Genomic DNA, 288,358 nt, shown 5'->3' on the forward strand with positions numbered 1-288,358 from the left:
AGGACAAAACAGCTGCTTCCAAGTTTTGGTCATTATGAATAAAGCTGCTATAAATATCTGTGCACAGGTTTTTGTATGGACATAATTTTTCAAGCTTGGTCTAGTTTTAAATATTTAGTTGGGAAATTTTGTGGGTCATATATTGTCATTTTTCTCTCCTGTGTGTATGATGGTCAGCACTAACTAAATCAAGCATTTTCTAATTGAGTCTATTCAGGTCTCAGGGTCATTTTTAACACATGCTCTGAACAGCCACTTAATAAATGATTCCAGTCAGTACATGAGATGAAACTCACTCGTCATTCCTTTCCTGGAAATAGTGCCTAATGATATCATTCTGACTGCAGTTTCAGTATGGAGTTAAATCGTGTGAGGGGGCTATCGTGTCATAAAGAGGACAACAATGACTGATGTTCTTTTTAACACCTGCAAAGCCCATTCCTTGTCCTGAACACTTGTCCTTCATTACTCCAGCATGGTGATTTACAAGAACATAAATTAACACTTTTCATAAATTTGCCAATATGGAACTGTAATAATAAAATATCCAGATTAACGCAGGCACTACTGTAAATATGAAAGCACCACTTAGCCTCCAAAAGTAGCTGGGGGGGGGGGGTGCAAAAAATACAGGGAATAACAGCTGACAGTGTCTTGTAACATGTGGTGAAATATTACTGCACCTCTGCTCTCACTTATGGGAAGGTCAATTAACCTTAAATGTGGAAAAATTACAGGAAGAAAGAAAAATGAATCAGTGTAGAATTTATATTGAGGTAACTGGAAATTTTCCTAAGTTCTTAGCATCAGATCCTTTATTTGAAGAGTATGTAAAAGTGAACATTCTCTCAGTGTGTCCTTCTATGAAAACAAAGGACTCCAAATCAAAAACAGAATATTTTCAAGTGTGAAATGAATGTATGGAATGAGTGCTAGAAGGTTCTATTATCATCCTGAAAGGCAGGAGAAAACACACCTGGACTATACCTTTTCTAAGACTCTACTCAGGGTAGCATTTACTCTTCCCAAAACAGTCACCTCACCCCACGTGTATTTAACAAAGCTGAGAGGTGAGAAAAGGGAGAATAAGCCGATGCTGACAACCACTGCCAAAGCAGAGACTCATGTAACTAGGACGGAATCTTCCACTCTCAGCCACACCCCTGACTTTAAGGAGTATGACAGACAAACTTGTAGGAAATACCAACTCCTCAGCTTCACTACACTCTTATCCAGGTTATACGTTTCCACTTTGCAGTGTCTTTCTCTGTTTCGCCTCCAAGCTTGTTGATGTTTCCTCAACCTACATTTCACCTGGATACACACCTGTTGTCTTATCTTGGCTATTCTAAGTATGGTTCTCAAAGCAGCAGTATTTGCATCACCTGTAATCTTGATAGAGTCAGAATATCAGCTCCAAATCAAAACTACTAAATCAGAATTTGAAGTTTAACAAGATTTCCTCATGACATGGTATACAGTGATGTTTTTCAATATAGCTCAAAGTTTACTCTCACTCATGACAGTCCTGCTTATCACACCCTCCCTGTTCATTATTTTTTTTTATTTGAGAGACAGAGAGAGAGCGAGCGAGCATAAGTGGGAGAGAAGGCAGAGTGAGAGAATCTTAAGCAGGACCCACCCTCAGAGCAGAGCCCGATGCAGGGCTCAGTCCCATGACCCTGGGATCATGACTCAAGCTAAAATCAAGAATTGGAAGCTCAACCAACTGAGCCACCCAGGTACCCCAATTCTCATACTTTGTATTTCCTCTCCCCCTCCCCCTCTTCTATTCTTCTAAGACATAGAGTCAAAAGCAGAAGGAGAATATTACCTATTTCTCCATATGCCTTTATCAAAAAGCACTTATCTCAAATCCTTGTGTCTGATGAAAAATGAAGTCTTGTGAGGACGTTGCAGAACTTCTCATTCTAGGTGAAAACAAATCTCTCTTTTCCAGATCTTGAGATATGAAGCTTCCAAATCTGTCTTGTATCACCTATTGTAAAGCTTTCCTATTCACTGGTCAGAAGGTTTTCCCTGCTGCTTAATGTAACTTGTTCCAGGTGCAATTGTTTCTTGGCATATCTTACTCCCACCTCAGGAATTATTAAGGACAGCTGCCCACCATGTTATTGTCCATAAACCCCTTAGCTTGAGTCGTTTCCTCATTTGTATTCTTCTCCAGACTATGAACTGATTTGACTAATTTCACTGTCTGAAGCTCCTTTTGTGGATCCACTCTGCTACCCTTCAATGGCTGCAGTGGCTTCTTCCAACCTCTTTATAATTTTAAGGACACAGGAGGGGAGGTTTGCTTATCAACAGGAATCCCTCTCTCTTGCTCCTGTCTTTCACTCCGTCTAATCCCTTTTGGTGATTTCCAAAACAATTGCTTGCAAGAATGCTCATGTAGTCATGCTGAGCACAGTCCCAGGCTAGCAATAATAATGAGCAGGTACTAGAAAGCATATTTGTGTGTGTGTGTGTGTGTGTGTGTGTGTGTGTGTGTGTGTGTGTGTTTACGACTCCTGAATTCTTTATTTCATTACTGCCTACACGGGGATCTTAAGATCTGTTGGGAGTGATAAAGGATCATTCTCATTATGAACCACAATTTACCTCCCTTTGCCCTGTTACTTCAAACTTTGTTAATTTATGATCATCAAAAATTATAGAGAAAGAGGAAAGGCAATCCCTTTTTAAGGTGTGAAGGCAGGAAACCTACCACTTTCTCTTTGGGTATGGGATAAAGGATTGAGAATGTAGCATTCAGGTGATACATAAAACCTGCATAATATTCCTTTAAGAAGATAATTGGCAGACTCATCCATCATGGGGTTATTGCAAGGTTAGAGGTTTTTCTCTCTGAAGGTTTATCTTCTTAAGATGAAAAATAACAGGAAAGGGATGTAAAAGGGAGTCAGAAAGACATACTGAATAACTAATTGATAAAGGGGAGAAAAAGGACACGAGAGAGGGGAAGGGCAACAGTTCTCTGGAAAGCAGCCAGTGCAAATAAAATAAATGGTGTTTGGGTAGGGAAGAACACATCTCTTCCCAGCTTCTAACACTTGAATAACTCTAAATCAGTCTAAGTGGGACAGTAATCATCTTAGATGTTTCATAATAAATGTCAGTCTTTTTCTGCTTTACTTTTGCCCAGTTTAGTTAGAAATTTGCAAATCCCCTTTCATGAAGGCAGAAAAAAAGAAAACTTCTCAGTTCTATTAATATGGTCATGATTTGGTAAGGAGAGTCTTTGTACCAAAGAAAGAGAAAAATAAATTTGCCCTAAATAATTTTCTCAGATCCTATGCTAGAGGGACCCTGAACTGTACTGAAGTCTAACTTTATCCCTTCCATTTTTCCACACTAAAATCAGGACTGTCTTGTTTACAGTGACCAAAATCTAATTTAAATGGAGTCCTCAGGCCCTTAAGCTAAAACAAGCAAACAAACCAACTGGGATAATGCTGTCAGGTAAGGCTATATGCAGAGGTTTAACAAAATTATTATGTATCTCCTTTGTAACACCTGCCTCTGAATCCCCTGCTTGGACAGTGAAATATATACATGGAAATTGGACACTTAAAGATTATGTACACTTTGTGTCTATAGTATAGTCTGGCTATCTGTAAAATCGGGATAATAATACAAACACGTAGCATTTATATGGGAGAAATAGTTAAGATGAGGTCTCAAAAAAACTTACATATGTTACACATTAAGAATCTATATCTTCCCAGACCAACCCCTTTATTTCCAATCTCATCTTACTAATTCAATGGATATAATTGGAAAATTCACAATGTGGGTTATTTTCTCATCTCACCTTACTATCTTTTACTTCAGATACTGTCCTTGCCCAACCCTACAATAAACACCTCCTTTCACTAATATTTTTTTCTATATTTCAGTCTGAATGATCCAGGTTTATGAGTAATAGTAAGATACCATGTGTTCTTGACCTTTCATAAGTGTCGTCTTGATTTCCCAACTATGGTAGGAGAAATACCTGAAGGGAAGGTGTCTAATTCAGTGCACTGCCTCTATCCTCTACTCACTATCCAACGAGGATTGCATGCATTGTATACATTGTTCTGCATAGTCATCTGTAATATGGGGATAATTAATCCAACCTCAAAGGCCTGTCATGAGGAAAATATACTCAAGTGAACAAATAGTAGAGCAAGGAATATTTGCTGATTTTTTTCTCCTCCTAATATATATATAATACATATATATTATATATATATTAGTTTCTTTTGGTTCTTACCACTACGAGCTTATGATGCCAGACACAGAATATGACAAGCCAATAGTCACTCAATATGGGTATGTGAATAATCAATCCCACATTCAGATTCTACTTCTTTGCCATTTTCCTCACAATGACATGTTAAAATGACTGCTACCATAAATATTCACTTCCAAAATTTCCCTCCTTACATTGAGTATAAAGGTAAAGGTTTTAATGTTTAAATGTACAACTCAAGATCACAGGGAAATGTTTGGAAGCACATTAAATAAACATACAAAAGTAGCAGAACATATGAAAATTCTGCTTAGCAGTCCTCCCTCTGCTTCTGGCCTGTGGAAACCCTTACAAGTCCACTCAAAAGGCAGGTTGGAGTGAGAAGGGAGTCTGAGATCCCTGGATGATACCATGAGAATTGCCTTCTTTCTCAATGAGTAGTGCTGTAGAGGAATGACAAACTCACCATTTGGTAAAGGCATGCAACAAAGAAATAAAAGCAACTGCTTCTAGTGTCAAAAATTTAGTAGGAGAAAAAAATTGGCAAATGTTCCTTGCTCCATTATTTGTTTTCTAATTAAGGATATCAGCACAGAAATGACTGTATATTTTGGATCTTTTATTTGCCTTTTACTGTGGCAAAATACTTCTAAAATGTAATGGGTCACTGGAATATCCAATCCTGGAAATACATGGGAATAATTTAGCAAATATGTCTTACATAGAAATGAAAAACGGGGCACTTAATAAGAGAGGATTAAAACAAATGAGCACTAAAGGGAAACATTTTGAAGTTGAATGCCCTGGTTTTGGCAACCTTATTATGGACAAATTTGGGGCCTGTTTTCGTTGGATAGAGGTAAAATTTAAGGATGGTCATTCATGTATGTGGTGGATATGCATGGGTATAGGGGACCCATATATAAAATGGAAAAATACGTCTTTGCTCTACTGCTTAATTTGATAATGGGTTTTACAAAGAATCCAGTAATTTATCTCATTAATTGTGTCCAATGGGAGTGAATCCAGAATAGTGGTGGAGGATATACACTTTGGAGGCAAACTAAACTGAGTTTGGGAACTGGGATCCATCATTTCCTACTTGTACATCCTTAGGCAAACTCTCTTTCAATTTAATTTTTCTCATCTGGAAATTAGATAATGCTAATACCTCTTACCATAAGATCACATGAGAAACTGCATATAATGTCTTCAGCGTCATGCCTGAAACATAAAATCCACTGAATAAATGTCGGTGATGATGTAGATGTTGATGGTTATGGTAATTGTGGTGACAGCAATAATAATGTTCAAGATGATGATACTAGATTTTTTATCTATGGTATGGCTTATCCTTTAAAAAATTTTTTTGAGAGGCTTAGAAACTTTTAAAAATGCTCTTTAATATCTTGCAATGGTGAAGGCTTTATAAAAACTCCTCTAGAATCCATCTTCCAACTTCCACGAGAAGTTGTGGAGGCACAGAATTCCAGAACCAACCAATGTTAGCACTAAAGGAGGCAAAGTCAAACATCTTCATTTAGTGTGCATGGAAATTAAAGGTCACAGTCTGGTTGGCAGCATCTATGACCAAGACTCCTTGCCCAGTATTCTTTGAGCTATAAAACATCAAAACTACACAACAGCATACCATACTCCCCAAACACTGTGACAAACGCTTTAAGACATGAATTTAATACAGTTAGCACCATCAGGCCATAAGTGGAATCACTGCTGGTAGAAAGAGGGTGGAAAATGACCATGTGAGTAGGCAATACGAATTCTAGTGGGTCTGTGTCCTGTCCAAAGAATGAGAAGCACAGCTGCACACATTGGCCACATGTCTATAGAATACATGGTTTTTCTTGGTTACTTATGACATGTGACAAATATTCATGGGATACTTATATCAGTGATTACATAAATATTTCATGATATGCGTTTAAAACATTTACTTTCCAAAGTCAAATTCATGCTACAAAGAATACCAACTTTTAAGAGCACAAAGAACGATAGTATTAGAAAATCAACATTCTGTCAACAACAATGTAATTGGTAATTCAGGCAAGGATCATCCAAGGATAATAGATGGAGTTTGTGAAAGTCTGAAGAGAAAAACAGGTGATCTTTCTTTGTAGCACATCATATATGCTTTCTTCTACAATACACACTGTGATCAAATGGCAACTGTTACAAAGGTGACTCTGTGACAGCCTAGAGCTATCCAGGAATTTAAATTCACCACTACACTCTCAGGACTGTGTACCAGCCATGGAAACCTACATCTATGTTGGCACCTTTGAGACAGAGTTCTGCCATTCCTAAAATATGAACCTGGCCAGAAATGCATGGACCAATCAAGGGTATCTGAGAGTATTCTCAATGAGCAGGTGGCAAGCTGTGGAATACACACTGAATGCCACCATTTCCTATGACCCAAGCTGGAGTGGTAGTGACAGTTTCTCATCCTCAGATAAAAGTATTCAAGACTTGATGTTCTGCCAGAGAGATAAAATGTAAGAGTCTAACCTACACATATTCAGCAACATGTGCCTTCCTTGTCACCTGAGCATTTCCTCCATTACCCGCCAGTTCTGTCCTATTAGTCCCCTGATGAAAGGACCAGCCTGCCTGCCTAAGTCTGCTCCTGTGTTTACCCAGAAATGTCCCTGGTACTTGACAAAACACATCAGTGTGAGTCTGTTCACCTCGGTAGGCCTCCTTTCCTGCTTGAATGCACACCCACAAATCCAAACAGTGTTAAAGGATATTGATGAAGTGGATGCCTTTCTAAGAATGATGGCCCAGGAGGAAAACAGAAACCATGCATAGTAAGCAATCAGGAAATGTCAGCAGACCTTAGAGAAACCCTTCAAACACACCAGAGCATCGAGACAAACATCAAAACTAATGGAGTGTTTGTAAAGAGATGTGTGTTTGCCCAGGAAGGGAAGTAGGAAGTGAAGTGAGAAGCCAAGTGGAAGGACTGTGTGTGTTACTTGGGGGTTGACAGCATGATAGGAGAAGAATACATCTCATGAGCTGCCAGTCTGGAAAAGAGGCTGGAAAGGAATTTGAGGAGGGAGTACACAATTAATGTTTTGCCTTCAGTGTATTCATTCCCCCTTCTGTTTATAGCCCCTTATTTTCCTAGGTAAATTAATTCCCCACTATTTTCTTAACATGTTGTTGTTAAGGGAAGGGATTAATCCCGACTGAATATGAGGCATTAAAATGTCACTGAGGAATGACCGAGGAGAATGGCACATAGCCCTGACCACAGTGATTGATTTAGAGTTAGTCACATGACTCGAGCCAGAGCCACCTGAACTGTTGAGACAGAACTCTAGATCTTTAACTGCAACTCTTGAGACATAGAACATTTCTTTCTGCTTAACTTAAATAAGGTTCTGGGGGAAACAGAGTATAAAATGGGATTAGGCATACAAAACAAAACAAAACCATATATATATTAAAGGAAATATCTGGGAAGGCTGAGAGACAGGGAGACCGGACTCTCTCATTACATTGGTTGCGCTGGGCTGCTGCGTTATAATGTTCTTAGGGAATTTAGAAGCCCCTTTGTCTAAGGGGGATTACTAGGAGATCATCTTAAACTTTGCAAAGAACTTAACAAAGGCTGTGACAGCTATACCCTTGATTCGCACTTTGCCCCCAGCCTCATTTCATTTGAAAAATCTTTTACTTCCTGTAAAGACTAAAGGTAGGAAACCCGGCAAGCCCTACTTACTAACCAGGCAAGCCCTATCCTTTATCTTACTAACCAGGCAAGCCCTATCTTTTGTATACAGTTTTACAGCCTCTGAATAAAAAAAATATACCTGAAAACTAGTTTCCTTCCTTAGTTCGTTTCTCTCTCCTAATTTTTCATAGGGAGCAAGATGAAGCCAACTGGAATCTGTAACACTCTGAATGAAAAGCATCTTTCCAAGTCTCACAAATTCAGCATGTAAACTTCTTATCTTCCACATGACCAAGATGACAGTTTTACTTGCATAATTTGAGTTGTTTTTTCTTTTTCAGCTTAATATTACCTTTTTGTCGCTGCTTTTCTAACTTTATTAAACCATTTATGCACTATTCTTACAGCCTTGGCTGACATTTTCACTGGATTTAGTTCAAATCTAGATTTAATTACTAAACAAAGTGGATTATGTTCCTAGCTTAGGATACAGAGGCTACAGAGGGGGCAATATTAATGAAATAAAATTAATTTGCAACAAGTTAATCAAGTGGAGAAATCTCAGCATTTCTCTAGAAAGCTATTATTCAGTCTCATATTTATTTTTTTTTCCCAAATTACTGTTTTCCACAAGGATCACTCCAACAGTAATGAAGCAGAAAAATTATTCATGTTAAGAAATTAACATGCTCCATAATGGGTTATAAACTTGTACCTCTCTATTGCTCATGCACTTTTCATAAGCCCGACAAATTTTAGTCCCCTTTAATTTAAAATACAGCAGTTTTAGTTCTTTAAGTTACAGTGGAAATAATTTCCCTATCTATCATCAGAATTGTTCAATGTAATTATTAATCTACAAAATATCATGCAGAAAGTGATTTTTTTAATCTACTCCAATCACTCATTTAGCCTGTTTTAGAAACGAAACGGACTATTTTCTGAGAATTCCAAATCTAGACTTGAGGCAAAAACTTTCATAAGCCACTGTAATTATAGAGGCAAGATTTAGAGATAAAGCGGCTGTTGTCATTATGTCTTCGTTGGTATGAGTAGGGCCATTGCTATGGGCAGAAACCACATATAAGAAATCAGAAATGCCACACTGCATTAGGACATGCAACACTGCCTCTGGGCATCAAGAGTTCATTTCCTCATCCACCCAATGGGAGCCTGTGGCGTTGCTCATGTCCCTCTTGTTCCTTCTCTTAGTGGCACCATCAGCTATTTGCCAAGCAGATGAGACAGGTTTGAAAATATTCAAATGAAGAACCAGCAGAGGAAGTATCTACTCTTTCTTAATGAGCTCCACCCATGGTCCTGTTTTTTTAACTGATTGTTTATTAAGACCCTTCTCTGTTTCTCCAACAGAGCATTTGGATTCATATTCAAAATATACCAGAGAGAAGTAAGGGGCCTTTTCAATGATGTAAGATTAGATTTGTCAGTCCACAAGTTATATGGGGCCCAATGGATTCTGTTCATGTATGATTTCCCTAATAGTAGGACATTATAAAGGAAAGGGAATTAACAAGCTGACAGATGGTCAGAATTCCAGCCTGTGAGGCTCAGAAAACACAGACACATACTGTACTAACATAAAGTCTGAGCATTGTTACCCTACAATTTTAGGGATAATGGATCCCAACTCTCCTAAGAAGTGCCATGAATCCCAGCACTACGAAACTATAATGGTAAACTTGGAAAAGAGGAAAGTGGCAGGGCGGGGGAGGGGTGGTGTTCAAAGAAGTGAAGACAACTATACTAGTGATGGAAAATCAGTACTATCTTCTACCTATAGCAGACATCACTAATTGTAACAATTAATATTGCTATGTAACAAAACCCCCCCAAACTCAGTGGCTTGAAGCATTTCCTAGTTTACAAGTGTGCAGGTGAGCTGGGTAGTTCTGCTGGTCTGAGCTGGGCTCACCTGTTTAGGCAGAGTCTTCTCATACATTTGCAGGCAGCACCAGAGTTGGCTCAGGGCCAACTGAACTAACGGCTGAGCAGGAATAGCTTCTCTTTGCATTTGATGGCCTCTCAATCTCCAGGATAGCATGGACTTGTTCAAGCGATGGTAGTGGTGAAAGTTCTTAAAGAAGAGGCAGAATCACACAAAGCCTCTTGAAGTCTAGGCTCATAACTCAGAGCAAAATTACTTTCACTGCATTCTATTGGCCAAATCGAGTCACAAGCCACCCCATATTTAAAGACTGGAGAATTAGACTCTGAAACTAAAGAAGAGCAAAAAACTGTAGCCATTTATACAAAGTCTAATCTAGCACAAAACACCTTCCTGTTAGGGAATGAGGAAGTTTCCAAATCCTCATGAGCCCAACCTTCCAAATGGTCACCTCCAATTTTTCAACCAGCAAATGTGTCATCCACGATGTATGGCAATATCTAGTGTTAGCCCATTCACTTTTATGACTTGGATAATACGATTAATATAACCTAATTAAACAGTATTTACTATTCATTTGGTTAATTTAGGAATGAATAGAAAATGACTTCTGTACAAACTATCTCAAATATTTTCTTCTCATTTTTAAAACATATATTGTTTAAACTATCCGTTTTTTACTTCATCATGTACAACCATAAGTGTTTCTCTTTTGATGTAGCAAAACTTTCATATGTGTGTGGTATATAATATTTTTTAAATTATAGTTTTTATGTAAACTAACTTCTTTGATTTTTGAGGTACGGAAGGCAGGAATTATCATTCTCAAGTTCTGATTAAAAATATAAAGAGCAGAGAAATTTAGTAACTTTTGAATTTCACACATTTAGTAAATGGAGGGCCTATAATAGAAATGTAATCCTTACCCAGCAAAGTTGGCTTTTGTACACTTTACATGTTGGGAAATTTGCCCTAGAAATTGCTTTTAAACTATCTGCTTACAAGGTTGAAAATTAGGAAAATAAATGACATATAAGATTATTTATAGGTCTAGCACCCAAATCTTATGCCTAAAGCTAGAGAATGTTTACCCAGTTTTTTCAAGGTCTTCACTATGACCTATAAGGAATCAAAAGTCACCTTAACAAATCCAGAAAATGCCCCCAGCATTAACAATATCTCAAAATCTCAAAATTAGAACAACTAATAAATAACACAAGAATACACTATGGAATAGGAGATTACTTTCTGGTCTTCCAGGTATTTGTTTTATGTACTGAAGCAAGAATATATGAATATTTTCTTGACTGTCTTATGGGGAACAGCTAAAGATATAATTAGGTACCAGCAAGTTACCTGAAGTTACTAAAGCTTGCAGGAATGATGATCCAAATAATCATACCCTGTGATCATGCACTTTGTATCATCAAAATGAGCCTTACCATCAGTGGTCACACTACCAGGCCATGGTCTCAGGAAGAACCTCAGGTCAAAATTGATGATTTATATCTTATCCCTACAGTGAGCAGAATGGAGAGTGAACTAATATCAAATCTTAAAAAAAAAAAAAAAAAAAAAAAAAAAAAACGAAAAGAATTTAAAAGCTATACACAGAAAATTACTATATTTTAGGTAGTAATAAAGAAATGAAATACAAGTCTATGCTATAGGTGCACAAATTTGAGAGGAATTTGAAGAAAAGGCCTGGTTCTTCATTGATCTAAGATTACTAAGAGATGGTGATCTAATCAACACACATTTAGCCATTTCCAACTTCAGCCTCACCAGCATCTTCATTACCAGCGCGTGCCATTACTTGAATAAATCCTTTGTGTAAAGCACTGTGCTAGTCAGAATTCAAAAATATCATATGTATCCTCATCACCAACCGTGAGAAGATACGTTATTCCAAATTTATAGGTAAAATTGGTAAGTGTGCAGATAGGAATCAAACTCAGGTCTTCCCGATTCCCTAATTTTGAAGTCTAGTCTCTTTTTAAAAAAATTTTTTTAAATGTTTTTATTTATTTTTGAGACAGAGAGAGACAGAGCATGAGCAGGGGAGGGGCAGAGAGAGAGGGAGACACAGAATCTGAAGCAGGCTCCAGGCTCTGAGCTGTCAGCACAGAGCCCGACGCAAGGCTCAAACTCACGGACTGTGAAATCATGACCTGAGCCAAAGTCGGACGTTTAACCGACTGAGCCACCCAGGCACCCCAAAGTATAGTCTCTTACTGACCACATCACATTCTCCTTCCAAAGCCATCAGTCAGGAAAACATGCCCTGGACAGGTCAGGCTACCTCAAAAGCACTGAATTCAGGACTGTCACCACATTTTAGGGAGGATGGACCATGGTAACACTAAAATATTCTGCAGTTAAAAAAAAAAAATCAAACTGGGGAAGGGCTTTGGAAACCCTGTCCTAGGCAAAAAAACAATGATAAAATACAGTGAATTTTAAAATTTTGAATAAATTTGTCTAGAGTAGAGAATTTACAGAGAGTAGATTTAGCATCCCTAAAATGGCATAGAGCTGTCAGTCATGTGGCCTTACTCAGTTACTAGGAGTTAGAAGACCCAATGTGTGGTAGCCTCAGAAAAGTGAATTTACCTCACTTTAAGGAAAACAAAAACAAACAAATATACATGTACATGTATATTTGACCTTACACAGTTGAACCCTAAACAGTGCAAGGGTTTGGGGGTTAGGGGCACTGTCCTCCCGCCCAATCAAATATCCACATGTAACTTTGAAATCCCAAGAAACTTAACTACTAATAGCCTACTGTTAACTGGAGAGCATACTGGTAACATGAAGTGTCAATTAATACATATTTTGTATGTATGTATTATATACTATATTCTTACAACACAGTAAGCCAGAGAAATATTGCTTTAAAAATCATAAAGAGAAGGGAAATATATTTACTCCACTACATTTATTGATAGCACAGTTTGTTTACAAGATAAATCATCTCTCTCAGTACCTATATCAATATTGACTTCTATGATACAAAATACTGTGGACATTATATGTATTACTAACACTAGACATCAAACGTGAAAAGACAATGTACAGTTTGTATTTGTGCACATAAGTTCTGATAAATTTTGATTAATTTTTATAAATGATTTCTGTATATTTTATGGTAGTAAATGATCAAATAGACTAGTATCTATACATATTTTGTGCATTCATGGCATACATTTTTTGTTTTTTCAATGAGTTTTAATTAGTCTGATGAATAATCTAATTTTGCAGGAAAGGAAACACTTCTTCAGAAGAAACAAGACTTGCATAAGGTTGTACAGTGGGGAAAAGACAGATAGGTCTTGAATGAAGGTTTTCTGATTCCTCATGCCCTGGGGGATGAGAAGGTATTTCTGTGTTACATATATATCATGCCTCACAGTATTTGAAATGCTCCTGTGAGCATTGTCCTGTTTGAGCCTAACACCAACCTGGTGATTTTCACATCTTAAGATGTTCCTGAAATATTGCACTTTAGTCCTAACTTCTAAACATCCATGCAGCCTTCACTCTGTACCACATGGGTTATATATCCTTATCCTAGATACTTGGTTCTTGCCCAGCCTGGCTCCTCTGGCTTTGTCATGGCCCTTCTAATAGACTCCCTGCTTGCCGATATCCTAAGTCTATCTTTCTCCTCTGCATTTTCCCATGCTGAAGAGGAAAGGGTTAGCAACATAATCAGTACAAAATTGCGTGTGCTTTAGACCACATGCCAACAATACATGTTATTTTGCTAAAATCAAGCCACTATGTCTCAGGACATAAGTTTTGACACATTGTCAAAGAAAGACAAGTTGAAAAGGTTTACTCACTCTTATTTCAAATGTACTAGAAATGTTTACAGCACCATGTCCTAATTATTTTTTATTTTTCTTTTTTTTATTTTAAATTTATTTATTTAAATTCAAGTTAACATACAGTGTAGTTTTGGTTTCAGGAGTAGAACCCAGTGATTCATCACTTACATATAATCCCCAGTACTCATAGCTCTTTCTTAATTTTTTCAACATTTCTTTCTTAATTATTTCAACATTTCTAGGGTATTGCATTTGCCTGCAAGTTTTTTCAAATTGTTGCAAATCGCCAAAACCTTTCCCAATGTAGTAATTAAAAAAAAAAAATCTGGACGGAAGTGTACCTGCTCATTTCAAACCCATGTTGTTCAAGGATCAGCTGTATGAGCACACATGAGAGACAGAGAGAGAGAGACAGAGACAGAGACTATGTCAAAATATAAATGAGGTCTTACAAAACAGGATTTTCTATTACTAAAAGTGCTCAAACTGAAGCAAAAAGCCAAACACCAAATGTCAGTAATGACTTGGGGAAGAAAGCAAATAATAACACCAAAACAAACAAAAAACTCAGTTATACATCCATTCACTCATTTAAATCAAGAGACCATGTTTCTAGATCAAGAGTCAGCAAACATTTTCTGTGAAGGGCAAGATAGTAAATATTTTACGTTTTGTGGCCACATATGGTCTTACATAATCTTTTTCCCCAAATTCCTCATAAATGTAAAAGTGATTCTTAGCTGATGGGCTATAACTTTCCAACTGCTGCCTAGACAGTGTTAACTTTCTGCAGCTGTGCACACAGGGACAGCCTGCCATCACCTCAGTCTCAGCCATGTGTCCTTAGGTTAATTAACTTGAACTTTTGTAGCTAGTTTTATGCATTATACTTTGGATCACTTATAAATGAATTTCTTCCCTGAAGACTAGTCAGGGGGCACCTGGGTAGTTCAGTCAGTTAAGCATCTGACTCTTGATTTCGGCTCAGGTCATGATCTCACGGTCATGGGATTGAGCCCTGTGTTGGGATTCTCTGTCTTCCTTTCTCTGCCCCTCTTCATGTACACATAACAACTTCCCAAATGTGGACAGATATTTTTAGATTGTCAAATCCAAGCATCTTCCCTACTCTGAATCATATGGGTAACCTCTAGTGGGCAATTCCAGAAATGACTTCATTTTACTTTTTTTTTTTTTTTAATTTTTTTTTAACGTTTATTTATTTTTGAGACAGAGAGAGACAGCATGAATGGGGGAGGGTCAGAGAGAGGGAGACACAGAATCCAAAACAGGCTCCAGGCTCTGAGCTGTCAGCACAGAGCCCGACGCGGGGCTCGAACTCACGGACCGTGAGATCATGACCTGAGCTGAAGTCGGCCTCTTAACCGACTGAGCCACCCAGGCACCCCATAGAAATGACTTCATTTTAAAACGTCAACATTTTCTAAGAGAGGCTGAACCTAAAGCCAAATCTACATAACAAATACATTCACATCCATATCGTAGGGGCTCTTCAAACCTAGTATGTCCACAAGAGAACGCATTATGCTCCCTACCAGATTCACATCTCCCTTAATTCACTCTTTTATTTTTGTTCTATTGTTGATCACATACCATAGGCAAAACACTCCCTATGATTAGAAACCTTGGGGGCACCTGGGTGGCTCGGTCGGTTGAGCGTCAGACTTCGGCTCAGGTCATGATCTCACGGTCGGTGGGTTCGAGCCCCGAGTCGGGCTCTGTGCTGACAGCTCAGAGCCTGGAGCCTGTTTCAGATTCTGTGTCTCCCTCTCTCTGTGACCCTCCCCCGTTCATGCTCTGTCTCTCTCTGTCTCAAAAATAAATAAACGTTAAAAAAAAAAAGAAAAAAAAAAGAAACCTTGGAGGATGCCTCAGTCCGCTGCTCCTCCCTTATTCCTTGCAGTAAGTTAATAATCATTAAATGCAGTTGATTGCAGCTCAAAATGTCTGTAAATTCAGGTGTTTCTTGCTAAGATATTGTGACGGCACCCAAGCATGTCCTGGTCTCTTATATTCCCCCAATATGCCTCTCCCTGGTCTTTCCATTTCCAGTGACTCTTTCTTCTAATCTGCCTAACTAGTAAGGTGGTAAGGTGGCATCCCCTCCAGAAGCAGCTTCTTCAAAATTAAACACTAGTCTTCACAGTCTCCTGCATTATGTTGTTTCCAGTGCCTAAAGAATGTAAGCACAGACATTTCAAACTGCCATTCAAGGCCACAGGCACCTTCTCTGTATCATCTTCTCCAGCTAGCTATCCAGGGAGGATTCTTTGATAGACCAGCTGAGAAGTTCCCAGAATACCAATCTATAAGTAGCACAAAAATATATTTCAAATATAAGAAAGAGGAGTACCACATGTGGTTCACAAAAGTATTTTGTGGAACTATTTGGGTTGGTAAGACTTCCAAAGGGCAAGCTGAGTTATGAAATGTGATGGCTAAACTTGCTTCTCAAGATTTTGTTGTGCTGAGATCAGAATGTTCAAACAAACTGTGAAGAGTAATAGAGACCAAGCAATCCCCTAAGTGTCCTCTTAGCCATTCTCTTAAAAGATTATCAGTGAATCCTATTAAATAAAGAAAACTTATATTGGTTGAAAGGAATGCCAACATATTTACCTTCTCTGAAATCCTGTCTTGTCTGAACCTGGTCCAGTTGCACTGAAAATCTCATTTGCTATTGGAGGTGGTTATCAAGAGGGTATGACCACTGGTTAATGTAAGACCTGGACCTGACCAAAGGGAAGCTCCTCACTTCCTCTCTTGTCCTTGCAAGGTACACTCTGCTCACTATTCCCACAGTGGGGACTGTTTTCAAGGATGCAGCCGTGAGACAGTAATGTGTCGTTGAGATCTGGATAGTATATATGACTGAACCCAGTTCAGGTCTCTAGCTGAACTTTAAGATCCTGGCAGGCAGGTATGGAGATCCACTCATCTTGCAGCCACCCAGGATAAGCTTCATATGTAAGTTTCCTTGCATATAAAACCTGCTTCTGGAGTGGTGTCCCTCTTTCTTCCATCTCTCCGTGCCCTCCATGTAGGGGTCCAGTTTAGGAACCAACACCTGCCATAAACAAGCTGAGTCTTTTATAAGGCTTTGCCTTTGCCATGCTATTCCTTCTTCCTGGAAGCATTTAAACATCCTCCATGCCACGAGCACCCATATCTAAATTATCTTTCTCATGTTCGTAACTGAACTTAAAAGAAAAGGCTTTCTCTGCTTGTCTTGAGCAAGTTTTCTTCTTCCTCTGCAATCTGCATTCAGTTCATACCTTTATAATATCACTTACTATGTTGATTTTAATGCATTTGTTTACAAGTCTATTTCCTGTAATAATCTATGAGTTACTTGAGAGAAAGTAGAATTTCTTATTTATCTTTGAATTCCCAGTTCCTAGCTCACTACCCACCACTGGGGATTGGCTCAGTAATGTTTGTTGATTTAATTGAATGAGCTCTCTGAGAGAGAATCTGGATTGTATTCTCTCTCCAATTTTATGAAATGGGTTCCAGTCCCAACTGAGTCACTAGGCAGGTGTTTAACCTTGGGCAATCACTCTACTTCTGAGGCTTAGTGTTTTTGAAAAAAAAAAAAAAATAGAATAATGCCAAGTGTTCTCTCTAGCTCAAATGATTATTTCAAGAATAAAATGGGATAATGTGTGGGAAAATGCTATAAAAATGGAAAGGAAATGCACATACTAAGTTGAATTTCTCTAGCATTTAACATCATGCCAGCATATCATTAAATACTTGTTAAAATGAATGATGTAGGCCCATCGTTGATGAAGGTCTATGTTAGAGCAGAAAACATTAATGTGAAAGTCCAAGGTTCTGTCTCCTATCCAAGAGGGACAATATGCAAATATCATATTCTGGAAACTCAACTCTTCTGAAGAAATTGCCAAAGAAGTATATCCATTTTCAGTGAGTGCCATGGTTTCGTTCATGAGCATGTTTCTGAGAAACTCTACAAAAGGGAATAAAAATACAGGAATTGAATTTGAAAAGAAGGCTAAAATTGGACAATATCAACAGAGAGAGAAGAGAAAAATAAGCTAATAAGGGTTGGGACAGTTTTTAGTGCAGAATGGGTCACTGAAATAAACATTTTACTTTTTGTCTACATATATGCAGCTAAGTGAAACAATTAGGCATACTAAACCCAGTCATATGAAAATGATTTATCACTTTGCATACTCTAAGACCATCTCATAATTATTCATTCACTCATTCATTCTACATATCCTGCAGTGTTTACTCTTTTTTAATACATAGCTATTAAGAACCTACTGGGGAGAAGGTTAAGTGGCAGGTATTAGAGATATAGCTTTAGAGTAATGCAATCCTTGCCCTTATATCTCGTAGTTTAGGAGACAATGAGGAGCAAATGAGCAATGACCAGAGAGTGTGGAAAGTGTTAATAAGCTAAGTGTGAGGTTCGTTGAGAATAATATGTGGACCACCTAAGAAATCTTGGTGCCGGGAAGAACATCCAATAAAAGAATTTTTCTAAACTATATATGAATTCCCTGGATTTCTCATTAAGAATGTCAGTTGTAGGGCTATAACATAGCCTTCCTAAATCAGAACTTCTGAAGCCAGGGCTCCAAAATATGCATTCTAACCAAGGATTCAAGCAGTAAGCTTAGTGCTGAGGGAATTTGAGAAACACTATTCTAGATAACTGATATCTATGCTGAGACCTTCATACAAGTAGGAGTTAATTCAACTCTTGTTTTCTTCTTCACTATAGAGGTAATAACTAGAAATCTGTGTCAGAATGCAGGTCAATGAACTTGATATACAGAAATAGCTTCGAATTAAATATAAATTATTGGCTAATTTGTATTGTAGAGCTTTAATCAGTCACAATTTACTTATAACCCAGCACATAATCCAACAGCATAGAAGGTTAAAAGTTTAAACTCTGCCATCAGATCACCTGAGTTCAAACCTTAACTTTGCAACTTATCAGGTATGTAGTTTAAGAAAGTCATATAACATCTCTGTGCAACAGTTTTCTCATTTGTAAAATGAGTGTAATATAAATAGGCCCTACCTATCCTGCAGGGAAGTGAAGTAAATGGCATAAATATTGAGAATACCATCTGCACATAAGTACCTAAGTTTTGAGTGTCATTATTAATCTCATTATGTTTACTTGTTTTCTTTCTAGGCCTAACCTGGGCTCCATAGTCATTCGAGGTCAATTCCCATTTGTTATCATGCACTTTCCAGCATTTAATTTTCTTGTTGCCTTTCCAACTAGTCATTATAAACACTGAATAAGTCTCACTGAGACACCTAAGACAGGGCTCTGATCAGATAGTTGTTTCTCTTGCGGTGTTCATCACATCTTTACTCTGCATGGTCTTTGGGAGGAAAACAGTCAATTTTGCTCTTGACATAATATGTCTATGTCTATATCTATGACTATATCTATCAATCCATCTATCTTTCTATCTATATAGGATTAATAATGTATTTGATTACTTTTATTCTCTCATAACAACAACAAAATTTTCTTCCCCTTAACTAGCACACAATGTATCCTTCAAAATAAAGTAATTGGAGAGGATCATTTGACAAGAATATCAATATTAGGAAGCTGATATTTTATCTTGTCAGAAACCCTCCAATGCACAGAGCACAGATTAGCATTCCCCCCTTTTCCCTACCCCACACTCCCAATTACTTACAACTGATTACATCAGCTTCTTTTTCAGCCTTAAGCAGATGGTATCCATTGCTCTTCGTTATATAGCTTACTGAAATTCTCTACATTTTGTAAATTAGACCTTGAAAATTGGTAATATCTTGTACCTAAATACTCTAAAACCCCATAAATAAAAGTGCAATTAAATGAATTTAAAATTATATAAGTAGAACATTATATGATCCTGTCCAAGAGCATTTTGGATGCATTTTTATAATGTGCATTACTTTAAAAATTAAAACATTTTAGTTACTTAGTGGAAAGATATTTTAAAGTTATGCTTAGAAGTACATTTAAGTTAAAATATGGTTAAAAGTTAAAATCGAATCACAAAGTTTTATCTGGCTCAAAAAGCCCAGTAGAAATAAATGTCTTCCTTACATTTAGGTATATTTGATAGCACCCATGTTGTTCTGAAGGAACAATAACAAACACTGCAGCTCAGTGAGAATGTCAAAATCAATTAGAGTTTTACACTGGGGCTAAATGTATTACCATCACCATAAGCATGTAGGAGCATAATATTATATATATTTTCTAGTAATTCACAAAAACACCTCCTTTAGTTTGGACTGTTTATAAAAATATTCCTAGAGAAAGTTTGAAGCAATTGGTACTGTTTTTCCTGGAGAAGAAATAACCACCACTGAGCACTTCAGCTACAAGCATCTTGATAAATAATACATTATTTATAAAGTTAAAGTTCTAAAGTAAGTTATAAAATACTATTATTACTATAGTTATCAACAGCATTGACATCATTTTATGTTATGCTCTTTAAGTAAGTTGAAATGCTTTTTTGCAACAAAGTGAAAATAATGAGACAGTGAGATGGAAAGGGAAATGAGAGAGGGAGAGAGAGAGAGGAGAGAAAGAGGAAACCAAGTATTTTCAAATACCCAAAATGTTCTCAACATCATGCCAAGTATTAAGTATTAAGCAACAATGTCATAATGTAGTTTTAAAGATGAAATTAACAAGTCTGACATAATGCACGCACCACTATGTACTAAAGAGTTTGCAATTCTTGAGCTGTAATTACCTAGCAAAGAAAACTCAAGAGAACCAAGATTGAAACATCCAAACATAACAAAACTCATCACTACAAGCTCCAATGGTATCTAACTACAGTTACTTAAATCAAATTATCAATAACTCAAAAGAGCACTATGTAGAACACGTCATAAGAGGTTCTTTAGATACAAAATACATATTGTATTATGAAGACTTCATACCAAAAAAGAATGTAAAATGCCTCATTAATATTTTGATATTGATCACAGGTTGCCAATATATTTTTATATATACTTCATTAAATAACATACATGAATACAATTATTTTCACCTATTTCTTTTATGTGACTATTAGTGAATTTAAATTATATATTTGGCTGAATTGGATTTCTAAGCAGTGGCACTGATCAGGAACCACTTACTTTGACACAAAGAACAGTGATAAATATGAAACACTAGCTTTTAGGAAATGAGGAGAAAAAGAGATAAGACTAGAGATAGAAGCCCTCCTCAGGACATGAGGCTTGAGTTGGGCCTTATTTACTAAATAGTATTCGGATCAGGCAGACAAAGGTAAAAACGGAACAGCACTGAGCCAAGATATAAAGATGCCAACGAGTTTAGCGTAGGATGATGACCATTTGGCGACCATTATGACCACACCAAACAATATCTGCAGAAAAGCTAGCAAGGAAGTTAGGTTTGAATGATTTTGTTTTTCTAATGGACATGGTGGGATGAAAAAAAAATGCAGATTTCTGATTTAAAATGATAATTAGAGATCAACACTGATTAGAGTTTTTCTTTGAAATGACCAACATCTGGTTACAATTTGGTTTTAGTTTATTTATTTACTTTTTGTTTGTTTATTTTGGTAAAAACACAGCATGAGATTTACACTTTTAATAGATTTTTAAATGTCCAATATAGTATTGTTAACTATAAACACAATAGTGTATGTCAGATTTCTAGAACTAACTCATTTGCATAATTGAAATGTTATGCACATTGATTAGCAACTCCTCATTCTCCCTCCTTGTAGCCCCTGCAAACCACCATTCTATTTTTGTTTCTACAAATTTGACTATGTTAGATACTTCATATAAGTAGAATCATGCATAATTTTTCCTTCTGTGACTGGCTTATTTCACTTAGTATAATGTTCTCCAGATTCATCTATGTTGTCACATACTGCAGGATTCCCTAATTTTTGAAGGCTAGATAACATTCCATTCCATGTATGTATCACATTTTCTTTATCTATTCATCTGTCAATGAAAATTTAGGTTGCTTCCTTCCACATCTTGGTCTTTGTGAGTAGTGTTACAATGGACATGGGAGTAGTCATATCTCTTTGAGATCCAGATTTTAATTCTTTTGGACAGATAACCAGGAGTGGATTACTGGATCATATGGTCATTCTATTTTAAATTTTTTGAGGACCCTCCATTCTATTTTTTATAGCAGCTGCACTTTGCATTCTCACCAACCGTGTACAATGGTTCCAATTTCTCCACAACCTTCTCAACACTTTTGTATTTTTGATAAAAGCCATTCTACCATGTTTGAGGTGATATTTCATTGGGGTTCTGATTTGCATTTCCCTGATGATTAGTGATGTTGAGCATCTTTTTATCTACCTGTTAGCCATTTTAAAATCTTCTTTGGAGAAAAGTATATTCAAGTCTTTAGCCCATTTTTAAATTGCTGCTGGTTTGTTTTGTTTTGCTATAAATTTGCTATTAATTTGTTTTGTATTAGTTTTTGAGTTATAGGGGTTTCTCATTATTTTAAAAATCCACCCCTTATCAGGTAAATTGTATACAAATGTTTCCTCCCATTCCATAGGTCACCTTTTCACTCTTGTTTCCTTGGTTTAATGTAGCCACACTTGTGTGGCCACAGCCACACTTGTCTGTTTACTTTTGTTTCTTGTGCTTTTGGTGTTATATCCACAAAATCACTGCCAAGACTAATGTCAAGGAATTTTACTTTCCTATGTTTTCTTCTAGAAGTTTTATGGTTTCAGGTATTACATTTAAGTCCTTAATTCATTTTGAATTAATTTTTGTGAGTGGCATGAGATAGGGCTCCAACTTCATTATTATGCACGTGAATACTCAGTTTTCCCAGAACCGCCATAAAAACTATACTTTGGTTATTGACTATTCTTGGCTCCTTTGTGAAATATTAGTTGACCGTGTATGTGTCCGCTTATTTTTTCTAGGATCTTGATTTTGTTCTATTGATTAATGTGTCTGTTTTTATGCCAGCACTATACTGTTTTGATTACTATAGCTTTATAATATGTCATTCAAAAAATTAATTCCAAATTTTCTCATACTCTTGAAAAAAAGTTGAAGAGTAGGGACCACTCCCACATACATTTCATGAGATCAGAATTACTCTGATACCAAAGCCAGACAGAGATACCAAAAGAAAAGATAACTATAGGTCAATATCCCTGATGAACATAGGTGCAAAAATCCTCAACAAAATGCCAGCAAGGCAAATTCAATAGCACATTAAGGGAATTATTCACCACAACCAATGGGGATTTATCTCTTGGATGCAGGGATGATTCAATATATAAAAGTAAATTGTGATTCATCATATCAATAGAATGAAGGACAAAAATCATCTGTTTTCAGTTTGAGAGTCCACCAAGTACTGAGCTCTATGAATAGGATGAGAAAACCAATGTGCATCTTGGTACAATTTCAGAATTTTAGAAAAATCAGAAATCCCTAAACGCTTTCAGAGAGGCCAAAGGGGTAGGAACTCAGAATGGTATCAGCCTTTTCAATCACAGCATAAAGCCAGAGATACGTTTTCAATCAACTGCTGAATAATGAACCTCTAAAATTTAAATTTAAACTAAATTTAAACTAAAATTTAGTGGCATGAAGAAAGAGCCTTTTGGGGCCCCTGAGTGGCTCAGTCCATTAAGCATCTGGCTTCCGCTCTGGTTATAATCTCCCATTCCTGGGTTCAAGCTCTGCATTATACCCTCTGCTGTGAGCACAGAGCCTGTTTTGGATCCTCTGCTCTCTCTCTCTCTCTCTCTCTCTCTCTCTCTCTCTCTCTCTCTGCCCTTCCTCCACTCGTGCTCTCTCCCTCTCTCTCAAAAATAAACATGAACATTTTTTTAAAGCAATAGCCATTTAATTATGACTACACTTATGGCAGGGCGCAGCGGTGGTGGTCCTTCTCTTCCCCAGATAACTGAGGCCTTAGCCAGGGGACTCAAATACCTAAAAATAGCTGAGATAGGTTAACTAGGGTCATAGGTGTAGGACCTCGGTTTTTGTTGTCGGATGAATTGTTTGTTTTCTTTTATTTCTCCGGTAACATCTACTAATTTGAAATCTTCAAAACAGCTTCTTCATTCAATGTCTGGGATCTCTTTCCAGTCAGCCTCTTCATATGGCTACCTTGCTTGAATTTCTTCCTTCCATGGTGTTCTCAAGGCGCTCCTTCCCTAGAGCGAGTTTTTCAAGAGGACTAGGTGGAAGCCACAAAGTTTTTAATGACCTAGCTCCGGAATTTATAAAATAGTTTTTGCCAACTCTATTTGTCAGGTGAGTCACTAAGTCTAGTCCAGATTCAAGGAGAGAGTAATTACACTGCCTCCCTGAATAAAAGGATTAGCAAAGAATCCACAGTTGTATTTAACATACCATTTGAAAGAAAATTATTTTTAGCTTAGAATTATCACACAGTTTAGCTTTCAATCAAGCGTGAAAGCAGACATTCCGGTGCTACAGGGACTTGGTGGTTTGTTGTAAGACATCATTTCTCAGGAATCTACTGAAGAGCTATTATCCACCCAAAATAAAGGAAGTTTATCAATAAAAGAAAGATAGAGAATCCAAGGAACACTGGTTGTGAAACAAACCTAAAAATCAACCAGTCCAGATTACAATAGGTGAATTTAAGCTCCTAAAAAGAGAGCACCAAGGAAACTTTTTTTTTTTTAAAGAATAGAAAACAGATTAAATATTATATATGTTTGAGTGTTTGGGGGAAAAATTTTGCTCAATAGGCATTTGATAGATGTAATGGAATGAAATATAGGCATATTAAAATTTATAAAACTGATCAAAATAACAGAGATTAGTGAAGGGAAAACAAAAAGTTCCATAAGAAAATACAATTCTGTATCTATAATGAACGATATATTCATAGTCATAATAATGTATAGAGTGAATATTTACCCAACAGTATCTGGGATAAATCCATTGGGAGAATAGGAAATCTAAGTGAGAATGAGGTGCTCTATAAGAACGTTCTATCTTTATTATTATATCAAAGGATACTGTAAAAATTTGGTAAAGTATTTTTTTAATTATTATAAATACATAGTTAGAAATATAGAGATAAATGCATAAATACACAATTAAATGAAAAGAGAGTACCTCAGGGGAGAGAGGAACTGGGGAGTAAGAAGCAGTGGAGAAAGATTTCCCGTATTTTGTTGTAAGCATTTTAATTTAACACACATACTCACACATACATAAAAGGGAAAATGAGACACATGCTGACTCTATGATCTGTTTTTTTTCATTCTAGGGTTTAAATATTTTTTACATATTCAAAAAGAATTACAAATTGAAAAATAGAAGGTTTTGACAGAAATTATCTCATAAATGATTTAATGTGTTGCCTACCTCAAAGAATAGTGATAGATTTCCGTACATAATGCTCCTCCGGCAGAAGCCAGACCCATACAAAAACAAAGTTTTGAAAAAAAAAAAAAAATTTAGACATAGTGAAATTTGTATGTGGAATGACAGACCTGAAGAATTGCATTTTGTAGCAAGAATCCAGCCCCAGGGAACATCTAACAACATCAACACCTCTCTAGCTGAAGAGACTAAATGAATAATGTGTCCAGGTTGCTGGTAGGTGAGAGGAGAAGGTTGTGTTTAGGAAATAAAGCTCCATGAGATATTTGTGAATGTGGCATGCTTCTGAGAAAATGGCACTGAAAAGCAACTAAGTAATTGAGAAGAAGACTTTTCAAATATGTTAAAGAAAGAAAAGAAGGAAGGAAGGGAGGAAGGGAGGGAGGAAGAAAACAGAACAAAGAAAGTATTACAGGTAAGCCCCCTGGGCTATGTGTGCTCATGATTTGATTAGTTCTATGCTGAATAATATTAATGGTGTGATGTGATATAATTAATGCCAAAGTACAGTAATTATAAAGTGATTATAATTAACCCAACAATTAAATTTATGAGAAAAAATGAGATAAAGGAAATAACATGCATACTTCATCAATGAAAATATTACTTACTGAATAATTAATCACACACTCCAAAAATGATGGAGTTTGTAGAAAGTCTTCACATTATCACCTTTCACAGCAGGAATAAGAATGAATCTCCAGCATGCATTTGCCAAGCAACTGATTTCTCCACTTAGTGAGGAAAAATCTTTATGTGGAGCAAGGAAACAGACATGAAACTCACACCTGTCTGGCTGACCCCATTATTTATGTATACATCCAAATCATGAACTTCTTGTACCAAGTTTGGATATTTTATAACAATTGTTACCATTTTGTAATCATGTACTACCTACTAGGTACTTTGCATACATTTTCTTAAATCATTAGATCCTCTTAGAAATCGTGCAGGAGATATTATTTCCTCCATATAATTTTTGGAAAGATATCAGAAAACTCAGAGAGAGTTTAGGTCACTTGCCCAATGACTCAGCAGGAAGTGGGAGAATCTGAAGTTGCCTCTTGGCCACCTGATGCCAAAGACTTTGTCTTTCTAATCACTTTCTGCTGCCTCCAATAGCCCCAGTCTCCGTGCTATTTACAACCCATCTTCTATATTCTTGGAGACATCCTTAGTAGACTGCCTGCAGCCTTTAAGGTCTTAACCCCCTGAGCCTGTGCTGGCATGAATAAGGCTGCTCCTTCCTAGAAGGAAAAGTCTCTGAGTCCCAACTCTCTGTGTAAGACTCACCGCTACACTGGAAGCTGTGAAAGAGGAGAACTGAGGCTGCAACAGTAAGTGGGGGTGACAGAAGAGTCTGTGGGCAGGGCAGGAACAGCTGACAGCCGGTACAGAGTTAACTTGATCCTCTGTCATTGTGGGTATAATGTGCACATACATTTCTGATTAGTGGCCTCTTGTCCTGGTGCTTAAGAACTGATTCAAACCTTTTGTAATAAAAACTTCCTTCTCCAAAACTGCATTTGCTCATCACTTTTGGCTGTTTAATTCACACAAAAGATAGTCCTTGGCCTTTCAGATTCTGGGTTGTTTTTATATTCTAATTTAGTTGACTTGGAGAGAATTTTCCTCCTGGTTCTCAGGTTTTTGTTAAATTCTAGAATATGTTTATACCACTGTATCTTGGACAGAGAAGAGGTCTGAAACCCCAAGGACCCAAACCAGTGGAAGAAACTGCTACTGTCTTCGCAGTACCCTCTGATATTCATTGATATTCAAATTGAAGAGACAGCAATCAGTATGATTCACTCAATAAAGCCCACCCACAAAGGCAGAGAACAGAGAACTGGAAGGAGAATGAGAGAGTAGGAGGTGGCCACAGACTTACATGGAGAGGAGGACATTTCAGCTAATTCAGAGGATGGATTAATTACTGACACTGCACCAAAATTAACGTTTAAGCTGGCAACTATAATATCCCACATCTTCCCCACGAGAGAAAGCCTTCCCAGCAAGAAAATTTAATCAACAATGGGGAGCTCCCCTCTAAATAATCCAGATGTTTGAGTCACTCTCAAGTGAATAAATGTTTTGCTGCCTAGGGTGGGATACTGGGAGCTTAGAAATGCTCACATGAGACAGCATAGCATGAGACAGACATACAAAGACAGCAAAAATTCCATAAGAGAAACAGCACAAGAGAGGAAATAGGTCACTGTGATGATTTTCACGAAATTGACTGAATTGGACTTTGGATGAAAAATCATAAGAATGAACCATTTAGAAAGATAACAAGAAAACAAAAATGTAAGTTTTTTGGAATTCTTTTACATGAGTGATTTCATAAGTATGTGTTTGCAGATGCCTTGATAACTGAGTGCAATTTGGAGAAAATATGAGATTCTTAATGAAAGTTCTCTCCAAAATTTCACAAGGAAATTTATTAGATCTTAAAAGGGATGAAAGTCCCCAGCTTTATGGAACTCATCAAAGGACACATTGCTGACTTATGTTAGCAACATGTCAAAAATGAGCTGAGGAGTATTCACACATCTCTCTCTCTCTCTCTCTCTCTCTCTCTCTCTCTCTGGTATATATCTTGGAGTAAGAGATCCACCATTTATTCCCCACTTCTCTGTCCACTACCTCTAAAATAAAAGGTATAAGAAATAAAAATGCACATCTCCAGCTTTCTTAGTAGATTGGGTGAGGGGAGAGGTAGGACACTGTTCTTGCTAATGGGACATAAACACAGACTTATTCTTTCTGCCTCTTCCTCTTCCTTCCTTCTGGTATGTATATGTGAGGACCAGAAACACAACAGCCTTTAGGAACCAGGAGATGACAGCCATGACGATAAAATCCCAGGACACTAAGAATAACAGAGACGACACGGAGAAAGATCTTTGACAGTATCACTAAGATGCCAATTTTGCACTGCTGACATCTGGAATCTTTTTTTATTTAAGAAAAAGAATATTTTAAATGTTTTAAACCACATAAGGAACAGGGAAGATTTCTGTTCCTTGCAACCAAAGTGATTCCTAACCTAACCTTTAAAGTATTATAACTTACTCTCTGAAAAAGGGGCGCCTGGGTGGCTCAGTTGGTCGAGTGTCCGGCTTCGGCTCAGGTCACGATCTCACAGTTTGTGGGTTCAAGCCCTGCATCGGGCTCTGTGCTGACAGCTCAGAGCCTGGAGCCTGCTTCGATTTCTGTGTCTCCCTCTCTCTCTGCTCCTCCCCTACTCATGCTCTGTCTCTCTCTCTCTACTTCAAAAATAAATAGAAACACTAAAAAATTTTTTTTAAGTATTATAACTTACCTCTGGCAGTAAGGTGATTTTTCTCTTATGCAAAACAGAGCTGTTAATTGGTTTTAATTAAAAAGAAATCTGCTTAAGTCTGTGGCAACAGCATTGCATACAAACCACCCTGAGATGGGAGACAAGCCCAGGGAGCCAAGACTGAATTAAGAGAGCCCAAGGCTGCTCTCCTCACTCACTCTGAACCTCCTGCCTGGGGCTTTCTGGAATTCCTTCAGGGCCTATGTATGACGGGGATGCCCCAGGCCATCCAGCTACCTCCCCAGATCTATGAGGTGCCCACCCCTAATTTTTTTTTAATTCTGTTTTAATAAAAGTGCAACTCCCTTTTTTCTTCTTTATTTTTTTGTGGGTTGGCTTATTAGTGCTGTACTGGTCCCATCTCTAAAAGAAACTCAGAAGTATAAGGATTCTGCCACATCTTGCAATAAAATCAAAATCCAACCTTAGAGGCTGGTCAGGAAAAGAATCCTCACCTTATGGCAAGGATGAGAAAAGGAAGATTCCTCAAGAAAGAGGATAATCTTATGTGGGGCATTCACGAATCAGCTTTCAATGGTCAATCCTTCATGCTTTTCTGAGTAGATATCCTCCCCCATTACAAGGCCTTTTGGATACAAGTTTAATTTGATAAAGAATACAAATGGCTTCTTTACAAGAGTCTATCAGGATCTTAGAAGTAAAAATCCAAACTCCTGATTATGTGGGGAGATCCCAAGATATGTATACACACTTCTCAAGGGCACTATACTCAAAGGGCATACTCAAAGGGGGAATGCTCAAGAATAAGGAGTACAATCAAGAATTTCAGTGAGATTCTCCTAACTGGGGACCAAGAAGAACCCAGAATCTGGCACAGATGACAAGTGTTAGTTTTCCAAAGCAGAGAGCAGGGGGCTTGTCTCCTGCCAGACGTGAAGGCTCACCCCACCTGGTAAGGCTCTGCCACTTTGTAAGGACTTCACCTCTAGTCCTTGCATCCGTTAAATACAGTTTATGTTGAAGAAAGTTATTAAAGATGATGCAAAAGGAATAAAACATTAGTTTGTTGTTGTTGTTGTTGTTGTTGTGTTTTTTTGATCCACCCAGCAAGGAAAACAGAGATCTTGGTAAGTACAACAAAAATGGAAACCATGTTGGCTCTTTAAAATAATTTGCACGTATTTCATATAAAAATCCAGTTAGTCTTAAAATGAAATATAAACCTTTTGTGTGAACGAAGGTCTAATACAAATAACTTCATTCTGAAATGAGGTAATTTTATTCCTCAACCACACTGCTGCATAAAGAAATCACAAAAATTAACTTTCTGTAACAAATATTAACAATTTAATAAAGAGGCATTAGATTAATATTTTATCAAAAATGAGCTGAATATTTTCCTGGCCTATTTTTTTTTTCAGTGAGGCAGAAATGTGTCTGACTTGAGAATCAGTCTAAAACAGATGCTTCATTATTTGCTTCCTATTTTTCCAAAGTACAACTAATTTGATTTATTATATAGAAGCTATTAAGTAATTATTGCTGAATATAGTTGATTTTGACTATTTCTCAAGGAATCTCTTCCTTTATTTTATTAGTATTAATAAAACCATGGTGTCTTGGATAATTTAATTCCAAATTATTTTCTACCTGGAGAGATTTAGAAACTTTAAAAATCTAATTTTGGAACATAAGCATTGCTCCATTGAATAGGGTTTTTTTTTCTTACTGTAGTTTTGTAAAATAAATATTTGAAAAAGAGACTTAAGGACTGGAAAGAATTATAGTCTCTTCACACGCATTCTTTCTTAGAAATAGAGTAATGACTTGTTTTAAAGGATTTCATGGTGAGTTTTATTTGCTAATCACATCTGAAGTTAAACATGTCTTTGGGAATAATTTTAATTCTCTGCTGGAATTAGAAAATTCAAGATTATTTCTTCCTGCCTATACTATCAGATTGAAGCATCCTTATAAACCACATTTTTAATATTATCTCAAAATACTGACACACAGCTTTAAATAGTATTAATAAATGTTTTACATTGCCACAAATAAAAGCTTAAGGAAATACCATTGTATTCATTCCGTCTTCTGCTAAATGTTTACTCAACATCTGCTATGTTCTAGGCAATGTTGAATATACACTATTTCTCCAAACATAGATTATGGGTCTACTATGGATTGGAGAATCATATTTCTTCATCAAAACTAATTAGAAAATCAATAACTTATAATGAGCCCAACCCTGCAATCTTTCTTGGACTATTTGTGTGTTCATGTGTCTGTGTATCTGCATTGTATTTAGAAAATTGCATAATTATTAAATTGTCTGTGGAGAATAAAGACAAAGTTCATTATCAGTAAGTTACTTAACTTCTATGGACTACATTTTTACCCCTGCAAACTGGGGAAAAACAGTTATCTTAAAATGTTGTGATGGTTAGACATAATTCACTTTAAGCTCCTGTCACCTATTCAGTAGGCTCTTACAAAATGTTAGCTATGTTTATCCCCTTGTGAGAAATGTTATTTGACTTCAATTCTGTCATTGATATGGGTATGGAGAGATCCATTCTATTGAATATTCATTGAATTGAATGTTTTGCAACAATTTCCTATGGAAGAAACCCTTTGGTAATATCACACTCAGAAATGAGTCCAAGGGCGCCTAGTGGCTCAGTTGATTGAGATTCCAACACTTGATTTCAGCTCAGGTCATGATCTCACAGTCCCTGAGATTGAGCCCTGCTTCTGGCTCTGTACTGACAGCACAGGACCTGCTTGGGATTCTCTCTCTTTCTGTCCTTCCCCTGCTCGTGCATGCACACACACTCTCTATCTCTCTCAAAATAAATAAATAAACATTACAAAAAAGAAATGAGTCCAATTATTCAATTACTGATAAAAATATAAATATGCCTTTATTGAAGACTGATCTTTTTAGGAATACACTCAAATAAAATGTCTTATACATTTTGCCTTTCAAAATCTTCCTGGGTAAGACATTCAAACTGACAAGTAATTCTAGTATCTGGTTTTGATTTCCCACCATCTTTTAGTGAGAGAATGAGAATATATTATTTTGGGGGAAAAAAAAAACTTTTTTTTTATTTTTGCATCACAGAGAAGAATAATAGCAATGAAAACCAGTTGCACATCTTCCTCTAAAATATTTATATAAAGACACACACTTATTCCATGACTTAAAACATTATTATTCTAAAAGTATTTAAGATAAAGATCCTCTAGTTTTTACTTGTCATAAGACTAAAATCAAATTAATTCCTCATTAATTATGAAGAAAGGCACTTTAAAACAAGTTGTTTGTTTTTCAACTGGATGATGATGTGCCAATGAAAGAAATTAAGCAAGAGCTGTCACCAAAAATAGCAGCCCAGACACTAGGACACAATAGCAAATAATCCATCGACTAATTTTCTGTTTCCTACTCTATGTTCTTATAAATATATATGTTTACTGAAATAAGTCACCGATTGGATTCAAAAAGTTTTCATTCTACTGATATACAGCTATGTGTCTGAAAAGATTGACTGCAACTATAGGAAATCCAAAGATGGCCCAGAGGGTGGTGGGTGTATGAAGCAAATTCTGGATATAAATGCATAGATATTATCCACTCGACACATACAAAAATATCTTACAATCATGTGTGACATGTGATACAGCATGTATAAGTATCAGATGCCTGAAGCAGCAGCTGATACCATACGTAAACTTACCTGGAGGAAGATATGTTTTATATAACAGCATTCTATTAAGGCACAGAGGTAAACTCACATGCAAATTCCTGTCAAGAATGAATACAACTTCAATCTTTAAGACTATCTCTAGGAAATAAAAATAAGTTATTTAAAGGATGATATTTGGGCAAAAGCTTAGGCTGCAAATTTGGACTTGTGGTTAGTATTTCTTAAATAATTTCTCTCTAGACCCAAAAGAAAAAGTAACACTTCCCAGACTAAGACATATCTACTAAGACATATCTATCTTACACATGGAATTCCTGAATCACCATTGTGCCATGGACATAGTAGCCTCTCTGACATAAATCACAGGGGATAAGTGAGGTTTGCATGTCACACAAAGTGTTCTAAGATAGGGTATTCTTTGTTCCCCAAACATGGGTAGGGCATTAGTTACTTGTCTAATGATCCAGCACTCAAATATGTGCCTTGTTTTTATTTCTACTTAATTAAAAGAATAATTCTTACAGCTTACAGAATAATCAAAACTAATGTTTTTACATTTAGGTCAACTTTGTGTGCTTTTGACAATTCAATTTTAAATTTAAATTCCCTTCCCCCACCATAAATGATGGAGCATATATTGCCATCTAGTGTCCTTCTGAAATAACACTTCTGCCAGAATCATGAAATAAAGTATGTTACATCAGACAAAGGGATTATAAAAAATTTGCAAGTAGGTATTTTGATTTGCATAATGTATCAAAAAGCTTTTAGCTGAAATTCATAGAACAATCAATTAAAGGTATCTTAAGATCAGTGCTTTCAGCATTTCAACTAAAAAATCCAGAGAGTCCCAGATTTGGTTAATTAGGAAGAATAATAACATCATTTATGACCCAGGTTTTTCCATCTTACTACTTAGCATCTTTAGTATGTTGGCCTTAGTCCCCAAGCATATGCCCTCATGATCACAGGATGGCTGCCACTCTTCCATGCATCGTATATTCACCTAAGCATGTCTGAAGGAAGATGTAGAAAATCTCCACATGTATCTCTTTTCTAGAGACCTTCCCACCCCACCCCCAATTGTATACTTTCCCTCAGTACCCATCCCATGGATTAAGTCATATGTTTGTGACCTAAAACCAAGGAATCCTATGAAAGCAAGTGTATTCTGACATTTTCAGCCTTTGTATCATGGAATTTTAGCAAGGAGTAACTGGGTGTCAATCAACTGTTTTTGAAACACATAATAATGAGAAAAGAGAGAAAAATTTCAAGAAACTGTTTCAGTTTAAATGGTACAAGGAATGAACATTACTTTTCAGGTTTCAACAATCTGTAGAAAGAGTCCTAGACATATTACAGAGGTATGTGTATTGGGGAAGTGAGGGCACTGAAGAAGAGAAAGAGAATTCTAAATGAGGTAGACCTAGAAATATCCCCATGAAAGCTTTTCTGTGACACAATATCACATTTAGCTAGAAATTGGAGATGACCCTGAGAAAGCCAGAGGACATGATTAGTGGGTTCCTGCAAAATGCAGAGCGAACAGTAACGTGATAGTCCACTCACTTGCCATTTATCATTGATATGCCCTGATTAAGTAGACAGGAAGTTCAGCATTGAAGGATGTCTTGAAATACAGTTCTGGATTTGCATAGCAGCTTTTCACAAGAGAGTTCTGAACCCCTGTGGTCTCACACTATGTATGTGACACGTGGAGCATCCAAAACCAGAGGCTTTGAGCACTAGCATTCACATAGCCAGAGTATGGCTGTTAAAAACAAGGCCTCAGGAGATCAACATGATTTCTACTGAAGATGGGCACTAGCTTATTTTTCAAAAGTAGGTATTATATATTTTAGATTTTAGTGTTGTATTCCAAAGAAGGAAGGTACTGTTTACCTATATTTCTCTTCTTTATGGGGTGCCTGGGTGGCTCAGTCAGTTAAGCAGCCAACTTTGGCTCCGGTCATGATCTCGTGGTTAGTGAGTTCAAGCCCCACACAGGGCTCTGTGCTGACAGCTCCGAGCCTGGAGCCTGCTTTGGATTCTGTGTCTCCCTCTCTCTCTGACCCTCCCCCACTCACGCTCTGTCTCTCTTTCTCTCTCTCAAGAATAAACATCAAAATAAGTAAGCAAATAAATAAATAAATTTCTTTTCTTTGTTTACACTAAATTCTGGAGATTGAAATATATCTTGGGATAATTTAGAATTTGAAAAGTTACTCATGTATATTTTGGCATAAAAAAATCACAGGATCATATAATATCATGTTTAATAGAAAGAAGAGTAATTATGATAAATGTCCCCATTTCATATAGGAATAAACCTAGGCCCAGAGAAGCAATGACTTACCAGTGCCTCCTAATGATAGGACAGAAGTTGAGTCTAAAGTTTAGATATCTTTATTCCAACCCAATGTTCTTCCCATTATTTTATCTCTGAAACTGTACAGGATAGTTATTCAGATTTTGGGTTTTGGAGACAAACTTGCATGTGAGTATCAACTCAGTATTTAGTGGTGGTGTGATCTAGAAAGGCCAATTTTGTGCCATGGAGCCTTGGGTCCATCATCTGTCAAGTGAGAATATAAATAGGAACTATCTTACAAGGCATTTGGGAAAATAAAATGTAGAGTCTATAGCATGGTGTTGGAAGCTGACACGTATGGTGCTTCCAAAAGTTAGTCATTAGCTATGCCAGAACCCTATTTTCAGGAGATGTGACTCTTGGGGATCCTGTGGGAATTTAAGGCCCTTCTAATTTACATCATATTACATCATGTAACTCGGTATAACAATTTGATTCTGTAGCCAGATCCCCTGGGTTTCAACACCAGTGCTGCCATTTTTATTTTTACAGTCTGTGTAAGTAACTTTGAGCAGTCGTTGCCCTGGGGCTGTGTAACTCTCAAAGGAGTTTTATAAAGGCATATATCTCATAGGGTGTTGAAGGTATTAAATGAGTTAATACATATAAAGAGCTCAAAACAGTGCTTGACGAATAGCAGGTCCTATATAAGTATTGTTTTTGCTTTTATATAATTAATTGTGACACTATTGTATTGACATCTTCAGCCTAGCTCCAGAATGAATATTCTGAACACAGTTTCCTTTTTTTTTTTTTTTTTCACTGAAGTGCAACTCTCCTTAGTTCTTGGAACCTCCACTCTCCACAACAACACATTGTGCGCTAGGGGAATGTTAACTCAGGGTGATCTGTCCTGAGGAGTCCCCTTATCAGCAATCTTCGTCCTTCTGCCCAAAAGCACTGTCAGTGCAGGCTGTATCAGATAATTGCTGCTTAGATTCATCCTCCATAACCAGCAGCCTGAGATCAGAAAAGTGCCCAGACTCCCAGAAAACCTAAATATCAACTAGGGGAAATGCAAACCATCGTAAGATAGAAAGAGCCAAGTAATTACCAAATGGCTCATAGAAGTATACAAGAAAGTATCAGAGAAAGACTTGTAGCAAGATTTAACCTTGGAGAAACTAAAGACTTTAATCTCTGCCATTTCATAAGGCTAGTAAATGCACAGCCCCTTCCTTTTTGAAAATCCACACTAGCACTACATCATGTCCCACATGCTCTCTTATTCCACTTTAAAATGATGTGTAAAATCCATTATAAGCTGATTACTCTGTTAACATTAGAGAGTGAAACACCACTGTAATGTTTTTCTAAGCTCTTCCTTGCCTGAGTGTCAGTGTGGTCAGGAATGATACTGAACAGTGGACCTCAGATGACAGGAGTCACAGCTGCCAGACAAAAGCAGACATATTTCCGTCTATGGCCACTGGAATATTCCCATTATGCTGGATAATTTCCAGAGTCAGGTTATTGTAAATTGAAAGTTGATTTCCTCCCGATTTTCAGTATTTCACAACTAAAATACTAGAACCATTTCTTTCATAGTTTTAGTAACAACAACAACAACAACAATCTTGGCTCACTGTTTTTGTAAATAAAGATTTATAGGACTACATAAGACTCATCTGTTCATGACTGCTTTTTTTGCTACAGTGACAAAGCTGAATAGTTGTGACAAAGACTATATGGCGTGAAAAGCTGAAAATATCTGTATCATTACAGAAAAACTTTGCTAACTCCTATTTTAAATAGACTAGCATGTCTTTAATCCAGAAATTGCAGTTTGTTCTATGATTAAACCCTAAAGAGAGAAGTGAGCAAGTGAACAAAGATATGGACCCAGAGATGTCCATTGTAATGCTGAACACAATAGCAACGAATTTGAAAATAATCTAAAGCAGGTTGAAAATAATTTATAAACATATACAATAAAAACACATATAGAAGACAGCCAAAATAACTGAATAATTAAAAATTGTTTAAAAGAATAAGATAGATCTAGTTAGTTTGATACAAAAATACTTGAACAACAATAACAATAGTGATACACCTAACTTTTAATTGAGTGACTAATGTGGGCCAGATGCTCTGCTAATCCCTTTCGTCCATTATCATCCTCAATTTACAGGTTAAAATATTGATGTTTGGAAAGATTGTATTCTTATTTAAATTGCAGAACTTAAAAGGGGCAAAGCTGCACAGAGATTTGCCTGTTTGCCCATCTTCAAAGACAGACAGAGGCAAAGAAAGAGGAGCCTGTTAATAGGCTATGGTCTATAAAAGAACCATTGGCCACTTCAAAATACTTTCTGTAGCTATAAAAAGAACTGCCAAAGAACTTTTTATTCCTGAACGACTTCAGAGTGAGTTGCTAACCTGATGTCCCTACAACAGTTTTGTGTTAGTCCTTTAAACAAGGACATTCTCCTACGTAACCACAACACAATGATCACCATTAAAACCAGAAAGTAACACTGATACAATACCCAGATACCAAGTGAAATGGCTTTATAGCACAAAGATCCTGTGCAGAATCATATGTTGTATTTCATTGTTATGTCTTTTTCAGCTTTGGAACATTTCTTTAGTTTTCTCTAGACTTCATAACTATTTTTTTAAAATTTTTTAATGTTTGTTTATTTTTGAGAAAAAGAGAGAGTGAGAGAGAGACAGAGAGACAGAATCTGAAGCATGCTCCAGGCTCTGAGACATCAGCACAGAGCCTGACATGGGGCTCAAACTCATGAACTGTGAGATCATGACCTGAGCTGAAGTCAGACGCTCAACCGACTGAGCCACCCAGGTGCCTCTAGACTTCATAACTTTGATACTTTGAAGATTGCAGGCCAGCTATTCTATAGTAAGTCCTTCCTGGGTTTGTCTGCTGTTACCACACAATTAGACTAGAGGCATGTTTCGTTCCCTTTTCTTCTTTAGTCATCTGAATTATTTTAATCTATCCCATTACTGATAATGTTCACTTTATTATTACAAATGATGATGTTGATTGAGGAGGCTTCTCCATTGTGAAGTTAACTCTCATTTTTTTCAAGTATTTTGTTTGTGAAGAGGGTCTTTGAAACTATGAAAAGATCCCTTTCCTCTTCAAAATTATTTGTTCATTTATTTGTACACAGTTGGATTCATGGTTTCCTATTTTTTGCAATTTGTTACTAGCATTATATACTTACCTTGATACTCAAATTATTGTTCTTTTTGGCACAGGGAGCCCCTCCCAACTGGCTTTTGTGTCTTCTTGATATGCACCCCTCATTCTTTGAGCATTTTTTTTTTACTTTATTTCTGGCACAAAGAGATATCCCTGGTTCCTACTAGCGGATAATTTATTCAGAGAACAAGTTCTGGGCATAAAGTGTGCTCATTTTTATTGGTATCTTGCCGTTCTCAGACCCTCTCAATGGACAGACACACCCACACATGCACACTTCCATGAAGTCATACTGATACTTCAAATTCCAATCTGCCAACACTGAAAAGATTCCTTTCAGTTTTCTTTTTCTAATATATATTTTATCTACCTTCTGACAGTGAGAAGCAAGACTCGCATTATCCTTTTTTTTTTTTTTCATCAATCACCCTGTACACAACCAGCCTTTCACAACATCCTGTCACCACCTTACCCAATGTGGCTGGGCTACACCCACCAGGGAAGCCCTTTATCTTTCACCCATTTGATATCACAAATGCCAGTGTGGGCTCCTCCCACACCCACCCTGCATGTACACCCTCCTTACCCTGCTTTACCCCTGATGCCTGTGCCGGGCAGCGTGGCTTTCCTTTTTTTCCAACACAGGCCCTTACCTTATCCTGCCCAATATCATGTCTGTCGAACTTAATTGTTCATGAAGGAAAGAGTAGGAGAAGGAATGGAAGGAAAAGGAATGGAAAGATAAAAAAACAAACAAAAAAAAAAAACACAAAATTCAATACCATGCAGTGTAACATAAAGTGGGAAAGACAGGGTGGGGGAATATGCCCACAGAAAAGAAATTCTCCAAGAACTGAGAAAATGAGAACAATTTGGAACAATCAATCTAGAAAGATAATCAAGCAGCAACATGGTTGGCTAATAAAACATTTACTAGAAGAAATGGTTAAGCTGTTGGGCAAAAGAATACATCTTGTACAAAGTAGGCCTTTGATAGCTTTGAATACAGAAAGAGGCATCTCCCTAGCGACACTCTGCACTGTAGATGTGGTGGTTACGCATCTTGGATTTACAAGGCAGTGACAGTCGTAGAGAGTTTTATTCTTCTCAATTAGTCTTGTTCAATAAAAGTACAATGGAATCTATCATTGTGTTGCCAAGCCTCTGTGTGTGTGTGTGTGTGTGTGTGTGTGTGTGTGTGTTTATATATGAGAACAAAATCTTTCATCAGATCATATGATCCTTTTTTTTTTGCTTAGAAAATGTGGTCATTATAACCACATAATTTTGATTTGACAATTGTGGAAGGATTACACAAATTTAAGGGGAAACTAATGATCAAAGACCTTCTAAATTATTCAGCATATATTTCTAAATCACACTCATTGCTCTCTATTCACTTCATGACAGGAACACAGAGTGCCCATGCTACATTTTATGGTAATTATTATTGTTATTATAAAATAATAATAGTTTACCTTCATATATTAGCCTTCGTGTTGTCAAGCAGTATACAGCTCTAGAATATAAATACACTCATCACCACTTATAAAACAGGAAAGCAAAGCTTTTAAGGGTCCTTGCTCTAACCACCATGCAACACTACTATTTCACCATGCTGCCAGAAGAAGATATGGAATTTATTAGTAGTTTACACCCTTTGGAGCAAGCACTAGAGGAAAGAAAACAAGTCCTCGACATGAAGCCTCCTCGGCTATTCATCTCTTACTTTGAAAGATAATAATTTGCACACTCTTGAGATAGGATCTGGAGATCTGGAATCATAACTCTGCACAGTGGGTAGAAGGTGGCCCAGGCAGTGGATCACCAGGCTCAACACCCAGCTTGGAAACTGACTTAGGTCTTCAAGCAAGTTACTTACTCCTCTGTGCCTCATTTTCTCACCCATAAATGAGCATTTAATAAATATCAGTTCATGAAGACTGAGTGGAATAATATATAAAACAGTAAGTGCAGTATCTGGCACATGACTAGTGTAACTAATTTTTATTGTTATTATTGCAGTTGATAATGCCATTATTTTTTATTTATTTATTTTGAGAGAAAGAGGGGGAGGGAGAGAGAGAGCATGCATGCATGTGAGTAGGGCAGGGGCAGAGAGAGGGAGAGAGAGAGAGAGTAAAAGAGAGTGAGAGAGTGGGAGAGAGAGAATCCCAAGCAGGCTCCACACTGCCAGTGCAGAGCCCCGTGCAGGGCTCAAACCCAGGAGCCATGAGATTAAGACCTGAGCTGAAATCAAGAGTCTGATGCTTAACCAACTGAGCCGCCCAGGCATCCCAATAATACTATTTCATAGGCTTTAGCTATTCCTTACATCTGGTGCTTTTTTCCTAAGCTTAATTAACATCAGTGTTAAATGTTGAAACTTAAGGAATGACAATCCTTGACAAGAATAAACTATCCTTAATTATGAAAGCTTTTAAAATCTTACTGCATAAAAATCAATCAGGTCAGTTAATGTGCAAATGTACCACGAACACCTCCTATGTACCAGATGCTATCCTAAGCGTTAAAGATCCAATAAGAAAAGACAAACAGATTCCTTGCCCTCATCGAATTTCCATCTTGGTTGCTCTCAAGTATGCTTCATATCATGTGTAACTTAAAAAAGACTGAGATATGGTATTTGTTCTCTGGCATACATTCTGGCTGGATACATAAGAATCACACAGGAAATAACCGGAGAGTGATTTAATAAGAAACCATATTAAATTAACTCATAAGTACAATGGTCCAGAGATAGATCAGCCTAAGGCTGAGAGACTATCTGCCTCTGAGCAGGCTCTTTGGAAGAAAAATAACAACAGGAAATACCAATTAAGTGTTCAGTTTGAAAACTGGAGGCATAGAGGGGGCTCTCTTTGTTAGCGTTAAATTTTTGTTTGTTGGGGCACCTGGGTGGTTCAGTTAAGTGTCTGACTCTTGATCTTGGCTCAGGTCATGATCTTACCGTTTGTGACATGGAACCCCACATCAGGCTCTGTGCTAACTGCACGCAGCTTGCTTGAGATTCTCTCTCCCTCTGCCCCTCTCCCCTTGCTCGGTCACAACCCCCTCCTCTGCCCATGCCCCACTCACATGCTCTCTCTTTCAAAATAAGTAAATAAGCATTAAAAAAACTTTGTTATTATGAGAGTTCAGATATGGTGGGTGTATCAGCATATACAATGAACATCGGTACACAGTTAAAGAAATAAGCATCATCTATCAATTGAAGCCTTCTAGGAATTCCTTCTTGATATCTATGATCATCAGATATATGGGTCTGATCCCATGCCCAATGGGCTATGCCTTCACTTTTTCTGTGTCTTCATGGATATAATTATTCAAATACATCAAGGGTAGGAATGGCGAACCACTTACAGAAAAAGCTTTCTAGTGAAGCAAAATATCTTTAAGTGAACTAAAATTGTGGCTCATTGTCTGCCTTTAAGATGATGCTAAAATTCAGAGGCAAGGAAAAGTCACCTTCCTGATACCAGGCAATGTGTCAGGCACATTCAGTCAATTTAGTTTATTTATTTAATTGTCATCAAAGTATTATTATTATCTTCCTTTAATAGATAAGAAAACCGAACCTCAAAAAGATCACTCTTGGGCACATGAATAAGTGGGAGGTCGTGGTTTAGACTTAGTCCTCCTCAGGGAAAGTCCCTGCTATCTCTCCATTTATCACCCACCTCTCCATGGGTGTGTTGAAAGCTTAGGTTCTGTGGGCATTCTTAATGGAGCTTTATATCAGCTTTATCCCACACTGTCTTTAAGCCTTAATTTCCACACATGCAAAATAGAGGTGATAATAATTCCCATGTTTTAAAGTTGTTTAAAATATTTAATAAAATAATTAATCTATGGTAATCAGCACAGTTTCAGATGCATAGAAGATGCTCAACAAATAGTAATTGATCTGTTCTTCCTCAGGAGGAAAAAAAGATTATTCGAAAATCTTTTGCAAACTGCACAGTGCTGACCTTCAGAGTTTGCCTGGGAAAGGCATGAATTAAGTGAGGCAGAACTAATTATCTGTAGGAACTTGATTAACGTATTTGTACATGTGTTCAACCCCAGATAACCAGTCTGTGACTACCATAAACTGACCTCTGACATCATGGAGTCTCTCCTCATTTTACTGCCACAGCCCAGCATGTCTCACTCATTCCTCCACAGGGAAAACTGTGTTCAGCTTCAAAATAACGTCTGTTGGAGTGCTGGGGAAAGCTTTGACCTTGTGGGGAAGTCTGAATGATGTGATTGGAGTAGCTTCATATTGGTTTCTTCCCAAGATTACAGACTAAGTTGACAGATCACTATTTTCTTCACCTCTTGTCACAGAAGCAAGGTTACATTGGTTTTTTTTATGTATTTATTTATTTATTTGTTTATTTATTTATTTATTTATTTATTTATTGTTGAGAGAGAGAGAGAGAGAGAGAGAGAGCAAGCGAGCAGGGAAGAGGCAGAGAGAAAGGGAGACACAGAATCTGAGCTGTCAGCACAGAGCCTAATGCAGGGGTTGAACTCACAAACTGCAAGATCATGACCTGAGCTGAAGTCAGATGCTCAACCAACTGAGCCACCCGGGCACCCCTATATTGTTAAGAGTTAATCTGGGTTAATTTTTAATCTGAGTTCTTGTTATTTGCTAACAGAACCCGGTTAATGCCTCAGCTCAGGAAATATAAGAGTAGATTATTTGGGGATAAAGATTGGTATGAGGCCTCTGTTACACTAAACCAAACATAATTACAATGTAAAACTTACAAACTATTTGAAACTAATATTTTTAAAGTCATGATAGAAAAAAAAGTAAAATGGGCTATTCTTTGGCAAACCAGGGCAATTTTAGTTGTCTCATAATGTGTTTGCAAAGAGCTCTGAGAGGAAGGTTCTCCGGATGCAGATCTGAGAGTTTTATTTGTTCTGTCCTGGAGGAAAATCAGCATGTCCTAAAGAATCAACTTGTATAGAGCCTTTTGCAGACTCACCAATTCAGGTGCCAATAAAAATATTTTTGAATCAACCCATGACATTTTTATAAGGAACATGAAAAATTCTATATTAAAAGCGCCAACTTCCACACACTTCCCAGGCCTTTCCTTCAGCCAAGAATATTCAGTGAACAGAGCATTTGACAGGACAGGGTTTAAAATGTTCTTTCAGGTGGGGAGTGCAGGAAGATTTATCAGCACCACTCTGCCCTTTTCCTCAGACACATTCTGATTTAATACATTTCATATTCAGACTTTGGCAGAGACTTGTTTGAATTTTCTAACCAAGATGGGTGGGGATGGTAACCTACTGGCTGATGAACTGGCCAGGACCACAGATCACGGCGGAACTAGGAGTTTTCTCAAGAGAAAGCAGGTTGACTGCTGTACCTCAAGATGAAGGTCAGTTGCGCTTCTAAATCCTGAGGCAATAAGGGACCTCTCAGCATAGGCAGCAAGGCCCTTTTCTGTGCAATAATCCTGTCTGCCAGTCCACCCTTACCCTTGCTGCCCTGTGTATGGTCCAGCTACACTGCTCTTCCTTCTGGTTCTTGGGTGTGTCACATTTACTGCACACCTGATCTTTTGCACATCTTGTCTTCCATGAATGCTCCTTTCCTCACCACCAAACCCTCCCCTACTTTTATAAGACTCACTTTTTCTCAGCCTTCGGCCAAAACTTTACTCCCTCGGTGAGGATGTCCTTATATTGAGACATATACTTAAGCCCTTTGTGATTCTCTTTTGCTGTATCCCATATAATTTCCAATAAATATTTGATAGATCCTCCATAAATACTCCTACTGACAGGTATTTCACTGCTATTCAAGTTGGCCTATTTTCATTGTGACCAGATTTTATCATTAGAAAGTGTGACCAAAAAAGACCTGTCTGAAGAAATGAGACAGGATAAATTAAGCTGAGAGCATAGGATAAATTAGCAAATTGAAAGTGTGTAAAATCCAGACAACAAAAAGCATGAGCAGAAAGAACTCATCACACAGGAAGAATTTGAGAAAGACTGATACTCCTGGGATGAAGGAAAGGAAGCTGGAAAATTTGGCAAGCACTTATTTTTCTGTTGTTTTTTTTTTTCTTAATTATATATAAGAGACAGAAGGAAAATGGTGTTATCTGATGTGATTACTTAAAGAATGCTCTGTAACTGGGGTGCCTGAGTGGTTCAGTCAGTTGAGTGTCCGACTCTTGATCTCGACTCAGATCAAGATCTCACAGTTCGTGAGATTGATCCTCATATTGGGCTCTGCACTGACAGAGTGAAGCTTTCTTGGGATTCTCTCTTTCCCTCTTTCTCTGCCCCTCCCCTGCTTGCTTGATCTCATATTCATTCTCTCTCTCTCTCTCTCTCTCTCTCTCTCTCTCTCTCAAAATAAATAAACATTTAAAAAAAAGGACACCCTATAACTTAATGTTGGTGCATTAGGAAAAGGAAAGAATACGCCAACTTTAGAAACATCCCTCAAATTCCATCTTTCTCACCAAGCCCACTGATTCTGCCTTAGTTCAGGCCCTCACAACATCTTTAATAATCTAATAAAATAGTCTATGTTTTCTTTCTTTTATGATAGGTCTCCCAGCTTCCAATATCTGTGCTGTGTATGTGTGTCCCTTCCTTCTCTTTACCAGCAACATCATAGGGAGTTACAGAATTGATCCGGAGTAAAAATCCTAGATGTTTTGTGGCCATTAGTGAGTTACTTACCTTCTCTTGCCCTCAGATCCATCATCAGTAGAATGAGAACGATGTTCTCTACTTTAGTAGGTATTCTAGTCTATTAACTTTATGACATCCATAAAGCACCTACTATAGACTTAGATATATAAGAGGAACATAATAAGCAGTGGCTCTTATAGTTCATTTTTAAAATTCCGTTATAAAACATGGATTGTATCGCTCCTCTGATAAACAGGATTGTAGAGAATTAACCCCAGACTTGACACAGATATTACTCCACAGAGAGGCCATATATACCTCTTGAGCCTGCTTTGTAAACGACTCTGACTTTTTGTCCTATGCTCCAGACATACAGCCCTTCTCGCTGGTCCTAGATCTCTTCACAATTCCATATCCTTTGCACATATTGGTCTTTATACAACATTCATCCCTGTTTATTCCCCTCAAAAACTCCAATTCATCTTTCTGGACCTGGAAACATTGAGGATCAAAGGCTTTGAAACCCACTTCACGCACATCTAATTTTTAAGACCTGAGAAATGAGCCCCCAAATCACCAAGCTTTGCAAATCAACAGGGGTCCCATCCATGAGATCCACAGGCTACAGTGATCTAAGGAACTGCTCTTGAAAAGGCCACAGAGGTGGCCATTGCGAGGCTGGGCTTTGGATGTGAGAGGCTCAGATGCTTCTCTTGGAGAACAGAGGGGCAGACATCTGATTTGGCACATATTAGGAAACTTGCAGAAGTATAATAAAATGGAAATGCAATACAGTAAAACCTTGGATTGTGAGTAACTTGTTCTGCGTGTGTTCTATAAGACAAGCAAACATTTCTAATAAATTTTAACTTGATAAATGAGCAATGTCTTGCAATAATAGAACATGACACCGAATATCACATTATCACAACTGTGCCAATGGTTCTTTCACTCTTGCTGTGGGATTGTGGTGATCACCTCCTATGCTTGGATCTTCGGTCTCAGGCTGCAGTATTTGGCAGAAATCAGTGATTTTTCAGAACACTGGAAGGTGCCCACACTGGCACTAGTGTATTTCTGTCACTTCAAAGCACTTATGGACAGTCCTTTGCTTTTCCATACCCAAGTAAGCTTAGAAATGCTTTGCTTCATTCTAGGTCATTGGATAGGTTCCTTGTTAAAGTTGGATGAAAAGAAAAAGATTCCATTGAGCTAAAAGATAGCAGTGATTCCATTAGGGCCAGTGACAGTTGTCCTACACAATAACCCTCCTCTCTCTTGTCTCCTTCTTACCAGCCACAAAGGTTTACAAAGGTAAGTGCAGGATAATTTATTTTTCTTTATAGTGTATATTTTCTTTATTATTCTGTATTATATTACACTATTGTAGTCATTTTTATATGAATATTTTGGGGTTGTGGAACAAATCATCTGAGTTTCCATTATTTCTTATCAGGAAATTCATTTTGATATACAAGTGCTTTGGATTACAAGCATGTTTCCAGAACAAATTATGCTTGAAAACCAAGGTTTTACTGTACATAGAATTTAATAAGCATAGAAAAATATGCACACAAAATATATCAATATCTATATGATGATAACAATCCAAGGCAAGCTAAAATACATGTGATAATATAATTAGTTAATTCTATAGTAAATAAGGCAGAAACCATCTTCCGAATTGAGATGGCCCAGGGTCACCATGGAGGAGGTGGGACTAAAGACCAGGAAGGGTCCAAACACAGCAAAGAAGGCATGAGCTTGCTTCCAGAGGTGGCGCAGTCTGAATTTACAGAGTAGTTACTATACATTCTCAAGGAGTGTCCTGCTCCAATTTATTCACAGTGGTAGGGAGAGGGGAATTGTTATAGGTGTGCAATGACAAGCTTATAATCCTCAAAATTATAACTTGAGCAAGGTCATTCTGAAATGGAGTTAAAAAGCATTTTGTGTAAGGACACCAAGGACTCATGAGGGAAGCTGGATAAGTGAGAAGCTGAATTCCATTCACATTTGTTAACTGCCTCTGAACCCTTTAACACCCACCCCTAAAGTTTCCTATTCACCTGCCCTTTGCCTTAGAGACAGTTTCTGACTCTTGATTATGTTCACTCCACAAGGTACAATACTCTCTCTGCTCTCTGCCTCCCTCAGGAGTGCTCCCACCCATTAGGAATAGTGATGGGCTTTCTGAACAATTTAGTCAGGCATTTACATGCACATGGCAAGCCCAGCTGCTGTGATGGAACAGCCCGAGTTTAGGCATCCTAAAATGCCACGGGGATCTGAGTCAGGCTCTGTTTCCAGGAGGGGAAGGAGGCTTTTGTTAAGTTTTAATGCAAATGTAGATTTCCTCTGATTCCACTTCCTCAGCTCCTCATTCACAACTAAGATCACCTCCAAATCCCTCCAGTTCCCCCTCTCCAATTACAAACATGAAATCTCCTTTCCTGTTGCTATTTGACTGGAGTGACATCCCAATCTCTCATTGGCTGTCTGTATCCATGACAAAAGCATCCAGTACTCCTTGAGTTTTTCTCCTGCTCAAGCAATGTTCTTTCTTGCAGTCATTGCCCTTGTCAGTCACCTGCTCAGAGGCCTGAAGACAATGAATAAATAATGGGCTTTAAAGAGAAAGAAAGGAGCAGAAGAAAAACTGTAAAATAAAACACTGAACACATATCACAGGTTTTGGTATTTCTCCTTTTTGTGTCAATTAAATTAAATCAGTATAAAACAAGCTTTGTTTTCCAAGAAGCAGGGAAACTATATAATCATGATTTGAGAAAAAAATGTTGTCATTTAAATACAGGACCAACTGGCGTGTCTCCTTTCTCAGTGTTTCTTCACTGCACAAAACTGGTTAGAAAGTCACAACTAGGGTGCTAGTGGTCACAACTAGGGTGTGGTGCTTTGCTAGTGTTAAAGAAATAACAAATTATCAGTCCCAGATTGGGCAGGGGCTACACAATACAAGGTCTCACCATGAAGGCTCCTAACTACAGGTCTTAATGTGTGTATCCAAGGAAGTATTGTCTATTCTCCAAGCATTCTTTAAAAAGAAAAAAATGTAGGAAAAGTATTTTATATTACATATTAGGCTCTCCAATGTCTCTGACACAGAGACTCAAATGTCATATTTACATGAGTTCAAAACGGGTTTAAAATATAAAATATCAAAACTGTCTTAACGTTTTCTTGTCATATATATATGCGCGCACACACACACACACACACACACACACACACACTACTTCACTTTTGGCTGCGGTACTCAGGAAACTCACTGTGTAACTTCACACCTCATAATAATACATTCCCTAACATAGATCTGATGTAGTGATTCTTCTTTGATATTCCCCTTATAATCATTACATAATTCTCGGGGTTTTTTTCTTTTTTTACTGTGGTTTTTATGCTTTGTTTTTTGGCAGTGCTTTTTGATTGTTGTAGGTATTCTTTAAATTATTCTGTAATGTTTTCATATCTATATATATTTAACATATTTTGAATATGTATATATTGGCATATGTATACACATACACATGTGTATGTCTCTCTTCCTACATCCCTCCAGCTTGACATCTAACACCAGTGATTTTTTTTTTTTGGCCTATTTTTGTACTTCATAAAGTAGTACAGCATTTATACTTTTATTTTTAACTTACGTTGTTCAACATTATGTTTGTAATATTCATCCATATTGCAACATGAGTTATAAATGCTCCAGTCTCAGTGTTGGTATTTGAATGTGTGATACCTTAGTCCATTTTACTGTTGATAATAATTTCAGTACCCTCAAGTTTTAGGTGACTACAGGCAGTGCTGCTACAAATATTCTAGTACATGTCTTTTCTATTGTGTGTATATATTTACTGAATTATGCACTATATGCACAGAATATGTATATGTGTTGCATAAGTACACACACACACATACATATACATATATACACATAGAGATACACACACACACACACACACACATATACTGGGCCAACAATGCTGAGATTTCTGATTGCTTCAAATTCTCTTCAGTACTTATTATCAGTCTTTAGCCTTTTTCATCTTCTTCTTTGTGGGGAGTATGTGAGTATATAGAACTTCACTATAATTATATCTCCCTAATGACTAAAAAACCATTTTATATATTTATTGCTAATTGATCTTTCATGAAGTATCAGTTCAAATCTTTATGTCCATTTCTCCATCAAACTGTCTGCTTCTTAAAAATTGATTCGTACCAGAAAAAGATTGATTCATAAGTGGTTTCTATATAATCTGGATGTTCACAGACATGTATTTCACAAATATATTCTATTGTGTGGGTTTCCTTTTGAAAAATTTGTTTTATATTAGTGTTACAGTCACAGAAAAGTTGCAAAGATAGTACAGGAAGTTCCCATATATTCCACTACACCTGGTTTCTCCTGCTATGAAGATTTTACAATGGTTATATCCTCTTCCTGGATTCGTCCCTTTATCATTATGTAGTGTCCTTCTTTGTTTCATTACAGTCTATTTTAAAGTCTATTTTGTTCGATATAAGCATTGCTACTCCAGCTTTCTTTTCACTTCCATTTGCACGGTAAATGCTTTTCCATCCCTTCACTTTCAATCTTCATGTGTCTTTAAGTCTGAAGTGAGTCTCTTTGTAGGCAGCATATAGATGAGTCTTGATTTTCTATCCATTCAGTCACCCTATGGCTTTTGACTGGAGCATTAAGTCTATTTACATTCAAAGCAATTATTGATATATTTGTACTCAGAGTCATTTTGTCACTTGTTTTACAGAGATATTTTTGGTTTTGGACTTGGTAGGAGGGGTTGTTTTTTGGGGTTTTGTTTGTTTTTTGGGGTTGTGTTTTTAGTTTTCTGTTCCTTTCTTCTCTTAATCCCTCCCCTTCTGATTTGATGGCTTTCTTTAGTGGTATGCTTGGGTCCCTTTTTATTTTTTCTATATCTATTATAGGTTTTTGATTTGTGGTTACCATTAAGGTCATATATAGTATCTTAAGCATATAGCAGTCTATTTTTAGTTGATAGTTATATAAGACTGAACCCATTCTAAAAGTAATGAATTTTTACTCCCCTCTCCAAATTTTATGTATATGATATCATACTTCAGCTTCTTTTATTTTGTGAATCCCTTGACTGATTTTTATAGGTCCAATTGATTTTACTGTTTTTGCACTCTGTACTGGTTTTATATTATAAATATGTATGCATTCAACATAGAAGCACACAAATATATAAAGCAACTACTAACAGACATCAAGGAAGAAATTGACAACAATAAAATAATAGTTGGGGATCCCTACTATTTCGCTTTCCGGGATCCAGGATACCACATTATATTCTGTAGTTGGGGCTCCCTTTGCTCCAATTGGCTATAATAGTTTCTCAGACTTTCCTTGTCCTTTTTGATGACCTTGACACTTTGAGGAATACTAGTTAGATATTATGTAACATGTCTTTCTATTGAGGTTATCTGATGTTTTTTCTTGATTGTACAATGGTTATGTGTTTGGGGGAGGGGGAGATCATAAAAGTGATTGCCATTTTCATCAAATGATTTAGTAGGTACACACTATGGACATATACTTTGATGTTAATACTGATCACCTGGCTGAGATAGTGTTTGTAGATTTCTCTACTATATTCTTTTCCCCATTTTCCATACTGTATTTTCACCTTCTATACAGTATGTTTACTCTATATTTAAGGAATGGAGAGATACGCTTTATCTCCTTGAGGACAGAGTATCTGCATAAATTATTTAGAATTCTTCATGGGAGATTTTATTTATTCCCCCTGGTTTAGTATAGATATATAGATAGACATAGATGATGTAGATATAGATATATGATGATATACATATAGATTACATAAATATAGATGATATAGATAGATAAATATAGATATATAGATACAGATATAGTATACAGTATTTACCTATTTACTTATTTATTATGTACCTTAAGTTATAATTCAATACAAATTCAGTTATTTGTTGCTCAAATTTATTTCAGTTTTGGCCATTGGGAACTCTCAATTAGTTCCTGTGTCCCTTGACATTTTCTCATCAAAAAAAATTTTTTGAGTATCTTTGGGTTTTGTGAGGTTTGGGGAGGGTTAGTTTTGGGTTTTGGTTTTGGTTTTGTTTTGCTTTCCAGAACTAAAAGATGCCCCAGACTCATCTTTATATTTCCTGCCCAGTCCTAGAACCAGACTAGGAGTTCTGGTTCCTGCTTTGGAGAAGAGCATTAGAAACCAAGAGCTGGGTGTTAGGTGTACTTGTTGCTAAGGTGTCTTGCTTCTGTGTTCTCTCAGCTGACACAGCATGGAAACGTGTGATTCTAACCCCCGAACATGCACATATAAATATTTCTACATGCATCTATATCTATATCAAGCTACATTTGAGTTCATTCTGTACCTCCAATTCTGATCCATTGCCACATGTATCATTTTAGCCTACTTCCTGTGCTTACTGGTAACTTCATACTCCAATAATAAGAAACCTGGCTCCTATCAACCAACACCCAGTTATTAAAATTATTCAAGTCCAGTGTACACTTTTATGTTCTTAGCTAACAAGTACATTTCTTTTTTTAAAAAGTAATGACCTTTAATATATTGTGTACCTTTTATCTATTCCAAGTCCATCTTCAAACAACGTTATACCATCTCACACCAGTGTAGGTAGCCTATAGCAGAGTGTTCCCACTTCCTACGTCCCATTCTGAGTGACAAGTCATTCATGTCACTTAACCACTTAATACAAGTATCCAATACATTATTACTAGCACTGCTTTAGACAGTTACATTTTAGATAATTATATAACTATCTTTTGGATAACTTTTAATTAACAAGAAGAAAAATAAACCATTTTTAACCTAAATTTATCCCTTTTTTGATGCTCTTCGTTTCTTTATGTATTCTAAGTTTTTTTTTTTTTACCTACATCATCTTCTTTCTGACTGAAGAACTTTTGACATTTCTTGCAGGGCATGTCTTTTGGCTATAAACCTCTTCTGTTTTTGTTTGTTTGTGAAAATCTTTATTTATCTTTCAGTTTATTTCACTGGATATAGAATTCTATATGGAAATGCTTTTTCCTCCACTTTCAACCCTCTAAATATTTCTCTTTGCTCTCATTTTTTTTTTTGCATTGTTTCTGATGAGCAGTACACTGGAATTCTTACATCCATTGGTGAGGTGATTTCTCTACAAGTGGCTTCTTTCCAGATTTTTCCCTTTATTTTTGGTTTTCTATAGACTACAATATATGTATGTGTCCATTTTTTTTTATTCTGTGAGCTTTCCAGAACTGTAGCTTGAAGCATGTCATAATTTTGGAAAGTTCTTGGCCTCTATTGCTTCAAATACTAGTGTTCAGTTCTCCCTTCTTCTTTTGGCATTTTAATTATGTATATAAAACACCTTTTGATGTTGTCCAAAGTTTTCAGATAGTCTGTTCTGATTTTTTTTCAATTTTTTTCTTCTTCTAGTCTCGAGAGTTTTCATGGACCTAACTTCAAGATTACTGATTCTCCCCTCAGCCCTGTCCTATCTACTGATGACACCATCAATGGCATTCTTCATTCTCATTATACTATTTTGACTTCTAGCATTTCCCTTTTATTCTTTTGTACAGATTCTAGATTTCTGTTTACATTACTCATCTGTTCTTTTATGTTGCCTACTTTTCCATTAGAGATGTAACATATTAATCACAGTTATTTTACATTCCCTCTCTAATAATTACATCTGTGTCAGCTTAGTCTGGTTCTGACTGTTGTTTTCATTCTTCAATCAGTGTTTTTTTCTTGTTTTGCTTTTTGTCATGCCCTGGATGATGTCTTCTTAAAAGCCAGACGTTATATTAGTTAACAGGAACTGAAATAAGTATGACTTTAGTGTAAAGATGCATGTGAGGCTGGTTAGAAACTGGGTGTTTTTAATATTTGTTGTAGCTTCTAAGTGTCCTTATTGCCATCTCTCTCTTGACCTTGGGCTTCTCTAAGTGCTGCTTCCCAGAGAGAGTTTATGCCTTGTGACTCTCTCTTTTATTATCCATTGTTTCTGCATCAGAGCCCTGTTGGTGTGGTGGTTAGATCTGGAGTATGAGTGGTGCTTTATAACCTTGCAATGAAATCCCAGTCTCTTATTTGACCTTTATCTCTGGGCCGTTACCTTCCCAAGTGTTCCTGCAGTAATAAAAACCTCCTTCCTGCCCCCTATTTCCTTTCCAGTCCTTGCGGTGTTCCTAACATGTTTTCTTGAAGATCTGACCATTGTTGATTATGTCTTCTTCCTTTTTAGCTAAGATAGGAAGCCTGGGGGTATCTTAAGTGGTAAGAATTCCCTCCATCTAGGCTAGGATAAGGCTCTTTCAAAGTCTTTTCCTGTGAAGAATAGTCTTTTATTATGGTTTGGTTCCTGCACAGTGCTTACAAAGCTTTTTCCATACAGTGCACCTTAAGTTACTTGTTACTGAAAATGAAATATTTCACCATTTGTTCAGTGCTCCTGGATAAATGGAGAAGAAAGGAAAAAGCCAAATGGTCCTTACTTGATGACTTCATAGTATTGACATTCATGATTCCATACTGTATACTATTTGAATATTTTTAATTTAAGGCCAGATGAACTTTTGGAGTAAGGTGTCCTATGTTAGAATCCCAGATTTATCACTTCCTACCTGTGAGCACTTTGTCAAGTTACTTATTGTATGGGCAACATTTTCACATCTGCAACATGAAAATAATAATAGCACCTGTATGTAATTGTTCATTTAATTAACATTTATTAAATTATGGCTATGTGCAAGATAATTTACAAGATGCATTTTTATATGGGATAATTTAAATCTCACATGGGGCACCTGGGTGGTTCGGTCAGTAAAGTGTCCGACTTTGGCTCAGGTTATGATCTCACAGTTTGCAACTTCAAACCCCACATCAGGCTCTGTGCTGACAGCTTGGAGCCTGGAGCCTGCTTCAGATTCTATGTCTCCCTCTCTCTCTGCCCCTCTCTCTCTCTCAAAAATAAACATTAAAATAAATAAATAAATCTCATATAAACCTTCTGAGTTTGATATTATTCATTTTATTTATGGGGAGAAACTAATAAGTAGCATAACACTTGCTTCTCTGAAATGTCCAGCCATGTATCTGCTCTAATTTTTATAGTCTTTTCTTTATTAATTTTTTATATCCTGAATGTAGTTTCAAGCACACATTTGTTGCCAGGAGACACACACAGATTTATTTTTTTTATTTTTTTTTAACATTTATTTATTATTGAGAGACAGAGAGAGACAGAACATGAGCAGGGGAGGGGCCGAGAGACGGGGAGACACAGAATCCAAAGCAGGCTCCATGCTCTGAATTGTCAGCACAGAGCCCCACACGGAGCTGGAACTCACAAACCGTAAGATCATGACCTGAGCCGAAGTCGGACCCTCAACTGACGGAGCCACCCAGGCGCCCCTCACACACAGATTTCTAAGAATGCCTACCTAGTAAGGGAATTTACCAACTATTAATAAGACCTATCAAAATGACAACACTGCCCTCTTCTGTGACCATGCTTCCTTGGGTAACCATTATCCTCTCTCATGGTTATGTTTAAGGCATACATGTCATGCATGAGTAAACATGAGCATTTGTTGTTGGCAGAAGAATTCTCCATCACTGCCTTAATGAGATAACGTATTTATTTTTATACTAATATCTCTAAAATGGATCATAAACTATATGATGTGCATATTTCCATACTCAATATTTCATTTATAACTGAAAAATAAATTATCTTCTTGTTTCACATCATCTACTTTCTATTTTCTTCAGTATCCATGGTAGTTAAAAACAGTCATCATAATTAATACTAATTTCCTATGTCAAAACTATACATAGAAATTGATTAATTTTGTAATAAATTTTTAATCTATTATTGCTCTTTCCAATCCATTCACAAGTCATGAATCTGATCAACTTTCTTTCCTTGTTAATCATTTTTACTTTATCACATCAATAATATTGAAGTTTCTTCTTATTCATGTGTTACAGACAATGAAGGATATTATATATAATAGGTGGATTGATAATCTAATCCATCATCCTGATGATAATCCCTAAAGAGAGGATGAAAAAATTAGTGTTGCAAGTAACAACTTAAGATTAAATTTCCCTGATTACATTACTCAAAAGTGAAGGTAGAAATAGCCATCTGCCATTAAAAGCAATTAAGTATAATTATAATGATGTCTGCTTCTGCTTATCATGGAGAAACTTGCTCTAGACTAGCCTTCCACTACAAAAAACTGTAAAACTGGACAAAATATCTGAGACAACTGTCTTTAGACACTAAACTACATGTAGCACAGAAGTGTCCTCTCTGACAGAGGGAAACACATGAGATAGAACCCTCAATTCCTCAAGCTTTCTGATTCAGAGTACTTTCCAGACTGGCATGAGTCAGAGAATTAAAAATTCAGGCAGAACATGACAGCCTTGTTGAAATGAGGAGACAGAAATTGTGACACTGAGGTAACTGGAATATGTGGGACAAAGTACTAAAGAGAGGAAAGTTGCACTAAAAAAAGGATCTTCCAAAATTTCAAGATGTCCCATGACATCTTTGATCATATGCTAAGCTGTGTGTGCAGATTGAGGCTTTGAAGATTGGCAGAGAAAAGCAGCCAGGGAGCTACAAGGTGAGTGGAGATGGAAGAAGATGGAAGAATAAGGTAGAAAATGTAGTAGTTTTGCCAGCATGGAATGACCTTGATGAACTCTCGAGGCTGGTCAACTGAGTACACCAGAAAGACCACAGCATCTCTACCCCTGAAATAAGGAATTCTGTAGACTTGTCCTAACAAGATTTAAAATCAAGCCATGAGAGGATCAGCATATCCATAAGAAAATTAACTATTTTCTGGAACAAAACTCAACTTTCATAAAAAAAGAGAAAGAGAGAAGAAAATTCAGACTCCCAATAATTTGCATACATGTTTTACATGTATAAATGGTGAAATCCAATAAGCACATCAAGTAATACAAAATTAATAGCCATGTCAGGAAACAAGAAAATGTATCCTATAACCAGTGACAAATAAACATACATAGTTGTAAATACATGGGTATATGCAATTGTCAAGTCTCTTTGAATTGTACACTCTTTGAAATTACAGTATAAATTAGATAAAGTAATGTGTGTGTGTGTTAAGCATATAGTTTGATTACTTTGGGAAAATTTGCATATGTATGCAAACTCCACCCTCCATTAAGACTCTAAACATTTGTATCATTGCAGATGAGCTTTCTTATATGTGCTGTATTCAATTTGCTAATATTTTCTTGAGGATTTTTTCATCTATGTCCACAATAGATAGTTGTGAATAGGCTTTCTTCTTTGTGATGTCTTTACATGGTTCTGGTATTTTCTCTAAGAGATTGTAGGGAATTAGTACCATTTATTCCTTAAATGATTAAGCTAAGGGATGCCTAGATAACTGTTATAGCATATTTCTGGGTGTGTCTTTGAGGCTATTTCCAGAAGAGATTAGCATTGGAATCAATAGAGTAAGAAAGATCCTCCCTCTCCATGGCTGGGCATCACCCAATCTATTAGGGGACCATATAGAACAAAAATTCCAAGAGAGGGTGAATTCTCTCTTCTCTTCTGCCCATAAACATCCAGAGTTCCTCGTTCTCAGCCCTTTGGATCAGACTGAATTACACCACTAGACTTCCTAGTTTTCCACTTGCAAAAGGCAGACTGTGGGACTTTTTGGCCTCTATAACCACATGGGCCAATTCTTAGAAAGAATCTTACAAACATATTTTTTTTTTAAGTTTATTTATTTTGAGAGCAAGTGAGGGATAAGCAGAGAGAGAAAGAGAGAGAGAGAGAGAGAGAGAGAGATAGAGAGAGAGAATCCCAAGCAGGTTCCATGCTGTCAGCACAGAGGCGGATGTGGGGCTCCAACCCATGAACTGTGAGATCATGGCCCAAGCTGAAACCAAGAGTCAGACACTTAATAAGTGCCACCCAGGTGCCCCAAGAATAAATCTTATAAAATAAACAAACTGACAAGCCTTTAGCCAGATTTATCAAGAAAAATAGAGAAAGGACCCAAATAAATAAAATAAAAATTGAGAGAGGAAAAGTAACAACTGACACTACAGAAACACAAAGGATTATAAGAGAATACTATGAAGAAGTATATGGTAAGAAACTGCACATCCCAGAAGAAATGGATATGCTTTATGGCCCAGAATGGGATCTATCTTGGAGGATGATCCATGTAAGCTTGAGAACAATAAGTATTCTGATGTTGAATTTCTATATATTTCTATAAATGTCCACTAGATCTAGTTAATTGATGGCTGTGATCAATTCAACTATATCCTTGGTGATTCTCTCTCTCCCTGCTCTGTCAATTACAGTAAAGGGGTGTTGAAGTCCCCAATGACAATAGAGGCTTAGTCTATTCTTTCTTGTCTTTCCATCTGGTTTCATCTCATGTATATTGACAAACTGTTGTTAGGGGCTTTTTTTTAGGTGCTTAATGTAAGAATTATGTCTTCTTGAGCAATCAACCCTTTTTATCATTATATAATGATTGTCTTTATCCTGATAATATTTCTTATTCTGAAGTCTATCTTTTCTCCAGTTTTTTTTTTTGATTAGTAATAACATAGTATACCTTTTCCCATGTCTTTCTTTTTTATCTGTGTATTTATATTTATTTATATTTAAAATAGTGTCCTTGTAGACAACATATACTTGGATCTTATTCTTTTTTATATATTCTTTTTATGTATACTTATTATTTTATATATATATATATATATATATATATATATATATATATATACTTTTAATTGGTATATTTTTTCATCTGTTCGGGATACTAGAACAAAATACCATAGGCTGGGTAACTTAGAAATTTATTTCTCAAAGTTCTAGAGGCTGAGCGGTCCCAAGATCAAGGTGCTAGCATGGTCACATTCTGTTAAGGGCCCTCTTCCTGATGTAATTTATCTTCCAAGTCAGATAAGGCTCTGGTGAAGTATTTTGTCTTGCTGGGTGGTCATTTTTATAGAGGACACACTCTGGGCTTACTTTAAATCTGTTCCTTTCACTTGGGTATATCTCAAAAATGGTTACTTTCCCATTTGCCTATGCAAATTCAAGGTCATTTTTTCTCCCATCCTCACTGTGAGAACCTAGTAGGGCTCCTGGAAGTAAAAACACATGAATACCTGCCCCCTCCTTTGACTGGTCCCCAGGGAATTTTAACTTTCAAGGTAGTCCATATATAGCCTCCAGCAGTGCATCAAAGTTAACACCTAAGTTTTCCAACCAGTTACTGGTTCTAGCATCTTCTGCTTCAGGCAACCTAGCTAATCTGTATCCTTTATTCTATGTATCTACCTGTCTCTCCAGTTTTGGGGGTGGCAGTCTATTCTGTAACCTTAATTCTCTGGAAGAGCTAAGAGAAGTCATCATATTTCAATTTGTTCAACTACTTTTCCTTTTATGAGTGTGGCAAGGACAACTTGCAACCTCTTTACATGTCACAGTGGAAACTGGATGTCCTGTTGACTTTTTATTATGAAAGAATATTGTAGTTTGCCAAATGTCGCTCATGCATCTATTGAAATGATAATTTGATTTTGTTTTCTTATTCTATCAAACTGCGTGTTACATTAACTGACATTTGGAGGTTTAACCAATCTTGCATTCATGAGTTATACCCACTTTGTTATGGTATATACACCTTATTCATTTAAAACCAGTCAGGAGCAAAGGTTAAGACTTGCAAATTGGGACATTTCTACACTTTCTAAGAGCAAAATATCTTGGGTTAGTTCATAAGAATGCAGGAGTACTTCTTTGAGACAGATTATGTTCAAACCTGTATTTTCAGTCCTGGGTTCTCTTTAATGTGTGCTCACTACATATTCTTTGCTCTATATTTCTATCTGGGCATAATTAGTGTTTGGAATTCTCTAGGTTAAAGTGGAACTCACGACTTTCTGGTGTATATCATATACACGCACAATAATACAACACATTGGCTTCCTTTTCTTTACTTTTTAACTTCAGCATATGAATATTTCCTGGGATCACTTAACCAAATTAACTTCTTGGCTCAAATCCTTGTCTTAGGCCTTGCTAAGGGAGACCAATCAAAGACTGACTGGCTCAAACCCTGTCTGTAGCTTTTAATTACTGAGTAAAGCCCAAAATTCGTAGTTTATATAGCCTTTGGTGATTTGCCCTAATTGTCATTTCTAATGTTCTTTCTCAACACATTTCCCAATGGGTACTTTGTTATAGGCAGACTCAGCCCTGTGTTCTTTTCCACATCCACCTCATATTCTCTTGTCCCTGCTATTAGACTCATATTATTACTCATACTTGTAATTTCCCATAGTAGAGTGATTAAAAACTGAAGTCAGGCTGCAAGCACTCATACCCTAGTTCTGCCACTTAGTAGCTGTATGTTCTTCATCAAGTTACTTTGTCTCTGTGCCTCTATTTGCTTATCTATTTTATAGGGATAATAATAGCACCAAACTCATGAAGTGACTGTGGCAGTTTTAAAAAAAATTGGTATTTAGAAAGGTACCTGATTACTCAGTAAATATCAGCTATTATTATCCTGTCTCAAATCTTACCTTCAAAGCCTAACTAAACCCTTTGCTTCAGGGAGGCCTTTTTTGAGCCTATAGCTATATATAAGCATTGCATCTCTTGAAGTCTCTCTTTTCATGTATTTCCTTGTGTTTATTTTTTTATTATTTAAAAATAATAAATAAAAGAGAGTGAGCAGGAGAGGAGCAGAGGGAGGGAGGGAGGGAGGGAGGGAGGGAGGGAGAGAGAGAGAGAGAGAGAGAGATCCCAAGCAGGCTCTGCATTGTCAGTACAGAGCCCAATGTGAGGCTCGAACTCACGTACCATGAGATCATGACCTGAGCTAAGATCAAGAGTTGGATGCTTAACCAACTGAGCCACCCAGGTACCCCTCTTTGTGTGTATTTTCTATCATGCATTATATGTAAATTTAATTTTCCTAATAAAACTGTATGTTCTATAGAAAGATAATTTCCTGTCTTTGTATCCTGTTCAATGCTTAGCACATAGTACATACTCAATAATATTTAATGAATGATTTTATTCCCACCACAAAATAAAGAGATTATGCTAGAGCACATTTAATGCATATCAATTTATAATATATTAATCAAATTCAATTTACAAAAGCAATAGAAAGTTCACAATTCAGAACTATATTTTACTCCCAGGAAATAAATCACAAATTAAAACTGGAAGTGAAATAATAGTTCAACCTCATCTTCTCATCTCTATTATAAAAGATTGATTCCACTGTGGATTAATTTATAATGCAAAAAAAAAATTAGATTTCAAGTGGGGATATTAGACCTGTTTTGTTGTTGTTATTGTATTATCTGTGGTAAACAAACCTGTTGGCCAGAATATCATTTCCAATTATCCCCATGTTTATGAATCACATAGAAACTCAAAGGATCCCAAACATTCGCAAAGAAATATTATTTCATTCAAGCAGATGTCTCTCCCCAACCTTTCATTTGCTTCTTGACTTAAGAAACTATTTGGTTCACATAAAAATAACCACTGTGTTAAGATGGTAATTAGGAAGGCAGTTACATGGAATAGCTTCTGCTCTATAATTGAAGAGATACTCTTCATTTACCTATCACATGACCTCAAACTTCTAAATTCAATTTAGAAGTTGAGACCAGGCTTCTGAGACCAATTTCTGAGACCAGGCTTCACAATATTGCACGTTAAAATCTAGAACCATGTTTCCCCCAAAGAAATGAAATAAAAGCTCAGGGTTTTTGGGTTTTTTTTCTTTAGTTTTCCAACTGAAATACAATTATTATTTTAGAAACATAGAATTCTGGTTGATATCTAATTCATAAAGTGTTTATATTATATCTCCCACATGTAGGTCACAGTATTGGTTGCTTCAAGGGATTCTCTAATGATGAGACAGATTCTCTGCCTTTCGTCAGTTTTTAGTTAGTTAAGACAAATGTTCAAATGGGTCTAGAAAAAAGCATATTATAATAAAATCCACATAAAAACCACAAGTGCCAGGAGCCTGGGTGGCTCAGTCGGTTAAGTGTCTGACTTCAGCTCAGGACATGATCTCACACTTCGTGAGTTTGAGCCACACGTCAGGCTCTGTGCTGACAGCTCAGAGCTTGGAACCTGCTTCGGATTCTTTGTCTGCCTCTCTCTCTGCCCTCCCCTTGCTCGTGCTCTGTCTGTCTCTGTCTCAAAAATAAATAAAAACATTAAAAAATTTTTAAGAAATAAAAAAATAAAAAATAAAATAAAAAATAAAACCACAAGTGCCATTTGTATTATATTGAGTCAGAGAGCTAGTTCACCAGGATAATGAAACTTGAATTAAGATATATGTTATAGAGGAAGTGACACTTTAGACGGGAAAGGAAGGCATGGTTAGACTCAATACATACAGATGGTGAAGGAAGCTTCTCCACAGAAAATAAAGAACAAGAGTGATCTTATTTCTCCTGGGTGGTATATAATCACCGTCTTCCTGGAAAAACAGCCCTGATTTTTTAAAATATAACTTATTATCAAGTTAGTTAACACATGAGTACACAGTGTGCTCTTGGCTTCAGGAGTTGATTCCCATGATTCATCGCTTATATACAACACCTGATGCTCATCAACAAGTGCCTGCCTCAATGCCCATCCCCCATTTTCCCCTCCCCCTTGCCCCCCCCCATCAACTCTCAGTTTGTTCTCTTGTATTTAAGAGTCTGCTATGGTTTGCCTCCCTCCCTGTCTGTTTGTAACTATTTTTTTCCTTCCCTTCCCCCACTGTCTTCTTTTAAGTTTCTCATCTTCCACACAGGAGTGAGAACATATGAGATCTTTCTCTGACCAACTTATTTCACTTACCATAATAGCCTACAGTTCCATCCACATTGTTGCAAATGGCAAGATTAAATTCTTTTTAATTGCTGAGTAATACTCCATTGTGCATATGTGTGTGTATATATACACACACACATATGTATGCGTGTATATATACACATATCACCTTCTTCATCCATCAGTTGATGGACATTTGGGCTCTTTCCATAATTTGGCTATTGTTGATAGTGCTGTTATAAACATTGGGGTATATGTGCCCCTATGAATCAGCACTCCTGTATCCTTTGGATAAATTCCTAGTAGTGCCATTGCTGCGTTGTAGGGCAATTTTATTTTTAATTTTTGAGGAATCTCCACAGTTTTCCAGAATAGTTGCACCAGTTTACATTCCTACCAACAGCTCAAGAAAGGTCTCTTTCTCCACATCTTCACCAACATCTGTTGTTTCCTGAGTTGTTAATTTTAACCACTCTGACCGGTGTGAGGTGGTATCTCAATGTGGTTTTGATTTGTATTTCTTTGGTGATGAGTGATGTTAAGCATCTTTTCATGTGTCTGCTGGCCATCTGGATGTCTTCTTTGGAAAAGTGTCTATTCATGTCTTCTGCCCATTTCTTCACTGGATTATTTGTTTTGGGTGTTGAATCTGTTAAGTTCTTTATAGATTTTGGATACTAAACCTTTATCTGGTATGTCATTTGCAAATTTCCTCTCCCATCTCATTGGTTGCCTTTTAGTTTTGTTGATTGTTTCCTTTGCTATGCCAAAGCTTTGTATCTTGATGGGGTCCCAACAGTTCATTTTTGCTTTTATTTCCCTTGCCTTCGGAGATGTGTTGAGTAAGAAGTTGCTGTGGCTGAGGTCAAAGAGGTTGTTGCCTATTTTCTCCTTTAGGATTTTGATGGTTTCCTATCTCACATTTATATCTTTCATTTATTTTGAGTTTATTTTTGCATATGGTGTAAGAAAGTGGTCCAGTTTCATTCTTCTGCATGTCCAGTTCTCCCAGCACCATTTTCTAAAGAGACTGTCTTTTTTCCATTGGATATTCTTTCCTGTTTGGTCAAATATTAGTTGGCCGTACATTTGTGGGTCCAATTCTGGGTTCTCTATACTATTCCATTGGTCTATGTGTCTGTTTTTATGCCAATTCCATATTGTCTTGATGTTTATGACTTTGTAGTACAGGCTATGTAGTCCGGGATTGTGATGCCTCCTGCTTTGGTTTTCTTTTTCAACATTACTTTGGCTATTCAGGGTCTTTTTTCATTCCCTACAAATTTTAGGACTGTTTCTTCTAGCTCTGAGAAGAATGCTGGTGCTATTTTGATTGGGATTTCATTGAATGTGTAGATTGCTTTGGGTAGTATCTACATTTTAACAATATTTGTTCTTCTAATCCATGAGCATGGAATGTTTTTCCATTTCTTTGTGTCTTCTTCAACTTCTTTCGTAAGTTTTCTATAGTTTTTAGCATACATATTTTTTACCTCTTTGGTCAGGTTTATTCTAGGTATTTTATGGTTCTTGGTGTAATTGTAAATGCGACTGATTCCTTGATACCTCTTTCTGTTGCTTCATTATTGGTCTATAGAAATGAAACCAATTTCTCTACATTGATTTTATATCCTGTGATTGTATTGAATTCATGTATCTGTTTTAGCAGTTTTTTGGTGGAGTCTTTTGGGTTTTCCACATAGAGTATCGCGTCATCTGTGAAAAGCGAAAGTTTGACTTCTTTGTCAATTTGGATGCCTTTTATTTCATTTTGTTGTCTGATTGCTGAGGCTAAGACTTCCAACGTTATGTTAAACAACAGCGGTAAGAGTGGACATCCCTGTTGTGTTCCCAATCTCAGGGGGAAAGCTCTCAGTTTTTCCCCATTGAGGATGATATTAGCTGTGGGAATTTCATATATTGCTTTTATGATGTTAAGGTATGCTCCTTCTATCCCAACTTTCTTGAGGGTTTTTATTAAGAAAGAATGCTATATTATGTTAAATGCTTTTTCTGCATCTATTGACAGGATCATATGGTACTTCTCCTTTCTTCTATTAACATGATGTATCACACTGATTGATGTGGATATTGAACCAGCCCTGCAGCCCAGGAATGAATATCACTTGATTATGGTGAATAATTATTTTAATATACTATTGAATTTGATGTGCTGGTAACAAGCTGAGAATTTTTGCATCAACCATGTTCATCAGGGATATTGACCTGTAATTTTCCTTTTTAGTGGGGTCCTTGTCTGGTTTGGGTATCAAGATAATTGTGCCTTTGTAGAATGAGTCCAGGAGCTTTCCATTTCTATTTTTTGGAACAGCTTGAGAAGAATAGGTATTAATTCTGCTTTAATGTCTGGTAGAATTCCCCTGGGAAGCCATTTGACCCAGGACTCTTATTTATCGGGAGATTTTTGATAACTGATTCAATTCTTTGCTGATTATGGGTCTGTTCATATTTTCTATTTCTTCCCATTGGAGTTTTGGTAGTGTGTGGGTGTCCAGGAATTTGTCCATTTCTTCTAGATTGTCCATTTTATTGACATATAATTTTTTAGTATTCTCTAATAATTGTTTGTATGTCTGTGGTTGGTTGTGTCCTCTCCTCTTTCATTCATGATTTTATTTATTTGGGTTCTTTCTCTTTTCTCTTTGGGAAGTCTGGCTAGGAATTTATCAATTTTGTTTATTCTTTCAAAAAAACAACTCTTAGATTCATTGATCAGTTCTGTTTTTTTTTTTTTTTTTTTTTGGATTCTATATTGTTTGTTTCTGCTCTAATATTTATTATTTCTATTCTTCTTCTGGCTTTGGAGTTTCTTTGTTGCTCTGCTTATAGTTCCTTTAGGTGTGAGATTAGGTTCTGTATTTGGGATTTTTCTTGCTTCTTGAGATAGACCTTGATTGCAATGTATTTTCTTCTTAGGACTGCCTTTGCTGAATCCCAAAGGGTTTGGACTGTCATGTTTTCATTTTCATTTGCTTTACTATATTTTTTAATTTCTTCTTTAATTTCCTGGTTGACTCATTCATTCTTTAGTAGGGTGTTCTTTATCCTCCATGCTTTTGGAGGCTTTCCAATTTTTTTCTTGTGGTTTATTTCAAGTTTCATAGTGTTGTGATCTGAAAATATGTATGGTATGATCTCAATCCTTTTATATTTGTTTAAGGCTGTTTTGTGACCTAGCATGTGATGTATTTTGGGGAATCTTCCATGTGTACTCAAGAAGAATGTGTATTCTTCTGCTTTTAGATGAAAGGTTCTGAATATATCTGTCAAGTCCATGTGGTCCAGTATCATTCAAGGCCATTTTTTTCTTTATTGATTTTCTGCCTAGATGATCTGTACATTGCTCTGAGTATTAAAGTTACCTACAATTACAGTATTACTATCAATAAGTTTTCTTATCTTTGTTATTAATTGGTTTATATATTTGTGTGCCTCCAAGATGAGGCCAGAAACATTTACAATTTTTAGCTCTTCTTGATGGATAGACCCCTTAATTATGATATAATGCCCATCTTCATCTCTTGTTACAGTCATTAATTTAAAGTCTAAGTTTGTCTGGTATAAGTATGAGTACTCCAGCTTTCTTTTGATCTCCAATAGCATGATAGATGGTTCTCCATTCTCTCACCTTCAGTCTGCATGTTTCCTAAGTCTAAAATGAATCTCTTATAGACAGCATATAGATGGATCTTCTTTATTATCCATTCTGATACCCTATGTCTTTTGATTGAGGTAGTTAGCCCATTTATATTCAGAGTTATTGAAAGATATGGTTTTAGCGTCACTGTATTATCTGTAGGTTTCATGTTTGTGGTGTTGTCTCTGATCCTTTGTAGTTTTTGTTGCTTTCCACGCACAGAGTCCTCTTTAAGATCTCCTGCAAGGCTGGGTTAGTGGTCATGAATTCCTTTATCTTTTTGTTTCTATGGGAAAGCCTTATCTCCCCTTCTATTCTGAATAACAGCCTTGCTGGATAAAGGATTTTTGGCTGCATATTTTTCCTACTCAGCACATTGAATATATCCTGCCACTCCCTCTGGCCTCCCAAGTTTCAGTGGACACGTCTGCTACTATTCTTATGTATCTACCCTTGTAGGTTAAAGTGTATTTGTCCCTAGCTGCTTTCAGAAGTCTCTCTTTATCTTTGTATTTTGCCAGTTTCACTATTATATGTCATGGTCTTGACATGTTCTTGTTGATTCTGAAGGGAGTTCTCTGTGCCTCCTGGATTTGGATGTCTGCTTTCTTCCCCAGGTTAGAGAAGTTCTCAGCTATAATTTGTTCAAATAAACCTTCTGACCCTTTTTTTTCTCTCTCTCTTTCCTTTTTCTGGAACTCCTATGATATGATACATTACGTTTCATTGAATCACTCAGGTCTCTAATTCTCCCCTTGTGGTAAAGTATTTTCAGCTTTCTTTTTCTCAGCTTCATCATCTTCCATAATTCTTTCGTCTATTTCACTTACTGCTTCCTCCATCTATTTCCCGTCTGCTTCCTTCCTCTATTTCCCGTCTGCTTCCTCCATCCTTGTTGTCATTGCATCTAGTTTATTTTACATCTCATTTACAACATTTCTTACTTTGTCATGATGATTTCTTAGGTTTTTGGTCTCTGCAGCAATATATTCTCTGCTGTCTTCTATGCTTTTTTCAAGCCTAGCTATTAGTCTTATGACTATTATTCTAAATTATTGTTCTGATATATTATTTATATCTTTTTTGAGGAATTCTCTGACTTTGATTTCTTCCTGGAATTTCTTTTGAGGAGAAATCTTCCATTTCATCATATTGGCTAGTTTTATTTTATGTGTTTTATGTGTTATGCACCCTGCACCTGTGAGTAATACAATATTAAAAAGAGGTCATACACTGTCCACGGCCTGGCATGTCAGGCAGTGTTTTTGGAGTGTGTTGTGTGCTCTCTGTTGTGTCTCTGGTTTCTTTATCTCACTACTCATAGTGGTGGTTTGGACCTTCAGCCAGGTGTGCTTTGACTTGTTCACTGAAGTAACTCTGTGGTTCAGAAAGGCTCCCCAATTCCTTTTCCCTAAATCTTCCTCCTACTCCCCTCTCTTTCTCTCTCTCTCCCTCAGTCTCTGCTGAGCACTAGTGGAACTGGCCAGACCCAACCCCTAGCCCTGATTTGCTTTTGAAGAAGCACCACTCTAATCCATGTTCTTTGAATGAACTTGATATTATTGGTACATGTAACCTAGACCTATCACCCCAATTTTACTATCCACTGTGATTGGTTTAGGAATTGGTTTAATCCACGACTTTTGTTTTAGTGACTAAAAAGGAGACATCCACTTTGGCAATGACCTTGAGCTTGAGAACATATAAGCTTCAGGCTGCTGTTTGCTATGGATCCTGGAACTAAAGCTAACATAGAGGCAAGATTCAGGAGATGAAGAAATGGTCCAGAAGACATTGTTGAGCCTGAATATGAAGCCTACATGGAAGTAGCCAGTTCTGAACTTTCCAGTTACTTACACCAGAGAAATTCTTCCCCTGCCCAAGATAACTTTGGTCAAGTTTTCTGTTGCTTCTAAAATAAAAGTTCCAAATTGATTTAGTAAATAAATGCATGGAGCTGGAAAATCAGGTGTAAGAGAAGTAAAATCTCTCTGAGAATAGAAAGGTCTCTCCTATGTAGTGATTATCAATAATTGTCAACATCCTGCACCCTCAGGGATTGACATTTATTTTAGTGTCAGACCTCACCATGTACAATTCTATGAAAAAACTCTCAAAGAGAACAGAAAATGAGACCAATGTAATGAAAAGTCTTTTACTGTGATTGTCAAATTTTTTCCCCACCCCCATCCCTTCCTATCAAGTGGCCTTTTCCACCTAACACATCAGTTAATTGGCACAGAATACTTGGTTGGTGTAAAATCTCCTGCCTGATTTTCTTCTATTGAGTCAGCAGAGGTTGTAAGCTGGGGGTTGGTGGTGAGACTGATAATGATGATGATGATGATGATGATGATGATGATGACGACGATGTGATGATGATGATGTAATAGCCACCATTATTGAGGGCTTCCTATATTCCAAGAACTGTACTAAGAGTGCTAGATGTACAATTCCCTCAAACCTTCACTGAAGTCCTGTGCATTATGTACCATTTTCCTGTATACAGATGAGGGAACTGAGACTCATTAATGTTCATTATTTAGTCTTATTACCCCAGTGTCAGAGGTCAAATACAATAAAATCTACCTGATTCCAATATCCACTCCCACACCTCATTGTAGCAATAGTCTGTGAGTTTACAGTGTACTGGGAGCTTTAAGTGATTAATAACAACTTGGTCATTGGGTCAGTGGAGAGTTTCCCCACTTGCTTCCACTGGTTTGAGACTAACACACAATATTTTCAGAGTCTAAGGTAGCTTGATAGATGCCTAGCCAAGTCCAGGGTCTTAGAGAAAAGTTAATTATGGCAGAGAGATCAACATTTGTACTATGCGTTTGGAATTAATACATAATTACCCTGAAGTATGCTATTCTTATTGACCACAGATACACAAAACAGATGAGGATGTGGTCCAGAGAGGTAAGCTCCTCCAAGAAACTCACTGACTAAAGATAAGAACCTGACCACCTTGGACTTACCCTCTGAATAGATCACTGTTTCTCAGAAAAACTTTAAATCTGAACCATAACAAAGACCCTGGAGCTGGGGTTAGGATAAAGGGCTTGGCATTCCAGTTGTCCAACCACCAGTGCTCATCATTGAATATTCCAGGGCAACTATGTGCTCGAGATTCAGGAAGTGCTGCTTCAATGGAGGAAATTAGAAATCATCTGTTGAAAATCGGTTACAGACCACATTCTTAGGCTTTATCTTTCTCAATCAAATAGTAATCAGTCATCAGGATCTCTTAGTAAATGTAACAGGCCAACTGCATGAACAAGAAGACCCAGAAGACCATAATATTCTTATTTGTAGTCCCCTTTTCCATCAGTTTGACATATGCTCACATTTCCTGAAACATTCCAATAGCTACTTTGTGCATCTTTTCACCACTCTGGGAAAGTCACTATTGTTGGTGCTTTCATCTTTGAGTCTGCAAAACTAGGAAACTCACCTCCTCCAAGCTAAGGACAAACTTCTTTTTTAGAAACAAAGGGAGGGATCACCTGGGTGGCTCAGTCAGTAAGCGTTCAATATTGATTTCCACTCAGGTCATGATCTTGCAGTTGGTGAAATCAAGTCCTGCTTCAGGCCCTGCACTGACAGTGTGGAGCCTGTTTGGGGTTCTCTCTCTCTCTCTCTCTCTCCCTCCCTCCCTCTGCCTCTCTCCTTCTCTCCTTTTCTAAAAATAAATACATAAACTAAAAAAAAAAGAAAAATGGAGGAAAATGTCATCAGGTAAGTCCCCTGGTAGTGAACAGGGCCACCATTCATCACCCCAAACACTATCCTGTTCTTTGAAAACACAGCGGTGGCAAAGCTACAGTAGGTGTTGGAACTTAAGGGCTTACAACGACCAGACATGATTTAAATGAGTGATGTGAGAAAATAGGTAGTACTAGAGCACATAATATCTGGGAACATCCAGAAGGCAGTTTTGCAAAGTGTCTAATACTAGAATTTGAAGGCAGAATATCTGAGATTCAATCCTGGCTCTCCTTACAAATTGTGTCTGTTTGTATATAATTTATCTAAGCATTTCATGCCTCAGTTTCCTCATCTGTAAAATGGAAATAAGACTAACCTTAGAGGACTGCTAAAATGATTAAATGATATTGTCTATATAAGTCTTCAGCACAGTTCCTGGCAAAAAGTCAATACTCACTAGATTTCCTTACCTTTAAAAAGTAATATAGGAAAATACATATTTTCCATAAAGTCTCAACTGACATGACTTCAACTCACTAGAGTGGGAAAAAAAAGGATGTTTTGTTGGTCCTGGGGAATGTGAAACACATATGAATCACTTCCATAACCTATACACTTGCCATTTATTCTAGGCAATTAATGTTTTATTTTATTTCCTGACTATAAATTGTGCTTTCCATTTGAACATCCTTGAGTAAACACAGACTTGTCCTTGAAAAGTATAAGAATCAACATGAACTAGGTAGGAAATCAAGAGAGGAAACTGCATATATTTTGCTAAGTAAAATTTAAAGTCCTATTTTATCTAATTGAACACAAGTAACTCTAGGAAGTACATCAAAGGGCCAAAATGTTTTTATATAAAAACTAGCAGAAGCAGATAAACAATACCCAAGGCCAAACTAGACACCAAACTTGAAAAAAGTTCACAAGAGGAAATGTGCTAGAAAATTAAGTATATAGAAAAGTGTTCCTAACCTTCAAACATATTAGTCAAAACAATCATGAGGTACTATTTTGATTTATCACACTAGCCATAATTTTTTTAATGGAGATAACCAAAGACTAGAAAAATTCAGCGAGCAATCCTATATTTGTGTTGAGAGTTTATTGTGTAATAGGGAAGCCATTAGGAAATATAATCCAATCTTCAAAAGTGTCCAAAGACAGACTCCATGTTAATTATGAGAGTCACCCTCTGAAAATAGTCCAAAGTTACAGAATAAGTTTTACGTGCAAATATACAAATACATTTTTTCAGCCAAAATATTTACATGAGATATTTGCATTTTTAGTTGATACATAGTAGTTTTACAGTGTTAAAATAATAACTAAACACAAGGAGAAAACATGAAATGGCATGCCAAGAATTTTTCTATAGTTCTTGTCCTCAAGGAATCTACAACCTAACTGAGGATGATAAAGCCCATATTAGAAAAAAACGAGAATAATATAATAATATTATAAAAACTGGAGAATAACATAAAGAACAAAACTTGGATGCTGCAGAGAGGCAAAGTAAAATAACAGATTAATATATGGATCTTTCTTTTTTTATATGCATCTTCAATATTAAATGTAATACAAGTCTATTGCAGAAAGTCTGAACAATACAGGATAAAGCAAAACAAGGAATATGAAATTGTCTTAATTTTCTTAAATTTCATTTAATTTATTCTTGTCTCCTTGTGTTTAATTATATTTTTCCTTCAACAAAAACATCCTATCCTTCACTCAGATGAGATGGGACCTGACAAAGAGTAGGTAGAGATCCACATAGTAAAAGGCAGAGTCTTTCCAATACGTCTGTGATTTTGTGGCAATCATTTAGACACTAATACCATTAATGGCCCCAAATGACATTTTAAAGGAAAAATTACAAGATAAATATGCATTTGCAGGGACAGAGTCTGTCCAGGTATCATCTATTTTATAGGCTGGCCACCAACCTGTATCCAGGAACGCCACCCCCAAGATGTCAGCATATGGAAGGTTTTAGTTCTCATTCCAGACTTATGTTAAAATGTTGTAGAAAAAAAACGCATAACTGTGCTAACTATTCATAGGATGGTGGTTGCAATTTATTTTGTAATGGCTTTCAAAACCTATACACAATACCTGATTTTTAATACCCTCCTTGACTAGTCCTTTAATAATGTGTTATTAACCTGATTGTCAGGAGAATGGGACATGACCCTCCAGTGATGAAGAGTTCTTTTCAGAGTCCACAGATGGACATGAGGGGCCTAGAAATCATCTGAAGTCAATGAGAAAAACTTCTCTAATCGCAGGTAACTCCTCTCAGTCTCCCCCCCCCCCCCCCCACACACACACACTCACACTAATATGTTCCAGAGAGAAGATCCACAGTGATGAGGTTTAGGTAGGTCACTTTCATATATTGATGATGATGATGATGATTTATTTCAGAGAAACAGAGAGAGAGACTGAGCAGCAAGAGAGGGGCAGAGGGGGGGAGAGAGAGAGAATCTTAAGCAGGCTCCAGGCTCAGCACAGAGCTGAATGCAGGGTTGGTTCCCACAACCCTGGGATCATGACCTGAGCCAAAATCAAGAGTTGGACGCTCGTCTTACTAAGCCCCCCAGGTACCCTGCATATTGATTCTTTTGAATTAAACACTCTGACCCTCCTCTGTTCTCCTGAAAGCAGGAAACAAATTCTCCATGTGAAGGCTACCATCCCTGTATCTGGAAGCTAGAAGGCATCGTTAGTGCCAGAGACAGGGAATCCAGGGCAGAGAGGGCTGTATAAACAAACTTTGTTACTTCTTCACTTATTTGCTACCCCAAGCCCAAACACCTTTGTTAATTCTTCACAAATGATTGTTTGTTTCTTCGTTTAAAAGATATAAAAGCTGCCTGCTTTGGTCACTTTGGGAAAGCCTCATATTTCCATGAGCTCCTTATGTTCACAATTAAAATTTGTTTTTCTCCTGTTAATCTGTTACATCACTTTAATTATTAGGCCATCCAAGGAACCTAGAAGGGGAATTTTCCCCTCTACAAAAGCTTCCACAGAATCCTGAAAATTTCCAAAAGCCAAAATACCAGAGCCACTGCTCAAGGCTTGAAAACTAATTTACAGTTTGACCTTACGTAAGTCACTTGGTCACAGTGTTAACTCAGTTTCCCCTCCTCCCAAATAATAATTTAATTCTATTCTGAAAAATCTTCAAAGGGTAAAGGTTGAATGAAATAAAGTGCTACCTATACATCTGCTATTATTATTTCTTTACCCTTTCTCTTTTCCCTTCTGAGAGATCTTGTGAAATTTAGTCGCGAAGTTTCTTTGGGGCAAAATACAAAATTTCACCCATGCCATGCTTTATGTATTTTTCTTTTTGAAGATATTTTAGTATTCTGTGCTCACTGTTGACTGAAAATTGTTATTCCAATTTGGCCTAATAGCCAAGAAAATTTTTAAATTAAGGATAAATAAAAACAGTACATATGCATTTGTGCCCATCAACTTAGAGATGGAAGACAGCGTGAACAAACATCGAAATGGCATCCCATGATTACAGGCTGATTTAAAAACCTCAGCAAGGTGCTATTTTAAGAGCAAAGCAGCTTTGCTAAGGAAACAAGCAACACTATACTGCTTCAGCACTGAAGTCCAGTAGCAGAATATTTCCACGAGAAAAAGAAACTCCAGTTAATGTGATTTTGCCTTAAAAGAAGGAGGCTTGAGCAAATAGCAAAGACATCATCACCATGATTGCTCTCATGGCTCTGTTACTCTGCCCGCGAGAAGCAGCATGTGTACAAACACACACACACGCACAAAAATACGTCAAAGCAATGGATGGCTCTTAAGGACAACACTTAAGGAACATCTGACAGCATTAGGTCTAGGGATGATGGTCTGGCTTGAATTTGATGCAGAAGCTCCACAATCAGCCAACATTTAGGGACAAAGTTTTTATTTTGCTACCCTCTCAGGAATGAATGAGACCCATCTAACGCTGGCCTGGGAAACATGCAGCTTCTGAAATCCAAGTAACAGGGACAAAGAACTATGCGGGGGGGGGGGGGGGAGAGAGAGCCACTTGGTTTCTTAAAGACATAATTTTTACTCCCCCTAGTCCCAGGAGGGAGCACCCAGCTCTCTTTTTCACTGCATACCAAGGAACCATATATGGTTTCTTCCTCCTCATAAACTGCTTTACACTTAGGGGAAGAACATTTCTTTAAAAATTATGTGGAGGGACTATTATGTATAAGCAAAACACATACTCCAATTTAAAAGAATTTAAGTGAATCCTAGGAAGATTCCTTTAAGGATTCTGTGACAGTTTATTAAATGTCAGCTTGATTGGGCTAAGGAATGCCCAGATAGCAGGTAAAACATTACTTCTGGGTGTGTCTGCGAGGCAATTTCCAGAAGAGATTAGCATTTGAATCAGTAGACAGAGTAAAGAAGATCCTCCCTCACCATGGCTGAGCATCATCCAATCCATTGGGGGACCAAATAGAACAAAAATGCCAAGGAAGGATGAATTCTCTCCTCTCTTCTGCCCTAAGACATCCAAAGTTCCTGGCTCTCAGGCCTTTGGATTCAGATTGAATTACACCACCAGATTTCCTCATTCTCCAGCTTACAAAAGGCAGATTGTGGGACTTTTCAGCTTCCATAACCACATGAGCCAATTCCTAGAATAAATCTTATACATACACACACACACACACACACACACACACACACACACACACACTTTATGAGATATATATGAGATCTCATATATATATATGTATATATATATATATATGAAATTATATATATATATATAATATCTCCTATTGGCTTTGTGTTTCTAGAGAGCACTGACTCTAATTCTAATTCTAATTCTAATTCCATAATTAGAATAATCATTTTGTATTATCTAGTTCACCACCTTTTCTGGAATCTTTGCTATTGCTCACGATATGTAGGTACTTAGGCAATATGCAACACCTCTAATAATGGGGAGCTCACTACTGTAGCATGAAAAGTTCTGTTCATCATTCATTTATGCATTACTCACAAATGTATTAAATTTCTACTATCTGGCACTGTGCTAGGGGCTAGAAGCACAGCAGCGGACAAGAAATCTCTCACAGGAGCTTTGAATTTAGTGGAAGATACGGCTAAGTCAGAAGTGACATTATAGCACTTCTTATTTTTAACTGAATACTCATATGTAAATCCTACTCACTGTTGTGGATTAAGCCCCTAGCAATACATACAAGTCCAATTTATATCCCACAGACAAATCCATCAGGCATTTGAAGACAATAATCACAGCTTCTCAAGTTAAAACCCCTAATCCATTCATTCAATTTTTTTCAAGCATCTACAATGGGCCATGTTATGAAGATACAGCAAATTAAATACTAACACAGCTCCCTTCAAGTTGTCATCCCTCCTTGCATCTACCACGTTTTTATAGGCAGAAGTCCTCCTGTCCAAATAGCTCTCTATTTTCCACTTTAAATACTAACAATCACCACTGTATGAGAGATTTCTCTACATACAGAACTAAGTGGCACAGCCCCTGCTATCAAGGAACAAACAGACTGATTGCAGAGCCATGTGTAGTTGTTTCATTTATGTCATTTATCATGAATGCACTAACCTATACCTGGTTGATAGACGTCCCTATTTATCGCTATCCAAGATATCTAAAAATATGCAAATGTAACAATATGATTTGGTTTTCATTTATTGAAAGCAGTGTAAAATGGTGTCAAACATTGAGCTTTGAGTGTGGAGGCTACGCATAGTCATTCAAGATTGTTAAAACCATAAAGCCCATTGACCTAACCCAGAGCAATTTATGCTTTATTCCTTTTCCTAGATTATTTCCTGAGACCTAGGGCTGCAGTTTATTCTGTGAAGCACAATGCAACATTTTGAGACCCTACTGAAACACCAAAGCTTGCAGTTTGCCAAGAAAACTCTTTTGGCAAGTGCTCCAGGTCAATCTTCACTCTTTTGTCTCCACGTTAGCTACAGCTCAGGTTACTTTGGCTGCAATCTGGAACTTCTTTATTTGGGAAAGTCAAAGAACACAACTCATTGTTTTTTACCTTTTCCCTTTTTTCACCAAAACACTATAAACTACATAATCTACTTCCAACATTTTCAGAGGCGTAGGGAACATTTTGATGGTGATTGTGATCGTTTTTATTTCTTCTACTTTCTTGGTGTGAGTCTCTGACTTTCATCATTGAGTTCCCCAAGAACCTCTCTACCCAGTTATCATTCGGTACAGCAAACACTGCTTCTTTAATCGGATTACTTTGATATAACCATTTTTGAGATGAGAATATATTAATACAACCTAAAGCAGAAGCATTTCAGTTTCAGATTCTTAAATTGACACTTAATGAATGTTAGGTTGAGCCTACTGCATCTCTGAGGCTAACGCCAGCCATGCGTTGCTAACTCACAGCCCTTTGGTAGGGCCTAGAGAGGAAAGGAAGGTTGAGATTAGCCAACAGACAAACCACAGATACTCCGTTACCTCCTCAACCAGGCCTTTCTGGTACAACCAATCTGGAGTCGTAACCACAGCACTCCTTCATATCACTTTTTTTGGTTTATTCAAAGTATTTTTCACAATCTGAAATTAACGTATTCATTTATTTCTTAACTTGTTTTATTAAATAAACTTTTATGACTATTAACTTATTTATAGCCTCAATATCATCCACCGCCACCCCTAACTTGATATAAGCTAGAGGAAGGGGCGGGAGGGGCCCTACCCATCTTGTTTATTACTGAATCCCTAGCTGGTACATGATGAGCAGATAGAAACACTGAATAATAAATGATTGAACCAGAAGATCAGAAGATGTATCTTTCATAGTTGTTCATCTCAGAAAAAGAAATGATCAATCATTCTAGGCCAACTGATTACACTTAGCATTTACTTCTATTTTACATAGACATCATATCTTGACTGATTTTTTTCTGACAATTATAATTGAGATATGTGTTTTATTTTTATCAACTAAACGAAATTGATAAATTGCTAGATCATTAAACTGATTCTATTTGATCTTTGAGGGTCTAGAGTTTGCATACCTGGGTTTCTGTAGGATTACTAATACTTGTGTAGGTTAGATATTTATTGAGCTGGCCAAAAATATTTAATTACAACATGATCTTTCATTAACAGTTCTAGATTTCAGGGAAAAATTATCAATTAACTTTATAAGCGTTAACACAAAATATTCAATAATATACAATAATATCATCTGTAATGGAATTTCCAGGTAATGTCTTTAGGATCAGTACAGAGACTGACTTAATTATAATAGTTTCTTCCTGCCTCACTGGCTACTTTTCAGTTCTCCTTGTTGGTTCTGCTTCCTCTATCTGATGTGGATCCTTTTATTTTCTATCTACTTAGCCCCCATAAATAATAACATTTAATCTTATAATAACTGTATATCCTTCATTTGGCTTTTCCTTTTAGTTGCAAATCAATATATTTAGCTACCTAATCCACATTTCCCCTTGCATATACTTAGCTCTCACTTAATCCAAAACGGAACTATTGATTTCTTCCCCTAAATACATCCCTCAATCATACCAACCATTTGCTTAAACCATCAACATTAAAGTTATCCTCATTTTCTAACTTTCTCTCAGCATTACTCCATGTCTCACCAGCTCAAAGGGGCTAAGATTCTAGAAAAAAAATGAAACCAACTATAGTCACAGCCAAGGTGTTGATGAAGAATCTACTTCTGGGGGAAATATATTTTAAAGGGTGATGACCTGGATTGGTACAGCAGATGACCTCTTAGGAAAATAATGGGAATATTACTGATTGAACAACCACCTTTCCCAGCTGTGTCTGGACCGGCTGCTCTTATGCCCAGGCACTTGGGAAAATCCAGCTGTGTCTTCTCATATTCTGACAAATGTCTATGATCAAACACCAAAAAAGTACCAGTGGAAGAGGATGCATTTAAGATGTACTTGGTTCCTATTTGCATGGCTATGCCACTATCCTGTGGTGTGGAGTTAGGAAATGTGTCTGGTTGATGGGGCAGTAACACACAGGTGTGAGTCCAAACCACAAACAGACAACAACACCTGAACCCAGAGTTAGAACACTGATTCTTCTCTAAGACAACCCTGTTTCCTTTAAGGTCTATTGTAGGACAGAGAGAGAATATAAACTCTGAATCTTTCTACAACATTCTGGGAGAAAGTTGTTCTATAAACTGGCTGTGTATAGATAGTGAAACCGACAATTTTTTTTTTCAAATTAATAAAATTCATTCAAAAGAGAATTTGCAATTCATTTGTTCTTTAATTTACTCTCTTAATAAGCACATATTGAGAACAAAATAGGCATTGAGGCAATAAACCAGTCCCCAAGAAGAGAGAGAAACCAACACATAGTTCTTATCCTCACTGAGTTCACAGTTCTGCATCAAGAATATATATGGTTACAAAAGAGTGAGCTGTAAAATATAAAGTAAAAACACAAAAGAAAGACAGTCTGCACATTTGGAGTAAAAGTGAAAGCAGAAAGGAAATATTTCCTACCAAAGGTGATATTTGAGTCTAGAGTTACGATAAGACCAAGTAGAAAAAAAGTCCTTTCAAGTAGAGAGAACAATGTGTGCAAAGGCCCACAGAAAATGCAATGCTTTAAGGGAAACACAAGGGAAGCAGCAGGTTAGAGCAAAACATGCCTGGTGGGGAAGGTAGACTATGATGCCCCAGAGCAGTCAAGAGCTGGATTGTGAAGAATCCTATGTAGCATGGTAAGGGGCTGAACCTTATCCTCAGATTCAGGGAGCACTAAAGTGAGCCGCTAAGTATAAACAAAGGATATACATGATCAAATTTGACTTGTGACACAAATTTGACATTTTGATCCAGAAAATAGTATGAAGGATGAATTGAAAAAAAGGACTATAGGCAGAAAACTAAACTAAGGGGCCATTTTGGTAATTTAGACAAGGGGTAACAAGGGCAAGAACTTACATGCTGAACTAGAGGGTTAATATGTTGTCAAAACATGTAAAATCAACATAAATTGGTGATGAACCAGAAATGGGAGTTGAGGAAAAGGAAGAGACCAAAATAGAGGCCTCTGGATTGGATTGACATAAATCCACATATGTTATTCATTCCCTGAGGAGGGGGAAATGGAGTTCAGATGGGACAAACTGAGTCAGATTAACCTGCCAGATCTTCAGCTAGAAGTTAGCAACAAACATAAGAAATACCAAATAGAGACATCTTTTTGACATGGTATTTAAGCTAAAGTAATAACAGTTTTGATTCAATGCAGGAATGAGGAAGGGATAGGTCTGCCTTGTTAAGTAAGATGAAAGTAGGTCAGAACCAAGTAAATCTGGAGAAGAATGAAGACACAATAATAGAAGAGGTAGGGAGAAATTGCTAACACATGAAGAAATTAAACTTTCTTTAAACTCTTACTGGAAATACCAGATCAAGAAGGCTATTCCAAGCAGTTCTTGAAAAAACTTTAATTAAACACATTAAAGCAAACAAACAGTATTCTCGGAAACTTTCATGTTCCCTTGGAGCAGCATGTGCATTTGGTCTCCTCTAGTTGAAAACGAGTTGTCTTGATTTTGCGAATTGATAGGAGGAAGATGGCGGCATAGGAGGATTCTGGGCTCACTGCGTCCTGCTGATCACTTAGATTCCACCCACATCTGCCTAACTAACCCAGAAAACCGCCAGAAGACTAGCAGAACAGACTCTCCGGAGCCAAGCATAGACAAGAGGCCCACGGAAGAGGGTAGGGAGGGCGGGGAAGCAGTGCGTGCTACACGGACTGGCGGGAGGGAGCTGGGGCAGTGGAGGGGCAGCCTGTCCAGCAAGGCAGAGCCCCCAAGTTTGATGTGCAAAAGTGGAGGGGTCGGATGGAGTGAGTTCTGACAGCCAGCCAGACTTAACATCTGGAATGTTATAAGTCAACAGCTCTGCTCAGAGAGTGGGAGGGCAAGAGAACAACGGGAGGAAGAGTTGTTGAGCACCAGAAGACAGAGCTAAGCTTGGCGGGGAACAAAGACACTGGTCAGCACCATCTACCTCGCCCATCCCCAAGCCAAAATCCCAAAGGGAACCAGTTCCTGTCACTGAACTTGCTTGCACTGCGCAAACACCCAATGCTGTGCTTCTGTGGATCCATCCCTCCGATGGGTCTGCCTCCCTCCTGGTGCCACAGGGCACCTACTGCAGCAGACCACTGAAAGCAAAGCAAGCTGAGCCTGCCCCTACCTCCCCTGTACACCTTGCAGATCCACCCTGGCTAATACACCAGATCCCATAGAAGCAGCACCACAAGCCTGGCAGTGTTCAAGTAGCCCAGACAGGGGCCACACCACTCCACAGTGAGTCCTGCCCCTGGGAGAGGGGAAGATAAGGTACATACCAGTCTGACTGTGGCCCCAGCAGTGGGTTGGGGGCAGACATCAGGTCTGACTGCAGCCCCGCCCACCAACACAAGTTACTCCAGACAGCACAGGGGAAGAGCCCTGCAGTTCCACACCACTCCAGGGACTATCCAAAATGACGAAACGGAAGAATTCTCCTCAAAAGAAACTCCAGGAAGTAGCGACAGCTAACAAATTGATCAAAAACGATTTAAGCAATTTAATGGAACATGAATTTAAAATAATAGTCATAAAACTAATCATTGGCCTTGAAAAAAGTATAGAGGACAGCAGAGAACCTATTGCTACAGAGGTGAAGGGACTAAGAAACAGTCAGGAGGAGCTAAAAAATGCCATGAGGTGCAAAATAAAATGGAGGTGACCACAGCTCGGATTGAAGAGACAGAGGAGAGTACAGGTAAATTAGAAGATAAAATTATGGGAAAAAGAGGAATCTGAGAAAAAGATAAAAAAAATCCATGATTATGAGGGGAGAATTAGAGAACTAAGTGATGTGATGAAACGCAATAATATCTGTATAATAGGGATTCCAGAGGAGGAGGAGAGAGAGAAAGGGGCTGAAGATGTACTTGAAGAAATCTTAGCTGAGAACTTCCCTGATCTGGGGACGGAAAAAGGCATTGAAACCCAAGAGGCACAGAGAACTCCCTTCAGACATAACTTGAATCGATCTTCTGCACGACATATCATAGTGAAACTGGCAAAATACAAGGATAAAGAGAAAATTCTGAAAGCAGCTAGGTATAAACACGCTCTAACATATAAAGGGAAACCTATAAGACTAGTGACGGATCTATCTACTGAAATTTGTCAGGCCAGAAAGGAATGGCAGGAAATCTTCATTGTGATGAACAGAAAGAATATGTAGCCGAGAATCCTTTATCCAGCAAATCTGTCATTTAGAATAGAAGGAGAGATAAAGATCTTCCCAAACAAACAAAAACTGAAGGAATTTGTCACCACTAAACCAGCCCTACAAGAGATCCTAAGGGGTATCCTGTGAGACAAAGTACCAGAGACATCACTACACAGAGACACCAGTACAAGCATGAAACCTACAGACATCACAATGACTCTAAACCCATAACTTTCTATAATAACAATGAACGTAAATGGACTAAATGCACCAACCAAAAGACATAGGGTATCAGAATGGATTAAAAAAAACAAGACCCATCTATTTGCTGTCTACAAGAGACTCATTTTAGACCTGAGGACACCTTCAGATTGAAAGTGAGGGGATAGAGAACTATCTATCATGATACTGGAACTCAAAAGAAAGCTGGAGTAGCCATACTTATATCAGACAAACTAGACTTTAAATTAAAGGCTGTAACAAGAGATGAAGAAGGGCATTATATAATAATTACAGGGTCTATCCACCAGGAAGAACTAACAATTATAAATGTCTATGCACTGAATATGGGAGCCCCCAAATATATAAAACAATTAATCACAAACATAAGCAACCTTATTGATAAGAATGTGGTAATTGCAGGGAACTTTAATACTGCACTTACAACAATCGATAGATCATTTAGACACAGGATCAATAAAGAAACAAGGGCCCTGAATGATACATTGGATCAGATGGACTTGACAGATATATTTAGAACTCTGCATCCCAAAGCAGCAGAATATACTTTCTTCTCAAGTGCACATGGAACATTCTCCAAGATAGATCACATACTGGGTCACAAAACAGCACTTCGTAAGTATAAAAGAAACGAGATCATACCATGACTACTTTCAGACCACAATGCCATGAAGCTTGAAATCAACCACAGGAAAATGTCTGGAAAACCTCCAAAAGCATGGAGGTTAAAGAACACCCTACTAAAGAATGAGTGGGTCAACCAGGCAATTAGAGAAGAAATTAAAAAATATATGGAAACAAACGAAAATGAAAATATAACAATCCAAATGCTTTGGGACGCAGCGAAGGCAGTCCTGAGAGGAAAAGACATTGCAATCCAGGCCTATCTCAAGAAACAAGAAAAATCCGAATTACAAAATCTAACAGCACACCTAAAGGAAATAGAAGCAGAACAGCAAAGACACCCCAAACCCAGAAGAAGAGAAATAATAAAGATCAGAGCAGAAATAAACAATATAGAATCTAAAAAAAAAAAAAAAACTGTAGAGCAGATCAATTAAACCAAGAGTTGGTTTTTTGAAAAAATAAACAAAATTGATAAACCACTAGCCAGGCTTCTCAAAAAGAAAAGGGAGGTGACCCAAATAGATAAAATCATGAATGACAATGGGATTATTATAACCAATCCCTCAGAAATACAATTATCAGGGAATACTATGAAAAATTATATGCCAACAAACTGGACAACCTGGAAGAAATGGACAAATTCCTAAGCATCCAGACACTTCCAAAACTCAAACAGGAAGAAATAGAAAACTTGAACAGACCCATAACCAGTGAAGAAATTGAATCAGTTATCAAAAATCTCCCAACAAATAAGAGTCCAGGACCAGATGGCTTCCCTGGGGAATTCTACCAGACATTTAAAGCAGAGATAATACCTATCCTTCTCAAGCCATTCCAAAAAATAGAAAGGGAAGGAAAACTTCCAGACTCATTCTATGAAGCCAGCATTACTTTCACTCCTAAACCAGACAGAGACCCAGTAAAAAAAGAGAACTACAGGCCAATATCCCTGATGAATATGGATGCAAAAATTCTCAATAAGATACTAGCAAATCAAATTCAACAGCATATAAATGGAATTATACACCATGATCAAGTGGGATTCATTTCTGGGCTGCAGGGCTGGTTCAACATTCGCAAATCAATCAATGTGATACATCACATTAATAAAAGAAAAGAACCATATGATCCTGTCAATCGATGCAGAAAAAGCATTTGACAAAATTCAGCATCCTCTCTTAATAAAAACCCTCGAGAGGGGCGCCTGGGTGGCTCAGTAGGTTAAGTGGCCGACTTCAGCTCAGGTCACGATCTCGCGGTCCGTGAGTTCTAGCCCCACAACGGGCTCTGGGCTGATGGCTCAGAGCCTGGAGCCTGCTTCCGATTCTGTGTCTCCCTCTCTCTCTGCTCCTCCCCCATTCATGCTCTGTCTCTCTCTGTCTCAAAAATAAATAAAACATAAAAAACAACAACAACAACAAAAAAAAAACCCTCGAGAAAGTAGGATAGAAGGAACATACTTAAGCATCATCAAAGCCATTTATGAAAAGCCCACAGCTAATATCATCCTCAATGGGGAAAAACTGAGAGCTTTCTCCCTGAGATCAGGAACACAACAGGGATGTCCACTCTCACCACTGTTGTTTAACATAGTGTTGGAAGTTCTATCATCAGCAATCAGACAACAACAGGAAATCAAAGGCATCAAAATTGACAAAGATGAAGTTAAGCTTTCACTTTTTGCAGACGATATGATATTATACATGGAAAATCTGATAGACTCCACCAAAAGTCTGCTAGTACTGATACATGAATGCAGCAAAGTCGCAGGATACAAAATCAATGTACAGAAATCGGTTGCATTCTTATACACTAACAATGAAGCAGCAGAAAGACAAATAAAGAAACTGATCCCATTCAGATTTGCACCAAAAAGCATAAAATACCTAGGAATAAATCGAACCAAAGATGTACAAGATCTGTATGCTGAAAACTATAGAAAGCTTATGAAGGAAATTGAAGAAGATGTAAAGAAACAGAAAAACATTCTGTGCTCATGGATTGGAAGAATAAATATTGGTAAAATGTCAATACTACCCAAAGCTATCCTCACATTCAATGCAATCCCAATCAAAATTGCACCAGCATTCTTCTCAAAGCTAGAACAAGCAATCCTAAAATTTGTATGGAACCACAAAAGGCCCTGAATAGCCAAAGTAATTTTGAAGAAGAAAACCAAAGCAGGAGGCATCACAATCCCAGACTTTAGCTTCTACTACAAAGCTGTAATCATCAAGACAGCATGGTATTGGCACAAAAACAGACACATAGACTGATAAAATAGAAGAGAGAACCCAGAATTGAACCCACAAATGTATGGCTAACTAATCTTTGGCAAAGCAGGAAAGAGTATCCAATGGAAAAAAGACAGTCTCTTTAACAAATGGTACTGGGAAAACTGGACGGCAACATGGAGAAGAATGAAACTAGACCATTTTCTTACACAATACACAAAAATAAACTCAAAATGGATAAAGGACCTGAATGTGAGACAAGAAACCATCAAAACCCTAGAGGAGAAAGCAGGCCACAACCTCTTTGACCTCAGCCACAGCAATTTCTTACTTGACACATCCGCAAAGGCAAGGGAATTAAAAGCAAAAATAAACTATTGGGACCTTATGAAGATAAAAAGCTTCTGCACAGCAAAGGAAATAATCAACAAAACTAAAAGGCAATGAACAGAATGGGAAAAGATATTTGCAAATGACATATCGGATAAAGGGCTAGTATCCAAAATCTATAAAGAGCTCACCAAACTCCACACCTGAAAAACAAATAACCCAGTGAAGAAATGGACAGAAAACATGAATAGACACTTCTCTAAAGAAGATATCCGGATGGCCAACAGGCACATGAAAAGATGGTCAACGTCGCTCCTCATCAGGGAAATACAAATCAAAACCACACTCAGATATCACCTCACGCCAGTCAGAGTGGCTAAAATGAACAAATCAGGAGACCAGAGATGCTGGCGAGGATGTGGAGAAACGGGAACCCTCTTGCACTGTTGGTGGGAATGTGAACTGGTGCGGCCGCTCTGGAAAACAGTGTGGAGGTTCCTCAGAAAATTAAAAATAGACCTACCCTATGACCCAGCAATAGCACCGCTAGGAATTTACCCAAGGGATACAGGAGTACTGATGCATAGGGGCACTTGTACCCCAATGTTTATAGCAGCACTTTCAACAAATGCCAAATTATGGAAAGAGCCTAAATGTCCATCAACTGATGAATGGATAAAGAAATTGTGGTTTATATACACAATGGAATACTGCATGGCAATGAGAAAGGATGAAATATGGCCTTTTGTAGCAACGTGGATGGAACTGGAGAGTGTGATGCTAAGTGAAATAAGTCATACAGAGAAAGACAGATACCATATGTTTTCACTCTTATGTGGATCCTGAGAAACTTAACAGAAGTCCATGGGGGAGGGGAAGAATAAAAAAAGAGGTTAGAGAGGGAGGGACCAAAGCATAAGAGACTCTTAAAAACTGAGAACAAACTGAGGGTTGATGGGGGGTGGGAGGAAGGAGAGGGTGGGTGATGGGTATTGAGGAGGGCACATTTTGGGATGAGCACTGGGTGTTGTATGGTAACCAATTTGACAGTAAATTTCATATTTAAAAAAGAAAAGAAAAGAAAAAAAAGAAGAGAAGAGAAGAGAAGAGAAGAGAAGAGAAGAGAAGAGAAAAGAAAAGAAAAGAAAAGAAAAGAAAAGAAAAGAAAAGAAAAGAAAAGGTCTTGGGATTACTGGATTTCCTATTTCCCAAAAAAATATAATGAGCTTTTGGTGACATTTTTCATAGTGCCATGGGTCAGTCTTTGATAATCCTGGGCTCCACCATACATGAGACTCCATGCACATACCAAAAAGTGACCAGCATTTAGGCACCTCTAGAATGACCTGTACAATTGCTCAGAAAGTCTCTTTTGAGCAAACAATGGCCAGTACCATCTATGGGCAAGAGAGTGAGACACAGGATGTGCTCTCAAATCTGATGCATTTCTCTGGCCAGAATTATAGTTCAATAAGAGAACTGAACCCTTTGGCACTCCCTTTCTCCACAAATCTTTTCCTGGCTAAGTTAATGAGAGCAAACCCACCAGGAACGTCAGGACATAGAGTTTTTGCAGGGAAACAAACACAAGCTACTTCCAAGGTAAAAGACAATGATGCAAGAAGGATCAGAATGGTGAAGAGGAAACAACAGAAAATACATCACTGAGGGGCGCCTGGGTGGCTCAGTCGGTTGAGCGTCCGACTTCAGCTCAGGTCATGATCTCACGGTCCATGAGTTCGAGCCCCGCGTCTGGCTCTGGGCTGATGGCTCAGAGCCTGGAGCCTGCTTCCGATTCTGTGTCTCCCTCTCTCTCTGCCCCTCCCCGTTCATGCTCTGTCTCTCTCTGTCTCAAAAATAAATAAATGTTAAAAAAATTTTTTTAAATAAATAATTAAAAGAAAATACATCACTGAACCTATAACTACAAATAAGAGATATCAACCATCTCGTGATTTTCCCAAGTAGCCTAGCACCGAGTAGGTACACAATCATTGGCCTATGGTCAAACTGCAAACTTACAATAGAATGTTTCCAAACTAGATAAATTACAACAGCTGTAAGCAGCCACATTTTCCTTATTTGTTTATTAGGATAGAAGATATTTAAGAGCTCAGCAACGGTCAGAAAATCTGAAGGACACAAAGACCACAAAACATGAAGGACACAAAGCTCATGGCTTACTCTTACCACCAATATTACCAAATTGTTTAGTTACTACTCCCACTTCATTTCAGAAAGGACTACCATGAAGTATTAAACACTAGTGGGACATGGACTTTGAGTTGTTTGCAGTCAGTGTAAGGAGGGAACTTGTGAGTTACATGATGTACAGCAGTTCATGCACCATAATTGCAATTCTCACTGCAATTCTCACTAGACCGAAGCACTGTGGTGTGGGCAGCAGACTGAGAGAAGACAATATTCTAAGACCTATATGTCAGTATCATTCCATAGCTGAAAAGTGGTGTAACGTACAATAAAAACTAAACCTCTGTAATATAAAATTAAGAGGTTTAGCACAGTTGAATTGAACCAAGTAGGAACTGCAACAAACTCCAAAGCAGAATTTTTACCCAAAATTGAAAGGTGGTCACTCAATAATATGGAAAAAAACCAGCTGAAGACCTACCTGACTTTGCAGCTACAAGTGCACACATATATGATAATCTTCCTCAATGGCATCATCCTCAAAAGACAGAGACCAATGACAAAAGCATGAAGTGTATGTGTCACAGCCAGACCAATGATGACCTAATGTCTAGAGCAGAAAAGAATAATGATCAAATACATTAATCACAGTTTTGCTGGTTGATGTTAATCATTTATTATCAATGAAAAGGCTAGCCTTATTCAAAGCCATTAGTGTCCATTAGTAAATTAAAATTTGTTGTTTTTTAGTTTTGTTTTTATTCCACATATTTTGTCCAGTTTGACATCAGGAAGTCACTTAGATTATTTCTACATTTAAACCTAAATATAAAAAAGTGAATTTTCTTTTACAACATTACCTAAACAGACTTTCTAAGTCGTTAATTTGCAGAATGTTCCTCTCTCCCCTCAATCACAAAATTACTGAGTACTCTATCTGTATATAGGTCTTAGCCACATCTTTATCAATGATGTTTTGTGAGCCCTAGCTTAATATTGAACTGAATAATCTGTGCTTGGTCAAAGTTTTTGCAAGTAAAGAAATTTACCAATCCTAGATTATAAAACAAAGTACATTTTGTAGAGAAGATGTACTTGCTTTACTTGATTTTCTTCTGTATTTTTCAGTGTTCAAGTAACATTTTTAGCATTCCAGGCAACGTATATAATCAAACATAAGTAATGTCTTTCTTCATATCTCTTCAGAAGCAAAACATCCCAAAATACTATTGGTTGGCTTATTTTGTGCATTCATTATCTGCTATATAGTCTCTGTCACCTCAGAGTATTCTTTCTCTCCCTTTCTACACACACACACACACACACACACACACACACACACACACATTATGAAGACAAGTAAATATTCAGTTTAGTTATAGACATAGGCAAAGTTCAGAGGATCACTAAGATCTTAGTAAACAAAGATTCTCAATCTCCACTACCACTCATACTTGATCCTCACTGAGCTTTTCTCAATGTCATTGTTTGTACATCTTTTGAGAGTGAAATTTTTTGTTATCTCTTCAGATAACATGAGTTAAATTCTGGGCCTTGGAAGGAGCAGGAAATCATTGGAACACACAGTTGAAGGAGATAGAAGAGAGGAAGAGGCTTCTGGAGAAGAGATCTCAGTGGGCATCAGAGTGTCAGCCAGACAACACGAGCAGTGACTTTCCATTGAGAAATTACCAAGTGGTGGACACTGTGCTAAGCAATTCACGTTTGTTATCTCTAACAACAACTCAGTGATATTAGTACTATTATTATCCCCACTTTACAGATGAGAAAATTGAAGCTTATAGAGTTTCAGATGTGTATCTAAGGTGAAAACGAAGTCCTGGAGCCTGAATTCAAAGGCAGGCAGTAAGATTCTTAACCATCATGCATACAGTGTTAGCTTCACATCCTATGCCAATCTGCAACTATGCCTACGTAAGGAAGAAGGAAAGTTTACGTGTGTGTGTGTGTGTGTGTGTGTGTGTGTGTGAGAGAGAGAGAGAGAGAGAGAGAGAGAGAGAGAGAGAGAGAACTCTAACTAGCCAATCAGTGAGACACATAGCCTCCTGCCATTCTGTGCATTAAGTATTCTCCCTGGAGGAACTAGACATGGGAGACCAGCTCTCGTTCCTTTCATCAGACCCAGTGTCTCTCACAGCGCAATCTTGTGAGCCTCTGGGGATCTTACCAGTGCCTGAAACACACACTTTTTAATACGGCATGGCCTATAGATGAGCCAACTACTTCATCAGATGTTCAATCACAGAAGGACCCATAGGGTCCACCAGGAGATGGCATTTGTGTCTCCAATGTGGCACTTTCTTAAAGGATTTGGGAAGCAATGTAACTTTACCTCATGCACCCCTTTAAAACTTAGTGCCACAGTGAAAGCAGCTTCTCTCTGCTTCCAGATGGTACAACTCCTGCTCTCTCTCAGAAGCCACAGGCTTTTTTGGATTCCCTTATTTTGCTCTGGTCATTCTTAATACAGGTCTCTAGATTCCTGAGTAACATAAGATAATGTAAAACTATTATTTAATTGCTCTAGAAAGAAATTAAAAGTGCCTCACCAAGGACACATGTTTTTTCAAGACAAGGCTGATCATAAGTAGTCATCTTAAATAATCCAAGACAGTCTATTTGACATAGGACAGTCTCCTTATTACTAGAATAGTAGATAAGTGAACAGATTTCCAATTGGGATGAGAAAGATAACAGAATGAGAGATGAGACATGAGGGGCTGAATATGAACAAAGATTGTGCAAATATAGATAGATGCCCACCTTCTTTCCCTCTATTCCTAGCTTTGTGCAATGAATAATACAGAAGCTATTGTAAAAGAAAGAAGTACATTTGAATTATAGTTCTGTCACATATTAGCCATGCATCCATTATTTAATTTGTTTGAGCTTCCCATTACATACTTATAGAGAGGTTATCAGAATAGCCATTTAAGAAGTCTACTAGGAAAATATATACAAAGTTATTGGAGTGGAGATATCCAATAAGAAGTTGCTGCCTCCACAATTTCCTCCCCTCTCTTATTTCAGGAAATAAATGATGGGCATCCTAAGGCACATGATGGAAATGTGACTGTGAGAATCCATTCTGGTGATAGTGATGGAGCCGCCTCTGTGCTCCCCATTTCCTACTCATGGATGGGTAGAATTATTTTCTCACCAAGTCCATCTCCATTTCCAGAATGAAAACCTCATTGTTTTCTCTTTGGTTTCTCTCTTTTTGGCACTTACTGTCTCTATGGCAATATCATGCCCTGAATAAGAGGATTTGTGGAAAGAATATATTCTGTGTTATACCTATACCTATATTATGGCATGAGTCAGAATCAGGTACAGATGCTCTATCCAGAAAAGATGCTACTCCCAATGTATGAATCACAAAAGAATCACCTACTTTTTGCTAATATCACACCTGCTCCCCACTTCCCTGAAATAAGATTCCACAATTTCATAGCAACTTTTATTTTATTCGACACCCAATTGACCATTTGCCTGGCACCATGTTTTGTTTGTTGGTTTGGTTTGATTTGATTTTGATTTTTTTTCCCCACCATTTTCCTTTGTTATCAATGAAAACATATAATTTGGATGAAAAAGAGAAAGCAAGATCAGTTAAACTACTTTAATTTGGTGTTTAAATATCAACATCTAAATTTTTAAAAACCAGCACTGCTTTCTTCTCAAGATATACATTGAACTCTGACCAACTGACTCTAAATCTTACAATTGCCTCAGCCCTGTATTTATATGATAGATATTAGCAAGAAAACAAGCACACAGATGAACCACAATATCATCTCTATTTGCTTTCAGACATTTTGCTTACAGCATATCTCCTATTTTAACTAATTTTATTTAGTCTCTCTAACGTGAAATGTCTTCTGATTCTGAGAGGACTCCATTTTATTCAAGTGGGGCAAGTATGTCCTGAAATAGTTTGGTGGCTGAGGGAACCAGCCTGGCTCTTACATTTTACTACACAGAGTTAATTAAGATCAGTTCGGTAGTCCTGTATCTAGTATCTCCCTTGTGCCAAGAACTAATCCCTTCTTGGTGGTGAACCTTCGTGTGGCCAGCACTTGCTGGGACATCATTCAAGATATGTTGTAATATGCCATTTTAGGTTATTCTCCTAATCTCATCTCAGAAAGGCAGAAACAGACATCATTTCTTTTCCTTTTAACAATGCTCCTTAACTATTTTTAATTGCTTGTAAACACTTTTTTATTTCATAATAGTAGATGTCATGTATATAGTGAAAAGCACAGTTAAAAGCAACATATGATGCTTTTTATCAATAAAATGAAAATAGTTCACTTTCTCTTGCCCCAGTGCCTCTACGTCCCTAAATTCAGCTCCAAGAAACAACCATTTTTATCTTTTTAAATAGTTTGTGCACATCCTTATTTAAAACAGAATTTTCCTTTGCTATCCTTCTCTCCATTCTTCAGCTCAAGAACTTGGCTATACTGGGTGACACCAACTGCAGTGAATATCAATTCTAACTTAAGCCATTTAATGGGGAGAGGAAGAATCAACAAAGAAGTATCTAGAGCAAGCAGTACTGCATCATGTTGTTACTTTCCTTCTCTGGAGTCATACCCAAATCCAGCATTAGGAAAAAAAAAAAAAAACAACAGGAAAACGTACTCTTTTCAGTCCTTCCTTTCATCTCTACCCCCTTCCTTACTCTGTTTATCCCCACAGCAGATCTAAAATTTCCTCTGGATTTATTTTTTACATTAATTTTCTTTCTCAGTGCCACTTCCTCTCCCCATCTTAATCTTCACATCAAGATTTTGATGAACAGTACCAGCTTCATCAGAAAGGCCACATGGCTTAGAGATTAAGTACCTAGTCTTTGGCACCCAAAGATATAGTAGGAATCCTAACTATATCATAAGGGTGACCTTGGGAAAGTTATGAGTTTGTCCTATCTCCAGAATGTTGAGGGTATTGACTATCTTTCAGGATTTCTGTGAGAAACAAAAATTTGATGCAAAAAGCACCCAGAACATAACAGGTAGAAAATAAATATTTAAAAAAATTTTTTTAACATTTATTCATTTTTGAGAGAGAGAGACAGAGGGACAGAGACAGAGACCAAATGCTAGCAGGGGAGGGCAGAGAGAGGGGAAGACACAGAAACCGAAGAAGGCTACAGGCTCCGAGCTGTCATCACAGAGCTCAACATGGGGCTCGAACTCCCAAACTGTGAGATCATGACCTGAGCAGAAGTTGGCGCTCAACCGACTGAGCCACCCAGGGGCCCCGAAAATAAATATTTTTAAGTCTCCTGTTATAGAACACTGTTGCTAAAGAGAAAACAATTTGAAAGTATTTAGTCACTGAAAAGTTGTAATAAATTCGGATTATTGTGGCAGAGATATTGGCCATGAATGCACTGGATTTCCTTTCCAACATTGACACTGATGTGTTACTCTTGATCAAGAAAATCTCTTCTGTCCATTGATACATTAGCCCTATTTTGGTGATGCTATGGTTTCTCAAGGACAGAGTAAAATAATTAATTTATTATTATGGCATATATTGACAAATTTGCATTACAGTTGCTTTTACATGAGAGGTAAGAGTCAGATTCTCACTCCAGAAAGGATAGGCAATAGGACTCTGACATTACTAACTACAAGGCCTTGGGAATATTACTTAACTTTTCTAAACCCCATCTGTAAAATAGAAATAGTAGGCTTGCCTCTCTTTAGGATTTTTCTGTGAATTAAATGGAAAAAAAGCATATAAATGCTTCATCACATATGGGAAACCCTAATTTTTCCATGACCATTATGGCAATGATGAAGATTCTGATGATGATAGTATCATAAAATGTCAAGAAATATCAAGATATTAAGAAGGAGATAGCCTTCCTGGTGGAGAAATTCTTCTTTGGTGAGATATTGCATATGTCATTTTTAGTTAGGGAGCCTACTTCTCCAGTTGCTCTGGATAAGTAATCAGACTACTCAAAAAGATATAAAATGACTTTATTTCTCATTAGAGGATAATTGGATCTGTCACCTGTTAATTATGACATTAGTTAAATATTTTGGAAGGTCATTGAGGGTAAATCGCTAAGAGAAATATCACTGCATTTGTTTGGCATGTTTCTGTGTATTGCAGATGGTGACAGCCTCAGCATAAAATTAGTCATTTATAACTTCAAATGGTGCCTCACATCCCCTGAGACTCCACCTAAAATGAAATCCAAGGAAAATGACAGTACAAAGGACAAAGAAGATGATTGTTTGCAGTAGTTCATCTTTAGTTTGTGCACAGAGGAGTTATCAAACCAGGCTTGTTATTAGAGTAGATAAACTTCAAATACATAGAGCTCTCTTTTGTTCATCTTCAAACTCCTATCTCTTCCATCATGATGCCATACAGCTCATAAGGCATGAGCAGAGTCACCTGTTCTCAGGACCCACTTCTTCTGGGAACACGATGAGGGCAGACAGTGCCCAGTTCACAACTAAACCACAGTGCAGGGATGGCACACAAGCAATTGTACGGAAGCATACAGAGTACCCAAATAACATCCAGCTAATCTGTCAAACCACTACTAATAGCCATTCACAAAACCTTCCAAAGCCCCAAAATGTGTCCCAGGCCCTATGTATCAGGTAATAGAACACAGCATCAGAAACTAAAGCACATTTATGGGGAAAAAACCCTACAGGTAGTATCATACTCAGTGATGAAAGTCTGAAAGTATTTCCCCAAAAAAGAGGGAAAAAAGATAACCTTTACCAGTGTTATTCAACATTGTACTAGAAGTTAACTAGAGCAAATAATGGTGGGTGTGGGGGAGAAAGAGTATGAAAGACACCCAAATTGGAAAGGGAGAAATAAAACTATCTTTATTTGCAGATGGCATGATCCTATATATACAATATCCTTAAAAAAAATCACAAAAACCCTACTAGAGTTAATAAATATATTCAGCAAAGTTCCATAGTATAAGATCAATACAGAGAATTATCTGTGTATACCAGCAATGACACTCGGCAAATGAAATTAAGAGAATTCAACTTATAATAACATACAGATAATAAAATAACTAGGAATAAAATTAATTAAGGAGGTGAAATATTTATACACTGAAAACTACAAAATAGTGCTGGAAGAAATTTTAAAAGGCCTAAATAAATGGAAAGATACTTCACATTTGTGATTGGAAAAGTTAACATTAAGGTGGCAATATTACCCAAAGCAATCTAAAGTATAGATTCAATTCAATCCATAAAAAACAATATTGAAAAAAAGAATAAAGTTGTAGGATTCACTTCCTGATTTCAAAAATCACTACAAAGCTAAAGTAGTAATAATAATAATAATAATAATAACAACAACAATAATAATAATAATAATAATAAACCTTTGGTACTGGAATAAGGGTAGGCATAATTCTATGGAATAGAATTAACAGTCCACAAATCCATGTGCAAAAGGATACAGCCTCACACTTTACACAAAAATTACCTCAAAATGGGTCAATGACCTAAATGTAAGAGTTAAATCCATGACATTCTAGTGGAAAACGTAGGAGTAAGTCTTTACGACTTTGTTTGACAACAGATTCTTAGACATGGCACCAAAAGTACATGCAACAAAAGATAAAAATAGATAAATCAGACTTCATCAAAATTAAAAACTTTTCTGCATCCAAGGACATTATAAAGAAAGTGAAAAGATACCCTGAAGAATCGAGGAAATATTTACAAATCCTGTATCTGATAACTGATAAGTATCTAGAATATATAAAGAAATATTACAGCTCAACAACAAAAATATAAGCAACCAAATTTTAAAAAGGGAAAGAATTTGAATAGACATTTCTCCAAAGAAGATAAACAAATGAAAAACAAATGCATGGAATGATACTAAACATCATAAGTCATTTAGGAAATGCAAATAAAAACCACAGTGAGATACCACTCTTTACTCAATAAGATGCCTAAACTTAAAAAAGAAATAAAGAAAGAAAGAAAGAAAGAAAGAAAGAAAGAAAGAAAGAAAGAAGGAAGGAAGGAAGAGAAAGAGAGAGAGAAAGAGAAAAGAAAGAAAGAAAGAAAGAGAAAGAAAGAAAGAGCAAATATTGGCAAGGATGTAAAGAAATTAGAACATTTGTCCATTGCTGGTGGGAATGTAAAATGATTCAGCAGCTGTGGAAAACGTTTTGGTGGCTCCTCAAAAACTTAAACTTAGGATTATGATATAACCCAGTATTTCCACCACTAGGTACATACACAAAAGAATTGAAAACAAGTACTTAAACAAATATATACATATCCATCTATGTTTGTGTTAGGACTATTAACAATAGCCAAAAGGTGGAAATAACCCAAATGCTATTCAACAGATGAATGCATTAAAAAAAATTGTGGTGTATATAGTCAATAGAATATTATTCTTCCATAAAAAGGAATGAAGCACTGATACATGCTACAACATGTATGGACCTCAAAAACATGATATTATGTGAAAGAAGCCAAACACAACTGTCAAGTATTCTGTTTCCATTTATATTAAATGTCCAGAAAGAATAAATAAGCTCATAGAGACAGAAAGCAGATTTGTGATTGTCATGAACTGGAGAGATGGGGAAATAGAAGACAGTTGCTTAATGAGTACTGGGTTTCAATGCGGGATGATGGAAATATTTTGAAACTCAATTTATTTTATTATTACATAATATTGTGAGTGTACTGAATGTTGCTGAATTGTACCTTTAAAATGGTTAATTTGATCTTGTCTGAATTTTGCTTCAACTAAAAAAATGTTGAGTATTGAAGTCTCCAACAATTGCTGTATTATTTCTTCTTTCAATTCTGATAGGGTTTTTTTTCCCCATGTATTCTGGAATTCTATTGTTAGGTACACACATATTTATAATTGTTTTATCTTCCTGATGGATTAATACATTTATCACTATAGACTTTAATTTTGGTACTAGTAACATTTGTCTTGAAGTCTATTTTGACTTCTATGAATATAGCTGTTCTATCTATTTTGTTTTTAAGTTGTTCCCATGGTATAATTTTTCCATCCATTTAATCTCAAACTTTAAGTGTCTTTAAGTCTCAAACATACATCTTATACATAATTTGGTTGAATCATATTTTTAAAACTTTTTCAATTTCTATTTGTTAAATCTATTTATTTTAAATGTAGAATTCCCATCTGTCATTTTACTATTTGCTTTCTTTATGTCTTATGCCTCTTTAGTTCTTCTATTCTTCCATTACTGCCTTCTTCTTATTAAAAAGATATATTCTAGTCTATCACTTTAATCCCTTGTCATTTATTTCACTATAATTTTTACTTACTCTTACAGTGATTGCCTTGAGATTAGGGGGATTTTACTCAGTTGATATGTGTAAAATTTTGTTTCTAGATTTTCTGCAATAGTTCTTTATGGGTTTTATTTTCCTTTTATTCATTTTAACATATTGAAGTGCTTTTACAAAATGCCAAATCTAATGCTGTGCTTTTTTGTCAGGCTCATAAATGTCCAGATACCTCAGTGGGTTCTGTTTGCTTGTGTGTTTTTGTGGTGAGAAAAGAGTTGTAAATTCTTTCACTGTCTGCTTTAAGACTCTTAATGGTTCCAAGTTTCAAGAACATTGAGAAGGGACTCATTGGCACAGCCGGTTTCAGTCACTTCATTCTTTAAACAAAGGAAACTTTGTCAATAGGGTGGGTCATATAATAAATGCTATCTATTTAGAAGTCATTTCTTTGTAAACCAAATGGTATTTGTGGGTAACATTTTAGGAAAAAATTGAATTGCTTTTCCCAGAAAATACAGGACTACTGACTGGAAAAATAATTATGAATCCATTATAACTACATATGCAAGGGAAGGCCCTGCATCAACCATATGAGGGTACTTTCCTGTAAAACTAGAATATGATAAAAGGAATTACATGGTATGTATAACCAGCCAAAATCATCAATAACTTTGATCGTGTGGTCCCACTCTCAATTCCATTTGAATAACCCTTCTCAAACACTTTATTCTGTTTAAATTCTGTACACACACAATACTAGTGCATTTCTATTTTCCTCTTTGAGCCCTTTACCAAGTGCCATATTCATAGCTGTCAATCTTTTTCCCCAACTTCCATAATAATGATAATAACTTACATTTGCATTCATTGATGATACAATGTGTTTATCACCCATTGTCTTTGATGTGCAGCTCATCCATTATTGTCAGCTCCTCAAAAGTCTTGGAGGCATTATTAGGAATAGCATAGTTAAGAAAAAAGTATCTTTGCTGTATCATCGGTAATTTGTACCCCAAACCTTGTTAAATTAGTGAACTTCTGTTTGAGAACAGATTTGGGAAAGAAAAGGTTAAGCATTGCTTTTATGAAGCACACTGAAAAGCCCCACAACAAGCAGAATAGTTGACTTCCAGGATAACTGACTTCTTGCTGAGACATAAACTGGCTCCAGTATGAATCATATCTTTAAGAATCATCTCAGACTGAGTGATCAAACTCCTGGTGTTTGTCACATGTAAGACAGTGTTTTGGCCACCTTGAAGCAGTATGCTAATGATGATTATGGAGTCAGGAGACCTTTACCCTATTTCTTCTATTATCTATAAGATTTATCTCAGAAGAGGAGGCTCAAAGGAGTATTGTCGGTTTTCCAGAAGACAAAGGAAGTTTTTCAGCACAGATTTTTATCATTATTTTTTTATATGTTTGTAAAGTTTTATTTATTTTGAGAGAGGGAGACAGTGAGCCGAGGAGGGGCAGAGAAAAAGGAAGAGAGACTCTCAAGCAGGCTCTGAGCTGTCAGCTCAGAGGCTGATGTGGGGCTCGAACTCATAAACAGTGAGATCACGACCTGAGTCAAAACCAGAAATCAGACGCTTAACTGACTGAGCCACCCAGATGCCCCTCAACACGGATTTTTAATGCTGAAGCTTGTCAAATCAGGCATTAAAAACAGCTAACATACCAGCTTACTAATTTCAACTACAATAACAATTAGAATTTTTTTAAACTCAGAATTAAAAGGTAAAATAACTGAAATCTAATTAACAATATGTAACCAGAATATTCTCCACACAGCAAACATTCCTTAGCAAACTAATCATGAAGATTTGACACCGGGCTTTTTATTGTTAGGATATAAACAATGATCCCTGCATGACTGAAAACAGCTTGTTCTTTGAAATAAATTAAATCCTTTTTTATACCTGTCTACATTATTGTTTGCTGACTTTTATAATTTTGCTCTTGATTATGTGCAACAGATTAAAGTTTAAGGTGACATTCTCATTTAACCATTACTTATCTTTAAGAAGTAAGTAAAGACACTTTAATGGGCAAAATAGGTAGTTTAAAGATATTTTGTGAACTGCCTCAAGACAGGTGTGTGTATACAGTGGGGCTAAAATCAATAGAATCAAGTTCCTACTAATGACTCAGGTAAGCATTGACCACAATCTTCCAGTCTGTTAGTGAAATCTGAATAAATAATGTCATTTTTTAAAAGAGATATATGTTGATTACCAAAAAAAAAATATCTCTGTTAATTCTCAAAGCTCTTACAGACTTGATATATGGAGTGTTTGGAGTGGGATGTAAGAGTCTATCTCCCTTAGTTTTGGCTGGGCTGGACTGCACTGTAATATTTATCATTTTTTTATTTGTTGATCTGATCCAACGTAATAAGAATAATACATGTTAAAATAAATGAATGATATTTCCTTTTATGTCCATTTATCATGACTGGAAAATTGGAACCAAATTGATCTTTTGAAGTTATACTGAGTAAGCTCTCTCCTTGCCTCTGTCTGCAGAGCCCCTGCTCAGGACTGTTGACAGAAAAAAATTACATTCACTGCTTGCTTAAACCAATATATTTTGCTGCTAGCTATGCAAGTCCAATTAAATCCTCTGACAATATGGTAAAATGAGGATATTGAATTATGTTTGTAGCCAATTAGAAACGTCACGGTTGAATACTCATTCTTGTAACACTATTTAAAGTTATGAAATCATGGTACTGAAAAATATTTCATGGAGTGGGGAAGAAAATTCAGGAGCAAAGTGAGGAACAATTAGTCCCTTTAGATCACGATATCAAAGTCATAAATTCTTATATATGTTTAGTGGGTTTTTTTTGTAAGAATCAGAATTATGTGGGGCATAAATTACTAGAAGTATATCTCCTTATCATTAACATTATTACTAAATTATAAAAATTAACATTTTTTGATGGAAAAAAATATGGTAAAATGGATGGAATATTGGGTTAGGAAATCAATAGGCCCAAATCCCAATTCTATATTTGCTGTTCCCTTAGTCACAACCTCCCTCATTTGAAAAGTGGAAATAATAATTCTGATATCATAAGAATCAAATGAAATAATACATGTGATTGGATTTGAAAAATATGAATCATAAAGAATAAATACTTTAAATTTATAAATTTAAGTATAAATTAAAAAATTATAAAACAAATTTGGAATAAAACATAAGTCTTATAAAATTATTTTAAACTGTAGTGCAAGCAAATCTTCCTTTACATATTATGAGTACTTCCAAGGAAATATTTATAAAAAGAATAAGTGAGAACCAAACTTCACTTTAATTGTGCTAAAGAAGATCTCTCATACATATTATATATTTCATATATATTATAATATATTATAAATATTTTGTGAGAATGGAGTTTCTAATATAACATGGAAAAGCTGAAGAACTTATGCCAGAAAAGCAAAACATCATTATAATGGAGCAGATCAACAAGAATAGAGGGGCCTCTTGGAGGAACTCAAAGCCAAGTGCTAAAAACCAAGCAAGCAGTGCTGAGCACCAGGACTGAATGACCCCAGGTCTTGGTCCCCAGCACCACTTCTTATCCTCTCTAGCCATAGTTCAGCCCCGATTCAACTTTGGTGATAGCTAACCCCTTCAACAATACTTCTCAGGTGGTATTATCACCCACAGCTCAAAAATAAACCTGAGGCTCAAGGTGGTCATGCAATCTCCTCAAAATCACAAGATGAGTAAGTGAAGAGTCATGTTTGATCTTAGTCATACTCGAGATCTCCAAAGCTCATGTACTTCTACTCCTTTAATCAAAGAAATCAGGTATTTCTTTTGAAGTGGCAAGTCCTCTCCCATATTTGTGACCATGTATACCTAACACAATTTTCTTCCTTGGTTTCTCATCATAGTCAAAACACCACTGTTCCCGATCACATAGTTAAAAGAGAAGTACAGACAGTACTTGGCAGAATTGGTGAGGGCAACAGCAAGGACAGATGGGCTTCCTCCATTCTCCAACACAGTGAGAAAGCAGACCTAGATAATGGATCATCAAGTTGTAATAACATTCACATGGCTGCCATGAGATGGGAGAGTCAGGAGCAGGCACAATGGGAAGGAGTGTGGCTACCCCATCATTATCTGTGGACCCACTAGCCAGGCCTCCGGCACAAAGCAGTATTTGTTTTCCCTTTTGCACAGCTGAAACCAAAAAGGAAAAATTCATCCTTAATCACAATAAACACCTTTTTCTAAACTGCTTGGAAACTACCTTAAATTAGGAACAGCTTTGAGCATGAGCATGCACAGACTCAAAGTAATGTAGTTGGTGAAGCCGCTGGAGGTCTGTAAAACCAACCTGGAAACAACTTGACTGAAATTCTTGTAGTTGTAGCAATTATTAATCCTTAAATCCTATAAATTCATATGCCGGTAACTGGTAAAATACTAGTTAAACCCAGAGTTACAAATGAAATTCTTTTGTGGATTACTTAGCTTTGTTTCCTTCTTCAGAGAGTACCATGGGTTCCCACACAGTTAAGATCTAGACCAGAAAGTGTGGGTGACTCAAAACATACCCATCTCTGCTACTACAGGGGAATAAAAATATGAAGAAAAGTTCTGCTATAGTTGGGAGAATAGCCTAATAGCATTCTTTTTAATTATAAAGCATTATTTCCGTACTATTTAATATTTGTATAAGTGTCAGTTTGTATAAGTGTCTGACCTAAAAGTTCACATAATGTTAGGGCTAGAGTCTATGCCCTATGAACACTAAAATTTGAGCAAAGAAGAAAGTGGAAAGAGTAAGATGGGTTAAAGCAGTGATGGGCATGTGAACAGACAGAAGCAGAAATATTATCTCACAGAGACAGACACACAAAAATACTAATTGAGACATAATTTGACAGAGTCAGAGACACATTTAGATACAAAGAAAAATCTCTAATGGCTTTCAGCTATCAAATTCAATTCCCATAAAATCTGTGAGATCTCTGATTCTTAAAACAACTCTGCTTTTCCATTTGCATGAATTTGCTTAAGACTTCTTTTTCTCATAAACCAAAAATACATGGATTTTATAGTCGTAAGGTTTTGTAAAGAATATATGTAGTTCACTTGTGCATTGCATTAGAATAATGGAATGCCCAGGATTCTTTAACCTGATTCCTATAAAGTATATCTCCTGACACAAAAAGAGTTTGAGCATCCTCCCTGGGCATAGCACTACACTCTCAATGAGCTCTATGTTTGGAAGTGTTAAAATATTCATTGGTGATAGATTGCAAACCTAAGTGAAGCTCTTTATGGAAACTAAAAGAAAGAGTTTGACTCAAAATATAGAGCAAATTTGGCACAGACTAGGGCCTCAGCCTTACATGCAACAGGGAGTGTTTCCAATAGACAGAAGTTCAAGTCTCATCTTGCCTCATTGAACTAATGGGAAAAGACACAGCATCACAGAGACAATATAGCTTGAGGGCTTTTGGAAAGACTGGGTAAGGAGTTCCACAAATCTTCTCCCCCTCAAATAGCAGCAATAAAACTTGCTAACAGTTTGAAAAACATTTAAAATCTCTGATAATTCTCTGGCATACAACAAATAAAGAAATAATCATTCAAGAAAATCTAAGGAATCTGGGTAAAAACAATGGGAGTGTGTGGTTTATAAATCAGAAACTGCATCTTAATCCAAAGCCCCTGCTACAGAAGTTTTATTCTTGAGATGCAGGGCAGGTCATGAGAACTAGCAGCTCCAGCTCTGTGGCATAGAGATTCCACTCCAGATAGTTGCATAGGAACTTGGGGTCAGCAGCTATGTGATCCTGCCTGAGGATGTTGGCTTGTTAGAAGTAGAGTATGGGAAAAAAAACGTACCCAGAAGCACTGTTAAAGATAATAGAGATCTTAATGGAAAACAATTAGGGAAGGCAAACATCTCTGTGATAAAGCAAGATAAATTGTCCATCCAAAGAACAGAGAGAATAAGCAAAACGAACAGTCTCAGAAACCTGTAGGACACCATTAAATATATAACTCATTATTATTCTAATGGTTGCTTTAGTGGTTGTAGTGTTTACCAAAGTCTACTGGGATAGACTGAACAATTTCCCCCAAATTTTCCATGTCCTAATTCCCAGAAGCTGTGAAAGTTACCTTGATTGGTAAAAGGCACTTTGCAGATGTGACTAAGTTAAGGACCTTGAGATGAGGAGATAAGCCTCTACTACTGTAGTAACACAGAGCTCAAAGTAATCACAAGGTCTTTATAAAAGGAAGGTAGAAGGTCATGGTCATGTGATGACATGGAGATGTGTGACATAGTCATGTGATGACAAAGGAGAAGACAGAGAGAAACTTAGAGATGTTACACTCAGGCTTTGAAGACAAAAGGAAGGACCTATAGCCAAGGAATGCCTCGAAAATCTGGAAAAGGCAAGGCAATGGAGTCTTCCATAGAGGCTCCAGGAGGAACACTACCCTGGTGACACTTTGAGTATCGCCCAAGAAGAACATTTTGGAATTTTTAGCTCTAGAACTATGAAAAATAAAACCATGTTCATTTATACCACTAAGTTTGTGGTAATTCGTTACAGTAGAGATAGGAAACTAAGACATCATATTCAAATCAGACTGCACTGCTTCTTGTATAGTAGGTATTCTTAATGGAATCATTTGTGCCCTAGGGGACAATTGACAGGATCTGGAGACATTTTTCATTGGCACAGATGGAGGAAGGCAAGGAGGGTACAGGAGGATGCTGCTGGCATCAATTGGGTAGAAGGTAGAAGGCCAAGATGTTGCTAGACAGTGCATAGGATAGATCACAATCAATCAATCTATCAATCGCCCAGGCCAGAATGACAATTACTAAAATTAAATATTTTGATGTGTAGGGGCGCCTGGGTGGCTCAGTCGGTTAAGCGTCCAACTTCGACTCAGGTCACCATCTTGCGGTTTGTGAGTTCAAGCCCCGCGTTGGGCTCTGTGCTGACAGCTCAGAGCCTGGAGCCTGCTTCGGATTCTGTCTCTCTCTCTCTCTCTCTCTCTCTCTCTCTCTCTCTGCCCCTCCCCTGCTCATGATCTGTCTCTCTCTCTCTGTCAAAAATAAATAAATAAAATTTTTTTTAATATTTTGATATCTAGTTTAGAAGTATATAATATTTCTAATATATTTCTAATTGCTATATTTCTAATATAAAATATATAATGATAGAACACTTTTATTTTTCTACTCCCATATTCTATGCTTTTGTTGTCATGTATTTTGTTTATACAAGTTATTAAGTATAGAATACATTATTATTTGTATGTAAATAGTCAATGAGAATTTTAACAGCTTTATGGAACTATAATTCATATATCATACATTTCAAAGTATACAGTTCAATGAATTTTAATATGCTCAGAGTCCTGTAGCCATAACCACAATCAACTTCAAAACATTTTTATCACCCCCTCAAAAACCCCATAGCAGCAGACACTCACCAAGGACTTCTTACATTCTTTCATTTCAAGCTCTTGGCAGCCATGCATCTGCATTTTGTCTTATAAAATTACTTATTCTGGCCACTTTATATAAATGGAACTGTCTAATATGTGTTTTTTGTGAGTAGCTTCTTTCACTTAGCGTAACTTTTCAAGGTTCATCCATACTGTTGTAGTACTATTTCCACTTACTAGCGCCAGATAATAACCCATTGAATGGATAAACCAGATTTTTATCATCAATTATTCAGTTGCAGATACTTAAGCTTTTTTCTATTATTTGGCTAATAACAGTCATATTTTTAGGAAAACTCAGGTTACAGATACTGTGTGGACATATTGTATACAAAGGAGATTTACTAGCTCATGTGATAACTATAACATGTTGAGAAACTGCCAAACTATTTTCCAAACTGGCTGCACTATATTACACCCCTACCAACAATATACAGTGTTCCAATGTCTCCACATCCTAACCAATAATTGGTTATATCTGTCTTTGTGATTACAGTCATTCTAGTGGGTATGAAGTCATAGGTAAGTGTGGTTTCAATTTGCATTTCCCAAATGGCTACTGATTTGAGAATCAGTATATCTTTTCTGGAGAAATGTTTACTCATAGAGTTTTCCCATTTTTAAATTGAGTTATATGTCTTTTTATTATTGAGTTGTAAGAGTTCTTTCTTTATTCCGGAAACAAGTCCTTTATCAGATATGTGATTTGCAAATATTTTCTTCCATTCTGTGATTTGTGTTTTCATATTCTTCATGGTTTTCCTTTAAAACACAAAGTTATTAATTTTGATAAAGTCAAAATTATGTTTTTCTTTTGTCACTTTTGCTTTTGTTTCATACCTAAGAAACCATTGTCTGACTCAAGGTCATAAAGATTTACTCTTGGGTTTTCTTTTTAGTATTTTATCGTTTTCATTATTCAAGTTTATGATCATTTTGAGCAAATTTGTATATAATGTAAGGTACAAGTCTAACTTCATTGTTTTGACATGTATATTTAGTTGCCTGAAATATCTATTTTTCCCCCTGAAGTTCATACTTGTCTTTGTAACCACCTTTCATAGAGGGAGAAGAATTCCAATCCAATGCTCCTACCCTTCTCACTTTTGATCATGGTTCTTTAAAGGAAGACAAGGGAGTGCTGGATGAAAGTTCATTTTTTTTAAATTATTTCCTTTCTTCGGCTGCCATGCAATAGCACTGTCCCTTCAAACTGCCAATCTTGAGCAAATTAAGAGAGGAAAAATGCAAATTCCCCTGTATCACTAACAAAAAGAGCAAACCAATGATTTATTCAGGTAATTTCCCCTTTCTAAGGGCCATAGGTACCAAGAAACTCTCATTTCTGGCTTCTGCAGTGCTGACTTGATACTGAAGTGAAACAGCTACTCAGCTCACTTCACCTTGTATTCAGTACCATTTTCCTAAAGAGTTGATACATAAACCATACACATCAACTATGAATCCATACTGCAGTGAGCATGCCATATTTACTGGCAAAAATGTGTACCTTGTCTAATATTTACAAGGCAGGCAGTTAAGAGACACTGGGGCAACCTGGATAACGAAAGCAGAAGAGAATTCAAAAGTTTAATAATCAAATATTAACCTCCTTAAACCAAAGTGAATCCCTTTTTATAAGCACTGTACCATCTCAACTATCTCTAACTCTGTGCATTAGTCTGAATACCCCCAGAAAGAAGACCTTGATACAAAAGTGCAAGTGCAGGTGATTTGCCTTTTGGGAGGAAATTTCAGGAAACACAAGTAGGGGAACAGGAGAGCCAGACAGAGAAAGGTAGGAAGCCAACAGAGGTAAGTTATTATGAAAGCTATCATTATGGATGACTAGAAAATAATCACAGTAGGAAAGTCTGGGAATAGCAGGGAATGTACGCCTCATAGCTATCACACATGGAGGTGGGGAGGGAACTGGATTTTTTGCAATAATGCCACTCATTGGGTGAGGGCCTTCCCCTCTTTAGGAGTGATAATTCCCCAGCACATCTTGCCTGCAGAGTCTATGGGCAGAGCAGGCTCTGGTGGTGAGAGAAAGCCCCAGACAGACGCAGGGATGCCAGTTAAGCCACCATGAAATGAAAAGGTAAGGGCCAAGAGGATGCAATTAGGGAAACAACAGTGCCTTCTATGATCACATATTTGTCAACTTTCTTTTTTTTTTTTAAGTTTATTTGTTTATTTTGAGAGAGAAAGAGAGCATGTGCAAGAGAGAGTACCAGGGGAGGGGCAGAGAGAGAGAGAGAGAGAGAGAGAGAGAGAGAGAGAGAGAGAGACACACACAATCCCAAGCAGGCTCTGTGCTCTCAGTGTAGAGCCTGTTGCAGGACTTGATCCCACCAACCTTGAGATGATGGCCTGAGCCAAAACCAAGAGTCAGATGCTTAGCTGACTTATTTGTCAACTTTCTAAAACAGATCTAGATCAAGGAACTAGCTAAGAAAGGTGTCCTTGAGTACTCAAATCTCCTTTCCTTGTGGAAGATGCCATAACTTCCCTCTTAAAACACATGTGCTCACTCCTAGGAGAGGTTTTGAACCTCTACAAAATTTGAATAACGAAGGGCATCTGGTTCCCTAATTCATTTTAGCTTTCAAATTAAAGGCAGCAGATGCCTCCTATTGGCAGGCATATGCTGAAAACTAAATCAACGGCAGTGGAGTGTTAAGAGCTGATAGTGAAAAAGAAAAGTGAAAAATTATACAAAACATATAAAAGAGAACAATGAATGCAGATCTTTAGGATAAGGAATAAATAATCTTATACTTTTCAATACTGTTAAAGGTACATTATATTAAGTCCTAGGATCAAAAACAATGATCATAATAGCAGTGTCTGGGTGACCCCATCAGTTAAGTGTCCAGCTCTTGATTTCGGCTCAGGTCATGATCTCACAGTCCGTGAGTTCAAGCCCCACATCAGGCTCTGTGCTGACAGGGTGGAGCCTGCTTGGGATTCTCTCTCCCTCTGTCTCTGCCCTTCCCCCCACTTGTGTGCACTCTATCTCTCCCAATCTCATAATAAATAAACTTTAAATAATGACCATAATAGGCATTGATTAATCCAATATTGAGCATGTTGATATGTCATTTGCACTGTTGAGCATGCAAAGGATTCATAATTAATATTGCCATCAGTGTCACAGCCATTATAGAGTCACCATTCTGTGGTGAGGGCAGATACTTAAAGAAATAGATATGTAAAATGGTTATGTTCAAAAAGATAGGAAGTAAAATTCATCCTGCAAAAAAATACTCAAAGAGAAGTTTGTTTTTAATTTTGAGGGAATAAATATGGGCAGGTTGTTCCATAAAGAAAGAAAACCTGGTTACTGAGAAATATTCATTTCCCTAGACTGAGCAATTGCCAGACTTTCACTGGGACTGCCCTGCACTTTCTTCCATTTCTGCTTGCCTTCTGTGTGAAAGGTTTTAACAAACTACTATGTGGTAAACACAGGACTACAGAGGAAACGAAACTTATGGAATTAATCCTCAGAAAAGACAATTAACCATGAAGAAATGTGCATAGTAATGCTGAAAGGACACTAGGTTGTGATGCACTGCAGAGAGCTTTGGAGTCAGGAGAGCTCAGCTATCTGGTAACTAATCTTGAACAAGGAACGTTTCCTCCCTGACCCTCCTCAGTTTCTTGGGATATAAAATGAAGGGTTTTTTTAAGGTTATTTTATTTATTTTAAGAGATAGAGAGAGAGAGAGTGAGAGAGAGTGAGAGAGAGAGAGAGAGAGAGAGAGAGACAGAATCCCCAGCAGGCTCCACACTGTCAGCACACAACCCAATGAACTCGTGAACCATGAGATCATGACTTGAGTCGATATCAAGAGTCAGACACTTAACTGACTGAGCCACCCAGGATCCCCTGAATTTTTTAATAATATCTAGCTTTAAGGGTTGGGAAATTGGATTGAAATATAAAATGTAAAGTGCCTAGCTCAGCAATTCTTGTCACAATGATAGCACAAACAGTAAATAGTTCCCTTCTTTTCATAAGAATATTCAGTCACTTGCCAGATTTGCGTTGATCCATCCACATATTTGAGGCCAAGCGTGCCTCAGTGATGGCTGCCCTGGACTAAGTTTACCTGTGTATTTTGTCAAGCAGATATTATCTGGGAGAAGCTATCAACATGAGGATTTCTAGCCCACAACTCTAGACTTATTATACATATTAACCATACTCAACTCACCAAACCCGACCACCCAAACCTTAGTAATTTGCTGGCTTCAGAAATAGGAGTAGCATTTTGCTTAGAGTTTATCTATAATTCACTTCGCTGTGTTCCAAGTGTTCTCTGTAAAGGTGCCAAGCACTCTAATGTTTCAGAACTTGGAAAAATGCACTGAGCTTCCAGAATCACTAGCAATCAGGGGCAAATATGAGGAAGGAGAGACAGATGAAGAACAGAACCCGTTCCAGACCCATTCCAGATGTTTAGGGAAAGTCATTTGCTTAGAGCACACATCCTACTTGCTTAACTAGCTGTAATCAGAGCCTTGTAGAGCTTCACAGAGAAATTAGTAGTAACAAATAAATAACCTAAGAAGACTTAACAATTCCATACTAAAGACAGAACAGAATGGCATATAATAAACAAGATGGCAAGTGAAATTGCAGGTTAACGACCTTGTACTTTATAGTATAATGAAGCACATACAGTACCAGGCTGGAATAAAATGTATTATAGGATATAAACTCATACAATAGCAGTTTATAAATAAATTATTTTACACTAATTGCGATTAAATTGCCTTATTTTAATATGATCTTGTAATTAAGATATGAACAGCTTGCTGCCTAGTTCTTGCCTGATCAGCACCAAACACAGATATTTTTCTTAGCTACAGTCATTGTGAATAAACACCCAAACATTTTATCTGAACTTTCTTTTTTCTTGACAAACATCCACGTTCAAAAGTAGATTCTCAAAAATTTGGTAAATCTGCAAACATGGTCTATTCTGACTTCCCAGAGATTGTATCTAATTGTTTCCAATGTAAAGAAACTCTTAAGTCCTCCAATTTTCCCTTTCATGTGTCCAGTACTACTGGACTGATGAAGCTCTGGTCAGAAATGTCATAGCAACTTTGAACTTGGCTTCCCCTTCAGTCTGAATCAGGGCCACTTCCCCTGGGGCTCCTGTGTGTAGCTCTCCTACCACTTCCTAGAGGTCAATTCTCAACATCCATTCATAGGCTTGTTTATGTTGATCCTGAGCAAAGAAGCATGAGGTCTTTTGATGCCCCAGATCACATGCTTTTTCTGGAATTGGGTTAGAACCCAGATATATACAAAGGAAATGAAAACTCCAACAATCCTTGCCTTTAAGAGCTTCAATTTAGCAGAGAAATAATAACATATATACTACTTATATAAGGCACCATGACATTAGCTTTCAATAATGTTAAAAGAAACAATTTCTGGAAGATGAATGGAAGGCACAACTAATTGGCTAGAAAGTAATAGGAAAAGTTCATGATAATGGGATTTCTTTGCCTGGGAACTTGAAGGGAAAGACTCCCTTTGCCAAGGAGTTCCTGTGTGTGTCTCTTTTGACATAAATGAAAGGATGTCTTTTCAAAGTACCATTCGACGAAGAAGGAAAACCCATCACACTTGAAGAACAAACAACTTTAAGGAGAAGCAAATTAAAAATAAATAAATCCTGGATTGAGGAGAGGGAGTATGTGTGAAGAGAAATGTCAGAGGGAGAGGGGATTGCAAGAGAAAAGAGAATTTAGCACCACTGGGGTATTGTGAGTAGAAGAAAATCACTATCAAAATAGTTGAGAGAGTAGGCTGGGTGTAGTGAGATCAAAGGAAGTATGCAGAGATCAGTACATTGCTCTGTACTAACAAGTGAGTAACGGGCAAATTTAAGTAAGAAAAGCCTATGTAAAGCATTAGGTTCTCAGGAGACCCAACAAATAAAGGCTCTCTGTCCCACTCTGGGTTCTGAATAAAAGAGTAAGGCCCAAGGGGTTCAAAATATCACCTTTACTATGATAAAACCAAAGCAGGAAGACATACCTTTAGTATAAAGACAAACAAACAAAACAAAGCATAACAATGAAGTCTGCCATTTGAATCTCAGAATTGGAAAGACCATTGGTGCACTCAGAAGCACTGGTCCAGGGCAGGCGTCCCCACTCAAGAGGAGGAGGCATGGGGGGGGGGGTGGAGAGAACCCCACTTACCTGCGGGTACCTAAGAAGAAAAGCAAGCAGGTCCAATACATTGTTTGGAAATTTACCAATCCAATATGTCATTCCAAAAGGGGATCATAAATCTTCATTTTTAACAAGCAGCTGCCATTCCCATCCATTCTCTTCACCCCACCCCCACCTGGGAGTGATTTTCTTGCAGCTAGTGTGTAGGCACTCTCTGAGAGCAGCACACTATCTCATGTTGCCTACTTCCACAGCTTGATTGGGATGACCTAGCAAGCTAATGAAAGTGAACTATGTCAAGTTTTGTATAGTTCTTTATCACTACTAGTCCTATGTAATTATTCACTGCATCGTTATTAGTTTAATTTTACATTCTCAAATAAATATATATTTTTAAAAGAAATTCTTTTGCCTCTATTGGTCAAAAGTCTAAAGATCATTTTCAGAAAATCAGTTGCCTAATGATTTCTCAAGTGCACTGAAGAGCCCTTCATTAACTAGGTCCCCAAATTTCAGTTGTGAGACATAGCCATCGAACTCTTCTGATGATTTTTTACCAAGAGCTCTCCACCCCATCAGAAATGACATACAAAGGCTTTGGGACCCTAGCATTCACACAAATCTCATCCGTTTTCTTGGCTACGTGCCCATGGAAACAGTTACTTCTACTTTCCAGGTGTTTCAAATTCTCTTTCAAATAAAAGACCAACAAGTAATTAAGCACTAATCTTAATTTTCCATGCTGAGCCATGACATTAAATCTACACAAGATTGGAGGATGTGGATTGAGCAAGGAGACACAGGCCTCGGTAGCTGCCCATTTTGCTCTTCAAAAGTTTCACCAAGAATATTTTCTTAGTTTGCTTGTGTTTAAGATGTCTAGCTTATTTAACTAAGTGTGACACTACACTTGATTTATGATTACATCCTTTAGAATCAATAGACATTTTGGGCACCACTGTTTCATTAACAAGGTATTTCTTTAAATTAGGTGATGGATTATGGAGATGTACTTAGATCTCAATTATAAATGAGGTATTACTTGAAGAAAACTAAAAGAGTTATCTCTTGCCAGAGATCATCAGCCAAGTTGCTCTCTTTTGCAGGGATAGGCTTTATGAGTTAAACTATAGTCATATTCTGCTTTCGTGATCCAGGTTTCGAGCTAATGCAATCATGTTCCCCTGGTATCAGCCTGATTTATTGAATAGGGTAGCTCCCCATAGAATAGGCCCTGACTTTCAAGAAGCCCCTGAGAAAACCGTCTCTAGTTTAGTCATCCCAGGAAAAACTAAAGCCTAAAGCCGGACAAAGGTCATGAAGAGTTGAATAGAAAATGGGAGCTACCTGAGTGTCCTAAACATACATAGATTTATATCATTTCAGATCAATTTCATGTTTAATAATTGACCAAATAATAATAGCAATGAAATTATAATAGGAATGCCTGGCTGATTCAGTTGGAGGAGAATGCTACTCTTGATCTCAGGGTCGTAAGTTTGGACCCCACATTGGGTGTAGAGATTACATACACACACTAACTAACTAACTTCAAAGTCTGCACAATCTTGCCCTGCCTACTTGGGGTTGGGCAGGTTGGATGTGCCTGCCTGTGGCCACACTGGTGCTATGACACTTCTTGTTTTATCAGAAAGAAAGGGAAGGGAAGGGAAGGGAGGGGAGGGGAGGGGAGGGGAGGGGAAGGGAAGGGAAGGGAAGGGAAGGGAAGGGAAGGGAAGGGAAGGGAAGGGAAGGGAAGGGAAGGGAAGGGAAGGGAAGGGAAGGGAAGGAAAGATAACCATGACTTATGGGGACATACTACATGTCAGACATGATGCTAAGTATCATATTTCTTTCAACCCTTACAACAATCTAGTCAGATGGATTTTATTACTAACATCTTTTGTTAAGTGAAAGTGGCTCGATATGTTAAAGCTTTTTGCCCAAAGCTACATGGCTAATGATTGACAGTTTTAGAATTATGCCCAGGTTGGTAAGATACTGAAGTCCACGATCTGATCTGCCATGCTATACTCACCAATACTCTTACCAACCAACACAGGTTAATGGGAAGCAGGAAACCCTGATGGATTGATTTATTTATCTGTCACAAGCACAATGAGCCTCTATTTGTTGGTAAGATTTGAGGGGCATAAAAATTCACTGGTTAAAAAATCCATGTCTGCAATGAGCCAAAGATTCTTTTTAGTCATCAGTGAAGGCTTCTTTTAAATTCAAATTGTTTCATGTATGGAGGAATGGAAGTAGGATGAGAAATGTATCAATATTCTTTGCACTATTTTCAGGCATTCTGTGGAGCCTGAGACAATGGAAATAGGATGAAGAGCAGGATAGAGGGAGAGTCCAGATGTCATATTACTTAAGGACATATCAAAATAATGATAGAAGGATTTATCTTTTTTTTCCCTCTATTTTCTAGGTGGAAAAAAAGCTCCCTTAGAAAAAAGTCAAGATTTGTCCTAATTGACCACAGGAAAAGGTATTTCTGCATTGTTAAGCCATTTGGTAACAAGTAAGGTAGATCGAAAAAATTTTGTAATTTTATAGAGTGCTTTAGTGTTTATTTTCCTATCAGATCCTCACAATGGCCATGTAGAAAAATAGGATAGAGATTATTTTACCCCATTTTACAGGTGAGTAAACTATTTTTTTTTTAAATTTTGAGACCAAAACACTAAATGATTAGCCTAAAGTCACATGGGTGGTAATTAGCAGAGTCAACACCACCCCCCTAATCTTCAGCTCCAAATCTCCCTTCTATTACAGCTCAGAGACTGGTTGAAATAAAATGTAATGATCTAAGGATAAGTTGATGGATAAATCTGTGAACACTGATCCTAGTCTATCTTTACCATTTCCCATTCTCCCCCAAACTTTGTGAATAAGAGGCCTCTAAGAATAAGAGCAATCACATATGCTTATGCATCTATTGGTTCTAAAAGCCATTTCACAGACATAGTTCACGGTTAATTGAGGATGGAGAAACATCAGCCAATGGTCTGTGCTATTCTTGTGTTTTTCATGCCATTGTCTTGGCAGTCATGGAACCGAGAGATCCAAACATGCTCCAGTCCACCTGCTGGGAAGGTAGCAGAGTTGGGAGAACATAAAGAAGTGTATTTCAATGTTTCAACCTGTTAGTAATGATAAAAAGATGTTTTAGAGTCTTTAGGTTAGAGAGGTTAGTAGCCAGGTGCTAGTTTTTCTCACTACTCAGTGCAACAAGGCCAAATGTATGTTTTCTTTATTTTGGTTTGGCTGGTTTTAGGTTTTTAATTCTTGTGCAATTTCCTTAAGCTAATCATTACCAGCACAGCTGGACCAGACAAGCACATGTACTGCTTCTATCATTACCAGTTCAGAATAAATACATTAGGCAATGATGGCACCCTATTGCTGAGAACTTTTCATATTCAGGGGTCTAGAGACTCTGAAAAATAACCCTAAATCTTCTTGTCTTTGAAAAGTCAATACTGGAGTTGAGCAGAAGATAAATTTAGCTATGGCTTATTTTTGATGAAACTGAAAGCTGAATAAAAATGTAGGTACAGAGGTTCCTGGGTGGCTAAGTCAGTTAAGCATTGGCTTCGGCTCAGGTCAGGATCTTGCAGTTCGTGAGTTCGAGCCCTGTGTCAGACTCTGTGCTGACAGCTTGGAGCCTGGAGCCTGCTTCAGATTCTATGTCTCCCTCTCTCTCTGCCCTTCCCCTGCTCACACTCTCTTTCAAAAATAAACATTAAAATTTGTTTAAATACAGGTACAGACACGCAGTAAGTGCATTTGAGCTTTATCTGTGCTTCCAACTAGAATGTGTTACAGAAGAGACTAGAGACATGCATTCTATGGTTCCTGCCCATAATAGGTTCAAAGTCTAGTTGAAAAGATAAGACTTGGATGTATATTTCACATGAAGAAACAGTAAGATTGTTCCTCATGAACAGGACACTCATTAGATATTAACCACCAGTTTTTAGTCATTTACAAGGGCCGTGTTGTGCTTATGAGTATAAACTCTAGAGTCTGATGCACCTGGCACACAGTCCGGAAACTGCACTTCCTTGGGTATCATAGTTACTTTCACCAAAACTTCATATTATTATCAGCAAAATGGGAACACTATTAGCTACCACATACCATTTTCATGAAGTTGACTGAGCTGATACATAAAAACAACATAACAGTGTTTGATGTTTTGTAAATTTTCTTACGTGTTAGTAGTAGTAGAAATAGTAGTAATAAGCGAAACCTTACAGGAAAAAGATCAAAACTGGGTATAATCCCATGGGGCTCAGTAATGTGAACGGGAAACAGCATCTCAAGGAGTACCACATCAGAGCTTAGAGGATCACTTACAATGTTATTGCCAATCCAATAAGCTTGCCAGAAAAAGGAATGATGCCCTTGGAATCTGCCACCAAGGGGAACAGATAGAGGAAGATGTTTGAAGCAGAGGGAGGGAACAAGAGCATGAAGTAAGTTCAGAGCTAATGTGCAGGGGCTGAAGCCCTGCTACTATCTAGAATGGCAGCCACTATACCCTGGAGAGTGCGTGCTATACCAGATGACCCCGTTGCTATTCACCCTCTCCCATCATAGCCCAAAGGAAATATCTGAGATTAGAAGTTGCCTGTCTGTGGACTGGCCAGTTTCCGGCTCAAAATCAAGAATGCTTCTATTGGGAATTTGAACACAGGGAAATTCCAATCCCAAATGGTAGAACTCAGAAGTCCATGAAAGTGGAGATTACCAGCCCATGTATACCACATAGTCATAAAGAAGTCCCAGAGGCTGCAGACCAAGAGCAAGTTAATTAGTTCAGAGCAATCACACGTAAGGAAGTAGGCTGAGAGAGCAGCCACATTCTGGGGCTGTGCTGGAGGTTCTGTTGCTGACATTTCTGAGACTCAGCTCTTTCTAGATTCCCATGAAATCTCTCTTTAGTTTTTCCATGGCTCCTCCTCCAATCCTTTCATTTTAACCCATTTTCCTGTCTTTCCAAATAGATCAGAACCCCTATATTAATTGTAAAAGAAAAGATTTGAAGGAGCCAACTTCTAAGCAAAGCTTTTTTTCTAAAGTTTCACTTCATGCTTGCTAATGCTTTGGGATTATCCAGGAAAACTATATGCAAAAGTATCTGCCGGAAGCTGAGCTATCCCAGCCTAAGTGGCAGGGCCCGGGCTGTGGACGGATTGGTGACTGCGGGGCGGCCCACGGCAGTGAAGCTTCTTGTAGTGTCTACAACAGCTTGGGAGAGTCGCAGATAAACCAACTGGTATCTAATCTGACTAACGAAAAGCCACAGCTCCTTTCCATAGAAAGGCTTCTCTGTGGTGCAGTGCAGACCTTGAAACTGAGGGGAAATAAGCCAGGACTCTGCAGTTTCCCAAGACTTGAAAGGAGTCTTCTGGTGACTGGCCCCCTGACCATGGCTGACTTGTATCATTCCTATGGGACTTATTTTCTGCAGCTGTATATTGTGAGTAATAATATTTACCTTATATGAGTTCACATAAATTAAATGTGATAGTGCATTAAATCTCTGCACGTGGGCACCCAGTAGCAAGTCTTCCTCAAGCCCATACTACCTTTACGAGAATAAGAAAAATGTGCTTTTCCTTCTGGGCAAAAAACTGGCAAGTAGAGTAAGGTCTCTAAAGAGCAGTACAAGGCAACTCCACTTAACAGTCACTAAGTGGTGATTATTATGTTGTTGTAGTACATAATGTGTGTCCAAGTTTGCTTATTTTGGAAAAGTAGCATGGCTACATATATCAACTTATAATTTATATAATTTTTCCTCTGCAAAGGTTCATAACCAAGTAGTTGGAGTGAAAAAAGGCTGTCATCAGATTTCAGGCTGATAGGAAAATCAATGCAGGCCAGAGTGTTGTCAATAGCACCAATTACATCTCATTGGTCATGATGGAAGTTTACATTTAATATGGATCCTTTTTTTTAACTTGATATCTGTTTACATGTCACCATAAACACTGAATCAGAGAAGGATGACATAAAAATAAAACACATCCTGATCTTCCAGCAGCTCAGTTAGCTGCCTAGGAAGAGTTGATCTATCTATAGTACAGAGTGCATAATTCAATTGACAATAAAGAAAAAAAGAAGCTTGCATAATTTCACACACATGAAGAGTAAAGATTGCTGACAGATTTATGGATTATAACCTGCTGAAGACTCTGTGCGGAAATGTTTCACTCACTCCTCTTTGCAGACAGGCAAATTCTTTCATCTCCAGACCTTTTGGATAAATTTTCCCCAGAACTTTTTGGACATTAAATCTGTCACATAGAGACCTATGAAATCTGACTCAATGCTATAAATAATAGCAGCTCTAAAGATGACACACACCTCTCCGTGTGGCACTTTGTGTAGAGGACAGCAAGGTTGTTAGGATCGTCGTTCTCCAAGACAGAAATGGTATGGAGCATCTGTGATTCCTTCCCCTCTTAGAGGACTCCTCCTTTTAAAGCAACTAACACCAACCCAGGCAGCTGTGGCAACTGCCCAGCTGGACTGTGCTTTGCTCTCACATGTTTCAATGGTCAGGATGGGTGGATAAAAAACTCAGAGCCATGTGATTCTCCAGAATTGGTTAATGAATATTACCCAAAAGACTGGGAAGCAGTGATATTTTTGTTCCCAAATTTGGCAGCTGGTGATCAAGCATTCTGAAGGTGTTAGATTTGGGAACATTTTGATCTAACACACTTCACTGTGTGAGTAAGCCAACAAAAATTCAAGGATGCTTAGCCAACTGAGCTCTCTATAGTTTATATTCCATCTGTCTGCTTCCAGAAATCAGTGCTTAGGCACCAGAACCTAATTAAAGAAAAGATAAATGAGGTCTCCAAATGGTCAGTCACATCATTCCTAGCAATAGGCCTAGTATACAACAGGTGTATCTTAAGAGGGTCCCCTTTCTTGCTTATCTAGGATATTCTATCCTTCTGACTGAAGAATTTCTTCATAGCATGGGGGAAGGAAGAATATTAATTCTGTCCAGAGGAGAGTTGGGCCTGAGGACTCTCAGGGTCTATTGGAGGTTGGTATTCCAGAAGCAGATGATAAGATCGAGTTTGGCGTGCTGTACACCTTCTAGGGATAAACACTTGTGGAAGAGTGTTGGAGGAAGTGAGATTGGTAAGAGAGAAAAGTCTAACTGCAAACCAGGTCATATAAGACCTTGGCTAACCCCACTGGAAGCACTGGAATACAATTTGCTTGTCTGAATTGTTTCTTGTTGGGTCAAAATGGCTGGGCTTTTGGTCATATCTTTAGGGGAGGTGGCTGTCTTCAGTAAGGCACATCCTGAAGAGATGACAACTAGATAGTCTGTAGGCTAGAACCTGGGGCAGCCAGATCTTCTTTGAAAGAGTCCCACTCTTTCCCTGTAGTTCTCAGCAAAACAGACCTATCTTGGTTGGGTTTTAATCTCTGTAGCTTAGCCACTCTGATTTAGTACCTGGTTCTCAGCTTTCTGTTCCTCTTGCTACCAGAGATGAGAGCCTTTACATAAGCTACCAAGGATGCCTTCCTTTCCAGTTTCCACACTTTTATTTCAATTGCTTATTAGTCTCCTTGGACTTTTCTGTCCCTTCCTTAAATCCTGGCCTATAGGCTAATTGCTACCAACTGGCCTCTATTATTTAGTGTTCTCTGATCTCATTGTTATCAGTGAGCCTGGTTCTCTCTTAACCCAACAATAGCTTCCAGACAACTAGCTCTGACCATTGTTAGTACACAGATGTCCTCCCTGAAACTTACAGCTTGTAAAGTCCATTTTAAAACTGATTACCTATTTTGGAGATAAGGAATAGGCTAGAATTATTAATAGTGTGGACTCCAGAGTCACATGGATAAGTTGGATTGTGAGCTCAGCCTATATCAGAGTAACCTTTGTGTAAATTATTTAACATATTTGAGTCTAGGATTCCTTACCTACAAAGGAGGTCTAATAGTATCTAAATTAAACCATTAATAGATAGGGTATTTAGCAAAAGGAAGGAAGGAAGGAAGGAAATATGGTAGAAAGGAAAAGAAAGAGAGAAAAATCAAATAAAACTGTTTGAAATCAAGTCATTTATACAAATGATCTGCAGTGGAAGAGACTGGAGATGTCCTTCCCAGGGCATTCCAACCAGAGCCTGTACTTATTCTTAAATTTTGCTAACAATTCATATGAATTCATTTAATATGAATTAAAAGGTAGAAGATTATATTAACATGGAAGGAGCATCAGCCCTCTAGGAGTGTGTACCCAGAGGCCATCCAAGTGTCAAGCAAATTTACTGATAGTCATGGTGGAGAGAGAAGATGCCAAGTTTTCCTATGGCCATGTGGCCTAGCAGAGAACATCAGCAGATACATGCCCTTGCCCTTGCCCTGTAATTACAGACACTATTATAAGGGCAAGTGAAAACAAAAGAGTCTGCAGCAGCTTAAATCCCTAATATCAGCTACTCTGCCTGCACATATCCTCAGACCCACTAAAGAGAGACTTGGGCTAGAACCTTCTCATTATCACTTGGCAGCTTCTTTTAGAAGAAGTATATGGTGGAATTTGGTGACCCCACTTTGTCCCTAGTAAGGTTCTCTGTCCCCAAGATCATAATTACAATAAAACTAAAAGAGCTGATTTTGTGAATATATGCAACAGCATATGGAGGGTGGCTATATAATTTATTACATAAACCAAAACACTACTGGGAGTAAAGATGTATTAATCTTTAGTATTAATCTTTAGTATTAATAGATGTATTAATATTTAGTATTAATAATTCTATAGGCAATAGTCTAAACTAGAACCATCCCAGGTAAATTGGCCATACATTCATCTAATTATAGACACACAGCTGATGCAGGGCATGAAATTGGGGCTTCACACTGCATGAATCCATTTAAAAAGCAGGTATGAAATCTTCATTGGTTGCCATTCTCCCTTTGGAAACCACTTATGGTGCATTGAATAATGGTCCCCCAAAACATCATGTACTAATCCCAGAATCTGTAAATATGGCTTCACATGGAAGACTTTTCAGATGTTTTAAGTTAAGGATCTTGAGATCAGAAGGTCATTCTATCTGGCTGGGCCCTAAATGCAATAGCATGTATCATTATTAGAGACAGAGGAAAATGTGATTACATATAGAAGAAGGAAATGTGAAGGTGGAGCAGAGAAAATTTAAAGATACTGGTCTTGAAGACTGAGGCAATACCAGGAGTCATCATAACTAAGAGAGACAAGGAACAGCTTCTCCACTAAAGCCTCCAGATGAAGAATGGCCCTGTGACACCTTCATTTAGACCCAGTGATACTGATTTCAGACTTTTGGACTCCAGAACTATGAGAAAATAAATCTCAGTTGTTTTAATAGTGGTAGTTTAATAGTGGTAGTTACAGCAGCCACTGGAAACAAATACACAGTTTTTTCTTTAGCAATCATTTCTTAAAACAAAAGTTTTTTTTTAACTTTTAATAAGTATGTAATATAAAAACATACCAAAAAAATAAAGTTAAAATAAAACCACTGAAAGTTTCACATCCCAAGGAGGGGAAACCATTTGTTGAACATCATTTATACTGTCTTTCTATTCATTTAGAATACATCCATAAGTGGAAAAATAGCTATATTGAATAAATCTAATTCAACAGAATTGAATTATATTCAATTTTAATCAAAATATTTAAATTTAATTTAGCATGCCAAAGGACATAGACGTGAAATAAAAGGAAATGTTGAGCTTCAAATAAATGCTTCTTAATAACGAGTAAGTTGAGTCTTGATTTCCAAACTCTCCAGGACTCTACAAGACTACATTTCTTAATCTCTTTCCAATGTAACCCAAGTCTAGCATCAGTTTAATGTGGGTTAAAGAGAAGGTTGGCCTTTAGCAATGCAACAGCCTTTTGGTAAGACTAAAGAAACATCAAAGATATTCTTTGTGCCAAAATATCTTCCTTGTGGCTCTGGGCTCTCTAATCTCCACCTTCAGACACTGGTTTGTAGAAAGGCCTCTGATAAAATGCCAAGTGCAACATCAACGGTTGTATTGTGCAGCAGGGAAGGGACGAAGGGCAGTGCTTGGTAAAAATAGGACACTAAGGACTTTCATCCTTGTGACTTTTACTTGCTGCTCATTATCATTCAAGGTTTTTTTAAAATTTTTTAATTACGATCATAAGAGCATAAGCAGGGGAGGGGTAGAGAGACAGAGCATAAGCAGGGGAGGGGTAGAGAGAGAGGGAGACACAGAATCCAAAGCAGGCTCCAGGCTCTGAGCTGTCAGCACAGAGCCCGACGTAAGGCTCAAACTCACAAACCACAAGATCATGACCTGAGACAAAGTCAGATGCTTAACCAACTGAGCCACCCAGGCCCCCCTCAAGTTTTTTTTAATCATGGTTATGTTTCCTTCCTTTGGATCTGGTATTAAGATCAAATGTGAGGCATCATTTGAAATCTTCAAAACGTATAGCCCTACGATATGGTTAGTACAATAGCCCAATCATTATGCATTTAGGATTTGGACTCAGGAACGAAAAACAAATAGAAGGTCAAAGGAATAAGTTATATTCCTATGGTCTTAATCTCATTTCTTAAAATTCCTGAGCCTCAGTTTCTACATCTTTAATGGAAATAGTAATAAAACTTGTCTCTTAGGGTTAGTGTGGAATTAAATAATATACCCTATAAAATTATCATAATACAGATTCAGCATAAACGCTTTATAAATGACAGCTAAGAAAATACAACAAAGCAAATTTTCATTAAAAGAATTAGGAAGAAGGTACTTCCTGGGACAGACAAGCTTGAATAGGGTTTGGCAATAGGGAGCCAGCACCACGGACAGCTCTAGAAGAGCATAATGGCACCCCAGAATGCAAATACAGAAAAAAACACTTTGTCCACGTCAGATTTTTACCTTACCCAGCTCTGCTGATCATGGTTCATATTCAATACCTGCAACGTGCAAATTCTCTGAAACACATTGAGTGGGATAGAGAAGTATGGTGGTGAGGAATACGGGCCTTGGATTCAACCACTGGCTCTAAACAGGCTGTGTGACCATGGGCAAGTTACTTAATCTCCCTGTTTCTTCATCTGTCATATGGGAATAATGATCAACTTAATAAAAATGTGGGGAGGATTCTGTTTGTGGTGTGTGTCCCACAGGACCAGTTACTAGAAGTAGATATTTTACAAATTGGAGGTACTTTTAGGACTAATTTTACCAGAACCTGCCTTTGGAGAGGCTACAGCATAGCTGGAGGGATAAAACTAATCAAAGTGAAATAAATGAGCCACAAACAGAACATGGGAAATTATTAAAAGTTAAATTTAGGGATTGCTTTTCTCAATACATATTAACTATGTATTGTACTAGTAATTGTATATTATTATGTGCCAGCTGCTGCACAAAGTGTAGTGCATAAAGTAGCAACACTCCCTGCCTAATGGCATATACAATCCTGGGGTGCTGGTGACTCCGCAGGAGTCCATCCCACAGAGATTCCTACTTCCTTCTTCTACTCCCAAGACCAAAAATAAGCATAAAGAAAGGTTTATTTGGTGTTCACCGTCCATTTTCCCTCCTGCTCCTGGCTAATATAATCCAGCACCATTTGCACAAATTTCTGTTAATATCTAGATATAAATTTGCAGAGTCAAAAGCTGTAGTCCTGGAGTCTGATTTGCATTTATGAATATGTAGTAGGATATTCTTTTACAAAAGTGGCAGTATCTAAAACATGACACATATAGAAGAGCCATAGAGTACATTATTTGGTGTTAGACTTGGCCTGAAAAATGAACTTTGAATCAAAAGAGAAACGGGACAAGAAAGAACACCTTCACTCACTGAGAAGTACCCTGAATCAGGCCAGCTGCTTTGAAATATCAGTAATTTGAAAAACTAGTCCTTAGGGTTTGCATTATTATTCCCACTTCACAGATGAAGAGCCTGAGGTTCAGAGATATTAAGTGACTTGCCCAAAGTCACAAACACAGTGAAGGACAAAGGCAAATTTTGAAGCCTAGTCTGTTTGACTCCCATCCCAAGGTTCATTCCACTCTATTGTGGAGCTTCAGGAGACAGACATCCTGGCACTGGCTCTGTCATCAACTCACTGTGGCCACTATACACAGAATATGCATTGTCTCTTGGGCTCTGTGTTTGTGAATAAATGGGTGGTTTGGACTAGAGGATCTCTGAACTCTCTCCATGATCTCTTCCTTATCTTCTGGCTAGGACTTGACCGAGGACAATAAAGACAGAGCTGTGGACATCAAAAGCAGTGTGTACTACTTGTAGAAGGATTTCTCTGAATATGGTCTCATTGTGAGCCTCTTACCCAAGGTACCTTTAGATGACACTCTCCTTTACCCAAGACATTGTAGATGCCCACTGTCCTGGGAATTAGAGGACAGCCTTTAAAGAAGTCTCTATCAGGGAGCCTGGGTGGCTCAGTCAGTTAAGCATACAACAGTTGGCTTCAGCTCAGGTCATGATCTCATGGTTCATGGGTTCAAGCCCCACATTGGCCTCTGCACTGACAGCATAGAGCCTGCTTGGGATTCTCTCTCTCCCCCTCTCTCTACCCCTCCCCTGCTCATGATCTCTCTTTCCCTCTCTCTCTCTAAGTAAATAAACCTTAAAAAAGCAACTTAAAACCTTTTTTAAATAATAATAAAGAGGTCTCTATCTAGTAGAGACAATTCTTTTTTTATTATTTAAATTCAATTTAGTTTACATACTGTGTAGTACGGGTTTCAGGAGTAGAACTCAATGTAAATAAAGAGACTATTCTGATTGCAATTTAAGGAAGCATCCTGTGGCATTAACACAGTCACAGTTAACAGTTACAAGCCTAATTAACCTAGAAAGACCATCTAACCTTGCTTAGCCTCAATTTCCTCAGCTGTAAAATGGGGAATGATACACATGCTCCTCATTTGGATCTCTTAGATGCCAAATGATTAAATTAAGATGTGAAAATACTTTGAAAAAGATAAAACGGTCTCAGTAGGCAAGTTAGATGTCTATAACTAGAAGAGATCACATAGTTAATATCAGAAAAGGAATAGATATATTTAAATTTGTATATATTAAAATTTATATAAATTTCATCATTTATATCTGCTCATATTAGTATTCTGTCTGTGTTTTTTAACACAACTCTAATTTTAAGGACAGAGAGCACATTTTCTGACAAATTCATCTATATACAACAATATGTCTCATCATGATCCCAAAACAAGTCAGAAACACTGGAGGCATTTACAAAAGCAGATGCTTATGGCACCAACAAGACCAGTTGCTTCAGAATTTCCAGGAGTGGGACCTAGAGATGTACATTTTAACTTAATTTAATTTAATTTCCCAACTGATTCACATCTAATGACCCACAGGATTCCAGGGGCAGAGAGGGTAAGCTGAAATCTTTTGATGTTGAAGCTAACCCAGTCTGGGGTTAACTAAGGAGATGACAATGGGTAGATGGCAGCAGTAGGTGGCAGATGTGGGTGGACCATCCTTGTATTTCAGGGGATAGGGGTCAGTTTTAATTAAGGTGTTACAAAATCTTCTATTTCTTTTACTCTGTATCTATAAAATCAGGAATAGCCCAAGAGGTTGAGAGCTGACTCACTAACTAAAAAATAATACTAAATGCTCTGAGAACCTTAGACTATCTATCAAGGTATCATAAAAGTAAAGGGTTAGGAATACGGTCTCTGGAATGGATGGCTAGGACTAAATTCCAGCTCTAATAATTGTCAGCTATGTGACTAGAAAAGTTAGCTTCATTCACCTAATTCATCTCTAAAATATGGATAATAATACTTCTGTTGCATAGTTTATGTAAACACTGCATGAAATAAAGTATTCTAAATACAGCACCTGGCATCAAATGAGGGCTCAATAAATGTCAGTCACCTAAGAAAATGGACCATCTAAGTCACATATTTGGATCCCAGTCACATTTAGAAAACTTGCCAAGTAAACAATTATAATTTTTTAGGGGTTACATGTATGTGCACGCACACACACACACACACACACACACACACACACATTTGAACTGAGAAAACATCTGGGAGTGAATGAAGGAGTCGTCAATCCTAAGGGAATCCTTACGGAATCTAAGAGAAAACAAAGACAATCCCAAGAGCCCACTGTGCCCCTGTCTCCCTTTCCTGTAACTGAACCACACATCTTGATCATGGTTGTCCAACTCTTCTCCTATCAAGAGCATGTAAATTATTCCGTATCTCTTGATTCACAATGAGGAGAATGAGAATTTACCATGTTTCAGAACTAAGTGTTTTATATTATAAAAGCTTACAGTATTCACTTTTCACAAGAATCACTGTCGGACAGATATTATTAGCTCCAGTGGATAGGTGAGGCACTCAAGACTGTTCAATCTGCTTCTAGATTTCAAGATCTCTTAGAAGAGCCATGTCCTACCTTCTTTGGCTATGCTCTTGAAGTAAGCAAAATCCTTGAATACAGATAGTGCTTAATAAATAATTGTGATAATGCCCAGCAAGTGCTCCCAGGAGATTTTAGCTGTGGCTTTCTAGTCCTTACATCAAGCAGCTGGGTAGCAGCTTCCTGCAGTGGATACCTTCAGTGACTATTGTATGAAATCTGCAATGTTTCTCTCCTCACGCAAACCTTCAAAAAGCTATTAGGTCCCCAGAACTTGGACAGATCTCATGTACTTGTTTCCACAGAGCAGCTAGAGCATAGCCCTAGTGCAAACCCAGTAGTAATGGATATTATTTTTTTTTTTAATTTTTTTTTTAACGTTTATTTATTTTGAGACAGAGAGAGACAGAGCATGAACGGGGGAGGGGCAGAGAGAGGGAGACACAGAACCAGAAGCAGGCTCCAGGCTCTGAGCCATCAGCCCAGAGCCCGACGCGGGGCTCGAACTCACAGAACGTGAGATCGTGACCTGAGCTGAAGTCAGACGCTTAACAGACTGAGCCACCCAGGCGCCCCTGGATATTATTTTTTTAATGTTTATTTATTTTTAAAAGAGAGAGACCATGAGCAGGGGAGGGGCAGAAAGAGAGGGGGACAGAGGATCTGAAGCCAGGAAGCCAGCTCTATGCTGACAGCAGCGAGCCTGATGCGGGGCTCCAACTCACTAACCATGAGATCATGACCTGAACTGATGTCAGATGCTCATCCGACTGAGCCACCCAGGCACCCCAGTAATTGATATGATGATGCAACTTGTCTTTGAATTCACATGTGCTCTTCCCACTGTATATCAGATGACTCCTGTCCCCAGGTCAGATAGATGCTTATGAATCCACTTTGGTTTAAGCTCTTATGCTACAAAAGTCCTTTTTCCCCCCTCACTCATAAAGTAGGAGAAAATCACACACATATCACAGTTTCCACAAACTCTGATGACATGATTTGCCACAGACCCAAATATTCCTCAAAATTCTCAATATTATTCACAGAGAACCTTATGCAAATAAAATCCTAGAAGTTACTTTATTGCACCTATAACAATTTGATATGCAAACCAAATTCTGATAGTGACTCTGAGGTTATACAGGATGAGAGTTGGAGGAAGAGTATGGGAAAAGATAAAAACTATGTATTCCTATTTCAGTATTCTCAAAGTGTGGTCCAAGGACCATCACATTATAAACAAATGGGTTTTTTTGATAAAGTCTAAGTGAAAAACCACTCAATTAATTATAGGATGTGATTGGCAATTACTTCCCTGCCCCCACAAGAGAAAGAAAAGATATGACACTCTTGATTTAAAAGTTCCAACCTTCCCAAACAAGCACACAGGATTATTTACAAAGAAAATATAAAATTTGAGTTGATTAATTATACATTGCTCAAAGCCCACAAAACAATCCTCCCAGCTTACCAATGATATACTCCAGGGATCCTCAAGATAAAGCTCATGGATGTGCTGAATGATATCTGTAGATCTCACTTGTGTTTAGTCTGGATAACAACCAGTGTTCTTTCTGCTGTAAATGTCAGAAAATCCATCCCAAATTAGCTTAGCCAAAAAAACAAATGTATCAATTTCCTTAACTGACAAATTAGTTTAAAGCTGGATCTAGAGGCTGAAGTGATATTAAAGGGTTTCTGTTATTTTTCACCTTGCAGGTCACCTGCCTCCAGGTGATCGCCCTCAAAATCTTCTGTTTTAGGCTTTTCCTGCTTTGAGTTCAGCAGAGGAGAGATTTCTGCTTCCTTAAATCTCCAGGATAGGCCAAGTAAAGTAAAGCATTCATTCTTGAACGAATCAGTGTGACTGGAAAAGGAAGTATCCCTTATCCCACACTTCCAAGTCATAAGGGGGAAGGATGTTTTCCCCTACCAAAAAAAAAAAAAAAAAAATGTTCACCTGCTTTTACCAAAAGTGTGCATGGATATTATACAAAGCAACAGAATTCATCATCGTTCATAAATGTATTAGCCCCCAACTTGAGAAGAGTGTCCATGGCTTTCATCAGTCTCAATATGATAAAAATAATCTTTGAAGTTAACAACCGATCAAAACCTATAGTTCTTTCATTACAATTAAGGTAGTTATAAGATGGAAGAAAGGAGTTCTAAACCAGGAAAGAAAAGGTATATGTTTTTGCTCCTATATCTTCCTAAAAAATCCTTAGGAATTCCTTTTTCTTCATCTATGTTTACAAAAAGCAAAAATAATAGAATCAAAGAACCTACAAAACTTTCCCTTCCATAACACTCTTTACACTTGCAATTACTTTTTAAATGCCTGACTTCTTATTAGATAAGAATTGTGAAATAAAAATTAAGTGTTAGTCACGCGTGTAATTTTAAATTTTCTAATAATCATATTAATAAAAATAAACAGAAGTTGAAATTACTTTTAATTATAAATACTTTTAACCAAATACATTCAAAATATTATCATCTCAAATGAATAAAAAACCATCAGTGAGTTACGTTAAAAGCTTTTTTGATAGATAAATTAAATGACATAAATTTCACCCATATAAAGTATATAATTCAATCACTTTTAGTATATTTGCAGAATTATGCAGCCACAATCATAATCTAATTTTGGAACCTGAAAAGAAATCTTATACCCATTAAATTAGTAATCACTCCCTACCTCACCCTTCCAGTTCTAGACAAATTCTAATATATTTTCTACCTCAATGCATTTACCTATTCCGGACATTTCACATAATGAAGGGTGAGACTAAATACACACATACACACACACACACACACAAATAGATAGGCTATATATAAATATACAGTATAAATATAGAACTCTCAGTCCAAAAAAGTCAACCTGCTACCTAAAGTAACCAGTTGAGGAAGTCAGACAATAAACAACATAACAATAGGCCCAAAATGTCTAGGACATGATTAAAAACTGACACTTTTCTAATTCTCGCTCCCATTTCCAACTTAGATCAACCAGAGAATACCAAATATTTATCCCTAATCAATTACTTAGAATGCCCTACTTCTAGTTAGCCTACCTAAGACTTCTTATATCAACAGCATCCAATCAGAGCTACCTGAAACCATCCTTTTTTTCCATTATAAAATTTTCCCACTCTTCTTGCCTTTGATTCTCTGCCAAATGCAAGTGATGGTGGCTGCCTCCCTTGCCTTAGGAAACTGAATAAACAGGCTTTGCTTATTCTCATTTGGGTGGTCTTTCTTTATTTTCCATAGAATCATACAATACGTGACTTTTGTGTCTGGCTTCCTTCCTTAGTATAATTTCAAGATTCATCTATGCTGCAGTATGTATTGGTAATTCACTCCCTATGATTGCTGAACGATATCCCACTGTATTGTTATACCACATACTGTTTATCCATTCATCAGTTCATAGACATTTAGGTTATTTCTGGTTTTTTTTTTACTATTATGACTAATGTTTCCATGAACATTTCTGTACAAATTTTTGTATGGACATATTTTCATTTCTCTTGAGTATATACCAGGAGTAGAATTGCTGGGGTCATATGACAACTTCATATTCAACATTTTAAGGAACTAATAACCTATTTTCCAAAGTGGCTGCACCATTTTATATTTCCACCAGTGGCACATGAGAGTTCCAGTATCTCTACATCCTTGTAAACACTTGTTATTGTCCGTCTTCTTTATTTTAGCCATCCTAGAGGTATGAAGTTGTAGTTTCTGGATTTTGTTTGTATTTTTCTTCTGACTAATAATGTTGAGCATCTTCTCATGTGCTTTTTGGCCATTTTTATATCTTATATGGTTGTATAGCTATTCAAATCCATTGTCTATTTTCACACTGAGTTATATGTCTTTGATTATTATTTGTATCTTCTCCCGGGCTATTGATATGTGGTACAATACTTCCTTGAGATGCTGGGAAGTGACAAGTGGTTTCCAATAAAGTTGGGAAAAAAGTACATTTTATTTCATTATATTCTATTAATTGGTAGTTGTAGGCTCAAATTATCTGGGAGAAAAAAATCTGTGTATTGAAGGAAATGCCAGAAAAATCTACATTCTAATTCCAGCTCTTCTGTTATCCAAAAGGGTAAAATTTTATCATTATTAATTTCTCTGAGCCTTTTTCTCATATGTAAACTATAGGGATTAAAGTGAATGATCTACAAAATTCCTTCCAGATGTAAATTATGTGGGTTTGATATATAGTAGAAGAAAGTGTGATACCTGAAATATAGCCACTTCATATATCAAAATCCTGATGTCAAATAATTGCTCTATAGTCATATATCATGCATATGAGTTGTGTCTCTGAGCACCATCCATCATATGCTTTCCTCATCTTCACTTCCTTTCCACTCTTTCATGCATTTATTAGTTACTGAACACTTGCTTTGTAAGTGCCAGCTCCAAAGGGGATTAAAAAAATTAACTGAATTTCTCTATATACCTTCCTTCATCACCAGGGTGATGGTGTAGTACAGGTCTTCCACTTCCTTGACTTATAATTGGGTTACTTTCCAATAAACTCATTGTAAATTAAAAATGTCCTCAGCAAAAATGTGTTTAATATGGGGTGCCTCGGTGGCTCAGCTGGTTAAGCATCCAACTTCAACTGAGGTCATGATCTCACAGTTCACGAGTTCGAGACCCAGGGTTGAGCTCTGTGCTGACAGCTCAGAGCCTGAAGCCTGCTTCGGATTCTGTGCCCCGCCCCCCCGTTCCTCCCCTGTGCTCGCTCGCTCTCTCTCTCTCTTTCTCTGTCAAAAATAAATAAAACATAAAAAATTCTCCTACAAAAAAATGCATTTAATACACCTAACCTACCAAATACCGTTGCTTACCATAGCTTACCTTAACATGCTGAGAAAACTCACATTAGCCTACAGTTGAGGGAACTCATCTAACACATGCCTATATTATAATAAAAGGTTGAATACCTCATAAAATTGATTGAATACTGCATTCAGAGTAAAAGACAGAATGGTGGCATGAGTACGGAATCGTTGTAAGTGTATCGGTTGTTAACACTTATGATTACAAGACTGGTCACTGTCACTGCCCAGCATCTCAAACAAGTATTGTACCACATACCAATGGCCCAGGAGAAGGTACAAATTCAAAGTCTTAAGTGTGGTTTCTACTAAATTCATACCACTAACCCGGGAAAATATCCAAATTCAAAATTAAAACTATGATTTCTACTGTATGTGTATCACTTGAGCACCATTGTAAAGCTAAAAAAAATCTTAAGTTGGAGATCACCTGTATCTGTCTTTTTAGAAGTCTCAAAGCCTACACTCGTACAATTAACAAGATAAGCTATTTCCTGATCTAATGTATAGGCTCTCACATATTATGTAAATGACAGACTATTTCTTTTTTTGTGTAACAACCCTTTGAGAATAGAACTTTGGATATAATAAAATAACCAAATATATATTAGAGAAGAACTCTTCTCTCCGGTGAATTTCTTCTTTCAGTATGGATTAATTTGGCTGCGCTTACTTCCCTGAAAAATTTCCTAGCCCTCAACCATATATTAAAGCTACCCATGCTAAATTGACTCCCATGATGTATTACACCTGAATGTAAAAAAAAAAAAAAAAAGTCATTCCTCCAACGATATACTTTATGCCACAGGTACTACAGCTTTCCCCAGCTTGTTCATTGGTTCAAGTCCATTAATAAAACAATGATCAAATAAAAAGGCCTCAGGCATAAACACAAGAGCAAAAGTCTCGATGATGGTTTGCACTCATTTCTAATATATTTTTCCAGCATGTTATGAGCTTTTTACCTTAAGCAAAAAGAAGTTGATTTTATAATAGAGTTTTCTTTCTAAATCCTTTTCTTTCTGCTTAAAAACTGCTGACTTTTACCACAGGCTCTCATACAACTGCTTGCCAACACATGTCTCTAAATTTAAAAGCTACTTCAATAATGCCTGGTTAATTGTATGGGCACTTGGTGGCAAGCAGAAGGCACAAATCATTAATTGCACAAAATGTAGCATCTGAATGGCTACTATTCTTTAAAAATCTCATTTTAAATTGTAAATAGAACTTATTTAATTCCAATCTTCTAAAAAATTACTTTATACTAATAGTGTCCTAGCTATTCAAACTATAATTATGAGCCTTCTGGTCTTACAGATACAGATTCAAATCCCAGCACTATCATTTTTAAGGGTGAAAGTTTGTATGTTACTTAAATTATTTAAGCTTCAATGCCCTTACCTTTAAAACGGACTGAAAATAGTACCTACCTCATAGGATGTGGTGAAATTTTGGGGACATAGCTTGAGGTGCTGTACAGATGAATCTAATAAAAAACTTCACAAATGCTTGTGGAGCACTTAAGAACAGGATTGGTATGAGCCATGTTCTTGTGACACATGGCATGAATGTCTTCATGTCTCCATGTGACACATGGCATGAATGTCACTTCAGTTTTGTCAATCTAGACCTTTGGTTCTAGAAGTGATCCAAATCAAAGACAGCAGGAATCTGTATAATATGATATGATCACTTTACTGCCTAAGCCCTTCCCCAGATCACCCTCACATGTAAGCAGCCTGCATACATTCCTGGAATCCCTTCTCATATCTTCAGGCAACAGGACACTGTGTTTGCTTTCTACTCTGCCTTCCTTCATCCCTATTACCGGGTCTTCCCTGGTCTCCTCTCCTTTCTGTGTATGGTCCAATCAATTAAAGCCTATGTCCATCAACTTTAGACATTTTCCTAAATCCAAAACAATATGGCTTTAAAATTTTTTAACGTTTATTTTTGAGAGACAGAGAGAAACAAAGCATGAGTGGGAGAAGGGCAGAGAGAGAGGGAGACACAGAATCCCAAGCAGGCTCCAGGCTCTGGGCTTTCAGCACAGAGCCTGATGCAGGGCTTGAACCCAGGAACCGTGAGACCATGACCTGAGCCGAAGTCGGCACTTAACCAACTGAGCCACCCATTTACCCCTAAAACAATATGGCTTTAAAATCCCTGATCTCACCAAAACTAAAACTGCTAGGCTCCCAAATGACACTTGGGAGCCACTGTATCACAAGCTTAGTCTATTTTCCACCTAGGATTACAAATGCTTTCTCTGCTTCTGGAGCAATCTTTCCACCATTTTCAGAATCAACATACAGAACTGGTTTACATGGTCCAGAGAGGAAAATGTGGATCTGGTATACGAGAGCTAGAACTATATTAAATCAGCTGCTGCTTTTGTTAGGTCACTATGGATGGATAGGTTGGATTCAGCCTTCTATTTGTTTGTACGTCTTTATTTATGAAATGTTTCTTCCTTTCTCACTGGCTGAGTAGAGGTGGGAGCCCCAGCTGCATTATTCTAAAGGAAGTACTAACACCATTTGTTACTTAAAGAGCTTTTCTAACACATGTCTCCATTTTCCCAGGAATGTTATTCTAGTGAAATAATATAAAAAGAAATTAATAGAGATGCCCAGGTGCTATATTAAAATGTCAACTCTGACCTTTGAAGAGAACAGCCAGGTGGTCATGATTAATGATTAATGGGTGAAAAAACATATTTATAAATTACAACCTGTAGGATGAAGAGAAGGTGTGTGTTACTGGACAGGGTGTGGAAAGCAGTCAGTCCCTGTCTTCCACCCTCTTGTCTATTTCTTAATTATGCCAGTTTAGAGGCCATCGTTTGGTCATTTATTCTTAAGTTTCTGCCATATTCATTTAATTTATTTATCAATTTCGTATGTTTTTCTTAAATGTCTTAGCGGTCATATGTCCTCCAGGTTTCGGAAAGAGAAAACTTAGGCATGGATCCAGAAAACTTCAGCACATACTTCTGTTCACCTGAAAATATGTCAATATCTCTTCCCATCCAATTCCTAGAACAGGTTCAAGGGGACAGTGCAGATGGTTGTGGACATGCCAAGTACCTCTCCTCCAACACTGTACTATGGACAGGTGACATCGTAGTTTGAGGCATGTGTTTATGAGATACAAAAATGAAGTTGAAATAACCTAAGTGACCAATTACTGGTTTTTAAATATTGCAACACTAGCAGATTCCAGTATTTGAGGGAGAAGACTCCAGATTCAATTTCATTAACCACTTATCTTCACGTCTACCACACACATAATGATTTACACACACACAAACACACACACAAGGCTGGTTTAAATGATTACATAAATACATGCTGACAAGGATCTAGAGAAACATCATACATTGATGGATGAAATACAAATTAGTACAATTTTTAGGTGGAGAAATTTGGTGATATTATATGCTTAATCCTTATAGCCTTTGATCTAGCAATTTCTTTTCAGGTACTTATCTTACAGTTAAACTACAACGTGTTAAATGTTAGAAACAATGTAGATGCCCATATTAGTGACTAAGGTAAATAAACTATGGCACATTCATATCTTGGAATGCAATACAGCTGTGAAAAATGAAAAAGCTCTGTCTATGCTGATATGGAATGATATATTGTTAACAATAACAAAAAATCTCAATGCAAATCTATGTGTATTTTAGGAAAAAATAAAGAACATGCGTGTCCCTACATGTACATACATAAAAGGATACACAAAAATTGATAATAGTGTTTATCTCTGGGGAGAAACACTGGATTGCTGGGGTTCAAGAGTGGAAAGGAGAGTTTTTACTTTATGTCATTTGATATCTTTTGAATCTTGAACCATGAAAATGTATTACCTATTCAAAAAATTTAATTATCATTAAATATTTTAAGTAAATTTAATATAAACTTGTCATTCTTTACATTCCTCACTAGAAAGATGCTTATTTCAGCAGGACCCCCAAAGATGCCTCAGGTGTAACAGAATCCCAATGAGGCCAGGAAAAGAAGAAAAGACTGAGGGAAGGAGCACTCAGGGCATTCACCCGGTATGTTCTTAGTAGGACTCATCCTCACCACATTTTGAAATCATCGAAAGTTACTCTTAAGTCATTTTGGTAAGAACTCTCAGCAGAAAGCATCATGAAGAGGAGCTCAGATACGACAGTTGTTCTGGGTTCCTCACATCCTGCATTCCTGCGCCAGAGATGGGCTTAGCTTATATTTGCCTGTTTCCATCACTAATGAATAGAATAAGTAGTTTGTGGGGTTTGAGGCCTTGGACCTTTGTGGAAATGAGAAAGCTAAAGGCCCAATCTGTTTACCTTTGACAGTTTGATGTGAATTTGGAGATATGTCCTTCCATACTTTCTTTTCCCTTAGGGAAATTTTATTCATACCCAAAGCATCCTGGGCTCAGGATATCTCAGAGGATCTGATGGGAACAAATGCAAACTTCCAGGGCTTTGGTACCAAGCAAAGGTCAGTAATAAGTCTGAGAGTCAAAAGCAAAACAAAAGAACACAAACAACCTGCATCGAAAACCAAGCATATCTTACTGTCTCCTCTTTAATCATAAAAACTCATTTCTAAGAAGAGGTAATTAGAATAATGCTAATTTCCAAACCACTTTAAATGATACTTTAAAAAATAAAGAAGACAGTTCTTCATTTGAATTGGCCTCAATAAGCTTTAATTATGCAACGTGAGCAAGTGAGCTAATTAGAAAGTATATCCTTGTGTAGGTACATTCCCATCAATGTGCTTTCCTAAGTAGTTTTCATTTAAGAAGACACCATTTTTTAAAATTCTACATAGGAACTTTATCTTTGTGGATAAGGAGTGAACAAAAAGAAGTGTTAAGCAGGATAAAAAAGTGAAAGTAAATGTTGTATGGAGGCTTTAAAAAATACAAATTAAATGCTTGTGTCAATTGAGTCAATTGGCCCTACTCTGAGCTCCCATACAGTTGAAAGATGATCTCCAGCCTGACTCCAATGGGAGATGTTTACAAGCTCTTCAATTTCCATTTAGCAGGAAGGAATTGATTTATTATTAAAGCCTTAAAAGTTGCAAAGGGCTCATACCAGACCATATTAAATTTTGGGTGAATACGTATAGGATTACAAGTTCTCTCTTTTACTGTGTCTAAGTTTAAAGTCAGAGCATGTTTTGAAAGAAAAACTTTATAATCTACACCGTTGTTCTCATTTCTAACATTTGTGGTGATTTTATTGTTACATTATCACAAACTCCTCACCTTAGAGATACATCTGGTTTTATTTTCAATCTAAAATACCCAACATTCTGGAGGGGAAAGTGTGACCCATGGTGATATTCAAATCAGCTAACAAATTACAAAATATAAAAATAATACTTGCTTCCATTTACTGAAGTATATGTTCCTCTCTGTACCTTGGACTTTACACAGATTTACTGAGTCATTTCAACTGACCTATGAATATATTTATTTTATTTGTAACAATATCTTTACTTCTGCTGCTCCCCAAACTCCCAAGCCTCTAGGCCATTTTTTCAAGCCAACTGTATCCAAAACACTGAAAAATTTCCAGTGGGGAAGATCCCAGGAAAATCCTAGGAATATCAGAACTTGCACTTTTCCTCCTCAATCACACACACAAATCAACTTACATCACTATTCTTCTGAATCAGCAATACAGCATATATCTGACCAGAGAGTTCTTTCAGTCCTAGAGAAGTGGGATGAGGGTCATAGTGATGACTTTTTCTGGGTACTCCACAGTAATCTGTTGGACCAGGTTACTACACTCTGCCCTGGACGCCGGCCTCATACACACAGCTGGCGCCTCTTTGCACAGTACCCAACACTTTCTAGATTATAAAACATATTTCTTGAAATGGCCCTATGCTACTTGCTAACCACATTGGCTGCCATTGCTATCACCTTTTGCTTTTGATTTTTAATCAACTTTTTACTGAGACAATAGTAGATTCATATGCATTGTGTAAGAAAAAAAACACAGATAAATCTTCTGTGCCCTTCACTCAATGTTATGGGTTGAATTTTGTCCCCCAAAAGATACGCTGAAGTCCTAGTAACCAATTCCTGTGAATATGACCTTATTGGGAAAGTCATATTGGGGCATCTGGGTGGCTCAATCGATTGAACATCTAGCTCTTGGTTTTGGTTCAGGTCATGATCTCATGGTTCTTGAGTTCGAGCCTCGCATCAGGCTCTGTGCTGATGGTTCAGAGCCTGCTTGAGATTCTTTCTCTCCCTCTCTCTGCCCCTCTCCCACTCATGTTGTCTCTGTCTCTCTCAAAATAAATGAACTTAAAAAAAAAAAAAAACAAAAAACAGAAAACAAAAAAAACAAGATGAGGTCATTGCAGTGGGCCCTAATCCAACATGACTGGTGTCTTCAGAAGAAAAGAGACACAGAAATAGAGACCCACAGAGGGAAGTCAATTATTTAAAAGATGAGTCAGAGATTGAAATGATGCTGCCATAAACCAAGGTGTGTCTGGAGCTACTGGAAGTTACAAAGAGCAAGGAAGTATCCTTCCCCAAAATCTCTGAGGGAAGTATGATCCTGCCACCATGATTTGAGACTTCTAGTCTCCAGAACTGTGAGAGAACAAATTTCTGTTCTTTTAAGCCACTGAGTTGATGGTACTCTGTTCCCACAGTGCTAGGAAACTATTAAACCCATACTCCTTCTATTAGTAACCTTTTGCAAAACTATAGGATAATAACATAACCACTGTTGATCTTGACACAATCTACTTTTCCTATTTATACTTGTCGCAGTTTAATTTGTATGCATTCATGTGTTCAGTTTACACTATTTTATTATATGTATAGGTTTATGTGCCCATCATCAAGTTAAGATAATGAACTGTTGCATAACCTCAAGCATCTCTCATGTGGCCTGTTTAGAATCACACCAACCTCCTGGGATTGTGCAGGATTATACAGGATTCCATCTTTAACCATTTGGAAGCCCATAATTTGTTCTCTAGCTCTAAAATTTTGTTATTTCAAAAATGTCATATAAACGCAATTATATAGCTCATAAGCTTTTAAAATTGCTGTTTGCTGTTTGTTTTTCACTCAACTTAAATCCCTGGTGATTCATCCAAGTTGTTTTATGTCTCTATCTGCAAAAACCTTGCTGAAATTTTGATAGGAATTGTATTAAACTCATACAATAGTTTGAGGACAAGTAGCACCATTACTGTGCTGAGTTTCCAATTCAGGAACATTCTATATCTCTGTTTATTTATGTGTCCTTGATTTTTCCCATCAACATTTTGTAACTTTTACCATACAGATTATGTACATATTTAAAGAATATCTAAATACTTGATTTTCTTTGAAGCCATTGTCAAAATATAAGCCCAGTTTTACATCAAAAAGAGATTCTGACACATGTCTCCAATGAGTTCTTAGATAATAAGGAATGCTTTTGAAGTTTTATCAGTGCGTTATAATGCACTTAAGCTTATTTTGATGACCAATTTGCCATCAAGCAATACACACACCTTTTGTACATTATAAGATAGGGTGAACATGTATACCAAATTAAGTTTGTTGTTATTTATTGTTGAAATTCTGGATCGTGAAAAAAATACAATCAAACTATAACACTTCAGACCCTCATTGCTAGTGAGAGTCTTGAACACAGAGCAAACGGAGGAAAAAAAGAAACCAGTGACATTTAAGAAGGCTTTTTGCCACCCCCACCCCTAACAAAAGCCTGGGTATAAGGATTCCTATATCTACTCTTTCATCACCCAAAAACATTTTGATATATAGGAAAGAATTCAAAATCCTTATTAACTCATTTGGTCTCAGTTTCTGTGCATGCTGCAATATAAATCAAAATAAGAACATGATAGAAAGTAAGAGGAAGAAAGTTTAGACTGAGCTGGAAAAACTGACCAGGCTGAAAGGCTAACTCTTCTGTGTAGTTAGCATTCCCCAACAGTGTGCAAAAGGTTGGCAACCTCAGAAAAGTTTCAGACAAGTTTTGATATTTATAAACAGCTAATTCAGGGGCGCCCGGGTGGCTCAGTCGGTTAAGCGGCCAGCTTCGCCTCAGGTCATGATCTTGTAGTCCGTGAGTTCAAGCCCCGTGTCGGGCTCTGTGCTGACAGCTCAGAGCCTGTTTCGGATTCTGTGTCTCCCTCTCTCTGACCTTCCCCGTTCATGCTCTGTCTCTCTCTGTCTCAAAAATAAATAAACGTTAAAAAAAATTTAAAAAAACAAACAAACAGCTAATTCAGTAGTGACATCATAGTGTTCTCATCCAGGTGGGCAGAGTACTATGGCTCTGAATAATTGCTCTCTTTGCATCAGTATGCAAAGCTATGATTAAAGATGAAGGAAAAAGTTACTTCTACCGAATAGGGCTATGACGAGGTCAGGGTGGAGGTGTCAGGGATCCCGGAACATACTTTGTTTTCAACAGGATACCAGGAATAGGGCAAAGAAAATCTAGTTAGAAGGAAAAAAGCAAAGACTGAATCAATGGTGGCAAGCTCGGTTTAAAAGGTTGTGTCCTGGGGTGCCTGGGTGGCTCACTTACTTGGTTAAGTTTCCAGCTTTGGCTAGGGTCATGATCTCAGGGCTCCTGGGTTTGAGCCCCAGTTCGGTCTCTATGCTGACAGCTCAGAGCCTGCAGCCGGCTTCAGATTCTGTGTCTCCCTCTCTCTCTGCCCTGCCCACTCACACTCTGTCTCTCTCTAGATCTCAAAAATAAATAACATTTAAAAAATTGAAAAAAAAGGTTGCCTCTTGATGGGTACTTGGGGGTTCAGACCACAAAATAGGTACAATTAATGAGAGATCTATGGCAGGCAGGTAACCCTAAGTCCTGGAGGGCTAAGACTGCTGATGATCTCCATGGCCTGGTCAGGACTGACTCAGGGATTAAATAAAACAGAGCTTGAAGGTAGAAAGCCTCTGTATTTTAGCTGTTTATCTTGACCAAATGTTTTGGGGCAGTGGGATCATAACCACAGTATCTCTCACACCCAGCTCCCCATTAATAAAAGTTCATTGAACTTCAGGCATGTTTATCCTGTGATTCAATCCTCCCAGGAATCCTAAGCAGTAAGCACTCTTATTAATTCTATTTCAAAATGAGGCCCCAGAGGCAAAGGGAAGTTATGGAATGTGTCCATGGTCAGAGAGATAAAAAGCAAAGACTGACTCTGGAGCCTAAGTAATTAACCACTAGGTTATACTGCATTCTTTTTTTTTATTTTCTGGACCACATGAGCAAAACCCAACCCACTGGTCCTAATGCAGAGATACCACTGAAACTATCCACTACATCAAATCAGATTTTTTTTTTTTGCCCCTGGCTTTTATAGTAGCAGATACTGTTTTCCTTTGAATACTAGAGCATTTCAGAAATATCCTATGAAGATGTAGCAGTTCATACTATGGTGGAATTCAGTCAGGATCTCAGGAAAAAAGCAAAATCTCTTTCAAATCAACACACATATAAGAGTTTATTTTTTAATTTATCTCACAGGAGCAAAAATACCTATGAGTGAGGGCAATGTGTGTAGCAGTGGAAGTTATCAACCATTCTTTTAAAATATTTTGAGATAATTATAAATTCAGAAGCAACTGTAAGTAATGATACAGAGATTCCACGTGACCTTTTTCCAGTTTTCCCCAGTGGTTCAACCATTTTCAAAACTTACATTTTGTAAAAAAAATGTTATTAAATGTATCATGCCATTGTAAAATATGGCAGCAACCAGTGGGCAATTGGGAAAACCATAATAGTTTTATGATATGGCAATGAGCTATAATTATATTTCCTCCAATGCATTAGTCCTAGATTCAGATACTTTTATTTAATCTAACTCTGTGTTGTTTGTGAATTATATTTCAAACAAATGAGTGTGTGATAAATTATTAGCAACCTCTAGCTAATAAATCCAGCACACTCTTCACAAAAAGCTAATTTATTTAAGGATATGTATGTTTGACAAACAACTCTTGCTTGCATGATTTATCAACTTACTGAAATGGCATTACAAAAGCCAGCTAGTAGGCCTATTTTGCGTTTGGATCTTCCATTCAAGGCTGAGAGAAGGATGGCAGAAAGTATAATTCTATTTCAAGAGATAAATATTAAAAGGAAAAATTTGTATGAAGTACATGTTAAGTACATGTTAGAAACGAGTATATGTTAAGAGAATATAGCTCAAAAAAATGGAAAAATTATTTTAAAAATGATAAAATACACAAACCATTTAAATCAGAAATCATAGAAATTATATATGGTCACTGAAGAGAGAAAAAGTATCATTAATACTATATAAACCTATTATGAAATTGCAAACTTCATGATTACTAGTTACTAATAATAAATTAATTAATAGTTACCAGGGTTGTTACCAAAAAAAGAAAAAGACGAATTGTTGCAGCCACTCATAAACAATTAAATGTATAGGCCTAGGTCTTGAAGAGTGATTTATTTACTTATTTTAATAACTATAAGTGATTTTAATGTAGAGCCAAATTTGAGAAACACTGATAGCTGATTACGTTCTTTGAGAATTTCAATGTATTCATTCATTCTGAAGCATTAACATGTAATTGTGGTAATACTAATTTATAGCAATTGATATATAGATCAATGTTGCCATATCTATATCTATATATCATGTATCTATATCTATATGTATCACACACACACACACATATATATATACACACATATATACACATACTATAGCATAATTCATTGTCCTATGGGTTCTATTTCCAGCGTCTATTTAATCCAGTTAAAGTGATTTAATTTTCATGCCTCCATTTCTTTATTTGTAAAATGAATGGTTAATCTAAATGACTTCTAAAATCCCTCTGGCTCTAAAACCCTAATCTAAGATTAGTGCTTAATCTTCAGGGAAGATGGCAGAAAACTATCATTTTCACCTGGGGGATTTTGCTCAGTGCCAGTTATCCATACCCCAAGAGATTTTGACATACTATATCTCCGTCTTCACCACCAATAACACACACTAACAACAGGCAGAGAAAATAAGATTCTCGGAGTCAGAAATGATCTTTCATTTCATATCATTGGCTGCATAAGAAATTATCCTCAAACTTAATGGCTTAAAGCAACAACCATATCATAGTATCTCATGAATTTGTGAAGTGTTAAAATAGATGGTTCTTCTATACTCTATGAAGCACTGAGGTCATTCAATGATATTCTGTGAGCTACTGGACTGGTCTGGGGTCCAAATGGTTCTACTTAAATGGCTGGTGCCTTAGCTCTTTGTGAGGCAGGGCTCAACTGGGAACTTCTAACTCTTGGGGTTTAGGCTTAGTATGGCTAAGGGCTTCTTATAGTCTTAAGGCTTCTCCAGGTCATCTAACAGGACATCAGACTTCTTACATGGTGGCTGAGGACGCCAAGATAATATATATTAAGGGACAAGAAGAATAAAGTTTCTTAATACTTGGACCCATAAACTGACATAGTGTCAATTCCATTGTGTTCTATCAGTCAAAGCAGTCAGAGTCCACCCAAACTGGAGGGAAGGAGACATAAAATCCAACATCAAAATGGAAGAAATTCAAAGAAATTACATCAACCCTGAATCAGCGACACAGTCTATCAATCCATTCATCCAACATAGGGAGGTATTTAATTGTACTGCATTCAGAGTTTTAATCCTAGCTCTACTACTCTCTGGTTCAGTGATTTGAGGCACGTTAATCTCTGAACCGAGCCTGAGAGTCTGGATCTGTAAAATGAGGTTAGTGATAATACTGCATACATCATAGGATAATTGTGAGAATTAAATAAGAGAATTTGTGAAGTGGAAAGTGCATAGTGTCTGGCACATAGATGATAGCCGTAATGTGATTATTAGGTTTAAGAAATTCTGCTCAATATTTCAGGATGCTACAAAGATGTTTCAGATGAGGGGTCTATGAGCAAAATTTTTACATTCAATGAATATGAGTGCTCTAGAGTTGAGAGGAAGAAAAAATTGCTTTCTGACTTGGGTGTTCAGAGAAAGCTTCATGAAGCAAAATCCTGAAGGCTGGCGAGGGTTTGGCAAAGGGTGATGGAGGAGATGAACACATCTGTACCCTCCTTTTGAAAGAGAAACACATTGATTCCCACAATAATAAAGGGAAATGCTTAAGACTGGTTCACAAATTTATTTCTTCCTCTATTAATAAAAAACAAATATAACTTTTCTATGTGCCACTTGTAGCCATATGAGTGACTCCCAGTTTCACTCACCTCTCTCATCCACATCCCTGGAACCGTCATTCCCCTTCTTAAAAGAGTCTGTCCAACAACCTATCCTTTGTAAAGATTTCTCTGATTCTCTCAGACCGAATGAGTTCCCTCATCCCAGGGTCCCACAGCACTTTCTGTGATTTTTCAGTCACAGATATGTGTCCATATCCCATAATATTGTAATTATTTGTCTAGGTACAGGATTTATGTGTATCTCTCTACTCTTCACCACCCCATGAATGCTTTGAGTGCACAAAGGAAGCACTAAGCACCTGCACCTGGTTTGGTAATAAGACTATACCAAAAGGGAGCCATGGAGATGAACATGTCCTATGTCCTTGCTGTTCAAATACTGTCCTTAGACAAGAAGCCTCAGCTTCACCTGGGTACAAATGCAGAGTCTGAGGACCCACCCAACATCTATTGAGTCAGAATCTGCATTTCAGTAAGATCCACAGGATAACCCTGTGTACATTCATATTTGAAAAGCATTGCCCAGGCATAAGCTGCAGAGTGGATGCTGTTCATTAAAATGTACCCCATGTTTCCTGACAGAAAATAAATGAAGACATTTTTCAAACCTTTCTCCCAATTTTTGAAGTTAAATAATTAATTTAGTATAGTTTGGTTAAAATTCAGAGGGGTTTTTTTTTGACATTTACACATATTTTTTTTCACTCATGGACAAATCTATGATTTGTCCCCTTGTTCTGGGGGTGACACTAGCATTATTCTCAATACTTGTGAAATTTCACACATTACTCAGAGAATGGAAAAGGAAGAGAAAATTCTACTTTAAGAAAGCATACCTTCTTTTTCGCATTTCATCTTATTTCCTTGAAACTTATCTCCTGATTGGTTGTTCACATCCCCTGCATTACTTGGAGAAAGTGATGGCGGATGGAGTGGAGAACGGAATGATCAGGAGAAATGGATCTCTGTGGGGAAAAACATCAGCATTTTCTTAAAATGTAAAGTAAGAAAAAAATATGTCCTGTAATCTGAATCTGGTCTCCAGCAAAAGGTGTGGCAGAAGCAATAAATGAGAGTCAGAGACCCCTCCATCTGGGAATCAGACGGTATTGCCCATGGATTGGGATTCAAAAGAGTGTCCTGGATTGGAGCAATAATCTGTCACCTTGGAAATGCTTCCCTGTGTCCTCCCTGGTGGCCTTTAGGAAGACAAGTCTTATTCAAAACCCATCATGAATGACAATAATGTGATTTCCTTTCATTTATTGAGAAAATTACTACGTAGCAGACATTATCCTAAATGTTTTACCTACATTACCTCATTTCACCTTCACAACAACTGTGAAAGGTTGGAATAATTATCCCCATTTTATAGAGAAGGAGATTGAGATTCACATTCACAAAGTGATTTTTTTCCAGGTTTTGTGAAAGAAATATAGTTTTTGATCATCAAAGTTTATTACTTTGATTCCTATGTCTAAAATAAATTGATGAAACTAATGTTCTAGAAGACGTGGTAATGGGCACCAGAAAAACCTTAATAGGGGTGTTGTCAAGAGACACATCAGGAACTACAATGTCCAGTGGATGTGGACTGATCTATAACAAAGTCAGTTAGATGTTAACACCAATTTCTGATGGACCACAAGATATCAATCTCCACAAGTGTTTGAATTTGTAACCAATGGCCTCCATAGTGCTTAGTGGGAAACAGACCAATCAGAAAGCTTCATGGATAAACATCCCAGGATCTCACAAGCCTGTGCCAGCAGATTCTCCTATTGATGGTCCAAGTGAAAATCAGATCCTTTTGCTGAGAGCAACCCCTCAAGCAATAGATTGTGTGTACTGAGTAAGTAGGTCCACAAACCCCCGTTAGATCACCACTATGGAAGCTGAGCTCTTGCTTTTATTTTGGCTTCCAGGTGAAGATGATCAGGGAATATGTGGAATGTGACAAACTTGTCAGTCACTCCAGGGGTGGGAGGTAGGGAGAGAAGAGGCTTTGACTCCCACTCAGAGAACCCTGTATACCTCTGAACAGATACCACTGAAATGGCCAATACATCAGGATCCTAGTTCAAAATGGATGCCATTTTATCACTATTACACATCCCAATTATAGTGTCATTTTTATCACTACAAGATAATGTGTCATCTTTCATGACACTCTGACATGACCGTCATATTGTAATTTCCTCGCCTTTGCAAATTTCTTCCTTTTCTTCTCTCTGGTTAACAGCTTTTGCTTTGTTTGCTTGTTTTATAAGTGCTACTATGTGAATTTTCATGTATGGGGTCAAAGGATTTTTGTTGGTGTGACCTAAAGCATTATGCACAACATAGCTACATCACACACCCCTAGGTGTGAATGTCTGTCCTCAACTTCATTCCGTGTTGGGATTTTGCTGTGAAGGAGAGAAACAAGATAAAAAGTAACTTGAGAAATCAACAAGTTAATTTTTGTTCTGAGAATGAACAAGTAGTGAAATCTACTTTACAAGGAAAATCAGAAGGGGCTGGAAAGGGCAAATGGGGGGAGCAGTGTAACAGGGTACAGGCTCTCCCATCAGACAGGAGTAAGCCTGCATCCTGAGTCCATCATTTGCCGACTTTGTGACCTGGAGCAAATCAGTCTTCAAGTCTCAATTTCTTATTTGTCAGTGGGGCATACCTTACCTAACTTAAAGGGACTTTGCAGAGAGTAAAGAGAAAAAGAAGGAAATGGACTGTAGCGTCTGTGTCTAGGCACTCAAAATTATAAACTGAATTTGTAAAAGTATTAATTCCCCTTCTCAGGTGGGGTTCTCTGGAAGCAGACTCTGGAATAAAGGTTTTCTTGAAGGAGGTTTATGGAGGAGTACATTTAGGGTCAACACATATAGGGAAGTGAGCTTATGAGAGCGAGTAAGTTCAACACATGGAACAGTAAGTTCCATGTTCTAGTCCCATGGAAATCTTTGGAGCTTCTAAGGTAGTTCATCAGAGTTGTCTAAGTTGAGGCAAGGGAACTAACTCAATCTGTTACCCATCATCCCAACATCCAGTAATAACTGGAGTCCTTGGGGACAGTTGTAACTTTGGGCAGGGCAGTTCCCTTCAGCAGTGTACAATTCTGGAAAGAAACACAAAAGTCAGCCACAGCAGTTAACACTCCTGGCAAGTGGAGGAATCAATGTCTCTGTTCTGAAGCAGGAGTCTGTACAGAGTACTGTATTATCCACTACAGACCTCCAAGTGCCAAAGACAAAATTCTGGTTCCAGACCTTTGGAAGAAACCACTCATGTCTAAATCCAATGAGACAGCAATAGCAGTATTTGCCTTTGCTTTTCTGAACAAAACCTCGGGACTAGCCTCTACCGTATATCCCATCACGATGCAGAATATCAGCTTTGTACATGCTAAAGTGAAAGCACTGGGTTCATAGGAATTGGATCATTTTGTCATTAATAGATGCACAGTACCTACCACAGGCCTGCACATAATAGGGGTTCGATAATTATTGAATAAGTGAATGAATGGGTATACATAATGGGCTGAATGTACCCTAAAGACAGATGCAGAAGAAGCCTGTACAAAGGAATCCCAGAGGTCTTTTCACCAAATACCAGATAGGTTCTTAGAAGTTGCTCAAGTTGCTTCAGAGTTTATTACATATGCTTTAAACAAACAAACAAAAAAGGCACTAAAAGGGTTATAATATTGAATAATGAAGAATCTCAGGGAAAATGTAATTTTAGAATTCAGTTCGTTTATATCCCATAATGAGTGTAGCAGCAAACATGCTTTTTACAATAGTCTTTAAAGCTCTACAGGGTTGGAGGGGAAAAAATTGTCAGAAATCCGTTTCCCCAGATGGCAGCTACCAATTTTCTAGCAATCCTAAAGGAGATACAGAGTTAGCTTCATAATATCTGTTATTAAACAATGTCAGCCTAATATTACTAAGAATACATATACAAGGCACAGGGGACAGGTTGTTATCCAATGTATTTCATGGATACATTGGCCTGGCTAATGCTTTTCTCATTAGACCATAGGGTGAGATGACACCTACCTAGAGCTCGAGAGCAAATAAATATTTTATGTAGCTGAAAATTACATGTAACCTTTGCAGTGAAAAACCATTTTTCACATTTCAAATTTAACACGATTTACATGATGAAAAACACATTTATGAGAGCCAGCTAGCACTTTCATGCCTTTGATTTTGGGTAATTATTTTTACGCTGAAAGATTTTTACTGTCTTCCTATATTACTTTTGTCCATAAGCATGCCAAGTTATTCTTTTCTTTTCTCTCTCTGATTAAAAAACATAAATAGAAATTTCTCTGAAAACTATTTTCAGAGGCAACTGATCGCCCAAAGTTGATCAGGAAAGGGAGTGTTCTGTTCTTGCAGCCTGGGTAGCATACTCCAATCTGACAGAACCTGGCTCAGTGACAGGCAGGCAGAATCACATGGCTGTCTGAGTTCTATTTAAATCACCTTCCAGTGTGTTCACTGGGAACTTTCACCAAGACCACTGCTACAGTTCCAACTGGGCTCCCTGCTTCCCCTCTTGGCCCTCTTTAACCCACTCGCTAAAGAGTTATACTTAATAATTAAGTATAAATCAGATGTTGTCACTTCTCTGCTTTAACCATTTCAATGGCTTCCCTTGACTCTTAAAATGAAACCAAAAGCTCATGCCATGTCCTAGTGGTACTCATGATCTGGCTCTAACTCCTCAACCAGGATTACTTTATGAGAGTTTTGAAAGCTAGTTAAATTGGTATTTCCTACATGGTCATGGTCTAAGAGATTTGTCCTAGAACATTACTAGCAGGTCCCCAAGCATCCCGCCTCCCATTTCCAAAGAGCCACTCCTCTCTCTGCTCATATGCTCCTACTCTATATTTCAATAAACTTGTTTGTTTGTTTGTTTCTAAACTTGCCTTTGGTGCTGAAACAGAAATAGAGACTATGGAACTTAGATCTCAGACTTTGGGGAAAAGTATAATTTTTCCCCTGATGATCCTTGCATTTGGTCCTTTTCTAGCTTTTAATTTAGCATCAAAGATTGATGGCCTATGCCAACATTCTAAACCAGCCTAGCCCATTAGAGGCACATAATAGGAAGCAGAAGAAAAAACCTTTATGTTCTTAAGCAATGAGTTTGGTATATAGAGAACAGTTCATTTGCACAAGCCCCACAAGTTGGTTTTTTTGTTGTTGTTGTTGTTTTTTTTTTTTACTCTTAGGTTGTTCATCTGTGTCTACTTCACTGCTGAGGCCCAGATATGTTTTGATGTTTGGTGAGTAGGTAGTACCCGTAAACATTTTACCTCCCAAGTCCTGTGATAACCAACAGAGCAACAAATTTAGAAACCCTCCATGGCTACCATGGTTACATTAGGAACTGAGAGATAAGAAAATTTATGTTAACTGTTTGAGTTCCACAGAGATTCAGGAAGGAGAAGACCCTGGCCAAAACCAGTAGGAGTGGCCACCCTAGAAGCTGTACAAAAAAGAAAAATGCAATGAGCAAAGATGAAGCCAATGACAAGAACCTCTCACACCCCTGTGGAAGCCTGCTCCCTTCCTTATTTATTTATTCAATAAATATTCAAGAATATGGTCAGGTTTAGTGATTGATTTAGCTACAGCACACAAGGCACTCTAGTTCTGTTATGTAGATATATTTAGAATTATTAATGGTATATGTTATCAGTTATTAATTAATAGTGAGAACTTGAATTCTTCTCCTTCTTATACTTGTGAGAACAAGTCATGTGCCAATCAACCAAAATTTTCAGTGCTAGCATGAGGAGAGAAACTTCTCCATTTTTATCAGATTTATTGAATGGCACCATTATAGCTATATCTCACACTGACATGCAATCTATAATAATGTGAAGGAATTAAATTTATAGTTGGGTGATTAGTCCCAGCTATGAAATAAGAAGTGACAGAGATTGTGATTTCAGTAGTTTTGCAAATACATGTTGGAGGAAACTATCACCTGAAGGGAGCTATTTCTCAAATGTGTCTCCTCTGTGGTTTCAGAAGAATAAAAATTTTGAAGTTAAAAAAAAACCCTATAACTTCTCAAAAATACATATGCAGTGTCATCAAAATGAGCAATATGCAGGGCTGAGCAAGGAAGTGGGGAAAAGTTCTTACACACTTTGCCTGCAGAAGTGAGAAATAGATAACACTTTTATTTAGAGAAGAGAAATCCCAAACTCATCATCCTTATAGTTAAGTTAGTGGTTATTATAGTCTGACTTCGAGATATTTCGTTTTCAGTGAATGGTGAAAGCCACTCAGCAAAAGCTCAGAAGCTAGAGAGCTTTAGAACCATAGCCTTCAGCTCTGGGATTCATGCCAACTCCCTCTCCCTGCAGAATGTAATCCTTTCTTGGATTCACAATAGTGTGCCTACTAAAAAGGGTACCTGGGGAAGTTCCGAAGTACTTTTGGGAAAAAACACCAAAGAAATTATCAGGGCCCATTGATCCTATCGACTACAGCTACAGCACTCTTAGAACTAGGCTTCTGATTACAGTACTATTTTGCCTTCCTCGATATTTACTAAATTTGAAGACTCAGGCAACCTATTTAAACTGTTCTCATTTTCCATGTCTATCAGATTGGTTTGATACATTCTCAGTAGACTACTTTTGAACTACATGAGTAAATAAAACACTCAAGGCAGTGCCACCTGTCTTAAAGAGAAATTTTAGTGGTAAACATCACACTAACATCGCCCCCACCACCATCATCATCACCATCATCATCATCACCATCATTACCATTATTACCATTGTAATGATCAATTGTCAAAAATAAATTCTGAGCCATTCAGTATTGATTTCATGGTGGAGGAAGTCTTGTGGCCTTGGGAAAGTAACACTAACTCTATTTCCTGAATATTTTCTATGTTATATGCTTCATGTTCTGAGTAAATAAAATGACTTCTACCACTTGGATCACATATGTTTGGACCAGGGCTTCATCATGAGCTGAGAGCACCCATACATTGGCAAGCTATGAAAATGGAAAACCACCTCTGAGATGACATGTATGAAGTTCTTCCCAACAGGAGTGCTCCAAATTAGATGGTAGCAGGCACACCAATCAAAACCTCCCTTTTTCGGGGCACCTGGGTGGCTAAGTCAGTTCAGCTTCTGACTTCGACTCAGGTTATGATCTCATGGTTCATGAGTTCAAGCACTGCACCGGGCCTTGTGCTGACAGCTCAGAGCCTGGAGCCTGCTTCAGATTCTGTATCTTCCTGTCACTCTGCCCCTCCCCTGCTTGTGCTCTCTCTCAAAAAAAAAAAAAAAAAAAAACAAAAAAAAAAAAAACATTAAAAAAATTAAAACAAATAAATAACCTCCCATTTTAGAATGTAAATACAGAGAAGTTAGTAATAAGCAGCATGGTCATTAAGCTTGAGTATAACACAAATGAACCTTTGAGATTGCTATGGTTCTACCCGAGGACCTGGAAATCCCAGTCTTAGTCCTGATAGTCAATGTTTTAGAAGGAAATCACCTGCTGCCCTATGGGGTGTGTGTGTGTGCGTGTCTACGTTTGGCTGTCTGTCTGTCTATCTATCTATCTATCTATCTATCTATCTATCTATCTATCTATCTAGAATACCTCCCATTGGTGAGGCACAATTATATATGTGTCTTCATTTAAAAGCCTAAGTGGTATTATATGTCACTCACATGTGTATGTCTCTTACTTCCTGTCTTGGCACACAACTTCAGCATCTCCTAACTTGTGTATTTCAATGAGAAGACTTGATTTTTTGTCTCTCTCCTTATATTTTCATTTTTCTATACACTTCCCTATTCTTCCATTACTGTGGCTCTCTAGAATCAATCTTAATGAAGAATATCATTACAGTGAGAAGAATTAGTTCAAAAATGATTACTTTTTATAGAATGTTTGGAAAATTTTTCTCTTCTAATCTTTGTAATTCTTTTGGGATTGTCAATCATATGATCCCTATTTTTCTAGCTTCTGGGGTAAGCAACTGACTAAGCCTATCCAATGAGTGCCACATGCCCCTTATATGCTATATAGTGATTGGTCTGTGGTTGGGCAGTACTCATTTTCTAGGGCTGCCATAACAAAATACAACAGACTAGGTGGCTTAAACAACAGAAAATTATTGTCTCACAGTTTTGTAGGCTGGAAGTCCAAGACCAAGATGTTAGAAGGTTTTGTTTCTTCTAAGGTCTCTTGGCTTGCAGATGGCCATTTTTTGACTATGTCCTTACACAGGACATAGTCCTCTTTCCTCTGTGCATGTACATCTCTGGTATCTCCTTGTATATTCAAATTTACTCTTCTTATAAGAACACCATTCAGATATGATTAGCCCCCTGTGATGGTTAATTATATGTGTCAATTTGGCTGGGTCACAGTGCCCATATATTTGGTCAAATATTACCCTGAAGTTTTCTGTGAGGATATTTTTGAATGAGATTTACATTTAAATCTATAACTTCAAGTAAAGTAGATTGACCCTCTCTCATGTGGGTGGGCCTCAACCAATCAGTTGAAAGCCCACACAGAACAAAAGGCTGACTTTGCCCAAGCAAGAGGGAATTCAGCCAGCAGACTGCCTTCACACTTCATCTGTAACCCTGGCTCATCCTGGTTTGCCAGCATTCTGCCTTTGAACCTAAACTGCTACTCTTTCCTGAGCCTCAAGCCTGCCAGTCTTCCCCACTAGATTTCCTGCTTCCAAGCATTCATAATTACATGAGCCAACTCCTTAAGATAAGTCTTTCTACATACACACACACACACACACACACACACACACACACACACACACACAATCTTATTGGTTCCATTTCTCTAGAGAACCCTAACACAGGCCCACGCATATGACCTCATTTAACCTTAATTACCTCTTTAACAAACTGTTATTCTGAGGTACTGAGGGTTAGGGCTTCAACATATGAATTTTGAAGGGAAACAATTCAGTCCATAAAACAAAGGCCAATCATAATCTTTTGTTGGCACTGATATGGATACTAAGGGAGAAATATTTGAATTCTTACACTGGACTGATGAGTTTTAAGGATCTTGTAAGCCCAGGTTGACTTGATGCCATCTTGCTGCCTGATAGACAGCATACTGAGCATACTGAGAAGGAAATCAGCTCAAAGGAAATCAAGCCAAGATACACATAGAGAAATCCCTGTACAACATCATACGAAAAATGGAATCTAGCTACATCTAAGGTCAAATATTGGACTTTCAAATATGAAAGCTACAGCTATAAATGATCTTTCTTTGATGCTCCTAAATCTAATCAATCATATATAAAAAGTATTTCAATTATACCACTAAAACACTCCTTATATTATCTCTATTTCATCTCAGGTTAGCTCCTCTTGGTCTAGTCTTTCATTACCCCTTGAATAGACAATTGTAACAGCCACTTGTCTCTAGTCCCTCTCTGTCCCCAAGACTTATCTTCCATACCCAGCTTCTGATAACATGTCCCATTCTCATTTGGGAAACTGTCCCTTCCCCTACTCTTCCGATTTATGTGCCTCAATGGTATAAACTCCATTTCAGCAACCTGAGTGCTGTATAATCTATACCTAGTCATTTAAAGTCTCATGTTACCATGGCAAAAGTAATTGACACAGGAATGAGCATGTGACCCAATCAAACCAATCAGAGATGATAATGTTTAATTCTAGGACTTTTTCAGCACTGTTAAGGGAGTAGGTACACATTTCAGTCTGCAAATAAACCAGAGAAAATGTAGCCCAGGAACGACTAGCAGCCAAATGTGACCAAGAGGAAAATCCTGACTAACAATGGAGTTAACACAAAAATGATGTTAATAGTGCTGACACTGAGCAACCCTGACGGAGAGAAACCAGATCCTGAAGATGTCTTTTAAGCCCTTGTAACCAGTTATGCTTGTCCCTATTGCCAAAGAGTGTGATTCATAGGTCTGTGAAGGAGCCCTAAAGCTTAAGTTTTAAAGTGCTCAGAAAATGTCTACAAAGACCTTATATAAACTGTCTTTTGAAAAACCATGACATAGACTCTTTTCCTCTTACTTCACTCCTGACTCAAATTTCTGACTAACTCAGCTCTTCAGCCCACCCTAAAGACTGAGCCACCCCATCTGGTTCCTTGAGCCTAGTGAATCTGACTCTGTGGCCTTTTGAGATGGAATTTCTTCATCCTTCATATTACCTTTATTTTCTGAATCCATGCTAGATGATTTCTATATTATTTCTTAAATGTATCCATTGAAGATGGATTCTTCAAGAAATATATGACATGCATACAAATTTGAATCTCTCTTTATTCAGTAGTTTTATTTTAACACTAAAATCTATTATGACAATACATTTAAATAAAGTTGGTGCTGATGATCTGGGTTCTTTCCTTGGTGATTCTAATAGCAAAGCATATATTCATACTCAGAAATGCTCTCTTTGAATTGGTCTACAGATTACCCTGTATTTACAAGTTTGTCTTGTATATTTCACAATAGCCTTTGACCAAAGGTATGCAACCTGACACAACATTCTTAATTTCAGAAAGATGGGTAAAGTGTAAATGTCACTAAAAGAAAAAAAAAGCAAATGTCACTAAGAAATAAAGGGAAATGCAGCTAAAAGGTGTGTATTGGAATAGCAGGTATAGGCTTGACGTTTGAAACTGAGAAGAGAGAGATCATGTTACAGATGCAACATTCTCTAAACCTAGTGAGAGCTCTCACATAATGGACAAAGTGAGGGGAGTAGAAAGAGAGTGAAGTGAGTGAGAGGCAGAGCTACTTGGGAGCAAAATCTGTATCTCACAGGTCTTTGGGGCTCCTAACATTAAGAATCCTAGGTTCAAAATTCTGAGTTTACTCACCTCCTTTTCAAAGTTTTATTCCTTTACCTCTCACACCAAATCCCAAAATAAATTTGGAATGAAAAAGTAACTTGCAGCCAGGGCAGTATCTCCCTTCCATAATTAATCATATTCTTAACAATATTTTCTTCGATGAATCCTTTTATTTCTATGACTCATCTTTTTCCCCAAGACCAATCCCCCAAAACTGCAAAAAGGTGGTTTTATCACACTGTGTGCAAGACATTTATTCAGCCTGTAGTGAGTGAAGGTTTCTAGCCTGAGCCAACCCCATCCTCAGGCTTTGATGATCCATACACCACTCAGTGGTGAAAAATATTTCAAACCATAATAAATTCAGATCAAGACGAAATTATACTGTGGAAATTGAAATGATGCACACAATGGTAAAGGGTTGAATTTTATTGGAACGTCTATTCCTTCTGAATTCCCTGAGTGTATACACTGACAAGTACATACTTTTTTCCTATCCACATGAAGGGTTGTGTACACATCAATATTGGTCCTAGTACGTAGTACAAAATACATTTTTGTTGTATGTTGAATGAATGAAATGAATGCTTGAATGAATGAAATGAGAGTAACTGGGAGGTCAAATCTACATGTGGAACAATCTCTAAAGTGTCTTCATTATCTGTGTTCGATTATTATATCATATTGCCTTTCATCAGAGTTGGCTCATTTATGGGGCACCTGAGTGACTCAGTCGGTTAGGCGTCCAACTTCAGTTCAGGTCATGATCTCCCAGTTAAAAAGTCCGAGCCCTGCATCAGACTCTGTGCCAACAGCCCAGAGCCTGGAGCCTGATTCAGATTCTGTGTCTTCCTCTCTCTACCTCTTCCCCCTCACTGTCTGTCTGTCTGTTGATCTGTCTCTCTCTCTCAAAAATAAATAAACATTATTTTTTTTAAGTTGGCTCATTTGTGGAGTCAAGTTTAGAATGGGACGGAAGCATAATTGTCTTGGTTCAGACATCCCCCGCCACCACCCCCAGGAAGCAGGCAGGAAGACAGGATTTGCAAGTGATTTATTAAGGGGTGTTCCCAGGAGAAAGGGAGGAGAGTGACGGACACAGGGAAAGAGAGGGAAGAAGCCAAGCAGGATACAATTTCAGGTATCATACTCCTCTTCAGCCTGATGCAGCAGGGGCTCTGCAGCACAATTACATCACAAAGTTTGTCTCATCTCAAGGCAAGGGGACGGGGCTTACATACTCCCTCCCGAGTGCCCCCACAAGTCTCCAACTGGAATAAAACTCCAGGCATCTTTGACTTCTGGTTTGATCAAAGTAGTGCCAGAAGCCCAATGGTAGGTCTCTATAAACAGTTAGCAGGTTCAAACCCTTAGGAGAAGCTCACAGAAATCAGGACTTACCCACAGAACTAGTGGAGGAAATCTTGGGGACATAAACAATATTTTCTATAATATTTAAAACAAAAAGAAAAGATGAAAGCACCTACTCTATTATCAAACAGAATGGAGCTTAAATCTTACCTGAACACTTAATTGCCTGCATCACATTAGGCAAGTTACTACATCTCCTTGATCTTTAGTTTCGTCATATGTAAAATGCATATGCTAGTAACACCTATCCCATGTTTATGAGACTAAATTAGAAAATATATATGAAGCAATGTAAAACTGTGCCTTCTATGATAATCACTCAATAAATGTTAATTATCATCAACATCCTCCTCCTCATTTTCACCATTGCTAGTGACAGAACATTCTTTGGTAAATCTCAATACTTTGGCATTTCCCTAATGCTTAAATTCCAGGCTGTCTTGGTTTTTTGTTATTGTTGGGGTTTTTTTTTGTTTGGTTTTGTTTTCTTTCTCCCTGGCCTAGAATATGTCATTCTCCACCTCAGTTTTTCAATCTTAGGAAATATTTGAGCTCTCCTCCTCCTCATCATCCTTCTCTTGCACATCTGTCTAATCCTCATGTCTGTGTCAATGCCGGTGTTACTCTTGACCTTGATTTTGGAGCCAGCCAATTTATTCTTTAGCCAACACTGGCCAGTCCAGAGAGGGATGTAGATCCAAAGCTAATGGATATACTTAGTAATCCATATTCTGATATTAATGGAATTATTGCCAGCAACTTGGAAGACCTGCCAGAAAGAAAAAGTAACAGACTTCTGGCAAGGACAAAGCTGAGATGAGCAAGCTTTCTTAAAATGCGGCAGGAGAGAGACTGCAACACAGAAATATTGAGGCTCAGCACTGCTGAGGGTCTTGGAAAGTCTCACAACATTTATGGCATCATTTCAAGTGCCTTAGCTCGTAAATTAATTTCTGAGGCAAATAAGGAAGGATAAGAAGAGCAGTGTGTTTTCCAGGGAACATTTTCCTGGGAACTTCCAGTACTTAGCAAACTGGAAGCTGACACAGCTTCAACTTTTAAGGCTTCCGTGCAACTTGTCAGGCTTGTCAATGGTTCCACCTGCTCAGAGCAGGACAACAACCAAACTTTTTGTTGTTTTGAATGTTAAGTATGTTCCCATATAACACCTTAAATGATTCCTTGGATTTTGTGGTCCTTGACACTAATCATGGAAGGGTCTGACATTTAATTATGAATACTATGCCCTTAATTATGGAAGTACCTGGTAAATACAATAGATTCTCAGAAGTTGGTCCCAGCACTCAAGACAAGAACTCTAGCAAGGTACCAGAGTGGTTTAGCAAGGAAAACATTGCCCTTCAACATTTGTTACTGGTTTTGCCAAGATGCCTAATGACACAATAATTTGAAGATAATAGAAATGAAAACCAAATTAGTCACATTCTTAGATTGTTTCACATTAGAAAATATAATTTAGTTTGTTCTATTTTTTTCCCATTCAATTGATCTATAACAAAATCATCAGTTAACTTAAGATGCCAGTTTAACATGGACTAGAGATTCTTTGTTGAGAGATGCTTCTTGGAGGCACACCAATTGGATATGTATTGGATTTTATGTGACATGTTATTGTTATTTCTTTGCTCATCTAAGATTCCAAGTTGGCAAAGGAGATGTCAGGAAATAATCACCGTTGCACCAAATTATCTTAAGTCCTGAAAGTGAGAGCACTAGAGCTTGACGCCAATCGAAGGCACATACAAGCACATATGGCCCCAATCTGTAAACATGGTAGAACACTAAATGAATAATGTATTGGAACATAGAGTATTCAACATTCTGTGGATTACTTGTGGCTGTATGAAAAGGCAGGTTGGAAGGCATCCATCGTTTCATAAAATTCATCTCTGCCTCTCACCTCACAAGACAAGGAAACATAGCTTCATGACAGTAACTACTATAACCTAGCCTCTTGCTCCCTCGCTGACTAGCTGCAAAGAGGAAAAAGATTTGAAGATTTAAATTCATGATACTGGTGTTTTGTTGTTCTTGTGTAAAAATATAGGAAACAAAATTAAAGGAAAAAAATTATCACGCCAGATATTTTCCAAGACCCAATGAATCAAGGAACCAAAATGTCTTAGTGTTTTACAACTATTATACCTCCCATACTGTGCTTAGTGTGGAGGGATGAGAATATCTGTTTTCAAAGTTAAGAATCTGGTGGAGAAAGCAAGATTATCATATATGCAAAATAGACTGAAAGAACACAAGACATGCTGAAATTGTCAGAAAATATCTTGGGTGGAGGGAGATAGATGATAAAATGCTCATAAATCAGATTAGTAAACTCGCTTCTTTGAAGCAAGGTCAAACAAAAGATAATTATATTCCTGATGAGAAAAAAATGATTAAGCTGGCCCCTAGGTACAGTAGAGGCAACCCCAACTTCCAACTTCCAATTTCTAAACTTAATTTTCATTCTAAAGGGTCCTCTGGAAAATGAGGGATACATAAAACAATTGCTATACAGTAGCGATGCTCCTGTTCTGCTCTTTGTGTAGGTATATCAGTAATGAGAAAGGTCCCCAGGACCAATGTTTTCCCCAATCTCTCCTCCTATTCAATATTACCCTCATCCATCAGGGCACAGCTGAAAACCTGCTTTCTCCATGAAATCTTCTCAAATGGTTCAATCATTGGTTCATTAATGTTTCAAATGACAATCTTAATTCTTTCAAATGGATTGCATTATACTTTTTAAAAATAGAGTCTACGCAAAACAAAATAATGTTATATATTTATCAAATTGTATTATTTCCCTAATGGAAAATATAAAAGACTAAATTTTCTTGCCTCTAGGTAAGGTCATTTGATCACTTTTATCAAATAGAATATTAGAGAAAGTGATACTTTTCCCAAGCCTGACCCCTAAAAATCCACCCATTTAGAATTTTCCAGTATATCCCTTTACCACACAGAACCATATGTTAAGGATAGCCACGCCCAAAGATGGAAGGAGCCTGGATCTTTGAGTCAGTGCTTAGAGAAGACCTACTTAGGAGTACTACCTGAAAGCAACAATCTCAGAAATATGACTAGGAAATAAAATGTGGGGAGCCTGGGTGGCTCAGTCTATTAAGCAGCCGACTTCAGCTCAGGTCATGATCTCAGAGTTCATAGGTTCGAGCCCCACATTGGGCTCTGTGCTGACAGCTCAGAGCCTGGAGCCTGCTTCAGATTCTGTGTATCCCACTCTCTCTGCCCCTCCCCCCATTTGCACTCTCTGTCTCTCAAAAATAAACGTTAAATTTTTTAAAAAAGAAATAAAATGTTATTATACTAAGCCATTGAGACTGTATGATCACTTATATAGTAACTAATATTCATAACTTTAATATAGATGTTTTTTATTTGTATTTAACCTTTCATTCAAGTATGATACACTTCAGTATGTGTTATTTTAATATGAAGTATAACATACACACTTTTGTATATGCATATAAAAAAGCCAAAATCAGTGTACAATTTGATGAATTGTCACAAACTAAATACATCCATGCAGCTGGCCCCAGGATCAAGAAAAAGATTATCTGCCTCCCTCCATGTCATCCCAAAATGGAATCACGAGACTATAGTTGAATGGGTTGCCAGTAGAGGCAAGAACACAAATCCCCTCACATTGGACTTGCCTCCCAACTGCAATCCCCTGAGCACTTCATCCACTATAATAAAGCCAGTGGTTTCTCATGTTAAGAAATGCAGGGGAAAAGAGAGACATGATGAAGCACCAGAACTACTAAGTGGCCGGGTCCACAGTTCAAAGGCCCCCAAGGAGACAGGAGGGGGAAAAAGTGGGTGCAGAATCATCATGTAGGGCTTTGTTGTCAAATCTCACTGCAATGTGCCAGTGAGCAAGTGTTGCCCAAATGAACAAAGAGAAACTACCTCTTCCCAGGAAAATGCCCTGCTATCTCTTAGTAATTTATTCTAATCTCAAACCCTAAATTCAGCTCACTCTTACTATAAAGAGATAAGGTGAAGGCCAGGAAGAACATAACGTGAAAAAAAAAATAAGAAGAAAAATAAAAAACAAAATAGCACACAGAGATTAAGTATGCAGGTACTGGAGTCATTCAAAGAAAGGTTGAAACATTGTTATTTATTCGATTTGTAAACTAATATTCTGATTATTTTTTAGTATCTGCATAATATTCCAAAGTGCAGCTGTTCTGTAATTGAGTAAGCCATTGTGCCACTGGGATACGTAGGTGACTATAAAGGGAGTATCACAAGGGTGTGTTTCTGGAGTTCTCCATTTATAGACACTCTGTACTCAGTTGATCACCACTAAGTACAATGCTGTCATAAACACTTGTACATATACCTTTAAAAACCTGGAGCTCTTATTTTTATGGGAAAGATTCAAATAGCGAGCCTTCTGGGACAAAGGGTTTATGTAGTTTCAAGTTTTAACAGCTGTTACAAGATTGCTTTCAAAGAAACTTCTGTTGCAATCTACATGTTCATCAGTAATGTATGAGCATCCTTTTACCCAAATTCCTGCCAGCCGTGTTAACCTTCTTGAATTTGTTTGCTTTTTACTTTTCAAACATGTACAAAATAGAGAAAGTAGCATAATAAACTCCCAAACACTCATCGCCCAGTTTCATCGATACACCACCTCTGAACCCTTATATTTTAATTTTTTGAGGCATCATTTATATCTAGGAAAAAATATCCTCTTTAGTGTGTAATTCTATGAGACTTAATGAATGCATACCACTGTCAAACCTTCCAGACAGTCATGACACAGCCTTCCATCACACCATAAAGTTCCCTTGGGCCCCTTTATAATCAAACATTCCCTTCACACCCTAGTCCCTGGCAAGCTCTGGTATGGGTTTTCCCCCCCTCTATTTTTGTTTTTTCCAGAATGTCATAGAAACATAATCATACAGAATGTAGCCCTTTACATCTGGTTTCTGCAATTTAGCATAATGCTAAATCTGAGAATCATCCATATCATCACGCTATCGGTAGCATGTTCCTTTTTATAGCTGAATGGTATCCAATTGTAAGGGTGTGCCAAAGTTCATTTATCCATTCGCCAGCTGAAATTTGGGGTGATAATGAATATAGCTGCAATAAACATTGATGCCCAAGTGTTTGTGTGAACGTAACTTTTTATTTTTCAGATAAAAACCCAGGAATGGAAGTGTTGGGTCATATTGGTTAATATATATTTGACTTTATAAAAAATTGCACACCTGTTTTCCAGAGTGGCTATAACATTTTACATCCTGCCAGCAATGTATGAGAAGTCTAGATTCTCCATATCTTCACAAGTATGTGGTACTGTCAGCTTTGTTTTTAAGTCACTTACTTGTTATTATGATTAAATGTGTACTTTCTTAATAACGAATGATGCTGAGTACTTTTTCTTGTGCATATTTGTGTTCTCTGTTGAAACATTCTTCATTCTTATTTTTTAAATTAGATTGAATGTTTTCATATTATAAAATTTTGAGAGGTCTTAATGTATTACAGACACATGTGTTTTATTTTTTTTTCCTTGCCAAAAAATCTTTTTATTTTTCTTCAAGAAAGCCATTGGCTACATAATTCTTAAGATATTTTATCTAAAGCAACCCACCCAAACGAAGTCTTTGATACATTCTTTTGTTTAGAGGCTTTTTAAATAAATATGAAAAAGGCAAAAGCTGGAGAAAGGACAGTATTATTGCAAATTATTGATATAAAAAAGGAAATTATGAGCATTCGGCTCATCTGAACTCAGAACTTCATTTTTTTTTTACAGCTTTATTGATATGTGATTTATAACATGTGTTTTATTAAACATGTGTTTTGAAACTGTTTTCTGTCTTGTCTTTTCATTTACTTACCAATGTCTTTATTTTTTAAATTTATACAAAAAAGTTGATCTGTTGGTAACACAGTTCTATGAATTTCAACCCTGTAAAGGTCCATGTTAATACCACAATAATACAATAATCAGTGCATAGGAAGCTCAATTTCCAAAAAATAAAAATAAAATCAACTTCAGAAATCACTGACATATTTTCCATATTTGAAGTTTTATCTTTTGGGGGGATATTATGTACATGTAATCATACAGTAGTAATGCATATACATGCAAGTTATGTGTACAACAATTCTGTTTCATTCTATTCCTATATCTGAGCTGTATTCTACTGTGAGGATGTACCTTTGTTTACTTATCCCTTCACTTATCGGACATTTGGTTTGTTTCCAGTTTGTGTCAATTATTAATAGAGCTGCTATAAATATCCACGTAGAAATTTTTGTATGAACATATATGTCCATTTTTTAAGATATATTCCCAAGAGTGGGATCACTGGGTCCACAGTATAGTAGGGTTAACTTCATAAGAAAATGCCAAACCATTTTCTAGAGTGACTGTACTCACCTGCAATCCATGAAGAGTTCTAGTGACTATGACTTCCTTGTCAGATCCTGGTATTGAATGTTTTGATTTAGCCTTTCTGTTCGATGTGTAGTAGTACCTCACCAAGTTTTAATTTGCAATTATTATGGCTTTAACTATTATGACTTTTCATGTGTATATTTGTCATCCTTTGGGGAGAAGTGTATGTTCATGTCATTAGCTCTTTTTTAAATTGGGGTTTTGTTTTCTTATTTTTGAAAGTATAGTTGACACATTATGTTACATTAGTTTCAGGTATACAACGTAGTGATTTGATAAGTTTATACGTTATGCCATTCACCGCAAGTACAGCTACCATCACATCACTATTACAATATCATTGGCTGTATTCCTTATGTGCTGCTTTTTAATCCTGTGACTTACTCACTGCATAATTAGAAGCCTGTAGTTCCCTCTCCCCTTCACTCATTTTGCCCAACCCTCCACTCACCTCTCCTTTAGCAACCATCATCAGTTTGGTCCTCTGCACTTATAGTTCTGAGTCTGTTTTCCATGTGTTCATTTTTTTTTTTCAGATTTCATTGATGAATCATAGGATATTTATCTTTCTCAGTCTAACTTATTTCACTTAGCTTAATATGCTCTAGGTTCATCCATGTTGTCTCAAAGGCACAATTTCATCCTTTTTATGACTGTGTAATAGTCCATTTTATTTATATTTATAGATACCATATATAGTATATATTATACATACACATTATGTTTGCCTTATCCATTCACTTACAGTGTACCCTTAGGCTGCTTGCATAATTTGGCTGTTGTAAATAATGCTGCAATAAACATCGTGGTGTGTGTATCTTTTCAAGTTAGTGTTTTCATTTTCCCTGGGTAAATACCCAATAGTGGAATTATTGGATCATATGGTATTTCTATTTTTAACTTTTTGAGGAACCTCCATACTGGTTTCCATAGTGACTGTACCAAGTTTATATTTCCACCAACAGTGCACAAGATTTCCTTTATATTCACGCCCTCCCGAACACTTGTTGTTTCTTGTCTTCTTGATTTTAGTCACTTTAACAGGTTACTAAATCATCAATGATGATTGATGTTGAGCATCTTTTCATGTGTCTGCTGACCACATGTATGTCTTCTTTGGAAAAATGTGTATTTAGGTCCTCTGCCCATTTTTAAATCAGATTGTTTGGAAGGGGGGGGTGGCTGGTGTTGACTTGTATAGTTCTTTATATATTTTGGATACTAATCCCTTAGTAGATATATAATTTGAAAATATCTTCTCCAATTCAGTATGTTTTTAGTTTTGTTGAATGTTTCTTTTGCTGTGCAGAAGTTTTTTATTTTGATGTAGTCCCAATAGTTCATTTTTGCTTTTGTTCCCCTTGCCTTAGGAGACATATCTAGAAAAATGTTGCTATGGCTAATGTCAGAGAAATTACTGTCTGTACCCTCTACTAGTATTTTTATGGTTTCAGGTCTTGCATTGAGGTCTTTAATGCATTTTGAATTTACTTTTGTGTATGGTGTTAGAAAGTAGTCCAGTTTCATTCTTTTTCATGTAGCTGTCCAGCACCATTTATTGAAAAGACTGTCTTTCTCACTGTATATTCTTTCCTCCTTTCTCATAGATTAATTGACCACATAAATATGAATTTATTTCTAGGGTCTGTATTCTGTTCATTGATCTATATGTCTATTTTTGTGCCAGTACCATATTTTCTTATTTTTGAGTTTTGAGAGTCATTTATAAATTCTAGTTATGATCCATTGTAAAATATATGGTTTGCAAATATTTCTCTTAGTATATAATTTACAGTCTATTTATTCATTCCCTTAATTGTATCTTTTGCAAAATTAACATTTTAAATTTTAATGCAATGAATTTATCAATTTTCTTTTATGAATCATGCTTTGGGTCATGTATATAAATTCATGATCAAAGTCATATAAATTGTTCTCCTGTGTTTACTTCTAAAAGTTTTACAGTTTTACGTCTTACATTTAAACCAATGACCCATTTTGAGTTTATTTTTCAATGTATAAGATTTAGGTCAAAATTTTTTTCTTGCTTTTGTTTATTGCCTATGTATATCTAATTGACCAACAACATTTGTTGAGAAGGCTCTTTATTGGATTGCTTTTTGTATTCTTTTTTAATATTGGTAAAAAATAAATTATCTGTAATTATGTGGGTCTATTTCAGGATTCTATTCTTTTTTTTTTTTTTTTAGCTATATGTCTCTCTTTTTGCCAATACCTCAATCTTGATTGACATAACTTCATGGAAAATCTTGAAATTGAGTAACATTATTCTTTTTTTCAAAATTCTTTAACTATTCTAATGTTTTGTCTTTGCATATAAAATTTAGAATCAGCTCATCTATATCCACACAAATAAAATCCTACTGAAATTTTATTGGTATAAAGTTAAATCTATAAATAATTTGGGGAATATTCAACATCTTTCCTATGATGATTTGCTAATCCATGAATATTGTCTGTCTTTTATTTAGCTCTTTTAAATATTTTTATCAGTGTTCCATAGTTTTCAACATACAGATCCAGTGTATTTTTGTAATATTTATACATAAATATTTCATTGTTTTTTGGTTTACTGAAAATAGTATAATTTTAATTTTGGCCTCCAAATAAACATTGCTAGTATAAAAATATCCAGTTGACTTTTATAAATTGATTTAATCCTGTGATTTTACTAAACTCTCTTATTAATTGTAGGTTTTTTAAAAATTAGTTTCCTTGGGGTGCCTGGGTGGCTCAGTCAGTTAAAGGCCAACTTTTGATCTCAGTTCAGGTCATGATCTCAAAGTTCATGAGATTGAGCCCTGCATCGGGCTCTGTGCTTACAGCTTGGAGCCTGCTTGGGATTCTCTTTCTCCCTCCCTCTCTCTCTGCTCCTCCCTTATGTACTCTCTGTCTCTCTCTCAAATAAATAAACTAAAAAAAAATAGGTTCCTTATAAATTTATGTTATCAATAAATAGGGATTGTTTTATTTCTTCCTTTCCAATTTATCCTTTATTTCTTTTTCTTGTCTTATTATACAGACTAGGGCTTCCAATTTTATTTGGACTGCAGTTGGAATAGGTGTCTGTTTATCTTTCCCTACATTTGAAATTTAAAGGAAAGAAAGTAGAGATCAATTGGATTTACGTGTTGGCACTGAGAAGCAACAGTCTTAAAAGCACTCAGACACATAGTTGTGACTACCCTCAAAGGACTGTATGATTTGTGTTACAGAACCTGAAGGGAATATTGTGGAACACCCTGGGTGGCAATTATGGAAGACACACAGAGTAAAGGACTGTTCTCACCACTGCCACACTCTGATCATGTTGACCAGAGATAGCACATATTCTAAGCACAGTCAAGCAAGACCACTAGTGTCTCATACCCAATGGTTAGTTGTAGACTATCTATAAACCAGAGCCCTGAATTCATCTCATGTTCATCATCAGTAAGTGACACCCAAAATCAGGGTGTTACCACTATTCTGGAAGTAAATCTTATGTAATCTGTGAAAGAAATATTGTAATGGTCAGCAGGAGCATTCCACTTACCAAGTTGCTTTCCTGAATCAGACCCTGGCTATGAACCCCTGGGACAATCTCACAGTTACAGTCCCTGAGCTCCTTGGGGTATGTAGTCAATTCCTTGTATGAGGTGGATGGTTACAGTGTAATTCCAAATAGGAAAGACCAGAGACCATGTGGATCTTGGTCAAGACTGGGTCACCATGCCTGAATGGCACTGCCATATTGGTTGGCCCTAAGCACCATAGAGGACTCCAAAATTTAGGGGCTCCTAAGGCATGGATCTAAAGTCCTGGGATCCCTCTTGTCTGAGCCTATGGGTGGTACTTCCACAATGCTTCAAAGTCCAAACTAGACTATATACGGTGTGGAATGGTTCCCACAGAAAATTTAAGAGTTCATTCCCAAGCAAAGAGAAAGGGATGTTTCGCTGTCATAAACAACAGACATCAATTACAGATGAACATGGTATTACAATAATTATAGTTAATATTTATTATTCCTTATTATTCCTGGAAGACTGTTCCAAGCACTATTTTAGAAACTTTTCATATTTTAACTCATTTCACCTTCAAAACAACACATGAGGAAAATAATATTATTATATATTTTTTACAACTAAAACTCCAGAAGAACAGAGAATAAATAACATATCCAAGGTCATAGAGCAAACAAAGGGTAAAGCTAGAATTTGAACTCAGGCCACCTGGAACCAGGGTCTACACCTTTAAACTCTACTTTATGCTTTTCAAATGTGTCATTCATGCTCAATGGAGAAGTACACCAAATAGTTTAAAGCAGAGAGAAGAAAAGGCCTCGAGGCATTCAGTTTTTCCATTTTCTGTTTTGTTTTAGTGTATTGTTTTATTCTATGTACTGTTTTATCCCATTTACTGAAAGGGTTTTCTAACCATCATTTGATAGATACGAAGCAAATTCACAGTCTCACTTTCACTGAAGGCTAGAAGATTAACACACATACATGCACACCCACAGAAACATAATCATTTGTAATGATTTAACACGTAAAATCAGGATTTTTATCTTCTCCAAAATTCTAAGGCTTTAGTGCTGCTGTTACCAAAAGATTTCTCCCCTTTTTTATTAAAACATGAGACCTTCTTCTTGAAAGCAGCTATGATCACTAATGCTTTGTCAGTTGAAGTCCCTCATGGAAATATTGAATAGAGTCACATAATTGAAGACTTGGCAAAGCAGAGTAGGTATTAGACAGTGATAGTAAAATCAGATACTGCTTTTATCTCAGAGCCTGAAAACCTAGGCATTTCACACTAGAAATGACTTACCAGTCTCAGGAGGGACAAAGAAAAAGAAGCCTTAGATAGCATGTTTATAATAGTCAGCATATCAGCATTCTTGAGATGTTGCTGCAATAATCAGTCCACCTAAAGCATATGCCAAGGACATACAAAAAAATAATGTCAAATAAGAAACTTTTGTGGGATGGGGCTCTAAAACAGGCAGATGTCCAACAGCAGAGCTGTTACTATTATCAGCTAGTTTTCCTAACAGTGAGCATCCATTATGATTGTGACCTTAATTTTGTACATGCTACTCCAATTGAAAATTATATTTACATGTGGGCAGCACTGATACTCTTATCCCAATCCCAAAGCTTAATATTGATTTAAAATGACTTTGTTCCTTTAAAAAATGTTCATCTTCATGGACTTTTAAGTCATTAGATAATGTGTCATTATATGATCTATTATTATATGCAGGTTATTCTATTATAATTGCCATCATAATAGAAAACAAAGCAGAATCTCCAAAGACTTCTAGTAAATCTGCTTTCCAAGATAAAATATTTTTAAGAAAACTTTAGGGTTAAAATATCTTCTCGAAGTCATTTTCATATCTGTGTAAATATCATTTGCACCCACCCACATGTGTCTTGGAGCTCAGGGTCAACAAATGTTCAAAAAATAAATGTTAGAGAATTTCAATACAGATGGGGTGAAATGATGGAGGGAGGGGAGTATTAGATTTAAAACTGCATTTTAATACAAGATTATAGAAAATTTATCTGGCACAAAAAGAGAAGAAAGATTGCAAAGTAATCTTGACTTTAATTTCTCTAATATTATTTCACACATAAGAAAGACTTCTCCAGGATGGGGAATAAGAAAAGAACTCATTTTTGAAGGAGAGAGCAGACAGTTTGTGCAGGATGTATATTCTATTGGTCTGATGGAATACAAGGAAATTACACTCTCAGGTTGCATTTTTATTGTTTGGAGGTTCTCATCTCATCAAAGTAACTCAAATGGCATAACTCTATTCTCTAGAAGAAAGGACCAAAGGAAGGAAGGAAGGAAGGGAAGAAGGGAAGAAGGGGTAGAGAGGGGGAAAAGGGAGGGTATGGGAAAAAGGAAGGAGGAAAGAGGGGGAGGGAAGGGGAAGAAGGAAGAAAGGGAAGAAGAGAGAGGAGGGAAGGAAGGGGGAAGGGAAGGGGAAAGGAAGGAGGAAGGAAGGGAGAGGACTCAATGACTCTCCAATCTTAAGTCAGAAAAACAGAAATGCAAAAATTTTACAATAAATTATATTTATATAAAATACCCATTAAAAGAAAGTGTGCTACAACAAAAGTTACAAGGAGGTCAGGAAGAAAGGTGAGACACATAAAAGAAAATCAGAAATCCATGAATAACATAGATAATAAATATTGGAAATGTCAGGTTGGAGATACTTAATGAATTCTCTGCATTAATTAGTAAACATTAGAAAAAAGAGAATAAGAAAGCTTTCATATCATCCAGTGTTGGAGCACCATCTTGAAAATTAAGGAGAAAAGCAATAATAAGCCATGATCTTGAGTATCAAGACTCCTGGAAGAGGAGAAATACCCAATCGTTCAGGTTACATTAAACAAATATTTAGTGTCTTCTATGTGATATGCATCATACTAGACACTGAAAATTAAAGACTACAGAAGGCAATCCCTATTCAAGAACTTTTAGTCCAGACTTTGAGTCCTTTTAATATTCAAAAGAACTGCCTGATTCTAGATGGTTCAGCTAAATATAAAAAGATGTAGGGAAAGGCAATGGGCGAGAAAAGGCTACAAAATGGAGTTCATCCTGAGCACAGTTGCCCAGCAGATCCTATGAAGGGTAGGTCAAATCATGTCACTTTTCTGCTCCAAAACCTTCAGTGGGCTCCACATTTCCCTTAAAGTAAAATGTCCTTATGGTCCTTAAAAAGGGCAACATGCCCTAAAAAATCTAACCCTCTGTTTTCTGCGTGTAGTTCTTTCTAATCTCCCTTTTGCCCCTTCAGTCCCAACCATGCTGGACAAAATACACACTGCTGCCCCTTCTTCCCTTTCTCTAGAATGTTCTTCCCACAGACATCCCCATAGTTCACTTCCTCACCTTCACCTTCCTCAAGTCTTGTCTTAAACGCCACATCTCAATATGGCATTACTTGAACAACCCATTATAAATGTGACACCTCCATAGACCAGATCTCTATTTTATTTTCAGGTACCTCCTAACACATTATATAATGCACATATTTATTGTGTTCTCACCATGCATTATCTGCCTGTCACTGGAATATAAGCTGAAGGAGGGCAGAGGGATTTTTGGTTTTATTTTGTTTTCTTTTTCTTTTAAATCACTGTTCTACCTGCAGCACTTAGAACAAATACTAAAATAGATTACATATTTAATAAATATTTGTTGAAACAATGAATGAAAGCTAAAAGAATCAATACATACAAAAATTCCTTTTGGGGTGCTTCATGTTGAGAAACGAATTTTAGTTTTGCATACTAAGTAAACATCATTTATAAGAATTAAGCGAAATTTCATCCCTAGAGACCTGTCAGGATAAGAAAACTGGCTGTTCTGAGTACTGTAGACAAGCATCCATCTATAAGAAAATGTGTACAACCAGAGAATCGTCAGGATACTTTCACTGTTCTGTCCTCAGAGAATGGGTAGTAGGAAAAGAAGTGGATATTGGGTACTTCAATGACCATACTTTTTGAAGAGTGTATCTTTGTGCATTAGCAGAGCTACATGAAAAGAGCTGCCATTACAGACTGTTTTGTTTAAATATGTCCAATCCTTACAATGCTGCATTGTTTTCTCATATTACTTAAACTCTTCACCTATATTGATGTCATATTCTATTTAGAAAACAAGCATAATTGGAGTTATTATAATACAAACTGATTTACTTGTATTAAATGCAGCATGACATGGTAAAAAACAAACAACAACAACAACAAACGGGATTTGGAGGCAAGCAGACTAGAAATGTAGTTTCAGTTCTCCTGATTACTAAGCAACTGGTCTTGAACAAATTACTGAACTTCAAGTCTTCCATTTTCCATTCTACAAACTGGAGGGAGTTGGTAATAACACCTACTTTATGTCATGGGAATTAAGTAAGATTATGTAAAGCACTGTTGTAGCATTTGGAATATAAGGTCATTAAAGCATTAATGATAATAGCTACAACTAAAGATTCTCTATAACCCCAGCACTTGGGTGCCAAGTGACTTCCAAGCATTATTTCCTTCCATCACAATCTTGTAAGGTAGAAAATATTATAATCCCCATTTCACAGATGAAACAAATACGATTCATCGCGATTGACTTTTTCACTGATTGCACAGGCATAAAGCAGCAGAGCTAAACTACCAGTCCAGTCTTCCTGAGTTCAGAAGTAGAAAATACAAATACATATCTATACTGTGTTCCCACATGTTAATATGCTAACTCCCTTACCCTTAGATTTAAGAAAAACTTACACAGTCTTGCATTTTACTCCAAAATAGATTGTATTATAGCAAGACTCAAATATTTTACCTATCCCCTAACTTGCCACAATGTTTTTCACTTCCTCCTGGTTACTCTCACTAAACAATCTCTGTCCGCCCATTAGCACCTTTTCTTTATGGAGGGAGGGAGGATTCAGAGAGTTTTTTCTCATTTTAACTTTCCTTCATCATTTTTTTCCCCAAACCATCAATATTTAACACCTTTACCCACAACCCTCCTGACTGGTTCATCATTTTGCTTCCTTCTTTCTCCATTTGTTGACAACTTCCAGGTATAGAGATACTCTGAGATAAAGCCATGTTCCAAAGGGAGGCTTGTAGATCCCTCATTTTTACGCAACAAGATTCACTTTTGATTTCTAAATTCAACCTCCCAGTGCTTCCCAAAACAGGAACAAAATATTCTAAAACTCAGTTTGGTAGTTATAGTGATGAGCACAGATGTAACTTCGTTTGAATTCCAAACAAAAGGGGTTAAGAAGAAGGCCCAAGGCATTATTCAGATGAGAAGCCAAGAACAGACAAACCAAAGAGCTGGAAGTACCTAATACTGCCATTCCACTTATCTTCATAAGACAAATATTTGAATAATGATTGCTGGATGAAAGTACACACACATACCCTGACATAAGTCAAGAAAGTTGAAAATACCCAGTAAGTTCTGCTGAGCAGTTAAAAGGAGACACCAGATAAAAAAGAAAACAGGGAGACTGCCCTAGTACATGGTGTAAACACAAGCTTTTTCAAAGACCTCCATATATTCTTTGAAGCTACACACAGCAAAGAAATTCTATGGACAGCCCAGGCATAGCCAAAACCAAAAAGAAAAGGGAAAAGTAAAGAAAAAGGACAGGGGTGAGAGAGGGTTGCAGGCTCAAACTGAAGAATGGTCTTAAATACACAACTCATTAAGCTCTTACTAGATGTCAGATATATTTGATATTCTCTGATCATTATCTCAAAACAGCTCCATGAGAGAGGAATCTAATTCATACAAATTAGGAAACTGAGGTGAGATTACTCATAAATCATTTCTAGTCGCAGGATTCAAACTCAGATCTACATTATTTCAAAGCCCTTTCTCTTAAGAACTCTGCTTTCCTCCTAAGAAATGTTTGTAGACCTACTTCTTCGTTGGAATTATCTCATGAGGAGAAATGAGGGTTTCCAAACCAGGGAGAGGTGGCTACATTTAGCAACGTGGAAAGCGTGAATGGTCCAGAGTGTTGTTTTCAGCCACTTTGATCTTTATAGCCATGGTTTAGCTACCAGGATCTGTTAAAGTCTTTCCACCAGAAGTGGGAATCCATTTACATATGCAATTGAGCCTTTTTAAAATTTTATTTCTGCCTTCCCCATCAACACACCCTGCACTGAAAAGCAGTAAGGCAAATATCATAGCGAGTAGGCTTCTGAGTATGTGAAAATGTCTGTGTTGGCAGCAAAGTCTAACTACAGCTAAGCAGGAAAAGACATACTTTCTGTTATGACTCCAAATATCTTCCTATAATATATTGGAGAACAATGATTGTTTAGAACTTCTTGGAATTATTGGGGAATGTGCGGGAAAAAAAAAGATCTGGTGATTGATTATAATTCATCTAAACTGAAACTCTACTGAAAGAGAAAGGGGATGCTAACTGAATAGGGTATTTGGTTAAAAAGACATAAAGTACGAATTTCCTAGATAAACTGGGAATTTTGGTCATGCTGGTTATTTGTAATTTTGCCTCCAAGGGAAGGTGAAGAGTGTTCAGACAAATGAAGAATGTTAGATCCCACCTGAACAAGATTATTTGCAACACACAAAGATACCGGGTTTGCTCAAAAGATGATAGTTTGCTCAATTCTGAAGTAAAATCAATTCTGGGTGTCTGTGTATTATTTGAATAAAAAGAAACAAATACCCATTGTAGCTGACTCTAATTCTATCAACCCTGTATATGTGACAACATATGTAAAATTGTTTTCTCTACTTGTTACCTGTTCTGAAATGCCAGGGATTTAACAAGGTTTTCTAAAATTAAAATAGTATTATCCTTTCTACCCAACACCATCCCTGCTATGTGTGGGAGCTTTGTGTTCTCACTCTAACCCAATCACTTTAATACGATTCAAAATTTATTAGTCACAAATACAGGTAATTCACCCCTTAATTCAATTTTTAAAATTTTTTTAACATTTATTTATTATTGAGAGACAGAGAGAAACAGAGCATGAGCATGGGAGGGGCAGAGACAGGAGGAGACACAGAATCCTAAGCAGGTTCCAGGCTCTGAGCTGTCAGCACAGAGCCCTGTGCGGGGCTGGAACTCACAAACCGTGAGATCATGACCTGAGCCGAAGTCGGATGCTTAACCGACTGAGCCACCCAGGCGCCCCACCCCTTAATTCCATTTTGTTCCCACATGTGCATTTCTGGAAATAATTTATCCCTAGTATGAAAAACATAAGCCAAAAATTATCTAAAATGGTTAATAGCACTCAAATTCTATAATCCTATATATGTCTAATATGGTGTGCATTCTTAAAGACAAGAAAACTTGTTTTAATGATATTATCTATCTTGTTAGCACCGAGCACGGTGATTAACACGTGATAAGTAATGCACATACATTACATGGAATAATGAATCAATGATTGTGAATGGCATTGGCAAACTGAGAGAGTCTTAAACAGGCACATATTTTCTGCAAAAATATCATGTAGCAAAAGTTCACAGACAGATTCCTCTTATCACACTTTAACTTAACTCCCATTGTTTTTTCAAATGGCTGAAAAATTTTAGATATAAAATGCCTAAATTATAGCACATTGCTGAAAGACTCAACCAGATAGACCCACTAAGTCTTCTGGGACCCTGCTAGGTAGACTAATTTATTTGATGTCAACAATTGCAGTAATTTCCAGCGACCACACCTAATTCTCCTTCATGACTTCTCTACTCCGGCACAGTGGGCCCATCTATGACAACGGCAGGGAGCCCACAAGCAGGCTGTCAGCAGTGTGGCATAGGCAGGATGAGAAGGGACTGGCAAGGAAAGCTGGCACAATGACTGCTACGGGCTGCCAACCCAGGCCATGTCACTCTAGAGCATTAGCCTGAGCCCTCACGGTCCTGAACATCTTTGCTTCCATGTGTGGCCACTAACACTCAGGAACTAATAAAAACTGGCAAAGGAAAATCAATGGAATCCAGGAAATAGAAGAAAATAAGGAAAATCATTGAGTTGTTCAGTTGGAAGAAGAAAGTGAAAAAAGACATAAAATATTCAGGAGTTTCCTGGTTAAAGAATGGTAGAACTGCAAGGTACAGGACTGCAAACTCCTGGTTCTATATTTGAGGATACAAGTCCAGATGGGACAGAGATCTGTTCATTTCTTGAACTGAATTCACAGAATGGCTTGGTGCTGGCACACTAATGACCTTGCATGTCCTCACATAGATGATGTAGCCAAAGCTCAACTACACGCTGACCTAGGACTTGGTGGAGCATCCTGTGGCCCTCCAAGTCTAGAGGAAAATAGCTAGTCTTGTAAGGAACTGCCACCAGGCTATTTCCCACCTGCCTCTTACTATGAGGGAGGCTGTCATGAGGCAGTTTCTCATCTGCCTCCTTCATTCTGGTGAGGAATGGCGCTCTCCACCGTGCCCACCTTAATGTGGGCTAAGCGCTTGGCTGCAGCATGGAAATGGTTCCTCAGCAACAGTGACTCAGCACTTATGCTGACTTTTGTTTCCACGTCATCCTGTTGGACAGGGACATGAGGAACTAACATTATTGCTGATCTTGCTTTTTCTGTCTGCATAAGTAATAAGCTGTCTGCATTTATCTGGGCTCATTGTTTTCTTCGCAACTGAATCTGTTAGCCTGTTTGACACTTCTGACTTTATACACCTAAGAGATTAAGCAACTTCCCCACCAAATTCATAAGAATCTTTAATTCTTTATCTTCCCTAGAGGGCAAGTTCCATTAAGGCAGAGTGAACTCTCTCCAATATTTGAAATCCCTGGTGGACAGAAGGCACTCCACCAGTGTCCTGCTGTTGGAAGTCAGTACAACATAGTTAAGAGTTTTGAGCCAGACAGAAACAGAATAACAGCTACCATACAATGTATGTGCTGCCTTAGGTGAGTTATGGAACATCTCTAAGCCTTACATGAGATATCCAGTGAAATAATGTAGGTAAAGCATGTTACACCGCTTGGCATATAGTTAACATAGAAGTTAACTGAAAATATTCCTCCTCATCTTTGTAAACTACCTCTCTGTTGCAGACCATGCCTAAGTGTTTTAGACTTTCCCATGTGAAACCAAGTCTTATTAGCCCCATTTGATGAATGGCAAAAGCAAAGTTCAGGTAGGATAAGTGATCTGTCCATCATTCAAAAAGTTTGGGAGGGAAAAATAGTTCACCGAGTTAGTCAAGAAACAAATATTAACTTTTGAGATATGTTTGCTAAGATCATTTATATGGCGCAACATTTTACATAAAAAATAGGGTTTTTTGCATGTTATAATGGGGAATTTTAAGTAGCTAAGAGAGATGAAGTGAGAATGTAAAAATTAAATAACACATATATATTGATTCTGGATTTCTCTAGAATCAAATTGAGGGCCAAGGAAGCCAAGTATTTCCAAGTGTTCATCTACAGAGTGGTGACTGTCTCCAGGCCTCAAAGGAAGAAGAAATAGTCTCTACCAGAGGGACAAAATGGTTAAAATCAGAAGCCTAGTTTAAGGAAAAAAAAAAAAAGAGGCAAAACCCCAAGCTTTTCTCAGGCATAGATCCATTCCTAGACCATGACGCACCACAATGGAGGCACAGATGGTTTGTGAGCTTTAAAAAAATGAAAAACAACAGAAGGCCAATGACTACATAAAAGCACAAACTAAAAAGGCAAGGAAATCAGAAGAGACCCTCCAAACAACCCATCAAAGGTGGCTCAATTTGGCAACAGAGCTGATGAATCAGCAATTCTCTGATCATGTGCTTTGCATCACCATTACTTGAGCTAATGGCCTCTTTTTCACACTAACCATTTTCTATGTTTGTTTAATTTTAAGATACTAGGAAAATCTCATGTGCTTTAGGAAGGAAGGAATGAACGAATGGAGAAAGACTCAAATTATAAACCATGGCCCTGACTTTTTCAAGAATACCAATCAAAATGGTACAAGGATGATCTCTCAGAAGTTCCACACTACTAAATGAACAGATCTGCCAGGTTTCCCCCACACCTTCTACCCGACATACCTCAGGTTCCAGAAAACTTGTGATATTTCTGCTCCCAGTGACCAGTAAGCTAATGACAGGAAAACAAAATAATAGTCTTGTCCAATTCAGATGTTTTGAAGAATGCTTTGTTATGCAAGAGAATCCGGATGTTCAGGATATGAGTGCCCAGTTGAGTGAGTGTTGGAAAATAATTATCCTGCTCAGAAATGGCAGATTTATTCATGAAAAAAGATATCCCATTGTCTGCCTCCCTGTCTTTTTGAATATTATAACAAATAATCCTAATAAAGCTGTCTTTGTGTAAAACAAAAGAAGTTAGCTACCCAAAGACACTTTAGACACCTGGACAAAACCTACTGAGCCAAAGTTCATCACTTGTCCTTCTCCTGCATCTAAAACATCTATGGGGCACCTGGGTGGCTCAGTCAGTTAACTATCCAACTCTTGATTCCAGCTCAGGTCATTATCTTGTGGTTTGTGAGATTGAGCCCTGCATCAAACTGGATGCTGGCAGCATGGAGCCTGCTTGAGATTCTCTCTTCTCTGATGCTCCCCTGCTCACGCTCTCTCTCTCTCTCTCAATAAATAAACAGTAAAACACAAAATATCTAAACCATAAATTTACTTCATTCAACTATAAGAAGACTTAAAATTAATATCTCTAAGAGAAAATTTTATCATTGGGTATATATATTTGAGACAATGTTTTTTTTTAAAGTAAATTTTAATTCTAGGTCGGCTGTGACTTTGAACAAGTTATTAACCTTCTATAACCATCAGTGAAATGCCTTTAAAAAGCAAAATAATAACAACAGACTGTGAGGATCAAGTTAGATAACGAAAGTAAATAACTTAACACACTACCAGGAACATAGTATGAACTCAGTTAAAATTAGTTGCTATCATTTTTATTAACATGTTGGTGGGTTATGGGTTGAAGAGAATGAATATGAATGAAAGATACTTATCCAGTATCCCAGACTAGAACAACAGCAATAACAACAATATTTTCAAATTTCTCGGTTTTACTCATCTTGTCTCTGTTAAAGAAAAGTTAAGCCATTTCTATACCTAGTCATTCTTCAGGATCTTTTTAAAGCAAATATTTAAATACCTCGGTTCTTCCCACTAACTTTGAAAAATAAGGTGGATTCTGATTTCAGTTCTGATAGGTAATGATCTCAGAAGCTGTCACCATCACCCTTTACAACTAGGTGAGTAAACTGAAAAACAACTACTTTTTGCAGATCCATCAGAAAAGTGAGGTCAGGGGCACCACGGAGGATCAGTTTGGTTGAGTATCTGACTCTTGATCTCGGTCATGATCTCAAGGTTTGTGAGCTCGAGCCCCACATTGGGCTCTTCACTGACAGCACAAAGCCTGCCTGGGATTCTGTCTATCCCTCTTTCTGTCCCATCCTCTCTCTCTCTCTCTCTCTCTGTCTCTGTCTCTGTCTCTGTCTCTGTCTCTCAAAACAAATAAACTTAAAAAAAAATTAAAAAAAGAAAAGAAAATTCAGGTCACAAGGCAAACAGCCACCATAAAACATGAAGAGTCAGAGAAATACAGTATGTGGGATCTACTTAACCTGGAGCAGGAGTTTCTGGAGCTATAAACTGGTAGGAACATTTACACAGTAATTTTGACAAATTCCTTTGACCTAAGCATGGATTAGGTCGAAAATTAGCAACTACTGGTAGACTCAGTCTTAGGACAGTCCACATACTTTTATAGACTTTTCCACCAGGAACATCACAGAGTTATCACAGTGAGGATCCAAGAAATATTCCTTGCTGGTTATGGGCAGGAAAGAGAGAAGAGTAACCATTATGCAATAGATGTGAAGGCTTCTCCATAAGAAAAATGTACTCTCCAGAAAAAAAGATTTTCCTACAGTGCAATTCTGAAAGCTAATCTCAGCTGGGGGAAGGGATTCCCTCCTCCTTTCAGTACTCTCCAGCCTTCTTAACTTATCTAAAATGGCAAAAGTGATAGTCAACAGGGAAAATGTATTCAAATAAATATGAGGATATCTGCAGGCAGAGAAACGAAAGAGGAATAGGGAGCTACACCACTAAAACCAGTGTAGAAACATTTGTGAAGGTCACAGCTCTGAGACATAAGCCCACTAAAAGAATAAGAATTAACTCAAGGCTATAGAATGTACCCGTCTGAGATACCTTACCATCACACCAAAAATAATAACAGTGGACTACAGCTAAAAGAACTGTAATAATAAGATCTCTCTCTCTCTCCCTCCTCCTGCTCTTTCTCTCTCTCTGACTAGAACACAAAGGGAACTCCAAACAGGGGATACAAAACCAAAGACACTATAGGAACATGAAGCCTCTGGCACCTACAGCTATAACAAGTATTGAACACAACTAACTCCCAGCCAGATTAATATATATTCTCACATACAAGGCCTATTTATATCATATGGTATGATCCAACACAAAATATTCAGATAACAACAAAAATTACTAGCCATGTCAAAGAGTAAGAAAAAACACACTCTGAAGTGCTTATCATCAAAATATTCAACATAGCCAAGGCAAGGATCAGTGAGTTTGAAGAAAGATCAGTAGAAATTTGCCAATCTGAAATGCCAAGAAAAAAGAAGAACTTTGGACAATACTGAAAGATGTAACATATGCGTAAGTGATTCCATGGACACCATTGAAACAAGGCTCCTTGGAGAAATGATGGCTGATTCTACAGCTGGAACAGGAAATGTATAAGATGAGCTTGGATCATTGTGTAATGCCAAAAAGTAAGGAACACGCATGACGAGGGCATTTCCAAGAGACACAGAGCCACCTTACAAGAGCTCGCAATGGTCAAAGTTGAAATAATTGGAGAACAAAATTAAGTAGCTTTGAAATATAACCCAAAGGATAAAATAACATTTAAAAGTACATACTTATATAAATGAATAATTGAATAAATAATTAATGGGTAGAATAGATAAACCTCTCATCAGTAAGATTCCAAGTAATATTTGTGGATACTTTGCCTTCAAGGAGTTAGAACATAATTCCCCTTTCCTTAAGTGTTGTCAGCACAAAGTGACTTCCTTCTAAAGGGTACAGCATAGAAAGGGAAGAGGAAAAAAGTACTTTGACAATGGAGAAATTTGACAAACACTACTTCACCACGTGGCCATGATAAACATCAAGAGTGATTAGATATACTGTAGAACATATCTTTGATATGATACAATGAGAATGGCATTTTACCTCTGTTGCTTCTTCCCAAAATCCATATCCATAAACAAGGCTGCTTGGGTGGCTCAGTCAGTTAAACATTGGACTCTTGGACTTGGTTCAGGTCATGATCTCATGGTTCATGACTTCAAGCCCTGCATCAGGCTCTTTGCTAACCTCAAGGAGCTTGCTTGGGATTCTCTCTCTCCTTCTTTCTCTGCCCCTCCCCTGCTCATGCTCACTCGCTCGCTTGCTCTCTCCCAAAATAAATAAACTTAAAAAAAATTCATATCCATAAGCAAACAAGAAAAACATCAAACAAATCTCCAATGAGGGACATTCTACAAAATATCTCACCAGTACTCCTCAAAGCTTTCATTAAAAAAAAAAAAAGAAAACTGTGAACAACTGTCATAGTCTTGAAGAACATCAGGACACACAATGACTAAATGTAATTTGGTATCCCAGATGGGATCCTGAAAAAGAATAAGAACATTAATTAAAAATGAAAAAAACTCTAAGATATGGAAATTAGTTAATAATAATGTAAAACCATTAGTGCGTTAGTTATGATAAATTCACCATACCAATATGTGAGTAACATGGGAATCTAGGTATAGTGTATATGAGAAGTCTGTACTATCTTTGCAAATTTTTTTGTAAATCTAAAACTATTTTAAAATTAAAAGTTTTAAAATATATATAAAGATTCCTAATGCTGACATTTTATTCCTAAAAATATACACAGTGGAAATTAACATTCACATTAAGACCTCATTTCACTGAGTAGCCTGTCAATTGTGGTTGTTTCTTGAGAAGTATGATGACTCCCCAGTCGTTCATACATTTAAATAGGCAATCAGTGTCATTAACTCAGAGAGCAGCTCAGTAAAGAATATAAAATTTAAATTTATCTAAAGAGAAGAAACTGCCAAATTTGATTCCTTGTTGTATAACTGGTATGCTATGAAATTAAGACAATATCCTCTAACCTTATGTTCATTAACTGCAATAACAGATAAAAAAAACTCCAGGGTTCCACTTGCTTAGAAACCAAGACAAGATGCAGAACTAACAAATAAGCAAAAGAATCCCAGACCAGGAATGCCAGAAACACATATGGAGGGAAAAAGAAAAAGGCCAGATGGAGTATTCTACAAAAAATAAGTTTATATAGTCAAAGAAGACACATAGAATATATATCAGAATATATATCTAAGACATATTACCTATTTTTTATAATATTATATATATAATTTTAAGGAATTCAAACCACCCCACCCCAGAATTCAAAGAAACATGTTAAACATCATACTTAATCTCACCTCTCAGTGATAATTACTATTAATTTGAATTTCCTTAGACATTTCTCTGTACTTAGAAGTACATATGATGCATTATAAACATGTTACTTTTTCTATCTGCATAGATACCAAGCAACAATGACCCCATGAGCATCTTTTCAGATCAATAAATACAATTTTATTATTATTTTTATTGGGTTGATATTTCATAACTTTATACATACCAATTTATTTATGAAATCTTATGCTAAGAAATTTAGTTTGTTTTGACATTAAAATCTACACTAGCATATAAATATTTTGTAATTTTATAATCTCTGTCACATAAATATTTAGCCTTTGTCATTAGTAGCAAAATGGTATAGGAGAAAAGCACTAGATTAAGAATCAAGAGGCCTAAATTCTAATATTCTACAGATATATACAGGAAAGAATATTCTTCTTGATAATCTTCTAATGCATAAGCATGAAATGTCCCTGATTTTTAATGTGTTCTTTAATTTCTCTAGGCAAAATTCTGTAGTATCCAGTATTCTTTTGTTGCCTTAATTTAATTTTACATGGTTCATTGTTAATACTGCATTTTGATCTTGTATCCTGATTTATTGAACTTGTTATTACAATAGAGTTTCAGGTGGGTTATTTGGATAGACTCAGTAGAATTTTCTACATTAAGGATAATGTCTGAAGGAGAGGCCAACATGACAGAGAAGTAGGGAGATCTGTACTTCCCATGTCTCTCAAACAAAGAAGGGCTAAAGCCAAAGGACTTTGAACCCCAAGAGTGTGGGAGGAAAAGAGACTGAGTCTACCAGGGAGACACTGGGACAACCTGATGGGCCATAGGTGGGTGATTATGAACTGGAGGAGATAAAACAGGCTGCGTAGGCATGGAGGGGAGGGATCCCCTTCTGCAAAGAGACAAAGAGAAGAGAAAGAGTGGCTGGGGAAGCATACGACTGTATTTCAACAAGAGAAAAACCTCGGACCATAACAGAGAAAGATCCCCTGTCTAGTGGCACTTTCTTCAAACCAGGGCCAGCTGCCCTATTTGTGTACCTGGGGAGGAGGGGAACCACCCCAGAGTTTGGTGGTAGGTCAGGGGTGCAGTCTGCAGGAGAAACTGGTCCCCTCCCTGGAGTGCTGCGGCACAGGACAAAACCAGCTGGGACAAAATATCAGGCAGCACAGAGAGGCACTTCCCCAGGACCGGGGCTCATGGAGTTTAGGCCACAGCCAAGTGCTGCGGCACAGGAGTTTGTGGACTGAGATGGACTGCCTCGTCTGCACCCACAGCACACAGAGGACAGCTCAAACGGAGTGATTTGGGACATGAGGTCCTTGGAGAAGAGACTGGAGGTCGCCATTTTTCCCCCCACCACCACCAAGGTGGGACCCACAGTGGAGGCTGAACAGGCCCACACCAAACCACGTCCCTCTGCACTAGGTAACTGTGTATCTACTGGAGGGGGATAGACACTGAGGAACCAGACGGCCCCCTCCTCCAGACCAGTTCTGCTGCATTGCCTGGATTAATTCTAGGCAACTCTTGTTATATAGATACATTCTTCCTTCCTTTTCTCCTTATCTCTTCCCTCCTCTAGGCTGGTTACTCTTGGTTTGATTAAGCAGACATATTTATTCCATTCTCTTGATACTTCTACACCTCCTTTATTCTCCTTTCTCTCTCTCTCTCTCTCTCTCTCTCTCTGGAATAAGCAAGCTGTGTAGTTTCTCTGGGTAACTTTACATTTCTTTTTCCTCTCGCCTCCTTTGTTATTTTCCTTTCTCTCTGGATTAAGCCATTGAGTCTGTCTGCCAGGTCAATGTTTATTTTTTCTTTTTTCCCGCCCATGTCATTTCTCTCTTTCTATGTGCTCTTCCATCAGCACCGCTTCCACCCTGTTCTTTACTTGTAGTTGGTGTTTACATTTTTTTGCTTTTGATTTGTTTTTTGTTGTTTGTTTTTCCGTTTTTGGTTTTTTTTTTTTGTTTTTGTTTGTTTGCTTGTTTTATTTGCTGGTGTGTTTGTGTGTTTTTGTTTCCTGTTTGTTTGTTTTTCATTACAGGGCTACTTCAAGGAACAAATCAAAGCACATCTGGTGGAGGATCCAAAAAATCACTAAGAGTAGGGAAATAAAATAACCAAAGTCACAACAGAGAGCAAGTAACACTCTCCAAAACACCCCTCCTGAAGGGCCAGGCCCTGGATAGTGTATGACCCTCCATTAATATAGCAGTTCTTGCAGATGCAGAGCACATAACAAGCTTTTAAAACTCATAAGGGATGGAAAACTAGCCAAAATGACAAAACAGAAGAATTCTTCTCAAAATAAATTCCAGGAAGAAGTGACAGCTAAAGAATTTATCAAAACAGATATAAGCAATATAACTGAACAAGAATTTAGAATAACAGTCATAAGATTAATCGCTGGGCTTGAAAAAAGCATAGAAGACAGCAGAGAATCTTATTGCAGAGATCAAAGAAATAAAAATTGTTATGATGAATTGAAAAATGCTATAAATGAGGTGCAAAATAAAATGGAGGCAACCACAGCGTGGAATGAAGAGGCAGAGGAGAGAATAGGTGAATTAGAAGATAAAATTATGGAAAAAGAGGAAGTAAGAAAAAGAGAGATAAAAAAAATCCAGGATCATGAGGGAAGAATTAGAGAACTAAGCAACTCAATCAAATGGAACAGTATCATAGGAATTCCCGAAGAAGAAGACAGGGAGAAAGGGCTGAAAGTGTATTTAAACAAATCATGGCTGAGAACTTCGCCAATCTGGGGAAGGAAACAGACATTGAAAGCCAAGAGACACAGAGAACTCCCTTCAAGCATAACTTGAATCGATCTTCTGCATGACATATCATAGTGAAACTAGCAAAATACAAGAATAAAGAGAGAATTCTGAAAGAAGCTAGGGATAAACGGGCCTTCACATACAAAGGTAGACACAAAAAGGGTAGTAGCAGACCTATCTACTGAAACTTGGCAGGCCAGAAAGAAATGGCAGGAAATCTTTAATGTGATGAACAGGAAAAATATGCAGCCAAGAATCCTTTATCCAGCAAGCCTGTCACTCAGAATAGAAGGAGAGACAAAAGTTTTCCCAAACAAAAACTGAAGGAATTCATCACCACTAAACCAGCCCTATAAGAGATCCTAAGGGGAACTCTGTAAGTGAAATGTTGCAAGGACCACAAAAGTACCAGAGACATCAGTACAACCATGAAACCTACAGATAACACAATGACTCTAAACCCATATCTTTCAATAATAACACTTAATGTAAATGGACTTAATGCTCCAATCAAAAGACATAGGTTATCAGAATGGATAAAAAAAAAAACAAGACCCATCTAATTGCTACCTACAAGAGACCCATTTTAGACCTGAGGACACCTTCAGATTGACAGTGAGTGGATGGAGAACTATCTATCATGCTATTAGAAGTTAAAAGAAAGTATGGCTGGAAGAGCCATACTTATATCAGACAAACTAGACTTTATTTTTTTAATATGAAATTTATTTTCAAACTGGTTTCCATATAACCCAGTGCTCATCCCAACAGGTGCCCTCCTCAATACCCATCACACACCCTCCTCTGCCTCCCACCCCCCATCAACCCTCAGTTTGTTCTCAATTTTTAAGAGTCTCTTATGGTTTGGCTCCCTCCCTCTCTTTTTTTTTTTTCTCCTTCCCCTCCCCCATGGTCTTCTGTTAAGTTTCTCAGGATCCACGTAAGAGTGAAAATTAAATGTTGTAACAAGAGATGAAGAAGGGCATTATATAATAATTACAGTGTCTATCCATCAGGAAGAGCTAACAATTATAAATGTCTAAGCACTGAATTCAGAAGCACCCAAATATATAAAACAATTAATTACAAACATAAGCAATCTTATTAGAAAGAATATGGTAATTGCAGGGGATGTTAATACTCCACTTAACAACAATGGACAGATCGTCTTGACAGAAAATCAGTAAAGAAACAATGGCCCTGAATGATACACTGGACCAGATGGACTTGACAGATATATTTAGAACTCTACATCCTAACGCAGCAGAACATACTTTCTCCTCAAGTGCACATGGAACATTCTCCAAGACAGATCACATACTGGGTCACAAAACAGCCTTCAAAAATATAAAAGAATTGAGATCATACCATGCACACTTTCAGATCACAATGTTATGAAACTTGAAATCAACCACAGGAACAAGTCTGGAAAAACTCCAAAAGCATGGAGGATAAAGAATATCCAACTAAAGAATGAATGGGTCAAACAGGCAATTAGAGAAGAAATTTAAAAATATATGGAAACAAATGAAAATGAAAACACAACAATCCAAACCCTTTGGGATGCAGCAAAGGCAGTCTAAGAGGAAAATACACTGCAATCCAGGCCTATCTCATGAAACAAGAAAAATCCCCAATACAGAATCTAACAGCATACCTAAAAGAACTAGAAGCAGAACAGCAAAGACACCCCAGACCCAGCAAAGAAGAGAAATAATAAAGGTCAGAGCAGAAATAAACAATATAGAATCCAAAAAACCCAGTAGAACAGATCAATGAAACTAAGAGTTGGTTTTTTGAAGAAAATAAACAAAACTGATAAACCTCTAGCCAGGCTTCTCAAAAAGAAAAAAGAGAGGACCGAAACAGATAAAATCACGAATGAAAATGGATTACAACTGATCCCTCAGAAATATAAGCAATTATCAGGGAATACTATGAAAAATTATATGCCAAGAAACTGGACAACCTGGAAGAAATGGACAAATTCCTAAACACCCACACATCAACACTCAAACAGTTAGAAATAGAAAATTTGAACAGACCCATAACTAGTAAAGAAATTGAATCAGTTATCAAAAAAATTCCAACAAATAAGAGTTCTGGACCAGATGGCTTCCCTGGGGAATTCTACCAGACAATTAAAGCAAAGTTAATACCTAGCCTTCTCAGGCTGTTCCAAAAAATAGAAATGGAAGGAAAACTTCTGGACTCATCGTATGAAGCCAGCATTACTTTGATTCCCAAACCAGACAGAGACCCCACAAAAAAAGAACTACAGGCCAATATCCCTGAGCAATATGGATGCAAAAATTCTCAACAAGATATTAGCAAATAGAATTCAACAACATACAAAAAGAATTATTCACCATGATCAAGTGGAATCCACTTCTGAGCTGCAGGGCTGGTTCAAAATTTGCAAATCAATCCATGTGATACATCACATTAATAAAAGAAAGGATCAGAACCATATGATCCTGTCAATAGATGCAGAAAAAGCATTTGACAAAATACAGCATCCTTTCTTAATAAAAACACTCAAGAAAGTCGTGATAGAAGGAACATACTTAAACATCATAAAAGCCATATATGAAAAGCCCACAGCTAATATCATCCTCAATGGGGAAAAATTGAGAGCTTTCTCCCTGAGATCAGGAACACGACAGGGATGTCCACTCTGCCCACTGTTGTTTAACAGTGTTGGAAGTCCTAGCATCAGCACTCAGACAACAAAATGAAATCAAAGGCATCAAAATTGGCAAAGAATAAGTCAAACTTTCACTTTTTACAAACGACATGATACTCTACATGCAAAACCCGAAAGACTCCACCAAATGACTGCTAGAACTGATACATGAATTCAGCAAAGTTTCAGGGTACAAAATCAATGTACAGATATTGGTTGCATTTTTATGTACCAATAATGAAGCAACAGAAAGAGAAATTAAGAAACTGATCCCATTCACAACTGCACCAAGAACCATAAAACACCTATGAATAAAGCTAACCAAAGACGTAAATCTGTATGCTGAAAACTAGAGAACACTTATGAAGGAAATTGAAGAAGACACAAAGAAATGGAAAAACATTCCATGCTCATGGATTGGAAGAATAAATATTGTTAAAATGTCAATACTACCCAAAGCAATCTACACATTCAATGCAATCCCAATCAACACAGCACCAGCATTCTTCCAAGAGCTAGAACAAACAACCCTAAAATTTGTATAGAACCACAAAAGACCCTGAATAGCCAAAGTAATACTAAAAAAAAACCAAAGCAGGGGGCATCACAATCCCAGACTTTAGCTTCTACTACAAAGCTGTAATCATCAAAACAGTATGGTACTGGCACAAAAACAGACACATAGGCCAATAAAATAGAATAGACAACTCAGAATTGGACCCACAAATGTATGGCCAACTAATCTTTGACAAAGCAGGAAAGAGTATCCAATGGAAAAAAGACAGTCTCTTTAACTGGACAGCAACATGCAGAAGAATGAAACTAGACCATTTTCTTACACCATACACAAAAATAACCTCAAAATGGATGAAGGACCTGAATGTGAGACAGGAAACCATCAAAACCCTAGAGGAGAAAGCAGGCAACAACCTCTTTGACCTCAGCCACAGCAATTTCTTACTTGACACATCTCCAAAGGCAAGGGACTTAAAAGCAAATATGAACTATTGGGATCTCATCAAGATAAAAACTTATGCACTGCAAAGGAAACAATCAACAAAACTAAAAGGCACCTGACGGAATGGGAAAAGATATTTGAAATGACATATCAGATAAAGGGCTAGTATCTGAAATCATTAAAGAACTCACCAAACACCACACCCAAAAATCAATCCAGTGAAGAAACAGGCAGAAGACATGAATACACTTTTCCAAAACAGACATCCAGATGGCCAACAGACACATGAAATGATACTCAACGTGACTCATCATCAGGGAAATACAAATCAAAACCACACTGAGATACAACCTCATGCCGGTCAGAGTGGCTAAAATGAACAAATCAGGAGACTATAGATGCTGGCAAGGATGTGGAGAAATGGGAACCCTCTTGCACTGTTGGTGGGAATGCAAGTACAGCCGCTCTGGAAAACAGTGTGGAGGTTCCTTAAAAAAATAAAAAATAGACCTTCCCTATGACCCAGCAATAGCACTGCTAGGAATTTAAGGAGTGCTGATGCATAGGGGCACACGTACCCCAATGTTTATAGCAGCACTTTCAACAATAGCCAAATTATGGAAAGAGCATAAATGTCCATCACCTGATGAAAGGATAAAGAAGATGTGGTTTATATATACAACGGAATACTACTTGGCAATGAGAAAGAACGAAATATAGCCATTTGCAGCAACGTGAATGGAACTGGAGGGTATTATGCTAAGTGAAATAAGTCAGTCAGTGAAAGACAGATACCATATGTTTCATTCACATGAAACTTGAGAAACTTAACATAAGACCATGGGAGAGGAGAAGGGGGATGTTACCAACAGAGAGGGAAGCAGGCAACCATAAGAGACTCTTAAATACTGAGAACAATTTGAGGGTTGATGGGGGGGGTGGTGGTGAGAGAGAGGGGAAAATGGATGATGGGCATTGGAGAGGGCACATATTGGGATGGGCACTGGGTGCTGTATGGAAACCAATGTGACAATAAATTGTATTAAAAAAAATAAAATAAGGGGCTCCTGGGTGGCTCAGTTGGTTAAGCATCTGACTTTGGCACAGGTCATGATCTCATAGAGCCCATGTTGGGCTCTGTGCTGAAAGCCCAGAGCCTGAAGCCTGCTTCAAATTCTCTCTCTCCCTCTCTCTCTGCCCCTCCCCTGCTCTCACTGTGTCTCTCAAAAATAAATGAACATTTAAAAAAATGAAATATAAAATAAAAATTAATAAAAATAAATAAATAAAAGTAGTTTGCTGAGGAAAAAAAGGATATGTCATCTGCAAATACAGTTTTACTTCTTCCTTTGCTAATCGGACATCTTTATCTATCTATCTATCTATCTATCTATCTATCTATCATCTATTATCTATCGACTTTTCACTTATTTCCCTTACTGTGCTAACTACCTGTTCCAATAAAAATCTTGAGCAGATATGGCAAGAGTGGGTATTCTGCATTATTCTCAATTTTAGTGAGAAACTATTCAGTCTAATATCATTAAGTATGATATTGGCTGTAAATTTGTAATATACACCCTTTATCAGGCTGAGGACTTTTATATCAAGCTTATTGAGACTTTTCATCATTAATGTGTTTTTATTTTTGTTATATGCCTACTCCATATCTATTGAGCTAATCATGATTTTTTTTGTCATTTTCACTCTATTAATATGGTATATTGTATAAATTTGACATTCAAATGTTAAACTAACCTTGCATTCTTGATATAAATTCAGGTGTATTAGTCTTTTTGTATTTTATTGGACTTGATTTGCTAATACTTACTTGGCTTAGGATTTTTGCAACTATGTTCAAAAAGATTAGCCTTCCATAATTTTTAATTCCTGTAATGTCTTTATCAGGCTTTAGTATAAGGGTAATACTGGCTACATAGAATGAATTTAAACATGTTCTCTCCTTATTTTCTGACAGAGCTTATAAAGCATTCATATTATTTTTTCTTTAAATACTTGACAGAGTTCAGTCAGGGAAGTCCTCTAGGCCTGGGCTTTGCTTTATGGAAAGATTTGTAACTCTTTTGTAAGTCAACTCAGATCCTTTTTCTTATTTTTGTAATATGTTTCTGCTTATATTTGTCCATTGCATTTATGTTGTCTAATTTTTGGTAGAAATATGTTTATAAAATTTCCTTTTACACCTTTTAATTTTTGTAGGATTGGTAATGATATCTCTTTTGTTACTGATTTTGATATTTTTTATGTTGTATTTTTTTGTCTGTCTAGGTAAAGGTTATCAATTTTGTTGGGTCTTTTCAAAGACCACCTCTTCCAGATTTCTTTCTAGATGTCTCCCAATGTGGAGTTAGCTAGACTAAGAGTTATACTAGCCCATAAAATGTTTTTGATGTTTGCACATGGCTTTGCATATTTGCATGTGAGGGTCACTGAGAGTGAATGAGTGAGACATCCATAGTTTACCATAAATCAGGTCTTCAAGTTATTTGGTTGGGTTCCAACTGAGCTCTGTTTGTTCCATTCTGATGGTAAGAAGAAGGGTTAATAATGAAGTCTTCCCTTTATTTTGTCAATTTCTTATACTATCAATTTCTTATATGATCACAATACAGTTTATATAGTTTTTCCCTACTCATAAAATGGAAAATATTTCAGTGAAAAGTTGAATGGCCCCCTACTTCCTTCCTTGAATTTTAAGAGTATGGGATCTACCTTCTACTAGAGATAAAATATCTATCCTATGGTACTTAATTAGGACTCCTGAATACTAGAGACATAATATGGTAATAGTGAAAAGCAAAGAGGACTAGCTCAAGAGCCAGAAATCCTGAATTACTCTACCACTGGAAAGCTAAATAACCTTGAGTACTCATATCATATCTCTGGACTTCAGTTGTCCCTCAGGAATATGGGAATAATAACAATAGCAATAATTAAATCTGATGTTCTTTTAAAGATTACTGCCAAAATACTCTTAAAATTATAAAATGAGATTTTGAAATATAAGACATTGTGATTATACAACTTTTCCAGAAGGCAGTTCAAGGGGAAATACTTAATCCTACTAAATTTATTTGTGTGGACCCCGTCTTCCAAGAACCAACAAGCACACCCTCCAATACCAAATGATAAATCTGCAGTTCCAAAAACCTCATAAATGCTGAGCTTATGAAACACAATGCCTCAGCTGATACACAGATTATATTTGTTTCCAAACAGAATAATCAATGGGAAAAGGACATGTGCACTAGCTGCTGCAATCCATTGTTGGCTTATTTTCTAAATTTCTCTATAACATCTGCAAAAGTAATAAAGCAATTATAGAAGCCATCTGGAACAGAGCAGAGAGGAAGATTTATTTTTAAAAGATTCTATTCTGAATAACTGGCACTGTAATAGGTAACACATCAGAAAAAGAAACATATTAAGAGGCCCATTATCATTAAGGGAGGGAGGAAAGAGATTTGCATAAAGAAAATCATGATTGTTCATCACCAAATGTGATGGGGTCACATGACAGCCCACTGCTAAAGGAGGCTGAACATCCATCTCCATTTCTTCCTGAGTCATAAACCAAGGCTCTCAGTTCATTCATCATGGGATACTTGTCACGCTAATGGATTGAGTAAAGGCAGATAGCTTGGAGACTCATTCAGCCACCCTGGGCAAATTACTCATGCCCTCCAGATACTGGAATCATTAATAAAAATATGGATTTCTTTTTACCATCAACTCATACCACAGAGCCACAGATTATTGAAGGAACACAGCAAGAGGATGTTCGTGAACAGTCCCTGCTAACACAGGGACTCTGCGGAAGATAATCCTATCTCTGTCCCCAGCAATCCTGAAAGGGACCTATACATGGCTCCATCTTCCTCATAGCCACATGTGACAGCAGTCCTGAGAGTCCCGGCTTCCTTAACGAGACACTCCACGGACACCTCCAGACACCTGAGTGAGAACTTATTCTCAACCTCAGCCCCCTCACAGAAGTATTCATGGGTTGGAAGGATTGATATTGTTAAAATGTCCATTTGCTTAAAGTCTTCTATAAATTCAATGCAATCTTTGTCAAAATTCCAATGACATTTTTCAAAGAAAAAAAACAATCCTAAAATTCACATGGAACCACAAAAGATTCTGAATAACCAGATCAATCTTAAAAAAGAAGGGCAAAGCTGGAGACACCCTTCTCTTTTTTCTTCTCCTCCTTCTCCTGATAAACTAACATTAGTATTATCATTTTGTAGCTTTGTCCCATTGTTATGATGTTAAATACACTGAAATAAAAATGCAAATCATACCTCCTTAACAAGTTATCTTTCTCTGATACAAGAAAATAAATACTAAATTGATATAAAATATAAAGTGATCAATAAAAAATGAAGAACAAAAAAATATAAAAACAGAAATAATCTCCTTCTTTTCCCTAGATCAATGGGAAAATCTCTAGGCCAACAGATGGTTCTAGGCCTGACTCTGCTTCTTGCTTTCCATGCAGTCTTGAATAACCATTGAATTGTGTTAGAGTCAGTTTTCTGTCCGTAAATTAGAAGATATAATTTGTATTTGCTCAACTCCGGACATTTTGAGTGTTCAACTCTAAAATGTATGAGAACATTCTTTACCAATATATCAAGCTTTAGTATTTATCATCTTTAATGCAGAAATCCTTTTCCTGAGAATTTATCCTAAAAATATTTTTTTTAAAGCATGGGGCCATGAATGCAAAGATATAGTGTATTTTTTTAATATATGAAATTTATTGTCAAATTGGTTTCCATACAATACCCAGCGCTCATCCCAAAAGGTGCCCTCCTCAATACCCATCACCCACCCTCCCCTCCCTCCCACCCCCCATCAACCTTCAGTTTGTTCTCAGTTTTTAAGAGTATCTTATGCTTTGGCTCTCTCCCACTCTAACCTCTTTTTTTTTTTTCCTTCCCCTCCTCCATTGGTTTCTGTTAAGTTTCTCAGGATCCACATAAGAGTGAAAACATATGGTTTCTGTCTTTCTCTGTATGGCTTATTTCACTTAGCATCACACTCTCCAGTGCCATCCACGTTGCTACAAAGGGCCATATTTCTTAAAGTATCAAATAATTGTAATCAAACAAAATGTCTAATGATTTACTTAATCTTGTAAATAAAGCTGTGTTTCCACATACATTGCCTCCTTTTAGAATCACAACAACCTGGAGGGAGACAAAGGTAAGCATTTGATTTATCAATGAGAAAACTAAGTCTCAGACTCACTTGCTTATGGAAGGTCACACAGCTGTTGGTGCCTCAGTCCAACACTCACTTCACTGCACTGCTCTGGTTGGGCTGCCCCAGCACCACCACAAGTTTGTGGCACCTCGGTAAATTAAAATGGAAGATCAACAATTCACAGAGCAACTAATTATGCAGGACACGGAAATGGACACGTTGAAACCAATCACTTCCTTAGAAAGCACTCCTAAGACAGATGCACCCCAACCGGCATCATCATAGTCATCCCTGCAAATGAAATACTTAGATTTGCAACGCATGTCCATTAGCTTCTTGTAAAATACAGATAAACGCATTTCTTCCCAAGCTACTTGCTAAGCACATTAATATGCATTTTCCCCAAGTGTAATGAATGACATACTTAGACCATCAGTAGGTAAAGCCATCAGTAAAAGCCATTCAAGCACAAGAAAGCAATGAATTAGCTAGGAGCTTGTGACAAATCTGTCTATTTAATGTAGACTTCCAGCATGTACTTTCAGAATAAACAACATCAGGGAGGCAACTACACAGGAGATTATAAAGCAGAAGGAAGAATCAAAATGAGTGCCTGGCAGTGCTATCAAGGAACAGCAGATGTTTGCTGGTGAGCTGGGGTCCTTTGCTTTAATTCACAGAGGGAAATGAACTTTTGAAATAAGAGAAGCTGCTATTATCAGTCACTCTCATGGAATCTCTGCAAACCGGGAAACCTACTGGGTGTGAAGGTCAGCTCCATTCAGTGTGAGGTGACAGGGAGGCACCAGTCATTCTTCTTCTTGGTCTGTTTTTGGGAACTTGATCTTGCTAAAAAAAAAAAAATCCTCTGGAAAAATAGAATCCTGGGATACTCAAGAAAGTCTTTTAAACTGTGGGCCATTCAAGGTAATTAAGGAGTAATTAATTAAGGAGTGGGGAAGAAGAGAAGAAAGTGTTCCTAAATTCTTAAGATGGCTTTTTAACATTACAGAAGCTAGATTGTGGGGGCACCTGGGTGGCTCAGTCAGTTAAGTGTCCGACTTTGGCTCAGGTCATGATCTCACAGTTCACGGGTTCGAGCCCCGTGTCAGGCTCTCTGCTGTCAGCGCGGAGCCTGCTTCAGATTCTCTGTCTCCCTCCCTCTCTGCATCTCTCTCTTAAAAATAAATAAACATTAATAAAAATTAAAAAACAAGATTGTGAAATGAAAAATATTTAATCTTCTAAAAAATTAATGAGATAAATGGCATTTTACTCTTTAAAACAAGTATGTATATGTTCTATTCTTCAAAAGAATTATTTACAGAGAATATAGAGATAGAAGTTCAAATCTCTATAGCTACCTAATAGTTTTGTATATATAGATACATACATATCTATCGATTTGAGGTACATATGTGTATATATGTGCCTATCTATGGAATTGGCAATGCGTGTCTATGTAATAATGTATACATATGTGTGTACACATACATGTATATTTTAAATTAGGTCTTTTGTTCACAAGTAACAGTAAATACCGTAAGCAAATAGGAAAGGATAATACAATATCTTACCAACTGAATTCTGTGGCATCAAGGTATCTCAGTATTTACTGATGGGCCCCATGGAGTTTATGTAGAGGACACGCCCACATGCTCAACTCCCTAAGAACAGTCTTGTTGAATTGATGTGCTAAGGTGAGCTTTGGTATATTTACCACTCAAAGCTCACACACTCAGAAGTGCTACGTGAAGCACGACAACTTCAGCACCTTGGGACATGATCGGTTCCATGGATTTGCAGGACACTCGGGCTGCAATGAATGTGTCGGTATCTCCTCTGTTCGCATATTCTTCCAGTGATAACTTTTTACTTCAGGTAATATAGATGAGCTCAATCATTTGCATTCACTCTAACAGCTCAGACAAGCACCTGTCCATAACCACTGCCAACTTGCAATCGCTGAATTTTTGACTCAAATTACCAAGTCCCCAAGAGAAACAATATGACTAGCCTGAGAACTAATATCCACTTCTATGCCCGTCCACAGCAACCAACTATGAAATGCAGAATACAAAGATACATAGAATAGATAGATAACACTGCTATCCTGTCCTTCTTTGAATGTTCTAGAAAACAAAAGAGATCATTAGGAGCTAGGCAGATGCCTTTCAAAAATGACTGTAATTAATAACTTTCTCTCTTTGTGCCAGTTTCTCTATAGAAATGAGAAAAATCACACCTGTCACCCACCACATCTGCCTTATTTTTTCATAGTCTCAGAATCTGCTGTATATTTTATTCATTAATAAATATAAAAACCCTTTGTTTTTCTCCAGTGAAATGTTAGCTTTGTGAGAGAACAGCTTTTTTTTTTGATGGTTTCACTAATGAATTTCCAGGACTTTAAGGAACACCTGTCACAAAGTAGGTGATCAGTAAGTATTTGAAAGGTAATGAAATGATTGAGTTATGAGGATGAAATTAGATAACCAATGTATCTGCCATTACATAGGATGAGCAATAGTGGTTGCTTACTTTTCTTATTAACCTTTCCAAAATAATTTGCACCCTTACAAAATAACAGAAATAGTTAGCTTGTTATAGTAAGTTATAAGATAATAGATCTTCTTATTGAATAATTCTTGAATAACTGAATAAAAATAGTATCGATTATATATCATGCACTGTTGAAAATGTGTTATGTGAATTAAGTAATTTCATGTCCACCACAGCCTTGTTTGGCAAGCAAAATGTTATCTTCTTCTCCTGAGGGAGGAAACTTTGGCTATGTAATTTACACAAGGTCATTGAACTAGTAAGAAGCTGTGCTGGACCAGAACCTGGAGTCTCAATCAGGGTCCATGCTGCTTTCCCAAGACCCCATTTGCAGGAAATACATGGAGAAAAGATAGATCAAACAGAATGGGTAAAAATTTTAAGGTTAGAAAAAGTAGAGGCACCTGGGTGGCTCAGTCGGTTGAGCGTCTGACTTCGGCTCAGGTCACGATCTTATGGCTCATGAGTTTGAGCCCTGTGCGAGGCTCCATGCTGACAGCTCAGAGCCTGGAGCCTGCTTCAGATTCTGTGTCTCCCTCTTTCTCTCTGCCCCTCCCCCGCCCATGATCTGTCTGTCAAAAATAAATAAACATTAAAAAAAAATACTGTACCCAAAATAACAACAATAAGAAAGGCAATGGTGAAATGTATTAGAAGAAACACCAGACTAATTCACAGAAGAAGAAAGATTGGAAGAACATTACATGTTGTTACTGTTTATTGTTAAATAAAGAAACCAAGATTCAGAAGATTATGTGTAATGTGATCCCACTTAAATGTCAGACTTTTAAAAGGCTCATTAACATCATTTGATTTGAAAGACCTACAAGTCAATGAGTCTGGGTCAGTTTTATTTTTTCCTTCTTGTTATCACTGACCTCCTCTAAACCAATATACTGAAACCTCATGTCCGCACAGACAGTGAATAAGAGCATCATATGATTTCACTCATGTGGAATTTAAGAAACACGACAGATGAATACAGGAGAAGGGAAAGAAAAATAAGATAAAAACACTGAGGGAGGCAAACCGGTTGTAAGAGACTCTTAAATACAGAGAACAAACTGAGGGTTGATGGGGGGGAGGTGGCTGAGGGTATGAGCTAAATGGTGATGGGTATTAAGGAGGGAACTTATAGGGATGAGCCTTGGGTGTTGCATGTAAGAGATGAATCACTGGATTCTACTCCTGAAACCAAGACTACACTGTATGTTAACTAACTTGAATTTAAATAAAACAAATAAAATATAAAATCAAAATATAAAACAAAATAAAATAATTTAAATTTAAATTAAAAAAAAACAAAAACAAAAATGAATGAGGTAGGCTGAGCATATATACAATGGGAACTGGTAGGAACTGTGGAAAATTGAAGAGTTCACACCCTCAAGGGCTGTTCAGCCCCAGATGATCTCCAGAAGAATTCAAGCCCAATAGTGCCAGATCTCCTTCTTTTCAAGATATGAGAGTAATCTTCATTTCAAATAAAATTTTTAAAGTAAGAGTAACTAATTAATGTAACATAAACACTGCACTGGCAAAAAAAGGTACCAAATTTACCCGAGTTCTGTCAGTGTTTCCATCAACAAGCCACAGACTCAAGAACAAGAGACTTGTGCTTCTTTCTTCTTTCCTCCAGTCCCTACCACCACGTGGGGTGCACTGTGGGCCCCCAGTAAAACTACCTGACCAGACAAACTCCGCGATTGGCTGCCCCCATTCTAGAACAGGGCAAAGCCATTATAGCCACCAATGAGAACAAACCATCGTTCTGCCTCCTTGCATTCTGCCCTGGCAGGGGACCAGTTTGCATTTGATATTGTGTCCCACCTTACGATCTGACCACGGTGCAGAAAATTGTTTTGCCCTCATTCTCCACTCACCAACTGGCCCTCCACTACTGTGCATATGTTTACCTGCTTGACCAGGCTCAAACTACTAACAACCCTAGAAAACATTACCCTCCCATAGGTGGTAGTGTTTTCAAAGTGATAGACATTAAACTGGGGGAAAAAAATAAAAGAACCATTTAAAAGGTCTATGTATTAATGAAAACAATGGGAAACAGATTAGCTCATAAACACTGGTGAGAACATTATTGGGAATGCTGTAGAGGAGTGCAGTCCAGTAGTACATATTAAAATGTAAAATACACCTACCATCTAATGCAGGAAAGTTTAAAAAAAAAAAAAAAAACAGGAACAAAACGCTCTGAAAACAACTAACATTTTAGACATGCAGTAAAGGAATGAATCTGGTCTTTTACATGAATACGTTTAAATAGGGAAATTAGAAAAGAAAAAGTGGCCATTGAGAGTTGAAGTGGATTTCGTGAAGTAAACTGGGATGAGGAAGAGCCTGGAACAACCAATGGCTCCAGGAATTGAGTACTAGATTCAGGGCATTGTGAATGGTCCTCACAACCACATGGAGATGTTCATTCCATAGATTAGAAAATAGGGCTCAGAAGGTTTCTAGTTCTCAACTTTTTTTCTGGCATAAATATGATTACATAATTGAAAATGCATGGATCAGAAGGGGTGAACTCCTGGCAGTGATTTTCCACGGGGGTGGAAGGCATTAAACAAACTGCCCTTACAGCGATTTCATGAGGATTACAAGGATGCAGGGGAACCAAATTTGGAAAAGATCTCCAGGCATTCTGATTAGTACCCCTCTCTTCCTTGTATGAGAACACCTAAATTTTAGCTGCCTTTAACCTTAATCATTCTGTCTGATGCCAGTGTTATTTGTATCACTAGCAGTAAACTTAAGAGCCAGAAAATCAATTCATTTTATTTGTGAAAACTCAGCATTTAACTTAATAATGCAGATATTTACCCATCTTCATTAGTACATCCCATAACCATGAGCAAGAAAGAGTAACACAAGTATAATTTCTCACCTTGTCAAGTTCAACAAACACCATATTGATGTGCTAACAGTTTATTTGTTTTTCTAAGTTTATTTTTATTTATTTTGAGAGAGAGATAGAGAGCAAGAAGGGGAGGGACAGAGAGAGGGAGACAGAATCGCAAGCAGGCTCCATACTGCCAGCACAGAGCCCAATGTGGGGCTAGAACTCATGAACTGCAAGATCATGACCTGAGCTGAAGTCGAGAGTTGAATGCTTAACCGACTGAGCCACCCAAGAGCCCCAATGTGCTAACAGTTTCTAATGAAGATATAAAATATCATAAACCATTAGATTCACGAATGCATACTGAAGGGTTCAGAACACATTTATGGGCTCATTTGTTGTATGTTTCTTATCCAGTGCACAATCGAAAGTCTATAATGTAGCATTGATCAATGGGACTCCTGTAGTGAAAGAGAATTGGGTTAAAATGTATATAAGAGTAGGAAAAATAAACAAGTACTTCAATCATTACTAGTGGCTTGGAACTAATAAGGAAATTATATCATTAGCCCAAGGAAAGATTTTATTTCACAATTGCATTATGGAGTTGGAGCTATTCCAGGGGCTATATGCAGAGTTGGCTACTTATTTGTGAGTCTCCCAACTGCCCTTGATTTGAGGGTTGGAAGCCTATGGCTCAATTTAAAGTGCCTTTGTTGTTGCCCTTTTTCAAATGTTTATTCGTAAGTTATTTTCCGCCTGCTTGCTAAGAAGGATCTGAAATGGTTGAAAGTACATTTGCTCCTGAGCCAAGGCTGTGTTCTACCAGTGAGCCAAGCAGGGGAAAGCCCAAGCTGGTCTATTCATTCCATCCCAGTGCAGCTATGGGGTTGGGGTGTTGGGGTGGGGTGGGTAGGTAGAGAGCAGGGATGGAAAACTGTTTTTGTTTCAAAACTAAAAGTTCATTACAAGTAATCGCTGAGTCTTTTGCTTATTATCAGTCTTCTCAAATTTACTCTAAAACTGGACACATTCTCAACCAAGAAAACAACTTTCAAGGCTATTAAAATAAAAATCCCAGGCCCTACCTCCACAAATGAGTCAATGGGCCTGGATGAGGCTTGTGAGTCTAAGGGGAGTCTAGTAGACTGGATCCAGTATAACAGATGATATTTTTGAAAAAGTATAATGAATAGTATAATGTATATTTTTGAGAAATGGTATAATGAACAATATTCCCAATTGATTAATTCTTTCCATAATGTGTTGGTCAATCAGTTTCACTCATTCCTTTTTTTCCGCTGACATCTACTGCCACCCCACACCCAATTTTAATCACCTCCTGCTGACCCCATTGGTGAAGGAGGGATTCTCACGCTATAGTTTAGAGGATGGCCAAATATACAACACCTGACAATGGACAGACACGATCAATAGCAATTTATCCATCACATGTAGTCACAGCCCAGAGAAAGAGGTCACCGCATGCCAGCCAGGGACATAGGGAAACAGAGTAAACAACCAGAGTACGTTCAGGAGGCTGGGGTAATACCAAGAGATAATACCAAGAGGGTGGGGTGATTCCTGGTTCCTGAAGGATGTTGTAATTGATTTGCTTATATAATTCTGCAGACTGTCAAGGAACGAGAAAAAGCTATGCAGACCAGTTGTGCCTGGTCCCATGATAAGGGGGTTGTTTTGTTAGGGGACCTTATTTGCAGGAGCAAAGTGGGGAGGCAACCTGAAATGGGCCCACTCAAGACACTCCCAGTTCTACCATATGTCAAGGCAGCACAAATTATCTATCCATAATTTTAGGCCTTACTCCACACTCACCTTCCTAAAATCTGACCTTAGTCAAGTGTGCAAATTAAAGTGGCTCCTTTTACCAAGGTTATCCGAAGTACTAGTCAGGGTTCTCCAGAGAAATAGACCAATTGGATATACATATTAATATACAGAAGGAGATTATGGAGGCTTCCAAGTCCCAATACCTGCAGGTTAAGTCAGCATGATGGAGAGCCAGGAGAACGAATGGTGTACCTCTATTCTGAAGGCTAGCAGACTTGACACCCAGGAAGGGCCAATGTTTCAGTTCATGTCAGAAGGCAGGAAAAAGCTGATGTCCCAGTTCAAAGGCATTCAGGCAGGTGGATTGCCTTCTTACTCAGCCTTTTGTTCTGTCTAGGCCTGTAACTGATTGGATGAGGTCTGCCCACATTAGGAAGAATAATCTGCTTTACTCAGTTTACTGGCTCAAATGTTAATCTCCTCCAGAAACACCCTTTCAGGAACATCCAGAATAATGTTTGTCCAAGTGTCTGAGAACCCCATGGCCCAGCCAAGTTGACACATAATATTAATCATCACATTCTTTAAATCTAAAACATCCATTTCTGGTATTCCAAGAAATCATCTGATAGAATAGAAGACAATGCAGACTCAGAGAATACAAAGAGATGATAATCTCAGTAATTATCACATTTATCTGAACATTGATAATACAACCCATTTTTTAACAGCTGAGAAAACTGAAGTTCTGAAAGTTCAAGTGACTGAGCCAAGATCACACAGTTTTGAGCAAAAGGGGGAGGGAGAACCAGAGCAGTAGGAGAGGCCAGAAGAGCAAAAAGAGGGAGGGGAGTTTCCTGTGAAGTAGGAGCTTGTCAATTGCTGCTAAATGCTCTATTTATGGATTATAATGGGTCATTGTTCCTTGAGGGAACAATGTATGTCAACAAGCTGAGTCTGCTATCAAACATGGCCTAGAAAAAATAAAGAAGCAAAGAAGTTTGGTTTTATCACCAAAGTCATAGTAAAATATATGACAATCCAAAGTAATAGGTCAGAAGCTTTAGCATGTATCAGAATTAAATGTGCTAATTGAACGTTAAATGTGTAAAACACAAATTGTTGGGCCTAACCCGAGTTCTTGATTTAGTAGATATGGATGGCACTGATATTAACCTTCAAACAAGTTCCCAGGTGATCTTAATGCTACCGGTCCATGGTCCTTATAAATCTTTGCCTTAAAGATGCAAAGAAAGAATACGAAGGCTTAGCCTCAAATCTACACAGTCAGGGTATGTGAGAGAGCCCAGTCTAAGGGTGTATGTGCACAATTAACCTCCAGGAAAGTAAATTATTATCTTTCTAAAGCAAAGAACAAGGTGAGGTCATGTTAGTCAAAGGTCGGTACCAAATAGGAGGACTTGATAACTAACTGTCCCCAACCCCACCTATAAACTTTTCTTTTTGAAGGGAGATAGTGGACAGGGTTAGCATGAGTTTCTCAAGTCACATAATTCAAGTCCATCTCATTCTGATTTACACACCTCAATTTCTCTCCAACACACTGTTTCCCTGCCTCCTTGGAAACAATTTGCAAATGTACCCTGTGAGGTCTCCCCTGGACTAGAGCTCTTTTAGGTGCAGATAGATGGAAAGACTTGGGGAACTTAATCCAGGGACTATAACCATTAAAAATGAGTAGTGTTAAGCCATCAGGATGAAAGAAAATCATATTTCATACATTTCAAATGTAATCTATATGTAAATTTAGCCAGCCTGCATTTAAAATGAGTAATTTGTGAATATTTATGTTTACACCATTAATCTGTGAGAGATTCATGCTTTTAATTAATGCTTTAGGAGAGGCATTCTTTTATTTTATAAAACTAGGTATTGTCTGAGGAGATACAGACAAAAAGACCCACCTCCTGTTTAAAAGTAAACAAAATCACTAAACTGCATCTCAGCTATTAAGGAAAAGGGTGAGGTTGATCTGAAAGCTGCTTATTTTCAGTAATTCATATTCAAACGGTATTTGGGAATCTTAAGAAATATCTTCCAAATGCACAATTTTCTAATACTAAGTACTCAATCAACATAGAATATAAAAGATAAATCACAACTGAAATGCATGTTACAGGAACCAAATAATAGACACTTTCATTCTGTTTCATCAGGGTCTAGCACATTGATGATGGTGTGATGTATTTCCTCATAGGGCTTCTTAGTCTATTTCCTTAGAGGAGAATTCACGTAGAAGAGCAGATAGGGTAACACTAGATGCTAAAGAACCCCCACAGTTCTGTGACTTAACACATTTGAAGTTTACTTCCTATTCATGTAATAGAACAGTTTTTTCATGCACTTCATGAAATCCTAAATTCCCTCTATCCTATGGCCATGCCATCCTCTAGAGCCTAATATGGTCCATTCCCAGGGGACTAAGGGGGACTCAATGTGTGTAAGGGGCAGGACCACTTCTAAATTCTTTGTCTCCACCCACATTCCATTATCCAAAACCAGTCACATGTGCATCTGACCAGAAATGTGATCACAAGACAGAGAACCAATTCCAAGCTTAGAAGCCATACTTTGAAAGGGGAGTACACTCTTTGGTAGATAAATAGTTATCTCTGACATAAAAAGAATTGTAACACATCATCCAATGTAGTGTTCCCAGGCCTGGCTGGGGATAAGCACTACCAGACTCTGGAAAGTTTGCTTAAAAAAGAAAATAGAGATTCCCTGGGCTCTGGGTCCAGAGATTCTGATACTAAATTCTACATTAAGGTCCAAGGATAAATGTTTTTAAGGTGCTTGCCAGGTGACACTGATGCTGCCTGACCAGAACCGTGGGGCTCCATGCCATTTGTCATCTCCAGACAGATACTCAGCACCCAAACCCACATACAAATGCTTATCCATCCACGTAATGTGATGTGCATAAGAATTTTGGATCAGAATCCAGGAACTTATATTTTAATATTAGTCATCATTATTAATAATGTTAGTTAACATTTGTTAAATGTTTACCATAGTGAGTGTTAGTAGAGCTTAAAATACAAATAGACTTAGTTAACCTTCATACAATCCTACTAAGTTGGTACCATTAATCTTATTTCACAGAGGAAGAAACTGAAGCACAGAAGGGTTAAACAAATTGCCTACATTTACAATAATAAATTCAAGAGCTGAGATTCAACCACAAGCTGAGCCTGCGTCCTCCCCTAGACTATACTCAGGGGAATCTGACACAAAAGAAGATATAGGGATGGACCACTGAGTTACAGGAGAGATAGGCAGAGACCTCTGTGAAAATGACCCCGAGCCACTTGAGAAACTGACAGTAAATAAGTGCTTCTTACTGTTGCTCTCAAGTTGGAATACCCAGCACAGGTGTTTCCTCTGAGTTCCATGGACATGGACCACCTATGCTGGATATACCACACACCCACACAAACAGTGGCACTTTCTACTCATTTATGCAAGCCCAAAATCTGGGAATCCTGTTTTACATCTTCATCACACTCCAATTAATGATGAGTCCTCTAGACATTGCCCATCTAATACCTCTCAAACTCTCTACTCTCCACCTCCCTGTCACACCCCAGTGAGCAGTGCTTCCAGCATCTCCTCAGAGCTGTTGTGATATCCCCTGCAACTCATGCCTCATGCTGCAGTGAGGGTGCTCTTTCCCAAACTGATGCATGAAACCCAGGATCCTCAGCATTTCCAAGATAGCCCTGCAGGTGCCGGCTCTTCCTGCCTCCTGGGCTTAGCTCAGACCACTCTGCCCCCGTACCCACGCTCCAGCCACAGGTCCTTCTTTTAGTCCTTGCCGTGCTCCTTGGCCTCACTCATTCATATATCCTGCAATGCTCTACTTAGCCTGCCTTGAAAAAGTTATTTGATCAGTCTAAGCTTCAGGTCCTTTATGTATAAAATGGGAATAAAAGATATCAACTAATTGTTAAAAGATGGAATAAATTATCTGTATTAGTGCCTATTACACTTTACATGTGTAATGTACACATTACACATATAAGTGTTCAAAAAATTTTATTCCCTGAATATAACCCAGCATTTTAATTTCTCCTATTAAGCATCATATCAAAATGATGGATCCATTCCTATCACTTTTCTAGTTATTTTTTTCAAAAAATCTAAAATGTAAAAGAACCTCTGAAAGAATCATCTCACTTTATAAATTACCAAAAATCATAATATATCTATTTCACTGTGAACTAGTTTTTAATTAGTGTTTAGCTAGCAATGTCCCTTAATGATAGCATCTTACAGGTATTGGACTGTTATAATTGTCCAAATTGCTGTTTTCTATAAACCATTTAATAAATGAGTAAAAATAAATAACAAAATTTATACACGTTCATAAAATAAATACACAAAATAAAGAATCCAAATAAATATTAATTAGTACCTAATTTGTGGGAGCAGCACAAGATGTAGAGTAACTTGACCAAGAAATGAATCTATATGTACTTGATAAGGGGGAAGCATAGTGTGTCTGATATATACAAGATGAGTGTCTCCCTAATAAAAATATTATTAAGGAAACTGATTTGTTGAAAGAGCGAAGGTTTATTGCATGAAAGAACATTAAGAGCAGATTATCTGCCCAGCACTGTAAGAAGAAAAGATAGAGCTAACTCATCACCTGGGTAAGAAAAATTCAGAAGTAGACTGAAATTCTGGAGAAAAAACTTTAACGCTATTTTCAAAGCAACAATGTTATTTAAGTGTCAAATCATTCAAAACTTCCATTTGTGTGTCCTCTTGAAAATATTTTAAAAATAAAAAACTACCTGATATTGAAGACTGGACACTCTGGGTATACAATGGCTTGCTTAGCAAAAGTTTTAACAAATTTTTATATTGACAGGATGCCTAGGTGGCTCAGTGGGTTAAGCGTCCAACTATTGACTCTGGGTCAGGCTCTGCACTTTCAGTGCAGAGCCTGCTTGGGATTCTGTCTCTCCCTCTTTCTCTTTCTCTTTCTCTTTCTCCCTCTCCCGTTTGCATGTGCCGTGGTGTCTCTCTCTCTCTCTATCTCAAAATAAATTCTAGAAAAAAAAGAAAAGAAAAAAAATTTCATATTAACTAGTTGAACTCAACATTTGACAGTGTTCTCTAATTCCCTTGTGCAAGTCCCTATAATTCTTAGTTATGCTCACTGTGAAAAGATGGGACAGGAAGCATTAGTTTTTAGCAGTAGTTATGATACTCAGAGGAGTGAATATGAGGTACCAGGTATGAGTGCCTGTGCAGCTCTGGGACTGAGCACCTGGGCTTGGGACTCAGGCAGCCTCAGTCAATCTCACTACTGCCCCTTACTGACTGGAGGTTTTGGGGGGAAGTTACTTCAACTTTCTAAGTCTCAGTTTCCTCATCCCTCATGTGGAAGCAATACCTGGATCACAACATGATGAGATGATTAAATAAGGTGGAGAAGAGGAGCCAGGATTCAAACTCGAGAAGCCTGACTTCAGAGCCTTTGCTTTCGATCAACATTTTTAACATTTGACCAAAATTGGCCAACCAAGATGAATGACAACATTTAACCCCAATATGTCCTATTCAAACCTTGGGACTGCTAGTGAGGCTCAGCAGGAAGCCAGGTGGGACAGTGCGGGAGGGGTGGGGTGTGAAGCATCAGCCAGGAATCCATTTCCTGAAAGGACCGGCAAAGCCCAAACAGGGCATCAAACCTGCACGTTGCTATTTCCCATGTCCACCTCCATTTCTACTTTCGTTGATTGCTACATCCATCACCAGTGAAGGGGAGCCTCTCAAACTAGCACTGGTATAGAAAGTCCCGGGAACTCAACTCCAACAGAGTGATCCTGATCCCTGTGATGGGGCCAGTTTTTGTCTCTCACAGTTTTGGGGGCAAATCAGGAGTTAACAAGTTGACCTTTTTTACCCACATCAAATGCTAAAATGTTTGCATCTACAAGTTTTGGTCCAAGAAAGGAAAATCTTAATTTAGATACACTGGAGGAGATTACTAATTTCAAAGGCCCTCTGATAAAAAAGCAGCAAAGTGTTTATTTTAAAATGCTTAAGTACTCTCTAGGATATCGAAAACTGGAAAATCTGACTTCTTATCCCAAGCTTTTATGATGTTTATTCAACAATCATTAGTTAAGCACCTACTGTGCGCCAAACTCTAGAGGTATTACAATCCGATCAAACTCTGTCATGAGGAAGCCTGAGGGCCAGGGCCCAGAGAATAGAGAGGGAGGGTAGGAGTGTTTGCTCTTACCTGGAGCGGAGTAAGAAACGGTCATGAAACCAGCTTACCCACAGAGGCAGTGATTGACTTGAAACTAGAAACAGTATGTGCTACCCAGCCAAGTGGAAAAGAATGGCCCTTCAAGCTGAGTCAAGTGCAAAGGCATGAAGCAGTCACACATGTGTATGATTCCTCTAATCCTCTGTGTTCAGTCTTGGATGGGGCTGTATAGCAGTTTTCATGTCAGATAGACAGGCTTCCTCATTTACCAGCTATGTGTGCGGGAATCAGTAAATTCACCCCTTTGAAGTCTTGATCTTCTTTTAATATCATAAAAGGACCTCACAGCCCACCCTAACCCTCCTCCACTGTTTTTTCTGTCACTTCTAATGTATTATCTACTTTACTTATTTGTTTACTCATCTGGTTTCATCTGCCAGAGGTCAACTCTAGGAGGGCAGAAGTCTGTGATTCTTGTTCTCTATTGTATCACTATCACCTGGAACAATTGCTTTTTGTTGAAAGAGTGATTGAATAAATGAATGAAGTGTAAAGTGGGAAGAATAATACTATTTCATGATTTGGTATGAAAGATACACAATGTGCAAAGCACTGAGGACAATAGCAAGCACATATGTGCTGAATAAAATTAGTTATTATTAGATAGATCAGTGTGGTAAGTGTTCACAGTGTGAAGTGGTAAGAGGTGAGGCTAGGGAGGCACAAACACCAAGAACATGGGGTTCTCAAGGGTCATGCTAAGGAGTCTGTATTAAGTCCTAAGTTTTAAGTAAACATGGAACAGTAAGATTGGTATTGAATGAATATCAAGCCAGCAGCAGTGAGGAGGATGGTTCAAGAGAGTGCAAGTCATTTAACTCCTGAGACACAGCTTTCATCTTGAAGATCGGTAGAGAGAATAAAACGTGCCCAGTATGCTCACAAAGAGAAAACTGTGTGTGTGTGTATGTGTGTGTGTGTGTGTGTGTGTACGCATTAATAATGAAATGATGTAAGAATAAGTCATGACATGGTCATCACATCCAGAGGCACATCAGATTTGGTGTAGTCGGGCTTGCCAGAATATTTTTCACAAACAAGCAGTTTGAATCCTGAGGAAAATATTCTAGTACAAATTATCCACCTTGTTTTGGAGAAATTTTCCTTCCAAAACCTAATTTTCATTTGCCCATCGCACCCATGAATCAAACATGCCGTGGGGTGGGGGGGGGGGGGGGGGGAAGATACGGCTGCAAACACATGGGCATTTTTCCTAAAATATAAGCAGTATTTTAAAATGAGAGGAAAAACAACTACCCTGAGAGATCACTGGCAGTGGGTGTAAAAGCCGTCTTGTCATCCTGCAGAACTGAGCTGCAGTATTGAAAGGCTCCGTGATGGAAGGGGACTCACCCCCAGTGAGAGAGCCAGGATCCACATGACCCAAGTGTTAAAAAACTCAGCAGTCAAGATAACATAGATAAATAACATTTTATTTCAAGATAAAGAACATTTTATTTCAATATTTTAAAAAATCAAAATAATGCAGAAAAAATCTGTGGTAAGCCAAATATCAAAATTTTACATTTTTTAAAATGTTTATTTTTGAGAGAGAGACAGAGCGTGAAAGGAGAGGGGAAGAGAGAGAGGAAGACACAGAATCTGAAGCAGGCTCCAGACTCAGAGCCTGATGCAGGGCTCGAATCCATGAATGGTGAGATCATGGACTGAGCTGAAGCTGGACACTTAACCGACTGAGGCACCCAGGCGCCCCGCAAATATCAAAATTTTAAATAAAGATCAGGGTTACGCTGAATCATATTGGAGACTGAGGCAAAAGGAAAATATGCACCTTTATATACATGTTTTTATGTAATTTTTAGTGGTTACTTTTTGCAGAAAAGTAGTTGAAAAAATATTTACAAATGGAAAAAAAGGCATATAGAATTAACTTCATTAAAATACATTTTATTCATTTAATTTTTTAATCAGGTAATTTATATAATTAAATTCGTTAAAGTTTTTTAAGATCATTACTCGGTCAAGATAAATTGTCAAACATGGCAATTCTCTCAATGAAACATGACATAAGCAATGAAGTAGATTTTGAAAATATTGATGAATTTACTTGCATTAAAGCCAAGAAAGAAGAAAGGAAAAGTATAATATATTCTGTTATTAACATAAATAAAGTAGTTAAATTTAAAATCATTAAAATCATAATGTTTTTACATGTTAGCATCTGGTTTGATATTTTTAAAGCATTTTGAGGGCCAAATTAAACATACCTTTTTTCTGGCCAGAGAGCGCTATTTATTCTTAAATCTGTCGTCTCTGATCTATTTGTTTCTAAAGATGCAATGATTTTTATTGCTATTTATCTTCTCAATCAAAACATGAGTAAGTCTAGGGGCACCTGGGTGGCTCAGTCAGTTGCGCATCTGACTTTGGCTCAGGTAATGATCTCACAGCTCATGAGTTCAAGCCTCGCCTTGGGCTCTGTGCTGATAGCACGGAGTCTTGAGACTGCTTCAGATTCTGTGTCTCTCTCTCTCTCTGCCCCTCCACAACTCGCGGTCTGTCTCTCTCTCTCTCTCTCTCAAAAAAAAAAAAAATAAAATGTTTTAAAAAAAAAAATAAGTCTCTTGAGTATAGTAGCACATCATAACCTATCACAGAGAGAAATGCTTAGAAAACTCTTCATTAATTTCTGATTACCAGACTACTTTGTAATCATGCCCTTTGTCCTTGCACACACAATTTGATCTACACTCATATCTAAGAAGAGATTTAAAAAGACATTCCATGTCTATAGTCAATAGTATTGTAATAGTGTTGTATGGTGACTGATGGTAGCCACACTTCTGGTGAGCATAGCACAAGGTATGGGCTTGTTGGGGCACCTGGCTGGCTTGGTTGGTGGAGTATGTGACTCTTGATCTCAGTTTATAAATTCAAGCCTAAATTGGGTGTAGAGATTACTTAAAATAAAATCTGAGGAAAAAAAAAAGACATTCTATGTCAAGTCATTCTAACCAAGATGGTGTCCTTAATCTTGAGCCACACTCATCCCACAGAAAATGACAAACACATTTTCACAAAGGCAAGGCTCTACCTTATTAGTCCAAGCAGTGCTCCAAGAGTTACTCAGATGGTATCAATCTGCAAGTTAGAAAGAACAGTTCACAGTTCTCTAGCAGGAGGGTAAAGATAAGAGATGATCATAAGCCCATTTCTTCTAGGAATCCCATCTCTATTTTGGAATAGTTGAGAATAGTTTAGTTAGAAAACTTATGGAATAGTTTTAGAATTACTGTTCTGTTTCCAACTTGTTTGTTGAGCCTCAAAGTCAGACTTTTCTTTGTCCCATGCTATAATTCAGGACCTGAGTTTGACCCTGTGGAGGCTTGCCCAATGTTGTTAATTTCTCTGATTTTTATTGTCATCTTTGAAGTATGAAGGACATGAATGACAATCTCATTTCACTGGTACAGATTCAGTGTCACATAGAGGTAAAGAGCACAGATTCTGAAGTCAAATATAAATGTGGGTCTCAGACATGCTGAAATCTAGAGAAAGTTACTTAACTTAGCTGAAACTTAGTTTCCACTCCTATAAATATTGGATGCAATAATAACTCATATTTCATAGGTTCTTCTGAGAATTCTCAGAAGATGAGATCACACCTGTAAAATAGTGAGGTAGTAAAAATCCTACCAACAAAGAGATATCTCTCCATATTGATACAGAAATAAAGAAACCTGATGTATTTAGAGTGCATGTATATATGTGGCCCACAAGAGACCACAAAGTCAGAATAAAATTTCACACAATTTAAACAGCAAAGCAGGTCCAAAGTTCACTTGGGATTTGAGATAGCTATTTGTTTAGTTAATTGACCTCCTCTGTAAGAATAATAAAGCTTCTCTTATCTCTTGGTAAAAATACAAATGGTTACACCTCAAAATAGACTCCCAGAGGTGTATTCTCACTTTATAAGGGGGAATGAGGTTCATGACCTTGAACACAACTCTGCATTGCAAAACTGAAGATGGGGCTTTTCTAGTCCCTGGAGACATTATCCTACATTGCAAAGGTTAGAGAAAGGACTCAGCCCAGGCCCACAATGGCTCCTGAAAAGACATTCTACGAAGGGGAAGGGAGGAAAATGGTCTCTTTCCCCTTTACCTATCTTTGTCACCCTTGCAAAAGTCCCCTTCCCTTACATCATAAATATAAGAAATTATTTAGGAGGTATGAAAACAGTCAGTAAACTCTAAAATATGTTTATATTTTTAAATATTTGTATTTGACTATTTTATTCTGCCATCCATTTTGTTTTTCCGCCAAGGTTGCAGGATCACATAAAGAAAATTTCCCAGTAAGATCTACTTTCCTCTGGGACTATTACCGCCACCCTGCCTCCCACAGTGTCCACCGAGAAAATGAGTCTAGGCAAAATCACATCTATGGAGAGACACATCGAAGCAAATAATCCCACGACATTGCACTAAACTCTATAGACAGCTAAGACCTATTTTTTAAAAAAGTCCTATGTGTAAATAAATGTTATATCTGTGTGTATGTGTATGGTACTAAATATATGTAACATATATATGGTTATATATATTGGTATGTACATTATAGGATTGTGTCTAATTTTAAAAAAGATGTAGCTGACTTAATTTCCATATAAACTTTCCACATCTACTGCAGGTGTTTAAAAAAATGGAGGATTTATTGGTCTAATAAACTAAGCACTTCATAAAATTTTTTATGTATGTTTTTGAACATTTGGAAACAGGGAAGAGGGGAAGAGAGAGTGTCACAATGGTACACATTTTTCACCTGGAGGGGGGACAGTGGTATCTAAAGAAAGAAGAGAAAGAGATTCTGAGTGAGAGGGAGAGAAATAAAACCTCAGATTCTTAATTCCTGGAAGGCAGAGTTTTGCCTAATCCATGAGGCCACTTTGGGTGGACTTAAAAAATTCTCCTTTTCTCCAGAATGTAGCTCCCGCTTACTTTTGAGATGGGTGCCACATAACAGGTGTCATCCTGCTGAGAGGGTTTTATGGAAGGTTAGGCAGTCTGAGTGTCCATCTGACTCTTCCTTAACCCTCCTCCCACAATCAAAAATTCTGTCTCTAGAGAACTCTCCATGGTTTTGAGAATTTGAAGTCTGCAATTCATGAAGATTCACTCAGGTTAATAGATCAACTCTCAGACAAGACAAAAGGTAAATCTCCAAATATAACAGTTCTCAGTACTGCACCTAGCTGTGTAACTGGAACACAGTAGGTACTCATCAAGAATATGCCAGAAAAAAAAATTGCTGAATTATTAACTGACTGAATTGCTTTTAAGAACTGGAATATCCCAAATAGGCAACTAAATGGGCTATTTTTTTGGCACTTAAAAGAAGCACAAAGCCAATAGTGAAGCTTTTCTAGGTCAATATCTTTCTCCTCTAGGAGATATTCTTGAGGAACAAAGTAAGATAGAGATAGGAAACATGAGCCCTTGTATATATTAGCCATATTTGATGATACCCCTTCTGGTCAAAAGAAATATAAAGAAAAAAATTCCTGAATACCTCCATTCCTCCAGATACTTCCATAAATGCAGCTCCTTAAGGGTTTTTTTTTTTTAAATGGGTAGCTGTAATGGCTACAATTCATTGCATTCTCACTGTTCATTAAATATGTGGCTTGTCTTATTTGATTTTCTAAACTTCTTGATGAGGTTGATATTACCATTATCTCTATTGTATGATGGAGAGAAAACAAGTGTCAAGGGGTTAAATAACTCAGCTCAAATCATTTAATTAACAAGTTGGGAAAACAGAATTTCACCTCAGATCATTTGACTCAGAATCCATGTGCCTAACCATTATAATATGTAGATACTAACTTTTATTGTTAGCAACCTGAGCTGCTTGGGTACAACACAGACATATCCAGACCCAACAAGTTTGAGGAAAGACTTAATGGAGAAAGTATGAGGTTACTATGCCTAGAAAATTTAAGATGTGGAAACAGGTCTGCCTTGCAAATTTTAGAAGAGTCATTGGTCCTAGAGACATTCCATCACTCTTAGAGTTGAAAAAACTGTCTCTTGTATAGTTGAGAAAACTAATGCCTGGACACAAAGAGAAGTAAGTATAATCACTCAGCAAGTCACAGTAAATCCAGAATAGGAACTCAGATATATTAATACTCTTCATCCGCTGTTCCTCTCATCATATTGAAGCTACTTGATTTCTCTTTAGAGTGGTTTGACCAAAGCCTGTTTGGAGGAGGAAACCCTTGCTAATTGTGCTGATTACTGGCTACACATGTGCAGCCACAAAGATTCTGTTTCCCTGATGTACTAAAATTTTTTAATAGAAAGATCGAAATTTCTTTTCCTATGAGGACTAAGAAGCATGTGTTCTCAATTACCTCCAACCCATACCTGATCACATGGGACAACAATGAGCAGCATTATACAACCTAACCTTTACTATGAAGGACTTTAGATTGAATCCCATTATTAATTTGGCATCTGGTTCAGAGTGACAGTTTCCTGAAAATAAACAAGTAACAAAAAACATACTAAGTGCCTTTCTTGTCTAATGCCACCTAATCTGTATATGAAATTAGGGAGAAAATTGAACAAAACATTTTTTTTCTTTTTGTGGTAACCCAAATAGTCCCCAGAAATTGTAAACATTAGGATTCCCTTGGAGCGTTTTTTTAAAATCAGGTCCTCATAAGCTGTCAGTCAAGTAAACTGCTAAACTCATCTTACTTTCCAGTAGATTCCAGTGCCTTTATCTGCCTCATAGTTCTTATTATCTCTTGCACATGTTTCCCACATACACACTTACCTCCATTTGTCCCACCAGTCTCCAAAAGAAACAGACTTCCACTTACTGATTACAATTCAGTTCTTAGAGCTACAATGTTGGCCTTGTGACTCTGGAGATGAAGGAAAGCAAACGCCAGGTTAAAGGTTGGCAGTTCTTAAAAAGTGGTAATCAAAAAGTGACCATTACAGAAATATCAAGATTAAATCCTTTGGGGAGAAAAAAAAAGGACTTAAAATTTTGAATAAATTAGGGGAAACGTCTAAAAGGAAAATAAAGGATCATTGTTTATTCTTCCATTCTGAATTTAGCACTTGCATACACAACATGTCACTTCAACTAGAGTCTTAGAAATCCCAGAACTGAAAAACAGTAAGGATATGGACTCCAACTAACCATCTTAAAATCCATCTATCAAGTCACCATATGGTTACTCAGCCAGATGAATAACTCCAGAAAGGCGTTATGTGTGTGTATGTGTGTATTATTTTTGAGGGGTAGAAGAATTGATGAATTTGTCACCCCAAAATATGCCTCTTTGGCATAAGAATTATTTTAAGCTGATCATTTTTTTAAACCAGCAGATATGAAAAAAACTCTGAAAACCAAGTGGAATTTACCCTTTTATATGAGCAATTTACATTTATAAGGGAGATCTCTATTTGTAAGGGTAACTCTGTGTACTAGGGAGAGGAGGAGGACTAAATCTGAACTTAAGCCTGCATAACAACCATACACTTGTTTACTGTGCTTTGCCTGAAAACCTGGCTGTCTCCCACCCTATCTTCTTCTGTCAACCACTGGAGTTGGTATTTAAGGTGATGGCTTGGTCCATTTTGGAGAGTTACTCAGTTTTTCTGGGTATCTCCCATATCTACAGGAGGTATCCATGTTATTAAGCTTGTTTGTTTTTCTGTATACTATTAATCTCTCTATTAATCTGTCCTTGATCACAGGGGGTCTCAACTGAGAAGCTAGAAGGGTGGAGAGAAATTATTTTTCCTCCCTTTATATTTTTCACATAGAAAATTTAAAAAATTATTTTTCATTGATGATACCCAAAACACATAAGAAAACAATAAAATTGTCACTCTTATACATTGCTTCATCACATAAGAAATTGCTATCAACTTTCAAAAAAACACTGTGTTAAGGAATATAATATGTGATAATTTTTGTCCCAGTTGAAGTAAGGAAATTGAAGGCACTCCAATTTTAGAAAGGCTTCTTTCTGCTGTTTTTCTGCTGGGCCCTATTTACTCATGTTCTATATTTTACTTTGCATCTGAATAAACCAAAGAAGCTATGTTCCCACTCCAAGGAGGAAACAAGAAAGTTAATCATTCTCTGAGTTTCATCCTAGGCCCCCACACACCTGCTAATATCTAAAAAGAACCAGATCCCAAACATGTTCCAAGACACTAGCTTCAAAAAACCTCAGCCGACACTGGCATCAATACGCTCTACCTTCAGTGATTTATGAAATAACACCTACTATTCACCTGTCACTCACCTTTAATCAGACTCACCTCTGGATTCCTGAAATAACATGTATCCTGGACCTCTTTCTAATATAAACCCCTAACCCCAAGTGATGACAAGACTCTCTCCTTTCCTTCCCGAGTCTCCCAGATACTCCATCTGCTATACTTGGTCAGTTACACTATTCAGTAACCTCTGTTTTCATTTCCTCCTGCCTTGTGTTTGATTTCTATCCCGTGGGAAGCCAAGCACTCTCTTGGCTGGTCCTTCCCGTGGGACCCCTCTGGGTCCTTGGACCCAGCCTGCTTATACCATGATAAATACATTTCTTGTAAATATCATAAATTTTGAAATGTTATAAACACAAAAACAGCAACATGCCTGTTTTTAAGTGAGTTACTTTTCTAACAATATAATATTGAATATCATGCATTACTTTTAAACTATGGTCAGGAAAATACAGCATCATGGAGTTTGGTTTTAACATGACGTTAATTTACAAGAGCAGCATATTATATCAGCCAGGGTGTTAGCTACAATCAATAGTACAAACTCTGGCTAACATATTCATGCAAGACATTTATTTACACATTAGTCACTAGGCCTGGGAATGTAAGACCGGAAGCCACACAGCTAGGAATGTGACAGACGTGGTCCAAGGAAGATGGTACATTGTTGTCTCTGGCACAAACATCTCACCTCCAGTGCCAATACTAGGGTCCCTATACAAGCCTAAAATCACCTCTGTTGCTTCTTAGGAAATTAGCTGTAGCTATCCGACACCTCTGCTGCCACCATCCCCCTCAGTAGGATGTGACCTCAGGTCTCCAGATTCTGATTCACTCTGGGGCCAGTGTCTGATTGTTCTTGGCCAGCACCTTGGGCTCAGAGGATGTTGTAAAAGCAAGAATATAACATTTTCAACTGCTATAGTGGGAGAAAGACCCGATCCAGTAAAGAATTCTCCAAAGATAAGGCCAAGGTTGGGTTCTATGTGTTTAGAAACAATGACATATATCCACCAGAGGCACAAAATTATATTACACTATGGTTACAACAAGTTAAGCTATTGCCATTGGAAGGAGACTGGAAGGAACTCAGTCTTCTGTTTATACAGTGAATAGTACTCAGGTTCATACACTGAAGCTTGGGTGACTTTTTTCTATATACCAATATAATTTTCTGCACCTTATTAAAACACAAAAAAAATTGGGGGAGGGCATTCTTTCTTCTGTTGAACTTAGCATCAAACTTCTATCGTGAGGATATATACTTCTTTATAATCTAAATATGCTTTCTCTTATAGCACTTTGAGTAGGGTTTAGCATATATATTTAACAAGTGTTACAGAAAGAGAAAAGAGGATGGATGAGGGAAGGAAATTGCACAAGAGGGGGAAAATATATATATATATGTAAATGATTCTACATGGAGTTTATAGAAAATCTGACACAAGCTCAGAGATCGTTTCTTCTTCCAGCTCCTCCTCATCTGCTTCCTCCTCCGCCTCTCCTCATCCTCATCATCACCATCATCGTGTTTACTGTCATGTTATTATCTATTTCATAAAGAATCTGATACAATCAAGTCTGCCCAGGCCTCTCAATTAAGTTTTAGCTATAAATCTTAGCAAATGTTTCCAGACTCAAGGTCAAAGTAATGTTAATCAAAACCTTAAAATCTGCAAAAAAAAAAAAAGGAATTTGGAATTTCATTAATAAACAATCTTAATATTTTGAAAAGTTGGTAGATAGGTAGATATGGAAAATAGGTAAACAAAAAGTTTAGAACAGATAAGTTTTTCTATTATCAGTAAAAAGATATGTTCAGATGCTGTTCAAAACATTAGAGAGAACCTTTCTTCCCTTGAGGCATATACAATCTGAAGTGCAATTTAGGAGAAAGAGACCAAGGTGAAGTGTCACATATCAGAAAGAAAATAACTTAAAATATGTATCAGTTAGTGTTTATAAGTGCTGTGGTGTGTACATTTATGGTCCTAAGGATGTTCACAACCTAATTCAAAGATCATGTGAATATATTACCTTATGTGACAAAAGGAAATTTTTACATAAAATTACGTAAAAATCTTGAGGATTGAAGACTTTCCTGGAATATTCATGTAGACCAACGTAATCACAAAGGTCCTCATAAGAGGGAGGATAGAGGGTTGAAGTCAGAGAGAGAAATGTAGGGATGGAAGCAGAGGTTAGAGAGGAGAAAAGATGCTAGGCCTTTGTCTTTAAGGACCACTGAATATAAAGGTAACCTCTACAAGTTGGAAAAGACAAGTAAACACATTCTTCCTTGGAGACTCCAGAAGTAACACAGCTTTGTAGACTTTTTTTGTGTGTGTGTGTGTATGAGAAAGAGAGCGAACATGAGCAGGGGAGGGGTAGAGTGAGGGAGACAGAGAACTTTAACCGTATTCCATGCCCAGCACAGAGCCAGACACAGGGCGCGAGATCACAACCTGAGCTAAAATCAAGAGTTGGATACTTAACCAACTGAGCCACCAAGGTGCCCCAACATTTTCATTTTAGCCCCTTGAGATACTTTTAAGACTTTTGACTTCCAGAGCTATAAGATAATAAGCTTGTGTTGTTTCAAGCCACTAAATGTACAGTAATTTGTTATAGCAGTGATATGAAACTGCCTAACATATAGGAAGGCATATTAGTGATAAATCATAACAACATCCATTGTTTACCTAACAAAAAATCTGGAAGTTGGCAGTTCAGCATCAGGGCAGTGGCTAAACAGTGTTTTTACAAAATGAAGTTCTTTGTGTCTTTCTGTTCTTCCATCTTTAAAGTATTGATTTTCATTTGTGGCCTCTCAACAAAAGATGACTGCCACAGCCCCCAACATGTTCAAGGCTAAAGATTTCTTCCTAAATAGAAATATAAACTACAATCATTACAACAACAAATCTATGAACAAATATCAAAGCAAATAACTTTGGTATTAACATCAAAGTAAAATTAAGTAAATAAATATCCCTTCATTTCTTTCCTCATTAGGAAACTCCAGAATCCCACCCCTTCACCCCACCTGATATCTCTTTTTTCTTTCATTGTCCAAAACTGGGTTACTAAGCCACCTCCAGGAGCAAGGGAAGTTGAGAACGTATCTAGTAAAGTTCATAAGAGTTTTATTGCTCCTCTATTACCCCCACACACAAAGTGTGGTTTATTAGCAAGAAAGAATAAATCACATCAAAGGATGCCCATGGGAGGGCAACTAACTGTATCTGCTGGAAGATACTTATCTTGGGTCAGTCCCTTGACAATATCCAGAAGCAAGTATTATAATTAGGTGATGGCCCTCCATGATGTCAGTGTCTAAAAGAGAGGATCATGTTCCCAAGTGATTCATTAATTTGTAGACTACAATATGAAAATGAGCTGTTTAAATCAGCTTTTCCCAAATGGACACTTCAAAAGACTGGTCGTCAGTGATAGTCTGGGGGGCAGGGGGGAAGGTTTCTGTTGTATGTATGTATATATGTATATATGAATAATTTAAATGAATGAATGAATATATAAATAAATAAATAAATAAATAAATAAATAAATTTTCATTACACATAAGCACATTAAAAGCTTTGATAGTTAAATATCTCCCAAACAAATCAATAAAAAATACCCCAAAATAATATATCATCCTATATAACACTAATACCCCATTGACTGCACTTGCAGAAAGTTTAGAAAATGATGTCTCTTCTGTCTGTTCCCTCAGAAGGCAGACAAGATTCTGGACATGTTTTTAATATGTAACTAAGAAGAGATCTGAAGGTACAACTGATAGCCCAGCTCACTGCTAATTGTATGGCATATCAACATAGCTGGTGTTTATTCTTCCCTCTTTGATCAGACCCAGCAAGGTATAAATTAGGCCAGAATGAGTAAATAGTGTTATAATCCGTCAGTTAAGGAGGCTCTGACAGAAACTGATGGGTTTAACCAAACAGAGGCAACACTGAAAATTAAGTGGCTGGCTTCTTGAATTGTAATGAGAAAAAAAATGTTGGTTAAGATTTAGAGAGATTATGAAAAGTGGATACAGCCTATTCGAGTCGTGCTTATTGCATGGATGCTTTCATTTAAGTGATTTAGTGACAGATCTATTTCCAGTTCTCAGCTCTGTAAACAGCCCATAAGAAAAGAAAGAGTCACAGAGGCAGAGGAGCTCTGAAATCACATCCTGTCATTGACTCCCCTTTTCAGAACTCTGGTGCCCTCTTCTTCCCTTTCACCATTCATTTTCCTAAAACACTCAACCTATCGCCCAGCCAGGATCTAGAAGCCAAGAGAGTCTGTCATACTTTTCTGGAGCTCAGTGCTATCCACCCCAGACCTCATGGCCTACAAATGCTGATGCACAGAAAATACGTTCTTTGAGTGTTCTAACTGCACTTTTGAAAGGTGTTCCTCACTGCTATCATTAACAGATACAGGGAGACATAAAAATCAGAACAGAACCATCAGGCAGACACCGGACTTACATTATTGGAATTCCAGGGCCCTGTGTGCTTCCCAAAGAAAGTCTGCTGATGCTTCCTCAAGCCACCAGCCACTGTTATGTGGAAAAGAAACATTTTAATCTTTTGAACAGAGACAGTTCAGTGCACACTGAACCAGCATTAACTTTTCTCCAAGGCTCATGAGGTTTTCTCAACCACTAAACTCCTCTATCATCAAGAAAACCCGTGTCTCCAAGCCTTGGAGGATTGTCCTGGGGATGCCAAGAGCGAACAGCCCGGTGGACCAGAGTTTCAGATGTCAGACTCCACATATGGAAATATTCACATATCTACTTAATTCCTCCAGAGACTTGGAGTTCCAAGGACGTGCCAAAAATGTTTTTCCTCCCCCCTGAACCACTCAACTGATTTTGGGCTCTGTGGTTTTATTGAAGACACTCTATGGCTTGAAGAGCCTACAGGAGGTCCCAGTGGGTAGATGCTGGAAGGGTAAATACAAGAAATATAAGAATTTTGTTCTTACAGCCAAAGTGACCATCTTTACCACATGATATCCACTTTTTCAGAATACCAATCAACCAACTCCTCTAGGCACTGAGCTGGGCATTGAACACAACCCTATGTGCCTGACTCCAAAGCCCATTTATCTCAATCACTGCCTCAAATAACGGTAACTATGTAGCTCACACTAGTTAAGAGATGACTTGGGATTCTTGAACTAGGAAACCTGAGCTCAGAGTCTCACTGATATTGGTCAGGAACTGGTAAGAGACATCACATCCACTAAAATACAATCTTTCCTTTTAGACTTAAAGCACTAAGATGTTTGTGAGGTGAAGGAAGGGTCACTAGAGAAGAGATGAGAATAAATAACACAATCTGGACACCAACAGGTAGCATTTCCACCAAAGGCCCACCAGTGGCTTCATTGGCAGCTCCAAATCTGTATTTCAGACATTCCCCAGGCAAAGGTTCATTATCAAAGTAAATTCAAAGCAATGAGTCAAAGGTACTATATCCTCTTCAGAGTGTCATCAGATTCCCTTACTTTGCACACTGGACAAGTACAGATTCTTACAGGAGCTGGTTGTTTTCTATCTGTTTGCAGATAATTCAAACACCGTTCCCGAGAGAAACCTGGGTGCTTTCCTGTGTGGGGTGTCAAAGGCATGTGGCAACCAACGTGGGTTGGGGCCGTATTTAAATCACACACTACAGAGGCCATTTTCCTCTCTGTGCACTGTCTAGAGAGGCTAAAATCTGTATCTATGTATTAAACATAGCTAACAGGAAAATTTAAACATCTACTTCAAAAATGTCATCAGGGATTTGGATCTGCCACAGCTATTTAATTCAGCCATCCCCTGGGACGCTGAGGTAGCATGGTACTTTACAATGTATTCAATTTCTTGTCATCTCTCCAGAACCAGCTCATTTCATCTTACAGCCATTTTAACTACCATGCACCTATAAATTAAATTTTATAAGCTACCCTGAGTTCATTTTCAATGACAATCTTATGGATCAAACCCAATTTCTAAACATTCTATTGAAGGTTCTTCATGGAGTCTCAGTTTCATGATTACACTGTTACCTTCATTTCTGCCGATCTTATGCACTGTAAAAGCACAGTTAAAAGGTTTTCCTCCAACACCTGAAAGAATTCTTCCCTCTTCTGGACTCCCATAGTCTTTGTTTATCCTTGGTCTATGTCATGTATAACTTGCCTCTTTTGAGAATTACTTATTTATATCTCATGTACTCTTCAAAATGCAAACCCCTTAAAAACATCCAGGTGCATTTATCTTTTTGAATTCCCCTGTGTCTACACCAGTCCAGTACATTCACCTAATTCAATCCATTCTTGCTAAATAAGAATATGATATTTTAACTCAATAAATTTAGTAATAAACATGATACAGAGAATCGGAGAAAAGTGATGTGGTGTGGGTATTAAAAGCATGAACTTTATCATCAGACAGATTTGCAACTTATTAATTGTGAAAACGTGGTAAGTACATTTAAATATTGTAAGTCTTGGTTTCTTAAGACCTGTGAGTTGGAGATATCTCTGGGACATGCTTCATAGAGTTTTTGTCAGAATTTATGGGATGATGCCCTTTCAGCAGCTCAGTATAGTAAATGCCCAGTAAATGTTGCTATAATTTTTCAGTAGAAAAACAAAGTACCAAGACATATAAAACATGTTCATTCCCTCTCTCTCATTATCCCTCTCTCTCTTTCTATGTTTCTCAGTCTCTTTCTCTCAAAACACAAACACACACACACTTGCTCACTCACTCACTCACACATCCCGGTTATTTTATATGTGGTCACATCAGTAAAAATAAGGCAGCACCACAAAAGGATTAATTATCACTTACATTTTATCATTCCTCAACACAAAACCTCTGCCAAACAAAAAAACAAATCCAGACTTAACTGAGGTCAGACTTTTTCAAGATGACTATTGCAATAGAGCATTCTCTATTCCAATCTCCAGATCTGTAAGTATCTCAAAACTAAGCAGAAAAGGGCTTTTCTTTTACAAGGAGAGTTGGAAAGGGCTGGCAAGAATACTGTTGAGGAAAGCAGCAATCAGTGGGGACCAGCAAACAGCATGACTGTGGTGGTTCAATAGGAAATGTTCTTCCCTGTAGCGGGCTGATTCTCGAAATAAGGAGTGGAAGGGTGGAAAGCTATATTCTGCACTTGAGTTGTTGCTTAACCTTGGGGGCAAGCCACAGTTTAGGGTTCTATGGGGAAGAGAGGATACTGACGAAAGTTTGGTCAATCTAACTCGATAGGTAAATCATAGGCAATTATGAACACTTGGTCATTACATATCACGTATATTTCACTGGCCAAAGAAAGTCACAAAGCTATACCCATTTTGGAGGAGGAAGGGAAGTACCATCTGGCAACATGTCAAATAGGATAAGAATATAATATTTATGAATAGACCAAGTGACAACCACAGTAGTTAACCTTTCCTTCCTTTTCATGTGGCAGATCTCCTGCCACAGGTAATGTCTACCCGTATGCCCTTGCCTTACACCAAGAGGTTTCAAAATGCTATTCACACAGGAGCTTGACCAAGATATTTTACTGTTAAAATTGAGAAAATAATGTGTTTTTCCCAATGCTCATTAAAAAACTAAGACAGCAGATTGAATTATTTGCAGTTATGTATTTTTCCTTCATAAAAGTTTCACATTAATGACTACTATAATCTATAACCTATTAATGTTACAAACTAAGATAATTTATTTAGCCTCAAGGTATTCTATAGAGACCATCACATTTACAGATACTTTGCCCCATGAATAGATTTGAGTAGTTCGACTACATCTTATAGGCCTTGTGGAATCTCTATCTTTTCTACCCAGCAGATCAAAAGCTCCAGAGGGTAAATCTAGATATATCATTCATTTTATTTATAAGCCACATGAGCAAGTGGAGATAATAATATCTGCCCAGCTGAAGGGGTGGTTATGAGGATGGAATAATGTGATGTGAATGTGTTTTACAAATGTCAAAGAGTAAATAAGTGGAGGGGATTATTATTTATATGTTAGATTCTGTTCATTAATCAGAGTTTGGCTATGTGCCAAGAACAGTTTATATTCTTTTTCCACTTAATTTTTCCTAAAAAATAATGAGTTACTATTTTCATGCTACAGATGAGTGAACTGAAGCCCAAAACATTAAGTCTACTTATATTCTTTTAACTGATAAAATGGTAAGACCAAGTTTCACTCAGCCCTCTTCTAATCCAAAAGCCTACAATCAATAATTCATTTATTTCCTGTCCTCTGATTCATACATAGCAGATAAATAAAACCCTTAAAAGCATTACTTAATTTTAAGGAAATTTTAAAAATTCAGCACCAACCTGCTATAATTCTCATCCCAGGCCATGAAATGGTGGTGTGCTAATGAATCATTCATCCGGACCTTGCAAACAATGAGCCCTCTGCCTTGATTAGATGGAGGAGTCAGGAACCATGAAAGGAACAGGTATGTAAGTAAAAAGATGTCACCTAATTTTCATAGCCCCTTCTTTGATTGTAACTACATTCCCCTTAACAGTCTCTCCTCTCGCTTTCAGAGGTATGATCTTGAGGAAAGAATACCTTATGATAAGCCATCAATCTTGCCCACTATTAGAACACTCTTAATAAACTTCAGGCTAGGGATATGTTTTCCTAGATTGAAATGAGAGGCTATTTCTTCCCTGGCGAGGGCCAAAGGACAGATCTTGAAAAGGAAATTCAATTTATGGTCAGAAGCTAAATTCCTTAGGGTGAGATCACCTCTTCTTTATTCTAAGATACCCATGCATGTCTGCATATGGATACACACACACACACACACACACACACACACATACATACACACACACTTTGAAAACAGGGACTCCATTGATAGAATAATAGACTCCATCCCCAAAACACAGATGGAAAGGATTCAGTCTTTATAGTACAGTGGGTTCTGTATTTTAAATTCTATAATAACTTGGGCAGATAATTTCTTCACTTTAAGCTACAGTTTCCACATCTATAAAGATAAAAAGTATCTTTCCATGGGGTATTTGTATAGATGCAATTCAATAAATAAGATAATGCATATAAAAACATTTAGCACAGTGCCTTTCACAAAATGAGCACTCAATTAATGTTTAGTAAAGTATGTAAATTCTTGGCACCCAAGCTTACAAACAGACCTACAAAAAATTGGAAGTGGAAAAGGCTAGAATCGACATTCAAGAAACAAACATGCTGACAGGTTCCAGGTTACAAGTCTTGGACCTGAAACAGAGGACACTGAAATATGCATTTGGACGCTGCTTGCGCTAAAAGAACAGGAAGAAACAAATGTTGCCAAGGAAACCTGGGACCTTCCTCCAAATGCTTCTGAGTTTCTGAAGATGAAAAGATAAAGGGATAGCACTAGAAAGAATATTTTCCTCACCTGTGTCTGTCTGGGTCCAATCAGGAGAGAGAAACCACAAAGTAATTTGAACAGGTAAAGTTTAATAGAAAGAATTGTTGGGGCGCCTGAGTGGCTGAGTCGGTTAACTGTCTAACATCAGCTCAGGTCATGATCTCACAGTTAATGAGTTTGAGCCCCACGTCAGGCTCTGAGCTCAGAGCCTGGAGCCTACTTCAGATTCTGAGTTTTCCTCTCTCTCTTTTCCTCCCCCACTTGTGTTTTTTCTCAAAAGTAAATAAACATTAAAAAGAAAGAATTGTTAACAATAACAAGGAATTTGAGTTATGTGGTCTTGACTAATAAAAGGTAAATAAAACTGTGAGGAACACAGGTAGTTATCGGAAACTGCCACTACCCTCAAAGACAGAGGTAGAAGTCCCAAAGAAGAGTACCCCACCCCCACCCCTAGACCTAACCCAGGGATGAGATTTGGACCTTACTGACAGGGCCCTGCAATGGTCCACAGAATAGTAGAGAAGTCACTGTGGTGCTCCACCAATAAAACTTGCTGGGAATGTGCTCATTACAGTGCTAGGGAAAACTGCTCCTGGGGAGATGCCTCACTGGAGGCAATCTCTAATAAAACAGCGAGGGGATGTCAGTTAACTGCTAGTACCTGGGTGCTGTTTGCTGCCATGCAATGCAGGAGCCTGTTGCTAGAAATCATGAATTCTGCAGAATTCTGCCAAGCAGGCACACTGGAACCAGGACACAAAACATCTTCCCTCCAGAAGTGTCTCAGTGCCTTCTACAGAAAAAGCTTCAGTGATAGCTGCCAAAGGGACAACATTTAGAGGGCTCAAATGCATTCTCATAGAGCATTCAAAAAGAATGAATTTCAGTAACTGGCCCACAGCCTTCAGTCAATGAAATTTTCTAAATAGATCAACAGCAAGGTAGAAACACAGCATTGACCTTTGTTTTCCACTTACTTTCCACAACCCAGTGACTACCCATCTAGCTTTTGGTTGTCACCAGGGAGAAAGGTTGATCTAGGCCTTCTCTAACCCCCTTTGTTCCACCTCCTCCCAGTGAAACTTTCATACTCCAAGTGCACCCAGGGAAAGCTATAACTACCTAACTATCAGTCATTCATTTCTTCATGTAATCAGGTGAGAGTGCAGTGGTTCTCACAGTATAGTATTTTTTTTCAGCAGTGTCTGAGAATTCTTTAGAAATGCATATTTTCAGGCTTCAGGTGAGACCTATTGAACTGGACACTCTGAGAGCACCCAACTGCAAGGAGATGCTGATGCTTGTTAATGTTTGAGAAGCACAGCTATAGAGGAAAGCAATTTGACTAGACTGACTTACTTGGAAGTGTGAATAACAAGGTTAGAACTTATTGAGCTGTTTACTTTAAAAGGGGGGGGGGGGGGGCTTCAAAACAAGTTTGGTAGCTTCCACGTCTACTAAGGCTATATGTGTTTCTATGAGAATCAATGGCAGACAGCATTTCTTTCCAAGAGTATGGAAGTTAGCAGACCTGCCAGAATGAGACCAATCTGCACTGGCCAGGAACTGTAGTATTCAGCCAGTTTCTGGGAGGTAGAGGTGGGGGAGGGAGAGATAAAAGAACTAAGTTGCTGAGCTAATTGATTGGTACATGAAGCTTATCTACAAAAATTCAATCGGGGCCCACCAGGGAAATGGTTTGAATGTAATTATAAATGGGTCATCCTTCATGACCTAGGCCCTGGCCTAGTAATTTGACTAGGCCTAGTAAATTGACCTGGCCTAGTAATTTGCACAGACTCAGATTGTATCAAAAGGGTCTGTCTCCCTCACTTCTGAAATTGAGGGCAGGACAGAAATTGAGGGAAGGGAAGATAAATGGTCACATAAAATCAGGTTACAAAAAACAATCTACCACAGCTTCCAGGAGATCATAAAGGGCAGAAAAAGTAAAGATGTGCTATATTATCTGAATTCCATACCTCATGTAAGTGTTTTTGTTTCAAATGCATTTTATATTATTATATGACCTGTTGCAATCTGATAGTGTGGCTCGTAATCAAGAATAATAAACATGATTTGTTTTAAGTACCCATTTGGAAACTTGGAAACTGGTCAAGCATCATTCCATTCGAGGAACTTACACTGGTGAATTAGGAAGAGCCTGTACACTTGCAATTGGGAAAAAGATGCTGTGGAAAGAAAACTGACCTCCATCCTAAGCTCTGCTGCTGAAGCAATTTCAGAACCTTGAACAAGTCATAGTCCTTCTATGACTTCAGTAAAGGCACAATTCCACAAACTACTTAATGCTGCCAGGTCTTCGCACATGCTATTCCCCCCTGGTGAGAAATGTTTTTTTTTCTCTCACACTCGGGGTCTATTCTGTAAACTCTCTTACTTCAAGGTTCACCTCAAGGACTATCTCAGTAAATAGTCACTGATCTCTCTTCAGATAGAGGGAGCAGTAAAATCTCCTCAATAATCATAAGGAATATTTACTAGTATCATGCGTGTAAAATGCTATTCGATAATGAGTTTCATTTATCAAAAACTATTGTAATGATTTGTCTACTGGTCTGTCATCTTTATCAGATTGATAAAAATAATGACCACAAAAGAAAAGTTTTTAATTGTACTTAGTGGGAGAAATAGAAGTGCATTCACTCCATCTTAGAAGCAGAAGTCTTCCCAAGAACATTTCATACAGAAGAAATTGCATGGTTATACAGAAATATAAGGTATAAATCTTGTTGTCAAAGAGGGTATTTGCTTGATTGATCGATTTGGGGCAGAGAAACAGGCTCTATCCCCTAATATCTAACAAGGTGTATTGTGAACTCCAGCTCTAAGACTGCAAGACTGCACTGTTCAGCACAGGAGCCACTAGCCACAGAGAGCTCTTTACATTTGAATTTAAAGTAAAGTACAGTAGGGGCGCCTGGGTGGCTCAGTCGGTTAAGCGGCTGACTTCAGCTCAGGTCACGATCTCGCGGTCCGTGAGTTCGAGCCCCGCGTCGGGCTCTGGGCTGATGGATCTGGGCTGATGGATCAGAGCCTGGAGCCTGCTTCCGATTCTGTGTTTCCCTCTCTCTCTGCCCCTCCCCCGTTCATGCTGTGTCTCTCTCTGTCTCAAAAATAAATAAACGTTAAAAAAAATAATAAAGTACAGTAAAGTACAAATTTATTTCCTCAGTTTCACTAATCATACTTCAGCTGTTCAATGATCACATGCAACTCATGGCTACCATATTGGACAGTGCAGACATTCAATATTTCTAGCAATCCCAAAAAGTTCTATTGGAAGTGCTTTTCTATAACCATTAATAATTTGATACAAAGAAACTCAAATTTAAAATAACAATGAGGAAAGAACCCCGGAGAAATTTCCAAGGTCAATCCCTTGACTACGTGGTGACCACCTGATCATTGCTTGTGCTCATAACTGGGGAAAAGACATCTTGGCAGGAGGTACTTTAAGAAGAGCATACTCATTATAAACCAGGGGCAGTGTGGTCTGTTACAGGAGGTTCAAGTCTCTCTTATCTTAGACACAGTGGTTGCAGTGATTGGCTTTTTGCAGGAATAAATAATATTTAAATGCTATGAGACTTAACACCTAAAGGACTGTAAGATGTTTTTGGTTTACCTGTAAGTTAGGGTCTATGTATGAAATAACAGAAGTCACATCTATCCAAATGAGACCTAATCAGGATGTTAACACCTAATAGAGAATCATCTGGCAATATGCATGAGATATAGACTCTTGCCAGAAATATATTTAAATTAGTAAAATTAATAACAGCTAACTAAAAGTATCAATATTTATCAAAAGTTTGAATTCTATTCTGCTCCCCCTACACACACACACACACACACACACACAGCTTATTGCTTAATAATAATGTATGAGTGGGGAATAAGTATACCCATTACTGCTTTTCTCTCTTATGTTTCTTTGAGATTTCTGGAGTAGAAGATTCAAAGGGCTATTTGGCATAAGCTTGGAATACAAGGACACTACATGAAAATCTGATAATTACTGACATTTTGAGTGTAGCTACCTTCAAAATCGAAAAGAAAGAAGCAGAAAATACTAGGTTTTGGTATATACATTCATGGTTTATACATATTATCTTACGTAATTTTAACAGCCACCCTATAAAATGATTATTATTTACTTCTTTTATAGATGCTGAATCTTAGGTATAGAAAAATAATGTTATTTAACAGGTATTCAATTCATAATAAAATTTATCCAGAACATGAAAATAAAACCCAAAGACAGCAGTGTCCTTTCAATAGTCAATCATTATCAACCAAGCCCACACAACTATTATCTTCCTAGAAAACAACTTTAACTAATTTATTGTTGATTGATAGTGATTGACACTGAGTTACATGCTAACTTCTAGATATTTGTCTGATAGGAATGCAAGTGATTCTTGTCCAATAGAAAAGATGACCCCAAATGTTATGGTTTTATTTCTCTGTAGAAAACTAGCATTTGTGTCTAACTTGCAAACTTATTTTATCATGTCTTTATTGACAGAAAAGTCTCTGTTCCTCAAGTATTCTTTGAACCAGCTTTACCATATTGCTGGTTTCCTCATTAATGAGTTGGATAATCTTTGACACATACGGATTTCTATATATTATATGACAGTCATGTTTTTAACTTTTTGAAAGTTATTATACTGTGACACAGGTGTTTCTTGGCAAAACCTATGTTTTGCCTATGAACCACTGTTGCTCTGACACAAAACAAACAAACAAACAAACAAACAAAAACCTATTACCTATTAGGTGAAGCCTTAGTTTTCCTTGGTTTATTTTTTCAAGTTGATTCAGGATATATTAAAAGAAAACTACTCACATTGATTTCATACGGCAATCAGTGTGGCATTGAGCCAGACCTAACTTATCCTTAAGAGAAGTCTGAGACTATATAATACCAATCTCTTGTTCATATAGCTTTTGTTTAAGGAAAATAAATGACTGAAAAGAAACACAGAAACACAATTCCGTAGCAGACAAGAATCTTAATGATCTCACTCAATCCCTGCATTTAAGGTAAGGAAGTTGTTATCTAGGAGGTAAACTATCTTGCCCAAGGTCACACCACAAACTGGAAGATAAGAGGTCAAGATGACCAAACCCAAAGTCCTACCCCATTTCTGCTATTTCACACTGCTTCTTACAAGGGAGGTAAAAAATCTACAGATGTTGTAAACAGTTTAGTGAACTAGAGGACAAATAGCACTGGCTAGTATTTCTGGCTTTCCCTACCTACACCTGCAAAGGACAGAAGAGATATAATGCGTCAACCACAATGCAGCAGGGCATGAAGTATGGAGGAAGTGAGAGTAACAAGATAAATACCATCAACATTGAGCACTGGATACACAGCTCATTGATATCCCTTTCACCTTGGTCATGAATCGCACTGTGAAGAGTGGTATAGATCACGAGATCCTGACAAAGCCTCAGTTTTCTCATCTAAACAATGGAGATCCAGGATCTGCCTGAAGGACTTTTTATGAGTTTTCAGTGAGACAATATGTTACTACATTTATTATAGTGTTTAGCAGTAAAAAGTGGCTATCATTGTTATTATTAGAATTATTTTCACTCAACTGCTACCAGTACGACTACTACCATAGGTCCAGCCTTACTGTACCAGCTACAAACTCTCTATCTCCTAGCTTCTTCTGGAGAAACCCATGGCATTGCCTGCTGATTAACTCTGCTCTGGCCTCTGGGTTTCCAGATATGTTGGTGAGGCTGATTTCTAGAAAGTCAGCCTTTTTCTCAGAGAATCACAACAGTAGGAAAACTGCAAGACAAACAATGGAAGAAGCATTCTTTCTTTTTATTTATTTAGTTTCCTGAACTAAAGATTTAATAGCAGGGACTTGCAACTCAGAAAGTGAGGGCCAACAAGACAGGAACTAATACATAGCTAAAGACATATGACTATATTAATATATTAATTCAGGGAGGTGATGCTACACACAGATAACTTATGCGGGTGACGAAGAGAAACCCATGCTTTTCAGGGCAACATGAGAAGTGAACACAGAGCAATTCATCTTTGAAAGGCATTCAGTGAAAGGCATATTAAGTTCTGTATCTGACGTACCCTTTTTTCTCCTGTGCTATATCCATAATACTCAGAGATTTATTTTGGGTTCATCAGTTTACTTATTCTACTCCTTATTATCCTTATAGTCAGAATTTTGAGTTTTGGTGTCCCTTAGAATTGGCCAAGAAGCTTAATAAACCTGTAGACGACAACAGGCCCTATCCCACAAAAAAGTGAGTGTGTAGGTTGCTTGATTTTCCCATTAAACCTAATCAAGAGTAAGTTGTTACTCCAAAAAGCTGCTTTCTCAAAGCCGAGTCAAACACCATTAGATGTTCTGGCCTGCTGAGGTAGATGAGGTTGAGTAAGGATGCCAGGGTAAGAGGGACCTAAAAAAAAAAAAAAAAAATAGTAGGCAGAATGGATCCAATTCTTGGCTATTCAGGTAGAGGATTAATTTGTTCAAATTAGAGGCATAAACTCCAAAAGAATTTGCATTTGCTTCCCTTTGAATGAAAAATTACATGTAGACGAGGAGCTTTGGAAACTGACTAAAACAGCATGTGGAGTTTTTGATCAGACATATAGAGAGGATAGGGGGTATTCGGCCTATAAAGCTCATCACTGTATGTTCCTAAGCTAAGGTCCCAAAAAGGCTTGAGAAGGGCAGGGTGGTGTAATGAGAAAACTACGGAGCTTTGGAGACAGAGCCAGGACTGTGTTTCAGCCCTACGATTTGCTACGCCAGTGTCAGTAAGCAAGTTATTTTCCCTTTCAACTCCAAAACCTTCTTCAATAAAATAAAGTTAATAATACCCAAATTAAAGAGATCAACTAAGAGGATACTTGTAAAAAAGATTCTTAAAATTTGCATCACATGAGGAGGTCCTATTGGTTTATGGAATCAAAATAAGTTTTTATCTAAGTTTCAGGAAGATCAAGGAATAACATAGGAAATAGCAACACCTTTCCATTAGCCCTACCCTCAAGTGCTAGGCAATAAGGCCACTAAACTGCCCCAGTATAGCAATGTTTTTATTTCCTACTTTGTGCTAAAAGATTTAGGCAATGATCTACAGGGCTAGTATATAAAAAATAATAAGTAGACCTCAGTGAAATTGCCATAAACTTGCATTAGGAAAACTGATGTTTTGGGGGGAAAACTTTACTGCTTTACTCACTATGGAAAAATATATATATATACCCAGACACTCCAGGAAGTGATATATAACCAGGAAATTTTGTCCTGAAGCGTCAGAAGTATTATATCTCCTGATCATGAAATCAGGAACAGGCCTAGATTAAAAACTGAGGTACCTCAATACCAAGTTCAATTTTTTACCCACAAGAACAGGTTTCTTTACAAGAACAATTTTCTTCTTGAGAGGAGCATTGTGAATTTTTTATTGTTGTTATTTTAGTTTCTGATGAATTTGGCCAACAGGAAAGCAGTGATCTTTCTAAGGGTAGACACAGCTCATTTCAGTAGAAGTTACAACTCACCCTAGAAAAAAAAACTGAGCTGAAGAGGAAAAAAAATCCTGTTAGGCTCATTTTCTTCATTCCAGTATGGCTGAGGCTAGGGCCTTCCTGGTCGCATATCCTTGGTTATTTTGTTGAGTTTTAAATAACTGAACTGATTGGCCTTTTATTCCTCCTGGGAGACTCGTTTCACCACATAAAGGAGATGACTCTTAGGAAGTTTTTCTTGACATAAAATTATCATCTACAATACCTTCATACATTTTCATGTATTCAATTCACCTCCATAAAGCAATCAATAGAATTTTAGAAAGAATGAATGAATTTTAGAAAGAAATGAAGGAAGGAAAGAAGGAGGGAGGGAGGGAGGGAGGAAGGGAGGAAGGGAGGAAGGGAGGGGAAGAAAGAGAGAGGAAAGTGGTTGGGGTAGATGAGTTGGAATAAGGATGAAGTGGGGTTGTTGGCTAATGGGAGAAGGGAGAAGAGGCAGACAGTGACAAACACAGTAAAGAAAAAGAATAGTTATGCATGTAGGGGTGAGGGGTTGGCAAAAACACTAAAAGAAAGTTCCGTTGGGAAAGGGAGATATGGAGACTCCTCAGAGTGGGTTTAAGGTGGTGGCAGCAGCCTAGAAACAACAGTAAATTCCTACATTAATTTCTAATTCTTTCTGTGCCTCAAGAATCTCTATGGATTTGGCCAATTCTCTAATTGCTGCCATTAAAGTAAATTGATATTTAATCCAGTTAAAAATCTCTCCATAGCTACCCATGTTAACCTCCAGAACTTGAAGAGTCCTGAGGAAAGACGGAGAGGGAAGGTGAAGGCAGCTTAACTTTCTCCGAACTCATAGCTGTTGCTTTTCCACAGAACCCTGCCAGCCTCCAGACTCCAAGTTCACCCCTCCCAGGTCCATCTGTTTTTGCAGTTTGGGTTCTCAAAGAAGTGAATATCTGAGGGAAGTAACAAGAGGATACAGAAGCAGCTCACAAGGGGATTCTACAGTCTTCAGAGCCAAAACACAGCCAAACTCTTCTCAACTTCACCTGTCAAGGTCATCAAGAGTAGAGTTTCCAGATGGGTGCCATAAAAAATATAATAATGTCTCAGGGTTTTGTTTGGAAAAAAAATCCAGAACTAGGATTTCCATTCATATAAGTGTTATTCATTTTGCTAAAGGTGGATATGCATTCGTCATAATCAAGCTCTGTGCTATTTAAGCAGATTTAATGTCATGGTCTCCAGATCCTCATGGACTTCTCTTATCATGTCACTCCCCTGCTTAACCTCACACTCCCCCAAAATGACTATCCTTGTTCTTGGGACAAAATTCAAAATCCTCAACACTGTTCACCCGATCCTGCTGGATCTGACCCTTGTTTGTCTTTCAGATTTAGGGTTTTTCTAAGTGTATATGAAAAAAAAAAGGGCACCATTGATTGAAGAGGAAGCAAAAATGTATTCTCTTTATAGATTTAAGCAGCCTTCTAAAAACTACAGTATGAGAAAAGGTGGGAGGAATGACTTTACAGAGGAAAAACCTGGCAAATATCACCTGAGCCAGGTGATCAAGGTCAACATCCACAATGGTCATCATGTTGATAATAGGTACCCCTGATATGATGTAATTAACATGGCACCTCATCTCTGTGATCTTCTTCCCAAACCCCACACACATTCATGAGACATTCATGAGAAAAACATCAGATAAATCCAAATAGAAGTACATTCTACAAATACAAACCAGTACTCTTCATAATTCTCAAGGTCACCACAACAAGGAAAATCTAATAAATTCTAATAACCAAGGGGAACCTATGGAGACATAACCACTAAAATGCAATGTAGTATCCTGTATGAGATCCTGAAACAGAAAGAGGACATTAGGTAAAAACTAAGGAACTCTGAATGAAGTATGATTGCTTACTTGTCAGGACCATAGGAGGGAGGTGGGACTATATACTGTCATAGATTGCAGATTACACAGTTTCAGAATCAAGCTTACAGAATCAAGCTGAAGCTGGATTTCTCCTGAAACATGTCTACCCAGCTTCTTCTGCACTTTTTTTTCTTGGTTTTTTGTTTTTACTTTTGAGTTTTGCTCTTTTACTGGTTTCACCTGAGAGCACTTCCTCACTACATCATTTACACAATGATCCCTATAGAACAAATACTCTGTGTATTTAGGAAATGAGACTTGAAACATGGCAAACTCAAAGTTCGCATGGCTAAACCCAGAGACAATGACACATCTAAAAAGAATTGCCAATGTCAGTTTTGACACAATTGTGCAAATATAAAATAATTGATTTAAAATTTTTTACACAGAGCTAGAAAATGATTATAGAAATCATTCAGTATCTCAGAACTGTAGTTTGTCAGTGAGCTATAGGTGGGTGCCAAAACACCCCCTTTACCTGTGTCATTCAACTCTTTGATCTATATAGATTTTATTCATGACATGTTTGTCCCTGGAAACCTAACAGAATTACATTTGCAGTCTTTGGAAGTCCTGCACAGCCAGCATCTATAATTTGCCTGTTGCTTACCTCTTATATGCCTGAATAGGTGATCATTGAGAAAGGTAGAGAAAAGCAGAGATACAGTGGTACCAAGAAGTAGATATCCCTAAGACATATGGGATGCAATGTTTTACCATTTTATTATATTCATAAAAGTTGTTGGAAGATATAGGGATACATTTATAATAATGGCTCTGGTCATCAAATTGCAAAGCAAAGGAAATGTGTCCATTTTTTTAATACATGTAATGAATAAACTGAGTTGCATCAGTGAAAAGAGTCTCACTGATTCAAAAAAAAAAAAGAAAAGAAAAGAATCTCATTGATTCTAGAGGTTTCCAAATCAATTCTCTGCACATGAAAATACCCCAGGTTTCCAGCCTTGGGAACCATAGGGCAGTGGAGCACAGAGAACAGCCCAGAAAGATACTGTAACAGCTTTGTGGTAGTGTTCTGCTATCTGGGAAGAAGCTACCATGAAAAAGAGGGGTTCAAGCACTTTTTTGAAGTTCACAGAAAAGTGCTATAGATTAGACAAACCAAGTAACCGTTGGAAGCAACTTTTATAGAAGTTGGTATCTATATCAACTTGCAGTTGGAAGCAACTTGATGTAGCCCATAGATCATACACTGGATTTGGGGATAAAAGATGTGTCTGGTGTATGGATATATTTGGCTACAGTCATAAGTCCTCAGTTTTGTTGTTGTTTTCTCCCATCTATAAAATAGGGAATAACAGCAGGTAAAACAAAATGAATTAAGATTTATACAAGTCAATTTGTCTCCCTTTCCCCACTTCTCGTCACTTCATTATCTACCACTGTCTCATAGTTGATGCTAGCTATGAAATCTGCTTTGTAGCCAATGCTTGGCCTGTGTTAATGTCCATGTGGATATAAAATAAGACATCTTTCAAGCATTAGCGAGCAACTGATTCTATAGTGAAGTTGTTACAGAAGAGATGAGAGTGCTTTGGAGAGAGGTGGTTTGGTTTACACTGCATATTCCTCAGCAAAGCTATTGACCCCATAGCTACTCTGTTTCACTAAGGACCTTTTTTCTTTTCTTATGCAAAAAAAGCAGTTCTAAAAGAACAGCTAGCAAAATGTCAAAACCACCAGAAACTCCAAGGGAGAAATTTGAAAGCAAAGCTAATCTATTTTAAGTGACAGAATGAGATAAGGGAAGAATGGCTTTCTGGTGTCTGGTGAGATGTTGTGATTATTAATGTTGGGAGAGGATCCTTTCACAATGTTTCATCCTATTTAAGCTTTCTATAGACACGCCTGAATTCAAAACAAGTATCTATTGCAAACCAGATGTTGACCCTTTGATCCACGATTGTCTACTACCCAAGTCTACCCTACCCTGTCCCTTTATTAACCACTTGGCAGAAGGCAGGTACTTGTTTCCCAAGGTGTAAATTATACAATTCCACAAAAGCTGAAGAATTGTAGTCTACATCCTGACCTTGCCCAGAAAACAAATGCACCCCCTCACATTTTCATGTTTCTCCATAAGTACTCTAGGCCATTTTCTGGGTTTGTACTTGCTTTGTTAACATATATAATGGAAAGATATATAAGGAAATTGACTAAGCATTCTATTTTTTAACAAACCTTAACAATTCAATTTAATAAGTATTTGTGGTTACTTATTTGTTGTTCTATTTATCTTTTATATGTATTTCATGATGTTATTTAATTTTAGCATGTATGTATACTTTATCTTCACAGCAAGGCAACTCTTTTACAATGCATATTTATTAAGGGCTTCTGAAGACCAGGCACTTCTAGAGATGGAGAGATTAGAAGAATCCATCAATTTCTTTGCTGGGTTTTTAGTAAAGGCCATACCATAATCGCACATATGTTAATAACACATACAAAGTTACTTGTATTTCACCTACTTTCAAAAGCAGATTTGAGGCTACCTACAAAATGCTCACATAGATGTGTGAGACATTAAGTGCAGGAATTGAGTCTTCAGCATCTTTCTATTTCCAAATCAAGGATGGTCCCCTGGCATAGACACTGAGGCTCTCAGTAAGGTCTTTCCATGGACTGTCATTGGGCTTAGTCTATATCTGCACAGTACACAATAATGAGTCCCAAAATGTACCAACACAACCTCTGTCCTTATGGAGGTGATGCAAAAATTAGTAACAATACAAGATTCTGTTCACATCAGGTTATTAGTAAATACTGAGCTATATACCTGCCTTACATCATCCAACTCTCAATCATTCAAACCTATGAATAGAAAGCAGAGCTTACAATGGAAGGAGGCTAAAGCTATTTTAGAAGGAAGACAGTGATATGGAATCGTGATTTTTAATTTATTTTTTTAAGCTTATTTATTTATTTTTCAGAAAGAGACAGAGAGGGCGGGTGGGGGAGAGGCAGAAGGAGAGGGAGAGAGAGAATCCCAAGCAGCTTCTGCACTGTCAGCACAGAGCCCGATGTGGGGCTTAAACTCACGAACCGTGAGATCATGACCGGAGCCGAAACCAAGAGTCAGACACTTAACCAACTGAGCTACCCAGGCACCCCAATTTTGATTTATTCTTAAAATGCCCTCTTTTAAATCCCTTCCAACAGTTCCATATGCACATACTCAGCTTTACTTTATGTGACATCACCCTTTCCTCCATTTCTCTTAATATATTTGCTACAGTTTGAACAAGAATTGGAGAAGTGCCAAATATTACATTGTACTAAAGACTCATCAGGAAGCCAGCTCACAGAGCCTCAGCCAGTGGCGTAAAAAGTAACAGATACGAGTATCAAGGAAGTGGAGTCATTACTGACCCCCACTCATGCATCTTCTTCTGACTCAGGACCCTAAAAATGTTAAAATGATTTAGGATCCTGAAACATGTGTCTTTGCATCTATCTAAACACCAGTTCCCCTCAGTTTCTGATTATGCTGCATGACTCCATGGCAACACATGGTGAAAAGTAAGGAAAGGAAAGTCATTTGTCTCACTGCTCCCAAGCATGCCCTGTGCAAGGATTCTCTAAAGCCTTTCTCATTATATGCCCCACAGGTTTACCTCTCTTGCTTAATTTCCTTCATTCCCATTCCTCCCTGCCCTGGTTACCTTTATTCCAGTCATAGAAACCTTCCCACTACTTCCCATACTATTCCATTCCTTCACTGCCACTGTTGGCCAAGTAATTCCCCAAAGGTAAAGTGTCCTAAAGAAGGAATTGATCTCTATTCTTAGATCTCATGAATTTGTGCATACATATTAAAACACTTTAATGACTACTATTCCATATATAATAAAATCCAAAGCCCTGACAATGATCCACAATGTTCACTGCGAATCACCTACTCCTGCCTCCTCTTTGTTCCTCACCTCGTGACTCTCACCCTCACCCTTTTACTCAGCTAGATTCTATGATTCCTTATGTTCACTCATTTATAAATACCACTGATGTCAAGTGCCTCTGTGTTCTGGTGCCAACCCCAACTCTGCTTAAGCTTACCTATATTTTGCCAACAAATGTCCAATAATCACTTGGCTGTGAGCCTGAATGTGATGCATATGGAAGTTGAGAGCTGTTAAGGGAGAAATGAGATATGAGTAGCTGTCTCTTGGAGGCCAGAACTAATGGTAGGAGATGCTATTATAGAACTATTCTCACTTATAGCAATGAAAATGATAAGGTTCTGAAACAGCAGAGGTCAGATGATGGCATTTAGCTATTAAAACAGAGTGTAAATAAGTAGCAAGTTAGGAATAGCAGCCAATGTGGTCTTGACCTACAGAGAGTTTTCTGGATGGTTCATATAACATAGAATCTGTAGTGCTAAGTTAAATCTATATGCTCCAAAGAAATCAAAGACAGATAACCAGGAGGCTGGGGGAAATTTTCTCAACAAAGTCATAATCTTTGTTGCCAGTTTCCAGATGAAAGCCAGTTCTCAAACCCAAAACAAACTGATTGAAGAAGACTAGTTGCCAGAAGAAAGGAGCCACAACATGACATTAAGCATATATGATCATAATACTCCTTCATCCGCCCCAAAGGAAACTAAAACCATACAGTTAGGGAATCATACCACTAGGGGAAGGGGTATATCCAAGCATTTCAAAAACCACTGAATACAAGGCTCTCATTGACATTAATATCTGGGGACCCAAGTGTATCATCATGCTTCGCCCAAAAAGAGTAAGCTGCAGTTTATAAATGCAGTTGTGACCTAGGCCCAGCTCACAGATAATCTGCTGAGTCCAAAGATATACAGGGGTCATTTCCATAGTATCAGAATTTATAATTAGATTATACATACTTGTAATTGGCAGAACCCCCACACTGATTCCTTGGCCTATGGGGTAAGAGCTATCGCAGAGGAAAAAAAACAAATGAAAGCAACAGAAACTTTCCTATTAGGGAGGTTGAAATCAATAGCACTGAAAAAGACCTAAATGATGGAAGAGGTAGTACTTTCCATTATATCCATTTAGTTCACCAGTCTGGCCACTAAAAAATCAATGGGAACCCAAAAGATGACAGTGAACTAATACAAACTCAACCCAGGAGCAGTCCCAAAGGCAGCTGACTAGTCAAATGGGGTATCTTTGCTACAACAAATTTCCAAAAGCAAGTCAACATGAGTTTTAGATACATAGTACTGACCATTGATTTGGAAAAGTCCTTATTTTCCATGAGGAAAAGAAGATTTTGCATTCACTTGGGATAGACAAGAATACACTTCCACAGTCTTCATCTTCTTTGTTAGGATCACTTACTTAGAAGACCTATAAAACCCCCTACTTATATGACACTGTATAATTTTAAATATCAGTGTAAGATGTTGAGGGAAAATTTTACACAAGAGTAGATTTGATCTTAAGCTTGCAGTAGGAAAAAAAATTTCTACTTCTATCCCAGATTGGTCAACTCCAACTGATGGTACTCTTGTATTTTGAAAGGCAAGAATCAAGTACCTAATACACTAGGGATACAAGAAAAAGGACTTCAAAGGTATTTAAAGATGACTGTATGCTAAGAATCAAAATATCTTTTCATTTGTTTTAATTTTATGATTTTATGGGTTTTTTTTTTCTTTTTTGTCTCTATACCTGATACTTCTTTTGGTCATTTTGCCAGCCTGTCTGCTGTCTGCATTAGATACAGGAACCAAAAAGATCTCACAACCTGAAAAATTACTTTATGTATTTCCTCTGGGAAAACGTATTAGAGTTTTCGGAAGTAAACTTCAGAGATGTTGGGCATAAATGATGTGGGAAATGCCCATCAATCAAACCTCAACTGCTGATTTCTCAAAGAATTTGAAACAATATAGTTGGAATTTTCTCTTTCTGCCAAAGTCTATATCACTAGCCATCTTGAAAAAGACTTTACGAGCAGTTTCCCTGTAGATATATTGTTTGCATGCAAGAACATCAATCTCTTTAAATGTTGGGCAGAGAGAACATAGGCTGTGAATTAGCTGTGCCTCTTGTCCAGAAACGTGGCAAAGATAAAGAATCAAATGCCAAACGTGCTGTTCTGTGGAAACTCATTTTGTAATGCTATATTTTACATCAGCATGTGAACTTTGAGTTTTCAAGCTGTAAATAGATATTTTAGAAAAAAATAGCTTTGTCTCTTTCTGTCACTTCTAAAATAATTACACAGAAAAAAAGATCATCTTTAAGCAAACTAGAAAATAAACAATAACTGTAATAAATTTTGAAAGAATTAAGAGAAGAAACAGTTATATTAGCCTCAAAACATAAATAATTCCTACATATCAATAAGACAAATTGAACACTGGAATAGATATAAGTTCAAGATATGTTCAAAGTACATGTACATACAAATCACAGATGAATACATGCCAAACTCATAAATAATCTCATATATATATATATGAGATTATTTATATATATTTATATATATATATATATATATATATATATATATATATATATATATCTCAGAGAGGAGGGAGGGAGGGAGAGAGGGAGAGAAAGACTAAAATTTATTTACCTATTTTATTATCAAAATTAATATTTAAAAAAAATTTTTTGTAATGATAATACAGTGTGATAGGGCTGCAGGTGGGTGCAATCTTTCTTGAAAGCGGTTTGTTTGATATGTACCAAGTGTCTTAAAAATGTATATATAATTTGACCTAGCAATCCCTCTTCTAGGAATCTGAGGACATTGCCATAAATATACTCAAAGTTTACCCTATTAAGATGGGCACTGAATAATTACTTATATTTTTTAGGGAAATAGCCTAAATGTTGATAGACTGATTATGCAAACAATGGTACATTCTTACTATGGACTTGTAAACAACTATTAATATTATTTATATGAATATTTAAAGTAGAGGAGTAAGTGCCCAATATATCATAGTGGAAAAGTCTACACAGAGTTACAAAACTAAAATAACTCCTTTTGTTGTTAAAAATTCAGTTAGCTAATAGAAAATTTATATATTATTTGTTATTACATATCATTATCTATTTTTATATATACATATGTGAAGAATCAGAAAGATTTATAAGAGAATGTGCTTATCCTTTTCTGATGGGATTTTTATCTGAGTGCTTTGTTTTCTGTATTTTGCAAATATTGTGCACTAAATATCTATTACCTTAATGATTATATGCTAATAATAAACATTATTTTAAAATAAAAGTAGAGTTCCCTCCAGGTCATATTTCCCAATCTATAGTTCCCATGCTTTCTTTCTTCAAGGCAAAAGGCAAATAGAATACCACCACAATTTGGTGTTGGATACATAGAGGCATCTGCCATAACCCAAATTATTGTAACCCATGATCTCTAAGTTCTTAAACATGTTGTGGGCCTATCAATCAAAAGCATTTCAACTCTGGAGTCATTAGGGCTTTTAGGAATAGCCGAATATTCTGATGAGAGTCTGATGTCTTAGTCTATCTTTTAAGAAATGAATAAATCTGGCTCTCCTTCCCGCAAAGCTCACCAGCCAACCTCTTCATCAGAATCCCACAGTATTCACCTCATTTGGACAGAAAAATGAAGAGCATCTCAAGGAAATACAGAATCTCAATGTACAGGGAACCATACTGTGCTTTCTCATCCAAAGGCAAAGTTTCTTAGACAAGCAGTGGGAAAACCAGATGGACTTGGACTCTGATACAGGACTCATATTCATCTATGGTGATGGATAACCTGTAAGAGCATAGTTGCTATAACAGTTTGGACCTGAGCTGCCAGGTACCCTAGATATTTCTAATACCATTACTATCTCTGACATTAATCTTGTCCCAGATCACATAAAATGTTACTCTCACTTTTTTAGGAGAGAAGGAGCATCCATCTCTATGGTGCATATTGACAAAATCTACCCTTGAGAATAGTATTAGAAGTACCAAGAACCAGCACCTCCAGGGAAAGCATCACTTTCGACAACTGAGTATATATGCCCTAGAATATTCCCCTAATCAACTGAAATCTTCCAGGCTTCCAGTTGGAAAGCTGCTTCAGGACAACGCGGCCAAGTATGTGAAGGCACAGAGTTAAAGGAGCTAGCAGGTATCTAGTCATTAGCAATGTCTCTATGGAAAGAAAAGTAAAGAAAAGAAATAGGAAAGGACCTAGCTCTAGAGAAACAAGATGAACCAGAGGAAGGTGCAGACTATTCCTGGTCATCTAGACAGAAGGACCTAAAGCCTGGGGATCAGTGCCTGAGAAAAAGAAGCCCTGCCCAGTCAACACAAGACACTTCAGGCAAATGGGGGCCACAATCAGAGGCTGTGGAATCAGCCCCATGATTACTACCTGCTGGGTAAAATGAACTGCTTTTAGAGACAGGCAGTCAAATATTTGTGAGGGAAAACATCTCGACTGGGACAAGGCAGAAATGCCGGGCCCTCATGAGTGCTTCACACGGAGAAGAACTTGGGTGTAATATGCAGGGAGTGGGCATTTCTATGACTGGGTGGGGTTTCCTTCTTTCCAGAAAGTCAGACACACCAGGTCTATTCAGATGTCAGCAGCAGTCCTCAGACCTAAAAGGTCTCAATGAAAGGATACAGGACCTGCTTCCAATGAGAGCGAGGATTGATCTCAAAGCATTCATGATGATGCCAAGCATGCTTGGAGACACAGGTCCAAGCATGTGGAGGAGGAAACTCATATCTCACTTTCTTTTAAACTAAAAAAAAAAAAAAAGAGTAACAGGTGCACCTAGGTGGCTCAGTCAGTTAAGCATCCAACTCTTGATTTTGGCTCAGGTCATGATCTCAGGGTCATGGGATCAAGCCCCACCTAGGGCTCCACACTGAGTGTGGAGCCTGCTCAAGATTTTTTCTCTCCCTCTGCCCCTCTCCCATACTCTCTCTGTCTAAATTTTTTTAAAAAATGAATATTAGTGTTTGCCTCTACTGTGCATTACAAAGGGCTGTTGTTATTTTGTTCTGAGCTAGACAGCCTTTATGTTCACTTACACTCTTATTTATGCTTTGTAGCACAGATGGTATGTATATATGAGAAGGAAGAGCTACCTCTCCCCCTTGAAAATAAATGGACATGAAATATCTCTTAACGAGGGCACTTGTGACTAATAAATCCTACACTTGACAAATAGTTACTTCTCGACCCTCACACTGCCTGCAGGCTAAGTAGCCGTCTTCATTCTCTGGCTTAAGTGAACAAGAGATCTAGTCACCCAGGGATGACAAATTATTTATTTCAGAATCATACTTTACCCTGCAAAAACAAATGAAAATCTGAATGAGAATAAAACGTAGCAGTGCATAAGCAGTCTCTAATAATTTGCCATTACAGCAACACTTACACAGAATTGGAAACACCACGGAATGAGAACAGGGAAAACCAGATTCTCATCCCAGATCTTTCACAAACAAATTGGGTGACTTCAATTGTTTAATCCATTTGGGCTTCAGTTTCCCCATTTAAAAAACTAAAAGGGTTAAATTTAACAATCTTGAAGGTCCATTCTCCTTTAACCAACTATCAGCCAATGAAAACAGAAATTAGTAAATGTGTGTGTATACATTATTTAGATGTGTGGATAATGCTGTTACTAGTGTTCAGCTGCCTACCCTTGTTAACCCAGATGCTATACTAAGTAACGCAGGAGTATTCTTTCTGCTGTAAACTATTTCTGGTATGCATTTAATGGTAAGGGGCATCTTTGGTAATATAGACTCAGTAATGTGTATGGTACATCACTCCCTGTTAAATTCAAAAGCAAGTCCATTTCTGATATTAGCATTACATAGACTGTAAATGTGTGCTGCATGCCATACATAACCTGTTTGGGAAAATATTACTCTGAGCCCTCCCCTCTCCCCCTGCTCAGTTTCAGCACTGGCTGGTTGTAGGATGTTGGTAATTATTCTAATATCTCTATGCCTTAATTTTTTTCTTGGGTGAAATAATAAAAAAAGTTGGGTTAGATCTTGGTTTCCCCAAATACTTTTCATAAGTAGCAGCATATGAACAATAGCAACCGAAAAAAATTCTGTGAACAGCAAGGATCAGAAAATGCTGCAAACTCCATCTCCCCTCAGAGACTTCCCATCATAGAGGCTCCAAAGGGTCCTGCAGAAGCAAAGCCTGATTAACTTTAATTCACCCAGCTTATCCCAGAAATACCCACCATGGGATCCTTTATTTCTGAGTGAAAGCAATTTATAATTGTACCTCAATGGTGACAATCCCTGGACTGACTCTGGGAAACCCCAAACATGATACTTCCCAAGATGTCTACTGAGCTTAAATATTTAATGAAATCTTGACAACCAGATATTCACACGGATTAGAAGAAATATGGTGAAGATGCAGTGTAAGACTTCCTAATTTATGACTCAGAATTTATAAATCCTGATTGATTTTCCCCCCAATTCCTCTGCCATAATCTATCACAGGATAATACTGAGGGGGCATAGCATATAACCTAATACCCTTAATATTCCCATATGAAGCCACATGCATACACAAGAATAGAATTTGTCCTGTTTACTTTTCAAGGATATTACAAAATTTGAAAAATAAGACACTATAAGAAAAATATGGAAGAAAGTTAATAGCTTCTCATTCTAGGAAAGGAAAAATGGACTAAAGAACTAGGTATAAAGGCTGTAAACAGCATGGAAAGTATAGATGAAGCAAACTTAATTTGGTTCACTATTTACAAAATACAAGGTATTTGAAGTCCCCTTCAAATCCCAAAAAGGTTAGTTCCAGGAGACATGAAAATAAGCCATCCATGAAAATAATTTTATGGAGCTTGTTATTGTTGAAACCATCTAGTACAGTAAAAGAAATAGAAGGTCAAAGGGGGGTTGGAGGTATCATGGGGCTCAAAGGTCCATTACGTTTGGAAGTTGAAACAGAAAATATCACAGCTGATAAGGACCTTCCAGATGATCTAGCCTTTCCTACAACATCCCTCACTCAGTCCCAAATGGTTGTCAACAGGACAACTGAGTTCTCCTGTATTACATCTTTTGGCTCTCTTATGAGAGAGGTAAAGCAGTTTCTGTCCAACCCTATATGTTCTATGTTCATTAGGTAAAACAGAGTCACAAAAAGGTCTATTGACACAAGGCATCAGAATGATTAGTGGATGTAGCCCTGCCATGGTCACACCTCATGAGAAGAGTTATTACACTTACACTGAAAAAGAACACACAACATGGAAGGAAGGAAAATCACCAGTTGTGCATAGTTTCAGCAATTTTTTAACGTTTATTTATTTTTGAGAGACAGAGCACAGTGAGGGAGGGGCAGAGAGAGGGGGAGACACAGAATCTGAAGCAGGCTCCAGGCTCTGGGCTGTCAGCATAGAGCCTGACACGGGGCTCAAATCCATGAACCGTGAAATCATGACTTGAGCAAAAGTTCAATGCTTCACCAACTGAGCCACCCAGGCACCCCTAGTTTCCGCAATTTTAAGAAGGGTTTGAAACAACCCAGGCCTGAGTGGGAGCACTTGCCAAGTTAATAGATTCTACTGCATCCTGGAAGGAAGAGCCAGGACTCCAATGAGTGGATTTATGTATGAATTGCTTTTGTCTCATGTCCATGATATCCCTTACCTTTCACCACACTCCTGGGAATAAGGCTTTGTGTGCACCACTGCTTCAAGCTGTGCATTTCTTTTAGATTTCTTCTTTATCATAGTATTGCCTAAATTTCCCTGTGTCTTGTCTTCCCAACTAGACTATCACCCTTTTGGCAGCACAGATTATGTCTTTTACTTCTGTAGTTTCTCTCAGAGCTCCTAGAAGAGCACCTACATAAAGCAGGAGCTCAGTAAATATTTACTGGATGAAAAATGGATTGATCCGTAAATGAATAGATAAATTCTAACTGTATTTTCATATTAATTTTTGAAAGTTGTCTTATAAATCATTTTAGCCATTTGGAAAGCAGATGGCTAACATAAGGAATAACTGGGAAGCCACCAGGAAGACCCCACATTGAATTCCTGCCCTGTGATGACTTCTTATTCACATCCCCCTCATTTCTCAGAGACAATCACTATACTTAACTCGGGGTTCATCATTCCTGCACATCTCTTAACACCATTACTATGTTTGGGTCCCTAAGTATTTTCCCATATGATTTTTGTATGTTGGTAAACTTTATAAAATATTATTATATGGGGTGCCTGGGTGGCTCAGTTGGTTAAGCATCTGACTTCAGCTCAGGGCATGATCTCAAGGTCCGTGAGTTTGAGCCCTGCATCAGGCTCTGTGCTGACAACTTGGGAGCCTGGAACCTGCTTTGGATTCTCTCATTCTCTCTCTCTCTCTCTCTCTCTCTGCCCCTCCCCCACTCATGCTCTGTCTCTGTCTCAAAAATAAGTGAACATTAACAAAATAATTTTTAAAAATATTATATTGTATTCTTCTGTATTCATATGCAAATTGCATTTATAATCGAGAATATAATGAGGTAAGTTCATGTGGATATACATTATTCTAGCTCAATTATTTTCTGAATACAATTCAGTATTTCATTGTTATGCATAGACTAATTTATTTATCCTTCTCACATGAATAGAAGTTGAGCCATTTTCCAATTTTTCAATATTACACACAAAGCTGTTATGAACATTTCTATCCAGACCTCTGTGTGCCCATCTAAGTGGATTTGTATAGGGTACATCCCTAGGGTTGGAATTACAGGATCATAAAGAATGCATACTTTTTTTTTTTTTTTTTTTTTTTTTTTTAATTTTATTTTAACGTTTATTTATTTTTGAGACAGAGAGAGACAGAGCATGAACGGGGGGGTGGGGGTCAGAGAGAGGGAGACACAGAATCTGAAACAGGCTCCAGGCTCTGAGCTGTCAGCACAGAGCCCGACGCGGGGCTCGAACTCACTGACCGCGAGATCATGACCTGAGCTGAGGTCAGCCGCCCAACCGACTGAGCCACCCAGGCGCCCCAAGAATGCATACTCTTAATTATACTAGGGATCACTGGAGAACTCTCCAAGAGAGCTATTCCAATTCACTCTCTCATAAATCTTTGTTTTGTGAGATATTAATTTTGCAACACTAACTCCTGGCTATTTGGGTACTGCTTTCAAGACAGGATACTCTTTGCTGCCCAGCTTGTGAAGAACTGTGTCTCAAAGCTTCTGAGACATGCTGGTACCTGTTCAAAGTCAGGGACACCAACCTTCCGTGGTATTAATGGATTCTACCACAGCCTCGTGACCACAAACCACAGCAATTATTCAGTGTTTGAGTTATAAGAGTTTTTTTTTTTTCCTGCTAAAGCCTTTTTATTTTAAACACAGATTCCCACCATAATTGAAAGCAGACTTTAACATCAATGAAAGAGATGCATTTATCTAAATGTTACCTGTGTTAGCAGGATTGATTGCAGTCCTATTCATAAGCTCCTGGTCTCCCTGTGTCCTGATGGCATTAATATCCCAACACATCGTGTTGTGGGATCATAGCATCCCAGGACAACAACATGACAGTTAATTTTCAACAATGGGTCCGACTTACTGCCTCCTCCGTGAAATTGATTAAATACTGAAATGCTTCAGAATGCAGTTCATGCAAATAAATCAGACTATGTAGTGGCAAGGCCATATTCAACAGAAACAGGATCATCTCTATGATGGAGACTTGCTGTCCAGAGTAGTCCACCCTAAATTGTGATGTTACTACTGGTACTTTTTTCTGCATGACTATTCATCTCCAATCTCCTTGGAAAACTACAGTACCTCAAACAAGATGAGAGTTCTTAGGTTTTAAATTATTTTCTGTGTTGTTTTTTGATGTGTTTTTTTTTCTGGATCTTTTTTTCAAATAATAATTTCAGATGGCTATAATGTTTTTGTTTCACATATTTTGTATTATAAAGTTTTCTAGAAGAATAAAATACATATTGAAAAGTAAACTGCATACACAGAGTGATTAAACAACCCCAGGAACCACCATACAGATCAAGAAATAGAATATTGCCAGAAATACAGAAGCTCTCCTGTGCCCTTCTAGTTATCCCATTCCTGCTCCAGGGTAACCACTATCTGTCGTGTTTGTTTTCAATTAGATGATGCACTTACCATCTACACTTAACTGCTTCTTTTATTTTTTTTTTATTTTTTTTTCAACGTTTTTTATTTATTTTTGGGACAGAGAGAGACAGAGCATGAACGGGGGAGGGGCAGAGAGAGAGGGAGACACAGAATCGGAAACAGGCTCCAGGCTCCGAGCCATCAGCCCAGAGCCTGACGCGGGGCTCGAACTCACGGACCGCGAGATCGTGACCTGGCTGAAGTCGGACGCTTAACCGACTGCGCCACCCAGGCGCCCCTAACTGCTTCTTTTAGATATGAGTTCAGTAAGGTCTAGTGATCAAATGACACCCAAGGTCACACAAAGAGTTAGTGCAAGGACTAGAGCCAGGACTCGGCCCCTTTTCCCCATCCACACACATTTTGCCTATGCCATGCAGTCACTGCTCTCATTTTCTCTTCCACTGAAAAAAATGGCAAGAGGTTCAGTGACCCATTGAATAAAGCCACATTCCTCTCCATTAAAGAGGTCAAAATATTGTCCAGTTTGTACCCAGAATGGGCTCCCACATCCCTCCTCCCAGAATTTGGAACTGGGTCTCTCTCACATATGGAGATCATTTCTCTCTGTCTCTCTGTCTCTGTCTCTCTCTCTCTCGCGCGCACACACACACACACACACACACACACACACACACACACAATTTCCACAGAAAACGACATTAACATTGAGCTTGAAAAAAATAAGAGGCCAAAAAACAAAAAAGAGAGAGAGAGAGATTTTGGCATGTTTACATTCTTATATAAAGAAGGTGAGAGAGGGAGTGGAAACCGAGAGAGAAAGGAAATTTAGGGGACACATATATACTGGAATAATTGACAGCAGTGTCTACCTAAGCAGTCTGAGGGTAATAATGGGGCTTCTACTGAGTAGTCTAGTGTCCCCAAGGGAATGAGCAGGATTTGGGAGCTGTTAAGGGAAAATGGTCCAGGATTTTCTGAGCCAGAGAACAACCAACTTCTGGGGCAGTTGGAGGAGCCAAGATAAGCCTTGGGGAAGCCTTTCCACTTAAGCAAAACTCATTAAAAGTCAACAATGACCTATGCAAAACTGTCAAATTAGAAAAGTCGGTCCTTGATTACTGGTCCCCCAACCATCAGACTAAATTGGTCCATCAAGGTTCCCAGAAGTGCTTTAGGCTTCCGATTTATGATTTCAACCTACTTTCCATCAAAGCTCCTATTGCCCCTGTAATTTATCTTCAGCTGTTGGAGAATATAAAAGGTCTGATAATTATAGTCCTTTTGAGTTTTTAATAGGTGATCAAAGTGTCCTACATCACCTCTCTATATTTTCCTTTAACATGTAGGGGTTACAGCCACTGTTATAAATACAAGGAGGGAAATATTTCAGAGGTTGGGATAGGATGGCATTCATGCCACATAGACAGACATTGATTTTCAGTTCCTTGCCACTTGAATGCAAAATGAGACCACTTCATGGAAAAGACACTTTCTCTTACTACATTAAGCACACACTCAGGCACACACATAAAACCGTGCACACGTGTAGATGCACAGTCACACTTCACAGCAAACAAGGACCTAGCAAGGAATTCTAATCAATCTTGCCTCACTTCATCATCATACTTGATTTGTCAGACACAGGAGTTCTACAATTATAACACCAGAGCTTTCTAGCCCAAATCCTTTTCTCCCCCAACCCTTAATCATTTGAGAGGAAATTACATTATACATTGAATAAAATAATTTCTTTCCCAGACAGATCTCAGACTTTAGGCATTTATAAGTTGATACTAGGTAATAAAGTAATTGTGTAATTAGGAATACATTTGTCAAGTAGATAATTATTATGCTTAGAACATGTAAAAATGGCTTTTTAAAGAGAGAGATAAAAAGATGGCATTAAGAATTTTACTGGATCAAATGAAAGCTTCAAGTTTTATTGGAAAGGAATAAATAGCCCTAACCAGAATTGGTTTTATGAGTCTGTAAGTCCATTTTAAAAAGGGTCAGAGAATGAGTTTGAGGGAAACTCTGATCTGGCTAACTTCTCACTAATATCCCTTTGCAGTATTAAATTGGCTGTGAACATCAAAGCCCATGTGTGTGGATGTCTGTCCTTCTCCTCCTCCTCTTCCTCTAACATCAACCCCAGCTTCAGTTTGTCACTAATGATTTCCTTCTCCCATTTTCCTCCTCCACAGTCTAATCTCTGACCTAAACTAGTCCAACAGCCTCCTAGCTGGTCTCCACACCTGCTCTTTTCATTTGTTTTGTTCGCTTTGAATTGAGGTTAAAATTCACATAAAATTAACCATTTTAAAGTGTACAACTCAGTGGCATTAGGACAGTCACAATTCTGTCCACCACCTAATCAGGCTCCAAAACAACTTCATTAATTCTAAAAACCCCATGCTCATTAAACCCCATATTCAGTCCCCATTCCTTCCTCCTCCTAGCTGTTGGCAACCATCAACCTGCTTTCTGTCCCCTATGGATTCATCTATTCTGGATAGTACACATAAGTGAAATCATACAATATGGCATACAAATTGTTAAAATTTGAATTCCAGTATAATTAACATACAGTGTTATATTAGTTTCAAATGTACAATACAGTGATTCAACAGTTCTATACATTACTCAGTGTCCATCATGATAAGTTTGCTCTTAACCCTCTTCACCTGTTTCACCCATCCCCCCACCCACATCCTATATGGTAACATGAGTTTGTTCTCTATAGTTAAGAGTCTATTTCTTGGTCTATCTCTTTTTTTTGCTTTGTTCATCTGTTTTATTTCTTAAATTCCACATATGAGTGAAATCATATGGTATTTGTCTTTCTCTTAGTTTGCTTAGCATTATACTCTCTAGCTCCATCTCTGTCATTGCAAAAGGCAAGATTTCACTCTTTTTTATGGCTGAATAATATTCCACTGTGGATATGTATATGTGCATATCTGAGAGAGAGAGAGAGAGAGAGAGAGAGGGAGGAGAGGGAGGAGAGGGAGGAGAGGGAGGAGAGGGAGGAGAGGGAGGAGAGGGAGGAGAGGGAGGAGAGGGAGGAGAGGAAGAGAGGAAGAGAGGGAGAGAGATATCTCACATACTCTTTACCCACTCATCAATCAGTAGACACTAGGGCTGCTTCTAAATCTTGGATGTTGTAAATAATGCTGCTATAAATGTAGGAGTGCATGTATCCCTTTGAATTAGTGTTCTTGTATTCTTTGGGTAAATACCTAAATAACCAGTAATGTGAATGCTAGATTTAGGGTAGTCACATATTAAACTTTTTGAAGAACGTCCATAATGTTTTCCATAGTGGCTACACTACTCTGCATTCTCACCAACAGTGCAGGAGGGTTCCTTTTTCTCTACTTCCTTGTCACTGCCCTTGTTTCTTATGTTGTTGATTTTATCCATTTTGACAGGTATGAGGTAATACCTCATTGTAGTTTTCGTTTGCATTTTCCTGATGGTAAATGATGAACATTTTTTCATGTATCTGTTGGCCATCTGTAGATCTTTTTTGGAGAATGTCCGTTCATGTCTTCTGCCCATTTTTAATTGGATTATTTGTTTTTTGAGTGTTAAATTTTATAAGTTCTTTATGCATTAGGGATCCCTTTATCAGATATGTCATTTGCAAATATCTTCTCCCATTCCATAGGTTGTCTTTTAGTTTTGTTGATTGTTTCCTTTGCTGTGAAGAAGCTTTTTATTTTGATGCAGTCCCAATAGTTTATTTTTGCTTTTGTTTCCCTAGCCTCAGGAGATATATCTAGAAAGAAGTTGCTATGGGTTGATGTCGAAGAGGTTACAGCCTGTTTTCTCCTCTGGGATTTTTATAGTTTCAGGTCTCATTTAGGTCTTTAGCCATTTTGAATTTATTTTTGTGCATGGTCTAATAAAGTGGTCCAGTTTTCCCAACACCATTTGTTGAAGTGACTGTCTTTTTCCCTTTGGATATTCTTTCCTGCTTTGTCAAAGATTAATTAAACATATAGTTGTGGGTTTATTTCTGGGTTTTGTATTCTGTTCCATTGATCTATATGTCTATTTTTGTGCCAATACCATACTATTTTGATGACTACAGCTTTGTAGTATATCTTGAAATCTGGAATTGTGATGCTTGCAATTTTGTTCTTCCTTTTCAACATTGCTTTGGCTATTCAGTCTTTGGTGGTTCCATACAAATTTTAGGATTATTTGTTCTAGTCCTGTGAAAAAAGCTGTTGGTATTTTGATAGAGATTTAATTAAATCTGTCGATTTCTTTGGGTAGCATAGGCATTTTAACAATATTTGTTCTTCAAATCCATGAGCATGGAATACCTTTCCATTTGTTTGTGTTATCCTCAATTTCTTTCATCACTGTTTTATAGTTTTCAGAGTACAAGTCTTTCAGCTCCTTCATTGAATTTATTCCTAGGTATTTTATTATTTTTGGTGCAATTGTAAACGGGACAGTTTTCTTAATTTCTCTTTCTGCTGCTTCACTATTAGTGTAAAGAAACGCAGATTTCTATACATTGATTTTGTGTCCTGAGATCTTACTGAATTCATTTACTAGTTCTAATAGTTTTTTGGTGGAGTCCTTAGTGTTTTCTATATATAGTATCCTGTCATCAGCAAATAGTGAATGTTTTACTTTTTCCTTGCCAATTTGGATGACTTTTACTTCTTTTTATTGTCTGATTGCTGTGGCTAGGATTTCCAGTACTATGTTGAATAAAAGTGGTAGAAGTGGACATTATTGTCTTTTTCCTGATCCTAGGGGAAATCTCTCAGTTTTTCATCATTGGGTATGATGCTAACTGGAAGTTTTTCATATATACCCTTTATTATGTTGAGACACATTCCCTCTAAACCTACTCTGTTGAGGGTTTTTATCATGAATGAATGGTGTACTTTCTCAAATGCTTTTTCTGCATCTATTGAAATCATATGGTTTTATCCTTTCTTTTGTTGATGTAATGTATCACATTGATTGATTTGTGAATATTCACCCACACTTGCATCCTAGGAATAAATCCCAATTGATCCCGGTTAATAACTTTTTCAATATATTGTTGGATTTGGTTTTCTAACATTTTGTTAAGGATTTTTGCATCTATGTTTATCAGGGATACTGTCATATAAAACTTTTTTGTAGTATCTTTATCGGATTTTAGTTTCAGGGTAATACTGGCTTCATAGAACGAAGCTGGAAGCTTTCTTTCCTCTTCTATTTTTTGGAATAGTTTGAAAAGAATAGGTATTAACTCTTTAAGTGTTTGGTAGAATTCACCTGTGAAGCCATCTGGTCCTGGACTTTTGTTTGTTGGGAGTTTTTTGATTATTGATTCAATTTCATTGCTAGTAATCACTCTGCTCAAAATTTCTATTTTTTCCTATGTCAGTTTTGGGAGGTAATATGTTTCTAGGAATCTATCCATTTCTTCTAGGTTGTTAATTTTTTTGTCATAATATTCTCTTATAATCCTTTGTGTTTCTGCGTGTCAGCTTTTATTTCTGCTCTCTCATTTCTGTTTTTGTTTATTTGAATCCTCTCTCTCTCTCTTTTTCTCTTTCATGAGTCTGTCTATATGTTTATCAATTTTGTTGATCTTTTCATAGAACCAGCTCCTGGTTTCATTGACCAATTCTGTTATTTGTTTAGTTTCGATTTCATTTACTTCTGCTCTAATCCTTATTATCTCTTTCCTTCTACTGCTTTTGGGTTTTGTTTGTCCTTATTTTTCTAGCTCCTTTAAGTATACGGTTAAGTTGTCTATATAACATGTGACTTTTGTGCCTGGCTTCTTTCATTTAACATTATGTTTTTGAGGTTTATCTATGTTGTAGCACATGTAAGCACTTAGTTTCTTCTGGGTGAAGAATATTCTATACTGCATATATACCACAATTTGTTTATCCATTCATCTGGTGATGGAGATTTAGCTTCCAAGGGCTCCATCTTTTAACTACTGCAAACAGTGCTGCCATGAACACTCATTTACTTGTATTTATTTGAGTACCTGTTTTCAATCTTTTGGATACATACCTGGGAGTGGAATGACTGGGTTACATGCTAAGTCTATGTTTAATTATTTGAGAAACTGCCAACTGTCTTGGAATGCCATTGCCCCATTTTACATTTTCACTAGTAATAAATAAGCATTCCAATTTCTTCATATCCTTGCCAGCACTTATATGATGATGATGATGATGATGATGATGATGATGATGATTGCCATTCTAGTGGATATGAAGTGGTATCTCACAGTGGTTTTGATTTGAATTTACTTAGTGACTAATGATGTTGAGCAACTTTTCATATAATTATGGCTATTTATATATCTTTTTTGGAGAAACCTCTGTCCAAGTCTTTTGCTCGGTTCTTAATTAGTTTATCTTTTTGTTGTGAAGTTGCAAGAGTTCTTTGTATATTCTGGATACTATTTGTAACAACTAAATAACCTGGAATTTTACATCATCTCCTCTTTTACTAATGTCTTTCTCCTCACTGAGATGAGGAATTTCATCAGGGCAGGCCCTACTCCTGTTCATGCTCATCCTTGTCTCCTCTACCTATCATGTTGTCTGGCAGAGAGGAAATTCACAGACAGTCAATTAATGAGTGAATTAATGAAAGAACAAGAAGGTCATTGTCTTCTCAAGATGAAGACATTTCCTTCCTACTATGCATCCCTGTCTGTAAGAGCTTAGGCATAGAGTGTGGGAAGGAAATAATCATTATGGTATCACCTTTAAAAGCTAAGCCCGTCTTAGTAACTCCTCTACTTTCTATTTCCTGGCTTTTTCTTGTTTTGGATTTATTTTGTTTTGTTTTTCTATTTCTTGTTTATTAAGTATATTTTTCCCCACAATCTCTTATAGATTGGACAACATGCTAGGCACTGCAGAAACAAATGTGAAAAAAACTCAGTCCTTCTTAGAGTGGGTATTTGTACATCTATTTTACTACCCAGAAACTGAACCTCCTTCTTATGCTTAGGGAATTCTCCATTTCATGCATCAACCATGTAAGATAGAAATGTTGGATACTCACATCCCCAGCCTTCACTGATGCTAGGATGCAGGCATTTGACCTGGCTCTGCCAATCAGAGTCATCCACATTAACCTTAGATTGCACAGCTGGTGAGGCAATGAAGCAGGGCTGCAGTGATTTCTATTCTAGTGAGGCTGGTGGGAATGATAAGAGAGATAGATAGTACCTTGCAGCATCCAGGGGCAATGATGGTCCCAGTTCTGGAAACACCTTTAGGTGCCTGGGAGAAGAGGCATCCTCATGGGATCTGTTCTGAAGCACGACTGTAGTGATCTTTCTTGTCTATGGCATTTAATTCTGGTTCTCTGCCTCTTGGAAATTCTTCAAATTTCCAATATATTCTTTAATAAATTCATTTTCTGCTCAAATTATGCACAGCTGATTACTGTCACTTGCAACTGAGAAGCTTGACAGCATACTGCCCTCATAGAGCTCAGACTCTAGAACTAAGACCCCTAACCTAACTACTAAGTGCCAAACTACTGCCTTTAGGCCACTGTCTTAAAATTTTGTTGGAAGATAGCAGTGCTTATTCATTTTCATATTGTCTGTGGATGCCTTGAAGTTGCAACAGTGTAATTGAGCAGTTGGCACAGAAATCCCCCCACAAAGCCTAAAATATTTAGTCTCTGGCCCTTTACAGAAGGAGTTTACACACACCTGCCTTAGAAAGGTAGGTATGCAAATAAACATGTAATTCCAATATAATATTTGCCAAGCTTTTGTTAAAACTTGTTTTGAAGTAATCCCTATTTTTTCACTTGTATCATATACGAAGGTGACAAATTTTATAAGTGACCCCAGAAGCCTTAGAAAAATATGTATTGTAAGACATAATTCCTTGGGCAAAGTACTTGTTATATGAGATTTTCTTTTAAGTGTTACAAATTTACCTTAAAGAGGCAGTCCTTGGCCTAGAGATGGGTAAATCAGCATAGAAGTTCACTTTCTCCTGGTATTAACTTTTGCTATCACTACAGACCCTAAAGATTATAAGTAACTTTATAATTTATTTGAATTTGTGCTGATCTAACACTTGAACCTCCTTTACACTATCCAAGTGACCAGCATGCCTTCGCATCTCTCCAATAACAGAAAACTCACACATTCTGAGGGAAGACTGTTCCCTTCCAGTCAGTCTTCACTGACTCCAAACTTGTCATGAAGTCAAAACTTGTTTCTATTCACCAGCAACCAAAGAGAACATTTAATCCCTCTTCCACATTAGTGCATTTAAATATTTGACAACCACTACTGTGACCTCTTGACTTTTTTTTTTTAACTTGGAACAACAGAACCTTATAAGAGATTTACCAAAGATTTCTGAGAGTCCTATTCACATTTTCTCATTAGCATCTAACACTGACACTAGGGGGACAGAAGTACCATCTCTATCAGACAAATTGTCCAATCCAAGTTAACAGCTGGTAAATAATGGAGGGAGCTTCACATGGTTTTCCACTATGGCAAACGACATTTTGTACCTTTAAAAGCTCTACTTTGCCATAGCTCATGTCATCTCTCAGCATTTGCTTTGTCTTTCCAAGGCAGAGAGATTCTCCATCTGTGCGTGTGTGCGTCTCAGTCTTACTCCCTACACACACACACGCACATGCACACATTTACCCACGGACTCACACACCTTATTTTTAACTTTATCATGTCCTCTGCTGATAAGAAATCCCTCAATCGTCTACCCACTGTTTGTACATCCAGCATGTCATTTAAGTTGCCCCCTCATGCCACTTTAATTTTAATGACGTAATTGCTATGCCCAGGAAGCAGTGCCTATGGTGTCAGTGACTCTGTCCCTTACTATGTGACCTTTGGCAATTATGTTTCTGATCATACGACCTCTCAATTGCTTCTCGATTTCTTTTTTTTTTATTTTTTATTTTAGAGGGGGGAAGGAGCAGGGGGGAGGGGGAGAATGAGAGAGAGAGAGAGAGAGAGAGAGAGAGAGAGAATCTTAAGCAGGCTCCATTCTCAGTGCAGAGCCCAACATGGAGCTTGATGCCACAACCCTGGGATCATGACCTGAGGCAAAATCAAGAGTCAGATGCTCAAACAACTGAGCCACCCAGGCACCCCTGCTTCTCACTTTCTGTGCCTTATTAAAATAGATTCAATATCTACATCTTGAGTACAGTAAGAGTTAATTAAGATATTTACATAAAGTGTCAAAAAAAATGAAAGCCAAGCACATTCTTATGGCTGTAAATACACAGGAAAAATACAACCAAATCTTTCCTATAGACATCTCTGCTGGAAGAAAAGTTTCCAATTCTATAGTGATCAAGATAATGCATTAACATAAGCAATCTAGCACCAAAATTGATTTTTATCTTCTTACTGGAACAAAGATTTAAACTCTTGAAGAACAACTTGAAGATGAAACACATAAAAAATTGCACTTCGCACATCAATTCTATGCAATTAGATTCAGAGCATGAGATTTTTTTCCTTGTGGAGATAAGCCATTATAAAGACAAGGCCTCTTCGTACCAAATATATGCCTTTAATCCTAAAGACTGGAAAACTCTCTACGAGGGTCCAAAATATCCTTCCATCTGCACAGGCCTTGTGTATGCTAAGGTGATTTGGAAATGCAGGGTCCTTGGAGACAAGAACAAAAATTTCATATCCAGAGAAATGAGCAAAACTAAACACTCTCTAATAAACTGAGAGATTTCATTACTAGGTTTAAAATTAGGTGACATTAACAAGGTGACAACAGACAAGTTGTTTAATTTATATAAGCCTCAGTTGCTTTATCTACGAAATGATGAGATCTACCTCATTTGTTGTGAGAGTCAAGTGAAAACAATACTAACATGAGATTCAAGGGCAAATACGCAGTAATTGGTTGCTATACATAGAAAGTGGCAAAATACAGTGGCTATAATCATCATATGCCTGGTTAGCTGTGCAACTTTAAGTTATTTAAGTTGGTTAATCTACGGCTCAGTATTCACATATGTAAAATAGGGATAATGATATTGCTTCTCTCATTTGGTAGTTACGGGAATTTAACTAGGCAGGAGGTGTAAAGCATCCAGGACAGTGCCTGATTTTTAGGGAGCACTCAGTAATGTTAGTTGTCACCATCACCATATTGCATCAAAAGGACATTTTTCCCTTACCAGTGAGCATTGGACAAATACTAAAGCCTTCACAAAAATGAGATTTTTTTTATTTAAGTTTTAAAAAGACACAAAGTAAAAGTTAAAACTATTGCTGAGAGGAGAATTTTCTCTTTAAAAGTCACAGAGCCCTTGTAAACCTTTTCCGATTCTGCTGTTGTTTCCTTGGCTTCCAAATCCCAGACACTGCCTTGTTAGTTCAATCCCCTTGTTTTCTCTGATGCCCTATGTTGGGACTGAAGCAATCATACAGATTTCTCAGAATAAAAAGGCTATATGGTTATGGTGTTTCATGCATTTGTTGAAATAGTCACTTTAGCCAATTTTAATATAAAAGTTCCTACATTGTTAATATTCTAAGTGATATTTGATGACAAAATTAATATCTGCATGAAGTGTAAGGAGTGATTTTTTTTTTACAAAAATACCATATAAACTGACACAGGGTAATAATCACACTGTCAAAGATTACAAGATCCCATTTTCTCAGGGCTATCTATATCCCCAGCTTCTGTTGCACAGGCTGTCATCAAGATGGTAAGATTTATTTCTCCTCTTATTGCACCATGGCAGCCAGTTTTATAGGACATATAGCTGTGGTGTCCACTCTTTCAAAAAGGTGCAAAATCCCCACTATCACTTTTGTAGGTAATCACATGCACAATGAAGAGAATGGCTTTCGTGCCAAAGAAGCCAGACCCATTCCCCACCGAAGGCTTACAGAACCCTGGAGTGCAATTCAGATGTCTAAAAATGTGTAACCAGTGACGATTACTTGGGGAAGATCCAAAATGGTTTGCTCATGACCTCAATTCCAAAGAACTGCCCATCAGGGAATGCAAGTTTGACCTCTCTGGTGCAATTTTCTTTGGTTTGCTTTCTTGTGCACTAAAACATGGGGCCCACATTAAAGTCCTTCATGACTGTTTCAAGATCTTTGTGTGGCTTCTTCTTAAAATCTGTCCAATTTCACATGTGCTTCATTAGAAGCAGATAATGGTATACAACCCAGGAACAGGGTTAGCTTCTTACCTCTGGTCACTAGTGTCACTACAGGACTGGATGGTTGGCTTCCATCTAACTCCCCGAATATTCACTTATGCTCAAAATAATTTACCTTATGGGGTGTCTTGTTTTGTGGTAGGCCTTGGAACTTTGTGCAGGAAGTACATAATATGTTCCAGAGCTCAAAGTGCATGTATTTGAGAACTAATGTTTGTGTTTATGAAAAATTAACTCTTTACCATCAGATGTGAATGGAATATAATTAGATGTGCCAGTGAATGGCCAGCCGAGCTGGGTTATTAAAAGCATAGGCTTCTGCCTCAGTCTTTCTAGGTCCAAACCCAGGTATATCACGAATTAGCTTCATGACCTCTGTACCTATGGGAGTGCTTCCTAAGCTGGACAGCAAACCTAGATAGAAACCTGGCCTGGGCATTCAGGGGAACTTCAAGACGATTAGCAGTTTGATAGGTGAAAAGCAGGAAGTTCAGTGTTAGAAGCAGAGACAGCAGCATGTGAAAAGGTAACGGGAAGAGAAAAAGATACAGCAAATGCAGGGAGCACAGAAAGGAGACCTTTGTGACTCAACCTAGGAAGGAGGAGTATAGCTAGAATTGAGGCTGCAGGGGGCAGTGGTGCAGATGGCAGATGGCTTTGCAGGTGGTGAGGGTTTTGTTTTGTTTTCCTTTAAACTAATTATTAGTGGGTGTGACTGCATAATGAATACAAGCTGTCCTTTGGGGATGATAAAAATGTTTAGGAGCTAGATAGAGGTGTCTGCTGTATAACACTGTGAACATCCCAAATGTCACCGAATCGTACACTTCAAAATTGTTAACTTTATGTTATATGAATTTTATCTAACACAATAAATTTAAAAACTAATTTTCACTTAAAAAGTTAATACATGCACAGATGCAGATTTCAAAAAGTATAAAAAAGCATCCAGTAAATAGCCTCCTATTCCAGGTCCCTAGTTACAGTGTCCTTCCCCACAGACTTCTCAGTTGTAACCACATTTTTGCTGGTTATCCTTCCAGATATAATTTGTATGACACGTGTATGTATGCTGTTGATATTCTCAACCAACAGGTAGCTCTCTATACATGCTGTTCTACGCCTTGATTCTGCCATTTTTTTACTAGTAGAATTAAAATATATTGCTTTATTAATTGATCAATAATAGGATTGGTCATTGATACATACCTTTTTAAGACCCATAACTGTTTCTTTTTTTTTTAATGAAATTTATTGTCAAATTGGTTTCCATACAACACCCAGTGCTCATCCCAACAGATGCCCTCCTCAATGCCCATCACCCACTTTCCCCTGCCTCCCACCCCCCATCAACCCTCAGTTTATTGTCAGTTTTTAAGAGTGATTCTGCCATTTAATCATCATCTCAGAGGTCATTCCACACAAGTACACAAAGAACCACCTCAGTCTCTCCAGTGGCTTCATTATACAGTTTTGCTGTTCTAGTTGCTGGGGATTTCAGTTACTTCTCATCTTTGCCTTTTACAAGGATATTGCAGTAAAAAAAAATCTTGCTTATGTTTTGCCTTTCACATTTACAAATACACCTCTGGTTTAATTATACATTATTTTTACTCCTCTAGTCCTTAGCCAGTATCTGGCTAAAAGTCCCCACCATGAGCGATAATATTTTTAAATTTTCTCCCCAATTATTTTGAGATTTTTTTCATGTTGTTGCATGCTATTAATAGTTAAGTCATTTTAATTGATGAATAGTATTACCTTGTATGGATATACCACAGATTGCTTATATATTCACCTATTGAGGGACACGCAAGTTGTTTCCTGTTTTATGCTATTACAAACAAAGCTATTATAAACTTTCTTCTACAAATCTTTATATAGACATATGCTCTCTTTGTTCATGGTGATATACCTAGGAACAGAATGGCTTGGTCATGTGGTAGGGGTATACTTAACTTTTTAAGAAACAGCCAGACTGTGTGCCAAAGTGGTTATACCATTTCACATTCCCAAAGAGGTATATGAAAGTTCTGCTTCCTCCATAGCCTCACCAGTAATTGATATGATCAGACTTGTTAATTTTAGTAATTATAATAGCTATATAAGGATATCTCATTGAGTAATGATGATGATGATCATCTTTATAGGTACTTATTTGGCATCTATATATCTTCTTTGAAGAAGCATCCATTGAATTCTTCTGCCCAATTTTGTATTGGATTGTTTGTTTTCTTAATATTGAGTTTTGAGCATTCCTTCTATGTTCTAAATACAAGTTCTTTATGAGACATGTGTTTGGAAATAATTTCTTCCAGCCTATTGCTTATCTTTCATTCTCTTAACAGTATTTTTTAAAAAGCAAAATTATCTTTTAGTTTTTATACAGTATAATTTGGCAATTCTTTATGAATAATGTTTTAGGTGCTGGATCTAAAAAAAAACCTTTCTTTTCACTATGCCAAGGTAACTTTTTCTATGTTTTTAAAAGATGTTTTATAGTTTTAAATTCTACATTTACATTTATGGACAATTTTTAGTTTATTTTTCTATATGGTGGAAGGAATGGATTAACACTGACTTTTTTTTTTTTTTTTTTTTTTTGCAAATGGATATCCAATAGTTCCAGCTTTATTTTTGGAAGAATATCCTTTCTCCATTGATGTATCTTTTTAAATTGAAATTGTTTGTCACCCTACCAATTTCTTAAAAGCAGTGTGCCAGGCATGTTGCCTGGTATTTCTGGTTATTTCCGGTCAGAGAGTACGTAGGTTCTGGTTACTCTATCTTAACCAGAAGTCTAGACCTAGTTTTCAAATTTGTTTTTCTCACTTTAAACTGGTTTCATAAATTTAGTCAAAATAATTATCTCCATGTTGCAGCTTTATAAACTGAAAGTCAAGGAAGTTAAGCAATTTGCCCAATTTACAGCGTTGTTGTAGTGATTAAATCAAATAAGCTTGCAAAACCCATAGAACAACATATGACATCATAATTGTGTGGCAGTTGATAAATAAGAGCTTTTAATCTACTTACGATTATTTCTTAAATTAACCCTACTACCATAACAAGTATCTGTCTTCAGTGCATTCAACATCTATCAATATTTTCCTTTGAAAACTCCCCACTTTTATTTGCTTGCCAGGACACCTTGAAAAGTATTTTCTCAGCCCATTTGTACCTCCAACATCAGCTGCTGATCTGCACTTCTCAGCAACCTGTAAACTACACTCATTCATTAGATGCTAAATTATAGCTTCCAGAAAATGACAAGTGAGTGGAACATTTTGCCAATATAAAGCTCATTCAATAAAAATTAAAGGACCCTTAGAGAAGACGGATTTGGAGGAATCATAAATATATATATATTAGACAGTCTCTGCTTATCCTCCTGTCAGGATCGGTGAGTTAATGCTAAGAAATATACAGCTTGGGTTAATGAAACAGGCTATTAAGAAAACAGAACAGTTCTCATTGCTTGCCATATAAGAGAGTAAATCTATTACTTTCAAATAAAGCTGTATTAAGAGAAACATTACTTGTTCATATTAAGATATTTCCCAGAGCTGTTCTTTTCTTTATAAAACTAAAGACATTCTAAGGGTTATGGAATGTTATTTTTTCATTTTTGAAACCCTTCCAATAGCAGCCTGACTGTGGTACATAAGTATTTTGGGGGCTTATTTCATGAGATGGTTTGCTCATGTGGGATTACACTGGCATTTTAGAACCAGACATGATGCTCTGAGCTGAACCTCAACATGTCTCTGCAACAGCCTGAAGTCAAACCCTATCTGTTCCTGTAAAGCACGGAATACAGAAGTAGAAATCCAGACTCTCAGAATCAGAGCAGGGATGCTTGCTGTAGTGGTAAACTCATGTAGTTATTCCCCACCCCCACTCCCCCCCACCGCCTTCCCCATCCCTTCTCTCACTGCCACGTCACAGCCTAACTTTTCTGAAGAGTTTTCTCCCTTCCTCACCTCTTTATCAGTTCCCCGAGCACTCATGCTACTACTCTATCACTCTACCCCAATGCTCTCACCAAAGTCATTAGTGACCTCCAAGTCACTAAACCAGGAGATATATTTTAGTCATCTTCTAACTTGACCCATCAAAAGTATATTCCACCATGACCCACTCTATTTCTTAGAACATTCTGCCCCTTAACATTCCATGACCACCAGTGAACTCGCCTGCCTGCCTGGCTTTTCTTTTCTTTTCTCTCTTTTCTTTCTTTCTTTCTCTTTCTTCCTTCCTTCTTTCCTTCCTTCCTTCCTTCTTCCTCCTTTCCTCTCCTTCCTTCCTTCCTTCCTTCCTTCCTTCCTTCCTTCCTTCCTTCTCTGGCCACTTTTCATCAGATTCCTTTTTTAGGCTCATCTTCTAACCTCAATCATTAAATGCTGGTGATGGTCAACTCAAGGTCCGACTGTTTTCTCCTGCTTTGCATGAGACCCTGTATGCAGATGGCTCACACCTTCCCTCTGACTGTGGGGTCCCTTAACTAGGTGTTCCATTGGCATCTCCACAGGATGTCTCAAAAGAATTCCGTATTCATCATGTAGGTCCAAATTAAAACAAAAGATTTCCTTTAAAAAAAAAAAAAAGAAAAGAAAGCAAATCTGCCATGTGATCTCCATGTTCCCAGCTTAAAATAAGCACTTCAGGGGCGCCTGGGTGGCTCAGTCGGTTAAGCGTCTGACTTCGGCTCAGGTCACGATCTCGTGGTCTGTGGGTTCGAGCCCCGCGTCGGGCTCTGGGCTGATGGCTCAGAGCCTGGAGCCTGTTTCAGATTCTGTGTCTCCCTCTCTCTGCCCCTCCCCCGTTCATGCTCTGTCTCTCTCTGTCTCAAAAATAAATAAAAAAATGTTAAAAAACAAAATTAAAATAAACACTTCAGGGGTTTCTCACTGCTTCTAAAAAAAATATTAACATGATTCACAGAACACTGAGTAATTTAGCCAGGTCCTATCTGTCCAGTCTTACTTCACACCTTACTCCACATTCTGTCTTTGCTTCTAGCACACCAACCTCACTACTGTGCTTTATGCCTCACACTTGCCACACTCCTTCCTGCCATGGAAGGAATTTTTCTCTCCCTTCCCCAATTGCCTCCTAGCTCACTGGCACTCCTCCTCCAGACCACAGTTCACATGTTACCCATCAGGTTCATTGACGCCAACCTCCCAGACAAGGTTAATATATTCTTTTTTTAAATGTTTTAAAATGTTTCTTTATCTTTGAGGGGAAAAGAAGGAGAATGAGCAGGTGAGGAGCAGAGAGAGAGGGAGACAGAGGACCCAAAGCAGGCTCTGTGCTAGTAGCACAGAGCCTGATGAAGGGCTCACAAATCGCAAGATCATGACCCGAGCCAAAGTCAGACACCCAACCGATTGAGCCACCCAGGCACCCCAAGGTTAATATTTTCTGTTCTGTGATCCCATGATGCAATATTCTTCTGAGGACTATAAATTGACTTAGATGTGTAATTATTTGATTAATGTGAATCTCCTCCTAGAGTGAGAGCTCCATGATAAAAGGACAAATCCTGCCATACTCTCCAATGTATCCTCAGAGTTAGCACAGTTAGTGATCAGTAAAATTTACTAGATTTATTGAGTAATTGTAAATCAGGAAGCTTGGGTCCTAGTCCTAGCTCTATCTTCATTAGGCTTAATGATATTCAGCATAAAGGACTGCTATTTGGATTGAATATGGGTACAAATCCTGCCCAGTGGGAGGATCCAATACATTTGCTGGTAAATTCATTAAGCATGCTTTCACTCTAGAGAACCTTGAATAGAGGGAATCTATGGCCCTTTTCTATTTCATCTAACTCCCAAGTTCCCTCCACCAGTGTCTGCAAGTGCTCTAAGGTGTCAAAACTGAGCTTTATGACTGTTGTGATAGGGGTAGATGCCTGCATCTTCCTGGGGGTTCAGAGAGTGCATAGAATACACAATTGATTCTCTTTTGGGGATGTGCAGAGCTTGCCCCAGTTGATCTATTGTTTGGAAAACTTGAAGGAAAGGCTTTAATGGAGGAAAACGTAAGAAAACAGTCAGGAAAATAGTTGACACCCAACCTTCAGAAAGAAAAAAAAATGAATCTCTGGATAGAATCTACCCAAATTTCAAGGATTCACTGGCAACTCTACTGCCTTCCTCTACTGAATATATTATTCTTACACCACATTTGTTTAGAATCAGCACATATTTATATTTTTTTTATTACTGTAGGATACTAAGAATTACATAAGAGTTTCACATACATGGAAGCATTTTATCTTCATTAAACCCTATAATGTAGTTTTGTCTTTGTTCTCATTTTATTCAGGTTAGGACGCTGAGGATTAGAGACACCAAATGACCTAGTGTGTATTATCTTTCTGGTGAGCCTGGTTTCAAGTCAGCTGCTTTTATTCTAAGATTTGTCATTTCCCCCTGTTATGTTAATTTAAAAGTTCTTAATTTTATTTATTTTTGTATTTTAGTTTGCTGAAAATATCAAGGGGGACAAATGACTTATTTATCACTGGGTGGAATGTTCTTGGATCAGGACTAGCTTTGTAACTTGCAGGGCTCTAAGAAAAATTCAAGTGTCAGGTTCCTTGTTAAAAAGTAGAGGGAGGGGAGGTTTTTTTTTTTCTTTCATCCATGGACTTTTTCTTGTTGTGGCATTTTTTATATTCTGTTTAATGTTGCACACCATTGGACATGGGGATATTTTCAGGTCGAGTATAGACCCTGCCTGTGTCTAGGCCCCTGCTGGGGAGGGAAGATCTCATCAGCCACTGAAGAGGGGCAGGGAGCAGGCTGAGAACCCACTCAGAAAAGACACGTGAACAAGACCCCCAGCCCCCAGCGCACGCTCCATTGTCCCATCAGATTTCATGGACAAAACATAGGGTCATGTATAAAATTATTAAGAATTTCAAGGCAGTAATTGCATAGCATTAAACCCTGAGACCAGGGGCTCTTCTCTGGGTGTGGACCCCTTTGCAGCTGCACTGGTTACACACTCCAGAAACCAGCCCTGCCCTGGACTCACACATAAATGAAACTAGGACAGAGTCAGAAGGTTCTGAACCACTGCACCTTTACCTTCTGCATGTCCTATGAGATCAGTGTTTGGTGGCCTTAAATAAATACAGTACTGAACTGAATTGAATTGGGGAGGTTGCCAACAAAGCACAAAGGCAAGATGTGTTTTTTGAATCACAACATTAAATGAAGCCAGACTTTTCTTGGAGCTTCAACGGGATACTTCTTTCATATTGATACAAATTAGAAGATGAAGTCTCAGATGCACAGGTTTTAAACTCAAATTTTACCCTCTGAAGCAACGGTAGATAAGACTGAGGTCATGTAGCTCAGTCCTGATCTTTGCAGAGGGACAATGGTCTCATCTGAAGCCTGCACAACATTTGATGGGCAGAATCCTCTCCATTTTCAGGAAATGACAGCCAAAGGAAATTCAGCACTAAACGCCTCAAACACATTCTTGTTAGTGTTAGGATCTCCTTGGACACCAGACCACCCTTGATTATATTTGCTCCTGAATTTTGCTGTAGGGCACATCCATGGCAGGTAGGGCAGCAGCTCTCCGAAGCTGACCCCACAGAGGTGACTGAAAGAAACCTTTCCAGGCTACACCATAGCCTCCTCACACCAGAAAGTTCTGTTGGTAAAACTATGCTTACAGACTTATGGAGCTTCTCCTGGGGATGAGACCCTACAATCCACTCATTTCTCACAGCGTGGACATCACTTTGCACAAGAGCCCGTCACATTCCTGCTACGTTGAGGTGGTTTCATTTCCATAAGCTGAATTCTATATTTAATGTAAGACAACTTGGTATTTGTGGGAAATCTGAGGCAGATCCTCTGGGGACCCAGATTCCCCTATTCTGGAAATAGCCATGGTTCTCAGGACAATGTTGAATAACTAGCTGCATTTAGATTTGCATTTTGAACTGAAGATGCTTACGGTTTCTGCTCAGAGCAGTTCTGTTCATTGTTATGCATGTGGTTCTTCATTTTATATAGACAACATTAGTTCTGTTTTGTGGCCAGCATGCTTCTTTCCTGAAATGCAGTCCTTTACACTGACATCTCTAATACTATAATAATGCTAAATATTGGATGTAGTAAATGTCCTATTTTAGATTAAACCCAGAGTAAATGGAGGGATAAGTAAATCCAATTACCACATGATGTGTCACACAAAGAGCAAAACAAAAACAATCATGTCATGAGAAATGCTCCTGTCCACTATTTGTAGAAGGCACGGTGTTTGTCCCCAGGAGACACATTAGGTACACTAGTACAAAATTACAACCTAGTCAAAGTGAGCTCCTAAATGCATCTTCCTTGTAATTTGGGGTTAGCCTTAAACTATTTTTTTTTATGGAATGTGCTAGTTTGATAGGGCTGTCATAAAGTACCACTAACTTAGGGATGTGACAGCAATGATTTTTCTCACAGTTCTGTTGGCCAGAAGTCTGAGGTCAGCAGAGCTGGTTTCTCCTGAGGCTTGTCTCCTTGAATTGGCCATCTTTTCCCTGTGGCTTCATATGGTCTTCTCTCTGTAAGTGTCCACGTCCAAGCTTCCCCTTCTTTTAATGGCATTGGATTAAGGCTCACCTGATGACCTCATTAAATTACCTCTTTAAGAAGCTTAGCTCGGGGCACCTGGGTGGCTCAGTCGGTTGAGCGTCCGACTTCGGCTCAGGTCACCATCTCACAGTTCATGAGTGCGAGCCCATGTGGGGCTTGCAGACAGCTCAGGGCGTGGAGCCTGCTTTGGATTCTGTGTCTCTCTCTGTCTCTCTCTGTCTCTCTGTCTCTCTGTCTCTCTCTCAATAAATAAATAAATAAATAAATAAATAAATAAATAAAATATTTAAAGAAAAAGAAGAAGGAGGAGAAGGAGAAGGAGGAGAAGGAGAAGGAGAAGGAGAAGGAGAAGAAGGAGAAGAAGGAGAAGAAGGAGGAGAAGAAGGAGAAGGAGAAGAAGGAGAAGGAGAAGAAGGAGAAGGAGAAGAAGAAGAAGGAGAAGGAGAAGAAGGAGAAGGAGAAGAAGGAGAAAGAGAAGGAGAAGAAGGAGAAAGAGAAGGAGAAGAAGGAGAAGAAGGAGAAGGAGGAGAAGGAGGAGAAGGAGGAGAAGGAGGAGAAGGAGGAGAAGGAGGAGAAGGAGGAGAAGGAGGAGAAGGAGGAGAAGGAGGAGAAGGAGGAGAAGGAGAAGGAGGAGAAGGAGAAGGAGAAGGAGGAGAAGGAGAAGGAGAAGGAGGAGAAGGAGAAGAAGAAGGAGGAGAAGGAGAAGAAGGAGAAGGAGAAGGAGAAGGAGGAGAAGGAGAAGAAGGAGAAGGAGAAGGAGAAGGAGAAGGAGAAGGAGAAGGAGAAGGAGAAGGAGGAGGAGAAGGAGGAGGAGAAGGAGGAGGAGAAGGAGGAGGAGAAGGAGGAGGAGAAGGAGGAGGAGAAGGAGGAGGAGAAGAAGGAGGAGAAGGAGGAGGAGAAGGAGGAGGAGAAGGAGGAGGAGAAGGAGGAGGAGAAGGAGGAGGAGAAGGAGGAGGAGAAGAAGGAGGAGAAGGAGGAGGAGAAGGAGGAGGAGAAGGAGGAGGAGAAGGAGGAGGAGAAGGAGGAGGAGAAGGAGGAGGAGAAGGAGGAGGAGAAGGAGGAGGAGAAGGAGGAGGAGAAGGAGGAGGAGAAGGAGGAGGAGAAGGAGGAGAAGGAGGAGGAGAAGGAGGAGGAGAAGAAGGAGGAGAAGGAGAAGGAGAAGGAGAAGGAGAAGGAGAAGGAGAAGGAGAAGGAGAAGGAGAAGGAGAAGCAGCAGCAGCAGCAGCTTAGCTCTAAAACCAATCACATTCTGAGGTACTGGGGCTTAAGATCTCAACGTGTGAATTTTGGGGGGATACACCCCAGCCCATAACATCAAAGCACAGTAAATACAAGAAAAGAAAGGCACTTTTAGGAAAACTGTCTCTTCTGATTTCTTGTACACATCTCTAAAACCCAAATATATTTGTAGAGCAAATTTCAAAACAGAGAAAAAAATATTTTTTGTCCAAATTTTTATTTTAGAATGTTGTTGTCATACAGAAAGGATTTATACTAAAACAGGCTTCATTTTCTGCAGCTCACCCCTGAGGGAAATGAAGGGCCCATTATGAAAAATATCTAGTACCCTTAATAGCAGGAGTGTTCCCATATTCAACTCATGTAATATGAATTTCCCTAGGTTTTCACTTGAAGGAAATGTTCTGAAGCTATTAAGGTTTCCATTAGTCAGTGTAGGCTGAGCAAAGCAGAAAATACTGCCTATTTCCAAAAACTAATATATGGGCTGATATATTCTCTGTCCCAAAGATACAATAAATCCCTGTCAAAGCTAACACAAGAAGAGAAGGTTAGGCAGTTAGTTGGCAATCGAGTTGGTTGCATATGAGCCCCTGGTAATGTGCCTTCCTCTCCCCATGCGTGGTTTGCATCTTCAGCTGGAAGGGAAGGATGATACCTCAAAGAAAGAGTGTTTGAGGCACAGTTTACTGAGCTGGCTCCACAGAAATTGCCCCTGCTTTCTTGGATTGATGTGAGCCTTCCGGATTCCCTAGCCTTTCACTGGGAGAAATCCCCACTTTACAGGCTCTCATAAAACCATTTGCCTTTGTAACATAAATAACAGTTATAAATACACATTCAATGCCATAGGTAATTGGTTAATTCTACCTCTATCACTAGGCTATAAGCCCCAGGACAACAGGGATCAGATATGTTTCATTTACCTTTATGACTTGTCAGCCAGGCCTAGAGAAGTGAAAGCAGATTCTGGAAACAAGCAGTGGCAACACAACTCTTAATGATTATTGCTCTTGCTAAGTGACAATAGTTTCAGATCCCAGCAAACAGCTTCTGATTAATCCCTAATTAGAGAAACCAGAAATCATATTCTTTACATGTGGCAAACCAAACCTGGGACAATGCGTACTTTAAATATATTTATATGCATAATAATACACAAAATCTGCATGTGTTTATAAATGCATATATAATTCAAAATCCTGACAATGGCTCACATCTTACGTGTAGTGATTATTTTCTGATTCTGTCCAGCAAACTCCCATCGTGGCTTTAATGTTGAAGAAGTACCTATGGTTCACTTGCTCATGTGTCATCATTATCATAATGCAAAATAATAGTAAGACTCATTAACCTAAACACACTGCTGAGCTCTTAGAACATGCACAGGAAATATCTATGGCATCTAATCTGGCAGTCCAACTGGTAATAAATCCCCTCCCAACGTCTCCAACAAGGAAGCATGGTTAAAGACTTCATTAGCTCCTGCCAACTCCCATCTCTCGTCTAGACCCCAGACCCACATACCCCCACATATTGGGCATCTTCACTTGCAGGCTTGCCAGAGCTGTTTCCCTGCCTGATTTTATGACTAAAATTTTATCCATTTATATGTTGCCCCATGACTGCTTCCATGCTACAATGGCAGGATTGAGTCACAAAGGCCATATGACCTGCAAAGCCCAAAATTTTATCATCTGGCCCTTCACAGAAAAAGTTTGAATATTCTATTCACCACTTAACCCCCTGAATTTACATTTTCTTACCCATAAAATGGAGATGATGATAATAACAGCATCTATCTCATAGTGATGTTGAGGATTGAATGTGGTATAGCCCACAAACTGCTCAGCGAGCGCCTTAACCACTATAAGCACTTACCCATACTGGCTCTTGGTGCTAACACTATTACTCCTCATATTTCAAGACTCAGACCACTTATCTTCAAGAATATTCTCCAGCTTGCCTTACCCCACCCACCCCATCCTAACTCTTCCACTGTGTTGTCATCATAGCCTGAAGATACCTTTATTTTAGCTCTTTTCTCATTATACATGTACGCTCTTCTGTCTCTCCTGAGAAGACTGTGAGCATCTTAAGGGCGGGAGTGGCCCCTCGTTCATCTTAAATCTGCAGAGCCAGCATCTTGCTCACTGCTGGCATTCAGCGCACCTGAGCCCCTCATGGGAGGTCACAGAATGTCAGTGTCCAAAGGATGTTTATCCACAGACAGGGAGGTTGCCAGAGCTTTGGCATTTTGGCTTGATGGAAGTTACTCACTCAATTGACTTGCAAATCAGTAGTTGGAAGTTATATTCTGGCAGGTGAGCACTGATCAACGTGGAGAGCTTATAAAGCAAGGGCCCACTCTGGATTCTGGATCCAAATAAATGTGAAGGATCCCAGCCCCAAATCACACTATCAGAAGCTGACTTTGATTCTAGCCCCTCCATGTGGTTTCATATTCATTCTTTCTCAAGGAATTCCAAATGGGCAGAAAAGCACCAGCTGCTAATTTCTTAAAGAAAAAAAAAAGTCCTGCCACACAGAAATGGGCACTTAGGGCAAACCTAAGAAGTATTCACCAAAATCAAGATAAAACTGTGTGTAACCCCTTTGTGCTTGTTTGCTGATTTTTGAATCTGCCAATTTTTTAACTTTCCAAGAATGATAAACACAAATTGGGACTCGTTTCCATCTTTCCATCTAGAATTTCAGAACAGCCTCTCATTGTTTTGGCAACTTTGTTTTACTCTAGAAAAATCACTATCTCTGTGATTAGGAATATGCTATTTAACCTCAAAGAACTACGTGCAGTTTTGAAGCTCAGTTCCTCTTAGAGAGAAGGTCATTTTCTTCTATTTTGTCTTATCAGGCTGCCCTGAACTTGATCATCATTTATAGAATTCTCTTCAGGGGCTCAATTTAAAAAGATAATGCAGAGCCTTTAAACATTGCAGCAGAAAAATGTCAGTCTACCAAGGATCATTTGCAAAATGCTTTCCTTCTACATTCAGACACCTTCAGTGTTGCTCTCTCCTGATTACTCAGGGTTACACAACAATAACGTACAATTATTTATCAACACGCCAGCTTGAGCAAAACTCAGAATCAGTTGTCAATTTTCAACTGGTTCTCAAAATCTAGCTTCTCCTCATTCCTTCCTTCCATTCATCATCCTTAAATCACCTCCAGAATGGTCTTCTTCCACCTTTTACTTAATTCTGGAGAGATGGGTGAAACACAACACTGAACACAAGCAATACTTTTCTGTTTCCTTTCACTTTCTGTACAGGGAGAATGGAACCACTGTTTATGCAAAAAGACTGTACACGCTACCGTGATATTTTTGACAGCTACATACGTTAAAAGCAAAACACACCAATTTAGAAATTCCGCACAGTTCTCCTCTTTTATTCTTGCAAAGACAAATCAAATGGCTTATTACATTTGGGTTCTAATATATTTTTCATTACAGATGATGAATCCTCCTAGAAAAAGGAAAAGCCATCATAAGGACTCCTCAATAAGCGTTCTTTACCTTATAGTTTATGTTTTATGTTTATGTTGGATTTTGTTATCTTGACTTATGATTTGCTGTATTACACATTATACTTAAGTCAATGAAAGTAATGTTCAAAAATGCAGGGTTTAAGTAACTTAAGGTAAATATAAATTGAATTATTTATATTCAAGTCTTAATTATTGGGGGAGGTAAGAACCTAGATACACACACACACACACACACACACACACACAATTTGCCTCAAGTAGGTTCATAGAATATTGAGCATTTTCTAACACATAAATTTTGCCTCATCTTACATATTAATGTATTAACATTTTATGGTCATTCTCTCTCTTCCCCACATTCCAACCTTACACCTTTCCCCGAGCTTCAGCTGACCAACTCCTTTCCAATTTTATATAAAAATACTTTTTAGGGGCGCTTCAGTGGCTCAGTTAGGTAAGTGTCCAACTCTCAATTTTGGCATAGGTCATGATCTCACAGTTTGTGAGTTCAAGCCCTGCACTGGGCTCATGCTGACAGTGTGGAGCCTGCTTGGGGTTCTCTCTCTCCCTCTCCCTCTGCCTCTCTCCCACTTGCACTCTCCCTCTCACTCTCTCTCTTTTAAACTTAAAAAAACAAGATTTTAAATAAATAAATGAACAAACTGTTTAAAAGCCACATTAAGTTTAAGTTATATCCCTCATCTCTAAATCAGTCCATCTATATTCTGCTTCATAATGATGTGACTGGAATTCTGAAAAACGCATTTCTCATTTTTTCAGATGGCTCCCAGTTCAGTTGTGCCAGTTAAGGTGCTAGATTGAAACTGGAAGGCAGGAAGCTGTTCTTTCCGTCAGCTTCACTCCAGCCTCACTCCAGCAATGGCCCTTCAACATCAGGAGCTACTAGCCCTAGTCTCTAGTAATTTTAGTTCTCCAGGAAATAATATCAGTGTGTTCCTTCATAAGTACTAGTAGCACTTACTGGAGGTGGCCTATTCCCAAAGGCCTGAACTTTGTGGCATCCAACTTCTGATCTTCTGAGGTACCCAGAGGAGCCATGCAGTACTTTCTCTTCAGAGTTTGGACCCTAGCTCTTCAAAGCCCCTTCTCTAAGGTCCTGTGCTATTGGCTGTGGCTGCATGGCAGCCCAGGCCCAAAGGTCTGGGTCTCATTTCTTCAGGGCATCTTCTCTAAGTTTCTAAATTCTGGAAATTCCAGCCCCTAACTTTCATGCCTCAGTCCTTAGGGGTATAACTCTATTGAACTCTGGTGTTCTATTTTGATCTTTTCATTCTCTAATACGTCTCTACCCAACTCAATACACTAAATTCTTTCTGTTGCCATATTTAATGTCATTTCTCTGTTTCTAACTGAACCCTTAGTTGGGTACTATATTGATACAAATGAGGTTGATGGATTGATTCGGCTGTGTCCTTGACCTTGACAAATGTGTGGAGCTCCTCACTAATGGGAAAAGAGAAATCAGTACTTCATAAAATTCTATGCATCATTATTAATTAAATTGTCACCTATTTTTGATTGTTATCAAGGGTCCAAAGACATTTGTACAACCAAGCATCTGCTTTTGATGCATATGGGCTAGGAGATCTTACTGTACAAGAAAGCATACAGAAAGAGAGTAACAAGCTCAAGACTTTAAAATCTAAGCCCACTTGACAAACAAGAACAAGAGACCTATGTGAAATGATTTCTTATTTCACTGAATTGTGTGTGTGTTGTAGAATTAAAAACTTAGACTCTCAGGGCCCAATGCTTGGAAAAAGAGAAGTATTATCGCATGCCTAGAGGTCATCTTATTTTTTATTTTTAATACTCTTATATCTGCTAGTCACAAAACTTCAGAATAAGCACAAGTGTACAACATAATGACCCCATTGCACTTTCCAGAAAAGTAGCGTTATCGTGGAGTATCTCCATAGAAATGGTAGGACAAAATAAGTATTGATGCAATTGTGCAGGGAAAGTTGATTGAGAGGAGATTCTCCCAGGAACCCTAGGAAGCAGATAATATGTCTACCGCACTTGACCTGAGAAAGTAAGTGGGGAAATTTGTGGAGGTGCCGACAGTCCTTTGACTAGTGGGAAAGAAGGGTAGGTCTTTGGCAGCTGCCCTGGATGGCCCTGTATGCAGTTCTTAAGATGCTTTTGTTCAAGTCTCCTCACTGGCAATAGTTCACTGATTCAGAGGACTAGGGCCCAGGGGCCATGTTTATCACCGTGACCTTCTGGCCACAGTGGAATGGCTATTACCTGATTCAGTGGAGAGATTTCCAAGATTAGCTACTTTTATATCCTTGCAAATCACCATGTCTGTGGGTGTTGGTATTGTGCCTTGCACTTATAAAGCACTGTTTCCAAATCACCACTAGTCTTCAGATCTTAATCCCACTCCTCAATGAAGGACATTCTTCATACCTCTATTAACAAGTTCAGGCAGGATTACATAGCATCTGAGTTGAGGGTTAACACCTGTTATGACAATTCCCCTCCTAGACCAATAGGTCATCACCCCAATCTTTCCTGCCAGAGTCAAGAAGAGACACGAGATGGTCAAGTGCTCTTTTCCCCCATAATCCCCACCTTCTCTTCCTTAATTTCCTGTCTTCCACAAACCATTCTACTTGTTGATGATGCCCCTGTTTCCTGAGGATAATGAATAAACCATATCATAGCCACAGAGTGAGAGCCACTATTTTCATTTTACATGTGGGTAAATTAAAGCTCATAAAAGGCAATGTAATGGGCCAAATGTCAAACAGCTGGTAAGTAATAGAAGTGGAATCTTAACCCGGGATCATCAGACTCCACAGCCCAAAGCTCTTCCCCGTGCACCATATGGTAGTTCCCACTTCCTGCTAGACAGGCACTTTCATACTGTATCTTAGGCAGTTTCTCCTGGGATGGCACACAATCCCCCTGTTACTAGAACATATGGGCATGGGAACAGCGGCAGCAGATGAGTGTGGAGATGCAAGGAGCAGAAAGTAGTGAGCAGATGTAATTCTGCAGAACACAGGAGCTCATAAAGGGTTTTAAGCACAACAGCATAACCAGATGTGTTTCTGAGAAGCTAACTCTTGAGGGAGGTAGACTAGTCAGACAAGAGAGAAGAAAGCAAAAGAACAGGAGAACCAAATCTGAGGCAGTGGCAGTGCCTTAGAAAGATGTTCAGTATTTAAGAAATACTTTAAAGTAAAATCAATTGAATTTAGTGATTTATCAGGGGATAAGGAGTAAAGGAGTGGCACGAGGAACAACTCCGAAGTTTCTGATTATGAATGCCATGGAACATGGCAGAAAATAATAAAGAATTAATTGAGGATAAAATGAGATTGATAGGGAGAGCCACAATCTCTGCTGTGGACATACGAGGTTTAAAGTATCCGTTTACATGTATTTATTCCCTAACAGTCTTTGCATTTGCTAGGGAAAAGAGAATCTCAATAAATGCTATTAATTGTCTGAGAAAGGAAATTAAAATCGTAACCTCAGGAAAATATTATATACCCATCAGAACGTCTAAAATTTAAGGGGGGAACAAACCCTCAAAATACAAAGACTTGGCAAATATGTGGAACAATGGCTACCTCCACACACTGGTAAGGAGTGTAAATTTGTACAACCGTATCGGAAAACTACTTGCAAGCACTAACACTGAACATACACACACCTCGAGCCCCAGAAATTCCGTGATAACATTTACACACAACAGAAATGCATGCATATGCTCACCAAAAAACAAGAATTAAGTATATTCAGAGCAGCAGTTCTCATGGTTGCCCCAACTGGAGGCAACTCAAAAGCATACATTAGAATTCTGTGCATCTCTCTGCCCCTCCTCTGCTCATGCTTTGCCATTCTCTCTCCCTCCCTCTCTCTCTCTCAAAAATAAATAAATGTAAAAAAAATGTTTAAATCAACATTAATATTCACTTATATGTGAAATCTAAAAAAGCCAAAAACATTGATTTCAAAGAAACAGAACAGAATAGTGATCACCAGGGGCTGAAGAGTAAGGGAAATGGATGGGAAAATGGGGAGACATTGGTCAATTAGTACAAATTTTCAGTTCTAAGAAGAATAAGTTCTGATGATCTCATGTACAGTGTGGTGACTACTCACCACACAGAAAAAGTTAACTATGGTGAGGTGAGAATGTGTTAACCATCTTGATCTTGGTAATCATGTCACAATATTTATGTGTAGCAAATCATTACATCATACACTTTAAAAATATACAACTGTATTTGTCAACTTTCTCAAATTTTTAATAAGAATCAATATCTTAATCTATTGCAGAATAATAAAATAAAGATAATTTTACTAACACACTTGAATATTCAATTTTAGCAAGAAGTTATAGTAAGGAATTTATATGTACATTACTTGCTTCTCAAACCAGCACCTAACAATTTATTGCCCTATCCTCATTTCCCCCTCTCTCCCTCTTTACAATCTACCTAACATGTTTGGGTTTTTTTCCGTTTCTTGTTCTTTCTTACCACAAGACCTTTGCATGAACTGTTTCTTACGCCTAGCGTCCCTTCTCTCAGGCTAATTCCTGGGAAATTAGCAAGTTCATACTCATTCTTTAGTTGAAATATCAGGGAAGATCATATCCATCTTATGCACATCAATAGAAACTCAAGTCACCTCTCTGTTGCTCATATTATGTAACTAATAGTTATTCACAGCTGTCTTTCAGGATTATCTATATTTTCCATGAGTTCTAGGACTACATCTGTCTTGCTTGATATCCCTTTGGATATAGCCAGGTTTAGTTGGCCAAAGTTCATTAAAAAAAAACCTCTTCTCTAATACTAACACATTCTTCCAAAATGTTCATTGCAGTATACCTTAGATATATATAGAAGAACTGTCGACATTTAAAATCAGTATTTTGAGTGGAGTCACCTGTAGGACATCTGCACTTTTAAAGACCTGAGACCTCTTATATATTAGACTGTTTCATCCTCCTATCATAAAAACTAAATGTCAAGTTTAAGAGTTCAGAACTTGTAAAAATATAGGAACACAGTTAAAAACTTTATTTAATTTCCTTTTGTCAGGCCAGAAGAACTGTAACATATCTCTTCCTATCATACCATTTGAGCATTTTGGGTTTTTATTTTGCTATCTATACATTGTATAATGTACTGCTTTTAATGTTTTAAGACAACTTTCTATGAATAGAAGTTATTTCTAGATAGACATAAATTAATGAACACAAGTATATATATGTACTGCTTCTAATGCTTTAAGACAGCTTTCTACAAATAAATAGAAGTTATTTCTAGATAGACAAATTAATGAACACAAAAACATATGCAAGAATAAAAATGTACGTATCACATGATATCACCGTGTTTTAATTTCTGTGTCTTTTACATCGTCCAGCATGGTGTATTCCACATGGTAAGCGCTTCATCACTGTTTATTGGAAATGAGACCTTACACTGCTGAGTCATTTAAATGGAAGGTAATAGGAGGTATAGTGAGAGAAAACTATAGTCCTATGTTGTTCAGAAACAACACCTTTTTCTTACCGGACTCTTTACCAGTCTTACAGATAACAAGCTGGGATTTGCATCTGAAGAAAATAGTAGGTGATAACTGATTGATTCAATCTGTGTCTACCACCACCCCTACTAATGGAGATGCTGTTAGAATTTACCAGAGCAGGGGCGTCTAGGTGGCTCAGTCAGCTAAGCATCTGATTTCAGCTCAGGTCATGATCTCATCACTGGTGAGCTCAAGCCCTGCATTAGGCTCTCTGCTGACAGTGCACAACCCACTTTGGTGTCTGTCTCCTCCTTCCCTCTCCCTCCCTCCCTCTCTCTCTCTCTCTCTCTCTCTCTCTCTCTCTCCCCCTCTCCCCCTCCCCAGCTCATGCTGTTTCAAAAATAAATAAAAACATCAAAAAATTAAAAAAAAAAAAATTTACCAGAGCAGATGTTTGCTTGAGAATAAAGGCTGCCCTTCCTAATCCAAAGGTTGCAGCTTTTTTTTAAATTTTTTTTAACGTTTATTTATTTTTGAGACAGAGAGAGACAGAGCATGAACGGGGGAGGGTCAGAGAGGGGGAGACACAGAATCTGAAACAGGCTCCAGGCTCTGAGCTGTCAGCACAGAGCCCGACACAGGGCTCGAACTCACAGGCCGAGAAATCATGACCTGAGCCGAAGTCAGCCGCTTAACCGACTGAGCCACCCAGGCGCCCCAAAGGGCTGCAGCTTTTAAAACTTCAATTATGGCACCAGAGGTTGGCTCAGGTCTCTCCTCTTTAGGCTCTATGGCACTACGCATTGTAAAGAGTGTCTAAAGTGGGATGTAACAAGCGTATTACCCATCTGCAATCTAGATGGTAGTTTATTAAACTTTTTTTAATGTTTATTTATTTTTGAAATAGAGAGACAGAGTCAGAGCGTGAGTGGGGAAGGGGCAGAGAGGTAGGGAGACACAGAATCCCAAGTAGGCTTCCGGCTCTGAGCTGTAGCACAGAGCCCAATGCAGGGTTCGAACCCACGAACAGAGAGATCATAAGCTGAGCCAAAGTTGGACGCTCAACCAACTGAGCCACCCAGGTGCCCCCGGTTGGTAGTTTATTAAAAGGACCCAGGAAATAAATGAATGAATAAATAAACTTTTGTAACCATTGCTAGTCTCTGCATAAAAGGCAACATGTTGCTTTTTGCTGTAACTGCCTCACGATTGCCTACAGCTTCTACCCCACAAGGTCTATTCTTCAACTTCATTGGATTTGATAAATCTTCTTCTTGGGATTCCATTTGGGGCATACATGCTGTGGGTGGATATGAGTAACTTATGTTGCTGTATTTATAAAACTGCTGCCCTAATGAGATAATATATTTACTTATTAAAACAATAAACACAGCTATAAATGAACCATAAAAAAACAGATGAGACAACAGATTTCTCTACTCAAAGTGTCAGTTTTAATTGAGAAATAAATAATCCATCTTTCTCCCACAATCTATTCCTCTATCTTCTTGTGTACCTCTAGAATTCAAGAGCAGTCAGCATTACTTGTATTAATTACAGAATAACAAATCTCCACATAAAAATTGATTTGCCTTGTAATACAATTTTGACAACACAACATATGGTAGTCCTTCCAATACACTCAAATCTAATGATTTTACAGAACACTACTTATTAACAGCTTTTGCTTTATCCTGAAAATGCTATTAAGATTTTTCTTTAGGGTTCTTTGGGGTTCCACAGGCAATGATGGAAATAATACATCCTATAATAAGGGAAAATAATCTAATCTATGTTTCAAGATTCTCAGGTATGTGAGTGAAGGACGGACTATTAATATGTAAATTATACCACAGGACTAACTTTTCCCATTAATATTTTTCAGAGGTGAAGGCTGAAATAACAGACATTGGGACCACTTCAACATAACTGTACCAATTTATTTTTCCCCAACACATGTTATAATAATCCTAAAATGATATAGCATATGCCACTATGGGGAAAAGCTATAATACTTTCATGTATGTTTTTCAAATATTTTAATTTTATTCCTTCCCTGCTCTGAAGCCTTTGTTCTTTCTTTTAAAACATCCTGGCCCATCCATGTATCAGGTCAAAAATGTTTGAAAATATTTGAGATGTTTTTCCATTTCTTTCTATCTTCCTCAATTTCCTTCATAACTTTCTATAGTTTTCAGCATACAGGTCTTTTACATCTTTGGTTAGGTTTATTCCTAGGTATTTTATGATTCTTGGTGCAGTTGTGAATGGGATCAGTTTCTTTATTTGTCTATTGCTTCATTATTAGTGTATAAGAATGCAACTGATTTCTATACGTTAATTTTGTGTGCTGCAACTTTGCTAAATTCATGTATCAGTTCTAACAGACTTTTGGTGAAGTCTATTGGGTTTTCCATGTATAATATCATGTCATCTGCAAAAAGTGAAAGCTGGACTTCATCTTTGCCAGTTTTGATGCCTTTGATTTCCTTTTGTTGTCTGATTGCTTATGCTAGAACTTCCAACACTATTTTAAACAATAGCAGTGAGAGTGGACATCCCTGTCATGTTCCTGATCTCAGGGGGAAAGCTCTGTTTTTCCCCATTGAGGATGATATTAGCTGTAGGCTTTTCATAAATGGCTTTTATGATGTTTAAGTGTGTTCCTTCTATCCCGACTTTCTCGAGGGTTTTTATTAAGAAAGGATGCTGAATTTTGTCAAATGCTTTTTCTGCATCAATTGACAGGATCATATGGTTTTTATCTTTTCTTTTATTAATGTGATGTATCACATTGATTGATTTGCGAATGTTGAACCAGCCCTGCAGCCCAGGAATGAATCCCACTTGATCATGGTAAATTACTCATCATGAAATGGAAAAACATTCCGTGCTCATGGATTGGAAGAATAAATATTGTTAAAATGTCAATACTACCCAAAGCTATCTACACATTCAATGCACTCCCAATCAAACTTGCACCAGCATTCTTCTCGAAGCTAGAACAAGCAATCCTAAAATTTGTATGGATTCACAAAAGACCCCGAATATCCAAAGTGATATTGAAGAAGACCAAAGCGGGAGGCATCACAATCCCAGACTTTAGCCTCTACTACAAAGCTGTAATCATAAGACAACCTGGTATTGGCACAAAAACAGACACATAGACCAATGGAATAGAATAGGAACCCCAGAACTAGACCCACAAAAGTATGGCCAACTAATCTTTGACAAAGCAGGAAAGAGTATCCAATGGAAAAAAGACAGTCTCTTTAACAAATGGTACTGGGAGAACTAGGCATCAACATGCAGAAAGACTGAAACTAGACCACTTTCTTACACCATTCACAAAAATAAACTCAAAATGGATAAAGGACCTGAATGTGAGACAGGAAACCATCAAAACTCTAGAGGAGAAAGCAGGAAAAAACCTCTCTGACCTCAGCCGCAGCAATTTCTTACTTGACACATCCCCAAAGGCAAGGGAATTAAAAGCAAATATGAACTATTGTGACCTCATGAAAATAAAAAGCTTGTGCACTGCAAAGGAGACAATCAACAAAACTAAAAGGCAACCAACAGAATGGGAAAAGATATTTGCAAATGACATATCAGACAAAGGGCTAGTATCCAATATCTATAAAGAACTCAACAAACTCCATACCCAAAAAACAAATAATCCAGTGAAGAAATGGGCAGAAGACATGAATAGAAAGAAGACATCCAGATGGCCAACAGACACATGAAAAGATGCTCAACGTCGCTCCTCATCAGGGAAATACAAATCAAAACCACACTGAGATACCATCTCACACCAGTCAGTGGCTAAAATGAATAAATCAGGAGACTACAGATGCTGGAGAGGATGTGGAGAAACAGGAACCCTCTTGCACTGTTGATGGGAATGCAAACTGGTGCAGCCGCTCTGGAACACAGTGTGGAGGTTCCTCAAAAAATTAAAAATAGATCTACCCTATGACCCACTGCTAGGAATTTAGCCAAAGGATACAGGAGTGCTGATACATAGGGGCACTTGTACCTCAATGTTCACAGCAGCACTTTCAACAATAGCCAAATTATGGAAAGAGCCTAAAAGTACATCAACTGATGAATGGATAAAGAAATTGTGGTTTATATACACAATGGAATAATACTACGTGGCAATGAGAAAGAATGAAATATGGCCTTTTGTAGCAACGTTGATGGAACTGGAGAGTGTTATGCTAAGTGAAATAAGTCAGGCAGAGAAAGAGAGATACCATATGTTTTCACCCTTATGTGGATCCTGAGAAACTTAACAGAAGACCATGGGGGAGGGGAAGGGAAAAAAAAAAAAAAGAAGTTAGGGAGAGAGCCAAACCATAAGAGACTCTTAAAAACTGAGAATAAACTGAGGGTTATGGGGGGTGGGAGGGAGGGTAGGGTGGGTGATGGGTATTGAGGAGGGCACCTGTTGGGATGAACACTGGGTGTTGTGTGGAATCCAATTTGACAATAAATTTCATATTAAAAAAAAGAAAGAAAATACTTGAGAAAAAAAATATTTGGGGGTTGACAAGGAATATAAATCTCTATTTAAATGTATTTACTGGCAAAATTTAATTTTTTAAACACCTCTATTGCTACTGCTGCCTATGCCTTTGTTGCAACAAAGACGCTGATCCTCAGAATTCTAGGAAAAAATTACCCATGACATGCCTGAGGCATAGCACAAGGGTGAATTAAACACCCTACATAAGCTGGTAGTCCTTAAACCCTATAAATCAACCACGGTCATGAAGGAGTTCTCTAACCCAGATGACACTGATTTGAGGTTCTCTGGGGGAAGAAATGTATGAATATGAATTGGGTACCCCTCCCCCCCCCAACACCACATAAGTATATCCAGTGGGCGGGGGAAAAGAAAAAACAAAGAAGAAACCTGGATACAAAGGCAGGAAACAATAACAACAAAAAAACTGAAACAAAGGTCCACAACTTGATCCAATTCGAAATATGAAATTCACTAAAAGAAGGCAACAAAAGACAAAAGAGTACCATTGGCTCTGTGCCTCTACAACACAGACTCAGAATTAACTCTAACAGCTGATTAAATGCACCAATTGGCAAACGTTCATGGCCTTAATCAATACTGGGGCTCAAATTACACTTAGACTTTGGCATCCCACTAAATTTAATCAAAGTATCTGCTACAATCTTAGGGGCCTTCCTAAACATAAAATAGGGTGAGATGCCTCCCCATAACCATCAGAACTATTTCTTGGTCTAAATTTCCCATGGTCACATCACCTATTACCCTCTTATATCCCATAGTGTGCATGGACACTCTGACTCAATGAGTAATAAACTTAAATTAAGTCTTAGGCACTTACAAATTGGCTTGATACAATGAGACCCTATGGACCATCTCTCCCAGTTAAAATAATTAGTATGGCCCAATCTAAATTAAAACAGGGCCTTCAAGAATTGGAATCTATTATGCAAGATCCATTTAGAGAAGGAATGATAATGCCCACTGCTTCTTCCTTTAGCAGTCCAATTTGGTCCATTGTTAAACCTCAAAAGAATAAACAGTAGATTACCACTTTAATACCTTAGTCCCACCCATTAATACCTCCATACTCAATATTACTGAAATTGCTGATTCCATCCAATCAGAAATCTTTTGCTATTATAGATTTTGCTATTGTCTATCAGTGCCTATTTCAACAGCCTCCCAGGCATGGTTTGCCTTCACCTTTGAAGAAGCATAAGACGTTTTTTCCTGGCTATCCAAGAGACATCTTAGCAGCCTTACCATCACTCACAGTTTTTGCACACCAAGTCTTAACCACATCCATCTTTCTCCAGGAGCACAGGTATGACATTATATTAATGACCTCCTCCCCTGACGAAATTCATTCAGGAAAAAATTCACAAAAAAGCTCACAAAAGGGAATGGGCTATTGCCCTACACATGACACAAGGCCCTGCTACCTTGGTGAAATTCCTGAAAGTCATTTGGTAAAACAAGGGTCGTTTCCTCCTTCAATTGTCAAGAGACAGTTATTGACCCTTTCAGTACTCACAATGTTAAACTAATACCCAAGTCTTTTAGGCCTTTGTTTTGGATTCTGGAGTCAACATATTCCTTCTTTACAAATTCTACCTGAGCCAATTTCTTGTTGTTACTTGTAAATTGACCCACCTTGAATGGGACCCCTGCAAAAAAGGACGCTAAAATCTGTCCAAATTGAATACAACAGGCATCCTCTTAGTGCCCTCCAAAGACTCTTCCACTGTAAAGTCTTTAGCTGTCTCTTCTTACACCTTTTGGAGTCTCTGCACCACCCACAATGGCCATAAATTGGTCATGGGCCTTTCATAATGCAAGAAAATGACCATCTCAGCCTCATGCTATATGCCATTAGAGCAGCAATTACTAGCCACATACTGGACTTTCTTGGACAAAGAGGCCCTATGTCTGTGATCTTCTGTACCCAACTACCTATTATGCTTGGATCATGGAAGCAGTATCCTGCAAACTTGGTACAGCAACTGAGGCTTCTTTGCTACAGGATGGAGCCAAATCTGGGCCTCTCTGTCTTAGTTCCCTTGCCATATGACATGGTTCTGGATGAGATCTCTCTTATCCCAGACCTCTTAATTACCTGGGAAGCCCCTTAGAGTAAACTGAGTAAAAGTAACTAAAGTTCACACACTTTACAGGTATCATCATCACCATCAACATGATGGAGATTGGTGGAATGTTGCTGATATTTATCCTTTATAAATGACATCCCTAATAAAGGGACCCAAGAATAAGAAAAATTGGCCAAACTTTACACAGTTATCTCAGCACTGAATGCAATGGCCAACAATTGATCCATTCTATACATTTTTACAAACTTTTGAGTCATTGCTAATGGTCTGAATGTCTGGTCTTGCCAATGGTCAATGATTCACCCTTGGGATAAGACAAAACAAAACCAAACCTCTGAGAATCTCCTGCCTCACAGATACCAAAATATAAATCAAGGCCACACATGTCTCTATATTTATTAAGGCATCACTTAATAAGTGAGTTCCAAAGATGACTTATAGTGACCAAAGCATTCATTTTACTTCTCAGGATACACAGTGCTAGGCTCTTGAATAAGACATTCAGTGAAATTTCCATCTTCCTTACAGGCTTCAGGTTGCAGGACTCATAGTACACCTTCCTGGCTTACTTAAGTTCAAATTCAATTAAATGAAATGTGGCATGTTTCAGCCATCAGTCAAACATCAAGGGTAAATTTTAATAAGAGTCTGACTCTATATTGATATTTGACTGATAACTTTAACCCTCACCAACATCCCTATTCTCTTCTGCTCCACACCTAGGCAAGCCGATATGAAAGCCTGGGGCTCCCTCCTTTGGCACTCTTAGGATATCAAACCACAACAAGCCCCTGCCTCTATGCTGGAATCCTGACCCTAGCCCCATCCCTTGAACACAACTTCAACTTTCATACACTTCTGGTGGGAATAGAAAAAGTACAATCACTTTGATGAACAATTTGACAGTTTCTTTAAAAGGTTTGTACATAAATGCTTACAGCAACCTTATTTATTATAAACAAAAACCTTCATCAAGAAGTGAATGGCTAAATGAATTATGGTCCATTTATACAATGGAATACTAGAAATCAGAACTTCCTACCCCTACAGAGGGCAAAGAGTTGTTCAGTGAATCAATTCATTTACTTTTTTTTAAAGCAGCCATTTTCCTTGTGCCACTCTGGGGTCTCTTCTTCTACCAAGAACTGCCAACAAGGGCCAACTGAATTTGGTCAGAGTGTAGTAGGAAGGCTGGAAGATGTTGGTTTGGAAACAGAAGAGCTGTGTGTTGTTACCATCTCTGCTATTTATAAACTCCATGACTGGGATATTATCTTCTCTAAGCTTCAGATGGCTCCACAAAAAAATGTGGGGTAGAGATCATAAGTCCTACCTCCCAGGACTTTCATAGGGACTGAGATACCACCCTTGAATGCCCCTAGCATATGGCTTGTCACATAGTAGATGCTCAGTAAATACTAGCCTGAATAAGAAGACGAAGAAATGCCTTGTATGTCATGTTCCTACCAAAACGTTAGTAACTGGGACATCTTTGTAATGTTCACCACTTGCCATCTTCTTTCTGAGATTTAAAATCCTCTTAAATGATTTTGTAATTTATTAGCAATGTTCATGCTTCCCAGTGTCTCCCTCTTCCCTATAATTAGTTAGGTGATTAGTGAAAGTGCGAGTATTGCTGAGAAGTTTGGCTTTTACAACCAAATCCATCTATAGCAGATGAGCTGAGAGACAGGCATCTCCAGTAACACAAATACAACCTTCCCTGCAGGGCACCTTTCTTTGGCACCAGGAAGATTCGTCGACACTGGAGGAGGGTTTGGAGGAATTCTGTGCTGCTGGCTGGACTCTTGGATGAGATAAACAGAGTCTGACAAAGAAGACAATGAGCTCCAGATGATTATTTCCCAAATCTATCTATCCCAGCATGCCCCACAGAGTATTCTGTGAAAATCACATCCCATGAAAAGAATCTCAAAAAAGATGATGGGGAGGCTGTGATCAAAAAACTTTAGGACTCACTCTCTACACCTTAGATAGCACAATGCACTTTAATAAAAATTCCAAAAACTCTTGCTATGAGCTGAATATACTTCAATTTAGGAGAATATAGGCTCAGTGCACTTACTTAAAACTGATGCTATTTTTTTGAATAGCATCCATTAATATATAAATAAATTATATGTGGTAGAAAATAGTTCAGAAATCCCAATCTGTATGAATAATACAGATAAAAGCTTCAGAGAGAACAAAACACCTCTGTACTCAGTACATGACTTAACTTCAATGGGAGAAACCACATGCTGAAGGAAAAGAGAAAGTTGCTTGGCTTTTCTATCCTGCACCCTAAGCATATAGATTTCTCTTCTCCCTCTTCTTGGTGATCGACCTCAGTCACCTATAAAATGAATGTTGACTAGAATACCTCCAAAGAAACCTTAGGATCTCTCTCTTAACCTGTTTACATATGCTTTTCCTTCAGTATTCAGTTATGAGTTTTGATTTTCAACTTTTTATTCTCTAGCCATTGACCTAAAGCTCTTATGACTGAATGCTAGCAGAGAAGGGCTTACAAATAAGGGTTTTTGCAAATGTCAATGACACTTTGAAATCTGTCACTTTTGTAGGAAAAAGAACAATACTGTTTACAAATGTATTACTACAACGTATGCCTGCTGCCTATTAAAGGTAAAGTAAATATTTTCTATTTCCTCTCCTTTATCTATATCTTATCCTCCTATCCCTATATGTAAGTAGTAGAGATATAAGCTAATAGCTGTGGGCTCTGATTAATAGATTTTATGGGTGAGAAATAGCATTTTGTTGGTTTGGGATTAAGATATAGGTAATATCTTTCCTCCCTAGTGTTTTTAGTAGTTGTTTATTTGAACATTGGCTTTGACTCTTTAAATCAGTTTGAGTCAGGTAAGAATAGGCAAGAGACACAAACTCCATTAGTGTGAAGAACTCATAGATGTGGGTCCTATGGGATCCACTCAGCTTATGTGCTTTGCTCTTCAACTCTGATGACACCTGCTACTCATCACACTTGTTTGGTTAATAGTGTTTGGATATCATCTGTTGCCTCACATAACATTTTAAGACATAAATGTATTTTACTTCATGACAATAAAAGAAATATAACCTCCACACACCCAAAACACTTATCAAAAAGCAGTTTAGTCCTTGAAATGGGCATGGTATTATTCTTTTTCATAAACACAGCTATTTGAAAACACAACCAATAGCTGTGTCTCCCATCTCACCATTATGTATTCATCCAAGGTGAAGCTCTTCTATCCACTTGAATAAAGACAAATATGTTTTTATATTCAGTTGGTAGCTACCTGACTTTAAAAAACAATTGTAACCAGTTACCTGTGGCTGGTGAGTTATTGGGTTACGTCACCCTGAAAGCTGAATTCCTACTGAGAGAGGAGTGGGGAGGGAGAGATACTAAATGGAACTGTTCTTTGCCCTGTGTTGCATCCAGGCTACAGGGAAGGTTCCAACTGCACACACCCATTGATGGCTTTTGGACTGGCTTTAGCAGAGACCAGACCCTAATCCAGCAGGCCCCTTGGGGACACTTAGTGCCACGGGAGGATAGAGAGTCTACATGATTAACACAAACCCATGCTATGGGCATTTGATTTAACTTTACATTCATTATTCATCAAATTTGGGTATGTACTCTGTCCCATGCACTGCTCTAAATGTTGGGCACAAAACAGCAAGCAAAACAGACTAGACTGTTTTTCTCATAAAGCCAGCATCCCAATAGGGGAGACAAAAAATTAACACCAGGTAAACAAAACCTGAAGTCCAATGCAACTGAAATTACCTGTTCCTGTCCCTGTTGCCCTCTTCTAGGCAGAGAGGTTGTTTCTTGAGAAGGGGTGGCAGGAGGTTAAGGGGTAGGAGATTTGGGGTGTCAGAACAAATTTTTCCTTCTCACCATGCTTCTCTCCTTTTTTTTCTTACCTTTTATTATTTTTGTATACTAAAACAATGATTCTCAGATATTTGGATTTAAGAGAATTTGGGGGATCGACCTAAGATTTCCAAAGAATTCTGCCATTAAAGAATACTTATATATCTTTTTATGATATATAAATTATACATATATAATCAAGCAATGTAATTATCAGCTAGCTGTTACAGAAGACTTAACACGTTCAAGACACGTTCTAAGTGTTTTATTTTTTTTTCAATACATGAAATTTATTGTCAAATTGACTTTCTAAGTGTTTTAAATACACTAACTTATTTTATCAGCACAATAGTCATTAAGGTGGGCACAGTTGTCATTTCTATTTCACATATAAGGAACCTCAAGTTAAAAGAGGTTAATACTTTGTCCTGTGTGACCATTTAGTAAGTGATGGAACCAGGCTATGAATCTGGCACCAGTGTTTTCATTCCTGCCTCTGCCTTGCTTTGCAACATGACCATGTCATTAAAATATTTATTTATTTACTTACTTACTTACTTACTTATTTCCAGAAAGGAAAAAATTCAAGGATATAACTTTAGAGTACAGTTATTTTTATGAAGAATTCAATTGTCTTTATTTTTTTGCCAATTCACTGTAGACTGGTAAAAGCTTTGCCAAAAACTACTACTGGACCACCACTCTACATTCAGGAGTCCCAACACCAACACATCACAACATGGAGGTTTTCAGTTCTTACCCCAGATTTATACTCCAGACATTATAGATTAAGAGTTTACCCATGTTAGTCATTGCTAGGATGCTGTTCCTAATTCATTTTGAAAATGGCCTTCAAACACCTACACACAATACCTGAATTTAATCCCCTGTCCATATTTTACTTTTAATAGCACTTTGCTGGGTTCTGAAACTATCACCTCCTAAAGCTTGACAAAAAGTCAAGAGTTTGAAACATGACCATCAGATGAGGAAGGGTCCTTAACACAAATTCCAAAGGCTTTAGAGGTCTGAGAATTCCCTGAAATGAACTGCAGAATGTTGCCAATTTATTTAAAATTATCCCTCACCCTACAGGAAAAAGATCTATAGCTTTCAAATAATTTTTATAAGTTCTATATCCTAAAAGAGCTTAAGAACCACAGTTCAAGGCTTAGTCTCTAAGTTAGTAACATTTGGGGGAAATTCACTTGACCAGTCAACACCAGTTATCCCAAACATCAAATTAGAGTAACATGATTCCTGCCTGACATTTTTTCAAAAGGATGCAAATTAAATGAGGGCATATAACCATGAGCTGTTGCTATTTTTCTGCTCTAATTCTCTCTGTGGAGTTTGTGAAAGTTAGTCTGCAGTTCTGTGAGTATACTTCTGGGTATCCTCCATTTGCTCTGTCTTTCAGAGGCTCTGTCTCTGTATTTTCCATACATACATCTCTTAGATAGTTTAGTATTCTGTACCTACTATTTTCTGAAAATTGTAACATCTATTTTCTCCCAAAAGCCAATAAAAATTTTAAACTGAGAATAAGTGTAACCCACAAGTACTTTAGCCCATCAACATGTGGACGGGATTTAGAGTGAACAGGAAACTTCCCAAACATCAAATGATAAACAATAACTTCCAAGCACATTAAAATACCCCAAACCAGAGCAGCTTTTCTGTGGGAACATGCAATAATACTGTGTGGCTGTTGAGGGATACCTTCTAATACTATAATTATTATTATCTTTATCCAGGAAAATAAATTTGAAATAACGTGCTTTTTTTCTCCCTCCCACTCTACCTTAACCCAACCAGCACTGACTACATAGTGTCATCATCATTCACTTCCAACTCTACTGTGTCCTACACACGGCATTTTTTAAATTTACTTTAGGGGTTTTCAGAAGCACCATTAAAATTGCATCATTTCAAGGCCAATTGAAATGGTCTGGTTTCTTCAAATCTAAAGCCTTCCTTATGGAGCTTAACTTCAGAAGAAACTCCAGCCTTGTCTTACCATCACTCTCTGCACAAGAATAACCAAAAATTCAGGTAGCCAGATTTAGTGAATGACAATACATGATGCCCAGTCACATTTAAATTTCAAATAAACAGCAAATAAATTTTTGGCATCACTCACCAATTGCAGGAGACATAGTTGTACCTATAATAAAAAATTACGTGTAGTTAATCTGAAACCAAATTTAACTGGGATCCTGTATCTTACCAACAATCCTATCAATAAAAAGAGAGGACACCATGAAACGGTCAACATTAGAGGGTTGTGTTGTGACATGTTTCCTGAGAAAAGGCCAGAAATGTGGCAATTATATAATGTTGAACCATTAAGGCCAGAGACAGAATTGTACCCTTAAATTTATGCATATCTAGGAGAATACAGATGATATAAAAGGAAGTTGTTTTCCTGCTGACTTTTTTAAACATGAAACAAAATTATATTCTTACAGCAAAGGGGTAGAAGTCACTTTTTGCATAAATATCTCACCTTCCCTTCCAAAATCTGTCTAGAAAGTCAATTCTCTGTACCATGTCTCCCCTCAACCATTTAGACATTAGTAACACTGGTCATAACCTTGAACGGATTTAATAAGAAACACAAAATGAACAAAGAAACCTAAACAAATGAAATGGATCTATTCTTTCACTTCACAATGGATTTTACTTTTGCCCCAAGGAGGTATTATATTTCATTATTACTAAATATGTCAGCAATGTTTCCTTGAGAAGAGCACAAATTTCTCCTCCTATTTTTCCATCTTACTCAAAACCCCTTATTGCATATTTTATGAGTCACAGGAGATCTTAATTGCTGCTTTTCAGTATTACAAATTCTGAAACCCAAGGTAGCATTTTGCTAAATGGATTTTGTACATGTAGAGTTGTTAAGCATAAAAGAAAAAACACACAATGAGAAAAACATTCCTGAGATGTTCTCTTGTGTGTAACCTTCACAAATGGAAATAATAGGTCTTTATCAAGGAAGCCAGCCAAGTTCCTGTTCCTACCAACGTCATGTTCTTTTACCTTGAGTGACATAGTCTACAAGCTACCTTATCATTCTCTCTCCTGCTCTCTCTCTCTCACACTCTTCAGTATTGAGAAACATATTAATGTAATGTAGGGAAAAATTATGAGATGAAATTTGGGGTGAGCATCTTGAGGCTCCTGCTTCTTCCTTGGCCTTACTCACTGGAGTCCTTGGGTTTTAATCAATTTTCACTGTATCATTAGCGTGCTAAAGCTGTCAGAGAAAAAAATAAAGGTTCCTTTTGAATTTGGAAAAAACCCAGAGGCTGCCTTGGGAAAATGGAACAAAATAGTTGCAGGGATTAGTTGAATTTGGGAATCTGGGATTTTGGAAGTTATTTATAAAAGCTAGGTTTTATGTAATTAATTCTCAGGATGATGTGAGAGAAGGATTATAAGAATTAAATATGATAAGACATGTGAAGGACTACATATAGTGCCTGGCACCTGGAAAATGCTCAATTGCTCAATAAATGCTAGATATTATTAAGGGCAGATGACACTGTGCAGTAAAAAGGAATGTGAACCTGAGGAGGATTGCACTACTTCCTGTCGGGTGTATCTTGAAACAGTTCTGCTCAAAACAGTGCTTTGTCTCAAATGGGGCCAGTAATCTACTGGCCTCTCCAAAAACAATTTTGGCTTTGAACTTCCCTGAACAGATCACCTTAGGGAATTGGTGACAACTCTATGAGTGTCAGTGTCATCGACCTGCAGGGTAAAGAGCAATGAGAGCCTCAGTTCAGTCCTTCAAGTTTCTTAATCCTCTTTCCGTCTTCCCGCAGGACTACATCCCAGCCAAAGAAAGAAAACCATTCTCTTGGCTGAAAGAAGAGGTTGCATTTATGCAGTTGTACCAGCCAGCCACTTTCTTCTTGATAGTTTCAGACCTTAGCAAAACTGAAATGGAATATGCTTTCCTTTCACTGTCTACCCTCACTCCTAACACCACCTTTGTTTCTCCCAAAATTCCTGAGTCTGGTACCTTTATGTACCCTGG

At 37.6% G+C, this 288,358-nt stretch overlaps 1 long non-coding RNA gene across 1 annotated transcript; it reads right to left on the bottom strand.

The window, feature by feature from the left end:
* Window positions 1–111,679: 111,679 nt before the first annotated feature.
* On the bottom strand, window positions 111,680–222,253 carry LOC122231852. Its single transcript, XR_006209112.1, has 8 exons — window positions 222,187–222,253; window positions 220,704–220,859; window positions 218,988–219,072; window positions 215,114–215,184; window positions 209,143–209,233; window positions 141,144–141,272; window positions 124,640–124,745; window positions 111,680–111,790 (listed from the first exon to the last, which is right to left on the bottom strand). It is a non-coding gene; the product is annotated as an uncharacterized LOC122231852 (long non-coding RNA).
* Window positions 222,254–288,358: the final 66,105 nt, after the last annotated feature.

This window comes from Panthera tigris, chromosome D2 (genome assembly GCF_018350195.1).
Source record: "Panthera tigris isolate Pti1 chromosome D2, P.tigris_Pti1_mat1.1, whole genome shotgun sequence".
Lineage (NCBI taxonomy): Eukaryota > Metazoa > Chordata > Mammalia > Carnivora > Felidae > Panthera > Panthera tigris.